This window comes from Rhipicephalus microplus, chromosome 7 (assembly GCF_043290135.1).
Source record: "Rhipicephalus microplus isolate Deutch F79 chromosome 7, USDA_Rmic, whole genome shotgun sequence".
In the NCBI taxonomy this organism is placed as follows: domain Eukaryota; kingdom Metazoa; phylum Arthropoda; class Arachnida; order Ixodida; family Ixodidae; genus Rhipicephalus; species Rhipicephalus microplus.
In genome coordinates, this window is record NC_134706.1 from 135,131,277 (window position 1) to 135,419,634 (window position 288,358).

Here is a 288,358-nt window from a genome sequence, read left to right on the forward strand (position 1 = left end):
ACTTCTCGGAGGCAGTTGAGTTTTCCGGGGTCCTCGTTGATGCCGGCTACTAATGTACGAAATTTGAAAATAAAATATGCCTCACGCTGTTCGCGCTCGCGTCTGTTTGAGAAACCGGACTGCAAAAGAGTTACGCTGATATTTTCAAAACTGTGGTTTGGCAGGCGCAGATGTCTAGATAAAGGTAGCTTCGGCAGTGAAGTGGCGTAGTACCGGTGATTATTGAACCGCAGCCGAAATAGCGTGTCTGTTTGGCCGATATATTCTTGTCCGCAGATGTTGCAATGTAGCATGTATATTACGTTACTAAAGTCACAATTAAGGCTTTCAGTTATGCAGAATTTGAAATCCGAGAAGTTCGCTTTGGATTCACGTGTTGTGACCATCTGTGGGCATACCTTGCATCGAGCTTTTCCGCAGGGATGGCACCCTGATTGAATTTTGGGGGTGTTTGTTTTGGCTCTGACAAGAATGTCTTTCAGATTTTTATCCCGGCGGTACACCACGTGAGGTGGCTTCGCGAAAATAGAAGTTAGTCGTTTGCTTTGCCTGATTATGTTGAAATGGCGGGAAAGTATGTTGTTGATTCGTGGCGCTGATGAGGAGTAAGTTAGTACAAGGTTCGTTTGGGAAGTCGTTTTAGGTACTCTGTTTGGTCCCTTGATTATATCATTTCTGTTCACGTTGCGAGCACGCAGTATGGCATCGTTAATAATGTCTTCCGGATAATTTTGTTTCAATAAGGAATGCTTTAGGTGTTCCGCGTGTCTGTCAAGTTCCCGCATATCGGTGCATATTCTTCGGTACCGGTAGGCCTGAGAATATGGAATACCCGTTTTGCAATGCTTTGGGTGGCTGCTGTTGAAATCTAGGTACATTTGACGGTCTGTAGGCTTTTTGTAAAGGTTTGTTGAAAAGCGGTCATTTTCGACCGTGACAGTGACGTCCAAAAAGTTAATGCTAGTTTTGGAAATTTTGTGCGTGAATTTTATTGACGGGTGGCATTTGTTAAAATCCTCTATGAAGCGGAAAAGACTTCCCTCATCATGGTTCCATATCATAAAATTATTGTCTAAGTATTTTCTGTCGTAGAAAGGTTTCAAGGTGCGTCCCTCAATAAATGGGATTTCAAGTGAAGCCATAAAGGTGCTCGCGAAGTTTGGGGCCATTTTCGTGCCCATTGCAGTGCCACTGACCTGAAGGAAATGCTTGCCGTTGAACTCAAAATGGTTTTAATTTAGTACAAGTTCAAGAAGTTTAAACAGTACCTCGCCACTTACACTAGTTGATTAGTCAGATATTACATATTGAGAAACCTTAGCCGCTATTTCGTCATGGTGGGGTATGTTGGTGTACAGTGAGCAGACGTCCATGTTCACCAGAAAACTGCCACCTGGGATGTCGAGACTTGAAGTTTCGCAGATGAAGTGGTTTGTGTCCTTTAGGTAATAGGGAAAATTTGGGCGGATGTTTTTTATTAAAGAATTGATGAATTCTGATATATTTTCCGTTTATGTGCTGTTACTGGATACTATCGGACGTCCCGGATTACCTGCCGTGTGTATTTTGGGGAGTAAATTTAATCGACCGGGAACAGAATGGGCCGGTAACATTGCTTTTAACATTTTGCCAGTAATTTTCTCGTCCCGGCGGAGATTGTTTAGGGTTAGTTTTATCTCCCTTTCAAATTCGGGAGTCGGGTCCGTTGGAAGTTCTTTGTAGAATTTTGTGTCTGATAGCTGTCGTTCCCCTTCCTTTAAGTAGTCCGACGTGTTTAGAATTACTATGCAGCCCCCTTTATCAGCTGGTTTGATAGTAATTCCTGTGTTTTTTCGTGGTTCATCGAGTGCCCTTCATTCTGACTTTGATATGTTGTTTCGAAATGGCCGATTTTTTTCATACGCTCTGATGATATCTTTTTGAACTGCTGATATATACATATCGAGGTGTTTGTCCCTCTGCTCACCCGGACACCATGATTTGTCACCACCAATCACTCTATTCTCGTGCGTACAGTCCTTGCGATCATGAAAGTATTCATGGAGGTGGAGATTACGCGCAAAGTTATCGAGGTCTTCGTACAGTTCAAATTCATTGAATCTACCGGATGATGGACAAAAGGTCAAGCCTCTCGACAAAAGTTGAAGCTGAGCGGGTGTGAGTGTTATGTTTGACAGATTGAATACATTTTCCTCATAAGTTTTCGGCTGCTCTTGGCTATCACGTGGCAAGGGAGTGTCAGCGTCATATTCGAGATTAAGGATGTTTTGATTAGAATTGCACTGTAGTTCTGAGTTCCCATTTTTCTTCTCAAAGTTAGGTTGTGGTACGGGTGGTCCCTGGCGTCCTTGTACGGCCTCATTCCTATTTTCCTGTTGCAGAGCAGTGGAGCTACTGCAGTCGCGCTTGAATTTTCTATCTTTTACTACTGAAATTTCGCCTCTCTTCTTTAGTTTATATCTTTCCAGTTCTCTTGCCTCATGCTCTCCGAGATTAGATACCAATTTCTGCGTGGCCTCCATGACACTGTATTCCGCGGCCTTACGCTCACTAGGGTCCGCAATGACCCGAGTCAGTTGCAAGGACGCTTCTAGTAATATTTTTTCCCACTTCCCCCTTTCTGCTTCATTTAGTGTAGACAATGAGGGGTTGCAGGCTAGGCGGAGGCCCTTAGGTGCAATTTCGTGAGATAGATATTTGGTTAGTTGTTCCGCGTGTTTTTAGTATTGCACCCGCTTTTCAATGATTTTCCTAATTGATAGAAATGAGTGGTACCATGCGTGTTTAAGACTGCCCGTACCTTTTGTTTCCCCGTGTCATCTGGAAGCCGCCGCCTTGGTCTTCGCCGCATTCGTCCGCCTGGTGTTGTAAGGCCTCGCTGGTGGGAGTGGCGACGTCGTCACTGCTGGGACCCTGGATGGCTCTTTGTGTCCCTCGGCTCCCTGTTGTTAAGTGGGTTTGGCACTGGAGTTTGTCGTGCAAGCCGTTGCCGCCGATCTCTGACTCACTGGTGGGACTCGCTGGCTCGCTGGCCTCGCTGGTGGTAGTGGCGACATCGTCACTGCTGGTGCCCTGGATGGCTCTGTGTGTCGCTCGGCTCCTTGTGGTTGAGGGGGCTTGGCACTGGAGTTGTCCGTGCAAGCGATTGCCGCCGATCTCCATGCCGCCGACGTCCATCGCAGCTGCACCCTCGTGTGCTGTGCCAGCAGCGCGACTCCCTCGAAGCTTGCATGTAAGCCGTCAGAAGCCAGAAATTGGCGCAGCGGAAGTGTTGAGAAACCATGTTCGACGTAATAGACGCCTGCTCCCAACAACCCGTAGTGGCAGAGACGGCGGGCCTCTCTGCTGAGTCGATATACCTCCATATTAAACCAATTCATTGATCGCCAGTTCGAGTCCCGCCGTCGGCGATTGGGTGCGCGAGGTAGTGGCAGACTAAGATGCAGTGTCTTGATGTTCGGGCGCATCTGCCTCATTCGCTTCAATGCCTCCCTCAACGAATCCAGTGATCTTGAAGAGCTCGTCTTCAGGATGTCCGTGGTGCCCACATGCAGAAACAACGTGTCCACCCGGTAAGGTGGGTGGACACGGTGGGTGGACACAGGTACTCAAGTGGCGCCGGAATGTCCGAAAACATAGCACCACCATAGGAGATGAAGCACGGCGTCGATGAGTCGTTCGGGCTGAAGTGCGTGTGGACGTACCGCATGATTGAGTCCCCGATGACGGCACACTTCGTAGGGTAATTTGGATATCTCCGCGACAAACGCTCCATTTATGATGTACTGGCAGCCATGGTTCAAGTCAGTGGGAGTAATAATTCAATGGGCCAGTTAGTCTTCGTGAAGGTATGGGATATGGCACAACGGGAGCGTTGTCAACAAGGATAGAGAGAGAGAGGAAACTTTATTAGAACTTGGCCGGCAGCTTGGTCTTGGTGGCCTCAGATGGCGGCGCTGAGTCCCTGAACTCGGGCGGCATCTTCGGCCTGCCGGACAGCCCAGAGCTGGTCGTTGAGCTCCGAGCTTCTGAGCGCCGCCTCCCAGCGGCGGCGTCGCCGACGGAGAAGGTCCCCCGCGGCACCCGCAGACGGGACGGCGGCGGGAACGAGTGAGCTCGAGGCTTCCTGTTGCCTGGTATTGGCAGCCGCCATAGGCGCATCGCGAACGGCGGCCGTTTCTCGACCATTGTTATCGGCGCATTCCCAGAGCATGTGGCGCAGCGTTGCTCTGTGCCCGCATGCTTTACATAGATCGGTAATGTGTAAGTGCGGGTAGCAGTGGCGTAAGACGACCGGGCTGGGGTAAGAGTGGGTTTGTAGTAAGCGATAGCTTACGGCATCGTGTCTGTTTAATTTGTCATGCGGTGGCGGGAACTTTCGCCTTTCCAGTCTGTAGTGTTGCGTAATATCTCGGAACGTGATGAGACGATCACCCCACGACCATTGTGGTCTGTGTTGTCGCTGCGTGTCTGTCAAGGTGTCTCGATCCGGCAGATCAGAAGCCCCGTTCTCGGGAGCGGAGGCGGCGGCCACGGAATGTGCCGCGGCTCGGCGAGTGAGACCTCGAGCCGCGGCGTGGGCCGCTTCGTTGCCCGGAAGCGGGACATCGGTGTGTGCCGGGGTCCAAAGGAGGAAGACTGTTAAATTTTGTTGTGGCGATCGTGACGCTGAGTCACCATCACCGCACCTCTTAAGGATGCGGGCCGCTTCCCGCGAGATGCGGCCGCGCGCGAAGCCGCGGATTGCTGCCTGCGAGTCGCTGATTACGATCGTAGCGTTCGGCACCGTGGCGATTGCTAGGGCTATCGCGGCTTCTTCGGCCGCCTCCGTATGTCCCGTGGTCACCGTGGCGCTCGCGAGGCATTTGCCCGCACGGTCAACGACCGCAGCGGCGTGTGCGTGTCTCCCGTCACCATATCTCGCGGCATCTACGTACACAACTTCGTCGCTAGTGCCGTACTTCTTTTGAAGGTCACTAGCTCGCTGGTTACGGCGCCCTACGTGGTGCGTCGGGTGCATATTCTTAGGAAGCGGCGGAACAATTAGGCGGTCGCGAACCGAGGCAGGAACATCCGCTTTTTCTCCCTGCTGAGTGTGGTACCGGATGCCAAGTGACTCGAGGATGTGTCGACCCGTCTTAGACCCCGACAAGCGTTCGTTTTGCGAAACGACATGGGCCTCAATTAACTCGTCGAGTGAGTTGTGCAGTCCAAGTTCTAGTAACTTTTCAGTGCTCGCATTCAGTGGAACTCCAATTGCTCTCTTGAAAGCCTTTCGTATTATACATTCGATCTTGTTTTTGTCTGAGCCGAGCAATTTGAGGTAGGGGGCAACGTATGTTATACGGCTTATTGCGTACGCCTGCACTAGACGGATCGCGCAGTGTTCGCGCATACCAGTACGTCTGTTCGTGATATGACGTAGGAGTCGGATCGTGTCGTCTACCGAACGACGTAGTCTTCGCACCGTCTCACCATTATGGCCGTTTGCCTGCAGGTGTAACCCCAGAATTCTAATTTTGTCTACGTGTGGAATGGGAGTGCCATCTGCCAATAGAACGCTTATTTTGTAGCACTCCCTTTCCTCGTCGCGCGGGGTTTTGCGACCTCTACTTGTAGGTTTGTAGATTAGAAGTTCCGACTTGGTTGCCGAGCATTCGAGGCCCGTTCCTCGCAAGTACTCCTGAACTTCGTCTACACCTGCCTGGAGCGTACGCTCGATGTGACCATCACAACCTCCGCCGGGTACCCAGAGGGTGATGACATCCGCGTAGATACTGTGATACAATCCTTGTATGCCTAATAATTTCTCGGGTAGCCCCAATAGAACTAAATTAAAGAGTAATGGCGAAATTACGGAGCCTTGTGGCGTGCTCCTCGAGCCCATCTCAAATTCTTGCAGTTCCACATCTCCAACGACGACGCGTACGCGTCTGCCGGCAAGGAAGTCACGTATGTAATTATATGTTTTTTGCCCTAGTCCTAATGTTTGAACTCTGTTTAAAATTGCTTCGTGTTTAACGCTGTCGAAGGCCTTTTTAATATCTAGGCCAAGGATCGCCTTCGTTGAGCTGGTAATGTCATCAACAATGTGGTGCTTCAGCTGAAGCAACGCGTCTTGTGCGGAGAGATTGCGGCGGAATCCTAGCATGGTGTGCGGAAATACATCGCGGACTTCGAGAAAGTCAGTCACGCGTTTGAGGACTGCGTGCTCCAGAACTTTTCCTACACAAGACGTGAGCGAAATTGGCCTTAGATTATCAAGCGCAACCTGCTTGCCCAGTTTAGGAATCATGATAACTCGAGCTCTTTTCCACGCTTCAGGAAGGTAACCGCGTTGCCAGCACTCGTTGATATAAGTCACAAATCGGGAGATTGACTCGTCATCTAAGTTGCGGAGAGCCTTGTTCGAAACCCGGTCCAGGCCGGGCGCCGATTGGGTGTTTAGTGCAAAAAGGACTGCCCGAATTTCCGCTTCGCTAAATTCGGCGTCTAGTTGCTCATTAGCAACGCCGTCATAATCTGGGTGTTGGACGCTCTCTGCCGACTTAAAGTAACGGTCACGTATTGCACCGAGCAGGTCATCGCCTTTATGATCGTTCACAAGTCTCCGAGTTTTATGGCCTTGAGCGGCATGAGTATCTTCGGGATCCAATAGGTGCCGGAAAAGGCGCCAAGCACTCGCCCCGCGCATCTGTCGCTCGAGGCCGTTGCACAGGTCTTCCCATTGTGACCTACAGACTTGGAACGCATGTTCCTCAATTTCTCTGTCTAACCGTGCTATGCGTTTCCTCAACGCCCGGTTATGTCTTTGGCGTTTCCACCTCTTGAGTAGGGCGTGCTTTGCTTCCCACATGTGTAGGAGCCTGCTGTCGATTACTTCGAGCTTCGCTTCGGGCGGGATGTGGCACGTTACCGCGTCTACGTCCCGATTGAGCGTCTCGGTCCACTCGTCTATATCCGTGATCGGCTCGTCGCCCCGCCCGCCTTCTGCTCTCTTTTTGCGGAACGCGTCCCACTGCACTGATTTGAGTTTACGGCCTGTGCTTTCAGAGTATGTTCTACGAACGCTCGGGCCCGTGTCTACCGTAATCTCTATCAGAGAGTGGTCACTCCCTAAGTCCTCCTGTGTGTTTTGCCAAGACGCCGCTGTGACATTCGACACGAACGCGAGGTCCGGTAGCGTGTCTGCGCTCACGCTGTTATCCCGGCGCGTCGGATCGGCGGGGTTCGCGATCAGTTCAAGCCGTTGGTCTTGCGAGTCTTCCCAAAGGTGTTTGCCCTTGAGCGTTTCACGCGTGTATCCCCAGGCCCCATGGGGCGCATTAAAATCACCCGCAACTAGCAGAGGTGCGCCGTTGGCGGCCGTGCTTGCTCTCCGGAGCATCTCCCCAAATCGGTGCCGTAGCGTGGGTTTACTGTAGACGTTAAGTACAAACAGGCCTCGGCCGCGCTTAGGAATTAATTCTACAAAAACATGCGGTATCCTTACGCACTCAAGTTCGCGCTGCGCCACCGTGATGTTACGTCTAACTAGCACGGCGGTGACCGGCGCCGGACGCGGCGGGGGCGACGGCAGCGACCGCGGTCGCGCCGACGACGAGAGCGGATCGCCCCGCCCTCGGCGACCCGCGGCCGCCCCCGGCGCCCCACCACGCGCCGAGCGCCGTGTAGCACGTTTTTCTTTCCGCCTGTTTTCCGCCGCGGCCGCATTTATGGCTTTGTAACCAGCTAGTTTTGCCGGATAATTTGTTTCCTGCAAAAGGATAATGTCCGGTTTCGTCTCACGGCTTCGAATAAGTTGCTCGAGATTTACCCGCTTCCTCCTATATCCCCGGCAGTTCCACTGCCAGATCGTGTACTGTTGTTTGTGAGTGTTAATGTGAGTGTGCGCGTGTCTAGCCATGGTGATGCTTGTGTTTAATTTAGCCCATCGCCGTCGAGGCGACTGGGGTGCGGCTGAATCTGCGGCTCTGCGTCTGGCAGCGCGTTCTGCTGCTGCTGACTCTGTTGCTGTCTAGCGTAGGGCTTACTCACCGTTCTAATCGGTCTGCCCGCAGATGTCGGGAGTCGCGCTTCAATGTTTTCTATGCGCGCCGTGTGCGCGGTGAGCATTTGTGTCATTTGTTCAGAGAGCTTAGCTATCGCACTATTGAACATGTCATTCATCTGTGCCACCTGTTTAGCAAAACGTTCATCGAGGCTGGTCTCGATAGTATCGATTTGTTTCTGTAGCTTATCATAACGGCTAAATCGCTGTGTGGATTCCTGCCTGGCAGGATCTAGTGCTATCCTTTTCGCGATACACGGCCGGTCTTCGCGTCCGCCTGCCCCTTCTCCCGAACTGCTCTCGTCATCCGTGTCCATCCTTGCCGCCTCGGGTCTCGACGGAGTCGAAGACCGAGGCGTCGGTGGTGGCGGCGCCGTCGACTGTTGCTGCGGTTGTTGCATTCGTGGAGCCTCTCCTTTCAATTTGGAATTTTCCGCTCTAAGGGCGGCGTTCTCGCGTTTCAGCTCTGAAATTATCGATTGTAATGGTCCTAGGCGTTGTTCTAGCGCTCGCTCTACCGCTAGCTTAAGCTCGCTCCCACCGCCGCCACCGACGGCGGGACCACCAGGACGTCCCGCCGAAACAACGCCGCCGGCGCGAAAGGCGGCTACATCCGTCCATCTCACCTGCTGCCATGTGCCCATGGGTCCTTGTTGTTGCGGCTGCCGCCACGTCTGATGCTGCTGACTTTGTTGGGTGCCTTGGTTGATAGCTGCGGCGCCCGGAACGGCGCCACCGCGCGTCTTCGACATGCTTCTCGGCCTTGGTGTCCGGCTGCGAGAGCGGGACCGGGATTTACCGCCGCCGCCTCTCGCGTCTCGGCTTGTCGAGCGTCCTCTTCGGGTGGCGTTGGATGAATGACTGTCAAACGCCGGATAATGATTGTAGTAACCTCCGTTGCCTTCGGTGCTAATGCCGCTGTTGTAGATACTGTCGGACGCTGCGGCCACTTGCTCTTCTTCACGCCGCTTTCGCTCTAGGCGGCGACGCTTGACTATGTAAGGAGTCTTGTATCTCGCCTTGCAGACGCGGTCACCCGTGAGATGATCCTTGCCACACAGTTGACACCGCGGCTCGCAGCGATGGTCAGACGGTGGGTTACTGCTTCCGCAGCCACGGCAAATCTTGTCGGCAGGGTTGGGACACACGTCGGAGCGATGGCCCAGCCTCCCGCACGCGTAGCACACGTCGATGTGCTTTCTGTAGAGGGAGCATCTCACAAGCATAGGTCCATAGTATACGTGTCTGGGAACATGGAAACCGTCGAACAATACGATGATGTTGTCCGTGGTGCCCATTCGCTTGGCATGCAGCACGCCGGGGTTGCGCTGCGTCACTAGGTTGTTAACGATGTCCTCCGGGCTCTCGTCTTTGGAAATGTTCCTAATCAGGCCCTTGGAAGTGTTCTCCGGGGCGGCCTGATAGGCGTTCACCTCGAACTCTCGGTTCCTGATGCAAAGCTTGCTGATGGCTCCGTATCGTTTGGCTCTGTCCGCGGACGGAGTGCTGAGCACCACGACGTTCTGTTTAACGTTGAGGCAGATGCTGTCCTCTCTAGCCACTTCTCTACCGATACCTGCCGCGTTACGAAAGCAGCAGTAAATGCGATCTATCTTGTATTCAGCCCCGTTGAATCCGCCGCGGGGGCGCACAATGATCCTGTAGTCATCGGGCGGTAGCTCTGGCATTCGGCTCGCCTTAGCGAGGTGCTGCAAGTAACGAGCACACTTCTTTTTATTCTGCGCCGCTGTGGCAGTATCCGGGGCAATCCCTGTAGTCTCCGCGGCAGCCGCCTGTTGCTGCGTCTCCGTCTTCTGGTCTTGCGCTGACTCGGACGCGCCGTCGGCCTGTTTCGTTCTTTTTACGCTGCACCATCCTGCTCCCTCGCCGAAATCTTCCGGCCGAATGTCCTCTCCTTCTACCTCTACGACATCCATTTAGCCCTGGCAAAGGCCTTGTACGCTGCCGTCGGGGATCGGGAGCTCCGAGGAGGTCCGGCGACACGTTAGGCTTGCAGGCCCCACCGCCGCAGCGGCCGGCCTATGGCGTCGTGCGCAGAGACGCTGGACTTGGCGTTCTTGCTTTCGTGGTGGAATAAAAGGCGCCAATAAGTGGCTAAAAAGTGGTCCCACCTGGCAAAACTTGGTGTCAGGGAAGTCCTTGAAACTGCCGCCGATCGATGGTGAGAAGCGTTTTGCACGATAAATTCGACAATCCACCAGAAACATAGGAAAGTTGCGGAGCCGACGCGCAACACGTCCGCACTACGTGGCCCCCTAGCGGTGTCCCCTCAACAAGGATAAATATATTTATTTCCCAACAGTTTCGGGAGGGGTCCTCCCTTCATCAGGGGATGAGTTATACTGACATGAGCTTCCAAACTTCGTTGCTGCCGCGTCTCTCTCGCCTTGACAGACGTTTGCAAGAGTGAGAGGGAACTAGAAAAAAAAGGAGAAAAAAGACGAAAAAAAGAAAGAAAGTAAAGAAGAGGAAGAACCACTGTCAACACTGAGAACGAAGCCGACTGTCCGTCTACATCCACATACTGTTCATATCACGTGCTGTTCAGTTCTTGACGTGTGTCGGGCCACCCAAAATTGTCGCCGCGGTGCTGGGAGGGTCCGTGACGGCGCGCGTAAAGAAAGGGGTTTCCCCATAATGGGTCGTTCGGCGGGCGGCGGGCAGCGTGCGTAAAGGAAAGGTTTCTCGTTAATGGGTTGGTCGGCTATTTACCTTCAATCTTCGTCCGTTTCCCTTCAATGGTCATGAAGTGGTAGGCGAACGTAAACACTTTGTATGTGCATGTGAGAAAAAAAAAACAAGAAAGGAGAGTGTACACGTACGAGTCAGTCAGAAAAAAGCATGGTCTCCAGCTATCAATCTTTGTCACCAATTTTCTCCTGGCATACTTCTCGGAGGCAGTTGAGTTTTCCGGGGTCCTCGTTGATGCCGGCTACTAATGTACGAAGTTTGAAACTAAAATATGCCTCACGCTGTTCGCGCTCGCGTCTGTTTGAGAAACCGGACTGCAAAAGAGTTACGCTGATATTTTCAAAACTGTGGTTTGGCAGGCGCAGATGTGTAGATAAAAGTAGCTTCGGCAGTGAAGTGGCGTGGTACCGGTGATTATTGAACCGCAGCCGAAATAGCGTGCCTGTTTGGCCGATATATTCTTGTACGCAGATGTTGCAATGTAGCATGTATATTACGTTACTGGAGTCACAATTAAGGCTTTCAGTTATGCAGAATTTGAAATCCAAGAAGTTCGCTTTGGATTCACGTGTTGTGACCATCTGTGGGCATACCTTGCATCGAGCTTTTCCGCAGGGATGGCACCCTGATTGCGCAATTATTGCTTTTCAATTGACAATTGCACAAGTATGAACGCTAAAGCTTGAGCAACATTGGTGGGCGCTGCGGATGGGGTCGGCCGTTTAGGGTATCTGGTGGCGTTAATTAGAGTACTCTGAATCGTTAAGGGTGGATATACAGACAAATGTACAGGCAGACAGACAGACCAAAATTTTTGCGTTGAACGTCCTCAGAAAGACTATCATCTATAAAAAAAAATAGCCATTGCTGCTACGGAACTCTTAGGTGTCGTCACCACCGGGGCTATTAATACGCACGTGTGTGTAGTCGACACAACCTGCAACGCCAGGGAACTCAGCCACTTCATAAATGTCCTTCCGTTATTTTAATAAAGCCAACCTTGAAGCTATTGAGGATGAGCTGTCTAGCTTCGCGGAAGTTTTCTTGGAAGGTTTTTGTTTAAAATTTTTGGAAAATGTTTTCTGACCCCTTTAAATGACGCGCCGAGAGAATACGTCAGCGGCGGCGACGCGCCGACTAGTACGTGTCGGCGGTGTGGCAAAAAATTGCTGGCGGTGGCGCGCCGACTCCTCGGCGCACATCTCTAAACGTTTAACTGTGTATTATCTGTATTAAAATAATTGGAATAAATTATAGGTTTCACAAAAGTTTGGGAGAAACTCTAAAAAAATTGACAAGTGGCGTCATCTCCAGGAAAACCGGTAAAGGATGCATTAGCGCATGGTATTGTTTATGAGAATTCATGGCGGGCCCAGGTCACGACCTCCTCTATAAACTTTTATAGAGGAGGTTTATAGAGGAGGTCGTGGCCCAGGTGTTATGTGGCGGGCCCAAGCGAAAAACGGCCGAAAGGGGCATCTTCTGTGTATTGTGCGGGAGGATGCCATGAGAGTAGTTACAGAAACACCGCAGGAAAGCTGCCGAAGGTGGAATTCTGCCGATTCCCTTGGAGAAAGTACGATGACAACCGGAAAGCACGTGGATCAGGGCTGTGCAACGATTAAGGTAATAACAGACCGCTGTTTTTGTTCAGGTGTGGTACAGCCTATTTCATGTTTAACCTGAAAGCACGAATGTCGACCGGCTAGTCGATAAGCGCCGTACACTATAGCTTAACTAATATAACGAAGGGTGGTGGCGAAACAAACGAGAATACGCGCATGAACAGTCCAGTGCAGCTATCTGCCAAGCTGTTCCGGACTACAGGACGCCGCCAATCGGCGCATGTGCATGATCAATTTCGTAACGTGTTAAACGTAATTTTCTTTCCTTCAGGTCAGAGAGGCATCTGTGGCAGCCCGTGTGGGGCGATATTCGGATATGCAGCGCGCACTTCGGGGGGAACAAAAGGAGCCCCCATGCAACGAACCCGGCCTATCTGCCAACGATATTTCCGTCGAGTGGCATACAACAGGCAAGTATCGCTGGGACAGGTCGTGTGTTGCGTTGCGTTGTGTGTGGCACTGTTTCGCACACTGCTGTTGGCTAGATACATAAAAAGGAGATTGAACAAAATAATTCGCACCTCTTTACGGCCTTATGGTATATGGAGGGCTGAAAATCAGGGGAGCTGGCGCTCCAACCCCCCGTATTCTTTGAGGCCTCCCACATCGGCAGGTCAGCTGTAGCGCGGCGTCAATTCGAACTGTTGCGGCAGTCCTACAGCTAACCTGCCAAGGGGGATCGTCAAGGTATAGAGGGGGGGGGGGAAGCGCCTCTCCCCGTTTTAAAGCACTCGATATACCAATTAGTAAGCCTCAAGAGGCGCTAGTTATTTTTGCTTAGTCTCCTTTTTATGTGCGAAACAGTGTCATACATGCCGCAAAACAACACATGTTCGACAAGCGGTAGAATTGAATTTTCTGGCAGTACTGTCTTGTGCGGGGGCAATTCTAGTTGTGTAATTTGTTGCATAATAATTTAATATGGTTCGTGAGGTTGATGTGGGAAAAAAAAAAACGGGTATCATCGTACTGCTGCAAAAGTTTTCTCGGTACACTGTGCACAACAGGTTGCCACTGTGTGTGACTAAGCTTCTAGCGCAGCATGGGCAGAGGTAAAATACGTGCTGACGGAAGCTAGCTCGAGTTTACCGGCCACATTCGGTGCCTGCAGCGGAAGCACTTCACGGTGTCCATGTCGAGTTTTAACTTTATTTATTTATTCACTTATTTCATAATACCATTTGGCCGAAAGGCATTATTGGGGAGAGGGGAGAAACATGTCGTACAATGTTAGTGAAAGTTCAGAGGTTATGTAGGAAAAAACATGTAAGTTTGTTGGCTTCGCTATAGAATACTACATGGTGCAGAATGGAAGAAGTGATGATTGGGGATGGTGGCTACAGGTCCGGGAACGTGGTTCCAGTCTTACAGACGTTGTAGGGTTAAACAGATCACTGCATGTTTTGGTTGTACATTACATTACACCAACTTTATTTGAATGATCGATTCTAGTCCATATGTAAGAAGGGGGGGGGGGGGGAATGAGTGTGGTACAAATAGCTAGAATAAAGAAATATAATTAGGGAAATAAGACACTGGCGGAAAAGCATATGACGAGAAGCAAGAGACGGCAGTTCAAGTGAGTTCTTCATGGCAAAAATGCTAGCTTAATGGATGTGGTTGTAAATAGTGAAACTAAGCAGAGTTATTTTGTATCAATTGGAGAGTAGTTATTAGATTAGCTTAACTCGGATCCCTCAACTCTGATCAGCCTAACTCGGAGTGGCATATTCTAGCTCGCTGCAACTTAGTAATGTGCACTTTAGTCGTTGAAGTGAGACAAACACAGAGAAGTTTTGGCGAATATACCCAAGCATGCAATTTGCATTAGTGGTAATGTAGTGAACATGCAGAGACCAGCTTAAACAAGATGTAATGTGTATGCCTAGATGATGGTATGTGGTAACTTGTTAGAGTAGAATGTTAAGTAAGTAGTTAGCAGAAGAGGATGACATTCGGTACATATGCAAAACCTTACATTCAGTAGCATTCAATTTCGTTTGTCAAGTCATGCATGCGTCAAACATTGAGTCAGTGCAGGGTAGTGAAAGTGGTGACATCGTTTCGGCTATTAATTTTGTGGAAAATAAGTCATCTAGAAACAGATTTATGTTAGACGAAACACAAATAACTAAATCATTAACATAAATTAGGAACAAAAGTGGGCTTAGATGACACACTGAGTGAGCATTACGAGATGAACTATTCCCACCGCGAATTGGTAACTGCATGTGCTCAACTAGGAAGAGTTTTATCCATCTAGTGATCTTGCAATCAAAGTTTGGTTGTCGGAGCTCTATAAGTAATGATTTATGACTTGATTTATCAAAAGCCTTCGAAAAGTCAAGTACTGCATTCCCTCGTTGGTGCTGTTAGAAACTCCTCAATTGAACATATTGAATACACTTGAAGTTGTATATTCATTTTTATAACCTTCACAAGTATTTGTTAAATTGCAGATGTGGCATCACTACATCGATATTGCCTCAAACTTTTGTGGCTTGTGAAAGTTTTGACGACACTAACTTTTACTCAGAATAACACTTTATCTGTTGGGTATTTTTCTGTTTCAGTTTGCGTATTTTTAAATATGTGTAATCGCCGCCTTGTCATGCTACCCTCTCTTGTATAATGGGAGGCCTTGATCCCCTTATAAATTGGTTGTTTGCTGGTGTAAAATCGTGGCGCATGATGTAAAAATGTGTTGCAGAGCTCTACGACGAGTCTCGGCAGGCATGGCGACAGCAGAACAGGCCCAGTCACGGCGATTTAAATCTATGGTCAGTGTTTTTATTTTTTTTCTTCTTCAGTGTCGTGCAGTTACAAGTTGAGTAACTGCACAGTTGCATATAAGTTCGTGTATATTCTGGTTCTACAAAAGGACGTGTCATGTTAAAAAAATATATTGCATTTTATTTATAATGAAAATTGACTGTGATTAACGGTTAAGATAATGCAAATTACTTATCCAAGTTCAGTGCGGCTTTGAGCTGTTTGAAAACGCTTTGCGAATTAACTGAGGGTTGTTGTTGAAGGTACAGATAGCTGATTGATCTCGACTCATTTTTTTTTTTTTCGGCATGACACAAAGCTCACCCTTCCTATGCTAGTTCTTGCAATTCTTGGAAGCTGTTTTCATTCTGCTTTTGTAGAAGTTCCAGCCACCTCTATTTTGAGCTTTTCAAGGGCTAGTAAACAGGCTCCAATGGAGGGAGAGACGGACGGACGGGCAGACGGACAGATAGGTAGAGGGATAGATGTTGAAAGTGCCTGCAGTTCGCAAAGAAATGCTTCACATTTAAAATACTATAAATCCCCTCTCTTGAAAAAAGTAGGGTAGGTTCGAGTCATCGGGAAGGACTATCTTTCAATCAGTAGAGTCATCTCATTTCATGCTCTGGGCAGTTGTCGGTCTCTTTATTGAGTTATCAAAGGCAGGCCACGTTTAATTGAAAACATACCTCCTGTGGCTGTCTTTCCAGGCGACTCAGACGGACGACACCGCCCAGTGCTACACAGACGGCTCTGCACGAGGCTGCACTTTTCCTGTCAGTGACATCCGGTGGCTTGGCATCGACCCAGGTACAGTGTTGCTGAAACTGTACCATTTTGCTACAATCAGCATCTAGCTGGGTCAAGCGTCATAAAGGTAGCGTTGAGCCAAAGTTTATTGTTCTGTTCCTATACACATCGAGAAAGTTGTTTACCCGATAGTCTTGTAAACTTTTCGAAATTGCTGCAGATCAGCTTGCCTCTACTTTTTTGTGCCAGTGCAGTGCATGTGGTAAACAGGGTCCTCACACTAGTCATTTTTGTATCTGTGGCAGTTTCTCGGCCACAGAAAGTCCAACTCGACGCTACGACTTGGGAGATGTCCGAGAGTAGAACTGATTCTGACTGTGTTGGAAAACTTGTGATCTTTTTATTTTCAGTCAATTCTCAGTCAATACTAGCACCTTATCGAAAGCTCGGGGTGGCACTTGTTTTACCATGGGCACACTTTTCGTTATTTGGTAGTGTCGTGTGACGATGTCACCACGTGATGGCATCTTATGTGATGTCAAAATAACAGTACATTTTGTTTATCTGTGACAATATGAAGCCGGAATGTCTCTTCGCAGGACTTTTTGCATTGTTAATGTTAACCCCAAATGCTAATTCTCGCTTCTCTTAATTGTTGACGCACTTATGAATCGGTAACTCCTAACTTGACCAAAACTGTCAATTTTCTACCAGTTTGTTCAAGTGTGTCTCGCACGCCACCTTGAAAGTAGCTCGTGGTTGAGATCTGCTGCACGAGGTTCTACAATGCTGCACGCAATCTTTGAGGGAATATATTCGTTTTTACTTCTTGTCCTGACAAAATATAGGCACCTGATTGATGTAATTCTACGATATGATATTTGTATAACGATTTCTAACTTAAGTCACAAGCATGGATTTTTACTTTTAGGAGGATTCTTACGAGTATTAGAAAAGGTGAAAGTGCTCGACCGAATATGCTTGAAAAAGAAAACAGGAGTTTCACTTGGTAATCATGCTGCTGACATGTGAGCATTACATGTACATTGTGTTGGGGAGGCTGTTGCATTTAGTTATTGTACTTGTATGCCTAAGCGCAAGTGTTTCGCACAGGTGGTGCAGCGTGGTGGCACTCACGTGCGTCGTTACGGCTTTTGATCACGATACCGATTTCGTGCTGCTGCCAACGAGCATAGATAGAGTACGAGTCGTGCTGCTACCACAGGCTGGACAAACTTGTCAATGTGCTCAAATGACAATGTAAAAGTTGCCTTAGAAAACCAGTGTCGGGATCACTCAGGAACAGTCTACTGATGCAGTTTTGAACACTTCTCGTTTTGCTCCACATGTACAACAAAATTTAATGGTGCTAGGCGAGGCCACGTTGTCTCTGCAAATAACAAAAAAAAATGCTGTAATGAGTACTGATCGTCAATGCCGCGAGTCTTGCTACTCAGTGATCACCATAGTGCCGATGTAGCATGTGATAGACATTATGCAATCAAATATGCATGTCTATGTCACTACATTGTTTCATACCTCCATATTGCGTGAATTATGAAAAAGTCATTTCAAAAGTTATTCTTTCAGCTTTTAATAATAATTCAATGAATCTAAACGTGTACTAAAGGTTTCATATTTATAATGGCTGTAGTAATAAAAATACAGCTTTGTGCCAAATATGACTCACCATGAAGATGGTGGAGCAGTCTTGCTGCCTAGGGCAAATAACATAGAACTGTTGAAGGTGGTATTTGTAGCCCAATGTGTGAAATGAAATGAAACAGTTGTTTGTTACGTTCAGGCACAGGTAATTGTTGCGCTTCCTGCTTCTTACCAACGACTTTTTTCTGCAAGATGGCCGCTTATGTCTTTGTCTCTTTTCATCAAATTCTTGCCAGTGACTGGTTTGGTCAGATTGGACGTCATTGGAGGGCATTAGTGCAGCCGGTCCCTGTAGTTTTTTTACTTGAACCTGAAATTCGATGCCTTCTCTAGAAGGCCTTCCTGGTCGCTTTTTGGGTAGGCACTTGTTGTGAGAGATAAGTCATTCTGCAACTTCTGTTTCATTTGAGCCAGCGGTAGTACTTTTGTCTTCCGAATCTGCTCTTTCACCCTCCTGTACAGTAGCCATGCTGCTACTACCGATAAGTTCAGCATATGCCTGAACACTCCTAAAGGCCACTTCTTGGACCTGATATGCATGGGTTAAAGTCCAAGCAGTGAGTCCATCAGGTCGACTCTGCCCATGTGTGGGTTGTGAACGTTTAAACGTTTAATGCCCCTGACACACGGGCACCCCGAAGTCCTTTGGACAAGTGGACATCTTTCGGAAAGGCGTTCGGCCGCAGTGACACACGACAAAGGAGTAACTCCTTAACGGCAAAGACCCTTTCGCAAAAGCAGATCCCACATCTACTTTTCTGGCAGGAAGGGAGTACTCTCGCATACAGTGTGCATAATTTATCAATAGAAGAAAACGTGTCGCAACACTGCGGTGCCCTGTCAGTATTTTTTGCGCTGAGAAAATGTGTTCATTTTCAGCAGCAGTGCGATTTGTGGAAAAGTGAAGGCCTATAGTCTGTCCATACTCTCAAACGCCTGAATTACGTCACTAGCGCGATCACGTTAGGGTTGGCAGCGGCAGTTGCTGTGTCGGCGACATTTTCAACCGCAATGCACTCGTGCTTATATAATAGTTGAGACCCTCTCTAGCGAAGGGCGTAGGCTGTTCGCAATGAAACGGAAGGTGGCTGGGTTCACTCGAAAACACTGCTTAAAGTGGCCGTCGCCTAATAACGGCAATGTGTCTTCGAACCAGCGTTCATTGCGCACATAGGCCCACCTTTCGCGGTTGATGGCTCGGGGGGACAGTGCGGAAGCAGTCAAAATGAAGCTGTTCATGACGAGTCTTTGTTTGAGGCTCATCACTCTTGCCTTCGCAGCGTTAAGCTCATCTTCGATGGAGCCGAGGGCGACAAGAGTCAGGCCCACCTCAACTGTCGCTTTATCTCTGTCTCTGCCCTGAGACATCGCAGGACCACGATGAAACGCGGCATGCCGTCACTGACCCAGCTGGACGCAGCCATGTAAAAAGCACGACAAAAAACAAAAACAGCAAAACACCGACTGTTCATAGTTGCCCGACGAACTTAAGTTGCTGCTAAAAACGCAAAAAAGCAAAAGAAAATTACAGGTATGCGCCAAGGAGGAAATAAAAACCTGCTGGAGTGGAAGCCGCCTATGCTTACCCATGGGAGCGGGTGAAGCCGCGCCGAGCCGCCGGCGGCCATCTTGGCAGAGGCAAGAAACAGCCGAGTACAGCTGCGCTCGCGCTTATCTAAGCAGCAGGTGCAGTTTCTCGAGTCTTCAAAGCAATAAAAACAGTTGTGTCAGGTTGTAAGCATTTATTCTTTGCTTTTTGGTGGCGAAATGGCCTACGAAAACGCTTTGAGAAACTCGAAAATGGAAGAACACAATCACACAAACATTAAAAATATATGCGAACAGTATAGCTGAAACGAGCAGTGCGGGGAGACTTGTACCAGCCCCTTAGTGTTCGCTGGGATGGGAGGGCTTCGTTGAACTTGGATCGTACATACTCGTACGCGGCTGGACTAAAAATGCAAAGTCAGTGCAAACGCTCGCAGCTCAGGTGGGTACTTGCCCTTCTGCTCATTGCCCACCCTGCACAGTAGTTGCTGAATGTCATCCGAGAAAACAGATGAAAACACATGCGAGCCTTCTTCTGACAAGAGTTTTCGCTCTCTGATTTCTTTGATGATTTCTTGGGCGGTTTCATTTCTCTTGACCAGCCTTCGTTTAGTTTGCTGCAGTGTTTTGACCTTCTTCTTCAACTGGGTTATCTCTTCTTGTGAGGAAAGGACCTTGTCTTTGTAGAACTGTTTGGTTGGCGAGTCTTCAGGAAAATATTCAGCTCCAGGCAGGTCGCACAACCCAGAACACTCAGGACCAAGCGGGGCCGGGAAATCTCGAGACTTGGGGTCGGGACGCTTCTGTTTGACCTGGGTTTGAAAGCATACGTTTTCTCAGACGAGCTAAAAAGGCAGCAAGCGCAAAAACTAAATGAAACCTCACACGTATAATGCGGGTACGATTAAGCTACACATTTTCTTTGAAGAAATAATAAATGTATTAAGTAACAAGCTTTTTCATAGTCGTGCACGAGACATTGTATGCCAGCAAAAAGGACATGCACCCGCTCTGGTATAACTTTCCATTCGCCGGATGTGCCTTTAAGTATTGAATTGTAACCACTGCCAGTATGCTGTAGATGTCAATAATGTTTCTGTAGCAAACATTTCTGTATGCCAATTCCTGCTTAAGACCTGGTAAACAGGTCAGTAGTAATAAATAAATAAATAAGTATCTTGATCACCAGTTAAGCCGAAGGTGAAGCAGTTACCATTACCGGTAACTTCACCTTCGCCGGTGGTGTCCGGTAACGCGGTAAACGGTAACGCAAACACGGTAACGATATGCTAAATCTACAGCTACTCCTCCACAGTACCGCCAATTCTCGGCACGCAAAAAATGCCACGTATACCCGCAACAACATTTCGTGGAACAAGTATTATGTAGCGGCCGTAACGCCACAAGCGTTATGCACGCTAAACATTACGCTTCTCGTCCAACGATGTCAGTAATACTCACAGGTTTCTGCAGATGAGGCGGAAAAGCTGGAAACGACGTGGGCACACTTCCCACCCGCAGTCGCGTCGTTTGCCCAGTGTGGTCAAAGCACTCAGGAGTGAAATGTACAGAGCACAGGTGGTTTCCATCCTTAGCGCGCCACCCTTCACGGCGAACTGCCCGCTCCCAAAGACTCCGAACTTCTGCATTCTTTGGAAACCTGTCAAGAAATATACGACAATCAACTGCGGCACACGTACACACAATGCCATTTTGCTGCTCTTTCATGCGCGGGCCTGCAAGCAACTACGATGCCGCGAGTAGAACCGCGAGAAATGACCGCGAGTAGAACACGCTAAATTTCATGTACTTACAGGTGAAATGTGAGGCCAGAACCTTTCTTCAGCCTGTTTGTGCATCCGTAGGCAACGCAGGAGGTAACCATTATCCAAGGGCAAGACTTGCGCTCATTGAAAACTTTGAAGAGAACAGTGTGCACCAGCAACGAAGCCTGGAGGCGACACACCGGCAGCGCGCTTTCTGCCTCCGGCAAGATGGCTGCCGCTGGCGTCACCTGACGGGCGTCGCTTCCACTCCAGCAAGTTTTTATATCCTCCTTGGTATGCGCATTATAAGCCACCAGACAATAAAAAAAACGGTTTTGTGCTCCGGCGTCGCTGAATGTGATGTACATGTGCAGATTCTTTTTAATATTTCCAATCTTGCTGCTTCCACAAACAGCACCATTTTTTCTGCAGCGTTCTTCTGAGGCACCGCCTAAAGCAGTAGTCCGGTGCCGTGTGTCATCAGCGCCACTCCTTTCTGCAAACGGTCCCCCTAGGCGACAAAAGGGGTTTACTTCAAAGTACTTTACTTTTGCCCGTGTGTCACGGGTATAATACGCTAGGGCAATGATCCTAATCAAACTCCTTGGCTAAGGTAAACCAGCGCTTAGCCTTTTGGACTGGAGCCCTCCCAACAAAGCTCGACAAAAATGTCACGGCGCGGTTATTGCACCAACGCACACACAATAATTCTATATCATTTATCACGGTTGTGAATTCCTCTGAAGCACCACGCCCTTTACATTTCAGTTTCTTTTTGCTTTTCAGGTTGCAGTTTGGTAGACGATTCCCCCTCACCATTTTGAGCGACAAAATTCCATCTTGCGATAGTGACCTGCGATAAAGTGGATGCATTCATTGCACTGCTGTGTTACACCTTCACCACATAACACCTATATCCCCTCCCGTGCAATTTCCTACTATATGGAACATGGTAAATGCTAGTTTGTAGTGCTGAGCTCCAGTCATGGAGGAAATTAAATTACCGAAGGCCGAAGGCATCGCATTACATGTATTTGTATTGCGTTTTACTGGACAGATGGCACCACGATACCAATTTTGTCTTTCGAGTTCATACTGTGCCAAAAAAAACATTAAAAAAATACTTGCACTAAAAGAGAATAAATAAAAAAAAAGTTTATAGTAGGGTTTGTACCAATGACCTTACCGTCCTACACGTGCTGTGTTAGCTCGCTACGCCACTGCTGCTGCTTTGTTTGGTGAATTTAACAAGCCAATTTCGTATTGTTGTCACGCCGGACGTAACTCTAACATGTCTTATTTTTTCGTCTGGACGTAACTACAATGGCTTCTATCGTTACGTCTAGACGTAACTTTTGCGAAAGGTGAAAGCTACGTCCAGCCGTAACGATGATTAGCTGCTAAGGTTACGTCCGTCGTGTGGCTCACAATATGCCCTTGAGTTTGATAATCACTTGACAGTCTTGGAGGTTTGCTCATGGCACACATTAATTTTAGGTTTTTCGGTGTACTTGCAATGGAACTGCTGAGAACTAATATAGGCTTGAATTTCTGAGATCATAAAATATGCCAAAATATATTTTCTATGCTTGTGAGGGAAAAGGTTCATAGAAAAAAATGTCGATTTCTCGTGTTTGCCCCTTCAGAGTTGCACGGTAAATCCCAAAATGCTCTCGCCTATGTTTTGCTTATCGTTCAAGAGATATGGAATCACTTGCCCATCTTAAATGCCCTAAACTATGAGAATTACTCCGACAGTATCATATTCTCAAGTGGGCTGCCCACACCCACAAAAAAAGGTAAATGGTATGTGCCAAATATGGGACGACATGCAATAGAGGGTTAACGACAACTAACAAAGACGTTGTGTTCTCATTATTATTGTGTCTAAGAAAAAAATGAGCCTTTCAATTTGCACTTCTATCCTAAGTTGTTTATTCTTGTAATATTGGGTAAATGTTTTAGGTTGTGTAACAAGCATTGAAAGCTCAGCAAGTTTGTATAGGTTCGTCTTCAGGCATATAGGTTCTCAAACTGGATTCCACGAAACCCAGGGATTCTGTCAAGGATATCTTAGGGGCCCATGAGCAGACAAAATGAGTCTAAACGGCTCCTGTATTAGCCTTATAGCAATTTAGCTCCACTAGCAACTTATAAGTTATCTTGGACAAGAAACTTTACATTTTACTGAACACCGGAGCATCGCATGCTGCTTCTGCATATCGGGTGGCTGCGGGTAGTGAACGACCCGCATGGTAGCAGCACTAGAGGGTCGTTTACTTAGTGTTCCATAAAATTTTCATAATTGGGGAACCAGTAGTAACAGAACGCTCAGTGTCCTGATTGTTGTGGCAGAAAAGCAGGGAGGCAACACCTTTTTTTAATGAGACTACGACAGAGAGTCAACAGGTCTTTTCAGTTTGAATGCATCACAAAGACTGGTTTGTCTCTACACTATGTGCAGCACCATCATAGAGAGGGAAGGGAAAAGAAAATAAAAAACAGAGAAGCACTACTACATTCAAAAGAACACGTGCAAACCTTTGACAAACAGAGGGAGAAAACGCTGTGCCTGTGTTGGCTGTCAGCCCCTGCAGCTTTCAGTTTGCTTCAATTGGTCCTGTAGTTCATAAAAGTGACGGCGTCAAGGACACTCTCCACTCTTCCCGTATGGTCCGCCACGTGGACCACTCGTTGCCTTTGAATAGCGAGCCATTGTGGTTGCACCCCGTAAACGCGTCCTCCCCAAGTTGCCCCTTTTCGGCCTTTTCGCCGCGGGTATTTTATGCAACGTTTCTTCTTAGTGGTATTTGCTTCCCATTTCGTGATACATACAACCTCTCTCTGTGAGAGAACTCTCTAGCTCATTGTTCGTTGGCTTCTAGGGGATAAAGCAGCTGTATTGGTAATTTCAATTCGTTCTGTTGGTTTCAATCTACACACCCACACTCTTTTGTCTCGGTCCTTGGAAGTTTCTTTGAAGTTTCTTTTAGGGGATCTTCCACATGCGTCATTTCACATTATCTTCTTTTAAAAGCACCAAATTGTCTATTTTTATTTTGCTCAATGTCGTTGAGCGAACATGTGTGCCGATCTAAGCTCCAATAAGTACCGTTAAACCGGGCTATAGGTCGAGTGGGAATATAGGTCGACCCCCCAAGTTCAGGTTGCCGGAAGAGAAAAAAGGAAAACAACCCAAAATTGCCGAACGACATTTATTTGCGAATTGGGCGCACCGTACCACAATTGTCAGAGCTCCCCTCAACCACCATCGCAAGTGTTCCTATTCATCAGACGAAGCACCACTGTCTTCTGAAGACGAGAGTTTGTCACTGGCCGCCTCCCACAGTGCATTGGCTTCAGTGCCATGCAGTGAGTTGCTGGTGGAACATTTCTTAAAAGCATTTTCCACCACAGATCTAGCAAAGAACGCCAGGCGGAAAGCACCCAGCCACAAACAGTCGCAAGCGGAGGCCTCTGTAGGCGGCTCGTCGGTGTCTTTGGGTTGTCGCTGGACATCCACTTTTGGTACTCTAGCTGCACTCCGTCCTTGAACGGCTTGTTTAGCACGTCTTCAGTTGGAGGGTGGACATCTTACCACATGGTGTCACGGCGAGGTCAGTTTTTCCATCGCCCAGTGCGTGCTTCACAGCGTCGGTCTAGTGACCACAAAACGCATCTAACACCAGCATGCTGGAAAGACGCAGCAGTGCACCTGGCGGACGGTCCCGGACTACTCATATCCATTCGAGTATCATGGCCTCGTCCATGTATTCCTTTTTGTTGATGCGAACGACAACACCGGGCGAGAACACTTCCTTCGGCATACGTTTGAAAATGATAAAGGGCCAAAGCTTTCTACCATCTGCCATGCATGCCAGCATGGCGGTGAAGCATGAGTGCTCGTTGCCAGTGGACAACGGCTTCATATTCTTGGCGTCACGCTACTTGATCATGGTCGATGAAGGCATGTCAAACCACACAGAGGTCTCATCAGCATTGTCAATCTGCCCCATCATGTAGTTCTGCTTCCGAAGCCGGTTCCTGAAGCCCTCAAAGTTTGTAAGCTTGTCCTCGAATTCGTCTGGCAACTTCTGACATATGGATGTGTGCCACCAGAAAGAAAATCCTTTGCGTCTCATGAATCATTGTTCCTAAGAGTTTGGTGCACGAAACTCTTCTCTCTTGAGCCCAGCTTCTCGAGCGAGTTCCACAGCCATTCTTGTGAATGGTATCCATGGTCACTGGCAGCGAGCATGCATGAACTTCCCACACAAAGTTCTCTAGCGTATCCTCTAGCTGCAGATGAACCGCACTTCACCCACGAAATGACATTTTTCGAGGATTGCACATCTGCAGCTTCTCTTTCTGCATCCTCCAATAGCGCACGCTTTTTGCTGATACACCAAAGCGGGGCTGAGCAGCCATATTCCCATTCGCTTCTGCGAACTCAACAACCTCTAGTTTAAATGCAGCTGAGTACTGCGTTCTCGTACCGCTACTCATATTAAGTGAACAAATAAAAGACCACTAAAAATGAAACACAGTGTCAAGTGGAGCGAGAACTTAGAACAGATCGGAGGCAAATCACGAACACAAAAAAACAGATGAGAGAGAAAAAAAACAACTTGCTATTGGATTTAAAATGCGAATATGGCCGTGTCCAGCTTCTCATGCACATGCAAACCACATGTTGCCAGACAGCAGTGCACTGTCGGCTAGACACCACTATATAAGACGAGGGGCGACTTTAGCTCGTTGTTTTATTGAAAATATCTCGACTTACATTTCGATTTATACGGTACTCTTTTCACCACAGTCTCCAGAATCCGTCTATCATGGCCGACCGGTATCTCCAGCGTCATGAGAGATGCACGTCACCACCCCCAATTTCGGCTGGCAGGCGTCCTACCAGCAAAATTTCCTTGGACCAAGCATAGCAAATCATACCGTAATTACTCGAATCTAACACGCACCTTTTTTCCGGTTGAGCGAGTTCATAAATCGCATGCGCGTTAGAATCGAGTACGAAAAAAAATGAATACCGTAATTACTCGAATCTAATGCACACCTTTTTTCCGAAACGGACGGAAATTGGGCCGCATCGTGGTCGTTCGGAGTTCCCGAAATGTGCGTGCGGGACTGGCGGAAACAAAAGCAGAAGATTGTCGACGGCAAAGCTTCACGCAAAGGCTTCAGTGAACCACAGCAGGGTCGGTTTCCGCAAATTGAAGAGCTGCTCGGCGAGTATGTGCTTGAGCAGCAAGCGGCACAGCGGCCTGTGACGACAGAGCTGCTGCAAGTGCGGGCTATGCAGTTAGCCTTAGAAAAAGGGCTAATGCGGAGCCAGTTTAAAGCGAGCAGGTGCTGGCTAACTATCTTTATGAATAGGAAAGGCTTTTCCCTCGGAAGGCGAACGGGCATATGCGAAAAGTTTCCGGAGGCGTACGATGAAAAGCCTCACAGTTTTCAGAGGTTCGTTCTAAGCTTGCGGCATAACAGCAGCTACCTGCTTGGGCAAATCGGGAATGCCGATCAGACGCCTCTACTTCGACATGCCTGGCACCACAACCGTCGATAACAAGGGGGCGAAGCAAGTTCGCGTGCTGACATCGGTTCACAGTAAAACTACAGTGAAGGCAATGCTCTGTTACACCTCAGATGGGCACAAGGTTTCCCCGTACCTCATATTTAAATGGAAGACGCTCCCAAAAGGAGTCGTTTTTCCGAGTGGTGTGATCGTGCGGGCCAATGAGAAAAATGGGTGCACGTTGCAATCGATGTCTTATTTTTTTTTTTCGTCATGGAAACCGAGTGCGCGTTAGAATCGAGGGCGCGGTAGAATCGAGTAAATACGGTACGGTCATTCTATTGCCATCGGCATTTCCAAAATGGCCGCCCCCTACGTGTGTCGGCATGGCCATGACCTTCTCTATAGATTGGCGACCTGCTCATACCCGTTCTCTCTACGGCTGCGCTTGACTACAACGTTAGAGGGTCACGTGTTTGTCTAGTTACAAAAGTGTCACGAGAGGCCGCCTCAACTTAACCCCATAGCAGCCGACGCGACAACTTGAAAAGTGCGTAGCTCCGTCGAAACGGTTCCCGCGTTTCGAGTGTTCCGCGGCAGGTATTTTTTTTCTTTTATCATCGGAACGGTTTCTAACGTGCCGCGGCAGATATATTTTTTTCTTCCTTTAGTAACTTGTGTGATGATCTTAGAATTTTCTGTTTGACTAGTGCGCAGAGATGAGGCCGAGAACGAAAAGTAAGCGCTTTGACGACATGCCTCGGCTCAGTGCAGGGGTCCCAACAATTACTCAATGCGGCTGCTGTGTGTGTGCCAGTCGACAATGTGATGGGAATGTCAATGGGAGTCCTGCCGTGTGCAACTAGCGGTTCTCACAAGGTGCCGCCATTTAAATAAAAACATTGATGGCACTTGGTTCTTCAGACATGACATTTCAACGTCTTCATTGTCAAGGAGTCTGTCATTCTTCACTGAAGTAGAAACCTCTAAGGACTATTGTAGCCGTGCAATTTATTCCGCCCATTTGAACGAAGAGAAGTGCCGAAACTGCAATGCTCGCATTTTCGTTTCTTATAGCACATTGAATCATCCGAGCCTCAGTTTCAGAGTTGGAAGCTTTTTAGCGCACGTATTACTACGAGATCACGAATTACATGGAGTACGATTAGCTCCAGGCTTTTTATAAAGCAGCGTAAGCTACGTATAACCACGACCATACTTAACACACCACGTGGACCAAGTTGCTGAACTTACCATACATTTAGCCTGCTACAAGCAGCGGCACTTAATCATTTGTCCCATTGAAACCAGCACACTTATGTCACTTACAAAGGCAAAATTCAAATGCATTCTCTGTAACTGCAAATGACCCGAATCTTTCTGAAAATATATTTTGCTGCACTTCCCTTAGTAGAGCCGCTTAACTGCTGTGCCCCTGATTAACCCACTAATTAAATGCTTAAGCCCATTATTCCAGAAACTCGTCTATGTTATACTAAAGAAAATTCTCATGCAGAAGGAATACACTTCATGCATTGTGAAATTCCAGTACATTTTATTTGTTTGCCAAGCTCAAACCTTGAGCACCTTTCGTGACTGTGGCTTGGTGTGCAGTAACTTCCTTTTCGCATGAGTCTCGGTTACGTTGCTGGAAAAATTTGCCAGAAAGGGTCGCAGAAACTTCACGAGAATGAGCTTAACGAGTGCAGTTGTATGGGATACACTGTCATTCCTTTCACATTTGAACAGGGGGTTCTTAATGACAGATGGAAGCACGGCACACGTGAACTTCTGCAGTGGCTGTGGTCATTTAATCAGCAAAGGTGCCGCTCGTGAGGCAGCATATTCAAGCATGCTGACAAATTCAACAAATGCTATGCTGGGGTACGACAGTCCACCCCTATCAATGCATGCTTGCAATTATGGCAGTTGTCGTCGAGTGCGACTTCGGCGATTTAAGCTTTATGATACATTCTTCACACATTATGTTGTCTTGAACTGCTCGAACTAGAAAACCAGCGATCAAAGCAAGTGTGCTCGACTGGAGGCTTTGTTGTGGAGGATCTGGAAAAAAGTTTATGTAAACATAAAATAACAGCACGTTCGCAACGGCACATTGATTCAAAATTTCGAAGCAATCTGACATCGGTTAATGAAGGATCAGTTATTACACACACGCCCTTATATAATTTTTAGTAACAGGTGCTTGCTGGAAACTGAAATCTATCATTGTGGTGTCTCAATAGCACTGTCGTGTGCCACTAGCAAGCCGTGAAAAGTGGAGTTTAATCCTGTAGCCTCAAAAAGATTTTTTGACGCTACTACAATAGCGATGATTTGTGCAGCTGAAAGTATTAAAAAAGTTTTTTAGAATGCCTATATTTTAGTGGTCAATCAATGTGTATCATAAAGTACCGAAATGTAGCATACGTGGGTAGCGTTCCAAGAACGTCAGGTGCGGACGCAAGAGCTTTTTGAAGTCAGTATCGGAAGTGGCCTTTGTAGGAGCAAGAGGAGGCACTGTAGCCTCGCCCAATTGTCCCACAACACTCTCATCATTGCTGGATGGAGAGGAGTGAATGATTCCAGTGACTAGCACTTTCTGGAGCGTTGAGAGGGCAGAATATGCATCAGTTTGATCATTTGAGCCATTCAGCTGTCTTATGGATGAGAATAGTGACTCAACATCATCACTTGGAAATCTTGCAGTGAGCGCAAGCTTACTTGTGCTGAGGAGGTGCCTGGTGCAAAGGATTGTTGACATTGTCGTCGCAGCGCTTCATACGTCTCATTCGAAAGAAATTTCAACTTGTAGCTCGAGCTTTCTTTCCATGATTCGAAGTAACTGAGGCATTCTTTCTCGAGCCAGACAAGTCTGAAAAACGATATAAAGTTTACAACACAATGAAAGAAAATTGTCCCTTTGAAATCATTTTCTTGGCTTTACTAAAGGTTTTTATGGTCTCCTATGACTTGTTTAATTACTACTCCTATGTTTTAACAGTGTAACTTGTCAAACTGACATGTCAAGACAACAAGTAAACTTTAGTGCATTGCTTTTACAAGCATTTTCTTAATTTTATTTTAGTGTTAAATAATAATTACTGCTACTATAATATGCATTATTCACCGCTCATCGTCCTCGCCATAGAAAGGCATCCTCATGGCATCTCTGCTGGTCCAGTGCAACGTCGTGCTTTGGATGTTATGCAACGCAAACCACTTGTACACCATTTCCATGAATTCTAGTGCGCAAACAGTCTTCAAAGTCATGAGTGCCTAAACGGTCTCCGTGCTGCTGGAGGATTCTCAAGACTGATGTCACCTAGAAAGGAACAGTGAAATAAAAAGGGTATTACAGACATTTGCTGAATGCAGTTTTAGAGTACATAACAAGTAGATGCCGTAAATGGTGTACAGACAGGCAAATATAACATTTCAGTTCAGTTCAGAAACATAGTGGCACTGATCAGCTCTGTGCCATCAGTTTGACAGCAAGAGCAATTCAGGTGCACTTCTGCGCGGACACAACTTGGTACAAGTACACTGGCTGCATTGAACATTGCTTTACCTGCGGGGAAAAGATGGCAGCTGCTCTGCCAACACCCATTTTTTCAAAATTGCTTGGCCAGAGGTGCTTCCTTGTCAGGCACCTCACCAGCTTGAAGGCACCTTGTTTTTCTTGCAGGTCATACAGGATCCTGTCAGAGAACACCATATTAGTAAATGAAACCCATTGGCAAGACATTTTGCTTACCTGAGGTAGTCAGGAAGAAGGAGAATGCCACTCTTCCTGATAATTCTATTAAGATATAAAAATTGATTTCCGATGTTTTTCAGGATATGGCAGTAATCAAATGAAATGAATAGGCTGCGGCTGGAATCAAGAGGGTGCCTGGAACAAGTTTTGAGATTCTTATGGTTAACTGGAGATACACATCATCTTAAAGCCCAGCTTAACGGGCATGTCATGCGCTTCTTGACACGCCAAGGTGCACTTACGTGATAACACATTTGATGCTGCCTCCAGACAACATTTAAAAAAACTTGCAATTGGCACTGTGGCTATCACCAAGAAGTCGCGTCACTTTAAACCCGGCATCTTCTACACATTCCATAACCTTCAAGGCTAGCAGACAAAGCTGTTCACCATTCAAAGCTTTAGTAAAATAGTATCCCACAGGACGCCTGTAAAAAAGATCACGGTCTTATAAGAAATACAGGCTTTCAGACTTGTACTGTTCACACAGCTGTGTACTGTTCACACAGCTGTGTACATACCTATGATGGGTGACAAGCCCACAAAGACAAAGCACAGAAGATGTGTTGCCAGCTATTTCTCCAGGCCATAGTCTTCTGCACACCCAAGGTTTGCCAAACCATGAACAGTGTCAGAGTGCTTTTGATATGTCATTGCTTCCTTTATGGACATCTCGTCCACGACAAGAGATTCGCAGGATGCCTGAAAGAATGAGCAAAAACATGGTATGCTCGTTCGAGCAAAGCTCATGTTTTACCTGTTCATTGTGAAGTTTAGCTTCAACATGGAGCCGCTTTTTGATGAGGGAGGGCACCCCTTGTCCTGTGCAAGCTCCAATATACCGCTTCAGTGTGGAACGGCTCGGCAGCACAAGTACCCCGCTCTCCCGAATCAAACGGTACCCAGATGGTGATTTGCCGTGACAAACCACACCGTACCTTATTGTTTCTTCGTGCCAATCCTTCTTTTTGGCACTCAGTAAAACAAGCTGTTCTTGATAAAAATAAAGCCTTCGGGTTATTGTTGTCTATCTTCTCCTGTAGGGATTTCGAAATTCAGAAATAAAAAAAAGGCAGATAATTAGGCCGGTTGGTACGTAGCTGCCATGAAGAACACAGGGCTCTAACAGAGCACAGAAACTATACGATCACTGTGGCACCCTGCTTCCTCTCAAACTTTTTTTTACCTATTCAAACATTCAATTGCATACACGTAAATGCAGCTCATTTTCAATGATCGCTTAAGAAGTTATGCAGTTAATCTGAGTGACTGACACTTTACATACCTGGAGAATGGTTAAATTTGATTTCTTCATGCAGGCTTCCATTCTTTTCATCTGCTTTCTCAATGCAGAAGCTTCTTCCTTCAGACTCTCATTCTTCTTAACCAGTCTCTGGCACTTCCTTGTCAATGTCTTCAGCTTCTTCTTGAGCTTCACTATTTTTGTGGAGTGAAGTCTTGTTTGCATCCCTCATGTCCTGGTAGGCTTCTTCAGAATTAAGGAAGCCTTGCATGATGTTGCAGGTGCAAGAAGCAATATTGGTGGCATTTCCTGCAATGCACACTCTGTCAGTGTATCACTTATTGAGTGCGCTAGTCGTAATCCTGTAGAACAAGCCTGTGCACTTTCGGGACCATGCTGTACTTGACTAGGCACAATGTTAGGATCAATGGACTCTTCCATTGACATGGAATCCGGGTTGCCTTATTCCTGCGCAGATGCCACAATGTTAAGATCGCTGGACTCTTCCATTGACATAGATTCCGGGTTGCCTTGTTCCTGCGCAGATGAAGGTTCAAACAAGCCACAACCTGTATTGTGCTCACATTCGACTTGTCTGCTTTGGTCTTCATACTGAAAGTTGGAAGTTTCCAACCTGGAATGCAGACAATTTGTAATGCCCATATGAGATATAAGAAAGAAATGTGAGAATTAATTGCCGCATTTGAAATGTAACTATGTAGGTCAGTGATATCACAACAATACGTTACATTTAGGCTGATTTTTGTCTTACATTTTTCTTTTGGCATTCACATCAAGTCCACCCGCAGGTGCCGAAAGTGGTGGGCGCTTCAAGTGTATTCGCTCTTTCTTGGGCTGCTGCTTCAGATACGCTGCATAGCTGGGAAATATTGTTGGAATGGCATCTGGCTTCAGTCTTTTGGACTTCAAGCCCTGCTTATAATCCTCGGGCTTAAAATGAAGGCTGCATACTTTGCTTCTGTCACTTGAAACCCATGGCTGTTTTCCCGGTCCTGCATGTAATTTGTGCAAATAAGCCACCTAGTAGTTAAATTGGAAGATGTGAAAAGTGTCACGAAATGTCCCCTGCATGTTATTAAAACTCCACGCAAATTTAGGAACAGTATCAGCCGGCTGTTATGAAAATGATGGTCAGCGAACAAACTAACTAAAGTGCGCTCATTCACATCAGAAACAGCTTTATAGGCATTGTGACCGTACAAATAAAGCTAAATTTGATTTCCTGAAGTGACCAGGAGAACTGCTGTTATAGTTCGCAGCGTTGATATTCGTGAATCGAAGCACTCCAAATGGATAACCTCAGCCACATAGTCTTTCATGCGGATTTCTCAGAAGTAGAGCTTATCTGTAAGCAGCATTAACGCAACTTTCGTAGCGTTCGCGAGCAGTCTGTCTTGAGTTCAGCAGCTACAGAATTCCCATTGGTGTTTTTAGGTTGAGGGTATTTGATGTTCCTCAAAATTTACGTAGTTACGAGCAAGCATGTTTGTGGCATGTTCACATCGCAGTACTGTGAGGAACGCATCCTTTTCAGCAAACTAGCCACTCCGACATTTACATCAACGTCATACAAACTATAATTGCTATAGCTAGTGCGTATTTTACCTTCCCTCAACTGTACTCGGAGGCATGACGATAGTTAGAGCGCGAGAACAGAACGATGACAAAGAAACAAGAAGGAGACAAGACCTCTTTGTCGTTCTGTCGTCGTTCTGTTCTCATGCTATAACTATCGTCATGTCATACGAACTAGCCCAAACTGCCACACTTCTAATGTACTCGGAGCTTATTTTACTACGGCTTACCTTGACTTTGACGAGAGATCTTCTTTAGCCAAAGTAGGCGCACGTCAGTGACGGGAAACTCATGAAATGAGATGCCAGCTTATCTTCGTCCGCTCGATTTACAGAACGGAATGCAACAGTAAACCATAGCTAAATAGTTTACTGCTGCGACCAGTGCTGTCACATTTCAGGCAATGGTAAGCAAAACAAAAGTCAAAGAACGCCAGTTACGACACACCACGACCACAAAGAAAACAACACGTGCGATGCCTACGCAGCCTTCGCCCGTCTGCGAGAGATGGGGGTAAGTTGTAGCGCAACGCTTTGCCGTGGCAGGTCGGAGAACTAAAAAATAATAAACAAGCAAAAACAAACTTGGTGCGCAGGAGCGCCGCAGCACGGGCAGGTCGCTAATCTATAGAGGAGGTCGTGGGCATGGCACGTCGGCCATTTCTGCCTATGTGTTTCCCATGTGCGGCACTTTGTACATGTGCTGAGCAGTTTGTCATCTGGTAGTGCATTAGCATCGAGGGCATGGAAGAGCCGACTCCAAAAACTCGACGAGTGCACCACGATGCCGCTTTTAAAAGCAAAGTCATCGCGTGTGCCGAAACGGACGGCAATCCGGCCGCATCGCTGTCGTTCGGAGTTCCCGAAATGTGCGTGCGGGACTGGCGGAAACAAAAGCACAATATTGTCGACAGCAAAGATTCACGTAAAGGCTTCAGTGGACCACAGCAAGGTCGGTTTCCGCAAATCGAAGAGCTGCTCGGCGAGTATAAGATTGAGCAGTGAGCAGCACAGCGGTCCGGGACGACAGAACTGCTCCAAGTGCAGGCTATGCAGTTAGCCTTAGAAAAAGGGCTAATGTGGAGCCAGTTTAAAGCGAGCAGGTGCTGGCTAACTAACTTTATGAAAAGGAAAGGCTTTTCCCTCGGAAGGCGAACGGGCATATGCCAAAAGTTGCCGGAGGAGTATGAAGAAAAGCTTCACGGTTTTCAGAGGTTTGTCCTAAACTTGCGGCACAACAACGGCTACCTGCTTGGGCAAATCGGGAATGCCGATCAAACGCCTCTTTGCTTCGACATGCCTGGCACCACAAATGGCAAGAAGAAGGGTGCGAAGCAAGTTCGCGTGCTGACATTGGGCCACGGTAAAACTAAAGTGAAGGCAATGCTCCGTTGCACGTCAGACAGGGACAAGCTTCTCCCGTACTTCATATTTAAACGGAAGACGCTCCCGAAAGGAGTCGTTTTCCCGAGTAGTGTGAGCGTGCGGGCCAATGAGAAAAAATGTGTGCGCGTTGCAATCGATGTCTTACTTTTTTTTTTTTTCGTAGTGGAAACCGGGTGCGCGTTACAATCGAGGGCGCGGTAGAATCGAGTAAGTACGGTAAGTGGCAGAGCTGTTCGGGCTTGGAAAGTTATTCGAGCCAAGAAACGTACAGTCGAATCCCCCGTCAACGAAATTGAAGGGGCGGGCGAAACAATTAGTTTTCGTGGCAATTAGTTCTAGGGATTTAAGAGGGGAAAAGACAACACATGCGAGTCATGCGACTTCACTGATGCAAAGAAACAAGATTCAATGCCAAAAATCAATCAGTTTCGGCTGTTTTTGTTTCTCAAAAAGCGATTGTACAGCACGACATTGACATGCCGCCAACAGAGCCATCGCTTCGACGTCATCTTGTGCCCCGATGCAACGTCGGATGACTTCAATTACGTCCAGAATTTCTGAAGTTGGAGGCAGCGTGGAATTATGTTGCACGGATGCATCATCTTCGTCCGATAAAACACCATCTTTTTGTACGCTCTCTATGATTTCTTCGTTTTTCAATTCCTCTCGCACCGCCAAGCAGTAGTCTGCTTGCATGAACTTGCTGATATGGACGTTGGCCGGCACATCACTTTCCTGCAGGTCTGCCCATGCGAGTGCGACTTCTTCGTCCATCAATTCATTCTCATTGTGATGTGCGTCGTCATCACGATTGCCTATCGCAGAATCTGAAGCCTCTGCATACTCCAAATCAAATCCAGCATGGCGAAAGCAGTTCGCGACAGCGGCACTTCCTGTCGCGCTTTACGAAGCAGCAATCATTTAGTGCCCCATAAACATGTACGATTCTTGTTTTGCGACCCAACCGGGTGTTTAAAAGCACCCTTTAAATAAGGCGCTTAGATACACATACTTCATGCCTTGGATGACCCCTTGGTTGAACGGTTTAGTAATTGAAGTGCAATTCGTTGGCATAAACTTGAGCTCTACGTTCTTGAGCTCCGCATTCTCAACGATGTGCGCGGAAGCATTGTCCAAAAGCTGACAAACCTTTCGTGCTTGCTTGCCTATATTCCAGTCAAATTCCTGGACTTCGAAATTCGCACGTGTCTTCCACGCGAGGCTGTTTGCCACATACCTCACTAGAAGGCGGCGGTTTTCCTTGAAGCAGCGTGGTTTTGCACTTTTGCTGATAACCAACAGCAGTCGTTTATAAGAGTGTTTTATCTTGTAAACAAACCAGTCTCATCAGCATTGTAGATATCCGATGGTGCATAGTCCTTCAGGAGGATTCGTAGACTGGCCGACATCCACTTGGTGGCGCCGTCTTTATCCGGCGAAGCAGCTTCACCACACAACACTGTGCCAATGATACTGTGGCGGGACTTGAATCGGTTGAGCCAGCCCATGCTGGCTTAAAATTGCCTATGCCGAGCACAGAAGCGAAACCACCGCTTTGTCCCACACAGTATAACTGCTAAGGGCTATTTTCTTGGCCCTTGTCTCCACGAACCAGGTGTAGACTGCCTTGTCCAATGCTTCTGGCACTGACTGGGTCAAGTTCTTATGCTTTGCCAACATCCCTGCAGCTAAAACTTTGTTTATAGCGTCCTTGCTCTTGAATATAGTTAACAGAGAGCTCGCCGCAATCCCAAACTCTTCAGCGATAAGCGCCTTCTTCTTGCTGGCTTCGGCACCTGCAATAATGTAAGCCTTGTCTTCAAACACGACATGAGTGTTCGCGTTACCGCAGCTTCAGGAAACAATGCGTTGTAAACATGCGACTCTAGCCCTAGTCGAGCAGCAAACCGCCGCCCCAAACGCCTCGCCACACCCTGCTGAGATTTGCCTCGCAATTCTAATTTGGTATGTACATTAAGCAGTAATTCTTGGCAATAAAAACATTCTCATAAGTTTCGTAAAAAACAATCTGAAATACTATAAAAATTACTAGGAGCTTAAAGCTTCTAATCGCATGAGACATCGACGGGGAATGAAAAAGGAGGAAATTTCGTTTAAGTGGACTTCGTTGTGCCAGGAGTCGACTATATATGCTTGGTGAGTGTGACAAGACTGCCATTGGCGAAGCAAAGGAAGGCCATGCTTGGCCAATCATTGGAAACATCCCTTGTCATGGTTGGCTCTGTATTAAAACGCCACACAGTAGCAAAACATGTTCTTGGCATAGGAGGCAAGCATTTGGCCAATACGATTTCTGGCACATTTATTTTAATTCTTTGTCTTGCAAGAAACAACAAATAAAAAGCTAACTATGGAATGTGCCTTAAGGTAAGCCTTGTATTTAAATTTCCACTACCTGTAGCAGAAATGTGATCAAGAAAGTAATGATGAGCACCACATTTTATCAGTAACCATATTGCCCAGTAGCCAAAGTTATTCAAGTTGGAGGTAAAGCACCAAGACAAGAGCTATGAAAGCCTTCCCTATCTATGCAAGCTTTTTCTAAAGAAATGGCAACACATGAGGGAGATTTAACACAATCTTCAAATTTGAATATAGAATATTCAAATTGAGCTGACAAATTTTAGCACGATGAAAGTCCATGACATGAGAAGCTTCAAGGTCAAAGTGATAAAAACAGCAATAAAAAAGGACACCAGCACCAAAACTGCTATAAAAGACTGCATGAAGAGGGGTTTTATGCTGAAAAAATGAGTCAGAATAAGTCTAACTTCTTGTAGAAGTACCGAGGAGAAAAATACAAAAGTTTCATATGCAGCTACAGATGAGAATAGAAATGCCATACGGGTTACGAGATGGAAAAAAACAGCTGGCGACGGTAAGCATTGAGCTTGGTGCCTCAAGGCCGACTGTTGCAGTGAGCTCAAAAAGTGCCAACATTATACTGAAAAAAGTATTTATGAAAGTAATCTCCAACAAGAAAAGAGAAACTTTTGATTACAACCAACCCAAAGAACAAGCTAGGTTTACACATTGGTGTGGCAAATTAGTTAATGAACAAAACTATTAGAGCAAAAGCTAAGGATTATGCTACATGCAATGGAATATGGAATGATAGAAATAACACAGATTGAAGGACTGCAGCATGAGTTAAGAGAACAAACAGGAGTTGGAGATACCCTAGCTGACATCAAAAGAAAAAAATGAACCTGGGCTGGCCACAGTGCATAGAACTACAGTGTCTACAAATTTACTGCCTAGTGTGCTGAGCGCGGGCTAGGGAATGGTTCCACAGCTGATGACTGCCGGTGGCGTCCGCATGGTGCGCTGCTGTGCGAGTGGGTGCATTTGCGTTCAATCCTTGCACTCCGCACGTGCTGCGAAGCTTTCAGGAGGCCGAGCCGGGTGAGGCCAACTATTATTTTCCTGCATTTTCGGAGTGTTATTCACATAATGCTTTATAAGAGCTACTCGATTGCTTTCACAGTACTGGCGCTTTGCAATATCAAATGAGGATTATTTCATGACATACATATCGACATCCGCTACTGCCAGCAAAAAAAACAAAAACAAAAAAACAGGCAGATCCCACGTAACTTGGGAATCAATGCTATACAAGGTGACTCTGTTGTAATTTTTTATTAAGTGAAACATTATGAAGTGGCGCTAAATATATGAGAGAAATTGGATAGTCAACACTGGAACCAGCATTGGTGTTTCACAAACGTTTGGGTTTGGCTCTTTTTGCAAATTATTTCGAAGACCTGGCATGGCTCTGTAGTAGAATACTTGGTTTCCACGCAGATTGCTTGGCTTCGATTTCTCTGCTAGGACACAAACGTTTATTTTTTTCATTCGTAGGGTCAACGTTGCCAATGCCGGCTTAATGCTCACGCGTTAAAAAAAAGATGTGGCGAGAAGGGTTTCATGGCGCACGTGACGGGATTGTGAAATTATTCATGTCAGGACCAGCGAGTCATATTTATAAAAGGGTCTTAGCCGCCCACACTAATTTTGGATTTCCTTAAATCAAGGAGTCAAGGGGGTGATCGTGAGGGCACCCAGACGTAGGCGATTTGATAGATAAATAGACAGATGGACGAACGGACGGACAGAAGGATGGACAGATAGCCAGACGGAGGGATAGACAGACAGACGGACGAACGAACGAACGAACGAACGAACGGACAGACGGACGGACGGACGAATGGACGGACGGACAGATAGATAGATCGACAGGCGGATAGATCGACAGAGGGATAGATAGACAGACGGACGGACGGAGAGACTGAGAGACAGACAGACGGAGAGACAGACAGACAGACAGACAGACGCACAGACAGATAGATAGGTGCTCAAAGTGATCGCAGTACGCAAAGAAATTTTAAAAACGATTGACAGTATAATCACCAGAGTTATTTTTTAAAGCGTGCTTTGTTCTTGAGAGCAAGAATTATTACAGAAGACCCAAAAACCTTTACCTCTTAGCCTGCATTCCATTAGGATTCGAGTGAAAACAAAGAATGATAACATGCCAATGAATGAATGAATGAACAACTTTATTTATCCCTTGTTAAAGGGAAGGGGGCAACAGGAAAGGGTGTGGTGGGGATGAACTACTTGAAGTAGTCCTCCTCTACCCTCTCAGCCCACTCCAGGATGGCCTCCTGGATAGCGGGCCTCGAGCTGCGCAAGGCAGCCTCCCACTGCTCCTCACTAGAAATTAGGCGTTTCAGGAATGGGGGAAGAGGGTGCTTAGGGCAGCGCCACATGATGTGGTTCAAGTCTGCTGTGGAGGAGGCACAAAATTTACATGAGGGGGAAGGATAACAGGATGGATGAATGCGGTGTAGGAGGTAAGGCGAAAGAAAGGTGCGAGTCTGCAGCTGTCGCCACAGAATTTCGCACCTGCGTGAAGATTTGCGCGTGAGTGGCGGGAAGGTTAATCGCTCTAAACGGTAGTGTGTGCAAATATCGTGGAATGAAATAAGGCGATCCCGCGCTGTAAATGGCGCCTCATTCGTAGCGAATTGCGACACATCGGATGCGTGTGCCCGGACTGTGAATCCTCGGGCACTCGCATGAGCCGCCTCGTTTCCGGCAAGGCCCGCATGCGCGGGAGTCCAGATTAGTGCTACAAGTCGATCAAGGGGATGATGCAAAAGTAGGGAAAGGGCTGGCTTAGAAACCCTGCCCGCTCCGAAATTATATATAGCTGTTTTGGAGTCACTGATTATAACGGATGAACTAGGTATTGTCAGGGCCAGGGCTATGGCCGCCTCTTCCGCTTCCTCCGAAGAAGAAGCAAGAACGGAGGCGGCCGCAGCGACCTGGCCGTGAGAGTTGATTACCGATATTGCATAATGATGCCTGTTTCCGTAATCGGCGGCGTCAACATAGAGCACATCATTGGAGGAGGAGAATTGTTTTTTGAGGGCCCTCGCGCGCTGCATCCTGCGCTGTTTCTGGTGCTCAGGGTGCATGTTTTTTGGAAGTGGTGGAATGTATAGGTTCTCGTGTATGTGGTGTGGAATGGTGTACTTGACCTTAGTGATGGATGCCGGAGTGACAGAAAGGGTTTGTAGAATGTGTCGGCCTGTCACGGTGTTAGAAAGTCTGTTATACTGAGATGCAATATGGGCTTCTCCTAGTTCAGCAAGGGTGTTGAAGGTGCCAGTACGCATAAGCCTTTCAGTGGAGGTCCGTATAGGCACCCCTAAAGCGAACTTATACGCTTTGCGTAAAAGGATGTCTATCTGGTCGGATTCTGATTTAAGAAAGTGTAGGTAAGGCGTTGTAAAAGTTATTTTACTGATAACGAAGGCTTGGACCAAGCGGAGGAGTTCGGCCTCCTTTAGTCCGCCATGTTTATTACTGACCCGACCCAAAAGTCGCAAGGTATGATCAACGGTGGTGTGAAGTGTCTTTAGTGTGTATGTGTTGAGCCGATTGCTTTGAATGTGTAAACCGAGCACGCGGATCCTATCCACTCGAGTAACTGGTACGTCATCTAGAATTACCTGTATATTGGATATGTGTTTTTCGCCCCCTCTGTGAGATGGTAGGAGAAGTAGCTGAGATTTCTGTGGGGAACATGAAAGATTCATAGACCCTGTAAGTGCCACAACCGTATTTGCCGCAGCTTGCAGGGTGTCTTGAATCTCTCCATCGGAGCCGCCAGTCATCCAAAGAGTGATGTCGTCGGCGTAGAGTGAAAACTTGAGGTCAGGGATAGATCTCAATGCTTGCGCCAACGGCATCATAGAGACATTAAAAAGAAACGGTGACAGCACAGACCCTTGGGGCGTGCCGTAACTTCCCAAAGCGTAAGACTGAGATTGATCTGCGCCTATGTGTATGGTTGCGGTACGGTTGGCTAAAAAAGTAGCTATATAGTTATATGTCTTTGCGCCAACCCCTATGAGATTAAGCTCGCGGAGGATGGCGGAATGAGCAACGTTGTTGAAAGCTCCATGGATGTCCAGACTCAAGATTGCTTGCGTATCTAGGCTGCTGTTGGGTGTAATGATATCATGCTTCAGTCGAAGCATGACATCTTGACATGACAGAGATTTTCGAAAACCCACCATTTCTGGTGGATAAACATTGTTGTCTTCCATGTATTTATTCAGACGGTTGAGTATAACGTGTTCAAGCGTTTTACCAAGACAAGAAGTTAGTGAAATAGGCCTGAGATTGGAAGTGTTCACTGGTTTGTTTTGCTTTGGAATGAAAATTACCCTGGCATCCTTCCAGGAACTTGGAAGGGTGCCAGTGTCAAAGCAGTGATTGAAATAATCTGTGATTGCCGTGACGGAGTTGTCGTCCAGATTGCGAAGTACTTTGTTGTTAATGTGGTCTGGGCCTGGTGCTGACGTTGTGCGCAGAGTGGCCATAGCATGCCGAACCTCTGCTTCCGTGATAGCGGCGCTCAATAACTCGTTGGGCTTTCCAGTGTACTTTGGTGTGTTATACTTCTGAGCAGGAGGCAGATGTTTATCGCGGAGGTCGTCGAAGAGTCCGTTTAGATCGTTTTTGTGAGCATATACAAGTTTCTTTATGCTCTGGTTTTGATGTGTGCGTGATGTGGTAGGGTCTAAGAGGTGGCGCAGTAGTTGCCATGTGCGTTTGCTGTCAAGGTTTCCTTGCATGCTGTCACACACCTGGCCCCATTGCTGGCAGGCCAGTTGTGTGGCGTACTCCTGGATCTGCAGGTCAAGCTTGGCTATTCGGAGTTTTAGCTTTCGGTTGTGCCGTCCTTTTTTCCATCTCTTCAAGAGAGACTGTTTGGCTTCCCACATATGTAAAAGCTTGGCATCAACCGTGGTGAGGGGGGTTTCGGGGGGCAAAGTTGTAGTATGCACCCCAGCATCTGAGTGAAGTTGCTTCACCCATTCTGAGATGTCTTGGATGTTTCTGGGAGCTGATATCTGGCGGGCCTCTCGAAATTTGTCCCAATTGGTGTGACTGATTGGCTTAGGTGCGAAGGGTTTGTGCTTGAAATGTACTGTAGTAGTAATGATGTAGTGATCACTACCGAGATTAACTTGCAAGTTGCTCCATGTAACGTGCTGAATTCTGCGTGTAAGGGTAAGATCGGGAGAGGTATCTCTCGATACGCTGTTTCCTAGCCTGGTTGGTGCATCGACGTCATTATGTAGCGTGAGTCTGTGGTCTTGTATGTGTATCCACAGGGCTCTGCCCTTAGGAGTAGAAACAGTGTGACCCCACAACGGGTTGGGTGCATTGAAATCACCAAGAATTAAAAGGGGATGGTCTTTGGCAGCGGAAATGGCTTGAGTAAAAAGGGAGTCAAAGCGGTGATGTTTGTCTCGAGGGCGGCTGTAGACATTCAGAAGGTAAAGAGCAGATGTGTTATTCTTATGAGGAATAATCTCCAAAAAATCATGCTCTATATCGACGCCGTCGAAGTGGGAGTGATTTGCAGTGAGGTGTTTTTGAGTAAGAATTGCCGTATCAGGCCGGGACAGCTTTTTAGTTTGGTGGACATTATAACCTGGGAAGCTGACTGGCCCGTGAGTTTCTTGGAGGGCAATGACTTCGGGTAGATTAGAACGGGAGGCAAGGAACTGTTGCAGATGTGCTTTCTTTTTTCGGAACCCCCTACAGTTCCATTGCCAAACCTGAAGCTCGGAGCGAGTCGGGTTATTGGCCATTGTTAAGCGAAGCTGGTGCTGAGGTGGAAAGTGGTGCTATGCTAGGATTATTGGCACTAACTTCAGCTATCCAACTTGTAGTTTGTTGGATATGAGCTTGCACAAGGTCCATAAATTTGGCGAGTGCTTCATGTTTGGCTGCGTAATCTGCACTGAGTTTTTCAACTGCGGTGAGTATATTATGAAATTTAGTTTCTAATGCGGTTATTCTGTCATTATAATTTAAAACTGTCTCCTCCAGGGATTCTTCTGATCGTGGAGTGCTCGGAGTTTTACGTTTGCTGGGGGGAGGGAGAAGTGGTTCGCGTTGAGCACAGGGGCTAGTGTCCATGGGCAAATGTGCAGAGGGTTCAGGTGGGGCTGATGAATGGCACATGGAAGAGGCGGAATGAGAGGGAGGGGCTTGGGTGGTTGATGCGGAAGGAGGACGAGAATCAATTTGAGTGGTAGTAGCGGATAAGTGAAAAGACTCGAGTTGTAATTTAAGCCTCTGAATTTCAGCTTTTAGGGTTGCATTTTCTTTAAAGAGGGTGGAGTCGTTGTTACTGGTGTGATTTGAGGAGCAGCTAGAAGAGGCTGACTTAGCCCAGCCTACCTGGTGTGAGTTGACCGAAGAGTTGTTGAGAGCAGGGCTTGGTGATAGGCCTGGCCAGGCGTCGTCTTGCGTCGTTGAATCGGAGCGACGACCGCGATCTTTACTTTTGCTGGCACTGGAGCGTCGCCCGCGTTCCTTGCTTTTGCTTCGACTTTTCCGCCCGCGTTCCTTGCTTTTGCTTCGACTTTTCCGCTGGCTTGAACCGTGAGTTTGTTCGCGACTAGGAGATCGGTGGATGGGTGGGTCTTGCTTTTCCATGGACCGTGTAGGGCGCGGCTTAAATCGTTGTCTACACAGCGATGAACCTGTTTCATGGTTTCCATTGCACACAACACAAACATGGTCACACTCGTGGTCCATAGGTGCATCTTTTAGTCCACATTTGGGACAAAGTGTGTCACTGGTGTTGGTGCAGACGTCTTGGCGATGACCAATCTGACGGCACCGTGTGCAGGCTTCAACCTTTTGCCTGAAGGGACGACATCGAAGTGCACAGCCGTCGTAGTGGACGTAGTAAGGAACGATTTTGCCTTGGAATATGATTAGAATGGTTTCAGTGCTGCCCAGGCGTCGTGCACCTCCGATAGTCAGCTTTGGGTTGCATCGGCGGAGGGTCGAGATGATTTCGTCTTCCGAGTAATCGGAAGGCAGGAGAACGGTTCCTCTGCAGGTATCGACGGGATCAGCGACATGGGTGGCGACTTCATGAGGGGTGCCGTTGAAGTTCAAGAGCCGTATGCCATGGTAGAGGTCGGCACGATCCAGGTCTGGTGTGCTAATCAGAACGGTATGGTTGATGGAGTTGACGCGTATTTGGTCAGAACTGGTGCGGTCAGAGATTGGGAGACCCGCCGCCTTGAGGATTATTTGTCTGAGGACGCATGGATGTATCACAGCACAGTTTAAACCTCCACGGACTCTTAATATGATTTTGTAATCACTGCGCGGCAGTGGTGGGGGCTTCGGTGCTGCTCTTGATTGGCGCTCCTGAGCCACTGCATGGCTTGGTGGTGACGAAGGATGCTGGCGTTGTCTTGAGAGGCTCTCGTGGATCGCGCGCCAGGAACGCGCACCATCGACGCCGGCTGCGTCGCGCCCTGTTCCAGCGCTCATGCTAGGGAGAGGTAGGCCTAGCAGCGATACTGCTAGCCGACAGCCCTAAAAGGGCTGCGGCTTGCGTAAAAAACGTCTTAGTATTGAAAAAGTATCACAGGAAGCGTCGGTAACACTCACATATAGGTCCAGTCAAGTATTCGGGGCGTTTGGAGTGATCAGTTAGCCACAAGAGGAAAATTTGCAGGAGCCAAAGTCACATGCGACCGCTCACCTCCGCGCGCGTCCCTGCCCACCCATGCCAATGAACAATCTGACACTCGCCGCATAATACCCAAAATGTTGTTGGAAAGGGAGTCCAACATTGAAATGGGAGAAAAACTGTGTGTATGAAGTTTGAAAGAATATTTTCAATTTTTCCTGATAAAATTTGATATTTGAAATTATGCCTGAACGGAGATTTTGTTTCTGACACCGTTCACTCTAACTTGAAAAGATAGTTCGATGATGTCACTCTCAGAATGCTTTTCTCACACGACAGCCTTCGGATTCAGCCTTCTGTCTGCCCTCTTGATCTTACTTTTTCATTCAGGAAACCACGCTGCATCCGTTAGTGCGGAGAACAAGACACCTTTTCCTTGTTTGACCGATAACTTCTTTGACACAGCGGCATAATACACGTCCTTTCTTTGCATTGTCGCATAGCTTTTAACATCTCAGGGTCTTGCAGTGTACATATGACGGCGTTGAACTTCACAGGAAATCAGATGTAGCTGTAACACACTGATTTTAAACACGGCGAGGCACCGGCAGCAACAGGACGAGATGAATTTTGCGCGTTCCTGCACCCTCTCAACACGCAGCGCCGCTTGTGGCATGTGAGTGCAGTCATCACATGCGTGGTTGCCCTCTCTTGTACGGAATGCACGCGCTCAGCTCACTGGGCAGTATATTTCTAGACACTGTAATAGAACAGACAAACAGTGGGCAGCAAGAGTTGCAGAGTGGTTACATAAGCGATAGACAATGCAGTTTGGGAAAGCAGGGTGAAATCGAGTGACAAAAGTGTTGCAAGAATAAAATGGAATCCGCTCACTTAGGACAGGGTAGGGTAAACTGGAGAGTATTGGGAGCCTTTCTTTCTGCAGTGAACTAACACAGGCTGAGAGGGATAATAAATGATTGCATTCGGAGTGATTGGAGCAGAGCTTTCATTGCTGCCTATTTGCATTTCTTGCAGAACCAAGCTCTGCTGCTCTCTTTGCTTGCCTAAAATTTCTGGCAGCACTGGTGACACCAGCAGACATGCATCGCAAATTACTGATGGTATGTCGCTGAGCAGGTCCTTGCATTCACTTCACTTCCATATTATGGTTTTCTTTTTCTGTTGAATGACGTGGCACACAGACTACCATTCATCCCAGCTGAAGAATTGTTCCACGGAATGATGATCAACTTGATTATCTAGAATGGGCTGCGGTCAGGAAAAAAAAAAAAAAAGAAACTTGTTGAGGGACTTGTGCACAGCAACTGCATAATCATTTAGTTGATGCAACATGTCAAGAGAGCATTAGTCTCAATAGTGAGGCTACAAACATCAGTAATGGAAAAATAAGAGCATTTAAGAAAACAGACAGAAGCGAAAAAATTGACAGGTAGCAATGATGGGAGCTGTATCACAATATAAATATTTAAAAAATTGCATGATCGTGATGCCACTTGCTCTTTCAAAATTCTTCAGGGGGTCTCTTTGTGGGAAGACTATGTAACTCTGAAAGAAAAAAGGCTAGCTAATGTGTTATTGAGAAAAACGTACTTTTGCTTTCAGTTCACTCAGAGTTCAATGTTACTTTTCAATGTTTAAGCAACAGTATAAAAACAGCACTAAACAGGTAAAACATAACAGAAAAAGAAATAATCAAATGTATGAGGACACCGAATTTAGCCAAGGAAATGGGGAGACTGCTTGTAAATATGAAACTGTGAAACTTGTTCTGCTTACCCTACCGAATTCCTTTGTCGATGGCACGCTTTGCCTTCGCCTCCACCACTAGCCACACAAGAATCCTTTTTTGTTTTTCTGTGGGAGCAAGGTTTGCAAATACTGTTATGATCTTCCTTTTTCGCAGCCCAATGACTAAGGTTGGGTCCTGGTGGACGATCACGAAGCTTGATTTTTTTGTGTCATTTTGATGTGTTGTAACTATGACTGACCTGTGGATGAGGGGCCATCACATTTGTGGTCTAATTGAATAGATTCTCCAGTTTCTCGGAGAGGGCCATCAAAGGACTCGAGCTCTTTATCTGCGCCCTTTTCAGTGTGTTCTGCACAGGCCATTGTGGCAGGGCCCTGTACTATCTGCAGCGACAGCTCGCATGTGCTCTTAGGTGATGGTGACAATGGAGGCTGTGGCGTGTCATTATGGAGCACCATTTCATTGATGTCAATTTGACTAATAAAGTCCTCAACAGATGGATCCCCAGGGAAGTCTGTCTTGGCTTCCGGCTCACCAGGGGAGTCTGTTTCTGCTTCCAGCTCACCAGGAAAGTGTGTCTCGGCTTCCGGCTCATCATGAAGGCTTGCGCCATTATCTTCGCTAATAAGACGAATGCAGTACCCACCTTCACACTGCTTTGCTATTTGTTTGAAAAAGTCTACGCGATGGTCATATTTCTCTCCGGTTTCCTCTGATTCCAGTTCACCAAGGTATTCGCAGAGGAGGAATACAGCTTTATATTTCTGCTGCTGCGTCTGCGGTTTTTTTTACTGAGAATGCGTCGCAGACATCTCTTTAGTGTTCATGTTTGTTTCGTCTCCACAAAAGAGACGCTGATTAGAATGAGAATATTTGCGATTCCACCTCTAATCGTACAGCTCTTCGTACAATGGAAGGCCTTCACACTTCCGCACTGCAAGTATGTGCTTACACGGCAACATCATTGAGAGCCTAAATAGGTAGGTGCAGTTGTTCCCTGTGGTTAGTCTCTCCACAGTGGGACTGGCATTGCCAGTGCCCTTGGGTGTTCTTTTTCATTGAGACATACTCCGACAGCTCCTCTTGTTTCTTTGCAAATGGGTATGCATAGGATATCAGGCTCCGCTGGTACTGCTGAAGGTCACTATTCGTTTCGATGTTGGCGGGACGTTTGTACACAGAGTCAGCAGCCAGGCGGTCTCTTTCTTGTTGCAGAGCGTTTAAAATAGAGAACAAAGCTGACACAAATTGCTCCAGGGAACAATAAAGGGGTATAACTCCTGAGTTTCGCATTTATGCTTTCGAGGTGGTTGTTGGTGTTGTTTTTAAAACTGTTGACTAAGAATGCTGGCCCTTTGTACCATTCGTTTCTCAAGCTTTGCTAGTTTTTGCTGTAATAGGCAAGGACAGGTGATGAGGCTGTTTTAAACAGTCCTTCACTATCAGAAAACTCTTCATTGGAGGCGGAATACACCATTTTTTGGTGAATCTGCAAGAGAAGCTTCTGTCATTCCTAACTTTGCACATGTGATTTCCCTGCGGAAAGTCTTCAGTGTGGAAAACTCAAATTAACGCATTGGCATCGGGAAATTTCTCTTTCAAGATGTTCCTTTTTAACAAGTCTTTGTCGGCTATGATGCGCCTAGTTCGTGTTCAAGAAGGATTGATTTCTTTAAATTTCTGTACGAGCCATCGTACACTGCTTTCGTCTTCTCGCACCAAAATTCCGACGCACACAACTTCGCTTGAGCTATTAGAATCTTTGGTGTGTATCAGATACACCGGTGTTCTGAGTTCTAGTAACTTGTAAGTAGCATCAATACCCAAAAAACTCTGGGTATGCTGCCATCAATCTTCTCATTGCAGAAGTTGATATCACAAGGCTTTCAAAGTTGTTCTGATCTACAAGAACATGGCAGTTTGATCCTGCACAGATAAAAGCATTAGGTAGGCTTTTTAGTTGCTGTTATTTGCTAAGGCACGACAATCATACCTTACACATGACAAAGCAATGAAGTGAGTAAAATATCACAATAGGCCCCTAAATGTATCAACGGATAAGCACAGTGTAAAGTGAGCTGGCGGTGATTATGTAAACTAAATATGACGTGCCTCCTGCATGACAAAAAAGTCACATTAAACAGTGAGGCTGGTGTGCCCGCTTTTCTGACAGATATTTTTGGGTGGGAGAGGTCTCTAACGAAACAATCATCATTTTGAAACGTCACTGACCACACCCTGTGAGCCCTTTTCGTCAGCTATTGCACAATGCAATTTCTGCAAATTAAAGTGAGGCAAAGAAAGAAAAGCAGTTCAGCTTGTATTATGATATTGATGTCTCTTGACGGTTGGAATTACATGCACAAACTAGGCAAGGTTAAGGGTAAAGTGGCAATAAAGCGTGCCTCTTGGAAACATGATAAAAATGTACTAAATTTCTTCTGACTTGTCCGATTAGTGAAATACTTCTCAGATGGTGCTTTTTTACTTTTAGTGTGCAACTAAAATTTTCAGTATGTTTTGGTGAGGTTCTCTCTAATCACGGCTGTCAGTTAGCTTCTATACTTTAGTAAATGTATGTTGGCCATGTTCCGACAATGACTATTGAATACCCGTAGGGGACTGATGAAAGCAGCCGGAGCACTGATTCAAGGGGATGAGGAGGCACCTATGTAACAACCTTTTCTGACGAGGCCTGTACATTTGTGCACACGACTTTTGTCATATCTGTGCACTAGTTGCTACAAAAATAAACACAATCGATACTGAGCTAATCTTTAATTAAATTATCTTACCTATAGTGCATATATATTAAGTGGGGAGTTGGGGGAGTTTTAAAAGGAATTTAGAAATTGAAATTTCTTTTAAATAATGTTGGCAAAACTCTTCACCAGAAAACAATTGGATGTCCTTTGAGTGGGTATATAAATTTGTTTTATGAAGAGAAATGTCATGACTGACTGAGAGGTGAATTAATTGTTATGAAAAAATCGTAACTTATTCAAACAATTTCGCTTTAACTAAATTCTGCTTCCGGAGCATCTACTTGTGCAAATTTCACGCATCTATTGGTCACGGTCAATCACCCTGCTTGTTTGTAAAGAAATAGAACACTGATATCAAGCGTGTGCCTTGACGACTTAGGTACACAGCGGTGCTCTGATACAGGGCCCCTAAACCACCAAGAGGTCAAAAAATTGTTTTGGGGAAATAGTGCACCAGTGTATGACGAACACGGAGCCGTGAGAATTTTTCGAAACGGCACACTAAGAGTGGAGTTAGACGCGTTTGATTATCGAAACTGCCACGATCCCTCCCTTCGCTCTCCTGCGCTTCCTTCTAAGGTATCCTCTCCCAAAGCCGCTTTGCGGTCTCTCTGAGCGCCCCTCCCAATCTCGCATGGCATACGTCATCGTTGACGTGTTGCTTGAAACACCATTTACTGCCGGTTGACGCGATTATGTCAACTGTGTGTTTGTTGGCGAACCACGGCTGCCGTGTCGGCTAGCGTGGATGTTTGAATGGCTCGGCTCGTCAACGATATTCATATGGTGCGTTAAGCGGAGGCTTGAAAGGCCCAGAAAGAAGGCGAGATTGTTTCTTGGAATTTGTAGCTCGCTCACCAACGCCTCGTGGCGCTGCCAAATGTAGAATTGGTGATCACGACGCATTCTGCACACGATGCCCCTGTTTACTTGAAATTTGAAAAAAATTATTGAGGTGGTTTAGGGGACATTCAATAAGAACAATTAGAGTGCTTGGTGCGCGCCAGAAGCAGCGCATGAGTTGCTGTTTTCCATTTAGGTGATAGAGGACAGCCACATGCGTGATGCACAGACAGGCCAGCCCGCTCTCTAATGTTCCGTTTAAAAAATATTCTGCGCATGATTCGAACCAGTTTTATCCTAGCAATTAAATAAGGTCGAAACGAGTTGGTTGTTCACGGCAAGTGTGCTTTTGATTTATAATAATAAAGTCGTTCGCACTCCACTAAGCATTCTGGCATAAGCAAACCTCGTTAGAGTGAAGTCGATAAATAGATAACTTACTTTCTTAAATCGAAATTCTACATTTCGCAAGTATAGTCGGGGTGAAAAGAAGCCGTGATCCGGTGTGCGTGCGCCCCTCGACATGGTCACTTGTCAATGTAGGCCAAAGCACTGCGATAGTGTGAAATCGGCTACGCTATCGAGCCTGTACTGCTACCGCGGCTGGTAATAAAACCTTCTGCTGTTGCATGAGGTAGTGTGACGCCGATGCTATGCCTGTTCACATATTCAAACCACTTGCTTTAATGAACCTTCAGCTGTCGCACGCCAGAAAACGGAAGGAGCTGAAGCTTAAAACCGCATAAAAGGAAAGCGACAACCTGAATGAATTATATTTCCTCTGGACCCAAAAGAGGTTTCAATCAATCGCCATGGTCATCCTGTGTAGTACCACCAAAGCTCTGTTGCATTGAAGTTAGGGATAAAAAGTAAATGCTTCGTTATAACTTGGTTAAGATACATGTGGTCAATGTACGTGGGAGATTTGCATTCCTTGTATAGAGAATTTCGTTATGTGGAAGTTCATTATGTCTAGGTTTACCGATGGTAACAGCTCGCAATAAGGGCATGACATGCACTGTAATCAGATCATATCAATCTTGCCTGCTGTTTGCAAAATCTTGCCCTGTGCCTTAGGACGTGTGACAATACCAAATTATTAGAGCGTGCATTGATACATACCGTATTCTTTTTAAAGCATGTCTACAGTTCGCTGGAGGTCATTCGTGGTTTCTGGCTTAAAAGAGCTTGCAAGATTGCTCAAGTCCTTTAGCAAGACAGCCTTGCCCGTCTTCTCTTGAACCTTTTGTTTCACAAGCTTCTTGTTTGCCTAAGTTTCAAAAGCTCCCGGACCTCGTCTTCCACTTCTTCAGTCATTGCCCTTTGCCTTGGAAGGTGCTCATAGACGGCCTGAAAACATCGCACCGTTTCAGTATAAGTCCTATAAACATACTGCACCAAGCTGTAGTAAATGTGGATTCATGCTGATTGGGAATACGCTTTGCTAAAGCACAGCAAAAGAGCAAGACAAGACTGCAGAACATTAATAAGAATTCGTTATGTGTTTTTTTTTTCGGCACAAAGACAGGTTGCATATGGCCGTTCAAAGCTATAACTGCATGACATCAGGGACACGTAACGAAAGTTCCGACATAATTCTCTAGCGTCGGAAGTTCTTGTTTTCTGTGGCCTTCACCTGATAAAGGCTAGACTTAGGCCATAACTCAGTGAAGTAGATGCACGCACGAAGTAATTTAATTGAGAATTCGGCCGCAGGTCCGGCCTTCCTTCTGATGAAGGCCGGACCCGCGGATAATTTCACCGATATATATATATTTTTTATTTATTTATTTAGAATACCCCTAAGGGCCCTCTCACAGGAGGGTATTACATAGGGGGGGGCTATAATACATACAGGTACATGAAATGATTAATAGAACCAGAAAACACGCAAACTAAACACCATACAGCTACTAAATACATTAGAATAAATATAAGGTCAATATTCTTACTGCATAATCTTAAATAATCAGAAGAAATAATATGAGTCAAACAATAATAAAACTAAAAAAATATTTTAAAATTGAACTACACAAAGAAGGAAATAGAGTCACAAGAGTACAATAAAACGCAATCTAGCTTACTACAAACACACGCGCCATTAAGCATAAAGGAATGACAACATCACCAAAAACACGTGTGAATAACTGAATTAGGCAAACACAGCAATAAATAACACGAACCATGAACATACGCAGTTTCTACAAAAAACACGGTTTGCAGAAAAAAGAAAAAAGAGGGGGGAAATGCCGCAAAAGGTTCACACGCTTGCACTCATGTTTAGTAGGTTGTGAAATTCAGTGATATCAGTGACGGTTGCAATGTTTGAAGGTAAGTCATTCCACTCGGTTATTGTGCGCGGTATGAAGGATCTAGCATAATGAAAAGTGCGACAAGGGAAGCGTTCAATTTTAAAGGGATGATCGCGGCGCGGAAAGATGGCAGGGGGTGGCCTAAAGAAGTCCTCGTGAAGTGATGTGTGTTGGTAGAGCTTATGAAGTAGTGATAAGCGAGCAATTTTACAGCGACGTGATAAGAGTTCCAGTTCGGCACGAGGTTTCAATGAAGTGACGCTGGTGTGACGTGAATAATCAGAAAAAATAAAACGTACAGCACGGTTCTACAGGGCTTCGATGTTTTCAATAATGTAGTCTTGATCGGGATCCCAAATGGCTGAGGCATATTCTATTTTAGGACGGATTAGGGTGATATAAGCCAGTTTACGCAAGTGCGAGGGGGTGTGTTTCAAATTACGTTTAAGGAACCCGAGTGAGCGATTTGCTGAAGCAAGGGTGACGTTAATGTGGTGATGCCATGACAGGTCAAACTGAATGTTAACCCCAAGGTATTTATAAGAAGTCGTAAGCTCCACTGAAGTATTATTTAGTAAGTAAGACGTTGGAATACGGGACGCTTTTTTAGTAAAACACATTAGCTTAGTCTTTGAAGGATTTAGTGTCATTTGCCATGCTGTGCACCACGAAGTTAAAGAGACAAGATCAGATTGTAGAGATTGTCGATCAGTTTCAGATGAAATGGTACGGTAAATGACACAATCGTCAGCGAAAAGCCTAACTTTAGAATGACTGAGGAGGGTAAGTCGTTAATATAAATAAGGAAAAGCAAGGGACCAATCACACTTCCTTGGGGAACTCCAGATGAGACTTCAACAAAAGGAGAGTTAAAGTTATTGACAGATGTGAATTGTTTTCTACTGGAAAGAAAGGCTTGTAGCCAGGCGAGAACAAGTGGGTGAATATTAAGCTGCCCAAGTTTTAGTAAGAGCCGATGGTGAGGGACACGATCAAATGCTTTTGAAAAATCAAGGAATATAGCGTCAGTTTGAATGCCGGCGTCCAATGATGAGTGCAAGTCATGGGTAAATCCCGCGAGTTGAGTTTCGCATGAATAGCCCTTGCGAAAATCATGCTGGTATTTAAAGATGATATTGTGTTCCTCTAAATAGGAGATTACCTGGGAGTGTATAATGTGTTCCAAAAGTTTATATATGGTACTAGTTAAAGATATGGGTCTGTAATTAAGCGGGTATGAGCGATCACCATATTTAAATAGCGGCACTACTTTTGCTATTCGCCAGTCGTGAGGAATGGTGCCTGATGATAACGATAGAGAAAAGATTGCTGCCAAAAAGCGATAGATACCTGAGGAAATATTTTTCAGTATTTTGTTATTGAAGCCATTATGATTGGATGCAGACGAAGTTTTCAACTTTTCGAGTAAAGATATGATACCAGCTTCGTCAATTATTATTTCAGACATATTAATACCGGCAACTACATCTATGTTAGGGCATGAAGTAGTATCCTCAAGAGTAAAGACTGATAAGAATGTATCATTTAATAACTGAGCGCATTCGGATTCCGGAACAGGGCTTCCATCAGTATTAACGAGATTTACATCAGGTTGGTTACTAGGATTTATCGTGCGCCAAAAGCGCCTAGAGTTATTTTTTAGCATTGATGACAAATCATGGCTGAAGAAACGACGACGAGTAGTTTTTAAAAGGCGTTGGTATAACTTGTCACATGTTTTATAACGACACCATGAATCTGATAATCTGTTTTTGTCTGCTACTCTGAACAGTCGCTTTTTTTTATTATTAAGTCGACGCAGTTGATTATTGAACCACGTAGCGACGTTGCTTGTTTTTATGGTAATGACTGGTATATATTGATCAATTAAGTTTGAAAGAGCATTTTTAAAAAGGTTCCAGTTATCTTCCATTGAACGCGACAAATGGGTATCTAAAAACTCTCCAGTGAAACTGGACAATTTGTCACTAATTTCATCAAAGTTGGCACGTTGCACGGTTGTAACACCTTATATGCTTGTTGGTAACTCTTCTTTCGTTGAGTGAACATATTAAGTTTCTCGTGATTATGTCATGATCAGAAAGACCATCAAGATGGCCTATATCAGTGAAAAGATCGGAATGAGAAGTTAAGAGTAAATCAAGAATGTTTGCGCATGTGGTCGAGCAACGTGTCTGTTTTTCGATAAGCTGGCACAACGAAAAGTCGAGACAAGAATTTAGAAATTCCTGTGTCTGGGTGTCGGTGGATGAAACAGATAGCGTAGACCATTGAATATTTGGATAGTTGAAGTCACCGAAAAAGACAAGAACCGCATTGGGAAACCGCGTGCATACTTCAACAACAACCCGATTAAATTCACTTTCGAACGTTGAATTCATGTCAGGAGGGCGATAAAAAACGCCAATAATTAAATCGGTAGAAACAAGCCTCAAAGAAACAAAAGCGCATTCAAGAAATGAATTAATAATAATGAGTAGAGCAATGAATTTTTTACAAATTGCAATGAGCACACCACCGCCTCTTCGATCTTTTCTATCACAGCGAAAAAAATTAAATTCTGCTTGACTGACAAGAATATTACTATCAGAAACAGTATCGTTGAGCCATGTTTCTGTTAGTGCGAAGATAGATGGCGAGCATGAGTCGATTAGCGAAGATAGCTCAACACGTTTAGAAAGAACACTTCTGATATTAGTGTATAAAAAAGCGACCTTTCCATCTGGACGAGATGGTGCGGCTGCCTGTACTTTTGAAGGGGCACGTCATGTCGATGTGTCCTTTGCAGCGCGAGCGTCGACATGCACTGCGCAATTAGCATTTGTGTCCCAAATGTAAGTATCTTTATTTAGGCACAGTTTGTCGAAAACAAGACGCACACGATCTCCTTCTTTCTTTACTGTTTTTGAAAATTGCAGCAACTTTCTGCGCTTGTCCCGCACAGCCTCAGAGTAGTCACGTGCAACACTGAGGGGCGTATTTTTGAGTTTGAAGCCTTTGCTCAGGATTGTTTCCACTTCTTTTTCATTGAACAGTTTAGCGATGATAGGGCGCTTTTTCCCTGTGGAGAAGCGACCTATTCGGTGAGCTCTAGCTAGCGAGGAGATTGAAAAGTCAAGACGGTTCGTGCGAAAATCACGCACAAGGCGTTCAGACGTTTTCCACGTTTCAAACCGTTCCCCGTCCTCAATTCCATAGAATATTACGTTTGACCTACGGGAACGATTCTCCGGGTCATCAATCTTGGCTTGAAGGTTTGAGATACCCTGGTTGTTTCCGCAGGCTCCCGTTGGCGTAACCGACTCCATTTTACTTATACTTTATATTTATATTATATTTTACTTATATATATATATATATATATATATATATATATATATATATATATATAAGGTGTTTTTAAATCTTGTATCGTCGTTTTCCTACGTGGCGGAAATATTTTGCCGCACTTTGCATGACACTGTGGCGACTAATTCCAAAATTTCGCTAATGAATTTTTAAATTGCTGACTTGAGGAGAAGTGTTTATATTACAAAATTGTCATCACTGTCACCCTGACTACGGTCACTGCAGGGCAAATGTCTTTTTCATCTTTCATCAATCAACACGATCCTGTGCTATCTGCTGCCACGTTATACCTGCAAACTTCTTAATCTCATCTGCCCACTTAATTCACTGTCTCTCACTCTCACATGTTTGCTTAATTGTCCCGCGGTTATCGTGCCTTAAGGACCCGCGGTTATCTCGCCTACGTGCTATGTGCCCGGCCTATTTCTATTTCTTTTCAATTTCAACTATGTAATATCCTTAACCCCCATTCGTTACCTGACCCACTCGGCTCTAGACCCATGATATTCATTTCCATCGCTCGCTGCGTCGTCCTTAATCTAAGTTGAACTCTCTTTGTAAGCCTTCAGGCTTATGGCTCGTAGGTAAGTACCAGTAAGATGCAACGCACTATAACTACAATGTTGGACAACTTGCGGGGCGCAAAATCGTTGCGGAAGAGCCTCAAACCTTTCACGTTTTCTGCTTTATTCACTAAGTTCATTATTATAACTTTAAATTTTTATGAGGTCATTTTTAAGAGCTTTAATCGCAGCATGAGCTAGATATTTTGCTGAAGGAAAAAAAAAAGATACTTTCACGGATCCATACCTGTCACCACGCGTCGTATCTGGTGAAAAATTGTACCGTGTGCCTCCTGCTTCATTAGGTCTTAGCATATTGCAGAAATACGGTACGCAAATACGCTGCGGTATTACCACACGGGTCCTCCTTTTCCAGTCGTTGACCTATTATGAGTGAAGGCACCCCAATACAAAAGCTCTTTCAAAATTACTCTGGCGTTAACACACTTCGTTCACTTCGTTGAGGCCTGTCAGCATGCGCATTGTTAACGAAGGACCTGTCGTCCGAGGGACGCACTGTCACTGAAAGGAGGAGTGCTACCGTACTGCCTTACTGTATTTGCGTAACTTGCTAAAAGACGTTTCTTATTTTGGTCGTGACAGTTTTAATCTGGCTGGTATATGCAACTACCAACCTCCTACGTTTAAAAGGAATTATGATACCTTCGATATAGGGTGTTCCGTGTGGCTCGACGTAAGCTCCAGAGTTTCTCCATCTGCGGAATCCGCCTCCAAGAATGCACAAGAATGTCCACGCTTCGAGTAGGACATTCGCAAAATGATCCCGATGACATGAGAGATACCGCCTACAATTAATCACCAGTGATTGAGCTAGCCGCTCTAAATAAATCAAGAGACGTAATAAAATGCTACTTGGTCGTTTCTGACTCATGAAAAAAAAAAGTGTGCCGGTCATTACCATGGAGAATGGCGCGAGTGGTTCAGAAGTTCAATTTTGGCCTGGTTAAATTTAGAGTTACTGTATATTCTACCTTTAGGTAGCATATACAGTAACTCTAGTTAAATTGGACAGGTCGTGCCATCTAGCGGGGCCTAGTTGAAGCAAGCATGTCTGCCGTCTCAGGGGCCATGGTAGGAAATTGTTCAATGGCGATTGTTGCTGCTGTAGCTCCTGCTATTTTCGTTTTGCTGTTACTAGTGTCGGCGGCTGCGGAGTAAAGCCGGACAACGCTCTGCACGGCAACAGTGACTTGAGACATTTTGTATGAGGCGGGTAACCTGATGCGGACCACTAAAACATAATTTTATTTGAAAATAAGTACCTCTTTGGCGCAAAAGTAACACTACGAGGTTTCTGGACAGCTATTTTAACAATAAACTTAGCGTTTAGTGTCTCTTTATGTTGAAGACGATTGGAAAGGAAAATGGAAAAGAAAATGATAGGCATGACCGTAAGGAAGAAGAATAGAGCAGAGTATATCAAGGAATAAGCGGGTGTCAAGGTATCAGAGTTAAAATCAAGAAGGGCATGTAGTGCCAAGGCCAGATAACCACTGGTAATTAAGAATCATAGACTGCATTCCAAGAGAAGGCATGCGGGTGAGACAGAAAGTTAGATGGGCAGATGAGATTAGGAAGTTTGCAGGTATAAAGTGGCAGCAGAAAGCACAGGACCGAGTTGACGGGGAGAGGACTTTGTCTTGCAGTGGGTGATTTGTTATTGGGTCCAGCAGAGCACCCAAGTTCATTTATGTCGAACACAGCATAAATATTGATCATTAATTTATTGAACAAGCATGATTACAGTGACGACAGTCATTAGGCTTCATAATATCACATTTCCTGAGCCTTACGAAAATCTCAAGATTCACCGAAAACATTCCTGCCTAAGACCATGACAGTACACACACAACCACACACTGCTATGTGTGGTTGTGCTATGTGTGGGTGTGTGTGCCTTTATTGCCGTGGTCTTTAGTGCTGTTTCCCTATTGTTTGCTCAACCAACTAGCCGACAAGTTTACCCTCTGAATGTCTGAAGATGGAAAAAAAAAAACTGGGGTATATCCATAAAGCAGATGCTGCTGCCATGAAACTGGCCTTACAGTGCACACCCCTGGCTCCGCACACCAAGAACTGCTTTGCCGTTCACTTGCAACATATGGCATCATTACACATTGTATGTATGGCGCCATTACTGAGTGGCTCTGATGATTGTGGTCTTGGTGATCTTGAGCTTGTCAACAATGTTACAATGCCATTATGAATTCCAGCAGTGATATTTTCATTGTCAGGAGCATCGTATACTGCATAATGGGCACCAACCAACAGTGTCGCTTTCAAAATGTGTTCCCTCATGCTGATTGAATGAGCACTGCTTTTCTTTTCTGAATTTTTTTTGCAGCGTACATTTGAAAAACCGGAGCTTATCTCGTAAGCCGCAAACCACCCAAAAAGTTTTGTGCCCCGCAGGGGCGCCTGCGCAAGTAGGCGTTTGGTGTGTAGCGACACCACGGACCCGAGCTAACGGGGGAGTTTCGGCTCCCTCCCACGCCTAGCCGTGCGTGGCTTTGCCGTGTCCGGGGAAAAGGGGATCCTGGGGGTTGAGCTGACGCTGGGTGATTGGACCTTTAAGGCCCCCCGGCAGAGGCAACACACCCCTTTGGCCCCGGCTTCACGTAGACGGCACCCCTGGGCTGACCCACCCAGGGGAAATCGGCAGTCGCCTTTTCCTATCTCTCTCTTCCTACATCTTAGTCTTTTCTCATCTTTAAATCGGTCCTGTCTTCTTCTCTCTTCCATTTACTTCCGATTTTTCCTGGCGGCAAGGGTTAACCTTGTGTAATTACTCAACCTTGAGTAGTTATATTTGGTTATAGTGGCAATGTACGGCTGGCGTCTGCAGCCTTATGCTATTAAGTGCTTCAGCGTCCCCTGGTTGGACTCCATGGTGGGTGGTCGCCATTGCTGCCGAAAAAAAGTACACTACTATGGGAACACCTGCATTTCCCCATCTCCTAGATCGTCTTCCGCTTAAGAGGGGACGCACCGATGAAATAATAATTTTCAATCAACCCAGACAATGTTTTCCGAAATTTCATGTAGTGCACAGCGAAAAGCCAACAAAACAAGCCAGAGCCATATCTCCATTTCTCGTTGCTAAATCTCTGACTGAGCTCTTTGGCCCAGGATACAAGGTTACAAAGATGGCTAGCGGAGACCTTCTCCTTGAGCTGCCAGAAAAACACCACTATGAAAAACTTGGCAGTCTCAAAGCATTTGGTAATATCCCAGTATCTGTTTCACCTCATAGATCAATGAACACCTCACGCGGAGTTGTTTCAGAAGCAGACCTTCTTGAAATGTCTGAACAGGAACTGCTTGAAGGGTGGAAAGAGCAAAATGCCACGGATGTGAAACGAATCGTCATCAGACGAGACAACAAAGAAATACCTACCAAACATTTAATACTCACCTTCGCATCTAGCACACTGCCTTCATCTATAGACACAGGATACATCAAACTCTCTGTCCGTCCCTACATTCCCAATCCAAGACGGTGTTATAAATGTCAACGATTTGGTCATGGCTCGCAGAACTGCCGGGGTCAGGAAACTTGTGCAAGATGTGGTAGCCACGGCCACCCATCTGATAACTGTGTTACTACGCCTCACTGCGTGAATTGTGACGGGGAACACGCCGCGTATTCGCGTTCGTGTCCTAACTGGAAGAAAGAAAAAGAAATAATCACTCTTAAAGTCAAAGAAAACATCACATTTAAAGAAGCAAGACGAAGAGTGTCGCCTTTTTACGGCGCAACATATGCTGATGCGGCGCGTCAGGGGGCAACGCCGCACCAGCCCTCGCCACCCCTTCGGCCTGCGCAGAGCGAGCCGTCGGCTGTGGCACCTGCCCCCAAGGCGGCTCTAGCCCAGGCTACACCGCCTACTCCCAAACAGAGACCGGAGACTCCAGAGTCTTCGGGTCTCAAGGCCTCCCCTCACCAGGCGAGGCCCAAAATCCAAACTAACAGCCCGCACGTGCGGGCATCCAGTGCCTCCGAGGAGGCAATGGATACGTCGGCACCCTTGGTGCCGAAAGAGCGGCGTGGCTCTTTGGAGCGCGCCAAGAAAACAAAAAAGCAAATAACAGGGCCTGGTGACGGCCCTGTTAAGTGAACTGAAACTCCACGTCTAAACAGCCACTCGCTTTTCGTACACACAGCATTATTTTACATTCACCATGAACACTCAAATTATACAATGGAACGTCAGGGGCCTTCTCAGAAACCTTGACGACATCCAAGAACTCCTACACGAACACTCACCAAAAGTGCTGTGTGTACAAGAAACACACCTTAATTCAAAACACACAAATTTTCTTCGCGAATACGTTATTTTTCGAAAGGACCGTGATGATGCCATGACATCATCCGGAGGTGTTGCCATCATAGCGAATCAAGGAATTGCATGCACACACTTACAACTCCAAACATCCTTTGAGGCAGTGGCTGTTCGAGCGGTTCTTTTTGATAAACTAATCACAATCTGCAGTATTTACATTCCTCCTAGCTATCAGCTCCAAAAACGCGATTTACACTCTCTAATTGATGAACTTCCGGAGCCTTATGTTCTCCTTGGAGACCTTAATGCGCATAGTAGGTTATGGGGTGACTCTCGGTATGACGCGCGAGGTCGACTGATCGAACAGTTCCTTATCTCGTCGAGCGCGTGTCTCCTAAATCGAAAAGAACCAACCTATTATAACCTCGCTAATAACACCTACTCCTCCATAGACCTGAGCATAGTATCTCCATCTCTTGTGCCTCTACTCCAGTGGAAAGTCGTCAGTAATCTGTACGGAAGTGACCACTTCCCCGTAGTTTTGAGCACAGCGACAGTAACTGAGTGTCCACCACGTGTTCCCAAGTGGCTCATAAACAGAGCCGACTGGGAACAGTTTCATACTATCGCTTGTCTAGGTTGGAATGACATCTGTACTTTGAACATTGATGTTGCTGTGAACTACTTCACAACGTTTTTGATTGATGCTGCAACAAAATGCATCCCACAAACAAATGGATACCCTGGAAAACGATGTGTGCCATGGTGGAATTCCGAATGCCGAAACGCGCGCAAACAGCAAAACAGAGCTTGGAGGCTGCTTCGGAACTCACCGACAGCCGAAAATCTTGAAACTTTCAAGAAAATAAAGTCTCAAGGCAGGAGAACGCGTCGGCAGGCCAGAAGAGAAAGCTGGCAGAAGTTTTTATCAGGGGTTATTTCATACACACAGGAGGCTAAAGTCTGGAGCATGGTCGGTAGAATAGCAGGGAAACAAGTACACACACTTCCACTCGTAAACACTCAGGGTGATACCTTGGAAGATCAGGCAAACTTCCTCGGTGCACACTTCGAACAGGTATCCAGCTCATGCCACTATACTGACACCTTCCAAAAATACAGAACAAGAATCGAAAAGCAAAAACTCGAACACAAATCCACCAGATACGAGGCATATAACCAAGCTTTCAGTCTAGCTGAGCTCCGAACATCTCTAAACTCCTGCAGTACTTCTGCCCCAGGTTCTGACCGTGTGATGTATGAAATGTTAAAAAACCTACCAAACGAAACCCGAAAAACCTTACTTTGTTTGTACAATGCTATTTGGTCTTCTGGCACTATTCCTACCTCCTGGAAAGAGGCTATTGTTATTCCCATTTTGAAAGAGGGCAAGGACCCTTCTTTACCCTCGAGTTATAGGCCTATAGCACTTACCAGCTGCTTGTGCAAAGTCTTCGAAAAAATGATAAACTGCCGACTTGTACATTTTCTTGAAACAAATAATTTGCTCGACCCATTTCAGTCCGGGTTTCGAGAAAGTAGATCCACCACAGACCACCTTGTTCGTATTGAGGCACAGATCAGAGACGCCTTCGTCCATAAACAATATTTTCTCTCTGTGTTCCTCGATATCGAAAAGGCTTATGATACAACATGGCGTTTCGGAATTCTAAGAGACCTGTCCCACCTTGGTGTGCGCGGAAGAATGTTTCATATAATCGAAAGTTACCTGTCAAACCGGACATTCCGTGTCCGTCTGGGCAGTGTGCTCTCCCAAACATTTGTCCAGGAAACAGGCGTGCCACAAGGTGGTGTGCTTAGTTGCACACTTTTTATTATTAAAATGAATTCTGTGCACTTGTCCATTCCCTGCAATATGTTCTATTGTACATATGTCGACGACGTCCAGCTTGGCTTCAAGTCATGCAACTTGGCCATGTGTGAGCGGCAGGTGCAGCTGGGTTTAAATAAGGTCTCCAAATGGGCAGATGAAAACGGATTTCGACTTAACCCACAAAAAAGCACGTGTGTCTTGTTCTCTCGAAAGAGAGGCATGCACTCGGAGCCCGACATTCAACTGAACGGGCAACAACTGTCCGTCAAAGCTGAGCATAAATTCTTAGGCTTAATCTTGGACAACAAGTTGTCCTTCGTACCCCACATAAAGTATTTAAAAACAAAATGTTTAAAAGCCATGAATGTTATAAAAGTGTTGTCACGTACTACGTGGGGTAGTGACAGGAAATGCCTCATGAACCTGTATAGAAGCCTTATTCGCACCCGCTTAGATTATGGGGCCATTATTTATCAGTCAGCGACTCAAAGTGCTTTGAAGATGCTGGATCCCGTGCACCATTCGGGCATCCGCCTTTCTACGGGTGCTTTTCGCACCAGCCCCGTAGAAAGCCTTTACGTTGAATCAAATGAGTGGTCGCTTCATCTGCAAAGAACCTTCATGTCCTTTGTATATTTCCTTAAGGTGAAAGCAGACAAGAGGCACCCCTCATACTCTACTATTAATGACTTGTCGAGCTCCATTCTTTTTCAAAACAGGCCTTCAATGAGGCAGCCCTTCTCAGTTCGCCTGAAGGGTCTAGCTGAGGACACTGGAGTGTCACTCGAACACAGTTTAATGGCTCCTGTAGCATACCCGCCACCGTGGCAGTGGCAGACTATAGATTGCGATGTGTCTTTTTTAGAAGTTACTAAACATGCGCCTATTGCCCATATTCGAACATACTTCTTGGAACTTCAACACAAATACAAACGTCCTGAGTTTTTTACAGATGCCTCTAAGTCTAACTCCTCTGTGTCCTACGCTGCTGTTGGCCCTTCCTTTTCGGATGCTGGCCCTCTACATCCAGGCACAAGTATCTTCACAGCGGAAGCTTACGCGATACTTGTGGCAGCTAAACACATCAAACAATCACAAATACAAAAAGCAGTAATTTATACAGACTCCCTCAGTGTGGTAACGGCTCTGCACAGTCTTAAAAAACAAAAAAACCCTGTCCTAGTTTCACTTTACTCCATTTTATGCACCCTCCACACACTCAACAGACATGTTGTTGTGTGCTGGGTGCCAGGGCACCGTGAGATTCAAGGCAACGTGATGGCGGATCAGCTTGCTGCATCCGCCCACGAAAGCACCGCCATTACACCGACATCAATCCCGGCCCTTGATCTTAAGCCGTCTCTCAAACGAAAACTCAGGGACTACTGGCAGAGCAAGTGGGATACACACACACAAAACAAACTACACGTTATCAAGCCACACCTTGGCCATTGGCCACCAGTATCAAAATCACGTCTAACAGAGGTAACACTAACAAGACTCAGGATAGGACACATATACACGACACACACGCATCTTTTGTCCGGTGGTGATCCACCATTGTGTGACAGATGTGGAGAGGCATTGACAGTCCTTCACATATTAATCCAGTGTAAACACTTAGAAACTCTAAGAAAACGACATTTTCCATTACCCTACCGACAGCATATACCTTTACACCCTGCAATGTTCGTCGGTAGGGAACCGCTTTTTAGTCATAAATCATTGTTAGCGTTTTTAAAAGAAATTAATAATTTTCATATCATTCACCCAGGCATTCCGTAGCACGACCTCTCTAGAGAGGTTTTCGCTGCGGCGGTTACACAAGAAAGCACTTGCCTCACGGCCCTTGGACGCAAGGGTATGAACGAGTGAGGCAATTGTGCTGATGCCATTCATATCCACCATCGTTTTTTATAATCACCAACTCTTGTCATCTATCCTCACCACACACACCTTTCACGGCATGGTCATGATTTTATTACTTCTATGTTTTTACCCGCCTTACCGCGAGGAATTTTATGGCCTTTATACAGCCGCTTATCACAATCACTGTCCATATTCTTAGTAACATGAACTGGCGCTCTTTGGCCGTGAAACGGCCCTTGCGCCACAAAACTTCAAACATCATCAAAAGTTTTGTGTGTGGCGCCGTGGGTCATCAACGATACTTCTGTCTCCGAAGCGTTTCTGGAAGATGGCAGCATGGCCACAGGACGAATGGAAAGAGGTCTTTTTGCGTTTCCTTTTGCATTACTTGTTTTGTTTGTTCTTTCTTCAGCTTTTTCTATGTTTGTAAGAAACACTAAAGCTTGAGATAGAAGGAAGCGCTCGTCCTCAGTGTTTATGTGTTCCCCTCTTGCTTTGCGCTAGGTCACCTTAGCAAAACTGGAAACGAACTACCATAATACAAAAAGAGCATGATGCCAGTGCGTTTTTTGGCACTGGCACACGCTGGAGACACTGGTGCACGCTTGTAATCACTAGCACTTCGCTGGGTGCACTGGGAAAAAGCTGTGTCGCACTGGTAGGGGCGCTGGTTCAACCGCTGTGATGCTGGTGCACACTGAGAATCGCTGGAAGTGCTGGAATTTTTACTGGCAAGCGCTGGTGAGTACTGGAGCATTCACTGTTTCTACCAGCGTAGCGGCAGCCTGCTTGTTATTGTAGCGTGTGCCGTGGTTTGTTTCGGTGTCGAATATAAAACGATTGATTCGATGGCAGGGAGAGATGCTACCCTCACAGATACCGAGCATACGTAATTTTTGCAGCGCACGTACGTATCGCAACAACTATAATGCACCTTTTTCACATATGCCCCCGCGTAAACCGGCCATATTCGCAGCATCCGTGTATTGCTGTAATGATTCTAAGTTGCAGTGTTCGTAAGCCTAGAGCTGCACGCCACTCCTAAGCGAGAGTGCCGTGCAGATAGAGGCTCTTATATACCTAATAGATAGAGACTCTACCTTATAGGTAAGAGGCCAAGCCTTAATTTCCGATGTCCTTATTATTCCCGCGAAGGTTACTATCACCGATTCGATAGGTGATTTTTTTCTTGTCAACCAGACGTGTGCACCTGTATACTGACACTGCACCTGCTACCAAAAATAATTCCAGAATTTCCGCAGAGGTCAGGCTCGTATTTACACCGCGGACTATGCCTTTCGAACATGCAAGATGCGCTGGAATAAACGGGCTCACCGGCTGCGCTGCTAATTCGAAACAATTGAGAAGCTCTCGAACGCACTCCTGATCGGCAGAGCAGCACAAAATACCACCACGACCGAAATGCCGAACGCGCGGTGATCTTTGGAAAGTGTGATGTGGCTTTCCGAAGCTCCATTTGAATCACTTTCGGATTCTTCATGGATATCGTACCTCCATTGGTCGGTACCAGAGCCACGGGCACGTTGATAACCCCACTGCAAAGAAAAGAATCAATCGGCCGATCCTTGGCCGGTATAGAATCTAGCCAAGGGGAAGGCCCTTAGTCAGGTGAAGAAACCAACATCGAGATAGCCTGAGTCGCTTGAAATCAGAAAATCAAATGGCACAAACCACAAACAACTGCCAAAATAGCACTAAAACCACAAAGAAGCAAACGTTAAACCCAAGTGCAATCCTTCCGCCCGTCGTTCCAGCTGTTCCAACCTGTGAGAAGCAGCGCAGAACGGGATCAGTGGAACAGGACCAGTGCCAGGCTCGCGAGACTCTGTTAAGGAAACTGAGGTGATGATGATGGTGATGATTCCGCAGCCATGGCTCGTACCCGCTCAAGGGGATCGGCCAAGAATCGATCACTTAATTCAGTAAGATTTTTTTAAATTCAATACCGAAACCATCCACTTGAGAAAAAAAAAAAGAAAGAAAAAAGAAAATACACCCTAGGCAGAATGAAAGGAGTGTAATAGTTGTTTGTCACTCGTTCAGATCAGACAACCATTCATTACCTTGAATAGGAATCAGCGTGGTTAAGCAAAGCTCCTTTGTATGTTGGAATATTTTTGCAGGAATAATAATCACGCAGTTAAAAGCTTGATTGTTTTACTTTCAATAAGGTATTTGCAAACTGCATAGAAAACATTCTCGTGGCTGAAGTTCAGATCGGAAGCACCGAAGAAAAGTATATATTCTATTTTGAAGTTTAGCACCAAGCTTGCAAAGGGAGGACTAAGAGTGTTTTCCTGAGCAATTTGTGTCGGCGACTAGATAAAAAATAGTGCTCTATTGTTTCTGAGAAACTTTCTTCTTCTCCTCATCTCATATGGCTCTTACCCAATGCAGGGGATTGGCCGAGTGTTTGGTGAATTTGTTCTTTTTTTCTTCGCAATACTACTCGTATATGCTAGCGATAGGTTTCACAACAAATAATTACCGATTAAAAATATTTAAAAGTTCAAAAGAATGAAGAATATAGCTCTATAATATTTTAGTCTGACTGATAAATTCCTCTATTGTGTAGTAAGCATCCGTGTGACTGTAGCCCAGAGTAGAGACGCCGAATGATAGAACAACTGATTCGGATATTTCAAGACCCAAGTTTCGAAGAGATGGTGCTATGAATTTTCTTCTCAATTACGTATAGCGGCGACAAAATAGAAAGTAATGACTCATTGTTTCCTCCTCCTTACAGAAGATACACAGAGGAGACAACGCTTGACATGCTCTATGCAGGTAAAAGTTGAGAAAGGTAATCCGGCAGCGAAGTTTGGTTGTGGCCACTTCGGTTATTTTCTACTGCGATAACTCACTTTTGCAGGGAAATAATTAGTGCTTATATTCTGGAGAAACTGTCAAGACGGGGTCTGATAAGCATTTTTTAAAAGTTAAGGTGCGGAATCGTGCGATTGTAATGTAGGTTGTGTGTGGGAAAACAAGGATGATAGGCATCAAAAGCGCCACCTTTACTAAAGAATTGGCATTTTCGTTAAATATAAATCCTTGTGTCCTTGTACCCAAAATAAGTGGAGACAGTGTAGGTGCGTGGGAACTAGTATTCTGAAAAGCTTTAGAATAGGCATTTCACCAGATGCAGAGAGAGAAGAACACACAAGTAATGAGTCAGTGATAATTGTAACTACTTTGTTTAAACTGGGTAACTTTTGGAGAGCTAATAATGTGGCCATAAATTCAGCTATAGAAACTGGGATAAAATCTGGCAGTTATAACAAAAAAGACCAATCAAGTTGAGGGCAGAATATTCCTATGCCAGATTATTCCTCAGTTTGCGATGCATCCGTTGCAATAACCACATTCGTCGGCAGATTATTTAGATGCTCTTGTAATAGTCCATTTAAAATTCCCTTAGGTAATAATTTCGCGTGGTACGGAAAAATATTGTGCTAGACAAGTGAGTGAGTGAGTATGAACTTTATTAAGGTCCTGAGAGGAAAGAAAGCGGTGCCGAAAGCCCCGCCATCAATCCGGCGGCTCCACCCAGGTCGGGACCGGTAGACAGAGTCTCTCGGCGACGGCCCGGGCCCTCTGGACAGCCTTGAGCTGGGCGATGAGCTCTGTGCTTCGAAGGGCGGAGTCCCAGGAGGACTGGTCAGAAAATTCTGTACCCACGTTGGCAGGGCACAACCAGAGCATGTGGTCGAAATTGTTATACTCGTTTCCACAGTGTGGACATGCAGTGGAAAAGTCCGGATTAATCCTGCTTAGTGTCGTTGGTGTGATGTATGTACGTGTCTGCAATTGTCTGTAAGTGATTGCTTGTGCTCTGTTCAGATCTCTGTGAGGAGGAGGAAAAGTTCGACGTTCTAATCTATGATGTGAGGTGAGTTCGTGATATGATACAAGTGGGTCTTTGTAATCGAGGTTCCTGCAGGCTGCATTTAAGCGAGGGGGCGAACCACTGACGCGGAAAGTGAGCTCTCGCGCCAGTGTGTGTGCCCGCTCGTTTGGGTTGCCAGCAAAGCCGGAAATGTTTCCCATGTGGGCTGGGAACCATGCGATGTGTGTAGACCGAAAGTTTTCCTCCTTCGTCTCGTGGTTGAAAAGCCTGTTAACGACCGCAGCTGCCTTCGAAGAGACTAGGGCCGCCGAAAAAGTTTTTATAGCTGTTCTAGAGTCCGAGTAAATGACAGAGGCTTCAGTGCAGCTTCGAAGGGCTAGCGCAATGGCCATTTCCTCTGCTTCGTGGGTGAAGTTGGTAACTACCGTGGCTGCGTTGACGAGCGAGCCGTGGGCGTCCACCACAGAGACTGCATAGGCACCTCGATTCCAATATTTTGCGGCATCAACGAAGAGGACCTGCGTATCGTTGCACATGATCTTGGCGAGTATTGCCTTGGCTCTCGCTTTTCTTCGTCCTTCATTGTGGGTTGGGTGTATGTTTCTGGGAATCGGGTCAACTGTTATCGCTTTCATGGCTTGTGTGCAAAGTTGGGACTTTTCTGGCGGCATGAAGAAAGGCTGAAGACCGGCTTCAAACAATATCTCGTTGCCCGCCTTTGAGAGTGAGAGCCGACTAATCTGTGCATGCCGCTGTGCCTCAAAGAGTTCGGTAGCTGTATTATGCAGGCCCAATTGTAAGAGTCGTTCCGTACTAGTGTTGCGAGGGAGGCTCAGGACCCTTTTCAATCCTGTTCGAATTAATGTATCAATTTTGTTGAGCTCTGTCTTCTTCCAGTTGAGGAAGGGGGCGGCGTAAGTCACGTGGCTGATGAGAAAGGCGTGAAATGCTTTCATGAGGTTGTCCTCTTTCAGACCAGCCCTTCTACTGTTGACCCTTGATAATACCCTGGTGAAGTTGAAGACACTTTTCTCTATACGTTTGAGGGCCTCCGCGTTGTCACCGCTGTAAGCACCAACTACCATGCCCAGGACCTTGATTGTGTTACATATTGGGATACTACCTCCGTCCTTGGTGTGTAGGTGAACGGGGAGGGAGCTAAGGAGCTGTCCCTTTCTGGGGCCGTGTTTACACAGAAGGAGCTCTGATTTGCTCGTAGATAGCTTCAGCCCCGTATTTTGTAGGAAAGCTTGTGTGGTGTCTAGGGCATGTTGTAGGTTCTGCTCCAGGGAGCCTAGTGGGCCACTTGTGGACCAGATGGTAATGTCATCTGCGTAAATCACGTGTCCTACCCCATGAACTTTCGAGAGTCGGTTCGCCAGATCGTGCATTGCGATGTTGAAAAGAAGTGGCGAAAGCACTGACCCTTGGGGGGTGCCGACGTTTCCCAGCTTGTGCTTACGGCTTCTGATTTGTCCGATGTTTATGGTAGCCGTACGGTCCGCCAAAAACGATCTGACATAGTTGTGAAATTTTTCTCCGAGATGTAAACTGGAGATTTCGTTGAGGATATGTTCGTGCCTGACCGTATCGAAGGCCTTCGTTATGTCGAGCGCCAGGATGCCCTTTACGTCCCGTGATTTATTGTCTATCACAGCACTCCTGATAAGGAGCATGGCATCTTGTGTTGATAGTGATTTTCGGAATCCTATGAGATTGTGGCGAAAAAGGCTGTTTGCTTCGATGTGCTCTGCAATTCTATTGTGAATGACATGTTCGGCGACCTTTCCGAGGCACGAAGTAAGGGATATTGGTCTCAAGTTCTCGGCATGGAGCGGTTTTCCGGGTTTGGGGATGAGAATTATATTGGCAGTTCGCCATTCATCCGGTACGCGGCCCGCCGTCCATACCTCGTTTATTTTCTTTGTAATGATTTGTATGGCTTGGTTATCTAAGTTTCTGAGAAGTTTGTTAGTTAATCCGTCTGGACCAGGGGCCGAGCGGCCGTTAAGGCCATGAAGGGCGTGCACAATCTCTGAGTCCTCGAATGGACGATCCAGTGAGCGTTGAGGTGTCCCCTTGTACTCGCATGCCGGGTCGTCCCAGGGGACTGATTTGCTTTCTGTCGGCAGGTATATGTCTGCCAGGGTGTTAGCAAAGTCCTGAGGACTAGTGCCTTCAATCGTGTGCAGGTGGACGAGTCTGTCGAGCATTATTCGAGCATTGCTCTTGGTCGGTTTGTTGCTGTCGGCGAATAGGTTTTTGAGGAGGCTCCACTTGCTTCCCCGTCTCATTTTACCATCCGCCTCATTACAAACCTCATCCCATTGTTGCGCACTCAGCTCTCTGGAATGTTCTTCGATTTTTTTGTTTATTTCCCTTAGTTTAGATCGCAGCCTCCTGTTTAGCTTCTGCTTTTCCCATCGTCGTCTTAGCGCATTCTTCGCCTCCAGGAGGTGTGCGAGTCTGGAGTCCATGACTGGAACCTCCAGGTCCAAGGTTATTTCTTTAGTGGCTTTTGCCACCGTACTTTTCAGATTTTCCAGAAGCTCTTCAAAGGTTTCCCCTTGGCTGTCCTCGCTACCCCTTATTCTTCGGAAAAGGTCCCAGTCGACGTATCTGTACGTCTTAGGTGGAGCGGGTGTGATACGGACGTTGATTTCTAAGATGAAATGGTCGCTGCCAAGGTCCTCTTGCAGATTGTCCCATGACCCTTCCGCGTTTCCGAGGAACGTCAGGTCGGGGGTGGTGTCTCGCTGAACAGAATTGCCTCTGCGTGTCGGAAACCTTGAGTCCGTGATTAACTTCAAGTTGAGGTTGTTTGCACACTCCGCAAGGTTAAGACCTTTCCTGTCATTGGTACTGTAGCCCCAAACGTTGTTGTGCGCATTGAAGTCGCCGGCAACGATCAACGGCCGGTCCTTGGCTTGCGACACCGCCGATGACAGGAGTTTGGTAAAGTTCCTGAGTCGGTCGGTCGGAGAACTGTATACGTTCAGTATGTAAAGGTGAGCTTTAAGAGTTCGACTCGGAATGATTTCTGTTATCATGGATTCCAGGCCTTTCTTGTATGTCGGGGTGTCCCTTTCCATAAAGCTGATGTCCTTACGGATGAGGGTGGCAATGCCCCTGGCTTGTTTGAAGTCGGGGTCCAGGGTTGGCCTGGAAACCCTGTACCCCGAAAAGGACATGTTTTGAATGTACTTTTCCGCCCCGCACTCCTGTAAAATGATGACATGTGGTTTTTCTTTACATGATCGTACTAATTGCGTTAGGTTAGCTTTCTTTTTGTTGAATGAATTACAGTTCCATTGCCAGATCTTGAAAAATTGTGGTGTGCTATCCATGGTGCTGACTTGGCATGACCCCCTGTGTGTTCGCTTCACCTATTGGACCTGGTGGCTGAGGGGATGTCGGCAGCGCAGGTTGGGGTCCCTGGGAAGACATGGACCCCGGGTCCGGCGTGGGAATTCTTCTCGTGGCTCTGGGTTGAGCAATTGGTCTTTCCAGACGATCGAGTCTACCGCAAATTTGTATGAGTGCCTCTTTAATGTCGGCAATTGCTGATTGGAATTTACTGAACTTACTCTTCGTCTTGCGGTGCTTTTTGGCTTTGTTGTCACTAGCTAAGGCGTTAGAAGGAGCTTCGCTGACGTCGGACATAAAGTCGTCTACGTCTGATGTGTCGTCATCTGTCTCGGTGTTTACGGCTCTGCGTTTATTTGGGCTACATGATGCGACCACAGATCCTGATGATTGAGGGATGGGTGGCGGTGTGTCTTTTAGGATACGTCCTTCTAGCCTGGCGAGAGTTGCCTTCAGTTCAGCTAGTTCCTGTTTGAGTGCTTTGTTTTCCCGTTCTAATGTGTGTATTCGTGGATCTGCCACATGCTCTGGCTGTACCTTACCTTGCTTTGAAGTTGTCGGTGTTGTCGGTGCAGAGCCGCTGTCGCGAACCATGTCGGCCCAGGTCATTTTCTTGCCAGGACATCTCGACCAGGATCGGCCCCTGGAGCAAGAGCGCTCGCTGGATTGAGAGTGCGCTGTGGAACGGGAGCGCCGTCTGGAACGGGTGCGCCGTCTGGAACGGGAGCGTCCTCTGGAACGGGAGCGTCCTCTGGAACGGGAACGCCCTCTGGAGCTGGAGCGCCGCTTGGGAGTGGAACCATCTGCCATCTCCGGTTGCATGTCCGCGAGGTCGTTAACCTCGTCAGCGTTGGCTTCTTTCTCGGAGCGGTGGCGTCTTTGTCTTCGGCGTCGTCGCACGACATATGGGATGTGGTATCTTTTGCTGCAGCAACGGTCACCTGTTGGGTGATCACCTTCACAGAGCTTGCATTTCGGAGTGCAACGGTGGGCTTCTGCAGCATCGTTTGAGAGTGCGTCTCCGCAGTTGTGGCATTTACTTTTCTCTGCCTTGCTCTGGTGACATACGTCGGCCCGGTGCCCGACTCGGCCGCAGGCGTGACAAACATCGACTTGGCGTTTGTAAAGGGAACACGGCACTAAGGCCGTTCCGCACATGACGTTTTTGGGAACTCGAAGCCCATCAAAGAGTATCACAACAACGTGCGTGTTTTTGATTCTCTTGACTTCAATGGCGGTCGGGTTTCGTTGGTTGACAATCATGCCTCTGAGGGTGTGCTCTTCTATCGAGGGGTCAACATTCCTGATGACGCCTTTACAAGTGTTTTCCGGGGCGGCTAAGTAGGCAGAAACATCAAATGCGCCGACTTTCGTGTGAAGTTTCTGAATTCCAGCGTATGCGACTGCGTTGGATCTGACCGGAGTCGAAATAACAAGAATATTCTGTACCTTGTTGGGGCAGACTGTATCTTCCGATGCTTCTTGGTCAGTGAGCCCAGCTGCCATAGTCAGAGCTCTCGACAGCAGTACCATGTCCGTCTTCGAAACGTCAAGCCCTCCGCGGGGCCGTACAATGACCTTTATCTGGTCTCTCGGCAGCAGAGGGAGTCGCGAAGCGGCTACAACCTTCTGCACTGTTGAGAGGGAGCGAGCGTTGAAACCATGCTTCTTTGCTGTGTTTGCCGTAGACTTTGCAGCGGTAGCAGACGCTGCGTTCCTTGCCGGATCTCGTTTCCGCCGGGCGCCAAGGGCGGTGGTCCACCCCGCTCCGTCGAAATCTTCCGGAGTGATATCCATGCCTTCAACTGTCACCATCTCGGGCATCCTCGCTGCCTAGTCAGGTGCGGCAGGGGCCTGACGAGGCCCGGCGCTGCCTCGAAGTGAACCCTAGCTCCGTGCTCGTAGCCGAGTGGTTAGTCCTAGAGACGCGTCCCTCGCTTCGCACACTTGAAGTTCAAAAACTCGCCGAAAAGTTCACTCACCCCAACGAGAACGATGTCGTGAGATAGCTTGCACAAAACTGGTTTAGGAAAGTCCAATGGATCGGTGGAGAACACAAGAAAGATGTCCGAAAACATTTAAAGAAGCGGGAGCAGACGCGGCCACGTCTGCACTCCCGGACGCCACCTAACGGACCATCTTGTGCTAGACAATGTCTGTGAATTTAGGTTTCATTGTAAAAGGACGCACATCACAAATTTGTACATTCAAGGAATCAAGTAATGTTTGTTCAAATATTATTTGTGGCTTGCGGAATCTAGGCCAGTGCTCAGAGAAAAATATATTGGGATTGGAGATAAAAATTATTTGAGTATGGTTAGACAGTCTTTCGTACAACCGTAAGAAAGTCTGCACCGTAAGTAGGCTAAATCAGTTTAACAGGGGAGGTGTTCTCGCTTTCAGGTATAATACTGTATTTGCCACATACTTTAGAAGGCCTAAGCACAGCCATAAAGCCTTTCGCCCTAATAGGACTAGTGGCTAAAGCTGGTATGCTGGCGCACCGGAAAAAAGAACACAGCCAAATTCCTATACCGGTCGTACGCACATTCTGTAGACCATCAAAAGTGCTTTCCTTCTCATACCTGATCTGCGGCTGCTCAGCCTGCGCATCACCCATTGCCCATGCTCCTTTTGTTGTGATATATTTAATATGGTTATATATTTTTAATGTATTTAACAGGTACTCGGCTCTTAGTGAGGAAACCAACCTTAGCGTAGATAGAATGAATGACAATCTGACGAGTATCAATACGGAGTGTGCAGTGGAAGTTAAAGGCAGGGTAGTTAGACAGGACACTGGCAAGCTTTCCCAGGAAACGAAGAATCTCATTAAGAAGCGTTAAATCATGAAAGTCTCAAGTACAACAGACAAAATAGAACTGGCAGAGCTTTCGAAGTTGATCAATAGGCGTAAGGTATGTGACGTAAGAAGGTATAACATGGAGAGAATTCAACACGCTCTGAAAAACGGAGGAAGCGTCAAAGCAGTGAAGAGAAAACTTGGGATAGACGAAAATCGGATGTATTGACTAAGGCAGAAAGAAGGCAAAATAACTACCAATATGGATAGGATAGTTAAAATAGCAGAGGAGTTCTAGAGAGACCTGTACAGTAGCCGGGACGACGACGACCTTAACACTATAAGAACTAGCATTAACCCAGATGACACCCCACCAGTAATGATAAAAAAAAATCAGAAAAGCTTTGGAGAGCATGCAAAGAGGCAAAGCTGCTGGTGAGGATCAGGTAACATCAGATCTGCTGAAAGATGGAGGACAGATTGTGTTAGAAAAACTAGCCACCCTGTTTACGAGGTGTCTCCTGATGGGAAAAGTACCAGAGTCTTGGAAGAACGCTAACATCATCTTAATACATAAGAAAGGAGATAACAAGGACTTCGAAGAATTACAGGCCCATCAGCTTGCTCTTTGTAGTATACAAGCTATTTGCAAAGGTAATGGCTAACAGAGTAAAAAAAACAAACAAACATTAAAATTCAATCAACCAAAGGAACAAGCAGGATTTCGAACAGGCTACTCAACAATCGACCACATTCATACTATCAATCAGGTAATAGAGAAATGCTCAGAATATAACCAACCACTATACATAGCCTTCATAGATTACGAGAAGGCGTTTGATTCAGTAGAAATATCAGCTGTTATGCAGACACTGCGGAATCAGGGCGTCCATGAAGTATATATTAACATCCTGGAAGAAATCTACAGGGAATCAACTGTTATTATAGTGCTTCATAAAGAAAGCAACAGAATACCAATCAAGAAGGGTGTAATGCAGGGGGACGCAATCTCCCCAATGCTATTTACCGCGTGCTTACAGGAGGTTTTCAGAAGTCTAGAATGGGAACAGTTAGGGATAAGAGTTAATGGAGAGTACCTTAGTAACCTGCGCTTCACCGATGACATTGCATTGCTGAGTAACTCAGGCGAGGAATTGCAACTCATGTTTACGGAGTTAGGCAAGGAAAGCAGAAAGGTGGGTATTAAAAATTAATCTGCAGAAAACGAAAGTAATGTACAACAACCTCGGAAAAGAGCAGCGCTTCGAGATAGGTAATAGTGCACTTCAAGTTGTAAAAAACTGTCTACTTATGGCAGGTAATAACCGCGGTGCCGAACCACGAGATTGAAGTAACTAGAAGAATAAGAATGGGGTGGAGCACATTTGGCCAGCCCTCTCAAGTTATGACAGGTAGATTACCACTATCCCTCAAGAGGAAGGTATATAACAGCTGTATCTTGCCGGTACTTAGCTACGGAGCAGGAGCCTGGAGACTTACAAAGAGGGTTCAGCTTAAATTGAGGACGACCCATCGAGCAATGGAAAGAAAAATGGTAGGTGTAACCTTAAGAGACAAGAAGAGAGCAGAGTGGATTTGCGAACAAACGGGGGTTAAGGATATCATAGTTGAAATCAAGAAGAGAAAATGGACATGGGCGGGAGTGTAGCGCGTAGACAGGATAACCGCTGGTCATTAAGTGTAGCTAACTGGATTCCCAGAGAAGGCAAGCGAGTTAGGGGGAGAGGAGGAGGAGGAAGAAACTTTATTCAGAGAAAAAAAAAAAATTGAAATGCAGGCAGTTTGGTCGGGCCCTCAGTCCAGGGCTCCGCTGGCACGAGCGGCTCGCTGGACCTGGTCAAGCAAAGCTATTTGGCTCTGCTTGTCCTCGTCTGCAAGCCATGCCTCCCACTGCCTGTGAAACATGTGTGGTTGCTTCGTGATGTGTGGGCTGTCGATGTGTGTGGGCCTCTGGGTGCACTCCCATGTTATGTGGCTGAGTGTTGGTACTTGTGAACACCACGGACAGGTGTCTTTATATCTTGCGGGATATATTCTACTTAGATGGTACAAATTGGAAAAGCTATTGGTTTGTATGCGTCTCCAATCCCTGCTTTGCTGGCTATCCAAGTCCTTATGTGGAAGCCCATATTCCTTTCGTTGCTTCCTTTGTTGGAGGAGGATGTCACGCGAATTGGAAAGAGGTTCAACGTTGTGGCCTGCCGTCGCTCGGTTGGTGATGCCTCGAGCTATACGGTCTGCCACGACGTTCCCCTCCAAACCTTCGTGAGCAGAACAACATACAATGTGATGGTCTCCTGTTATGGGTTTATTTAAAAATTTATACGCTATTTTAGGTAGCGTTCCTCTGAGAAACATTCGGCATGCCGCCTGTGAATCGGAGAGCACAACCACTGATTCTCCCCTGATTTCTGCGTTGGATATGGCTATGGCTATTGCTGCCGCCTCTGCCACTCGTGTGAAACAAGTTTTAACCGAGGCTATTGTGGTGTGATTTTGTGCTACAATTGCCACTACATGTGACCCTCTGCTCGCTTTACTTACGTTTGTAAAGACGGCTTCTGAGCTATTCTGAAATGCTTTGCGTAAGGAGTCTGCTCTCGCTTTCCTCCTTCCTGCGTGATACGTCGGATGCATATTTCTGGGAATAGGCGCCACAGTTAAATGTGTGCCTTTTTCCGCATTTATTAGCACCGTTTCCTCGTCACAATATAACGGTCGCAATGTATATCCCATCTTTTCCAGAATTCTTCTCCCATGATAGCTTGAATTGAGCCTTTCCTTTTGAGATAAAAGCACCGCATTCGCATACTCCTCAAAGGTATTGTATATGCCCAATTTCTCTACCCTCTCGGTTTTGGCATTTTCCGGAATCCCCAATGCTGCTTTGAATGCTTTTCTTATTATTGTGTTTATTTGCTTTGTCTCCTGGTTTGTCATTGTCTGGTATGGTAGCGCGTACGTAACTCGGCTGATCACAAATGCATGAACGAGTGCAATGGCTTCTTTCTCCTCTAGTCCCATTTCGCTATTTGCTATCCGCCTGATCATCCGGGCCACATTCGCCGTGGTTCCCCGTAGCCTTTGTAGTGTGTGTGACGTTCCCGAATTTCCTTGTATCCACATGCCAAGCACGCGTATTACATCTGCCTCCCTGATTTGTCTCCCATCCAGCAGTACTGCTACCGGTATTAAGTCCTTTTTCTTTGCGTATCTTGCCCTAATTCTAATCATTTCAGTTTTTTCCGGCGAGCATTGCATTCCTGCAGCTGTCACGAAAGCTTGTATTTTATCTACTGCCTCCTGGAGGGCGTTTTCTTTGTCCGCATAAGAGCCACCTTTTGTCCATAAGGTGACATCGTCTGCGTAGAGAGCTGCTCCTAGACCTTTTATATTTTCCAGCTCACATGCGAGCTTTCTCAGGCCGATATTAAATAGTATCGGGGATAGCATGGCTCCCTGGGGGGTGCCTCTATTTGGGTAGTCGAAGGTTTCAGATGTAACCGAGCCTAAAGAAATGGTAGCTTTCTGGCTTGTCAGAAATGACCGGACATACTCATACATTCGTTGGCCGCAGTTAATCGATTCGAGGCCTTCCATTATCACCTTGTGGGATATTGTATCGAATGCTTTCTTGATATCTAGTGCTAGTACGAATTCGTCGCTTGAACCTCTGTTTGGGTTCATGACGTCGTTTTGCAACAGCAGGAAAACATCCTGGGCCGATACATGTGGTCGGAAACCGAACATATTCACCGGTAGCAGACCCTCTCTCTCTACATAGTCTGTCAATCTAGTCAATATTGTTTTTTCAAAAAGCTTACCCAAACATGAGGTAAGGGAGATTGGTCGGAGGTTCTTAATATCTCTTGGTTTCTCTGGTTTTGGTATTAACATGATGTTTGAGTCCTTCCATTCTACTGGAAGGTTTCCTCCATCTACCCATACCTTTTCATTAAAGAAATCCGTGATTCGTCGAAGGGCCGCATCACTCAAATTTCTAAGCATAGAGTTTGTTATTTTGTCTCGTCCTGGGGCGGTATTCTTTTTGAAAGACTGGGCCGTCGCATAAACCTCTTCAAATGTTATGGGAGCGTCTAACTCTGGTTGTTCTTTTCCTGCATATTTGCCATGTACCACTTCACATGCGTCTTGTTTGACATATAATTTCTTGACTTCGTAGATAAGTGCGTCATCGTTACCTTTAAATTCATTCTCCAGAATTCTTAAAGCTCTGTTCGTCATTGTTTTTGTTGCCCCTGGATCGATCATACTCCTCAGGATGTGCCAGGTCTTTTTGGTTCCTAACGTCCCTCTAAGTGAGTTACTAAATTGCCTCCAGTTACTGTTATTTAGTTGACGTGCGTAGTCATTGGCTTCCTGTGACAACTGAGCTATCCTTATCTTCAATTTGCGATTAAGCTTTTGCTTCCGCCATCGCTTTGTGAGGCTTCTCCGCCCGTCCCACAAATGTAGCAGGTGCTTGTCGACTGCTGGGATTTCCACGCTTGTTTCTATTTCCTTTGTCACTTTCCTGTGTGCCTCCTTTATTTGTGTCACCCAGTTACCTAGATCTATTATTTCCCCTTGGTCTCCTACGTTCTCCCTAAATTTGTTCCAATCAGATATTGTCGCTTTCCCCATTCTTCTTGTCGTGGCGGCATTAATAGTTATTCCGAGAATGTAGTGGTCGCTTCCCAAGTTTTCTCCGAGGTGCGCCCATGAAACGTTTCCTTCAGAATTTGTAAACGTTAAGTCCGGTGACGTGTCTTTTGTTAAGCTATTCCCGACCCGTGTCGGTAGGTCTGGTTGTGTAAGTTGGCAGAGATCATACCGTTCAACAAGGTCTACAAGGAGTTTGCCCTTAGGGCTGTCCTGCTTATATCCCCAATTTCTGTGTGGCGCATTAAAATCCCCCATGATAACTAACCTGTCTTTCTCTTTCAATAAACCCATCGCATGTGCTATAATGTTCTCAAAGTCGGCTCGTCTCTCCTTAGGTGGGCTATATATATTGACCCCCACTGTTTTTGGTCCTCCACGTTTTTTGGGCCACACTGTTATTATCTGGTGTTGCACTGCCTCATTGCTCACGTAGCTGACACTCAATGCTATATCTTTTTTGGTAAATGTCGCCACTTGTGGGTACTTTGGGTTAACATGTCTTATGTACCCTCTCAGATTTATCTGAAATTTGCCTACTTCCTGAAGGCAGATTATATCAGGAGGGATTGGAGATGCTCCAATAAATTGTTTGAAATTTTCAAGTTTTGTTCTCAATGAGCAGCAGTTCCACTGCCATATTTCCGTTTGCTTGGTCTTTTTATTGTTACGGTGTCTAGCCATGATTGGTATTCTCGGAATCTGTTATTCCACTTTCTTTAGGTTGTCTGGTGGGGGCACCCGGGCTCTGACAAGATCTCTTGCGAGGATTCTGCGCCTGACTCAAGTCGCTTATGGTGCGTTCCATCTGGCCTAGTTTGGCAAAAACAAGTTGAATTTGTTGAACTAGGAACGCTATCGGCGGTGTTTGTGGTGGTTGCGTTTCCACGGGCTGCGCAACGGGCTGCGAGACAACAGGTGTGCTCGCCGGGCTTTGTGTGTTGCTCGACTGGTTTAGTAGTGACTCCAGGCGCGCCATTCGAGACTTAACCTCCTGTAGTTCTGTTCTAAGTTGTCTGTTTTCAGCTACTACCCGCTTGTATTCTGGGTGTTCTGTGATCGTTGGTGTAACGGGTTTATGTTTGGTAGTGGGAGATACGGCTTGCGCATAGCTTACCGCGTCCGCCTGTGGGTTGCTATGTGCAGGACACGCCCCCGGTGGCTTGCTTCTCGGAAGGGCTTGCGCATTCGGATTGTCCTGGGAGATTGCTCTCGGCGTCGAAGTCGACTTTGGATGCCGCTGTCCTGGTTGTCCTGTCTCCACGGCACGGTTTTTTGACGGCGTGCGGGTTCTGGAACGGCTCTGTCGGGTCCCGCCTCGTCCGTACTCCCATTCTGATTCCTCTTCCTCCGACTGAAACCAGCGAGGGGCTGGCTTGTGTGGTTTTTTGGGTGGTTTCGCTGCTTGCTTGCGAATAGGCTTGAGGCGTTTCAGACAACTGCGGTCTCCAGTGATATGGTTTCCCGTGCAAATTGCGCATGTCGGAGTGCAATTATGGTTTACTTCGGGGTTGCGCATTCCACAGGTATGGCACACGGGTGAGTCTGGCTGCGGACACACGTCGGTGCGGTGGCCAACCTCCCCACACGCTCGGCAGAATTGGACGGTGTTACGAAAAGGAATACACTCCTTCTCACTTCCTCTGTAGTAAACATATCTTGGTAGAATGTCCCCGAAGAAAGTCAAGACGGCACTCTGAGAGTCTCCCAACATCCGAGCGTCGACCAGCGTCACGCTCTGGGTGCGAAAACGGATGCTCGCTTTGATGGTCTCAGACGGGGTGTGCGGCTCTATACCGTGAATAACACCTTTTTTGGTTCCTTCACCTGCCGTAACGTAGACGTTGACCGGGTGTGGTCTTCCGTTGATATTCAAAGACGTGACGCCTCTCATCGCCATCGCGACGGTCGTGTCTGGAGTCGACGCTAGCGCAATGTTGGACCCCGGTCGGATCCGGAGAATAAACTGATCCCACCTGACTTTTCCTTGGCAAGCCTCCACTATAGCGTCGGAGATCGCTTGGGTGGTCACATTCTTCAGAGGCAGTCCCTGGTGAGGTCGGAAGACTACTTTCAGATCGTCCTTGGGTAGTGCTGGGGGCCTCCGTCTTGTAGGTCGACCCCGGCGCTTTGGCTGGTTGTCCGTCGTAGGTCTGCTGCCTGCGGAGAAGTCCCCTCCTTGTTGAAATTTCCGCTCCTTCGCCTGTTTCTTCTTCGCTCTGAGCGATTGGGATATTTGCCATCCCTCCTCTGTGCGGTCGGTCTCCGTTGGGGCGGAAAAATCTGCGTCTGCGTGCGTGGACGCCGCGTTGCAGTTCCCAGGCAGTGCTGCTTCGTCCCGGTTTTGCGCGGCAAAGTCCATGACTTCTTCACCCAAACCTGGTTCGGATTGTCGTACGGACGCTGTTTGCGACTCCCCAGTCGAGTCCATAGCCGTCAGCAACCGCGGCAACGCCGTGGTTGTCGTCTTCGGGCGAGCGTCTCCCGGCGTCGTCGCCGCCGCTCCTCTACTGGACGCTAGAGGTAGCGAAGGCTCCACATGGGCGAACGAAGAAGTGGCCGTAAAAACAAGAAAAATGGTCCGATTTCAGTGAAACTGGAGTCCACCGATACCGGAGCATCTCCCCTACACGCCTGTGGAAATTTCTGGACGATTCAAGGGTTGAACCATACAGAAAAGCCAAGAACATACGGAGCTCGATGTGCACGCGTCTGCACTCATCGGCATCCCAGCAGCGTCCTCTTAGGGGGAGACGGTTAGGTGGGTAGATGAGATTAAGAAGTTTGCGGGTATAAATTGGCAGCAGCAAGCACAGGACTGGGTTAACTGGCGGAACATGGGAGAGGCCTTCATCCTGCAATGGATGTAGTCAGGCTGATGATGATGATGATTTAATATGAGCTTGCAAGTTTAGTTGTTCGTTATATATTACTCCGAGGTATTTTAATGATTCCAATTGTGGGATATCCTGCAGCTCTTAAGTCAGAGATATTCTCACCGGATCTTTAAACGGAAAAAGCAGAATAGCACACTTATCGGTATTAGGACTTAACTGCAGTCCATCTAGCCACTTCTCGAGTTCACTGAAGTACGACTGTAAATGTCGATAGTTATAGCGCGAGAACAAAACGACGACACAGAGACAAGAAGGACACGAAAGACACGAGCGCTAACTTCCAACTGAGTTTATTGCGCAGAGCACGAAAATATATAGAGAAGACAGTGACCATGTGATAAAAACCGTATGGCACAAGAGCAGAACATGAGTAAGAAAAACAAAAACAAACAACACAAAAACAAAGGCACTGAAAAACAGCAAAGAAAAAACCTAGAAGAAAACGAAACAGGAAAGTAAAGATAAAATAACTACCTGCCCGCACCGAAACCTTCGAGGAACCTGCGTTTCTTCTCGGACAAAGCCACGGAGGGCTTGCTAATACAAGGCACCTGTTCGCGTGCCATCTGCGCGGCCTCGACAATGACCCGGGTGCTTTCATCTCTGTGTTTGTACAGCATCGCTGTGTCCTTGAAGAGGGGAATACAATTGCACTCAGTGCAGTGCTGGGAAGAAAACCATCTTTCCCGTTTCTAACATTGTTCGCGTGCTCTCTCAGCCGATCGTTCAGACACCTTCCGGTCGTTCCGACATAACAAGCACCACATGAAAGGGGGGTCCTATAGACGACTTCCCAGGAGCAGGCCGCATACCTGTTTCGATGTTGAACTCTGCATTCTGTTGATGATTTCGTTTTCAGGGGGTTGGTAGATTTGGTGAGGCTGATTAATTTGAACGGTGCTGAGAACAGGACACGAACTCCAACACGTTTTCCGATTTTTTTGAGCCTGTGTGATATCTGGTGTATGTATGGAATCACGGCTATTCTTTCACGTTCTGTATCCTTGTTGCTCAGATTCTGTCGCTTCCTCTGCTCTGCCTTATTAGTCCGCAGGATCGTCTCAGAAACAGACGCGATAAACAACTCGGGGAAACCTGAAGCCTTAAGGCGGAAAACTTGAGCTTTGAAGCTCGCAGAGATATTGTGGGCGCACGATCTATTTAAAGCATTCTCAAGGCAGGTTCGTGCTATGCCTCGCTTAACTATCTTACTGTGAGCAGAAGAAAAGGGAAGTAGAGGTTTCTGCGCACGTGGTTCATAACACCAAAAGATGTGCTGTGAGCTAAAAACCAGATTTAAATCCAAAAAGCGTAATTTGTCATTATCGGGCATTTCATATGTCAACACAAGAGGCTTCAAACAATTTTCGAACACACCTATAGTTTGAGTGGCAAACGACTGAAACATAGGAGAAAACAGTTTAGAAGAACCAAGAAATCATTCATGTATCTGAATATTTTGACGACATGCGAGCCTTCAAACTTTTCTTGCAGTTTTTTGCCCATTTTTTCCAATAGAAGATCACTGAGTAGAGGTGCTATGCATGAACCAATTGAAACACCCTTTTTCTGCAAATAAATGCAATCATTCCATTGAACGAAAGTGGACGTAAGATACAGCAAAACCAGGTCAAGAAAATCTCGCAAACTAATGCTAGTTTTTAATTGGAAGTTCAATTCCCCGAAAATTTCTATGTTATCCCTTATACATTCTAGTACCTCATCGTGAGGCAGAGAGTAGTATAGGTCCTTTATGTCAATTGAAAAACCGAAAAGATTAGATTGATTCGACTGTTTGAAAAAATCTATCGGAGCCTGCGAGTTTTTCATCACAAATGGGTCGTCAATCTTTAGACACTTTAGATGGGTCTGAATAAACAAGTCGAGTTGCTTTTGCCACGTACCACTTTCTCTCACAATGACACGGAAGGGCATGTCAACCTTATGTGTTTTGGCAGAAAAAAACATGCTGAGCCCATTTTTGTCACTTTTGCTAATGTGCTGCGCTAACTGTTTTAACTCTAGTTTACGACACATTTCCCTGGCCTGCGTTTTTACTCTATCTAGACGAATGTCGGTACAACGTTTGAAAACAGATTCGATAGCTGCGACCGCCTTTTCCAGGTACAAGCAATTAGGAAGAACGGCGAAACCACCCTCCTTATCTGACGGCACGACACAAAGTTCATTGTCTCTAAGAAACTTGGTCGTCTTCCGCACCTTTCGGTGCGGAAGATCGTCATGCGGAAGTATCGCCATGCCATACCAACTAGCCCAAGCTGCCACACTTCTAAACGACTGTAAAGTTTCGTAAAGGGGATGTATGTCAGCAGCCATACCGAAAAAAGAAATGTCATCCGCATAAACATAAGTCTGCACCCCTGATCGAATAGGAATAGTAGACATCAAGATGTTGAATAATGCTGGTGAAAGTACTGATCCCTGTGGCACGCCTAAGGTCTGCTTGTGCTTGCAGGAACAAAAACCATCTTTGACGCAGTAAAACTACCTTTCCTTTAAAAATTCTGTCGCCCATGCTATAATTTAAGGAGGAAGTCCATGGAACCGTAAATAATTTATGAACACAAAATGCTCAACATTATCGTATGCTTGACTGATGTCTAAGGTAACTAACGCAGTGCACTGTTTTTTATGCCAGGCAGTGTGAACCTGACTTTCGAAGTCTACGTGCGCATTCCAGATTGAATGTCCAGATCTAAAGCCAATTAGGCTGGGGCTCAACAGCTGTTGGTCATTTACGAATCTTATTACACGATCATGAAGGACTCTTTCAATAAGTTTCACTTCATTTTATGTTAATGTTATTGGTCTTGTATTGTCGATATTAAACCCAGCCCCTTTATTTTTAAGCAGTGGTATGAATTTAGCAATCTTCCACTCATCAGTTAACCATGCCGTCTTAAGGGAGTAGTTTATTAAGCTAAACAGATCCTTGGGGAATTCATGATATACTATTTTTAGCATTGAGTTTGTAATTCTATCAGTCTCTGGTGCTGAGCTTGGCAACCTTAACATAGGCTAATACGGAAATCGATTCTGCTGTGTACTCAAAAATGGCTGGCCTATAAACCGATAATGGAAGGCGCGTTGTGAATCTATTTTTTAACCCTTGAGCTAATTGAAGTGCTTCCTGTAATTCTTGCAAAGTGTAAACCACTGAGTCCACATTTCCTGGCATTAAAATTTTCTTTGTACATTATAGGAAATTGAACAGTGCTCGATTATTTTTGACTTAGATAGGTAGTTAAATTAATTCTTATCATATTCCTCTTTCGCGCGTGATACTCTACGTTTAAGTGTTGCCGCAATGAGTTGATAATCTTTCCAATTTTGTGAGCTCTGGTTTCATATAAGACCTTTTCAAGCCGCTTTTCTCCTTCTGTAGTCCCGTGTACATTGAGTGTTCCACCATCGACTGGGTGGAGCACTCTTGGTTTTCGCCGACGTAATCACAAATTCCGAAGTGTTTTTTGATAATTCGAAAATAGAAAAAATGCTCTTACCGAGGTCTACATTTCTATCACCGGATGCTACCTTAATGTTAGCGCAGAAACAGTGTCTAAACTTTTTTTAATTCACCAGAGTTTTAGATTTTCTTTCAAATGATTTAATAGGAAACCCTATTTCAAAGTATACCGGAAGGTGATCACTCTTTGAAGCAAAATCAACTGTTCTCTAGGACTTGAGCGGATCACATTTGCTATAGAATGTCAGATCTAATACTGATTGTGCTTGACCACGAACAAACGTAGGCTGCTTCATGTTTAGGCAGGTAAAATTTTTATGCGTAATTCAGTCCCACAGAAGAGTACTAACAGAGTCTACATAAACCCCACAACACGTGATGGGAGTTGAAATCACCAGTGAGAATTATTTCATTCTTGCAGCTACCTAAGACACAGTCCAATTGTTGAGTATTGTGTACGCCTGAGGGAAAATATGCATTTATAATGGAGAAAGGGCGACATCCTGGTATGTTGATGTCAATTGTCAGAATTTCACAGTCAAAGGACATAAACAGAAAAGCCAGACTCGCTGTGTGGCAAAATTTGTTTGACATTAGTATGATCACATCACCCCCTACCGAAGGGCAATCTAACCGAAATGTTCGAAAATTTTTAAAATGAGAATTTTCATTAGGCATAAGCCAGGTTTCTTGCAATGTTATTATGTCGGCATTTAGCTGATTAACTAAGCAAAATAAATCTGTTGAAGCTGAAAACAAAGAATGACAGTTCCACTTCAGAACTTTTAAAGTGTCTATGGTGATGCGTGAAAGACTTCTGCAACGACCGTTTCCAAAATACTTTCTTTAAGAATGCGAGTGGGATTCGAATCACCTTTTTTGGTTGTTGAATTGGGGCACGTAAATTTTACTGGAGACCCAGTTCGCTTCTGGCGCCTGCCATCACAGCTGATTTCCATCTCATCATGAAATTCTACTTTATTCGAGGTGGAAGGTTCCGGTGCAGTAGGCTTTGGATTTGCCTGACGTTCCTGCTGCGGTGCTGAATTAGACACCTCTGCAGCGGCTGCTGTTGTTACGCAAGACGTCAGACTGGTCATCGGTCCTACAGCTTTAGAAAGTAGTTGAGTCATCTGTGAGCAAAACACTTGCGAGACGCACTCAGTTACAATAGTTATTATCTGATCTAATGCCTTCGACATTGCTTTTTCAACTGCTGACTCAACAAGCTGCAGAAGTTTGACCTCATTTATTGACTCTTGCCGCACAGCAACACCAGCGTATCCAAAGGTTCGATCTTTGACAACAGCAATGGCTTCTCGTTGTGAACATTTTCGCCTATCCATTATTTCTAGCATCTGGGTTTCGTTTGACCTTGCCTGGAAATTTATATAATCAGCTGTATGGTCTCCTTCACATAGACAGCACTTTTCTATCTCAGAAGTGCATTTATTTGAGGGATGGTTAGCGCCACAGGCTCGGCATTGGGAACCTGATTTGCAACCCCCTAGGCTGTGGCCAGAACGCCAGCAGTTCTGGCACTGAAAACGACGAGAACCTGGGCGTTCTACACGAAAGATGAGTGGCCATATTTTCAATTCAGATGGGCAAGGAGTGCCGGCAAAAGTTGCAATAACCGATTCCATGGGAACTTTCTCATCATTCACTACGCGGTTACACCGGTATACGGCTATGACGCCCGCATCCGTCAGCTTCTCCAGAGTCTCGGTTGGTGACAATCGAGAGTCAACTCCTCGAACGATTCCCTTCGTACATGCCAAATGAGGCGGAATGAACGCACTCACCGGAACTGACGCAAATGCCTTGCACTTTAGGAGGTCCGCAACACATGATGGATCTGACGATCTACATACCACACCACCTCTTCCAGACTCTCGAACATCGCTTATCAATTGGAAGTGCGATGTCATGGCCTGGAGCTCCACTTGGACAGCTTTTGGGTTGTTCAGCCTGAAAAATTCTCCACTCGAAGAAGGCACCAGCGCAACAGGGATGCTGTTAACACCACTGCGAAAAAAGTATTTCAATGGCAGTTCATCGTCAGACAAAGAGGCGGACGAAGGGCTGCGCCCTTGGCCAGGAGACGAGTTAGTCATTGGCACGGTTGCAGTCGTCTAGACGATAGTAATCGATACTGCTAAAAAATTAACGCCGGTCAAATTCACGCAAGACTCGGACAAACCACCAGTCAAAGTTACAGCTCAGCAGCCGCGTTCTTCCTCCGCGTTAACAGCACATACATCACAGCACACACATCACGGCACACACACACTTTCTCTGACCCACACATATTCACGCCTCTTCGTCTTTTTGCTCAGACTCTAGGGGAGAGGGGGCGGCGAATGTAGTGGATCATAAGAACAGGGTGACCGTTGGTGAGAGCGTAAGGGGTTGACTGGAAAAGAGAACGACGAAGACGGTGTTGTGTTGAATTGTTTTAGAGTGAGTGGCTCTTGTATGTTACAATATATATATATATATATATATATATAAGTAGTTTTGAAGGTGTTCCGTCGACACTGAGTAACCCTTCTAAAAAAAGAATGAAGCAAAATCTGTCCTGACACTGGCAAAAAGAAGCACTTTTCATCAGTAACCCCCTTTTCTTTTGCTCTGACAATCCTTTCTAGAACAAAGAAGGCGTGCCGATGACAGATGGTTCGTGGCCTCGGGGATCAGTTCCGCTTTTGCATGTGCCAAACTGCCAAAATAAGAAAGATAGAGAAGAGAGAGAGGGGGAAGCGCTGCTCGTTAAATCAAAATGGATGACGTTTGCGCATATTGGTGGTTCATCTTACATTAGAAACCATAGTGCGAAAAAAAAAAAAAAGAAAACACGGGACAAGAAGCTCAAGGACATGCACTCACTTTGAAGTGAGGTTTTATTGGATTTATTGAGCATGAATATGTGCACTCATCAGCTAGTGTCGTGAAAGCGCGCTTTCTCCAACGGCAGCGGAGAAACCGGATATTATGCACCACGTGGCGGCGCGGTAAGTACTTAGAATACTTAGAAAAGAGCAGAATACTTAGAATAGAGGAGGGGGCCAAACCAAAAAGAACTATCGGTTAAAAAGAAGGTGAAGGAAATGGAGACCGACATGCGGAGAATCAGCATGAATAAGAAGTCCGCACTAGAGATCTATTGAACTTTTAAGCAAGGAATTGCCAAGGAAAAGATCTATAGTACTCGGGGTAGTTCTTTACTGTTTGAAGCCAGGACAGCAGTATTGCGAACCAAGATTTATCGGGCCAAATACGAAGGGGCAGACACGGTATGCAGTGCGTGCAGAAAAGAGGAGAAAACTGCCGAACACCTCATAATGTTCTGTAAAGGGCTTCGCCTTATAGTTCAGGATGATGGCACAGAGTTTTTCAAAGCACTGGTGTTTAGGGACAGGAGGGCAATATAGACTTTGAGCGCTTAGAAATAACCAGAAGAAGGTTATCTGATTGGTGGCTAAAATCAAGGCACGAGTGAAAATAAATCCTTCCCTGCAAAATACCAGTCCTCAACGTCACTATTTAAAGGGGGAAAAAATAGATCTAGTTTGTGGTTCGCTACGTATTACGACTAGGTGGCGTTAGCCGTCACCCGATCTAGAGGGTACAGCCATATCAATCCATCCATTCATCCAGCGTAGAGTGCCTCTATGCTCACGCGCATCGAGGCACCCTACTGGTGCGTTAGCGAGCGTAGGCTGACGGCGAGGCCCAGCTGGCGTAGCAGCACAACGCGTCATTGTCTCAGGAATGATACCCAATACATTTAATTAAGCACAAGATTGGAATGCTGAGTGTTATTTTCCAGACCGCGAGACAGTGAAAATTATATTTTTGCAGACCATAGGAAAAGTCTTCTACAGATTCGCATACGCAGGCCCTAGCAGACTGATGTATTTTTCGCTGTGCACGTAGTTTTAGCTGCCTTGACATGGCATTTTTCTCACAATGCAGTTTGAGTTCACATTTCTTTGAATCACTCAAATCGCGAGCAAACGCACTTTGAGTGTTTCTGCCCATTATTTCGTCACCTGCATACCTCTGAGTGCTGTAGTTGTCTTCTCCTTAACCTGGTGTAATTGAAAACTACTAAATAAGTAGGTGAGTGTATGACGAACTCACGAGCTCAAGTGGCAGGCCATGAAATGTATAACACGATATTTTTGTCTCGTACGTCCTGAAATCCTTTCCCTCAATCATGTGTGGCACATACCACCTTACCCTATCGGGCCATAGAATGCTGAGTATGTGCGCCACACGCACATTCAAAGAATGACAACAGATGCTTGTTTCTCAGCTAATTTCAATAGATGCAAAGAATGGAAATTGCACAAATATACATTCAGAGTGACCTATCACAAAGCCCCGTCATTGGTAGAAGATTCTGCGGAAAGGATTTTAGTGGTGATGTCAGCGCAATATGCTATGTCTGCTTTGATAACAATTGCTTATAGTATTACACATACACTTCTATGACTATACCCTTCAGCGTTGCAAGTACCGTATGCAGTTCATTCAATGAAACTTGCGTATGTGGTTCGGCGTGTGTAGCAGTTATGAGATAAGATGGTGCGCTAGCCTTTAGATAACAGTGAATGCCACGTCCTTGTGGGCCCTCAAAGTGATAAACTATTCAATTAACTCAAAAGCATATATATACATTTCGTAACGCTCCACTCGAAGCGAAAATTCTAGCGTCACATGAACTCTATTTCCGCGCTATGTGCGATATCCACCATAATTTTTTTCCGCCGTTTTTCTTTGTCGCCTACCGTAAAAACTCACCCCCAATTCCTGCACACACGCACTTGTATGAAAGCGGAAGTTTCATTCCATAATTGAAGGCTGAAATGCTCGATTGGTTAGTACCAGAGGGATTCAGTCTCACCGAATGTGAGACTGAACCAAAGCCTTGCGCAAGTCAAGACTCACACAGAACAATGGTTTATGCTTAAGTTTCATGGTGCGCATGATAGCCTGAACAATAAGAAGGTCAGAGGACGTGCTACGATCATCGGCGCGCAACCAGACTGAAATTTGTGAAAGTGATTCGGGGCACTAAGTCTACATAAAAAAAGCTTCGTAAACAGACGGGACAAAACAGAAGAGACTGAAATCATGTTGGACGAAATCGGGCGTCGGAGATCGCTGATCGAATCGAATTATATGCTCTCTAATCTTTTTTTTTTCCTTTTTAACCCCTTCAATTATATGACCTATGTGCACATAAATTACAATAGGTAAATTTTTGTAGTATAAAACGTGTTACATTTTTCTCCCCTCTTTTTACACCATCCTGTAAGCGTTGGTAATTATTCACACAGTTAGAGAAGATGTAAACCCTTGGTCCGCGTGTGAGAGAGGTCGTTGTTAGACTATGGATAATAAACGTTGGACTTTCATCCATTTAATTTAGGCTCTTCTCTATAATTGTATCGTAATAACTTCAAAGGTTCAACTTGTCTCCTTTTTTGTTGTCGAAAAGTGCAAAAAACCTGCTCCTGTGAAAACGGCTGGCTGGATCCGCTCGGGCCCCCTGGTGGGACAAGTAGCAAAAAAATCTATTGCCGCTGTGGTGGCCTTACCATGATGACAGCATCTTCGAAGTCAATAAGGCTGCGAGCCAGCCGATCTATTAGCCAAGCTTGTTGGCGAAGGCTCGCATCACAGTTACAGCACGCGCAGCTTTGGATAAAGAGGGGCCGTCGTCCATTTCGACATCGCTCTCCTCCTCACTTTCTCTTAAATCAGGACTAAGTGCGGCGGGGGCAACAATGTCGCAGTCCATAGATTTAACAACGTCTACATCTCGGAAAGTGCCAAAGTTCAACTTTTCAACTCCCTCTCCTTGCCGCTCGAGCACCTCAACAAGGAGGCCCTCGCAGTCTCCGGTGTCCTCATCATCTTTGTCGTCGTCTTTGCTTCTTCTGGCATCTTGAATTGTGCTTGCGCGAAGCAGTTTCATATCGTTGCAGGCTGTACTTGCGTCCATGAGTGCGCAAGGAGGTGTACAGTGCCCAGGAGGTCTGTAGAGTAAGTTCTGTCGCTCTCCATGGCGAGCAACATTCTCTGCAACACATTTTTGCCGTAAGCCTGCTTGACAGAGCGACTGATGCCCTGACCGAAGGGCCGGGCGAGTGCTGTTGTGTTCGGCGGCAGAAACAACAGCTTAATAGCCGACAGGGTACCCACATTGACATGTGCCGACGCATTGTCCAGTACTAACAGTATGCTCCTTTTCTTGGCAGCAAAACGGAGGTCCAGCTGGCGCACGTACTCGTCAAACAGATGGGCTGTCATCCAGGCTTTTTTGTTGTACTTGTAAACAATGCCGGATGGCAGCGGAGCACCTTCGAAGCACCGCGGGTTTCTTTATTTGCCAATGACCATCAGTGGTTGCTTCTCACTACCGGTCATATTTATGCCAAAAGTGACCATATGCGACTTTTGGCATGTTTCCCGCTGGTGCACTTCTCATTCTTTAATGACAATGTCCTGTTTGGAAGCAGGCAATAGAAAAGTGCCGACTCATCAGTATTAAAAATGTCCGCTGCATCATAGGCTGTCAAGGCTTCCTGCAAAATGGTGTCCTGCCATTCAACAGTGTTTTTTTTGTCTGCTGCAGCAGCCTCATCACAAACAGCCTTCCCCACGATGTCGTAGCGGGCTTTAAACGGTGACAACCAGCCGTTGCTGCAGGTAAAATCGGGGCAGTTCAGTTGATCTGCAAAATTTTGAGCTTTTTCGGTTAAGAGGGGTCTGCTAACCGCAGGTTCATGCTCCACGTCTTTTTCAGCCAATGAAGTAGGACCTTTTCCATTTCAGGATAAGCAGTCTCTCTGATGCGGCATCTCTTCAAATTGCTGCTTATGCTGCTTGTCAACTTTTCGCGAGCGTTCCGAATTACGCACTCAGTCGTCAGCGGCAAGTTCTTTTTGTGGGCTACCGCAGATTTCTTGGTCCATTTTCAATGGTGCGAATTATCTGAAGTTTTTCTTTTGCACTCAAGACGTGGTACTTCGGCGTAATAAGAAATATTAGTGTGCTAATTCAATCGCTCCCCTCGCGCACATCACAGGAATAATAAAAAAAAAAACGCGACACGTCGCACAGGAAGAACGTAGGTAACGCAACATTACCACACCGCCGCCACCATCAACACTGCGGAAAAGCGAGGACCTAAGGCCGAATAAAGAAATTGTTCATCCTGGCTCAGCGCTGTTAAGCCGCTTAGAATGCGTACTTGGCTTGGATTGGAAAGCGACAGCGAATTTGCATTCCCTTGCCGGGATCAGTGACCGAGAGTTCTTGGGTTATCAAAATCCGATCTCAAAGGCAGTATGCGATCGGCAACAGCCGTACCTGCAGAAAATATGTCAACGTGGCCATGTTTTGACGTCCTTATCGCTGGCTGTTATAGTCCGATTGTCACAGCCAGTGTATCGAATGTTCGTGCGCACGAAATTTTCCCGGTTTTCGGCTTGTGCGTGGATAATGAAAATAGTACGTACTAACCGTATATAACACAACAAGTGGCTATGGCTTAAGCGGTCAGCCAATACATGAAGTTCAATGAAGATTGGGCAGGATTCCTCGTGACTACGTATGAACCGCAGTTACCAATCAAGTGGTTACGTATAAAAGAAGCCCAAATATCCACTGGGCCAGCCAGAGGGCCGGCCCAGTCTGTACATGTGAGCCATAATGACTGTGCCGGCCAGAGGGCCTGCCCAGTGTGACGTTTCTGCAGCCAGAGCTTTGTTTATGGCAACCTTGCTCTTCAATATGCTGTGTAGACCGCTAATAACTTAGTCACTGGATTTTTAAAAATCCACGCTATAAGCGGTACCGTGTTATAACCAAAAACCCGCTTTTTTCGGCTTTTGCCGATGCCAAGACGTCCACCCAGATTTCACAAGCAATTCATTATACTTCTCACTCACAGACACATTTAATAAAATTATAACACAGCAACAAGTTCCCAAAGTCTGGCGTCAACGGAAGAATGCCGTTATTTTTGTCTGGCGACGCTTGAGAACAGCGCTTCGCACAATTAAGTCCTCGACAAAGCTCAAGCACTAAAGCGATTTCTCGCTCAAAGGGTTCTTCGCACGGTATCCTTCCACTTTTGTGAGGTATTCCAAGCTGTCTTTGCATGGGAAATCCGGTCCTGGCGTTAGGTCATCATCGTTCTCAGCGTCTGACTTGTCATCGGTTGCAACTTCCGCACTACCGCTGTGTCGATCACGTCATCTGAGCTCACTTCCTCGCAGACAGGTAGATCCGACTCCCCGGCATTAACAAATTCTTAAAAAGTGTCAGTGGTGGTTAAGAACGTGCTGTCAACAAAGCCAGACCACACATTGTCTTGTTGACAGTCACACGGACGACATTGTTGCTTTGCTCATCATCTTCCAGGGCCTCTTCGTTGCACATGAAACCTACATTCTTGACACTTGCTTATTGCTACATACCTTTCCTCAAGTTTTGTTATCGCCCCGTTACACTACGTTTAGCGTAAACCACGCCTACGATGTTTGAGAAGCTTCAAGGCTGTAGTAGATTGTTTTTTTTAAGATTACACTCGCTACGTGAACAGTACAGATTATTCTGGAATCTACGTCACGGCTAGCAATAACCCTGGAATATCCGATGGCAAGGGTTTAAATGCCGACACGCTTCGTCGCTTGTGAGTTGATCAACGGCCGAGGCTGAAATTTCGCTCTCGTGTTGGCAGGTAAAAGTTTTAGTTTGACAGCAGTGAACTTCGGCTGGACGTTATAGGCTGTGGGGCTGTGTAGTTGTTAGGGATAGGCACGACCTGTTGCTTTTCTGCTACCATATTTTCATTGAACTTGCAGAGCCAGCTGCGGCATCCACGCCTTCTCATTGGCTTTGTAAGTTACTGGCGGGCACTCTCACTTTTTCAAGCAACGTGCCCTTGCCGATTTGCCGATGATAAACAGGCGGCGCTTGTCGCTTCCATCCCAATTCGCACAAAACAATACAGTGATGCGCTCCTTTGAGGTCTTGTAGCCAGAGCAGGCTTCGCCTTTCAGTGCAAGTGTGCGGTTGGGCTATAAAATAAACCAGCTTCATCGAATTGTATATGTCCCTGTCTGCGTAGGTAGACAGCGTATTCCTTAAGTTTAAGGGAAGCCAGGCTTCGATATACTCCTCCTCAACATCGCCACTTTCTCCGCACACTACATTGCAGCTGATGCCATGGCAATCCTTGAAATGCTAAATCCACCCGTTAACTTGGCTGAAGTAGTCGGGGCCTAAAAGAGCTTTGAGATACTTGGCCTTTTGTTAGAGCATGGGGCCATTTATTAAGATGCTCCTAGCCCTTACTTCCCGGAACCATCTGAATAGTGCTGCATCCATGTCTTCGTGAGGAGGGGGTGCCAACGCATGCAGACTGGGCCACATCTGGCTCTACTTATTCGTCCTTAATAGCCAGGATTTTATGGCCACTGGCACAAAATCTCGAATTGCAACGGGCAAGTCACCATCTTTCATCTGGCACGAATATTTTTGCGCTGGACTCCTTCTTCAACGAGAAACGAATGTTTGAAAACCGTAAGCGGGGGTCACAACATTACGCCTAGACGTGCCCCCGCTGCAGCGGCTCGGCAGCCGCGCCAGCCGCGTTGGTGCCCAGTGCGCTCTGCGACGCACCCTGCAACGCGCTTCGCAACGCAGCGAACTGGGCAAAGGCCCGATTCGCGGAGACGACCACCATCAATTCTGACTCACCAGACCAACTGGACTGCATGGATGCTGACGACTTCGAACCCACGGACAGTGTCGGGCCCAGCGACTCTACCCCCGGTCTGAGCGGCGTTGCCGAAGTGTCCAACAATACATACCTGCGGCCAACCGTGCCTCACACTCCATGGTTTCGGGTGATCGACGCTCGCCGAAAGAAGGTTGTTGCCGAAGAGGCCTCCGCGACGCCACCAGCCGCATTCCACTAACGCGAGCACCGACATCGAACCGGCCGGCCCTGCCTGCCACGCCTTCCCGTAGAGGACCACAAGGTGATATTTCTTATAGGAGGAGGCATATCTCTACAACAAGAAGCAGTTTTACCCTTGCGCGCTGCTATACAAACCGCACTCCGAGCCCCCTTGCCCATGAATGCGCGGATACGAGTACGCAAGGAGCAGAACATCGCCCTAGTCAGCACCTCAGACTCAGACCTCGCGGTACAGCTGTGCCATGTGCAGACGCTCAAGCTCGGCAGCAGATAGTATGAAGTCTCCGCTTACGTGGCTTCCCCAGATAATTCCTGCAAGGGAGTAATCACAGGAGCCCTCCCTATACCCACAGAGGACGCCCCCATGAACGACACCGCCACTTATCCCCAAAGTATCAATATTATCCAAGCGCGACCATTCGGGACGCGCTTGCCTCTACACCTTCGAGGCATGGAGCATGCCTCTACACCTTCGAGGGAAAGCGTATTCCCCGATACATTTACTTCCAAGGTGTGGAATTTTGATGCAGACCTTTCCGACCAGTCACCCAAGTGTGCCACTGCCACCTCAGAACTGGCCACCGACACGACATCTGCCCATATCTACAGGAACGCCGGTCTGGAAATTGTGGCATTCTCAACCCAAGTGAACACCACGATGGTTGCGTCCCGCGGTGTTTAACCTGTGGCTCCAACGAACACTCCACCATCGACCTGGGTTGCCCAGCCCGACAAAGGAGAACTGGTTGCCGTGTTCTTAGAGATGAACGCCAGCTCCTAGAAAAGCCCAATGATCCTCCACTGAAACAACTTTCTGAACAGTTGCCACCAAACAATCAACCTCGCAGCCGTCCTCAGCACGCCAGCAGCGAAGGCCACGGTAGGAGCGCTCGATCAAAGTGCTCAAAAACCCCAAAGCATGGAAAGCAGACCTCGCGACCTATTCAACCCGGAGCACCTCCACCTGTCCAGGCATCTGCGCATTCATCCAGGAACTACTCATCGCCTTCTTCTCAGTGCAGTGCGAAAAGCTACAATACGTGGCCAGCACTCCCGTAACGAGAAGCCCACCTATGCACCTGGCTTGGAGGCCAGGGCAGCGGCCTCGAATTCATCTGGCTTGGCTGCAGGAGGTCGCCTAGATCAAGCCCCACAGTCGCAGCTACAGCGACGGCAGGACCCCATGGCCGTCCCTGGTAAGTCGCTCGTTGAGCAGGCCTCCTAAAATCCTTCGCGATCAACACCACCCCATTCACCAGCCCTCGTTCAACAGATGTGTGCCCAGTATTTCCAAACCCCAGAATTCACTCAAGCCCTCACACAACTAGTTCTAAAGTTTGTAAGTGATAGCCTCGAGGCTGTTAAAACACAACTGATTAACGAACAAGAACAGGCCCTCCAGAGAATGGAGACTACGTTTAGTCACCGCATGGAAAAAGTTGAGGCTGCAAATAATCACCTGTATGATATGGAAGCTCAATCATCACTAACCCGTAAGCATAAACAAGGCAAATCTGCCGCCGCTTCCTCTCGGCACACGGCACAGGCGAACAGCCCACAATCGGGAGTTTCCACTCTCACAACGACCGCAACATGGCGAATTCTAGTAATCGACAAAATCCCGAAAGAGCAGGCTTGCCTTCTCCATCCGGAAATCAAAATTCATCTGATATCAACATATGGCAGTGGAACTGTAGAAGCATCAGAAGAAAACACTCTCAATTGGCCGCCTACATTCAACACTCCGCTGAACCACCTCATATAGTGGCTCGGCAGGAGATGGGGTCTGTCCCTTTCTCTCTGCAAGGATATCAGGTGGCATCGGTAACATCACGCACCGCTATTCTTATTCATAAAACCCTTCCATTCATAGATCGGACTCCTACGAGAAGCTCATCAGAGAATGAAACCGAGTACACTGCTCTTGAGATAATCTTGTCGAATCACACATCGGGTAAAGGACTCTTGGTAATCAACATATACAGCACCCCTAAAGATAAGGGCACTGGCATACCCGAAATTCTTGCTCAAAGGCGGTCCACACATTGCATTATAGTAGGTGACTTTAATGCTCGCCATACTACATGGGGTTACTTAAGTAACTCACCGAAAGGTAACCTTGTACATAGCACCATGATGCACCACGCACTTACCATAATTACTGATCCTACTGTGCCAACGCGAGTAGGCACTAGCACCGCCAGGGATACCACGCCTGACCTCACGATGGTTAGTGCACATGTAATAGTAAAAACACATGAGGTTCTGCCGGATACATTAGGTAGCAACCATCATGTGATTCGAACTGTCATAACGCAAAATTCTAAAATTTTCCGACCTAAAATGCAGACCCTCGTTGACTGGGATAAACTTCGCACATATATCGCCGCGGAGGATACCACTCTGCAATCTATAGAGTCCTGGACTCAAAGGATACAAGATGCTGTTGTTAGGTCTGGTAAAAAGATTAAGAACACGCCAAATGCACCTCAAGTTGACCCCCACCTCCTCCATCTGTGGGAGGCCCGACGAAGCCTTTGTAAACGATGGAAGCGTCAGAGGCTAAACCGCAAACTTCGCCTACGTATCGCTGCAGTCACAGTGGAAGCTGCACAATATGCCACCCAGTTAGCGAAAGCCAATTGGGAAAACTTTTGTGGGACACTGAAAGGAACACTTGGCACAAAACGTACATGGAACATCCTAAGGGCCCTTCTAGATCCCACGTCGACCAAAAACCACATTCACACCGCTACCCAATGGCTCATTTACCTAGAAGAGCAAAAAGGCACAGACATTATGACGCATATAAGAAACCTTTACTAACTCAGCCCCTACCGGCGGATCTGAACGCACTCCCTTTAACACCCCCTGATCCGGACGAAAACTTGCATGCAGATATCACGCTTGCAGAGGTAAAACAGGCCCTTGCTTGTATTACCCGGGACACTGCACCAGGGCCGGATCGTATAATAGATAAGATCCTCCGAAACTTAGATGACGTGTCTCTACAGGAGCTCACGGATCTTTTTAACGAACATTGGAGCAAGGGCACACTGCCCTGTGTTTCGAAACATGCACAGATTAATCTGATTCCGAAATCAGGCAAATCACTACTTGAAAATTTACGACCCATCTCGCTCACGAGCTGTGTAGGTAAACTTTTTGAGCATGTTGTTCTCCGTCGACTACAGCCACATTTAGAAGCTAGCAATTTCTTTCCCAACACCCAGTTTGGCTTTCACCCTAATCTATCGGCGCAGGATGTCCTCCTGCAGGTTAAAGAGACTATTTCATCCCAAACGGCAGACAGCCCAAATCAGAGCCATTCTCGCATTAGACATACAAAAGGCTTTCGACAATGTAGGTCACAAACACATTCTCAGGACATTGGCCACAACTGGCTGTGGTCGTAGGATCTGGCATTATGTCAAAGCTTTCTTGGAAAACCGCACCGCTGAGGTTAGATTAGGTACACTTACATCCGCCATTTTTTCTCTCCCAAACAGGGGCACACCCCAGGGAGCTGTCCTATCGCCACTCTTATTCAATGTAGCCTTGGCCCCATTGGCCAAAGAGCTTGCTGATATTCCTAAATTACAGCATGCATTTTACGCCGATGATATGACTCTGTGGGTGTACCATGGCTCTATTGGGGAGGCACAAGACGTTCTACAAACTGCCATCAACGTCATCGAGCGGTATATTAGTAGAATGGGCCTCCACTGTTCGCCAGAAAAGTCGGAGTTACTTACAATTAAACCCCGCATGCACGACCCAAGCATTTACCTGCACGTGCATGGTCAACCTGTGCCAAGAGTACATAAAATCAGGGTATTGGGTCTACACATACTATCAAACTTAGACGCAAACTACACCTTGAACATTCTTGATAAGCAGATAAAGCAAATTTCAGCACTGATCCACCGGATTGCGTCGCGCAATCCTGGTTTATCTGAAAAAGACACCATGCAAATTGTTGAGGCTTTGGTGGTTAGTCGCCTCGCTTATCATCTTCCATATCACCATCTCACTCAAAAGCAAATGGAACGGGCTAACAGTCTAATCAGGTGGGCGGTTAAAACCGCATTGAGGTTGCCGATGTGCACCAAAACTACTCTCCTAGAGACAGGTCTGCATAATACAGTGCAAGAAATAATAGAAGCACAGAGAAGCCATCAGCTCCTGCGCCTTTCTCGGACACCTACAGGGCGGAACCTGCTCCGAACCCTGGGGCTTGAATCAAGTGACACGATGCGATACGAAGAAGCATGTTCGCCTATTCCAATAAGGGTCGCGGCACACATGAAACTCGAACCATTGCCGCGCAACATGAATCCACAACGTCATCCAGGCCGACGCAAGGCATGTGCTGATTATTACATACGAAGGTACAAAAATCGTGAAGACATCCTCTATGTCGACGCTGCGGTAGGCCCACTTGAAGGAACGGTCATGGCTGCTGCCATGACAAAAGACGGGCGCATTAGCATTTTCGCGTCCGTTAAAACGGCACGCCCCGACGTGGCTGAGAGGGTTGCACTAGCCCTAGCAGTGGTGCATGCGGCCGCAGATTCTACCATTACAGGAATTTGCACTGATTCCCAGAGCGCTTATCGATACTTCCGTCAAGGCATAGCACCAAAGACAGTCTCACGCATACTGAACAACATTCCTTCACTTCTCCATCCGGTGACTATCACGTGGGTGCCTGGCCATGAGTGTATCCCCGGGAATGAGCGCGTTCATGCGCCTGTCCGAGGTCTTTCCATCCGGACCCTGGGGGATCGCTCACCCAAACCCGTGAGAAAACCACAAGAGGGAATCTGCACCTACCATGAGATTACGAGGTATTACCGGAACGGCAGACGAGATTTCCCTGCCCCGCACTTCTCCCTCACCCCTAATCAGAGTTCAGTTTGGCACCAGCTACAGACAAAATCATTGATTTCTCTCTATTTGACACACCTATTTTACCCCACTCTTCACCAACCACATTGCACCACCTGCGGGGCACCCCGGGCTGATCTTTTCCATTGCTTGTGGAACTGCCCCAAGCCCATGGCGGTAGACCCTAACCCTTCCCTTTCCTCGTGGGAGGCCGCTCTTCGGGTCACTGGTTCGGACGACTAGTTGTGGCTGGTGCACCGGGCCTGCCTAGAGATGTCGGCCAGGGGACTCCCGGACGTCTAGGGGCTCAATCACATATACTTTGATTTTTTTTTTCAAATAAAGTTGTATCCTCCTCCTCCTCCATGTCTTCGTACTTCGACGTACGTATTCGCTTCCGTGAAAGGGGAGACGATTCTTGCTGCAGTTGCGGCGTAGTTTGTCCTTGTTCTTGTACATGGTCAACACTGTCGTGTCGGAAACACCATATTTTGCCACCAGTGCAGCTTTCTTCAGCCCACTCTTGATGTCGTTTAAAACTCATTCTCTGGTCTCCAGCAATAAGGCACGGAATTTTTTCACTCCACTTGATGACGCTTCCAATGCCATGGCGACAGGAGCTCAGCAACCCACATGCTTAAGGCTGTCACGTGGCCACTATGACCCGGGGAACAGAAAAGCGCGGAGGACAAATGCAACAAGGCAAAAGACCGAGACTGAAAAAAAAAAATTTGGCTGGCGCCACTGCCGCTTATGTTTTGCACTCCAAATACAGGCTCCCTCCTTGTTTCAAGGTCTCGCTCCCTCCCTACTGTACCTACTGTACACTCTATTCTTCTCCGCTATGTTTGCCGTTTAGCGCATGGCCTCCACGCGTACATTCCCATCTGCTCCCACTCTGAATGTGCCAGCGCAGCAGGAAAGTGTGCTCCGTTTGCCGGTTTTATGGTCGTGCATGACATGTCTGCATTATAAGTGGATTTCTCCTCCGCGTGCCTACACAATAACCTGTCCGCCTATACATTGAGTTCTATGGGTGACATATCGGCAATCAGAAAAACCCACGTAATGACTGGTCTCCTGCTAAAAGTGGTTACAATACAAGTGGTCTGCTTTAGTTCAGAGAGAACTCGCCGGAATTCCAAACTCTTCAGAAATGAATGCCTTCTTCTTGCTGGCTTCAACGTCTGCGATAATGTGAGCTTGTCTTCAAGCGACAAACGATTGCACTTTTTTGCCTGCTGCGACATGACTGTTCATGTTCTGCAGCTTCGGGAAATAATGCATGCAAGTTGTGAACATGTGACCCCCGAACGCTTTGCCACACCTTGCTGGGATTTGCCTCGCAATTCCAATTTTGTGCGTGCATTATTAGGTAATTTTTGGCACTACAAACATTCCCATAAGCTTAGGAAAAACAATTAGAAATACTATAAAAATCAAATTATGTGTGTTGCTTGTACACAGACAAGATTCAAAACGTTTTCTCTGAGCCTACATGAATGTGACAGCGTGTTGCATCGCCATCAGTATCGCAGCATGGCGGATTTATTTTGTTTACGTTGCGTGACAAAGCTCCGTCGCCCCTGGTATGCTTGCTCCGAGCATCTTCTCATTTGCTTTGTTTTTATAATATTAATGTCGATAGCATGAGAAGGCACTAGAACCCTTTTTCAAAATTTTAGAGAGCTGTAACTTGAATTGCTTTTGCTCGTGGTTGTTCTGGAAAAAACTTTGTTTATGTGGAAAGGCAGCTTTAACTTAAATATTTGCTCGAGGTTGTTCTAGAAAAAACTTTTCTTTACGGGGAAATCAAGCTGTGAAGTCGTTTGTATTGAAGGGGATTCGACGAGAATGAAAAAATTTCGTTGTGGCGGAAATTTCGTTAAAGCGAGCGGACAGTGTTGGGGTGCCACGATTCGACTGTATATGCTTCGGTGTGACAAGACTACCATTGGAGAGGCAAAGGAAGGCCGTGCTTGGCAAATCATTGAAAACAACACCCCTTGTCGTGATTGGCTCTGTATTGGAACGCCAGGCAATAGCAAAGCATGTTCTTGGCATGGGACACAGGAATTTCACCATAGCAATTCCTGGCACATTTATTTTTAGTTTTTTGAATTGGCTACAGTTTGTTGCCGGCTACTCCTACATTTTCTAAATTTTTGCATGCCGACCCTCTTCTCCTTTCCCCCTCCCCAGATGTTTAAATGCAATATTTCTGTTGCTTCAGGTTGATGCAACACTCAATGTATATACGCCAATATGTCTTTTTCCATTCTTTCCTGAACTCTTGCGATTATGAAGTATTCCTTGGGCTTCTGTTGTCTTCTATTGTAGTGGGATGCCTTCTTTCCCCGCAGAGGCGCCTGCACAAGTAGGCGTTTGGTGTGTAGCGACACCACAGACCCAAGCTAACGGGGGAGTTCCGGCTCCTTCCCACGCCTAGCCGTGCGTGGCTTTGCCGTGTCCGGGGAAAAGGGGATCCTGGGTGTTGAGCTGGCGCCGGCTGATTGGATCTTCAAGGCTCCCCGACAGAGGCAACACAACCCTTTGGCCCCGGCTTCACGTAGACGGCACCCCTGGGCTGACCCACCCAGGGGAAATCGGCAGTCGCCTTTTCCTATCTCTCTCCCCTACAACTTCGTCTTTATCTCTCACTTTTAGCCTGTCCTGTCTACTTCTCTCATCTGTTTACTTCCTATTTTCCTGGTGGCAAAGGTTAATCTTGAGTAGTTATATTTGGTTATAGTGGCAATGTACGGCTGGCGTCTGCAGCCTTATGCTATTAAGTGCTTTAGCGTCCCCTGGTTGGACTCCATGGTGGGTGGTCGCCATTGCTGCCGAAAAAAAGTACACTACTATGGGAACACCTGCATTTCCCCGTCTCCTAGATCGTCTTCTGCTTAAGAGGGGACGCACCGATGAAATACCAGTTTTCAGCCAACCCAGACAATGCTTTCCAAAATTCCATGTTGTGCAGAGCGAAAATCCAACAAAACAGGCCAGAGCCATATCTCCATTTCTTGTTGCCAAATCTCTGACTGAGGTCTTTGGCCCAGGATACAAGGTTACAAAGATGGATAGCCGAGACCTTCTCCTTGAGCTGCCTGAAAAACATCACTATAAAAAACTTGGCAGTTTCGTAGCATTTGGTAATATCCCAGTATCTGTTTCACCTCATAGATCAATGAACACCTCATGCGGAGTTGTTTCAGAAGCAGACCTGTTTGAAATGTCTGAACAGGAACTGCTTCAAGGGTGGAAAGAGCAAAATGTCACGGATGTGAAACGAATCGTCATCAGACGCGACAACAAAGAAATACCTACCAAACATTTATTACTCACTTTCACATGTAGCACATTGCCTTTATCTATAGACACAGGCTACATCAAACTCTTTGTCCGTCCCTACATTCCCAATCCAAGACGGTGTTATAAATGTCAACGATTTGGTCATGGCTCGCAGAACTGCCGGGGTCAGGAAACTTGTGCAAGATGTGGTAGCTACGGCCACCCATCTGATAACTCTGTTACTATGCCTCACTGCGTGAATTGTGATGGGGAACACGCCGCATATTCACGTTCGTGTCCTAACTGGAAGAAAGAAAAAGAAATAATCACTCTTAAAGTCAAAGAAAATATCACTTTCAAAAAAAGCAAGATGAAGAGTGTCGCCATTTTACGGCGCAATATATGCCGATGCGGCGCGTCAGGGGGCGACGCCGCACCAGCCCTCGCCACCCCTTCGGCCAGCGCAGAGCGAGCCATCGGCTGTGGCGCCTGCCCCCAAGGCAGCAGTAGTTCAGTCTACTCCGGCTCCAAGCTAATTGAGGTCGGAGATTCCAGGGTCCTCTGGTCTCAAGGCCTCCCCTCACCAGGCGAGACCTAAATTCTGAACCACCAGCTCGCATCTGCGGGCATCCTGTGCCTTTGAGGAGGCAATGGATACAACGGTACCCTTGGTACCGAAAGAGCGGCGCAGCTCCTTAGAGTGCCAAGAAAAATAAAAAAAAACCAATAACGGGGCCGGACGACCGTCCTGCCACCTGAACTAACAAGCTCACTCAAACACAGGATACTCTCCGTACACACAGCAGCATCTCTTCTTTTAATATGCAGATAGAAATATTACAGTGGAACATTCGAGGCCTTTTTCAAAACCTCGATGACTTACAAGAACTCCTCCATGAATACAATCCTAGAGTGCTGTGTGTACAAGAGACACACTTAACACGAACAAACACAAACTTTTTATGTAACTACGTAATCTTCCGAAAGGATGGAGATGATGCCATGCCACCATCCGGTGGTGTAGCGGTTATAGTTAGTCAAGGTATAGCATGTACACAATTACCCCTTCAAACTTCCCTCGAGGCGGTGGCTGTCCGAGCAGTTATTCTAAACAAACTTGTCACTGTCTGCTCTTTGTACATACCTCCGCACCACAGTCTCTGAAAACTTCAATTTCAGTCTTCAATAGACGAACTACCTGAACCTTATCTGGTCCTTGGTGACCTAAATGCTCATAGCAGTCTATGGGGTGATTCTCGCTGCGACGCACGAGGTCGTCTCATTGAACAGTTCCTTTTTCCTCCGGTGCCTGTCTGTTGAATAGGAAAGAGGCAACATACTATAACCTTGCCAACAAAACTTACTCTTCCATAGACCTCAGTATCGCATCTCCTTCACTTGTACCATTACTTCAGTGGAAAGTCATAAATAATCCATACGGAAGTGATCATTTTCCTTTAGTTTTGAGTGCACCAATAATATATGAATGTGGTCCACGTGTTCCCAAATGGCTGGTAAACAAAGCCGACTGGGAACAATTTCAAAAGATTACTCACTTAAGTTGGACTGACATATGCGGATTAGGCATAGATGAAGCTGTGCAGTACTTCACGGCTTTTGTTACTGACGCAGCAGCTAAGTGCATTCCACAAACATCTGGACTGCCCGGCAAACGACACGTCCCGTGGTGGAACACTGAGTGTAAGAATGTGCGAAAAAAACAGAACAGGGCATGGAGGTTGCTGTGGAACTCGCCGACAGCGGAAAACCTTGAGAGCTTTAAGAAAATGAAATCTCAAGGCAGGAGAACGCGTCGGCAGGCCAGGAGAGAAAGCTGGCACAAGTTTTTATCAGGGATCAATTCATACACACAGGAGGCTAAAGTCTGGAACATGGTCGGTAGGATAGCAGGAAAACAAGTACACACACTTCTACTCGTAAACACTCAGGGTGATACCTTGCAAGATCAGGTAATATTCCTCGGTGCACACTTCAAACAGGTGTTCACCTCGTCTCACTATACTGACACTTTCCAAAAATACAGAACAAGAATAGAAAAGCAGAAACTCGAACACAAATGCACTAGATACGAGGCATATAACCAAGCTTTCAGTCTAGCTGAGCTCCGAACATCTCTAAACTCCTGCGGTACTTCTGTCTCAGGTTCTGACTGTGTGGTGTATGAAATGTTAAAAAACCTACCAATCGAAACACGAAAAACCTTACTTTGTTTGTACAATGCTATCTGGTTTTCTGGCACTATCCCTACCTCCTGGAAAGAGGCTGTTATTATTCCCATTTTGAAAGAGGGCAAGGACCCTTTTTTAGCTTCAGGTTATAGGGCTATTGCACTTACAAGCTGCTTGTGCAAAGCCTTCGAAAAAGTGATAAACTGCCGACTTGTAGATTTCCTTGAAACAAACAATTTGCTCGACCGATTTCAGTGCGGGTTTCGAGAGAGTAGATCCACCACAGACCACCTTGTTCGTATCGAGGCACAGATCAGAGACGCCTTCGTTCATGAACAATATTGTCTCTTTGTATTCCTCGATATCGAAAAGGCTTATGATACAACATGACGTTTTGGAATTCTAAGAGACCTGTTCCACCTTGGCGTGCGCGGAAGAATGTTTCACATAATCGAAAGTTACCTGTCAAACCGGACATTCCATGTCCGAGTGGGCACGGTTCTTTCCCAAACATTTGTCCAGGAAACAGGCGTGCCACAAGGTGGTGTACTTAGCTGCACGCTTTTCTCATCAAAATGACTTCCTTGCACTTGTCCATCCCTCGCAATATGTTTTATTGTACATATGTCGATGACGTCCAGCTTGGCTTGAGATCTTGCAATCTGGCAATGTGTGAGCGGCAGGTTTAGTTTGGTTTAAACAAGGTTTCCAAATGGGCAGAGGAAAACGGATTCCGACTGAACCCACAAAAGAGCACGTGTGTCTTGTTCTCCCGAGAGAGAGGCAAGCACTCAGAACCCAACATTGAACTGAACGGTCGTCTGCCTGTTAATGCGGAGCATAAATTCTTAGGCTTAATCTTGGACAACAAGTTGACCTTCGTACCGCACATCAAGTATTTAAAAACAAAATGTTTAAAAGCCATGAATGTTTTAAAAGTGTTGTCACGTACTACGTGGGGTAGTGACAGACAACGTCTCATGAATCTGTATAGAAGCCTCATTCGCACCCGCTTAGATTGTGGGGCCATCGCTTATCAGTCTGCGACTCAAAGTGCTTTGAAGATGCCAGACCCCGTGCACCCTTTGGGCATCCGCCTTTCCACGGGTGCTTTTCGCACCAGCCCCGTAGAAAGCCTTTACGTTGAGTCAAATGAGTGGTCTCTTCACCTGCAGAGAACTTGCATGTCCTTTGTATATTTTCTTAAGGTGAAAGCAGACAAGAAGCACCCCTCATACTCTACTATTAATGATTTGTCGAGTTCCATTCTGTTTCAAAACAAACCCTCGATGAGGCAGCCCTTTTCAGTTTGCCTGAAGGGTCTAGCCGAGGAAACTGGAGTATCACTTGAACACAGTTTGATGGCTCCTGTAGCATACCCGCCACCTTGGCAGTGGCAGACTATAGACTGCGATGTGTCTTTTCTAGAAGTTACAAAACATGCGCCTATTTCCCATATCTGAACATACTTCCTGGAGCTTCAACACAAATACACACGTCCTGAGTTCTTTACAGATGCCTCCAAGTCTAACTCCTCTGTGTCCTACGCTGCTGTCGGCCCATCCTTTTCGGATGCTGGCCCTCTACATCCAGGCACAAGTATCTTCACAGCGGAAGCTTATGCGATACTTGTGGCGGCTAAACACATCAAGCAATTACAAATACAAAAAGCAGTGATTTATACGGACACCTTCAGTGTGGTAACAGCTCTGCATACTCTTAAAAAACAAAAAAAAAAACCCAGTCCTTGTCTTACTTTACTGCATTTTGTGCACACTTTACACACACAAAAAACATGTGTGCTGGGTGCCAGGGCACCGTGAGATCCAAGGCAACGTGATGGCTGATCAGCTTGCTGCATTCGTCCACGAAAGCACTGCCACTACACCCATATCTATACCGGCCCTTGATCTTAAGTCGTCTCTCAAACGAAACCTCAGGGACTACTGGCAGAGCAAGTGGGATAGACACACACACAAAGCAAACGACACATTATTAAGCCACAGCTTGGTCATTGGCTGCCAGTATCAATATCATGTCATATAGAGGTAATACTAACGAGGCTCAGGATAGGACACACATACACGAGACATGCATATCTTTTGTCCGGTGGCGATCCATCATTGTGTGACAGATGTGGTGAAGCATTAACAGTACTTCACATGTTAATCTAGTGCAAACTCTTGAAAACTATAAGAAAACAACATTTTCTATTACCCTGCCGACAACATATGCCTTTACACCCTGCAATGTTCGTCGGTAGGGAACCGCTTTTTAGTCATAAATCATTGTTAGCGTTTTTAAAAGAAATTCGTAGTTTTCATATCATATACCCGGGCATTCCGTAGCACGACCTCTGCAGAGAGGTTTTCGCTGCGGTGGCTACACAACAAAGCACTTGCCTCACTGTCCGTGGACGCAAGGGTATGAACGAGTGAGGCACTTGTGCTAATGCCATACATGTCCACCATTGTTTTTATTATCACCAACTTTTGTCATCTATTCGCACCACACACACCTTTCACGGCATGGTCGTCATTTTATTACTTGTATGTTCTTACCCGCCTTACGGCGAGGAATTTTATGGCCCTTATACAGCCGCTTATCACAATCATTGTCCATATTTTTAGTAAGATGAACTGGCGCTCTTTGGCCGTGAAATGGCCCTTGCGCCACAAAACATCAAACATCATCATGGAATGCCTTCTTTGCATAGGTGTAAAGAATGGCTCATGTCAAGGAAGCGTTTATTCGTCTATGCCAAATAAAAAAAAATTGTTTCAGTAGTCCAAGTTTTAAAACAAACTTGAGTGATGCAGTGTGTGCAGTAATATGGTTATAGTGAAAACATTTCTCAAGAACTGAAACAAAAAATATGACAACATGGAGAAGGCTACATAACAATAAACCTGAAGATTATGGATGCTGGCAATGAAAGCCAGAAGAAGAGGCACTACTGTGTTCTATTGATGCTAACTGAGCAAAAACAGCAGTACATTTTCCAGGCTTCTTAATGCATAATTGTTCTCAATGGCCCGGGAGTGCTCTTTTGGGACCATCTTAGATACAATGTGCTGTAGCTTCCTGTGTATGGCATATTCAACACTGCTGGCATCTTCTACGAACGAATAGCTGATATGCAACAACAAAAGCTATACATAAATTATGATTAAGAAATGTTACACGTGTTCAAAGCCTTAAGAAAAGTTGGTACTATATGCAGTGATTGTTGTGACAACAGAAAGATAATCTTGCCATAATAAAACAGCATCACTTCATCAAAAGATTAATTTAGATTTTACGCAGTACTTCGATGGGCTAACAAAAGGTAAGTCAATTTCAGGAAAGATCGAAAAGTATGGCATTCTTGATGTCTCTGCTTGTTCGGATAATTTTGCGTGTTGTGCCCACGAGGCTGAATAGCAGGAAATCGCAATTCGTATGTGAATAAAAAATTTCTTCAATGCTGGAAAATTGGACTAGCATTGCCAGTTGGCAACTACCATTTTACCAAGGGTGCATTTTCTGAAGTTCGTGACCATGCCTACAGCCACTGATTCTATATACTACAAATATTTGCCACAAATAGAAGTAAAGAAGAAGTACTTCTCTTCGATTTATCCTCCTGAGACCCAGCGTGAGTTAAGGATAATGATTTTTGGTGAAACTCCCAAAAATGACTTTTCTTGGTACGATGGTAAAAAGTGTCATCCAGTTTTCTGGCATCGTACATTGCTTGGGCGTGGCCAATTGTCCAATGTATTGGACATCGGGTCTGAAGGTGTCTGTTGTCGGTTGATGATATTGGAGCAAGCATGAAAAAGAAATTGTTTCATTTGGTATAAAAGAATGCACACAAATTAAAAACTTTATAAAATATTCATGGACAACATCATACAAACGACGCACAAGAATGGAGCTTGATTCCAAAACAACTTGTGATTCCAAAAGAACTTGTGGAAGAAACACTTTTTGCATGACTTTCATAATCGCAACAATTCCACGTACATTGCACCCCGAAAAATATTCATGTGAACGGTCGTACTCTTCATACAATCCCAACATCATTTCGAGTGTGCTTTTTCAAAGCAGTGCCTTTGTTTCGTGATTCAAAAAAAAAAGTTTCCATTTGGTACAAAAAAATTTAGTTTTCATTGAGCAGCCCTCCCATCTACAACGAGCAGCATTGGGGATGTCGGCAAGCCTTGGCATGTGGCCCACGGTTTTTGTTCTCACCTCACTTGGAGGCAGGGGAGCTCGTTTTTCTGGAGGAGACCAGAGTGCGTCGTCATCGTCACTGCTCAACTGGCTCATTCGGGCCACAAGCACGTCAGCGACTGACATCCGAAAGTCAAGGAACTTTAAAATATCTTTTTTCTGTTTGCGCAAGCTGGACATGTCTTGCATGTACAAGATCCAAGCGTTGCAGAGTGCGATGTCAAACAGGTGAAAAATACAGCGTATTGTCCACTTCTTTACACGGGCTTTCATACGGTAGAAGCTTAACATGCGGTCGGCCATATCGACTCCTCCCATGTTAGCATTGTATGCCTGGACAATGTGGGGCCTCGGGACATCTATGTGCCTTTTTTCTTTGGCACACCAGCGTCTGCAAGTGTCTTGTGGTTCTTTTCCATGCAACGATGACATCAGTGTCACCGGCTTGTTGTCATACCATCTGACAATAACCTGTTTATCGTCGTTTCGGACCCACATCTCTGATGCGCCACGACCCCTCTGTTTAAGCTGCGATTCCGCCGAAAGCTTTACAATCTTTGGCACACGATTGTTCAGAACTGTGCCGGTTGCTGCTATCTCTTTTTCGGCCAGCTTGTCGAGTAGCCCTGAAGAAGGGAAATACCTGTCAAAAAAAAGCTTCGTTCCTTTGGTTAGACTCTGTGTCAGCCTCAGTACCGCGGATTCACCAATGCCTGAGCTCCCAGGGTGAAGAAGCGACTTTTTTCCCTGATAGATTTCAAAGTCAAGGATAAAGCCAGAGGGACTAGCCAACACAAAGTTTTTTAACCCTTCTGGGTTTGGTTTCCTTGGAACAAACTGCTTCAGGTGGGTACGCCCAGTGAAAGGTATCATTTGCTCGTCAATACTCAAAAGTTCTTCGGGAGGAAGACGCAGACACCCATTTTGTACCTCAACAACAAGCGGCCGTATCCTCCACAACCTGTCCTGTGCTTTCGTGGCATCATCTACGTCAAGGGCATTCACAACTTTGAGTCGCGACCTCAGTGTGAAAAAACGCTCTCTTGTCATGTGGTTTGCAACTAAAGGCACCTTCGTTCGTTTTGCCCAGTACATACGAATTTGAGGGTACACAAGACACGACATTGTGATCGAAAGAGCAAAAAATACTTTCAGCTCTTCAGGAGTCGTGCAAAGGCTCTTCCCGGTCTCGACCACATGTGCAGTGTTCATAGCGGTAGACATCGTCTCCCACATTTCATCCGAAATGTATTCTTGAAAGTACTCGAACGGTCGCCACAGGGCTCGCACTTCACCGCTGTCTGAGGTGACGTTGAAGTCCGGCAGCCATGCCTGGGGAGAACTGCAAGTAAAGGGCGTTTTTTTGTTTATTTGTTTTTTTATTTATTTATTCACTCATTGATTCATTTATTTATTTATTTATTTATTTGCTTCTTACAAGAAGCATTACAAGAAGCTGGTACTGTGCTAGAAAAGACGTTTCTCAAACGACGAGGGCGAAATATTTGTTTTGAAATTAAGGTAAGCTTGCGTCTTCGTCACCAGAAATAGTAAGTCATACCTGTCGGTGGTTTTCCAAAGCGCGGCCCTTTTTGGAGCAGCAGGTGCAGTGTGTACGGGTTCCTCGTCACTGCTGTCAACATCCGGTTCTAAATGTTTCTCCAGGTCATCCAAAACGGCAACGTCCTCAGGCGCTTCTTCATCGCTGTCAGGCAGGTCCAAGTCGGATGATTCCCTGGCTGCAATTCTTTCGAGTATTCGCTCGGCCGTTTCGTCACAAACGCGTGGTCGGTTTCCTGTAAAAAATTAGTAGTAACACTTTTACCAAAAAAAAAAAAACGAGACAGCGAAATACAGGCAGACCATTAAGCAAATAAAAACATATTGAAAGAAACGAACGGGCAAAAAAATGTGGGTTCGATCCCGTTGTCCAATAAATTCTACATCACTATCCCATGGAGATGTAGAAACTACGGATGCAATTCTGTACCCGCCTCGCAAATTAACGCGTTCTGGGTACGTTATACTTTCTTTCTGGTCGTAAAAATCATGGCAAAAGACTCGAAAAGTAGAAAAATCTCACTTACTTTCACGCACGCTGCCGTAAAACGCAGCTAGAGTGCCTAGAATATTCTCCTAGTGTCATGAACAGGCGCCTTCCCCATCGGCGGCTGGGAAATTGATTTGGATTCGGCGTTAGGGGGCGCTACTTGCAACTGGCGCGTCAGTTTGCGTGCCGGCCAGGCCTTTAAACGTTGTGTCGGGTGGCGACTTGTCTGTGTGGTGAAGCGTGTTCTCGCTACGTTTCGAATATGTGCCGTGAATTCTCGTGCAGCGATTGTGTGTGACTATGCCTGAAAAAAAAAAAAGGAAGAACGTGCATTGTGCAAAGACGGGTACAAGTCTTTCAAAGAGAAGGTGTCTCTGTTCAGGGCTCCGGCAGACCCTGTTCGTCTTCAAGAATGGGCGCGAAACATCAAAAGAGGTGACAAAGTTCTAGACGAAACTTGTGTAGTGTGTTCTCGTCATTTTGATGATCGCTACATCCAAAGAACTTTCAAGCATGTCATCAACGGTGAGGACATCGAATTCGACCGTGAACGACCATCGCTAACGCCGGACGCCGTTCCTACCATTTTCCCGGATGGCCCCGCTTACCTGATTAAACCAGTGCCTCGAAAAAGAAAAGAGAGGAATATTGCTGACTGCACAGCTCCGCCTGCTAAGCGTAAAGCGCCGAATGAACCCACGACTTCCCAGGCCTGTGACGATGCTGCCACTGGCGAGGAAACAGCACAGGCGCCGCACCCGTTTCACAGCATAACGCCGCCGTCGGCATTTTGCAGCAAAATTTGCTTGCCCAGTAACCCAGAAGCATTGTGCTTCGCATGGCACTACAATACAGTGCCGGGTGACGTGTGCGTGTTGAAACACGTAGTGTTTTCGTCAAGCAAGGAAGTAGGTGCCGCAGATGGGTACCTTTGCAGTACTTACTGCCGCGGCATAAATGTGGAAGAGCACTATGTCAGCACCGAAACTGACGCACTCGCTTCGCTGAAAAGGGCCGACGGTCTGCTTCTTTGTTGCGGCTGCGAAATTGAGCCTGCCGCTGGCACTAAGTGCGCCTACGGGAGGGAATGGTGGTCGCGGATGAGGAGAGAAATATGTGATTTTTTGTGTTGAACAGTCGTACCGCTGGGAGCCCCCGGTTGGCCACCCCTTAATTACCCCAATTTAAAAAGTAGCATTGGTAACGCGCGAGCGACCAATCTATGAAGAGGCGGCACGTCAGGAGGACACAAAATCTCAACAAGGCAGAGAGCTCGCATACATTTCGTTCAAATTCACACGCTTTATTTACAGTCTGCATGGAAAACACAGGATAACAAGGCAATCACGTGCTAAGCCATGAAACCACCACTGCAATTTCAACGCAAAGCGTCTGCTCCGGCTTGCTGCCTTCCCAGCTTGCCGAAAAAGCAGCGCGCCAGAGAGCGGTACTGCCACCTGGCGGCTGTATCGCATACCATTTCCCCTCGGCCGGCCCGTTCACGACACTAGGAGAAATATTCTAGGCACTCTAACGCAGCGTCGCTGAAGGCTGCCATCTTGACTGCATCCCACCAGGCTTGCTCTCGACCAATTTTTGTCCCACGCCGCTGGTGGCGCTAGTAGTTGTCCTATTTGTTGGACAGCCGGTTTCAGGGGCGTCAGAACAGCCATTATTTCTGTACTTTCCCAGAACCGTTGTCCAATAAATTGGACAAAATCTCCATAGCGGGGTCTCAGGAGGTTATGAAATTTGGACGAAATTATATATTTAAAAGAATGCCCCCAAAACGCCACATTGTTATAGTTGAGTCAATTTTGGGACACTGCGGCTTACTCTGTGAACACATCAGGGCTTTCATATTTGCACTATAAATAGATCTTCATTGGAACAAACGTGTGCATTTGTATTTATGTGTTAGTTTTTAAAGTAATAAATTTTTATGCTCTAGTCATTCAAAAGATCAAAGTGTTCCTCAATTCAAAATGCAAAAAAAAAAGCAGCTATCAGTTTGTAAAAAATTTCACAAAATGTCCTCATAGAAATGCAAAATGGTAATATGAAAAAACATGTTGCATCGTTTTTGTTGGAACAACAAATAAAGAATGTCAAACATCGTGTTTTCAGAGTTTTATTGCCAGTGCTTATAAGACATCTATAGCGACAAGATAACAACATAAAATGTATTTTTTTCCTTCTAAGTTTGCCTAGATGGCACTAATGATGTCTTTTCAGTGAGTGGAAACTGTTTTGTCAAGAAAACGATCGTTTCAAGTAAATATATTTGCATAGTTTATGCTTCCACTACAATGTTTGACATCTCTGAGTAAACAGGCTGCTGATCCATTTGTACCCTCCTTTTATTTACCTACTTCGGTTAAACGGAATTCATATTTTCGATGAAAAGTGGCCGCCAAAAGGTTTGGTTTTTGTTAGCCCAAATGCGCTCATTGTCAAATTGGAGGTGATTATGGCAGAGTTTAAAGAAGGTTGATTACATGAACATTTGTGGCAGGTGTTCTGGCCATGGATAAAACACGTTTGCCTTGTGTTGCATAAGGCTTGTTTTGCCAAACATGCATGCCGTGTCTTCCACCCAGGGGATGAGCTCCCATTCTTTCTTTTTTTCATTCTGGAAGTACTCGGTCTCTCAGGCAAGTGCATGGATCAGCTCAATGTTTTTCAACTTATCTTGTATGGTGTGACCAGTTCGAGTGCCGTCCGTATTACACTGCCGCTTTCTGCTCATAGGTTGTGAAAGAATGCCTCATGCATCACGACTCCACTGATTTCATCACACGAGTTTTATCCCTGTCCTGTGGCAAAGAAGAGCCAGTTTGTCTTTTTAGCCCTCATGTGACAGCTCGTAAAACTTTCATTGGCCTTATCTACACCAGCCTGTCTGGCCAACGGTGGTGCAGTTGCCACTCCAATCAACTTGGTTGCTCGACCTTTTTCTTTAGCTTGCTCAGACGTCTCGAGCACTTTTGCAATATCTGCAGGACTGAACCACTGCTTACCCTTCTGCAGTAGAACATAACCTAGACCTTCAGGGCTCAAACTCGTCCTCATCCGGTCAGCAACCATCGACTCGGCAACTTCTTCCATCATATTCGCACTACGAAACTGCATGTAATATGTAAAATACGTTCTTGCCCGAGAAGCAAACTGGGCCCATGTTTTATCCTTTCTTTTTGTCACCTTTCGAAACCTGTACTCAGCTGGAATGAGTTTAAGCTCATTTAATATGGCAAGTTTCACAATCTCGTGATCAGTCATTCCACATCGCTCAAACTAGACAGCAGATATCGAACCCACTTAGGCAGTACCGGCAGTATCAAGTGCCCTCTGCTTTCTTCCGGCACTTGGAAGGACGAAAACAATTTTTCTACCTCATTTAACCACATCGGAATATACGCATCGCACAGCAGTCAGTATATCTTTAACATTTTAGCACATTGTGCAATTCTGTCAATGCCAACATGGCGGCGGTCTTCTCTTCCCGACATCAAAGGCGGCCTAATCTATTGCTCAATCTCTGCTCTGCGTGAATTGTCACGTTCACACTCGAGCTGTAGGCGTACTCTTTCAAGATCCAACTCCAGGCATCATACTGACATTTCGCGGGAACAGGCCTACCTGTATCCTGTGGAGCTCCAAGTGGAGCGCTAGCGCCTCCTGTGATCGTCTCCAACTCGGTCTCTCTGCAGCTCTGCAGTTCGTGCTGTCTCTGATCCTCCCGTAGCCCAGATGCACTATCCTCGCCGAGACTAGACCTCATGGTGTTTGCCATTTTGTGCGTGATCATATCTAACCTCACAGGGCAAGCCATACCAACTTAGACAAAGCGTAAGTAATCCTGCTCAGTTATTTCTGCTGGGGCTCTCCTGTTGTCCAGCTCCCGACGATTTTTTATGGCGGTGGGACTCGCTGGACACTCATCCAGGCCTGTGTCTCTCCGGCTCGATAAACACCGTGCTGTTGCTCGTCATGTGGCGTGTCGATCCTGTTGGCTGCGTCAGTAAAGTTCATGATGGTTCTTCGTCAATCACATAGATTTCGGACAGTGATCGACAGCGATGATGAACTCAAATGAACTCAAATGGAGGTAGTAGGGGTGGTTCAGTGGACGAATTCTTTGATAAGAATGATAAATACTGTATGAACTGAGCTTAAGAGATACAAAGATAAACATAAGAAAAACATAGTTTCACTCTTCTACTTATAAAAAAGTTAAAGCCCAGATAGTTCTCAATCTTATTTGTCTCTAGCCTCACTTGTCTACCAGCATCCTGATTGCAGCCCAAGCTAGATCTACGTAATGGTACAGAGCCTCGCCGGTCTATCAGCAACGCTGATTATAGCCAGGAATGCCCAGTCACTATTGTGCCCGTCAATATCTAGTGCCAGTGGCCATAGTCTAGTGCCAGTGGCCACAGTGGCCATAGTGAGCAGTGGCCATAGTTTAGTCTTTCCGTAACCGCGGTGGCCAATCAGTACCAAAATATTCATAGGCAACAGCCCACGGGGCAGGGTCAGAACAGAAAGCCAAACTACAAAAAAAAAAAAACAACGGCTTTCCTCCTTACCCATTCACAAGTGGTCGGAAACAGTGCCAGTAGCGGATGTCACCCATTAGTGATGTATTGCGCACATCTTCCACTTTTCAATGGCATCGATAGACTGCAAGAGGGCCGAGACAACGCGAAATGGGGGGCCTGCCTCCGCACCATGCACCGTCGCTGGCAGATGCCTTTCAACAGTTCCGCTAGCACTTTGGAACCACCCCAGGGTAGTCTTTCACTTGACCGAATGCGTTGTCGTCCCGGAGCTTGAAAACTAGACTGCCGCGGCCATGGCCCACACTTCATGCAAGAGGGGGGTTGGCACGCGACTGACTGCCTGTGTGGTGGCATCGCATGCAGCCGATAAAACGGCCCCCATTGCACACAAACGCATTGGGAGGTGTACGACACTGGCCTCAGCTCCAAAATCGGAAACCTGTTGGCATTCCATGACCTCGCGGTTCTTCCTTTGGCACTAAACCACTTTCGCCTTGAGCGTGCAATGCAGAAGAGCAAAGCGGCCACCGTCTGCGAGCAAAATGACACTGTTCTTTTTCCCGGAAAAGGAAACACTCCGATGTCCTTAGAGTGCAAAACCATATGCGGCCTTACAGCACTCAACCAACCAGTTCTCGTTGTATGACATGTCTTTCACAGGTTGTCGTATTTTTTTACCCTTTTTTTTTCTTCTTTTGTTTATATTCATATTAAATTTCAATAGTAGGTACATAAATTTTATACACATCTTGAATTGGGATCTTGACTAGCAAGTCTTTCTTCTTTTTTGATTTCGATGCTTTTGTTGAACTTAATCTTCTTTCACCCACCTTGCGTGTCCTTGTTTGCTGCTTGATCCTGGATAGCTCTGCTGGCCTGGACTCCTCATTTTCTTGGTGCTGCTCAATTTTGTTCCTTGTCTTCGAATTAGGCCTTTTATTCTACTAATGGCATATTTATTTTTTCTTTTCTCATTTTATGTGTATTATGTCCCCTCTCCATCTATTTTTTTTCTTTTCCCTGTGTCTGATCTCTCACGTCCTCTCCCACACCGAATCACAACATCTATTGATTGTTTCTCGTGCTGACACTTGTTTCAATATACATATACACATGCACACACGTATTTCAATATACATGTACATTTGTACATCTATTTCTACACTATACAGACTGCAATATACATGTACATTTGTACATTCATTTCTACTCTATACAGACTACCGAAGACATGCAATTTTTTTTGGCGGCTAAGCTATCTATTATAAAATCTTTCTTTTGTCGTTTTTTCTTTTTATTTTGTGTTTTTGTCTTTTTTTGTCTCTGTTCTTTTTTTTTTCTTTCCTCTTTTCACTTTTTTTTTCTTTGTCTCTTTTTTTATTTTGTTTCCTTTTTTGTTCTCTTGTAGATTTTGGTTTTGCTTGTTTTTTTTACCTTTTTTTTTGATATTTGCAATTTTGCTGTCAGCTGCAGCCAATTTTTTTCGATATTTCCACTTTTACTTTCAACTGCAGTCGTTTTTTTTCTTGATTGTTTTTTTTTCTTCCTATCTTCCCCTTTTCCTCTTTTTTTTTGGCATCCTTTTAAAAATTTTGGAACACTCTGATCAAATCTTTGTAGTGCTCAGGTCATTGAATAAATTTGAGCAAATCAATTCAATTGTGTTTTTGTATTTAAATGAGTATTTCTATTTCTATCATTTTTCGTTTTCCCCAAGTCATCTCCGAAGACTAACAAATCCATTGGAGGTTATGTGATTCTGTGCCCCGGGAGAGATGTATAGGTCTGAACCCGAATTCGTTGCCGAGAAACACACGTGATGCTACATGTTTTCAAACGGGACAGGCATTGTTAACCAGCTCTTGTGTGTTTGTATCTGTTCGAGGATTTCCAAGAAATGGGAGTTGGCATTTAGACTCCTTTTCTCTCCAAGAGAGGAGATTCATATCCGTCTGGTCTTCCCAGATACTCTTGTTTTCGAAATGCTTTTGAACTAGAAAGGACGTCGGGTTTATAGAAAGGCTGTCTATTCAATGACAGTCTAACTAAGGTACTCTGGGTATAGTCCAGTTTTCATTTTTTTCGTCCTTAGTTCTTCAGCTAAAAACATACATTTCCACAACCTTGTGTGGTGCAAGGTGGCCAACTTGCAAGGTGGCCAACTTAGTGTGAGGATGTTTGGCAAAGACCAGAAGGGAATGGGATTACTCCAAGCCAACGTTAGCCCTTGGGGTCCCCATTGGCCTTTCCAAGGACGTAATGTAAATGAGCTATCTGTGGAAGCTATTGTGTAATTGTATTGGAATACTTGTCTTTATTGCCGTGGCCACCGTAAACAAAAAAGAACAACACGATGGACGCAAGAAAATAACAGAAAAAAACACAATTAGGAAAAAAGTTCAATTATTGAACTCAACAATCAACGCAAGAACATCATAATGGAACGTGAAAAGAAAAAGAAACTAAAATGAGCTCAAGGCTTCTACTCGGTTATGAAACCTATTGAGACAAATTAAATTCCCACTTGAGACAGATGCACTGAAATATGCCAAATCGTGCCGGCTAAACACAAGGGCTAACGATAGCTCTACTGAACGAACGCTGCATAGTAGGGCCATTTCTCACACATTATTAGTAATACTAATGCTACATGTCCATAAATAACAAATGTGTTTGCATTAGATTCTGCTTGAGGCATACGTAGTAAGTAGATTTATCTTCTGCAAGTACAAGGTCATTCGAAATTTCCCAGGCCACTATTCCAACTAATCCTGTAGCAGCGTGACCTGGGAACTTTAGACTGCACATGCTAAAAAAAAATTTACGAAGCGAATTCAAATGTTTAAAAACCAACAAGGACAAGTTTCCTCTTCACTGAAATAGAATTTTGTTTTCCTATCATCATAAAACAAAATACAGTGCAGATGTTCTACAAATTGTGTAAACAAAAATTGTCAAAAAATTTATTTTATTTTGGCAGCTTTGTATCTGGAATTCAAAATGAGAAATTTCATAACTTCCAGATACCCAAAGCACGTGTGTTGTTTTCGCATTGTAACAGTATTTTGCAGACTTCTTTTCTGAAAAAGAGGAAAAACGTTTTGTAAGCACTACCACGACCGGTGAGTAGAGAGCAAAAAATTGTGCGAGCACTAATAAATAATTCATTTATTTCAATACTCCTAACAAGCCTTGTTAGAGGCTCTGGGTTGCAGCACAAAAAGAAATGATTGCACATAATAAATAATAATACATATCATACAGAATGAAAGAGCTGAAAGTATACACAGCTTCATAAACACACCAAAATGTTGGCTCGCTGTATTAGTAGAGGCAAAAAAAGCAAAGGAGTAATTCAACATATTACACAATACACCGATTAGGGTCATGCCATGCCAAATCACCCAGTATTCTTTAAACCATCTCGGATATGGCGGGAAAAAATTTCACATGTTTATCGAAGTGCGAAACTCATCCTGGTCATTTAAACATGTTGCCAAAAGATTTCCTCCCTATTTATGAGAGTCTGCAGTATGGCACCAAGTGATGTAAAAGTCGTCAAACAACAACTTCTTCAAAAGACCTTTGGGAATGCACTCAATAAATGGCATTTTTGGCAGGGTAATGAAGTGATCTTACTAAAGATAATGACTTACTTATGCATATAAATTCTTCGAGAGCTTTTCCCAGGAGCAATATTGAATAATGTTGCCATATTTGGTTTTTTTTTCTGGGAACATGGCAAATTCAAAGGACACAAATAAATATGTACTGGTCACCAGTTTGACATGCTACAAATTAAAAAAATTATGCACTAAAGTTTAGCAGATAGTCTGCAAAAATTTTGAATATCTGTTTTTTGGAGAAAAGCTCTGTATTCAGCATCGAAAAGCTTGCCTTGGTGGTCGGACAAAAAGTATGCACATTTCATTTTAAAGCTCTCTAAAGTTACTAAAGAGTATTATTTTTAACCATGAGAAATATTTTTTTAAATTGCATATCTCCACCAGCTTTACGCCTAATTCACTCAAGCGGCATGAAGCACTCGCAAGGGCAATTTTCAGCAGAATTCTACAGACCTGAGGTACAGACAGCAAGCTTGATACGGAGCAATTGAAATTGGAATGAGGCAATCATCAGCATTCGATTGCCAACAGAGGTGCGCTATAATGAATGTGGCCAGAGTGTGGAGACCAATAGCGTAGCATATATATATATATGTATATATATATATATATATATATATATATATATATATATATATATATATATATATATATATATATATATATGAGATATAACAGACAGTAATGCCAAGGAATGTACAGGGGAAGTTATTATAACCAATGGAATGTAAATAAGAAGAAAGAAAAGTGGATGAAAAAATTACCAACTGTGAGCAGGAATCGAACCTACGACCTTCGAATTACGCGTTCGATGCTCTATCCACTGAGCTATCACAGTGGCCCTCCCTCCATCCACTTTTTTGGGTTTATCTGTGAAGAATTTAGAAGTAGGAGCGACAGTCAGCGCCATCTATAAGCCAAACAACGAGTGTGAAAACACTCTTATGCGCATGTTTGGCGTCACGTAGCACGTGAACTTATTATGAGCGGGCAGCTGATTAATTGTCCCTCTTATACAACCTAAACACACCAAGTCTGCCAGTACGAGACCCTCGTTCAATGAAATAAGGGAAAGAAGTGTATACCTAAGGGCTCGTTTTTCCGTGTCTTAACACAATATTAATGAGATATAACAGACAGTAATGCCAAGGAATGTACAGGGGAAGTTATTATAACCAATGGAATGTAAATAAGAAGAAAGAAAAGTGGATGAAAAAATTACCAACTGTGAGCAGGAATCGAACCTACGACCTTCGAATTACGCGTTCGATGCTCTATCCACTGAGCTATCACAGCGGCCCTCCCTCCATCCACTTTTTTGGGTTTATCTGTGAATTTAGAAGTAGGAGCGACATTCCATTGGTTATAATAACTTCCCCTGTACATTCCTTGGCATTACTGTCTGTTATATCTCATTAATATTGTGTTAAGACACGGAAAAACGAGCCCTTAGGTATACACTTCTTTCCCTTATTTCATTGAACGAGGGTCTCGTACTGGCAGACTTGGTGTGTTTAGGTTGTATAAGAGGGACAATTAATCAGCTGCCCGCTCATAATAAGTTCACGTGCTACGTGACGCCAAACATGCGCATAAGAGTGTTTTCACACTCGTTGTTTGGCTTATAGATGGCGCTGACTGTCGCTCCTACTTCTAAATTCACAGATAAACCCAAAAAAGTAGATGGAGGGAGGGCCGCTGTGATAGCTCAGTGGATAGAGCATCGAACGCGTAATTCGAAGGTCGTAGGTTCGATTCCTGCTCACAGTTGGTAATTTTTTCATCCACTTTTCTTTCTTCTTATTTACATTCCATTGGTTATAATAACTTCCCCTGTACATTCCTTGGCATTACTGTCTGTTATATCTCATTAATATTGTGTTGAGACACGGAAAAACGAGCCCTTAGGTATACACTTCTTTCCCTTATATATATATATATATATATATATATATATATATATATATATATATATATATATATATATATATATATATATATATATATATTGCGTGGGGGTGGTGCGTGAGGGGAAGGCAACTTCGGTCATACTTTATGTACATTCGTGGTTGTTTGTATGTGTGCACGTAGGTATGCACATGCAAAACTAAGAAAATCGCTACATACCCACGAAGTGAATGATGATGCGTAGGGCGAAGCTCGAGAGAGTTTTACCGGTAATCCGTGAATCCGTCTGTCTGTCAGTCACACTAGTGCCTTCTGCTGAGTCATCCATAAACTAGGCAGTCACGAACCGGTCACAGCGGAAGGACATAGGCATGGCTTCAAGACAAAAAACACATGGACTGTGCTAGGGGGGGGGGGGGGGGAAGAAGAGAGTTAAGCAGCTCCTCCTGCCTTCCTGGCTAAGCCACTGGTGATGACTGCCACAAGAGCCAACAAGCCATTAAAAAGTATACAGTACACAATAATCCCTTACGCACAACATAAACGAGGCTATCGGTTTGGCTTTTTTTTTATCTCTGCAACGAGGGTTCTCTGGCTGCAGTGCGTACAAGGGCGTGCTCCCTATTCGGAAGCGTCCTCTACTCGGGAGTGCAGAAAACAGCCCCTGTGCGGAGAGCTTACTACTGAGATGGCAGTAGGATCATGTCAGTCGCCTGTGTGGTGTGTTGGTGCTCTCACCCTTCTTCGCCCGCTTAAAGCGGTGGTCATACGCTGGTGTACGGCGAAGCAATGCCAGCCTCCCTGGAGACAACGGATTGGTAGTAGTTTAAAATCGTTGGCTGAAAAGCCAAGATCTCTTAGAGTGTTAACACTCTCCTTGGCCCCAACCCCCTTATACGATAATGTTATCGTTGAAACAATTGGAGGTACATCTCTTAAGACGAGAGCGCACAACTCATGGTGCATGTACTTGCTGGATTTGACGGCATGGACATCTGACAGCTTAATCCTTACTCCAACCACCTGAGCGTCTAAGATGAAAGCTTGGTCTTCTCTCTTCAACACGAAGTCGGGGATTTTAAACCCCGAGCCCTTCTTGTAGTGGGGTTCTTCTAAGACAGAAAAGCTCAATTCTCTGCATTGTTTGGCAATGTATTTCACCAGCGCATCATGACGTTGGATTCTCGTATGATGCGTGCGATGGCATTTCTGCAATATGTGCCCAAGATTCTCTTCTTAGGCACACCCCCCTCTGCATAACTTTGTTACGCCGTGGCCTCGTTTCAGCCTCATTAAAGTTGGCATGGTGTTGAAGCGAACTCTAACCATACTAAGAAATTCTCTACCAAAAAGGAACCTAGTTCCTTCAGCCACCCACTCCGATGGCCCAGGAGCATTCGCCACTTCTTTTAGAGCTGCGCCATCTGTGCTGCTAAGGAAGTATGTAGTCCAAAATTTTTGATTGGCTTTCTTGGAATCCATTACACTCCCTTTGTATTGCAGCATCGCCTCTGACTGCCACACAAGATCTTGGACTTGCGTCATCTCGTGGGCCTTTTTGCAAGCTCTATACTCAAACTGCTAGGGCATTTAGTCGACGTAAGCGTAGGTATGGAATGGCGGTCCGTAAACATGGAATACCCAGTCCGCCCTGTGGAACTCTCGCATGAAAACCTCCAAGAGGAATGTCATGCCGAAGCTTTAACCAGTGTCTGATCGATGACCGGATCGTCTTGTCCTACCTCATCAGGTGTTTGCGCAACACTGGACCCAGATTGAGACGATGATGTAATCGCAGGAGGAGGTAAAAGCGGAGGACAACTAGGCGTTGCTGCGGTGGGACCCCCACTCTGTCCCCTCGCAGTCGCAGGTATGGCCTCATTATTCACGTAGAACTTCAGAGTTGGGTCAATCTTCAGCAGCTTCTCCTTCCCCTCCGGGATCATCGCCAATGATAAGCACTTAGAAGGGTTTAGTGCCAATCCTCGCTTTCTAAGAAAAACTTGAAGACTGAGTAACTTGTCCTGCGGTCCCGCCAGTGTCGATGCAAGTATGATAAGGTCGTCTGCAAACGCCATGCCCGACACAATCAAATCACCCGAGTCGGTTGCAGACACAAAAGCAATCTGTTCTTTGCAGTGCTTTGCCAGGAACTCGTTAACCACTAGGTTGAAGAGTATGGGCAACATAGGGTAATCCTGCCTCACTCCCCTAGAAGGCCGAACCAACAAGGATTTGTCCTGAAAACTGAGGACAGTCGTCGCCAAATCATAGAATTGGCGGACTTATTCGACAAACTCCTCTGCAATTTCCTTCCTTTGTAGAGCCACTACCAAGGCATCGAGTGTAACGCTGTGAAACCCCTTCGCTATGTCCACGGTGGCCATAAGCAAACCCTTCTTTTCCTCCTTGCTTGGTGTAGAACCGTGCCGAGCAGGTGAACATTCTCACCACAGCCATCCACCGCAATAAATGCACGAAGACGGTTCGCCAAAATCTTATGGAAGAGGCGAAGAAAAACTGGGGCCACCGTAATGGGACGAAATTGAGAAAAGGAGGTTGCCCTGTTGACTTTAGGTATGAAAACGACCCGGGCGTAGCGTAAAGTAACATGCAGATTTTGAACGAGAAGAATATTCAGGAGTAGTTGCAGGATCACAACAGGCACACATCTCAATTCCTTATCCGTGAAGCCATCCGGACCAGGAGAAGAGCTGGCTGCCGGAAATGCATATTTAATGTCCTGGGCTTTAATCTGCCTCATGGGATTCCTATCCCCGTGTATTTCAGTGTTTGGACGAGGGAGCCGAGGCTCATCACAACAGTTTTCCATTACCCCCTTTTCACTCGTTCAAGAAAGATTCAGGATCATCAACCTGACAGGACATTTGGCCATCAAGTACCTGCCTGGCGGCTCTAGCTTGGTCCCTCTTGAACATTTGTATCAGCTGTGCATACTCCTGATTCCGCCTCTTCCTATTGCTTGAAGCAACAGCTGCAGAGGAAGCGTGTTTAGGGGGCTTCGTTTTTCTCTAAGGAAGTTCTGCCTGATGTAATTATTCTGATCCATCCCGATATTCCTCCCGTCAAGCAGTTGTTTCCCGATCTCTGAAAGCCTTGGGGCCGAGAAGCTGCGAGCACATGCCATGCTAACAAGTCTACTGATCTCCTCTAAACACGCCCAACGCGAGTCCACATGTTCCTCAACATCGTCTCCGCCAGGAAGTGGGGTATGTGTGTGTGTAGTTTCGAACGTCGGAACTGCTGAAGCGCCAAGAAGTTCGCGGACCAAATTCAGCGTTGAGTAAGCGTTGAGGAGACAGTACAACAGACCATCTGTTAGCAACAGCAGTAGCTTCACAACGAGGGAAAAATTTCAATGAAAAAATACAGTAGATGTCATAGTTGTGGCTGCATTTGAACCTTGGAATGCGAGGTGGTGTACATAGCCACACTGGTGGTTGTAAATGCTCTACAAAAGACCAATAAGGCTTTGTATAGTGCTTGTAATGTTGGCTATCCTCGTTTTAAACAATGTAATAATCAATAAATATGTACTTAGATATGACTCAACAAGCTGCAATGAAGCGTTGTTTTACCTGGCGGAAATTACGATATGCACATCATCGCACGGTGGCATGCACTTGATTTTCATAAACGTGAAATCTGTGCTCTTAAATGCACAAATGTGAGTGCAGGCATAATATTGCATCATCAGCTACTCCTTAGGCATCAGTGTGATCGACATGCCTGGTGAGCCCTTGATATGCTGACAGCTACAAAGATTACACGAATATATCTATCAACTTAGTAACAATTGACTGAAGGAGTAAAAAAAAAAAAAGCAGCCTAGAGAGCTTGTCATTGACTCTTTCTCTTGAAATCGATCTCCACAAATCCTGGAATTCACTGTATTGTATTCGGATTTAGTTCATGAGAATGTATAAGAACCACGCTTTTTAAGGTTATTTTCGTGCCTTCTGCTGCACTGCAAACGATAATTATATCCCAGGTATAACACTAGCAGAACTTAAATAAAAACAGTATGCTTAGAATAAGTGTGTTAAATCAAATATATGCAACAATTATGAAAGTAAGCATATACGGGCTTTAAAACATCTCGACACTAATCAACATGAGGCAATTACTTGCCCTGTAATATTTGAGTTATCTCTGAGAAGAATAAGAGCATGTCAATTTAGTATACAAAAGTTGGTGCTATTGCAACCCATCATGTAAACCATTTTAAATTTAGAAGCTAGTGATGACCAAAGCACATAGACTTGTTAGTGTGCAAAAAAGGCAGCCCTTTGGTGAACGTAAAAGCTTCTGCTGAAATGAATTTTGACATTTGTTTCCAATTGAAAAAAAAAAGATTTCATTCTATTTTATTCACAACATCAAGGTATCAACTTGGTTTCCAAGTAAAAAAATAAATTGATTCTATTTTCTTAACTAAAATAAGTATCGGCTCTGTCCCTTTTAAGGTGAAAGTGACATCAAAGATAGTAAGTAGCTCTCACCCTGCTAAGTTCAAACTCAACTGAAAAAAAAGAACACAGCTTCTCAATGAAGCTTCACCTTAAAAGAATCAACTACTTTCATGATAAGTGCTCCACTATGGTTTAAATATTTTTTAACTTTTCCAATCTTAGACAAGCAGTTTTTAGCTGCAGATAACAGCAGCCATATAATCTACAGAGGCTTTGCAAGTCGCTAGCAGTGCGAGTAGCTAGCAGTGTCTTCGTATTCCTTTTATTTTCATCTGTGCATCTAAACTCTGCTGCAACTACTTGACATGCATTGCCACTTCAATACAGCTATGTTGGTTCAGGGTTAGACATATCTTTTTTTTTTATTTCAATTGATCGTTTTCTGAATCGCGGTGTTCTTGCCACTTCCAAATGTTATCGCTTCACTGCACTAAAGAGTAGCACCTTTTATTGCCACCTTGACTTCACTGCAAGCTCACGTCATTGCAACCGACTGGAAGAAGATCACGCGTGCCCAAACATTTCTCACAGCTAGAGTGGCCACATGTCCCTGAAAGTGTGGATCTATTGAAGGCCACAACAGCAGCCAGACGATGTCACACCTAAGCACATGCCACGTCATCAATGAGCCTAACATAGAATGACACACAAGACACCAGTTTGCCCATGTCTCCTTTCCTGGCCGAGACCAAAGGTGCGACAAAGTCATATACTTGGAGATTTCGGGGTTCAGAGAAATAAGCTCTATCAAAGAAAGATTTACTAAACAATTAAAGTGTTTGTTTACTCCTGTCTTCAATAGCAAGCACCTTCATTTACAATCGTGTACCTGCATTTTGAATAATACTCTTGTTTTCAACTAGGCGAAGTACAAGATAGACTGATATGACCAAGCTTTCTTTTTTTTGTTATAAACCTTGCAGAGGCACACGAGTGTTGGCCACCCGTCTTGTCCCACCAGTGTGGGCATCAGGGGGGCTTCCACGCACAGGTGCATTGCCTAATAGTCCAAGAGATCAGAAGTAAACAAGTTCAAAAGGAGGCTGCTACTTGAGTTCTAATGCATATAAAGCAGACTTATTCTCAGGGAGATAAAGAAACGATAGAAAGGCAGCAACGGCAACTAAAACAAGTGAATCCATGATGAAACTATGCAACTAGTTCTTGAATATACTGAAACTACTTACACTTATTAGGTACTTATTGTCTTATCAATTTATTATTGCATAGGACCGAAATAATGTACTGAAAAACAAAATGTTCTTTGCTGAGCTCATGTTAATTTAAATGAGGACATGGGGCAAATGTTAGCAACAGTTGAAATCTGACCCTGTATTTCTTTCATGGCACAAAATGGAATTTTTCAGGCCATCTTGAATGATTTCCTACACTCAATAGCTGTGTCTAAAGCCACTTTTTTCAATGTTGGAAGCACTGATGACGATAATAATTTGAATCTGTAGGCACGCAGCAACAAAACTAGGGATTACAAACCTGCAGCAGCAACTTTTGAAGGACTTGATGTTGGGGTCTGAGCACGGCTTGGTGCAGCAGTTGCAATGAGGTCAGGTGGAGGGCATGAGGCCGTCGGGTTCTCTTCAAGTTCTTTACATCACAAGTGAACCAACGTAAGAGCTGTGCTGTGTGCTTTGAGCTTGAACCTAGCTTTTCTTTCCAATACACATCAGCAATAACTGCTTTCAAGCAGCAGCTCTTTTGATGAGGAATACAGGCTCTTTCCGGTGCCTTATTTACATGCTGGAGGCTAGGGCTCAATAGTGCTGGTGGAATTACATTAAAAACCTTGTTTTTGATGATCTCCCAGGTATAATATGGACCAAAAAAAAACTGAGGAACAATGCAGGATAGTGCACAAACTATCAACTAGCCCCTATTGCAGCCTTAGTAGCTTCAAGAACCCACTGCAAGGCTAAAAATGACAAGTAGGAGAAAAGAGAAAAATAATGGAAAGTAATTTCAGTCCAATCTGAGAGGCCCACTTGACTGGAAATGAGTATTTAGGACTATTTTATGGAGCCCATGGTGTTACCATTTCTTCCTCGTGTTTGTGTTTGTGTATGGGCATTTTCCAGTCTTAAAATGATTTAATACAATCAAGCCCAATTATGCGTGCTATAGCATCCACTAGTTTATGTAACAGTGTATTCAGCACATGTGTTATGGAAACTTTTCAGTGTCACGCTGTATTTTCCTTCACCATAGTCAGGCAGATCCATTTAAAACTCTAGGTTGTCAAGCTCATACATTGAGTTTAGCAGTGTTTGAGCCTGTGACCTGCTAGCACCATCAGCTGGTCAAAAAGAAAACATTTTTTATTGAACTCTATTTAAAGTAGCCAGAAGAAGTTTGATTTGTTATAACATGATGGCTCCAAACCAACGAACAAGAAACAAAAAAGAGTGAATACAAGTACTTACAAATAATTAGTAGGTTACACATGAATAACAATAATTATATAAAAAATGGGGAACCACATGTTGAAAAAAAATCTAAAAACTCCAGCTAGACAATATTTTCAGGTATAGTTATAAATAGTCTATTTCAGCCTTGTGCAAAGCTGTTGAAGGTAAAAGTGTCACCCAAATTCTTGAAAAAAAAAAAAAGCTTTATCAAGTTTATACATGTTGTTTTGCCTGATCCTTAAATCCAGCCAGCACCTAAGCTCGACAATCTGTCTGACATTGATTCCCGCCATTTGGTTCAGAAGAGTAAAGTTGTTCTAATCTTTGCTGGACACTGAATGGCATATCAGAGCCTTCTTTGGTAAGACAGCTATTCCTCAACTTTTCGCAGAATAGTTCAAGCTCTGGCATAGTAAAATGTTATGTAACTGGTGAAATGATTATGTGACATTGAAAACAATGGCATATTCATAAGGATTTCATGTCTACTGCAGGATGAAGGCTTGCATGAAGATATTCCAATTTGCCCATTTCAACAAGCAGACTGCATGTCATGTCTGCAGCATTATCGACTTTGTCACTTGATATAACTCATGCTCAATGTTCTCTGCGGGACTCTTCTCTGAAAATGTGTGTTTGTGTGTAGACATATCTTTTTGTACATGTCATCATATTATACATCATGGTAATCACCTGACACCTCAAGTAGCAAGCTAGGCAACCAAGCAAACATTTCCAGGAATCTTATTAAACATCGCTATATCTCTGTCTCTATCTATCTGGTAAATATACCACAGTGACACACACGTAGCACCTAACTAAATCATACAACAGGTCGCAAAGTGTGCTGCTAAGCATGGCTGCTGCCTTCAGATTTCACACAGAAAACTTTCAGAGATTATGCTTGCTATGATTTTGCAGAAAGCAAACGTTTACAGATATTTGTCCAGTTTGTTATACTCTCTTCTTGACTTACTCAACCGGTGAAGCACTGTTGTATCATGCAATTGGTCAAATGACACCACCTATAAATGCAAAGCAGGCCAAGTGTATGGCTCACTATCAGTTAAGAACGAGTAAGAATTGCAAAATAAGCACATTGCTTACCAGGCTCAACACCGTCCCCCACTGTGAACTCCACGTTGGCTGCCAGGGCTGCTTCTTCTCTATTATCTAAGTGACGTTTTGCTGGCGGGTGGGCGACCAAGTTTCGTGTGGGTCTTTTGATGCCGTCGCGTTTAATGAGCAGTCGTACGGTTGACGGCGGTGGTGTGTAGCCGCATTTGCGTGTTAAGTCAGCCGCTTACTGCAGGAGGCTCTCCAGGTCGGACTGCTCCTCTTCTGTACCGGAACTATTGCGGAGCCAGTAATCGCAATTTTTGTGAATGGGAAAGAGCAGTACATTACAAAGTCCAAAACGAGACGCACTTATCTCTTAATTTTCTTCTTCTGATCACGCAAAAAATGCAGGAAGATTAAATTAAGCCTTTCGCTTACACTGCGAATACTAAAGCATCTGCCGAGCAGCTCTGAGAGCCGATCAGCTATCTTCAGCCACCTCGCAGGGTAAAGAAAAGGATTCACATATAATACCTTTTTTACGAGAGCGATGTCGTCGCTGAGTGTTAATCGCTTGCGCCCATCGATGCCGTTGATGACAGAGTGAATACCTAGTCAAACAATGTGTTAGTTTTTAGCGCTTCTGCTTCGGCTTGTCTTGACTCGGCGGCTTGCTCCAGGCCGTGAACGTAAAGTCTACCGAGCAAGTAGTTTACGTTACAAAAAGATTTGCAAAGGTAAGGAAGTATAATGTAATGAAAAATTATTCTTTATCAGTGCCAACGTTCATCAACGCTAGTTTTGCGTGGCGTGCAAGGAGAATTGAACTTTGAGACGACGCGGTAACAACACACACGACCTTTATGACAGAACATGGAAACTATACTTAGAAAACACTGAGGCAGAAAAAATACATGTAATGGGACAGAGAGAACTAAGCTTGAATAACTAATGACCAATTAGAGTTCAAGTAAAAGCGTTCTAAAACCTGAGGGCCAGATCGGCGGTACGACCGACGCCGATGAGGTGCAGAGCAAAGGTGGAAAGACGCTATAGAATGCGCTCACTTGCCGATGTGCGGCGCCCTGGTGACGCCGCCGCTTGATGGCATGGGTGCGACTACGGAGCAGTCAACCCGCATCGGAGACGCGATGCTCCATGCGTGTAATGGCCAGCCCGTCCAGCGAACAGCTTGCGTCGAGACGCGATGCTCGGCGCAACGGTAATCATTAGCCAGGCCACGTTCATCGCTGTGCCGAACGGCTGACCGTGGAGACGCCTCGCCGAGATTTGCGATGCCCTCGGCAAGAAAAGGAACAGCAGGCCAGGCCGCGCCCCAAAATACAGTACTCGTGCCGGCAACGCCATCCCAGTTGGTAGTTAGACGGCAGTAGCGGGGACAGCCACGTTCTCGGCCGGAACTTGGATCGCTTGCGTCCGATGCTTCGGCCCGCTGTCTTTCGTCTGACGCTGCTTCGGCTCCTCCCCAGCCACAAAGCTTACCGCCACGTAATGGTCACACGTGGCCCAATCGTGGTACGCCCCCTCCATGGGCCACCACAGGTGACCAGCTGATTGGCTGACCTCACGCTCACAGTTGGCTCGAAATCACACGCGCCTTGCCCCGCACTTTCGTCGTTGTCGTCGTCTTCTTCACTCATCACAATAACCCCCCACACAAGAAAGTTGTTTCAGTCAAACAACTTTTCTCACAATACACAGTGATGAGGAATGAAAACAGGTGTCAATTGAGCCTTGGTCCATTCAGAAATGTCTCCATATGACAATCTGACCCGATTTCACAATGACACAGTCCAGAAGAATGCAAACATTTTAAATTAAACATGCATATAAGCAACAAAAACCAATCACTGCACAAGATTTCATTTAGCCTGATACTTGTTTTAGTATTGCCTTACTCATACACCCAATGAAAATATTTCTGACTTACTTAAGCAGTATTCAAGTTAACTTGTAAAGTAGCCTTGTGGGTAGAAATCAATTTTTAACTCTTCTGTACAGGCTACAATACTCTACTCAAGAAATATACGAGAAAAATCTCCTGCAGTCTTCTGAATAAAGACACAACAAACTTTCTTTGCTGAAGCAGGAACAATAATTCCTGTGATGAATGTGTGCGTCTAGCTACGTCACTTTGCACACAAGCCTCTACACTTCACCCAAACCATTCCACTCTGGAGCACCCCTTCTTGCCATAAGATTCACTTTCCAGACACTACATGCTTTCCTAAACAGCATTTTGTTCTAGCTGGTCTTTTGGCCAAGCGAACTAGAACAACTGAAGGAGGTGCTATCGGCACAGCATGTTCTATGCTTACATAGGTCATAAGATTTCTATCATTCCACTCAAACAGCAACAACTCATCCAGAGTTCTGGTATCAGCTGCCTTCCCAAAGTCATCACGAAGACTAAGTTTCTCAAGTTCAGTTGACTTGATCACCTTTCCCTGGAAGCGTCGCGTGAAACTGAAACTTAGCTCTCATGTCTCACGTCCTCCAAACTGCAAGGCGCATACACTGAACGCGTACAGAAATTGCCAAGCCCTGCTTGACTTACAATGTTCTTGCGACTGCTGTAGCCGTCACCCGTCAAGCCCCTTTCGCTCCCAAGCTTAACGTTATCGTTCGCACGACCAACGGCTCCTGTATCATCAAGTTTGGTGAAGCCAGGGGGCACGATTGTTTCGAGTTAGTCCAAAACGGCCTCTACCATCGTGCCCATTCCGCTATTACATCAGTGCGTGAAGGCCTCCCGCACAACAACCTCGCTGCCCTCACGATCACACAAGAGCCTCAATGCTCCTGGCCCTTGCGTTAGCTTGCACTTAACTGCTTTACAACCAACTGTTTTTTCTTCCGCCAAATTCCTACTATGTTCTACAGTGAATATTGCAACCTTTTCCGGGTCCGTATCTCAGCCACGGCACACAAACAAGGTGAGGCTCCTAAAGATATTTAAAACAAGAGCTTAATCCTGGCAGGCTCGCCATTTATTGTGTAGCGAAGCCTCCGAACTATGAAATGGGTCGAACTCTTGCGTACCTTCTAGTGGGGCCACCCAACAAGGACGCCGCTCGCGCTGAGAGCCCGTGCTTTGCTGTGACTGTCGCCATTGCATATTCTCGCTCGTTGCCGGCTAATAAACGCCTTAACAATTGTAACGAAAATATTTTTTTTATCGGTCCCAAGGTTCGTCAACGCTTGTTTTGCATGTCGTGCGAGGAGAAATGGACTTTGAGACGACGCGGTCACAACACACACGACGTTTGGGACAGAACACAGAAACTAAACATAGAAAACACTGATGCAGACAAAATACATACAATGGGACAGAGAGAACTAAGCTTGATTAACAAATGACCAAATAGAATTCAAATAAAAGCGTTCTAAAACCTGAGAGCCAGATCGGCGGTACGACCGACGCCGATGAGGTGCAGGGCAGGAAGCGGTGGAAAGACGCTATGGAATGCGCTCACTTGCCGATGTGTGACGCCCTGGTGATGCCGGCGCTTGATGGCATGGGTGCGACTACGGAGCAGTCAACCCGCATCGGAGACGCGATGCTCCATGCGTGTAATGGCCAGCCCGTCCAGTGAACAGCTTGCGTCGAGACGCGATGCTCGGCGCAACGGTGACCATTAGCCAGGCCACGTTCATCGCTGTGCCGAACGGCTGACCGTGGAGACGCCTCGCCAAGATCCGCGATGCCCTCGGCAAGAAAAAGAACAGCAGGCCAGGCCGCGCCCCAAGGTGCAGTACTCGTGCCGGCATCGCCATCCCAGTTGGTAGTTAGACGACAGTAGCGGGGACAGCCGCGTTCCCCGGCCGGAACTTGGATCGCCTGCAATCGGCACGCTGTCTTCTGTCTGCCGCTGCTTCGGCTCGTCCCCAGCCACAAAGCTTACCGCCACGTAATGGTCACACGTGGCCCAATCGCGGTGCGCCACCTCCATGGGCCACCACAGGTCATCAGCTGATTGGCTGACCTCACGCTCACAGTTGGCTCGAAATCACACGCGCCTTGCCCTGCACTTCCGTCGTTGTCGTCGTCTTCTTCACTCATCACATATACGTACAAGCTAAAGCTCCCTGATATCTGCCTACCGCTCCAATGCGTTCTTGCTGTTCTAATACAAAAAAATGCCGCTCCTGCCAGCCAATCCGTATAAGAACCATTCGTGTAAACGTGTGTTCCCGGCAAGCGGGCCATTTGCCGTGCCTCGTCCCGCGTGAGTCCAAGGAAGTGGAAGCCGCATTGGGCCGCGGGGTGTTCCTGCCAGACGTCTAGCGTGCTCAGGACGCGATTTGGACTCATGGACTGTTGTTGGTTACGAATTGGCTTGCGTGTGATTAGTAACTCAAATTCTGCGCTGGCCCTTTGCAGCTCAAGAGTGATCAGCGATGCTATCATGAGCACTTAAGTGCCGTCTTTCGTGTCGTCTTGAACGCCCCCAACAAGTGGAGAACCGCGCGCTGCAAGGAGACAAGGTGGGATTTGAGATGGCACTAGAGGCATATTGCTTTCACCAAACTGGCGAACCGTACGTGTTTGCGGGCATGATGACATTTCTATACGTCACCTCCTGTTTGGGGCGCACGAGTCCACCCTGCATTCGAGCAAGTATCCCGATCTTTGCCACCAACAGTTCAGTTTTTTTTTTTTAAGGAATTCAGCATGCTTAAAGACGAAGACGAGAGTGCTAGACGACTCCCAGTATCCACGAGAAGTCTTTTACGTGAGTTTGTTTTCTTCTGGGTTCAAACATATGGACAGGCGCCACTTTTCCGTACGGCGGTGTCCGTTTGTTTTATCCGTGCTAAGGGTGACCCTTGCCTCACTGGTTCACCTCACTATGTTCTTCAACACTGGACCCAACCTCTCCCTAGCGCTCTCCTGATTCTACCGGGATGACAATGATGGTGTCGTTGGCATTCGCTTGCATTGTGACGCCCATAGGAAGTGGGAGGCATAAAAGATCTTGGATCACAACGTTTCATAGCATGGCTGATATTGGGGAGCCCTGCAGACTCCCCAGCAAGGGTTATGCCACCAGCTCGGCGGCGTTTGATGAAAAAACCACCGACCACTGCTGTAAGAACGGCCTCAGCAGGTGGTATAGATTAACTGGCAAGCGGCACTCCCGGAAAAACCAGAGCACTCAAGGGTGCCATACACTTTCAAAAGTGCCCTAAAAGTGCAATCACATCGAAACCGTGGACCTCCTTGAAACTTTCAGCTGCAAGAAAGTCTCTTTTAGATGGATCAAGGCCATCACCACACTTCTACCGTGCGTGAATCCAAACTGACGGTCGTGAACATGCCCGTGCTTCCATAATAAAGAGTAGAGGCGGCCGTTCAAGAGTCGTTTCAGGGTCTTGACGAGAACCGAATTCACCTATATGGGCCTGTATGACTTGAGCTCGGGGGGCCGGCCGGGTTTCGGGATGAAGATTATCCTGCCGCGGCACCAATAACGAGGGAAACATCCGAGCGCGAGCATCTCGTTGAATACAAACATCATGAATCTCACGTGTTTTAAACAGGCCCTTCACAAGAAGCGGCATGATTGCGTCCGGCGCTGACGAGGAATGCGGCGGCATCCCCCCAATCACCTCATGTACCTCCTCCTCGGTAAATTGAATACCCACGTCGGCAAAACTGCATGGCCATGCGGCCATTTCCCTGGCCTCGGCGTGCTTGGGCAAGTCGGTGCACTGGTTGTCTACTGTGATCTGCGTTTCTTGTAGAAGGGCCACGGACTATAGATGTGTCGCAGTCATCGAGCCGTCAGCTCATTTCAGCAGGGGTAGGCCAGGCGGCATTACCCCCGCCATAATAAAAGGCCTCTTTGCCGTTAGGCTGGACTTCGTAATGTTCATTTTGAACACAGCGCTAAGACTCGGTCATTTCTCCAGGTGGTGGAGACGCGGTTGAGTTGTGTTCATTCAAAAACCAAATAGACCTCCGCAATACACGACCTTGTACAGACCGATCTGTGTGAACTCGGTCTTCGGAAAGGTCCTAGAATGATTGCTAAATAGCCGTCTCTACAGCTTTCTACAGCGGAACGGTCACTTACATACCCGCCAGTATGGGTTCACGCACGCAAGAAGTGTGGTATTGGCCCTACACAATCTTAAAACCAGGCTCGTGCAGATGCGGGCATCGAAGACCCCCAACATACCCATGTGCCTAGACTTCGAAGCAGCTTTTGAGAGCGTCTGGCACCCGCAGGTTCTACACTTCTTCCGGGGACGCAGGGTTCCGTCTAATATCTATTACTTATTAAGAACTTTCCTGACTGATAGATCCATGTTGTTCCTAGTGCAGGCTGGGGAGGTGAAAGCGCGACCCACAGTGAGTAGTCTACAGGGATCGCCATCGTCACCACTTCCGTGGAATATGATAGTTCACGAATTACTTTGCTTGCGATGCCGACAGGTGTCGCCACGCAAGTGTACGCGTACAACATGTCAATAATTGTTCCCGGCGACTCAAAGAAAAGGCTCGAAGAGCTTGGATTCGAAGTACTCAGGAGAGTACTGGAGTGGGCGCGGGTCGCCAAAGTTCAAGCTAATAAAGAGAAAATATTTTGTGTACTCTTCCTGCATGGACAAGGCAGTCTAGGCATGAAGAGTCGCCTAACAGTTAGGGCTGAAAAAACGGATAAAGCCATTGCTTTCAAGGATTTCAAGGATCTGTCACTTTTGACAGATGTTTATCATTCTTCTTCCACGCCGATGCCCTCAAGGCAAGGGTGGAGACACTACTGACGTGTGTCAACTCCCTTGCTCGTTTACAGGGTGGTCGCCTGCGCTCGGACCAAAGGACCGCGTTATATAGAAATGTCATACTCCCGGCCTTAGCACACGCGTCACCAATATGGTGGGACGAATTGTGCTCAGATTCCAGGCTAAAGTCACGAATCGTCTCAATTCAAAGATCAGTATTGCTTCACATGTGTGAGGCTTTCCACACGATGAGGACGGCCGTGCTACAGGTAATCTTGCGCGCCCCGCCAAGCGTGCTGGATCTGGAGCGGTTAAACGCTGAGTTCCGCCTGTTCGCCATCCGAAAAATGACACGATACGGGGGACCTGATAGTACGCCCGGATGAGATAACGTATCCGGTAGACCGACTCGCAATATATCCATCCGAGCGGGCCTCGTTCCCTCACCATCGAATAACGGCTCGAGAGGCAACTTGGATTGCCGGGCGTCCAGGGCTACACGTGTACACGGACGGTTTTTATGCAGAGGGACTGGCAGGGGCGGCATACATTGTTTTCGGCCGGGAAAATCGTGTAGAGGCCATCGGAAGGTTTTCAGTATCAAGAGACAAGAGTGCATTTTGTGCAGAGGCCGTGGCTCTGGCAGAGGCCCTGACATGGCTGAAAGCCCACCCCCGTCCCAGGACATGTTCGTGTACACGGATTGCCTGTCAGTTCTCCAGGCCAATTTATCCCGTACGAATACCGATCCCCGTATAGTGAAAATGCAGCACACGATTGTAAATATCGCAGTGAAAGCAATTGTCCGTGTTTATTATGTCCTGGGACACCGTGCCGTGTTCGGTCACGAGGTAGCCGATTTTATTGCCTCTCGCGCAGCACGACGCGGTCTATCGAGGACAAACAAGTGGTCGCGGCGTAACGTGCGGCCGATGTTCCGGGTGGAGATGAACAAACGCTGGGCCTTTCAATGGTCTCTTGAGAACAGCGATACAGAACTACACAAGTGGGTGCCGGACCTGCGGCAACTACTGTTGCCCCCCCCCCCCCCCCCAACAAAGCACTCGTAATGCTGCTTACCGGTGTTTTCACCGGTACTTTCACAGATAACGGGATGAGAGAACCAGGTGGTTTTGTGGAAAGTTGTGTGAGTACATCAAACATTACTTGACGGAATGCCGGGAAACAGGCCACATTGTTACACAGCGGAGTCCTCAAGTGATGGCAGACGACTCGAATCTACCACACATTCTTGAACAAGCATGCAATCGAGCGCTGTTAATAAGCTTAGTGAGACAAATAAGCGAAAAGATCTCCGAACTGTCGCGGTGACGATCGATCAGGGCTCTGGTCTTGTTTTGGTGGACACAGAAAACTGTGCTACATTGCATACACAAACAGGCTAATACGTAACAACAAACGTTAGGTGGTGCGCGCCTTGGGATGCACAAGCCGCGTCCCCCCTGTCGACCCTATACGGGAGAGGTCTTGAACCTCGGGGGCGTGGGCGCTGTATCCATGCCGGTGCGTGCTTGATATACTAGGACAACAAACATACAACAACAAGACGGTGGTGCACGAGGACTAAAACAGCTGGTCAACCGGAGGAAAGATCTAAGAAAGCTCGACAAAGTCACGAAAGGTCTACCCTGTTGTGAACACCCACGCGTGGTCTGGCTGACCACTACTTCCCAGAGGAAAGATACGGACATTGCAGACTGCAGATTATGTACACGATTGTTTTTTCTTTTTTTGTTTTTTCTTTCTTTTTCTTTCTTCTTTGCTTCATTTTTTCTTTTACTTTCCTTTTTTCCTTTCTTTTGTTTTGTACTGTTGTTATTTATTATTATTATTTTTCCTATTTAAATAATCTTAATTTTAATAATTTTATATTTATTTTATTTAATTGTTTATTTTTATCTTCTTATAAGTAATTTTATTTTTTTGAACCATTGCTTTTTTATTTGATTTTTATTTTTTCCCTTCCTTTTTAATCTTGGGCACGGCCCAGACATCTCTGGCCCATTAATATTGAATTAAAGAAATAGCAAGTTTTCCGTGCTCGATGAGCTCTTGGGACACAAAATGCATTACCGTCTGCCCTCAATTTTATATTACCAATTGGCTTTTTCTAGAAAATTTTTCTGTTGGGTAATAATTGAAAACCCCTTTTCATTTATTTTAAATTGGCCTTAAACCTGCTATGCTTTTGCAGGGACAGGTCTGTCCCACACCTTTAATTTTGGCTTTCTTTTCTTGAGCTCGGAATGAAGTTTGGATTGGGGTAGGAACCTTGCTGGGCAGTTTCCGCCGAATGGTTCTCTATGGGCGACCAGCGCTGGGTAGGTAGCAAGCCGAAAGAGAGCACCTGGCAATGAGCCGCGACACAACTCAGCTGCTCGCACCCACACGACCGGCCACTCTCAGAGTACGTGCGTGCGCCTCTGTGGTGCTTCATTTTGGATTGAACAGCTTGAAAATTCATTGCGCCAGTAATATTGCAGTGTGGTTTAGAAAAATAACTCTGTCCGAAGGCTACTCTCACATGAAAAGCACTTAAGAACAGACAGAAGCTCTTCAAAGCCGACTGACTGCATCTATGCATATAGTACCGAAGGGACAGAAATTATGTTGAGGCTTCAAGAAAAACATAAATTGAATGTCTCAGCCTGCACCACCGAAGTATGACAGGCCTAATTCAATCAAACAATTAAAATAAAATGAATAGGGCTTTCGCCAAAAGGTTGGTTTGAAGAATAAAGGATTAAAAGGGGGAAAGGAAAAAGGAAGGTAGGAAGGAAAGAAGTGAAATACCACCAGCGCCCCTCAGCCACGGGAACCAGCCGAGCAGATTCTAAACTTGTTGGAGCAGGAAAAAAGTTCACACTCTGGAGCATCAGAGAACTGAGTGTTTTGTTTAGACAGACCCACCCCAGTTCCCGAGGTGGGCGGCACCACTAAACATCTGACTGAATGCAGGTCATACAACACCTGTTTTCCTCATGAACAAGTTCATGAAGACAGTCATACAGGCTAGGGGAATTAAATGGCGGCCACTACACATTCTCCTAAGACCATTGTCTCGGGGGAATAACTTCTGATATGTCCTCTGTCGAATTCTCAGAGAAAGCATCTTGCGTTGTGCCTGTAGGAGTTTCAGAATTCATTTGTTTCTGCTGTGATAACCCTGACAGGGGTTATGCTGCAGGACTGCACCTTGGTCAGTCTCTACAACGTAACAGCGAAGGCATGAGCCTTCACTTAATACTATAGCCGTTATTCCTTCAGGTTGTACCCAAACTCGTTTTCTCGACTCCAGTAGAGGCAGTGGCCTTGCCAGATGATGATGATTGAAGTTGCGATAGGACGCATCACTAGCGGCCACTGTGTCTCTAGCAGGCCAAGATTGTTGCAGAAATTGTTTCGTGTTTGGTAAGCGAGTCTTGAGTTGCATTAGAAGCTGAGCTGGGCTGAAGCCATTCACGCCTGAGGTATTCCTGTAACTGAGTAAGGCTGGATGTGGGTCGTTCTATTCACCAAGAAGTTCCTTGACTGTGTGGACCATTCATTCAACCTCTCCGTTAGATTGAGGAAAATGTGGGCTGCTGGTCACGAGGGTGAAACGACAGAATTTGGAAAACCTCTTGAGCTCTTGAGAGGGTGGCTTGTTATCAGATCTCACAACTTCTGGGATACCATTACGAACAAATATGCTCTTGAGCGTCTCGACTGCAGCAGAAGTTCTAGATGGTGGAAGGGTAATAACCTCAGGAAAGTGGGAGTAATAACCCACGACAAGCATTAGTTTCTTGCTGTGAAAGCGATTCATACCCAGAACATCCCATCGGTGACCCAGCAATGGTGTGGGAATGAGCAACTCTGCTGGATTCATCCGAGTGCTTGCACACTGCTTGCATTGGGCTACCATGGACTCGGTGGCTTCTGCAATCCCCAGCCACCAAACCGAATTTCGGTATTTTGCTTTGTGCTTCTTTACACCTTGATGACTGCCGTGCAACAGGTTCAGGACTGCTGGTCTCGAGGAAGTAGGAACCATGATGCAGGGATGTAAGCATAAAACTGCCACAGACTGATCTGATTAGTTATTGCAGTATACTTCATCAAATGTTAGGGCAGCTTCTCCTTGTGAGGCCAATCTCGTTGGGCTAGATCAATAAGGGATGTGCATTCACAATTCCGTGCTTTGCGTACTCTTGATGTCATTCGGATTTAATAGCAAAGTTGAGATTGCTTTGTTAACAGCTTCTGTTGTAAACAATGCCACCGTGTCGATTAGAGGAGAAACCTTCGCTAGCCTTGAAGAGCATCGGCTGTTGCTGGTAGATTTACCGAGACGTACTGCATGGTGAACTTGTAGTGCATCAGCTCTTTGGACAGGAGGAGGGAGCACGTCCAGTGTGATTTTGCTGAACACAGTGACTAGTGGTCGACGACCCGTTTTCACAGTAAAATGCGTGCCACGTACGAACTCATTAAAACTACGCATCACCTATGTAGCGGCCAGAGCTTCTTTTGCTGTCTTATTGTACGTCTGTTTTGTGGTTGTCATGGAGCGAGAAGCAAATGCCACTGGTCGATGTTATCTGGAAGGCTGCATTAAGACAGCCTAATTAAACAGCATTACGACAGTAAGACAGCTCCTAGTTTGAAAGAACTGGCATCTGCCTAAATCATAGTTGCATAGAGAGGGTAATATTTAGTTATGCACCTATCTAAAAAAATTCAATTTTTTTCTTTTTGGGGAGGTGTGTGGGGTGTGCACAGCTTCAGTCATGATTCACTGAACTGTTCGCTCGCTTACCCCGGTGAGTTCGGCTATAGTCTGGCACATTGAATTTGTAGACAAGTCAGGCTGACGACGCCAAACTCCAGCGTACGCATTGCAGATAACCTGCTCGGTCTGTTTTCATAGCCACTTTCTGGCACATTTATAGTTCAGCTTCTTCGGAGAACAAGATGGCAAGCTTGCGGCAACACGTTCTGGCGGCATAGCGGATGCCATGTTTATTGAGAGAGCAGGCGTGAGGAAGAAGTGGTGCTGCCCATCAAATAAAAAAAAGGGAAAAAGCTATGAAGCATACACCATCTTTTTTGCCACGAACGGCTTGCAGTTCATGTTTTATTTTTATAATGAAGAAACCTCTATTTATTCGGGCCAGGTGAATCTTGGAATCGCTCAATAAAGTAGGCGATGTTTCTTGGTGATACAGCGTGCAGCCGATTCGCTTCTGTAGCTTCCAAAGTGGTGCCAAGAATAGTTGTCTCTGAGTATAGCGTTAGTGAGTTGTAGTCCTTTAGTGATGCCATGCTTGCCACACTCATACCAAGTTGCTGCCCTTCACAGCCGGCGAGAAATCCGTACTTTGTGCATTGCACAGAATCAGCGGAAATCACATGTCTGAGCAAAAATCACGAGCACTGTACAAAGCAAACAAAACAAACTGTGCCAAGCATGGGCAGAGGGTCTACTCTGCGCATGTGCTGCAGGTGACAATGTTCATTACCACATGACGGGTTACACGGTTGCTTGACCAAGTTGCTCAGTTCTAACATCACGTTCGAGCACAGCGTCAACATAACGGCAAGCGCGGCTAAACAAAAAAAAAAATAGCGTACTTCAGACGCGACAGCATTGCATGTATCTTGTGAAATTACATTCCACTCTGAGTCAATATTTCTAGACATCCGAAATCTGACTGCTTCGAGATAAAGTGCAACAAATACTTAAGATGTATAGAAGAAAGCTCAGTGCCACGAAAAATTTTAATTTAGCCGATTTTTTATGTATGCAAGTTCAAAATAATAAGGTATTGCTTTACATATCCACTCGAGTTGCACACAATTGCGTGTTCCACTTCTCTCCTGAAGTAAGAGTGATGTTCGTCCTGCTGTCCAGGCTCTCTGGATGTTTCACATGCAATCCTTAGCAGCCTTTTTTTTTTTAACTCGAGTTCATTCAAGGAAGCACGTTTGGTGCGCTGACCTTCTCTTGTCGTCTGCTGTGTGTCCTGTACTCTGGCAAGCACATTCACTGGTGACACCCTGCACACTACCACACAATGCAGTCTTTAGAGGTGTGTACAGACTGAGAGGAGGAAGATCTGAGTAAAGTTGACCACCGTGTAGCGAAAGTTCTCCCCTCTGGTTGTCTAAACAAGCCTCAAGTGGCACTGTGAAAGAGGAAGTTTATTAAGGACTAAGTTCAATAAGGACATAGACCTGGGGTCTTCTTGCGGATTTTCTGAAGAAGAAACTTCTACCTCGATGGGGAGCTGTTTGTCTTCTGGCCCTGATGCTGCAACGTCTGGGTCCGGAGTCTTTTTGGTGTTTGTGTGCAATTCCGTCGAGTTAGCACTCGTGCACAGCTGGCGCTGCACTGGCAACGCATCACATTCAGGCTTCCTCTTTCGAGATGGCCTTTCTTTCACTGCTGTTTTGGTGAGATACGATGGCAGGTTTGGCAAAATAGTGCCAATAGTGTCACTGCTTTACATAGGCCTTCGCCTGAGATACCCACTTCTTTGTCGCCGATGTTGTGCGCATATTCGCGAATTACGTACTGAGGCTTGATGAAGTTCACTACCCGGCCATGTGTCTTCAAGTGGCTTATGTGGTCGGTGTAAATTATTCTCTCACACTCTTCCGAGTCTCTCATCCTTGGGCACGACGAACAGTGACATTTTTGGAGCCCTTTTCACTGAATATAGTCGGTCTGGTATTCAAGCGCATAACAGTGGTTCTGGGAACGTGGTGTCATTCCTTTAGAAGAGTCGATGACCGTGAGGTGTTTAATATCATTGGCGAAACTTATGAGCGAAGCAATGCTCGGTCGAAAATCTGCAGTAACGTCGAAACACAGCACAATAACTAAGCAGCGAGGCAAAGCAAGGACGAAGGCTCCAGTACCTAGCAATAGTAGCTCTGCCACGCGGGCACTGAGAAGAACGAAAACTTGTTTACATTTTCGCACTGCGTCAACGTATTCCCTCCAGGCCAGTGAGCTCCCTACCCCTTTCTAGAACACTTTACCCAAGCTCACTGAAGCACTGTGCGTTGCAGCTCCCATAGACATTAGGGCCGAAGTTCTCTATAGTGCATATTTAGGAAACTGCTCTAAACCCTGTTGTCATCGCAATAATTACACTGAACATATTCACATTGGGAACTACAAACGATATTGTTGCACACGACGTGTCACAAACGAGTTCAAGAAAGCTTCGGTGATCCTCAAACTATGAATAAACATGTGTACTCACATACACATCATGCCACACAACACAACACAGCCTGCCACATCATGCCTCACCACCTCACCTGACATCATGGTCGTGGGGTGAGGAGACGAGATGAGGCTGGAGCAGGACCTGCGGCCCTTGCTGCGGGCGCTTCCTCTGTCTCGCTCCTGGAATGCGAGAGGGAGGATGGAGGGACGATGAGAGTCGAGAGGTCCCAAGGGGGCTTCTGTTTGCTCTGGAGAGGCTGAGTTTGCAGAAAGTTGCTGGGGCTTTCGTCCCTTCCTGAGTGAGTCGAAGTACGCAGTGTCTATATCGGGGCCACTGGTTATGTCATCAATGTCGACTTTTGGCCAGAACGAGGCGCCAGATGGGGAGAGAAGGAGGGTGGGTTTTCTTGGTATAGAGAGAGCACGCTGCAGCAGGCTGCTGCTGCTGACGGCTTTTTTTGGATGGCAATTTCCTGGTTTTCGCTGGTGTTAGGGGAGGAGGGAGGCATCTCGGGCTCCCATGAAGACATCGCGGGGGTGGGGGAGGGAGACGAGATAGTGCTGCCCATAGGGAACCAACAATCATCGGGCGACGCCACCGTTGCGTTAACCTCAGCGTCACTAACGGAGATGTTGCCAATCACTCAGGCGCTCTACCGCGCATCGGCGTCCGAGTCTTTCTTTCCACTGATGCTTGCGATCGTTACCGACGTCTCGTCTTCTCGAAAAGTGAGAACTCCCACCAAGTTGCAGCGCGCAATGGCACCATCTGTGTTTGCTCAGCAACTTCTTCAGTCAGCAGCACCTGCACACAGTGCGTAAGCTACGCATGATGCCACGTGTTCTGTCTTGCAGTTTCAAGCCTGTCGAAGGCCTCGACTATTTTCAGCCGTCCCTACTGCGGAAAGGACGGTGCTTGCTGGACAATAACCACGTGTTCGGCGTCCGAGAGGTTGACGAGACTGCCAGTTTGAGAAGTCCCCGAAACTGAAATGAATAAAGCAGGAGTAAGTCCCATCAACCAGCTGCAGCTGGCGCGGCAGTGTCAATCAATGAAAGGGTCATGATTGAAACAATAAATAAACACAATGCACAATAAAATTATCTTCTGGGTTATTTTACGTTCACACATTTCTTAAGTTTTTGCACCACTCCTGCATGAGTGGTGCAAAATTTTCTCAAATTTTTAATATACAGGATTGCACTAATACAACAGTCGGGGATAAATAGCATTATTGAATAGCGCAAAAGTATCAGCGGACAAGAAACACACATGACAGCGCAGGTCTGTTGCCGTTTCTTGTCCGCCACCGTCAACCACGTCAACGGCGTGTAAATTATGCGGTGTTGAAACAAAATTAACCACAAACAAAACACAGAACGTCTTCCAGTGAACGTGAAATTTTTCATTTGCCTGCGACGAACCACACAATAATCCACTTTTGCCTAAGTGTAGTGCCTTCTTCATTAACAAAAAACAGATTGTGTAAGGCGGCAACTCGGTGCGTCGCAACTTAGCCCAGAAATTGTGTCGCATGTCCTTCATTTCATCAGGATGATATCCGCAATTTTAGGTAAAAAGGCTGAGCCTTCAGAACATGAGACATTTACAATACAATGGGCTCACATTAAGCACCCCCACCCCTCCTTCCTCCTCAAACTCTCCGTCACCCAGGCGGGAAAATAACGTAAAATAAAAGTGGTAACTAGCCTGCTCCTACGTGCAGCAATAGCAGGCTTAATACCAATTAAAGATAAATGAAAAGGGGTATAAAGCCACCCAAAGCACAAAATTTTCTTTGAAAAACACCAATTAGAAAAATAATGATTGGGCACGGTAAACGGTAAAGTGTATATATCCCAAGGTGTTGGCTCAGAGAGTGCTCTCGCGTAGGCCATTTATTGAAAGAAAGCAGAAGTGAAAAAGAAACTTGTGATGAGGCTGTACAAGAGCACCCGGGAGAGATGTGCCTTGACATTTGAAGCTTGATGAGGTTTGCTTTGATCTTGATAGTTAGAGCACACCAGTATCTCTAAAACTGATGAGGCTATATTTTATTTTAAATGATGAGGCCAATCTGATGAGGCCATATTTTGAGGCTGAGGTTGTGTCTGCGTCTGCATAGTCGCGTTGCTGTGTCCTCGTTACACGTTGCTGTGTCTGCGTACATGGTACACGCATCTTAAGAGACATGAAGTCTTTAATAAGTTGTGAGATGCCCACATAGATTGACTTTGTACTTGCTAACGCTGTTAGTAGAGACAAGCTATCAGTATATATGTTAACAGGTAATTTGGTTCTAAGTAGTAATAGCTGATTTACTGCCTCCTGAATTGCTGATACTTCTGTGCAGTAGGCACTGCTTGCATTGAGTACTTTAAATTGGGCTACTTTGAGAATTTTTCATCTGTAATTTGAGATTATATATGCTGCTCCTGCCGCACGAGATGAGTAAGAGTCATTCGTATAAACATGCAATAAACGTGACCTTGTCACAATCTTGACTTCATGACATGTTAGTCTGTTATACGAATGGGAGCATGCCCAATCTGCAGGATGATCTTGCCACAGATCTCTTGCATACTGAACAGTAGTTGGTATATAATAACTGGGGCCGTAGCAAGTGGGCTTTGAATAAAGAGAGAAAACTCAGCGCAAAGGGGCCCGAGCTTAAATTCAGTAGGAGATGCTCTTGCCAGGACCCGGAGAGCTGCAGTTCTAGTTGTACGATAAGCCCCCGTCAATGCAACTAATGGCAAGCGGTGTGCAGAAATAATCTTCTCCTTAAGAATAGTATCGGGAGTACCTGTCCACCACACCAAAGCCGCATAAGTAATGGACGGTAAGACGACTTGCTTATATAAAATTTTTACCGGTTTGGCTGATCCTGCGTATCGAATATGAAAAAAAGGTCAACATTTTTGGAAGCAAGTTTTTTAATTTTAGGCAGATGTAATCTACGTGTTCTTTAAAGCCTAATCTTGAATCGAATGCTACTCCTAATGTACGAAGTGATTTCTTGGGTTGTATCCGTTCATTACCCATGATTACGTTAAATGTTACAGTTAGCATTGAAGGTTAGCGCATCATGCCGCTGGATTCTAGTATGATGCGTGCGATGGCATTTCTGCAATAAGTGCCGAAGAGTTTCTTCTTGGGTGCACCCCGCTCTGCATAGCTTAGTTACGCCCTGGTCTCGCTTTAGCCTCACCAAAGTAGGCACTGTGTTGAATCGGACTCTAACCGCATTAATAAAATCCCTACCAGATAGGAACCTGGTTCCTTCAGCCACCCACGCCAATGCTCCAGGAGCATTTGCCACTTCTTTTAGAGCTGCGCCATCTGTGCTGCTGGGGAAGTATGTAGTCCAAAATTTTTGATTTGCTTTCTTGGGGTCTATTACACTTCCTTTGTATTGCAGCATGGCCTCTGACTGCCGCACAAGATGTTGGACATAAGTCATCTTGTGGGCCTTTTTGCAAGCTCCATACTGAGAAACTGGTAGGGCATTTAATCGGCGTAAGTGTAGGTATGGAATGGCAGTCCGTAAGCATGAAATACCCTGTCTGCCATTTGGCACCCTCAAATAAAAAGCTCCAAGTGGAACCTTATGCAGAAGCTTCAACCAATCCCTGACTGATGACCGGATCGTTTTGTCCAACCTTATTAAGCGTTTGCGCGGCACCGGACCCAGAATTAGGTGATGATATAATCGCGGGAGGGGGTAAAAGCGGAGGACAACAAGGCGTTGCTGTGGTTTCAAAGCCGCCTTCCTTATGTTCTCCAGGTACGCCTGGAGTTCACTGTGTACCAGCCTTTGACGTGTACCACAGGCACTAAAATAAAGGCCCAAGTACAGCCAATCAGTCTCACCTGCAGCCGCAGGGATAGCCTCATTGTTCACGTAGAACTTCATAGTTGGATCAATCTTCACCAGCTTTTCCTTCCCCGCCGGGATCATTGCCAAAGATTACCACTTAGAGGGGTTTAGGGGCAACCCTCGCTTCCGAAGAAAAACTTGAAGACTGAGTAACTTGTACTGCAGTCCCGCCAGTGTCGACGCAAACAAGACAAGGTCGTCTGCAAACGCCGTACCCGACACATTCAGACTGCAAACGCCATACCTGACACATTCGCATCATCCGAGTCGTTCGCAGACACAAAAGCGATCCGTTCCTTGCAGTGCTTCGCCAGGAACTCGTTAATCACCAAGTTGAAGATTAGGGTGACAAAGGGTCACCCTGCCTCACTCTCCTGGAAGGCCGAACCAACAAGGCTTTTTCCTGAAAACTGAGGAGAGCCATTGCCAAATCATAGAATTAGCGGATATATTCGACAAACTCATCTTCAATTCCCTTCTTTTGTAAAGCCGCAGCCAAGGCATCGAGTGTGACGCAGTCAAACTCCTTCGCTATGTCCACGGTTGCTATAAATAACGCCCTTCTCTTGTGCCTTGCTTGCTGTAGAACTGTGCCGAGCAGGTGAACATTCTCTCCACAGCCATCCACAGGAATGAATACACGTTGGCGACAGTCCAGAAGAGCCATCGCCTGAAGACAGTTTGCCAAAATCTTGTGGAAGAGGTGAAGGAGAAACGGAGCTACCGTAATGGGACGGAATTGGGAAAAGGAGTTTGCCCCATCCACTTTAGGTATGAAGACTGTCCTGGCGGAGCATAAGGAAACCGGCAGACGCTTCTGAACGAGAATATTCAGCAGTAACTGCAGGATAACAACAGCCACATATTTCAATTCTTTAGCCGTGAAGCCATTCGGGCCAGGAGAGGATCTGGCTTCCGGAAATGCACATTTAATATCCTGAGCTTTAATCGGTCTCATGGGATACCTATCCCCATTTATTTCGGCGTTTGAACGAGGGAGCTGAGGCTCATCTTAGCGTGTTTTTCATTACCCCTTTCCACTCGTTCAAGAAAGATTCAGGATCATCGACCTGACAGGACATTCGGCCATCAAGTACCTGCCTGGTGGCTCAAGCTTGTTCCTTCCTGAACATTTGTTGCAGCTGTGCATACTCCTGTTTTCTCCTTTTCCTATTGTTGGAAGGAACAGCTGCAGACGAAGTATGCTTGGGGGGTTCCGTATCTCTGAAAAAGTTCCACCTGATGTAATTGTTCAGATCCATCCCATTATTTCTGCCATCAAGCAGTTGTTTTCTAATATCCCAGAGCCTTGGGGTCGAAAAGCTTTGGAAAATCATGTATTCCGACTTAGAGAGATTGACGGTCACTTTATTCATATACGCCCAAGAATGCACTTTTTGTAGTACGTCGCTGCCGTGTTTTTAATGCGGAATTTGTGGGACATGATATTGTAATTGCTGTGTCATCTGCATACGCTTGGATGTTGACGTTAGGTGGCATTGGTATTTTCAATAGTCCACTGATGACCACATTCCACAATAGTGGACTTATAGGAGATCCCTGTGGGCTACCTAAAGTTGGTGTGTCATATACATACGATACTTTGGTTCTATAGGCAATTTTTCTATTACTGAGGAATGATGTGAGATGATGGTATAGGTTTTTCAGACATCCGTGTCGTTGAAAAAATGTTAGCGCCAGTGGGTGCCACACCGAATCAAAGGCCCCTTTAAAATCTAAAAATATTAGCATCACTGGTGTCTTTGGTTGCTTGTGTGGTTGCAACCGTTGTTTTGAATCGTGAAGGGCCATGATCGCACTCGTACCAATTGTGAAGTTTGGTTATTTTGGATTAGGTTATTTGAATGTAAGAAATAATAAAAACGGGAGGTGAGAAGACGTTCAAAAATTTTGCCAAATAGTGAATTCACAACTAATGGATAATAAGATACGTCTTCTGGATTTCTACCGGGTTTCGGAATGAAAATGATTTTTACAGATTTTCAAATAGTCGGAAAATGACCTAATCGTAATGCCGAATTAAAAATGAATAAAAAGAAATTGGGGTGATGTTCAAAAAGATGTTTAATTGTGGTAAGAGTGAGACCATCTATGCCGGGAGACGAATTCGTTTTACACATTGCTATGGCGGACCTTATTTCCAAATGTGTGAATGAATGATCGTCCCACTTAGAAATTGCGTTAACGGACGCTATTCTTCTCATTTGCCGGTGGATATCCTCATTTGTTTCGTCGGTGTCTTTGGGTACCTGGGCACAAAACAGAAGCGTTGCCGATTCTAGTGCGCTACCGGTGAGTGTACCATCTGGACTGCTAATGGGGGTAATTGAACCGGTGATTTGAGTTTATTAAAAGCGATTCGGTGCTGTGCTCTAAACGTGGATTGTATGGAGCAATCTGTACAAAAACGCTTTAGTATGGCTTCTTGCGCTCTTCTGATGTTATTTCTATACATGGTGTGCGCCGCCGAATATGGAGAACGAAGTTGTTCCTTCATATCCGGATCACGCGCCCGCTGGAAAGCCCCACATAAACTTCTTACATTTGTTCACTCGACCTCCAGATCTTTGTTCCACCAGCCCTACTGAAATGTTCCGTATATACGGATCTGTACTTACGTAATTATTGGACTATAAAAAAGCCGTATGATGCGGAGTATCATGTGGAAAGACGCGGACATCCCAAAGGACTTATTTTTGGTCTAGTTGGTGCATACTTGGTGCAGAAGGCTGAGGCGCTAAAAACATATCGTGAAGCAGAAAGAGCAGGAGAGAAGACAGAACAGCGCCAACTACCAACTGTTTATTAACCGCCTAGGAAACGCTCAGGAAAGGAGACAAAACCGCGCATGCCTGCACAGCCAACAAACATCGCACAGCGTCATGATCAAAGCACTAAGTTATCCGAAAAATGCATTTCTGTTGCGTACAACACAATAGATGTATCACTGATACAATCGGGCCCTTTCTTTTTGATAAAATAGTCTTTTAAGAGCTCTCTAGCTGTTTGTTTTTTGCTCCTACCAAGAATCACCGTTCTTTCAAACGATGGCACACATCTTCAGGCTTTACAGTGCGCTTGAAGATGCGCATGATCACTTTTGCCTAAACCATTGGCATGCTCCCTGAGTCTGTCTATAATGCAACGCCCCGTTTGACCAATATAGAACTTGCCACAGCCTAGAGGAGTCCCATGTACCACGCCTTGTGCGCAGCGCCTAAAAGTCTTGTGTGCTGCTTCTGGCAGCCCCTTTGCTCATCGCATGTGATACGCGGGCACAATTGAGCAAGTTTGTTGGGAGCTGAAAAAACGACCGGAACACCGTAACGAGAAGCCACCCCTACTGAAAATTTCCGTATGTGCGGCTCTGCACATACGCCATTATAGAACTACGGAAAGCCGCATGATACCGAATGTTCCGCAGATAAGGAAAGCCCAGGATGCAGAAAGGTCCCCACATAAGGAAAGCTGCATGATGCGGAATGGTCCACAGATAAGGAAAGCCGCCTGATTCGGAAAGCTCTGTAGATAAAAAAAGCTGTAATAATTATGCGGAAATGAAATGACCGTCCAAATCTAGTGCAAAGCAATATAATGTGTAAATTGAATAGCCGTCCACATCTTGAGGACATGAAATACTGTGTACAAATCACAATATTTCTTAACTGTTTCCTTACCGTAAAAAACTGACCTTTTCAATGTGTGTCTACATGATATTTTTTTTATCAGAAACTGTCGTGCGTACAATGGGTTATACTATATGAAAATGTAGCCCATTCATGTGTTTTTATAATGCAATAAAATTCAAAGTAAACAACCTCATATTGTTTCATAATTTATTTCTGAAATTTGAGGAAAACTGAAGAAAGTATACAAGAGAAGGTATAAAATGGCTGTTATACATTACAGCAATCAGATTAAAACAAAACTGAAATATACAAATTGTAGCTTGTAATATCAGGAGTAATATTTCCAAATTTGAACATTCTCCGATCAAAAGTATATTTTTAGCGGGCTCTCATCTTAGCGCCCATGACGCATGTGCCACTTGAAGAAGCAGTTGCGGGTGGTGGTAAAGCAGAGATGTGCTTCACAGGTGCTGCAAAAAACATTTGTTTTGACTTCCTTTTTAGTGTTCTCGTAGCACAACTTGCAGTTTCTTCGGCTGTCAACCTTTTCAAGCTTGTGCCGAATCCAGTCGGGTGGCAGATAAGAAACTCTCACAGGTTGATCATTTAGGTTCAAAATTTCCTGGATGAGCATCTCTCGGAAAGAAAGCTGATCAAATCGGGAACTCAAATTTAGCTCAGGAATGTCGGGATGCTGTTTGCGATGCTCTTGAAAAAAAATGAAGGTATTTACGCAGGCTATGTCGATACAATGGAAGAACAGTGTTTTCCACCATCGTACGCATTTCCGAAGGACATTGTATGTTCCAATTATCTGGTCAGATTTGTCTACCCCCAACATGCCTGCATTGTAGTCATGTACTAACAAGGGCTTTCTTATTGTTCTCTCAGTCCATCGGTTCCCCACTTTTTGACGTCTTTTTGCCGATACGTGTTCATTCGCTGTGTGAATTGTACTCATTAGATTTACTGCCTTGCGGTCTTTCCACTGGAGAAACAAGATGTTTCCATCCCTGACCCACCGAATGTCCCCCCGCTCAGCCTTCCTTTCCCATTTTGTTTCTTTCAGATCGCCCAGGAAGCCTCGGCGATCTTTTCTTGTCGTTCCACATGCCAGCGTTTTGCATTGCAGGAGATGTTCAAATAGGTGCTTTGAGGTATAAAAATTGTCCATGTAAATTTGGTACCCTTGTTCCAAGTATTTTTCACAAAATTTACTGACAACATCAAAAGCCAACCCATGTGGTCCTGGTGTCTCCCTCTTTCCTGTGTAGACAAAGAACCGTAAAAAGTACCCTGTTTCAGATTCAGCTAAAACCCACAATTTGTAACCCCACTTTGTCATCTTATCACGAATATATTGCCTAATTCCCGATCTTGCTTTCGATTTCACCATCTTTTCATCTACTGCAATGGCTCCCCGTGGCTGGTAAAATCGTGCTGACACCTCATTGATATGTTGAAGCAGTGGCCACACCTTCCGCAGTTTTCCGGCTGATGCAGTACTCTGATCCTCCGGATCAGAGACATGCAAGAAAGCGAGGAGAGAAAAGAAACGCTTCCTACTCATGATTTGCGCTGGAAGGAGACCACCGTATATTGACCCAGTGTTCCAGTACATATGAAGGCGTGGCACTTGCACGATACCCATGTAAATGAGGAGTGCAATGAACCGCAACATTTCCGGCGGCGTGACCTCAAGCCAAGAGCCGTCTGCTTCTGAGTAGCTGGGTTTTTCGAAAATTTTCATCCAAGCGTACTTGTTGGTGTACTGACAGATAGTTGAGACCAATTCAGCAGTGAAAAACATCATAAACATGTCCAGTGCGCGGATAAAACTTCGAGTCTCGCTCCGGCGCGTCACATCTAGATGTACGTCAGGTGTTCGTTTGGGTAAGAACTTGACTCTGCATGCTGCATTCGGCAGAATATCGCCTCCATAGGTAGTTGACACCCTAGTAAGAAAACGTAAACAAGTGTCGTCACTTACAAAACACGCTCACGTTATAAAAACAACATCGACATCTGAACCTACGCTTACTTTGACACACGGGTGGAAGGTCCGGGCTGTGGAGATGAATCATCGCTGTCAGAGTCGAAATCTGATGATCCAACTTCTTCTTCAGAGTCCTCGCTACAGCTCAAATCAAGATCATGAGCAGTAGAGGCAGCGGAATCAAGTTTCCGAAGTTTCTTCTTCAGCGGCGGGCGATGCACTTTCGGAGCCATGTTGCGAAACACGACGCTACCTCCTCCGTTGTCTGTTTTTTTTTTTTTTTTTGCGCGGGAGCTCCCGCCGATAGAGCGAAACAAAAAAGTAGTGTAGAGTAGTTCTTATATTTCCGGCCAGATGGCGCTAAATGTCCGCGAGCGCGCATTTTTGTTTTTGGCGGGGCTTTTAAAACCATTGATCCATAGTGATCGATGCTCTATGGGACGGTAAGGAAAGAGTTAAAGATGCATGATGAGGGATTGAATCATCGGCATCTTTCCGAATGTCGTGATGCGGAAGCAAAATTAGCTTTTAAATAAAATACGTTACAAAGCTACTAAATTAACATGCTAGTGATATTAAATGGTGGTTACATTGCAACACATTAATGCAGAGTTCTGTGCAAGACTTAAAAAAACTTATAAAGTTATTATTTGCAATAGAGAAGCATTATTACACTCTTCAGCTCTGCTACAATCAATACATTTTTTTTATTTGTCTGTATGCTCCAGCTGTGAATAGCGACATTGCAGGGTTGATGGTACGCAAATGAGGTGACTGCACTGTAATTTTACGAGCTCCACTTAAGCCACACGGTGGTGGCACAAAACACAATAACAGCAATTTCGGAACGAAATCTGTAAACATAAATAATAATCGTAGCACTGTGAAAGTGTGGCACTTTATCTCATGAACGCCTTGTGGAGATCAGCGAAATGTTGCTTGACGCTCCGGCACCACTGTAGATTTGAGAGGTCACCGCCATAGAACTTATGTGTCCTTCATAGGCACCTGAAAATGTAAATAATTGGCACAAATATTGTCAGACACAAGTTAGCACCTTAGTTCACATGCACAAGAAATATAACACAGAATTAAACTGAAAATGTAAGGCAGACAATCGTTCATGTTATGCATATGTGGATAATTGAAGAAAGAAATGTATAAATTAATTCTGCCACATGAAAGAAAACAGCATGCTTATCACAGTGAAAATAACTAGGTTGTTGCCACGATTTTCAATGGTAGAGATATTCTATCGATATGTCCTTATAAAATTATGATTTAAATGCTTTCTGCACACTAAAACTTTAAAAACTGCCAGTGAAAGCTCTCAATGTACATTTAGTAGTGCATACATGTACATTTGCTGCCTTTAAACTATACAGTTTGTGCACTGAATTGGCATCTTGAACAATTTTTAGACGTAAAACTATGCAACTCATGAAGGTTAAAATCACCATGAAAGCAAGCAGGATCAGGCAGGTGCCGTTAAAAATCTGTGCAAGCCAGACTACGATAACTGAACTGCACAGAAATAGGGGAGTAAGAGTAACGAAAATTCGGCTGCTGACTCGCAGGTCACGGTATGAAATCCCGGCTGCAGCTGCTGCATTTCCGATGGAGGCAGAAATGCTGTAAGCACGGGTGCTCAGATTTGGGTGCACGTTAAAGAACCCCAAGTGGTCAAAATTTTCAGAGCCCTTCACTACGGGGTCTCTCATAATTATATAGTGGGTTTGGGACGTGAAACCCCACATATCAATCTAGAATAACAGAAATAAACTGCCAACAGAAAAGTTGGGTGCACATGCTATCTGTAAGTGCTTACACTTTACTACGTAGAGCATGCTCATTCCATTTAAAATACCGATATTGAAAATAACTGCTCTATTAGGATTGTAAAAGGTGAGGTAGAACTGAACGACTCTATAAAAAGTGACCCTATTGTGACATCACGTTTTCTTATCACAAAATTGACTAAGACTCTGAAATATTATTATGCAAGAAAAAATCTTTAAAAGAACAATCAAGTTTGAAGTCATAATTTTTAATATGGCTACTATGACTATAACCAAAAAATCGAACTCAACAAGGCTGATGTTAGTTTTTAAGGCCTATGTTCACTAGATAATGAACTGTACCACAAAAGCACAGCGTTCAGGCAAAGCACCACACAAAAAAAGAAAGCAGACCTTTTTGTTGTTAGTCACAATGCCTGTAAGATGGTATTTTTACCTCTACTTGCCGCTTTTTATCCAAGTAACCGGTGTGAAACAATTCAGCTGAAAACACACTGTGCCTCCAAAACCTGTTGGCTGAAAATGAATATTTAAAAATGGTGAAGCTTGCACTAAATGAGGCTCCACAAGCCTTGGAACAGCGAGACTGCATGACTCTTAGGACTACTTTGGTTTCTAGTGTTTTGTTTCTGGGCCTAAGCATGAAGACAAGGGCTCAATGGAATTGCTGCTAACAAAAAAATGCTTTCGAAATTGCCCGAGCGTCAAAGGATGCTCAGACATTTGTTGTTTTTCCCACTGGGCCATTCTACACCAAACATCTATACCATACTGCCTTGCAAACATGACAGATATATAGTTTAAAAAATGGTGGTAATTTACTCTTTTGAAAACAGTTATTTGCTGCAATATTTTGAAGAGAAAAAAGTAGCGGCCGCCTGGGTACCTTCAGAATTTCGCAGAATGTCATGGGGGTGTTGTTTGTGAGAAAAGTTTTAAAGTACCGCTTTTTCTTGCCATAGCGAATTTGATCTACATATTAAGTAAAGGTGCTTCTTTAAAGTATTTGAAGCCGAGTAACTAATGTGCAATTTTTCCGCTACATAGGCTTTGAAGAACTCAGCCAAGCTGTTTATCGTTTGCATTTCTTCTATGGCAATACTGCACTTTGTATGAATATTGGAGCCATAAATACTCACTCCACAGAAGGTATATTTCACGAAAAAAAATAGTGTTAGGTCCAGATTACAAATATCACTATATAATCGTTTTTTCCACATTGAGATGCAGTTTGCACTAAGTGCCAATTGAAAACTACTTTTATGTGTAGGTTGAAAGCAAATAAACAGTTCTTGTTATATGGCAAAAGTTAACATTATAATTTTTGTTTCAATGAAGAAAATGATTTTCGAAGTCTCCTATTGAGGGCCATGGAGAACTTTGGAACGGCAGCTGTCGTATATCAAATGCGAAAACAGCCATCATTAGGAAACTTCAAAAATTATTTTCTTCTTTTAAACAAAAAGTGTAATCACATAACTTGCCATATCAAGAGAACTGCTTTCTTGCTTCTGATGTGGCAAAAAAAAAATTACACTAATGTTACTGAGTTTTATGCACTACACACGATCACCTTTACTTAATACCTAGACCAAATTTGGTGTAGAAGAAGCAGTATTTTTGAAATACTTTTTTTTAAAACAACACCAGGACAACATACTGGGAAGTCTAGAAGGCACCAAGGTGGGCTAATATTTTGTTCTCTGCAATATATTTTAGCCTTTTGCTGTTTTCAATACAGTAAACGAGCACAATAATTTTTTTTAAACACATTTAGGATGGTTGGGAAAATGGCTGGGATGTTTGATGTGGAATTGCCTCACTGCCAGTATTTATATTCAAAAGCTTAAGCTATCACCTCTCTGTTACTGTTTTACATACAACGCCTGCATAAGAAAGAAAAAAAAAGGCAGGTCTGACAAAGTTCACAAGGCAAGATATTTTCATGTTGGATAAATTCATTACCATAAACAGCAGCAAATAACAATCATTTTGAGTAGTCCAACACACAAGCTATATACCAGTATACTAAGAGCGAAGTGCGAACTTTTCATTTGACCATGTGTGGTGATAGAGGGAAAGCGCTTATTACAAGACTGATCAGCCTGTAATTGATCTGAATGAAATACAATGCACTGTTCAATCCAACACCACACAGGCATGTTTGCTATAGCAAAGCCACGTGTCATTGATTCATGCACTAGATGGGACAATGCAAATGTAAAAAAAGTGGAAAACAGAAAAGAAGTAAAAAGAAGAAGAAAAGGGGGATGCAAAGTAGGAGCAGTATAGCACACTACTTTTGCTTTGCATCCCCCTTTTTTTCTTCTTTTCTCTTTTCTTTCTTTTACCTTTTTCTTGCTTCCCTTACTCCCAACCTTCGACAGGAAAACACTTTGTATCATTGCAATATAACTTGAAAGGAAGTGAGGGCTGCACTCTTCTGTGTTATAGGTTTTTTTTTTTCAGACAAACATTTCCAACAAGCACACACACCTACACCAAAAGACGATGTCATTACTAACCCCATTTAAACTAACACGCCAAGGATGTCAAAGTGATTTCTAAAAAATAGGTCCTCCTATCGCAACATCGGCCAGCCTGTCTGAGGCACTTCCACGGTTCACACTGATTACCCCACTAGATGCTTCCGTCTTCATTTTGGATAACACTAAGACGAGCTTACATTGATGAATACGCACGAAAGTTTAGTGATGTATCATGCATCAGATTAAGCAACAGTGTTAAAAAAATTATTGATAGGTTGCTTCCAGGCTTTTTATACTACAATACGGTGCTTGAAGTAGCCTGAAACTGCATAACATCTTCTATGCACATGAATCGGATTGACAACGTAATGCACAACATGCTTAAGAATATTGGGAGAAGCATGATAACGACAAAATGACTAGCCACCCAAATTTTTTGCTGTACATGGTTAAAATGTTCATGTTCACCCAAACGAGGTGCTTATGATTACAAGCCAAAAAAAACTACAAGTGAGGCCTTGGGGCCTTCTGTAAGTAGACGTGTAGCATTTTTTCTGTGGAGGGCTTTACACCCATAAAGGAGGAACAAAACTCCTGTACAATGAAGAATGTTGGCAGCTATCAGTTATAGAAAAAACTAATGCAGCTAATCTTCCCTGACACATCTGTACATTTACAGAGGTGACGAAGCTTCTGCCATTTGTGGCAGTACCTCCAACAGGACCAGTGCGAAAATTGGCACTGTTTCGCTAGACAAATGTCCAAACATGCCTGCCCGACTCCCTCTAGCCATCCCGACTGAATCTGACATGATTTCTTGACTGCTGGCTGGACAAAACCAAACCACTGAAGCACTCACAATACACAGCTTGATGTTCCTCTGGAGTGGTCAACTTCGTCTTCCGCGATGAAAGAGCAGCACAGTGTACTGATAAGGCACTCCTTTCAATGGTTTTCAAAGCCACACAGTGACTTTGCTATTCCTGTCGAAGAGAGCTTGGGGAGCTTAAAGGGTGCTTACTCTTTTCTGGGGGCTGCGGCAGCTCCTCGTTTTCTGCTCAAGGTCAACCTGCACTAAGTTGTAGACGAGGCTTTAGGAAATGTATATAATGATATACAAATTTTTGCAGAACACACATTTCCTCGTGGCATACTGAGGAATTTCTTATAAAACTTAAGGCCTCCCTTATGGGCACATTTGCAATCGATCTGAAAATGCACTTGACACAGTCGCTCGATCCGGTTGACTTTCATATGGGGAATTGCAGTTCTGAGGCACATTATTCCTAAGCCACCCACCGGAATGGGTGCATAGAGAAACCCAACCTGTACATCATGAGGCAGTGACAGCCAGGTCCTGACCGAAGCTCTAACCATCTTGTCCAGTGCCTTTAGCAATTTGGCAGAGATCGGTCCCAAGACAAGCCTATGGATCAGGCGGGGAAGCAAATAACTCCGTAAGGCTACCAGTCTTTGTTGCGGCTTTAAGGGTGCTCTTGCCAGGCGGGCTAGCAGTACGCGGTGGTCGTTCCTCACTGTGTTATTATTGGCCAATGTTCCATCGAACCGAATCCCGAGATATTTCCATACTGTTGTATGGGATATACTCTTGATGGGTTGGCCCGCAATCTTGTATACCCATTCAGTATCGACCTTTGCCTTCTTGTCTCGCCCGCTGGCATGATCGTTAGGGTCGCCGACTTACTTGCATTCGCCTCGAGACCACATCTTTGGAGATGCTCTTCCAGTCTGTGTAACTGGGACTGCAACCCGTTCCTTGTGCTCGCCATCAGAATAATGTCGTCAGCGAAAGCCATTGCTGACATCACGAAGCCCTCACTCTCAAAAGAAATCTCACTTGGGAGCTGTTGGAAAAATTCGTCCAGTGTCAAGTTGAAGAGCAGGGGTGATAATGGATCACCCTGCCTTACCCCTCTCGTAGGGTGGACCACCTTAGAATGGTTGCCACATGTGAGTACCGTGGTGGCTCTTTCATAAAAATCTGAGACATATGCGCAGAAACCCTCCGCAACTCCCTTTCGTCTCAAGCCTTGTAAAATAGCTGGGTGAGCGACTCGGTCAAATGCTTTTGCAACATCGACGGAGGCCAAGGCCAAAGGCCTAAGCTTACGCCTCGCCTCATCAATAACTGTTTGTAGTAAAAGAAGGTTCTCTGCACAACCGTCAGCGGGAAGGAAGGCTTTCTGACGGTAGTCAAGTTTAATCGTTGACGTTAGACGACGCATAAATATCCTGTGCAACAGCCTTGTAGAACACGTGAGAATCTGATGGGGCGATGTAATGCAGCTGAAGACGCTTCAGGCACCTTGGGAATAAAAACGGTCCGAGCGTTACACAGAAAAAGAAGCAGTCTTTTCTGAAGGATCAAAAGGTTCAAAAGAACTCCAAGAACGAGCATAGGGCAGGTGTGCAGACTTCTGGAGGAAAACTCATCCGGTCCCGCCGCTGAGTTCTTCAGTGGCATTGCAGACTTAATCTCTTGTGCAGTGATTAGGAACCTAGGGTCTATCAACCCAGCTGTTGCACTGTTGCTTAAAGAGTGAGTGGAGGTTGGGGGTGCTTCAAGAATTTCCTGCCATTCTTCTAGGAAAGCATTGGGATTCTCTATCGTGGATGACCCAGCTTCGTCCAGGATGTTCCGTATGCAAAACGAGCGATTCTTCTTATAAAGATTCTGGCATTGTGCGTATTCTCTCTTCTTTCTTTTCCGACGGCTTTCTTCAGTCACGGCCGGCGTGCATCTTCTCTGTACCCTCCTATCTGTGGTGAAGACGTCAAGTAGGTAAGTTTCAAGGGCAGTTGCGACATTCTGTCCATCCAGGAATCTTTTTGTCAATTCCCACAGTCTGAAACCTTGGAAGGAACAAGGTGGCTGTTCCCCATCAGTGTTTGCAGGTCCTCCACAATGGCAGCTCGATGGTCTACCTGTGAAGATGTAATGTCGCACGGTGCCCCTCTGTCTTCCTGAGCCTGTATAGACATTGACGAAGAACCAGAAACAGCTTGGCTTTGATCGTCACCATCTCTCCTACTTTGCAAGTCTTTCACAAGTTTCCGGTAGTGCACTTGCCGCCTATGGGACTTAATGCCGTCGAAAGTTCTTGTTGGAAATCTCCTCGCCAATCGCTGGTTGATATTCTGAACACCCTCTTTAAGGAGGTGGACTTCATGGGCAGCCAGAAGGTATTCTTCCTCCCTTGTCCATCTTGGTCTAGTTCGTTCAATACCGATGTCGGCATTATAAGCCTCGCTATGAGCATGACGTCTATGTTGGCTTAAGCCAATCTTAGACATGAAAGATCTTCCACATTCAAGGCAGGCGTAGTGGTCCCTCTCCCTGTGCAGGACTGTATTTGATTCCACCATCATAATATCATCACTACTGTGAATGAGGGGAGGAGTCCCAGAAGAAGCTCCCTCGCAGAACGCGGGTTCCTCATTTCCATTGTCAGATTCGGAGTCCGAAAATAGGTCAGGCGGTAAAATGCGCCTACCTCTTGGCCTTGCGCCCGTGCTCTGCCAGTCTGACCCTTTGTTGCCACCAGCAGGTCCATGCGCAACCGCAAACTGAGGAGACTCAAGCCTCCCCTCAATTCTTTCTGGTGGCATATCAGTACACTCTGCCCAAGACTCTGCTCCACAAACAGCTTCTGCTGATCTCTCGTCAGGACCTTCGGGAGATTCCAGTACCCGTGAATTTGCTCTCCTGTCACCTCACACGTCACTGCAACCTCAGGAACATTTCCTGCCACTTTATTCCTAGCGTAAACTTGTTCGCCTTCAGTCTGGATCTCTGCACAACCAGTCCCAACTCTAGATCCTTCATTGTACCCTCCATCAGGGATATCAAGTGCTTGAGCATCATCTCCTCCATCAGTCTCTGGCGATAACTTTCTTCCTGTCTCAGCAGCCTTCCCGGTGTCGCCACCACTGTCGCCCGGAACGCTAGGCTTTTCCTTAGCCTTGTGACCGGATCACGTACGATGCACACCCAGCCCTCTCTGGGTTCCAAAAGACCGTTTGCAGATGTCACATGTGAACAGGCTCCTTTCAACTGGGGTCACTGCTGGCACCCTTCGCGAACAACTCGCACGAGTGTTGGGATACATACCCCAAGCTTGGTGCGGCTTCCTGTGGGCAGTTGCTTTCTTGAAAATATTCTTTTCAGCTAACAAGCCAAGCAAAAGAGGCCTTAAGAATTTCTCCCTAATGACCGAGGTGCCTTCACTGTTGCACCGGCCGTCAATGGATCACTCAAAGGTAGTTCTTCAAAGAAAGCACAGTGGCAGGGGGAACCACGAGCAGGTAGTGATAGGTCTCCTCCCACATGCTGACAACTGTGTCGTTGCACAAATTGGGCAAAAAAGCAACACAGAAAGGCTGTCACAATACACCAACATGGGTGTTCTCCTGCAAACAAAAGTCGGCACTGGTCCTGTCATTACCCGCCTTGTTTCTCTCTTTGCCTTGTTTGGGTTGAAACAGCCAAACACCTGATGAGTTAGATGAGAAATATTATTGCATCAAAACTATAATTGCTCGCATCAGCAACTACACAACAGCGTGATAACTGCACCCCTGCCACACAGCAACGAAGCATATTTTTAACATGCTGGCAGTGTATTATTTTATAAAAAGCAACTCTGGCAGATTACGAAATCTCACATTGTGCATGCAAGTTTTCTTCAAAGTCAGGCTTACAATGTAGGTGCTGGCTGGTACATTATTAGTTACAAGCAAAGGTGTCTTGCAGGTACACATACAGATTGCACGAACACCTCTCTCTCTCTACACTAGGCACACACATTAATCTTTTAACAAGCATACCAACTGTTTAGGGGCATGATAACGCTCTAGTGTGAACGTAGGCTTATCAACCCACTTAGGCGGTTGGCTAGGTGAATCGAGCCAACTTACGAATTGTATCGCCCGCGAATGTGAAGAAAATGCTGCTCTGCATCAAATGGCATTGCAGGCTTCGTTTAATCAACAACGTAGCAAGCGCCGTGTGCGCCCTCCTCACTACAATGCACATATGAAAAAATCGATCACCATACACATGCATGTTACCGCAGTTTTCGCGAATTAGCTCCAGTAAGTCCGCGCCGATGCGCCATGGCTCTGCTGGCGTTAGCGTTGTCAAAGCGAATCGATAACCGCACTCGCAAAGGCGCGAAAGGCTGCCGTTTCACGACGCCTCGTTCGAGTGCGGCAACACACACTTGCACTGAGTTCACACTGTCCTGAGGGAAGCGACCGCAGGCGTCAGTCGTCACCTCGGAGTCTTTCGAGTGCCCGCACAACCCGCCGATTCCTTGGACGACTCGCACTTGATCCGCACTCGAAAAACCGCGGCAATAGCGTGCAATCTTTGCACATCGCACGAATGAAGAACGGCGCTTCCTTGCGTAAATTTAACATTTTGTACTCTCGTGTGTAGCAGCGCGAACACATGAGAGATGCACCGAAACGGCATGCTCACGGAAACAAAGAAGACAAGCAACATGTGGCTTTAGCTGTGGATGGATTTGACTTGAATATCTATGTGACGAGAATAAAAAAAACATCTGTCGCTAGAAAAAAGCCGCCAGGGGGCTGAGGTGTGTAGTCGCACCTCAGATGGGCTCCTGCTCTCATTGCTATTTTCTGTGCAACCTTGCCTGGACACTGCTCGCGTTGGGTGACCTCGGATTCCTCACGTTGCAGGGCATCGTTTGACACCAGACTCATCGCAGTGAGTGTACTTTTTTACTAGATATTGAACTCTAAAATTATTGTGCCTGTTCGCTGGGACGTAACATCGCCAAGAAATTCAGAGGATGCGCTGCACGCGAACGCCGCTGTGGCACGAGGATGGGCCTGCGAAATGAGCTGGCCGCCAGCGTCTCGTAGCTGCACGAGCACGCTGCTCGCGCAACACAGAGACGCAGCATCTGAGGTAAAGAGCTAACGCTCTTATGGAAACGCAGTTGCTTAACCACGTCAAGAAAACCCGAGTACGATGCAAGTGGACAACACGAAAGGTAACTCAAGAACAGCATCACAATGGACGTTTGAGGAAAATAGTGGCAAAACGACAGGCAAAGCCCACATTGAGTGGCTTCAAGCTGGCCGTAAAGGCAGGTCAGCCAAAGAAGAAAAGTCAGCCGAAGAACGAGCTAAGCAACCTGTGAAGCCAGACGCCGAATCTCAACCGCAACGTCAACGCAGCACTAGGATGCGGCCATTCCCTACTGATGACTTCAAAATTGTATTCCGCCCGCAATCAGGACTAGATCTTTCAAAACGAACACTCATCGAGGTTACACATGCCATCGGAAAATCCAGTGGCTTGGCCCAGCAGGACGTCTATGACCATGTGCGAGTGGAGGTGCAGAAAGTAGAGAATGTGATCATCGCAAGCACAGCAAGTACTGAACGAGCTTCCAAACTGCAAAGTATAAATGCTATACAGCTCGGTGGAGTAATATATCAAGTGAATCCGCACATTCGACACCCCGATGATGTGTGGTGACCTACTGCCTCGAACCAGGAACAAGCCGCACAGAAGCCCCACTTCCTGGAACTTCAACACAAATACACACGTCCTGAGTTCTTTACAGATGCCTCCAAGTCGAACTCCTCTGTGTCCTACGCTGTTGTCGGCCCATCCTTCTCGGATGCTGGCCCTCCACATCCAGGCACAAGTATCTTCACAGCGGAAGCTTACGCGATACTTGTGGCAGCTAAACACATCAAACAATTACACATACAAAAAGCAGTAATTTATACAGACTCCCTCAGTGTGGTAACGGCTCTGCACACTCTTAAAAAACACAAAAACCCAGTCCTTGTCTCACTCTACTCCATTTTATGCACACTCTACACGCTCAAACAACATGTTGTAGTGTGCTGGGTGCCAGGGCACCGTGACATGCAAGGCAACGTGAGGGCGGATCAGCTCGCTGCATCCGCCCACAAAAGCACTGCCCCTACACCCATATCAATCCCGGCCCTCGATCTTAAGCCGTCTCTCAAACGAATGGAATACACACACACAAAACAAACTACACATTATTAAGCCACACCTTGGTCATTGGCTGCCCGTATCGAAATCGCGTCACACAGAGGTAACACTAACGAGACTCAGGATAGGACACACATACACGACACACACATATCTGTTGTCTGGTGGCAATCCACCATTATGTGACAGATGTGGTGAACCCTTAACCGTCCTTCACATGTTAATTCAGTGTAAACACTTAGAAACTCTAAGAAAACAACATTTTCCATTACTCTACTGACAACATATACCTTTACACCCTGCAATGTTTGTCGGTAGGGAACCGCTTTTTAGTCATAAATGATTGTTAGCGTTTTTAAAAGAAATTCATAGCTTTCATGTCATATACCTGGGCATACCGTAGCATGACCTCTCCAGAGAGGTTTTTGCTGCGGTGGCTACACAAGAAAGCACATGCCTCACGGCCCTTGGACGCAAGGGTATGAACGAGTGAGGCACTTGTGCTAATTCCATATATATCCACCATCGTCTTTTATTATCACCAACATTTGTCATCTATTCACACCACACACACCTTTCATGGCATGGTCATGATTTTATTACTTGTATGTTTTTACCCGCCTTACAGCGAGGAATTTTATGGCCCTTATACAGCCGCTTATCACAATCATTGTCCATATTTTTAGTAAGATGAACTGGCGCTCTTTGGCCGTGAAATGGCCCTTGCGCCATAAAACATCAAACATCATCATCATCATCATATTGTTGCAGGACTTCGCGTAGACCCAAGATACCACGTCCTTGGCACACGCATGCTGGGATCTTCCACAGCTGCAGTTATTACTTTCGACGGGCAGCACGTTCTTCTTTACGTAACGTACCTCAGTAAAGACTACCGATGCAAGCCATACCGGAAGTCCACCCAATATTGCCGAACCTGTGGCGCCCTAGGTTACCGACAAGACATCTGCCCTCAGCCGAAAGCGAACTTCTGCTACAAATGCGGCCACGACAAGGACACAGAACCACATGACTACCATCCGATGTGCAAGATCTGCGAAGAAGACCATGAGACTGCTGGAAAGGAATGCAGGAAAAAACTCCGCAGCAACCCCCTTCCTTATCAAGTAGACGCCAGCAGCTCGATAATGCCCGCGCCCGTGAGAATTACTGGAGTGCTTGCACCAATGATTTTCCCGGGTCAGTAATCACACCAGAAATTTCACGGGTCCCCTCTTTTTCCCGAAAATTTGACCGAAGTTGCTCTCGCTTTAAGAAAAAAGGCCCCGCAGGGGCGCCTGCGCAAGTAGGCGTTTGGTGTGTAGCGACACCACGGACCCGAGCTAACGGGGGAGTTTCTACTCCCTCCCACGCCTAGCCGTGCGTGGCTTTGCCGTGTCCGGGGAAAAGGGGATCCTGGGGGTTGAGCCAACGCTGGGTGATTGGACCTTTAAGGCTCCCCGGCAGAGGCAACACACCCCTTTGGCCCCGGCTTCACGTAGACGGCACCGCTGGGCTGACCCACCCAGGGGAAATCGGCAGTCGCCTTTTCCTATCTCTCTCTCCCTACATCTTCGTCTTTATCTCTCATTTTTTATCTATCCTGTCTTCTAGTCTCTTCCGTTTACTTCCAAACTTCCTGGCGGCTAGGGTTAACCTTGTGTAGTTACCCAACCTTGGGTAGTTATATCTGGTTATAGCGGCGATGTATGACTGGCGCCTTCAAGTGTTGTACCTTGTAGCGTCCCCTTGTTGGGCTTGGTGATGGGTGGTCACCATCGCCGCCGAACATGAAATGCACCACATGGCAAAATCTTTCCCCCCTCTCAATGATCGGTCCCTGAAAAGGAACCGCACCGATGAAATCTCCAAACGAACCGGAAGTGATTGTGACCACTTCCCACGATTTCTAGTCATACACTCTCTGGCAGATAACGTCTCTGTTGCAAGACTGTCGGTTTTCCTGATAGCTAAAACCCTTGCTAACCTAATAGGCAAAAAGTATGACGCAAAGAAACTGTCATCTGGTGATGTCTTGTTGAAGTAAGCCAGAAACAGCATGCAAACACTCTCCTTAAACAGAAGCAGTTCGCCCACCTGGACGTGTCTATCACCCCCCACCACAGTCTTAACACTGTTCAAGGCGTCATTTCACAACGTGATCTGATGCTAGAAACTGAAGCTGACCTCCTTGAAGGCTTTCGAGAGCAAGGCGTAGTCGCCATTCGGCGGATAACCTTCAGGCGAAACAATGAAGAAGTGGTGACGCCCCATATAGTAATAACATTTAACCGCTTCGTCCTGCCAGAATCCGTGAAAGCTGCATTCCTTCACTGCAAAGTCCGCCCCTACATACCCAATCCTAGAAGGTGCTACAAATGCCAGAAATATGGACATGGGTCGAACACCTGTCGCGGAAAACAAACATGTGCAAAATGTGGTGATCATGAGCACCCTACCGAGAGCTGTACTTTCACGCAAACAGAGTGCCCTAACTGTCACGGGCCGCACGCAGCATACTCGCGGACATGTGAAATTTTCAAGAAGGAAAAGGAAATCATCCAGATAAAAGTAACGGAAAACATATCATTCTCTGAAGCCCGAAAGAAGGTGTCGCTCTTCTCTCGAAGAACGTACGCTGACGCAACGCGCCGGGGGCCGGGCGGCGTCTAGTAACCGTGGGCACGCAGTACAGCTTTGCTGATGCGTGCACATCCCGGCCGCAGGCTGCACCAACGTTCGAAGTCTCGCAGGTCCACCTCCATCAGACCTCGGAGACAAAAGAGACAATCCAAACCCCGCAGGTCAACCTCCGTGAGACCTCGGGGACGACGCAGACAACTGAAAGGGCACCTGTCCCTCTTGAGAAACCTCCGTCAGCCTCCGAGTGTTCACAGGGGGCAATGGATGTGACACCGGCGTCGTCAGCGTCTCCGATGCTCACGGAATCCACCCTATTGAAGCAGAGCCCAACAGAACGCCTCAGAAGGAAGAAACACCCCCCAGTCCAGGCGCCTGACAAACACGGCAAAGGCTGAATAACCCTCCTACCTTTCTTCTTTCTCAAAAATGGCTGCTGAGAGTATCATCTACTGGAACTGCCGAGGTCTACTGAAGAACCTGGATGACATTTATGAAATACTTGCGCAACACCAACCTAACATACTTTGCCTGCAGGAGACACACTTAAACTCAACACACACTAACTTTCTAAGAAGATATGCGGTATACCGAAAGGACAGGCATGGCACTGCCCATTCATCCGGCGGTGTCGCTATCGTGGTGCAGAAAGCACTACCGTCCCAAAACCTCACTCTGGTCACTGACTTAGAGGCAGTGGCAATACGAACCCTTAACTTTGGACGAATGACAACTGTGTTCTCATTATATATCCCTCCAGATTACCGCCTGTCTACTAAAGAGTTTGAAACTCTAGTCGACCAGCTCTCGCATCCATTCCTCTTGGTTGGAGATTTTAATGCGCACAACCCCCTATGGGGATGCAGAAGAACAGATTCTCGAGGCTCCTTAATCGAAAACTTCCTCTTGTACTTCGGCTCCTGTATATTTAACAAAAAAGAACCAACGTAATTTAACGCAGCGTGCAAGTCATACACAGCCATAGATCTTGCTATCGGCTCTCCTTCACTCATGGCAACCATAGATTGGTCTGTTATTCATAACCTCTATGGAAGTGATCATTTTCCTGTCTGCCTAAAACACACAGGAAGTACAAGTAAGACGACTACAAATGTATTCAGGTTTAGAGAACAGGATGCTGACTGGACGAAATTCCGAGAACTTACAGAACTGTCGCGTTCTTCTATTGAAAACCTAGACATTGATGACTGTGAAGCATTCGTCGTACTTCATATCATACAGGCCGCAGAGCGATCGATCCCACAGACATCTGACAAGACGCGAAACAAACGACTGCCCTGGTGGAATGCGGAGTGCAAAAAAGCTCGCGAGAACCAAAACAAAGCTTGGTCGAAATTTCGCAGGTACCCGACAGCTGATAACCTGATGAACTTCAAGCGTGCAAAAGCAAATGGAAGGCGTATCCGACGATAATCAAAGAGGCAGAGCTGGCAGTCCTTCCTCTCGTCAGTTAACTCCTATACTTATACGCATAGGGTGTACAACAGAGTAAGAGCACTTCAAGGGCACAACACTCATCCGGTCCCTCTCGTCAGTACTGCTGGTGATACGCTGGAACACCAGGCAGATGCCATAGGCCAACACTTTGAGTATATCTTCAGCTCAGCACATTATACAGAGTCCTTTAAACGACACAAGCTTGCTGAGGAACGTAAGCCCATCCGTGATAGAAGGCCATCTGCTGGAGGCTACAATACTCTGTTTACCATCGACGAATTGAAGGCAGTGCTGGCAACATGTGGCAACTCAGCTGCAGGCCAAGACAAGATTACATATGGCATGCTGAAACACTTACACGAACACACGCTTGATGTCATTTTCTTACTGTTCAACAGTGTATGGTCCTCCGGGCGTCTACCCAAGGCCTGGAAAGAGGCAGTTATAATACCCATCCTCAAACAAGGAAAGGAAGCCACACTTGTTGCTAGTTATAGGCCTATCGCCCTGACTAGCTGCTTGTGCAAGGTTTTTGAAAAAATGGTAAACCGCCGCCTCATGTATTATCTTGAATACAATGGCCTCCTTGACTGCCGTCAAGCTGGATTCAGATCAGGCCGGTCGACAGCTGACCAACTCATAGCATTCGAATCCTACGTCAGGGATGCCTTCATTCACAAACAACACTGCCTTTCTGTATTTTTTGACTTGGAGAAGGCTTATGACACAACATGGCGTTATGGCATTCTCCGTGACTTCCAATTCCTTGGAGTGTCAGGGAACATGCTGAATACAATTCAAAGCTACCTCTCTGAACGTACGTTCGTGGTTCGTGTTGGAAATGTTCTTTCAAGGCGGTTTACTCAAGAAAATGGTGTTCCCCAAGGTGGCGTACTTAGTTGCACACTATTCATCGTACGTAAAAATGAACTCCATAAACACTATACTGCCTAAAACAATTTCCTACTCTGTATATGTTGATGACATTCAGATCAGCTTCAAATCATGCAACCTAGCCATCTGCGAACGTCAGATTCAGTTGGCAGTAAATAAGCTCTCAAGCTGGGCAGATAAAAATGGTTTTAAGTTTAACTGTGACAAGACTGTCTGCCTACTCTTTTCAAAACTACGTGGTATAAGGCCGCCCCCCAACATTTCAATGAATGGACACACCATCGCTACTAAGAAGGATCATAAATTTTTAGGTGTTGTGATGGATGAAAAGCTCAGCTTTGTCCCACACATCAAGCAGCTGCGACTGAAATGCTTGAAAGCCTTGAACTTGCTCAAGATTCTCTCGCATCAGTCATGGGGTACAGATCGGGACTGTCTATTAAACCTTCTCAGTAGTGTAGTGCTCTCACGTATTGATTATGGCTCGGTTGTGTACGAATCAGCATCGAGATCCACACTTAAGATGCTCGACCCAGTGCATCACCATGGGCTTCGTCTGGCTAGTGGCGCCTTCCGAACCAGCCCAATAGCCAGCCTGTATGTTGAGACAGATCGGTGGTCATTAGAACGACGACGGCAGTTCACAAGCATCAAGTATGCAACCAATGTGCTCTCTCATGTCGACCATCCATCTCGCGAGCTATTGCAGGATCCATCAAACACCCACCTGTTCTTGAGGCGACCATCAGCCACGCCAACGTATCCCATTAGAGTGGCCTCACACTTTGAAAATCTTAATTTACCTGTCTCCAATCTTCAACTAAGTTCCCACAAGGACACTGTGGCACCATGGGAAATGCGAGCTATCAATTGCGACTTGTCATTTCTAGAAGTAGGAAAGCATGGCCTCCCAATCGCAATCGATCAGCATTTCATGTACTTGCAGGCAAAATACAGGTGTGCTGAGTACTACACTGATGCTTCCAAGTCCTCGGCCGTCGCATGTGCTGCGTACGGCCCAGCGTACTCTGAATCTGCAACAATGAATGAACATACCAGCATATTTACTGCTAGTGCTATGGCATACTGCTAGCTGTAAGGCACATCTTAAAGAAGAAAGAACCAGCCTCCATCATATACACAGATTCCCTCAGTGCAGTGACTGCGTTGTCTTCCGCAAAGACACATAAAAATCCAGTGACTAATACCCTTCTAAACTGCCTCATGTTAGCCTACAGATCCAACCTGAAAATCACGCTATGCTGGATTCCGGGACACTGCAACATAGCTGGCAATGAGGCAGCGGACCAACTTGCGAAGTCCGCTGCACTCCGCCCAACAGTAAACGTAGCCGTCATCCCATATGAGGACTTGAGGCCGCTAATCAGAAACCGAATGCGTAAGCAATGGCAAGATGAATGGAACGCAGCAAACGCAAACAAACTGCACTTAGTAAAGCCAAGAATAGGAAGATATGTGACTGAAAAACGTAACAGGCACCAAGAGGTTGCACTGTGCAGACTCAGGATCGGTCATACACATGCAACACACTCGCACCTTTTAAAGAACTCTCCAGCACCACATTGTGCAAAATGTGGTGATGAGCTGTCTGTCGTTCACGTTCTAATCACCTGTCCATACCTCGAACCAGAAAGACTGTGTCACTTTCCAAAGCTGTACAAATGTCACATTCCGCCTCATCCACAATTTTTTCTTGGAGACGATCCCTTGTTTCCCCCAAAAGTAGTCTTAAAGTTTTTAGCTAGTGTAGGCTTCCTACATTCCATAACATATTCTCACTAATCTCAGCCTCCTCTCAATCCTGAGGGAACCGCTGAGACTTTTTTATCAAATGTCATGCAGCACGCACTCCTTGTCTTGACAAGGACTGTTGACGACACGGCATGACTTTGTAAAACCCATAAGCGTAGCCCGTTTTAAACCCATCACACATAGTCACTACACCTAAGGTTAAGTTCTATACACTACACTTTTACTCTTGCCACCTTGAGTAGACTTTTTATAATCAAATCGTCCAAAAACCGTGTGTTTGGCGCTCTTTGGCCTGAGTTGCCCTTGCGCCACTAAAATCTACCATCATCATCATCTAAGAAAAAAGGTCGCTCTGAATCCCGCACGCTATCACGGTCTTGCTCCGTTAGGGAAATCAGTTATGCCGCCGCGGTGACTGGCAGTGACGGGCCCAGTTCTCTAAACACTACAAGTGCCTTGACCATCTCGCCTGCTCAGACAGCGACCATCCGGGCTCTAGAAAATAAAGTCCAAGATCTACAATGGAGGATACAACAATGCCCACCAGCCGAGTGTAGCACACTAGAACTTGACGACAGCATACTAAAACAGACGGAAGCCAGAATAATGAAGCGGGTAGAAGAAAGGCTGCAAGCACATGAAGCGAAGATGCTCGACCTTGTCAAATGATGCCTTGAAGCTTTCGCGAAAGCCCTCACTGCGAAACTCCTCGCATCCATAGACATAACCATAGAGAAAGTGGTTACTAAAATTATGGAAAAGGTGTACCCACTGACCCGTGCTGTAAGCACGCTCGACACCAAGCTTGATGGCTTCATGGCACAACAGCATAACTTCATAACATATGCATACAAAAATTTTGTTACCCATGAGCAGCTGGTGGAGCAATCGGGGACCAAGCGGAAAGAGCGAAAGACTTTAGGGGATGAAATTGCAGCGGAAGTTCGATTGACAGCACAAAACGACCGGCACCAGGCAGGAATCAACTGCCAGAATGGCAGCTCCCACACATAGGCGGTCTGAGCCACTCCCCACTCTTCGAATTTGGCAATGGAATTACAGATCCTACAGACCTCGTTCTGCAAACTTGCAAGAATATGTTAAAACAAATAATCCAGATATGATTGCGTTGCAGGAAACTCACACAGAAAAAATCAAGCTCCCTGGCTACAGTACTCTCACATGCTCACCCCGCACCGCACAGGCTCATGAAATTGAAGACATTGGCATCGAACACACCATTGTGGAGATAGTCCCCACTCGGAAGACTCAACAAAGCTTATAATACCTGGTCGAACTTTACAGCCCTCTGCGGGAGCAATTACACCAATACGACCACTTCGTCCACGAGCTTCGTCAAATGGTTAACGGCAACCGACTCGTCGTAGTTGGGGACTTCAATGCTCCACACGTGGCCTGGGACTATCCCAGCACCACCAAGAAGGGAGCGCGTGTTCACGACGCTGCACAGCAACACGGTTCGACGCTGTGGAATGACTTGCTCCATCCAACCCGAATGGGCAACAGCGTGTCGAGGGATACTAATCCTGATCTCACGTTTACTAGAGACGTGCACAATGCAACGTGCAGAAGGCTACCAGACACTCTAGGGAGTGACCATCACATAATTCAAATAGAGGTCGAACAGGCTCACCGCTCGCTCAAGACAGGAAAAGCTCGGCTCACGGACTGGACTGCCTACAGGAATGACCTTGATGATGATTCGACTATCGAAGACATTGAAGCCTGGTTAAACAGTATTGTAAGTGTTGCTGACGGACATACCAAAATGATACACTTGAACGAGGACAATGCCGCAGTCAATATTCATCTCCTTCACCTATGAGAAGCTCGAAGATCGCGTATTAAACGATGGAAACGGCAAAAGCTCAACCGCAAGCTGAAGCGCCGCAATGCCGTACTCACTAGACAGGCACAGGAGTACGCCGAAAACCTTGCAAGCCAGAACTTACGGTCCTTCTGTGACAAACTTCAAGGGACATTGAGCACAAAGAAGACTTGGCACGTTCTTCGAGCCCTGATCGACGACACCCACACCAAAACTAATCAAAGAAACACAATTCAGCGGCTCATACACAACTATGAGGTCACAGAGCACCAGTCACTCCAAGAACTTCAATCAAAACTGCTCGGTTAACCAGCAAGCTACCTCCATCAAGAATTCGACACCCAGGGAGTACCGAGTAGCACCGAACGGAGCACTAGACCAGCCTTTCACGCTGGCAGAGCTACACGTGGCCCTCACTAAGCTTACGCGCAACACGAGCCCAGGAAAAGACAGAGTGACCAATAAGCACCTATGACAGCTACCGCCCCGGGCGTTGACGGCGCTCCTTCGGCACTATAACGACTGCTGGAGGAAGGGCGAGCTACCACAAGCATAGAAGCACTCAGAGGTGACCATGGTACCCAAGCCGAACAAGCCAATCTCGATTGCGAATCTTCGTCCCATTTCCCTTACATCTTGCGCTGGGAAACTCTTTGAGTACATGGTAAATGAGCGGCTCACCACACATCTCGAAGACAATGGTCACTACCCGAACACCATGTTCGGCTTCCGCCAAATGCTCAGCACACAAGACGTCCTCTTGCAGATAAAGGAAGATATTCTTCTCTGCTTGAGCAAGCACATTAAGTCATCTTTCTAGCTTTGGACGTAAAGGGCGCATTTGACAATGTGAGCCACGAAGCCATTCGTCGTAGCCTGGATGATGTCGGCTGTGGTGCCAAGACATACGCCTATATGCTGGCTTTCCTCACCAACCGCACTGCCACTGTAGAGATTGCCAATATCAGGAGCGAGCTTTTTCAACTCCCTAACAAAGGCACGCCGCAGGGCTCAGTGATATCACCAGTGCTTTTCCACTTGGCCCTTCTTAAGCTCCCATGTCTCTTGGACGCTCTCCCTGGGATACATCACGCGTTAGTCGCCGATGATATCACTATGTGGACAAGAGGTTCAAGCACGGGTGAACAGGAGGACGGACTTCAAGAGGCGGTTAACATCACTCAATTAAGGATATCTCAAGACCTGCGGCCTCCAATGTGCTCCGGAAAAGTCGGAACTGTTAGTACTTGCGGCACGCACCCGGGGTAGACCACCGAGCTACGACACTCCTGATCTACAAGTCCAGGGAGTCCAAATACTACAGACTGTCCAAATACCACAAGTTGACTCGCTTCGAGTCCTTGGATTACACATACATAAAGATGGTTCTGGCTCCGCACCCCGACTACAGAACACTGTGACACAGCTCACCCATCTAATCCGAAGGGTGGCTAATCGCCGCAGTGGCTTCAAAGAGCATGACACCCTAAAAATGGTACAAGCTCTCCTTTACAGCCGCATAACGTACGGAACTCCCTATCTCAACCTGAAGACAGCAGAGAAACAAAAACTTAATCTGCCGATACGAAAGGCTACAAAGCTTGCCCTAGGACTGCCACCAGCCGCCTCTACTGACCGACTGCTTCGCATGGGAGTTCATAATACATGGGAAGAACTCATCGAAGCACACCTCATAAACCAGGTCGAGAGACTCAAGCTGTCACTCACAGGGCAAGCCGTCCTTCGGTGCACAGGATACCAGACCACCCTAGAACCCAACGAAGAACGCAAGGGCAAAATACCGTCACAGCTGCAAGAAAGCCTTGAAATTCAGCAAATCCCTCGGAACATGCATCCTCAACATCACCGAGAAAGGCGGCTCACCAGGGTTAACATGATTCGGAAAAAGCATGGCGATAACCCGCAGGCGCGATACGTGGACGCAGCCAAATATCCGGGACGGAATGCTTTCGCGATCACCGTCGCAGATTACAAGGGCGCGGTACTGGCATCGGCGACTATCCTCGCCAAACGTGCGGGAACAGCTGAAGAGGCTGCTATAGCGCTCGCCACCCAGACGAGTGAGGATCCCATCGTGGTCTTTACCGATTCACAAACAGCTGCCCGGAACTACCTGAAAGGCAGGGTGTCCACGGTGGCGATTAGACTACTAAAGCGCATGGACAATCAATCCTCCTCCCTACACATGCATCCTGTGGATTCCGGGTCATGAAGGTCTCGAGGGAAATGAAGCGGCACACACCGCAGCCCGCGAATGCGTCAACCGGGCATTCCCATACAAGATCCGAGGCACCTCCCACTCAACAACAGAATCGGAGGCAAGAGAAACCATACCACTAACGTACAATGCATTACTGCAATATTATCCGCTCGAACGCAGGTTATACCCTCCGCCATATCCGAAACTCACAAGAGACAAAGGGACTGACTATAGGCGTCTTCAACCCCGCAGGGGCGCCTGCGCAAGTAGGCGTTTGGTGTGTAGCGACACCACGGACCCGAGCTAACGGGGGAGTTTCTACTCCCTCCCACGCCTAGCCGTGCGTGGCTTTGCCGTGTCCGGGGAAAAGGGGATCCTGGGGGTTGAGCCGACGCTGGGTGATTGGACCTTTAAGGCCCCCCGGCAGAGGCAACACACCCCTTTGGCCCCGGCTTCACGTAGACGGCACCCCTGGGCTGACCCACCCAGGGGAAATCGGCAGTCGCCTTTTCCTATCTCTCTCTCCCTACATCTTCGTCTTTATCTCTTACTGTTTATCTGTCCTGTCTTCTACTCTCTTCTGTTTACTTCCAAACTTCCTGGCGGCTAGGGTTAACCCTGTGCAAATAGCCTACCTTGGTCTAGGCGCATTGGGTTATAGTTGCGTTGTACGGCTGGCGTCTGCAGGTTTTAGCATCCACAAACTTGTAGCGTCCCCTTGTTGGGCTCCGTGGTGGGTGGCCGCCAACGCTTCTGAAGAAAATTAAACTGGCATGCATAAAGCATTTCCCCTATTAAGTGATCGTACCGCCTTAAAGCGTGTACGCACCGAAGACTTAGGCTTTTTCAACCGATCAAGTGAAAACTTCCCCCATTTTCATGTTATACATAGTGAAATAAGCAGCAAGCAAGCCAGAACCGTATCACCCTTTGTAGTAGCCAGATGTCTCACAGAAACTCTTGGAGCCGGGTACAAAGTTACCAAAATGGCCAGCGGAGACTTCCTCCTTGAAGTCCGAGGAAAAGAACAGTTCGAAAAGCTACAGAATCTTTCAACTTTTGGTGACACTCCCATCACTGTAACGCCACACAGATCCATGAACACAACCCGTGGAGTAGTATCTGATGCTGATTTGCTCAGCTTGACTGAAGAGGAACTTCTGGAGGGGTGGAAGAGTCAGAATGTGACCAATGTACAAAGGATCACCATTAGAAGAGACAACAAGACAACACCAACAAAACACCTGATACTCACGTTCGCTTCCAGTAATCTCCCAGAAAGTATTCAAACAGGCTACACAAAGACGTCGATCAGACCATACATACCCAACCCACGTCGTTGTTTTAAATGCCAGAAGTATGGCCATGGCTCACAAAGCTGTCGTGGTCACCAAACTTGTGCACAATGTGGAGTGTCAGGCCACAATTCTGACAATTGCGAAGAACCATCACACTGTGTGAACTGTGGTGGAGATCATGCCGCATACTCACGGTCTTGCTCATTTTGGAAAAAAGAAAAGGAAATCATCACATTGAAAATTAAAGAAAATATCACATTCAAGGAAGCAAGACGAAGAGTGTCGCCATTTTATGGCGCTACATATGCTGATGCGGCGCGTCAGGGGGCAACGCCGCACCAGCCCTCGCCACTCCTTCGGCCACCGCAGAGCGAGCCGACGGCTGTGGCACCTGCCCCCAAGGCGGCAGTAGTTCAGGCTACTCCGCCTCCTAACGAATTGAGGCCGGAGACTCCAGGGTCCTCTGGTCTCAAGGCCTCCCCTCACCAGGCGAGGCCCCCCGCAGGGGCGCCTGCGCAAGTAGGCGTTTGGTGTGTAGCGACACCACGGACCCGAGCTAACGGGGGAGTTTCGGCTCCCTCCCACGCCTAGCCGTGCGTGGCTTTGCCGTGTCCGGGGAAAAGGGGATCCTGGGGGTTGAGCTGACGCTGGGTGATTGGACCTTTAAGGCCCCCCGGCAGAAGCAACACACCCCTTTGGCCCCGGCTTCACGTAGACGGCACCTCTGGGCTGACCCACCCAGGGGAAATCGGCAGTCGCCTTTTCCTATCTCTCTCTCCCTACATCTTCGTCTTTATCTCTTACTGTTTATCTGTCCTGTCTTCTACTCTCTTCTGTTTACTTCCATATTTCCTGGCGGCGAGGGTTAACCCTGTGCAAATAGCCTACCTTGGTCTAGGCGCATTGGGTTATAGTTGCGTTGTACGGCTGGCGTCTCCAGGTTTTAGCATCCACAAACTTGTAGCGTCCCCTTGTTGGGCTCCGAGGTGGGTGGCCGCCAACGCTTCTGAAAAAAAATTAAACTGGCATGCATAAAGCATTTCCCCTATTAAGTGATCGTACCGCCTTAAAGCGTGTACGCACCGAAGACTTAGGCTTTTTCAACCAATCAAGTGATAACTTCCCCCATTTTCATGTTATACATAGTGAAATAAGCAGCAAGCAAGCCAGAACCGTATCACCCTTTGTAGTAGCCAGATGTCTCACAGAAACTCTTGGAGCCGGGTACAAAGTTACCAAAATGGCCAGCGGAGACCTTCTCCTTGAAGTCCGAGGAAAAGAACAGTTTGAAAAGCTACAGAATCTTTCAACTTTTGGTGACACTCCCATCACTGTAACGCCACACAGATCCATGAACACAACCCGTGGAGTAGTATCTGATGCTGATTTGCTCAGCTTGACTGAAGAGGAACTTCTGGAGGGGTGGAAGAGTCAGAATGTGACCAATGTACAAAGGATCACCATTAGAAGAGACAACAAGGCAACACCAACAAAACACCTAATACTCACGTTCGCTTCCAGTCATCTCCCAGAAAGTATTCAAACAGGCTACACTAAGACGTCGATCAGACCATACATACCTAACCCACGTCGTTGTTTCAAATGCCAGAAGTATGGCCACGGCTCACAAAGCTGTCGTGGTCACCAAACTTGTGCACAATGTGGAGTGTCAGGCCACAACTCTGACAATTGCGAAGAACCATCACACTGTGTGAACTGTGGCGGAAATCATGCAGCATACTCACGGTCTTGCTCATTTTGGAAAAAAGAAAAAGAAATTATCACATTGAAAATTAAAGAAAATATTACATTTAAGGAAGCAAGACGAAGAGTGTCGCCATTTTATGGCGCTACATATGCTGATGCGGCGCGTCAGGGGGCAACGCCGCAGCAGCCCTCGTCACTCCTTCGGCCAGCGCAGAGCGAGCCGACGGCTGTGGCACCTGCCCCCAAGGCGGCAGTAGTTCAGTCTACTCCGCCGCCTAGCGAATTGAGGCCGGAGACTCCAGGGTCCTCTGGTCTCAAGGCCTCCCCACACCAGGCGAGGCCTAAAATCCGAACCACCAGCTCGCATGTGCGGGCAACCAGTGCCTCTGCGAAGGCAATGGATACAACGGTACCCTTGGTACCAAAAGAGCGGCGCGCCTCCTTGGAGCGCGTTAAGAAAAATAAAAAACCAATAACGGGGCCGGACGACCGTCCTGCCACCTGAATTATTGACCTCACTCCAACACAGGATACTCTTTGTACACACAGCAGCCTCTCTCTTGTTTAAATATGCAGACAGAAATATTACAGTGGAACATCCGAGGCCTTCTTCGAAACCTCGATGACTTACAAGAACTCCTCCATGAACACAATCCAAGAGTGCTGTGTGTACAGGAGACACACTTAAAACGAACTAACACAAACTTTTTACGTAACTATATAATCTTCCGAAAGGATAGAGATGATGCCATGCTACCATCCGGTGGTGTAGCGGTTATAGTAGGTCAAGGTATAGCATGCACACAATTACCCCTTCAAACTTCCCTCGAGGCGGTGGCTGTCCGAGCAGTTATTCTAAACAAACTTGTCACTGTTTGCTCTTTGTACATACCTCCGCACCACCGTCTCGAAAAACTTCAATTCCAGTCTTTAATCGACGAACTACCTGAACCTTATCTGGTCCTTGGGGACCTGAACGCACATAATGGTCTGTGGGGTGACTCTCGCTGTGATGCCCGAGGTCGTCTCATTGAAAAATTCCTCCTTTCATCGGGTGCTTGTCTGTTGAATAGGAAAGAGGCAACATACTATAACCTTGCCAACAAAACTTACTCTTCCATAGACCTCAGTATCGCATCTCCTTCACTTGTACCATTACTTCAGTGGAAAGTCATAAATAATCCATACGGAAGTGACCATTTCCCTTTAGTTTTGAGTACACCAATAACAAATGAATGTCCTCCACATGTTCCCAAATGGCTGGTAAACAAAGCCAACTGGGAACGATTTCAAAAGCTTACTCACCTAAATTGGACTGACATATGCGGGTTAGGCATAGATGAAGCTGTGCAGTACTTCACGGCTTTTCTTACTGACGCAGCAACTAAGTGCATTCCACAAACATCTGGACTGCCCGGCAAACGACACGTTCCGTGGTGGAACACTGAGTGCCAGAATGCGCGAAAGGAACAGAACAGGGCATGGAGGTTGCTGCGGAACTCGCCGACAGCGGAAAACCTTGAGAGCTTTAGAAAAATAAAATCTCGAGGCAGGAGAACGCGTCGGCAGGCCAGAAAAGAAAGCTGGCACAAGTTTTTATCAGGGATAAATTCATATACACAAGAGGCTAAAGTCTGGAACATGGTTCGTAGGGTAGCAGGAAGACAAGTACACTCAGTCCCACTCGTAAACACACAAGGTGATAGCCTGGAAGATCAAGCGAACTTCCTCGGTGCACACTACGAGCAGGTGTCTAGCTCGTCACACTACACTGAAGCTTTCCAAAGACACAAAGCAAAGATAGAAAAGCAGAAACTAGAATCCAAGTGCACAAATTACGAGGAATACAACCAACCTTTCAACTTAGCTGAGCTACAAACATCACTAAACTCTTGCAATAATTCCGCTCCAGGCTACGACCGTGTCACATATGAAATGTTGAAAAACTTGCCGCTCGAAACGCGAAAAACTTTACTCTCTCTATACAATGCTATCTGGCTTTCAGGTACCATCCCTGCTTCTTGGAAAGAGGCTATTGTTATCCCTATTTTGAAACAGGGCAAGGACCCTTCCTCAGTTTCAAGTTACAGGCCCATTGCACTAACCAGCTGCGTTTGTAAACTTTTTGAAAAAATGATAAACCGCCGACTTTTACATTTCCTTGAAACACACCATCTGCTCGACCAATTTCAGTGTGGGTTTCGGGAGGGTAGATCCACCACCGACCATCTGGTGCGTATCGAGGCACAGATCCGAGACGCTTTTGTCCACAAACAATACTTCCTCTCAGTGTTTCTCGATATCGAGAAGGCTTACGACACAACATGGCGTTTTGGGATATTAAGAGACTTGTCTCACCTGGGTGTGCGCGGCAGAATGCTTTCCATAATCGAGAGTTACTTGTCCAATCGGAAATTCCGCGTCCGTGTGGGCAGTATTCTCTCCCAAATATTTGTGCAAGAAACGGGAGTACCGCAAGGTGGTGTACTTAGTTGTACACTTTTTATTATAAAAATGAATTCCTTGCACCTGTCCATTCCCCGCAACATGTTCTATTCCACATATGTCGATGACGTCCAGCTTGGCTTTAAGTCATGCAACCTAGCAATGTGTGAGCGACAGGTTCAGTTAGGTTTAAACAAGGTCTCCAAATGGGCAGAGGAAAACGGATTCCGGCTGAACCCAGGAAAAAGCACGTGTGTCTTGTTCTCTCGAAAGAGAGGCATGCACTCAGAACCCGACATTGAACTGAACGGCCAACGTCTGTCTGTGAATGCGGAGCATAAATTCCTAGGCTTAATCTTGGACAACAAGTTGACCTTCGTACCACACATAAAGTATTTAAAAACAAAATGTTTAAAAGCCATGAATGTTATAAAAGTGTTGTCACGTACTACGTGGGGTAGTGATAGGCAATGCCTCATGAACCTCTATAGAAGCCTTATTCGTACCCGCTTAGATTATGGGGCCGTTGTCTATCAGTCTGCCACTCAAAGTGCCTTGAAAATGCTGGACCCCGTGCACCATCTGGGCATCCGCCTTTCTACGGGTGCTTTTCGCACCAGCCCCGTAGAAAGCCTTTACGTTGAGTCAAATGAGTGGTCTCTTCACCTGCAGAGAACTTGCATGTGCTTTGTATATTTTCTTAAGGTGAAAGCAGACAAGAAGCACCCCTCATACTCTACAATTAATGATTTGTCAAGCTCAACTCTGTTTCAAAACAGGCCTTCGATGAGGCAGCCCTTCTCAGTTCGCCTGAAGAGTCTAGCTGAGGAAACTGGAGTCTCACTTGAACACAGTTTAATGGCTCCTGTAGCATACCCGCCACCGTGGCAATGGCAGACTATAGACTGCGATGTGTCTATAGACTGCGATCTGTAACTGGGAATCTAACTGGTTTCAACTGGTCCCAGTTGAACTGGTTTAAGGAACACTTTTCCAGTTGGGAATTTTTCCCAGTTGGGAATCTATTCCCAGTTGGGAATCTATTCCCAGTTGGCAACTGGGACCAGTTGGGAACCTATTCCCAGTTGGCAACTGGGACCAGTTGAGAATGCATTCCCAGTTGACAACTGGGACCAGTTAGAACGCATTCCCAGTTGAGATGTTCTTAACTTTGAACGTGCAAATGAGCATTCTAAGCACATGAAAGACTCCAAAGGACTTATGTTGAGTGTATATGAGACGATTCTATTTATTAATGCAGAAAAAACATTGCACAGCCCTAGTCTTTGGTCTTCGTTGGGTTATCTATGGATTGAATGCATTTCGCAGTACATTTACTGTGGAGGTTTTCGTCGCTCTGCCTTGATGCAATCCTGAATTTTTTCAGTTAGTATGCTGGTCAAGTTTCGGGCTGCAATGGACGAGTCGGCGCCTGTCACATGCGACCAATGGTTGAGTGTTTCTGTAAAAGAACAGGTGACATGTTACGTGCACTTCTCAGGATAGATTTAGCACATATACACAGCAGACCAACCTTCCAGAACCGCGACCTTTTCAGGTGTCAGCGCAGGCTTTGCAACCTCGCCGAGGTTCCTTCTTCCTGGAGCTACGCCACCTTTAACACTGCGTGACGCTAGCCCTTTCTGGGACCATATGGCTTGTGCCGTTTCCTTCACCACCAGCCTTGCCTTCTTGTGAGACAGAATTCTTTTTGCCTGAATAGGCGTCAGGCAGATGCCCTTTTGAAGATGAAACTGTAAATATCAAGGAAGAGAGCGATGCAACATCTTGTTCCTGTAATTATTATTGGCTGACAAAGAAGTTCAACTTAGCAGGCGTACAAATATTGAATAGCAAAAATTTTATTATTACAAGTTTTTGTGCAATATAATTTTTTTCTGAATGTGGTAATGAGCATGGTTTCTTTTTTTGTTTACTTGACTTGTGAAACAGGTTGTGTGGGGAAGGGGGGGGGGCAGCCTTGCATCACTGCAGTTTATTGTATGCTTACCAGCTGGTGAGCACCGGACTATGTAAGAGATTTGAAATGCTCCTTGGCTTTGCCACCGCACGCTATCGGATATTCACGTGAGAGAGGAGGCATTTTCGCGCCACTTTGGCAAAAAGACAGCAGCGGTCTAGATACAGGTACTTTAAACAATATTTTTGGTAGCCCTGTATTTAATTTTTTGTTAGCAGACATACACACCAGATGTCAACCTATATATGATGATTAATGCATACTACAATTTAGGGCATATGTAATTATTACATGTTCCATAATGTAGGTGTTGCCGACTTTCAGTATTTGAGAATTTGAAGAGCACATATTCAATTCACGAATTAAAATATTCGCAGGGCCACTATTCGATTTGTATTCGGATATGCACATGCTTTTGCCACCTCATATAGTGTTTCTAAATGTCCAAATTATCTGTGGTATTGGTAATATATCTAGCTACCGAAATTGACAAGGGCAAGTATACAAGCCACCTGTACTTTCTAGAAGCTAAAATGTAACATGTACTGCAGAAGATTTCACAAACTTACCAACAACTGCTGCTGTTTTGCACCACTGTCATTGGCAACATGCCAAGTAGCTGCACATCGTTATTGTGGAGGCACCTCTGAGCTGTTCGGCAGGCAGTTTGTTTCACACGGCTTATAATAATATCATGGGTTTCATGTCCCAAAATCACATGATTATACGGGATGTCAATGTGAAGGGATCTGCAAATTTTGAATATAGTGTGTTCTGTCCTCAATAGGAGTATTATATTAGAAAAGAGGCTGTGTGCACAAAGATAATAGTAAATCATGGTCACTAAGATTACAAATGAGTGCTGTAACTAAATCAGTGCTGTGAAGCTAGATGTAAGTATAATGTAATGAAGTGACAATTAGTTGGGATGCAATCACTCAATTTACTGAATGTAAACACATTTAATTCAAGCTACCATAGTTGCTGGTGTGAACATATAACATGCTACAATTTATGTTGGCATCTACAGTATAGATTTGAAATTATTTACTTTTTGACCATTTGCATCAATCATGTTCAAAGAATGCAACATTATGCTAATTTCATTGTGTGCTTGAACTTCACAGGTAAAGTGCAAAATATATACTCACAGAGCCATCTTCTAAATATGAAAAACATTTCCCTGAAAAAAGATGTTGCAAATTTGTGAAACATGGAAATTCAGTAGTTTCCTACAATAGAAGCACACAAGTAAAAAAGCCTACTTGGACTAGGCAGGTCATCAGATTCTTTTGCTGCACATGCTGGAAACACAAGGAGCAAAGCTAAATGTTTACACAAATACTACACATAAGCCTGTAACTCACCAGTCATCGAAGTGGGAGGTTCCTCTATGAAGTCTGCATAAATATTTTGCATTGTTATAATTACACGTAAGCAATACAATAGAAATAAACCTAAAGCCTTACCATCAATGGCACTTCGTGAGTGTAGACTGCCAGCATCTGGTGTGAAAAAGCCAAAATTTAGATCTCACAGGAATAGACAAACATCCTCCAACTTACTCGGTGACCCAGGCACAGTCTCTTGAATGGACTTTACTGCATTTTTTTGCAATTTTAAAATCAGTTACAAAGGCTGTATTGAGAAAATAATCTAGCCTCTTGCAATTTTTGGCATGCATCATTTTACTTCATTTATGCATGCAAAAAAATCAGATCTGTGTGCATAGTACACCAATTTACAAAACTTGCTAATTTTATATTTAATACTATTGCACATACAATTCATGCAGTGATGGAAGCAATACATGAACATCCTGGTTACTTGTGTGTTTCATTGTGTCAAATGTCATTTGCTAAGGAAGTGCAACATTGCATTTCCTAGCAAGTCTCAAGGCAAAAGTCATCAAACATGCATGATCCTTTGAATTCTTTCCCAGCAGGAACAAGCTTTGTTGACTCACTGGACTGCAAATAGTATACTGCAAAGTGCTTTAAGTAAATCTGAAAAATAATTAGTGATTATGAAGTAACCGATTATGCATCTTGATCCATTACATGAGAAGGGAATACTGCTTTAAGTACTCTAGCTCAAGAAGTGCTCTTATGCTATATGCTACAGATGATTGTCAATTCTATGTAGTATGAAACTAATAACACTAAATTTAATAACAAAAATGAATATGCACCTAGGTTGCTTGTGGCCTTTGCTGTCTCCTTTCTAGCTTGTACAGTGCAGCTCTCAACGTCAGCCTCTTTGCTGTGCTGCAGGTCTTCAACTGTCAAAATATTCAAGAAATGCTCACTAGCTATGAAATTAACAGGTTGTCATCAACATATAAAAAAACTTTCTCATTTTAAGAACTAAAATCAATATATAATTATTGTACTTACACCTCAGAAATTTTGAGTTTAACAGCACCTGCTGTGAGCTAACTTGTTCTTGCAAGAAGATGTTGTCTTGCCGCAGCTCCTTGCATCTCTTTTTCCAAAATTTGGTTTTTTTCTTCTCTTCTGTTACTTCTGAGCTGGACACGAGAGAGTCATCCGAGCTTGATGATGAACTCAGTCGCGTTTTTCGCTGCGTAAACATTTTTTTTTTTTTTGCTTCACTGAAGCTTATTCACAGTGAAAAGAAGAAAAGAAGTTTAAGGAAATCGGGTATTATATAGTTAATACACGCTCACAGTTTGTTCCGAGTTCTGTCGGAGAGCGTGGCTCATCTGCTTTTTCAAGATCTGCTCGTACCGGTCTTTTTTTGCTGCAGTTCGGTTGACAGCTGTTTTTTTCATTCTTGCAGCCTGCAAATTTTGGATTAGACATACTCCCAATATCTTAAAATAATTCGCACTTCCTTAATAGATTCGAAAAAAAAGAGAAACACCTAAAAAAAAAAAGATTTGCGAATGAACAAGTGCGCACTTACAGTGGCCTTCTTGGTCACAGCTCCTTCAACGTCCGAGCCTTCCTCAACTGCAATTTTAGGGATCGGAATTCTTTTTGGCGATTCCCGAGCTTCTTTCTCTGTGGCTGAAAGTGCAAGTGTGGATATTAGACTAACGCGTAGATCAGGGTAGATGGATGCACTTACCGCCAAGTCGAAGTATCTGGGCTTTATATTCACCCGTGTCGTCACCGTTTGCTTCATCCTCCCAGTGAACGACATACACTGCCTTGCCATCGAAATCCGTCTCGTGCTTCGGATGAAAATCATGGATATCCTCCACTCGCACAACATATCTACGAGTGTCATGTGCATGGTCACTATCTAGAAAGCGAACTAGCGCGAACATTATATCGAACCAAATATGACAGTCAACGGGCTCAGCGCGCACGTGGGTAACGCGGGCCTGACACAAAGTGGATTGTACTCAGCTTGGCCCGGCTTCGCTCAGCTCAACCAACCAAGCCAAAACTGCTTGGCCTGGCCTGAATTTAAACGCGTACAAATTCATAAATAACGTTGTTAAAGAAACGGCCTATATATAAATAAAAAACCTGTAACGTTCGGTGCTAGAAATGCAAATAAAAATATATTACCTATTATTCACTTCATTGCTAAGCCGTTACAAAGCCGACTGAATCCAGATCTCAAGTCGTTTGCATGGCGTTTGCGCTTTCGTGGATCGAAAGATTTCCACTCAAGCGCACGCTAATACATATCGATTTGTATTTTTTTTATTAGACTGAAGGCATTTTACCACAGTTCGAAGTGTACATTCTGTACCGCTAACATGTCCCGGACGCCTAAACGACGGAAGTTATATCTAGAGCCATCCTTCGATGGGAAAGAGCTGCCCAGATCAACGCGGTACAGGGCGTCTCGCCTCGCGACTGACACTAGCCAAGTGGAAAACGTGATGTCTGATGGTAATGCTGCTGCAGATGAACCTGCTGATAATTCGCCAGTTCGCGTCTGGGCAAACGATGAAGTCGACGAGTGCGAAGAGTCGGGACCGAGCGACGATGAGGAAGCCCTGGCAGAGAACGCAAAGGAGGATGATCGTGAAACTGATGGCTCCTTTGACTCCGATTTATCTGCTGAAGACATCGTGACCCTAGTCATGGACTTTGCTGTTAACTTTGGCCTGGCGTGGACACAGGTAGAACACCTGATGAAACTAGTCAGTTTTTTAATGAAAAGAAAGGATCTCCCTGACACGAAGTTTCTGTTTAAGAAATTTGCGGGAGTCTCCACTGATAGCATGGGCTTTCATTTCTATTGTCCCAACTGCATTTGCCTTCTCGGCGAATGTGACGGGGACCTTAAGAAAAGAAAAGAATTCAATGCAACATGTACACAATGCCAACAGTTGTACAGTGGAGATACCCTTACTGCGCAAGGAAGTTTTTTTGTGACCCTTCCCATGGGGCAACAGATTTCTTCAATTCTTTCGTCTCAAGATACTTCCAGGTCACTTAAAAACTCTTTAAATGCACTTGCACATCGTTCACACGCCGCCTCTATGACAGACTTTACAGACGGAAGTTTGTATCTGCACCAAAGAAAAGAACTGGGTCTTGGCGCTATGGACATCACATTGACCATAAACTCGGATGGTAGTCCTGTGTTCAACTCATCCAAGTTTTCGATATGGCCCGTGCAGACGACAATTAATGAGTTGCCGCCCGGATTGCGTTTGAAAAATGTTACTGTTGCTACACTGTGGTATGGACAGTGCCACCCAGACATGACATTGGTGTTGGAGGCATTCACGAAGCAAATGGACTCGCTTACCAGGAGTGGTATCGAGTGGACATGTGATGGAGAGACCTTTCAATCAAAAGTGAGCCACTTCTATTTCATTGCGTAGTCTCCTCCTAGCAAACTTAGTTGCATATTGTGTCCTTCCGCAATATTCCTTAACCAAAAACTAAAAAAAGAAACAGCAAAAGAGAAGGCAAATGAAAACTTACTACTGTAGTGATACTAGTTTTTTTTGGCTTCATGAAAAAGCTTTCATTTTAGTCTAATTTAACTGCTATATAACGCTTTAAAAACTGAGCAATGCACGAAATATTCTTGACTTTTGGTGAAGTGCCTGATTTAACTATAATTCTTTTAAAATTATGTTACAACAAATAATGGTACTGCTTTAAAAATACATATTGTCAACACACAAGCATTTGAGCCAAGTTTAATACCACTGTCGCACAGCCACTTGAACTCACAATTGTGCCAGATTCAGATTGACATTCTACACCACGATTAGCCTCATTCTACTGCTTGCACAAAGTAGGCAATCGGGACCGAGAAATCTTATCCCGACCAGACTTGAGTATGATTGAATTTGAAAACCAATATAGCACTGTCCCATTTCTTCATTAAAACTATATTCTTTTTGTTACATTACAGGTCTATTGTTTCGCTGCTGTAGCCGATGCTCCAGCCAGGGCTCTGATGCAGAACACAGTCCAGTATAATGGATACTTTGGGTGTGGCTGGTGTTTGCACCCTGGCAAATGCATTGAAGGTAAGCAAACTGACTTGTGTACAAAAATATCTGACAGACTACATCCTGGATATCAGCTTCACAATCACTATTTTGTTACTGAAATTTGGTTTGTGCATTATTATTACATCCTACTTAATTTTATTTTCACGCATTCTTTTCTTAAAGTATTTTTGTCACACTAAAAGTTAACGTGCATTCAAGACATGCTAGCCTTCTTCTTTACTTTACAAACTTCTAGAAAGCTTCATGTGGCCTTCACATCTGTATGCATTATTACAGCAGTTAGGAGTACCTGACATTTGCAGGAATATTATTACCAGTTAGAAAAATCTAGTATTCATTGCTGCAAAGGTTTTTTTGCCCACCCTCCCGAGTTTTGTATTTAATTTGTTTCTATCATTTTTATTTTGCAGGAACAGTCAAGTACCCTATAAGCGCTGAAGCTCCACCCGACAGGACTAAAGAAGGGATGATGCAAGACATGGCTGAAGTGCACAGGACTGGTGTTAATGTGCGAGGAGTTAAAGGGCCTTCCCCATTAATTAATTTGGTGGGGTTTGACATTGTGTGGGGCTTCACGCCTGATTATATGCATGGGGTTTTACTTGGTGTCACACGCCAGTTTATGGAGCTGTGGATGTCTGGTGTAGGCGCTCCATATTATATAGGGTCGCCACAGTTGATTAGGATGGTTGACGAAAGGCTTTGTGCCATTAAGCCTCCTCAATGCATCACGCGCCTGCCAAGATCTGTTGAACTGAGAAAGTTTTGGAAGGCAAGCGAGTGGCAACAGTGGCTGTTGTATTACAGCCTTGTTTGTGTTCACAGAATCTTGCCTGGCAAGTACCACAAACACTTTAGCTTGCTGGTGAAAGCTGTATACCTCCTACTTGGAGATACTGTCTCAGCCAAAGACATCAGGGATAGTACTGAGTGTCTTGTGCAATTTGTTATTCAAGTCCAAGTTCTCTACTCTAAGAAGGAAATGACTTCGAATGTACACTTGTTGTTGCACCTTGCAAAAAGTGTTACAATGCAAGGGCCACTCTGGGCACACTCTTGCTTTGTCTTTGAGGCGGGCTTAGGAAAGATTAAAAAGCTCGTCACTTCCGCTAAAGGAGTGCCTCACCAAGTGATGAGCAGAGTGCTTATGGCCAGCAAAGTTGGCGCACACAATGCAGCCGCTAGTGAGCAAGTTAAGAATTTCTTGTGCTCTGATTTGTGCAACAAAGAAGAGTCGCTGGCCCTTTTGGGAAAACCAAGAGCTGTCAGTGAGTCCATTCATAGAATTATTGAAGCGCAAGTCCCACACCAAATCACAGGGCCTGTTGAGGAATATGATAGAGTTCGCATCTCTGGACGCATGTTCCACAGCGAACAATATCAAAGGCCTCAAAAAACTAACTGCACAGCTGTACGACTGCGAGACAATATGCATGCTAAGATCCAGCATATTGTGTCAGTTAGCTGCAGTGACAGAAAAAGGATTTATTTTGTGTCTAACAGCTATGTTAGTTCTCTGTGTTTCGGCACAACACACATTTCATGTGTTCAGAAGTGGGTGGCACAGAATGTCGTCGAAGTGGACAGGCAGGCAGCTCCATGCCTGTGGATTGACTGGAACGAAAGGCAATTTTTTTGTAATCTTGCCAATCGTTTCCCATAAAAAGATTACCTGATTTTTGTTTGCATTTAGCTTTTTGGAAAATTTTAAAGGTGTCATGTTATACTTTTTATGATAAGTGTGAACGCACTTGGAGTTGCATGTAACTGACATGCTACACATTTAACTACTGCCTTGCTCATGCCATGCCAGCATGTCCAACATTCCCTATTATTTTAGGTTGTTCTTATAAGAATGTGGGCTCAACTCGGTTCTTATGGGGACCATTTCAAAGGCACTTGCACATTTTCCAGGCGAACCCAATGATTAAATTCACTACTACTGTTCTCAAAATAGTACTCAAGCAATCCCTTTTGCTTGTATTATTATATGGGTTTAATCGTGTAACCTTTGGTTATGTTCCTTTGGATGAATGTACTTGTATGAATAAACCTTTCGTGCTGTTTAGCCACATGGAATAAGTCACAAGCCATTTGCTTCTAATATAGTTGTGTCTGCAGCATGTCGGCAGTAGTCTCAGTTGGGATAACTGTCGGCACTACCCCACATTTAGTTGTTGCACGGAAGTAACCGCTGTACTGCACACAAGACTATTATGCTCCAACAAGATGATAATATTAATACTCGGGCGTCAATCAGGCCGTGATGGATGTAAAAAGATTGACAACAGCTGTTTGATATTAGTTCAATGTAATTATGCTAAAGCGTACGACTGAGTGCACTGTGTTGCTCAATTTCGATATGAAATATTTCACAATAATAGGATTTTCAAAAATACGAGATTAAGTAAAACTGTTCAGATTATTCTAATATCGAGGTAAACAATGTAAAGAGGCTGACATCTAAAGAAGAAAAAATAATTCATTTATAAACCACAACTCACCATTTGCAAGATGACAGTTACTCATTGTAATCTATTCTAATACTGGTCCTTTAAAGTACTACTAGGCTGGTAATACAGTACCCTACAATGAGTAGGACAAAAAACCTATGGATAAAACCAATTCCTTCAAGTGCAGCAGTGTGTCACATACATCTAGTTCAATTTTTTTCTGTTCTTTCACTGTAACGATTCATAAAACCAAAAAAAACTGGCAGCATTTCTATTTAGGGCACAACTTGGACCATTTTCTTCCAATTGAATTGCTTATGGTTTTCAGCTGGGCACTGCTTCCAGTTCAAGGGCATGCTCATGAAATTCCTGTGGTCCCTGTGGGTGGCCAGTTGAGTTGGGACATGTTGGTAACTGGAATCAACTGGGACCAGTTGCTAACTGGAACCAGTTTCAACTGGGACCAATTAGTTCCCAACTGGGACCAGTTGCTAACTGGGACCACTTGCAACTGGAATCAACTGGTACCAGTTAGTTCCCAACTGGGACCAGTTGCTAACTGGAACCAGTTGCAACTGGCATCAACTGGGACCAGTTAGTTCCCAACTGGGACCAGTTGCTAACTGGAACCAGTTGCAACTGGCATCAACTGGGACCAGTTAGTTCCCAACTGGGACCAGTTGATACCAGTTAATACCAGTTGAAACCAGTTAGATTCCCAGTTACAGATTTTCACTAGGGGTTTAATGGCTCCTGTAGCATACCCGCCACCGTGGCAGTGGCAGACTATAGACTGCGATGTGTCTTTCCTAGAGGTTACAAAACATGCACCTATTGCCCATATCCGAACACACTTTCTGGAACTTCAACACAAATACACACGTCCTGAGTTCTTCACAGATGCCTCCAAGACTAACTCCTCTGTGTCCTACGCTGCTGTCGGCCCATCCTTTTCGAATGCTGGCCCTCTACATCCATGCACAAGTATCTTCACAGCGGAAGCTTACGCGATACTGGTGGCAGCTAAACACATCAAACAATTACAAATACAAAAAGCAGTAATTTATACAGACTCCCTCAGTGTGGTAACGGCTCTGCACAGTCTTAAAAAACAAAAAAACCCAGTCCTTGTCTCACTTTACTCCATTTTGTGCACACTCTACACACACAAACAACATGTTGTAGTGTGCTGGGTGCCAGGGCACCGTGAGATCCAAGGCAACGTGAGGGCGGATCAGCTCGCTGCATCCGTCCATGAGAGCACCGCCATTACATCCATATCAATCCCGGCCCTTGATCTTAAGCCGTCTCTCAAACTAAACCTCAGGAACTACTGGCAGAGCAAGTGGGATACACACACAGAAAACAAACTACACGTTATCAAGCCACACCTTGGCCATTGGCCACCAGTATCAAAATCACGTCTAACAGAGGTAACACTAACAAGACTCAGGATAGGGCACACATACACGACACACACACATCTTTTATCCGGTGGGGACCCACCATTGTGTGATAAATGTGGTGAGGCTTTAACAGTTCTTCACATTTTAATTGAATGTAAACATTTAGACAGTCTAAGAAGACACCACTTCCCACTATCCTACCGACAACATATACCTTTACACCCTGCAATGTTCGTCGGTAGGGAACCGCTTTTTAGTCACAAATCACTATTAGCGTTTTTAAAGGAAATTCATAATTTCCATATCATATACCCGGGCATACCGTAGCACGACCTCTCTTGAGAGGTTTTTGCTGCGGTGGCTACACAGGAAAGCACATGCCTCACGGCCCTTGGACGCAAGGGTATGAACGAGTGAGGCACTTGTGCTAATGCCATACATATCCACCATCGTCTTATTATCATCAACTTTTGTCATCATTCACACCACACACATCTTTCACGGCATGGTCATCATTTTATTACTTGTATGTTCTTACCCGCCTTATCGCGAGGAATTTTATGGCCCTTATACAGCCGCTTATCACAATCATTGTCCATATTTTTAGTAAGATGAAATGGCGCTCTTTGGCCAACAAATGGCCCTTGCGCCAAAAAACACCATATATCATCATCACCAGGCGAGGCCTAAAATCCGAACCACGAGCTCGCATGTGCGGGCACCCAGTGCCTCTGAGGAGGCAATGGATACAACGGTACCCTTGGTACCAAAAGAGGGGGGCGCCTCCTTGGAGCGCGCCAAGAAAAATAAAAAACCAATAACGGGGCCGGACAACCGTCCTGCCACCTGAATTAATTAGCTCACTCCAACACAGGATACTCTTTGTACACACAGCAGCATCTCTCTTGTTTAAATATGCAGACAGAAATATTACAGTGGAACATCCGAGGCCTTCTTCGAAACCTCGATGACTTACAAGAACTCCTCCATGAACACAATCCAAGAGTGCTGTGTGTACAAGAGACACACTTAAAACGAACTAACACAAACTTTTTACGTAACTACATCATCTTCCGAAAGGATAGAGATGATGCCATGCTACCATCCGGTGGTGTAGCGGTTATAGTAAGTCAAGGTATAGCATGCACACAATTACCCCTTCAAACTTCCCTTGAGGCGGTGGCTGTCCGAGCAGTTATTCTAAACAAACTTGTCACTGTCTGCTCTTTGTACATACCTCCGCACCACCGTCTCGAAAAACTTCAATTCCAGTCTTTAATAGACGAACTACCTGAACCTTATCTGGTCCTTGGGGACCTGAACGCACATAATGGTCTGTGGGGTGACTCTCGCTGTGATGCACGAGGTCGTCTCATTGAACAATTCCTCATTTCATCGGGTGCGTGTCTGTTGAATAGGAAAGAAGCAACATACTATAACCTTGCCAACAAAACTTACTCTTCCATAGACCTCAGTATCGCATCTCCTTCACTTGTACCATTACTTCATTGGAAAGTCATAAATAATCCATACGGAAGTGACCATTTCCCTTTAGTTTTGAGTACACCAATAATAAATGAATGTCCTCCACATGTTCCCAAATGGCTGGTAAACAAAGCCAACTGGGAACAATTTCAAAAGCTTACTCACCTGAATTGGACTGACATATGCGGGTTAGGCATAGATGAAGCTGTGCAGTACTTCACGGCTTTTCTTACTGACGCAGCAACCAAGTGCATTCCACAAACATCTGGACTGCCCGGCAAACGACACGTTCCGTGGTGGAACACTGAGTGTCAGAATGCACGAAAGGAACAGAACAGGGCATGGAGGTTGCTGCGGAACTCGCCGACGGCGGAAAACCTTGAGAGCTTTAGGAAAATAAAATCTCGAGGCAGGAGAACGCGTCGGCAGGCCAGAAAAGAAAGCTGGCACAAGTTTTTATCAGGGATAAATTCATATACACAAGAGGCTAAAGTCTGGAATATGGTTCGTAGGGTAGCAGGAAGACAAGTACACTCACTCCCACTCGTAAACACACAGGGTGATAGCCTGGAAGATCAAGCGAACTTCCTCGGTGCACACTACGAGCAGGTGTCTAGCTCGTCACACTACACTGAAACTTTCCAAAGACACAAAGCAAAGATGGAAAAGCGGAAACTAGAATCCAAGTGCACAAATTACGAGGAATACAACCAACCTTTCAACTTAGCTGAGCTACAAACATCTCTAAACTCTTGCAATAATTCCGCCCCAGGCTACGACCGTGTCACATATGAAATGTTGAAAAACCTGCCGCTCAAAACGCGAAAAACTTTACTCTCTCTATACAATGCTATCTGGCTTTCAGGCACCATCCCTGCTTCCTGGAAAGAGGCCATTGTTATCCCTATTTTGAAACAGGGCAAGGACCCTTCCTCAGTTTCAAGTTATAGACCCATTGCACTAACCAGCTGCCTTTGTAAACTTTTTGAAAAAATGATAAACCGCCGACTTTTACATTTCCTTGAAACACACAATCTGCTCGACCAATTTCAGTGTGGGTTTAGGGAGGGTAGATCCACCACCGACCATCTGGTGCGTATCGAGGCACAGATCCGAGAAGCTTTCGTCCACAAACAATACTTCCTCTCAGTGTTTCTCGATATCGAGAAGGCCTACGACACAACATGGCGTTTTGGGATATTAAGAGACTTGTCTCACCTGGGTGTGCGCGGTAGAATGCTTTCCATAATCGAGAGTTACTTGTCCAATCGGAAATTCCGCGTCCGTGTGGGCAGTATTCTCTCGCAAACATTTGTGCAAGAAACGGGAGTACCGCAAGGTGGTGTACTTAGTTGTACACTTTTTATTATTAAAATGAATTCCTTGCACCTGTCCATCCCCCGCAACATGTTCTATTGTACATATGTCGATGACCTCCAGCTTGGCTTTAAGTCATGCAACCTAGCAATGTGTGAACGGCAGGTTCAGTTAGGTTTAAACAAGGTCTCCAAATGGGCAGAGGAAAACGGATTCCGGCTGAATCCAGGAAAAAGCACGTGTGTCCTGTTCTCCCGAAAGAGAGGCATGCACTCAGAACCCGACATTGAACTGAACGGCGAACGTCTGTCTGTGAATGCGGAGCATGAATTCCTAGGCTTAATCTTGGATAACAAGTTGACCTTCGTACCACACATAAAGTATTTAAAAACAAAATGTTTAAAAGCCATGAATGTTATAAAAGTGTTGTCACGTACTACGTGGGGTAGTGATAGGCAATGCCTCATGAACCTCTATAGAAGCCTTATTCGTACCCGCTTAGATTATGGGGCCGTTGTCTATCAGTCTGCCACTCAAAGTGCCTTGAAAATGCTGGACCCCGTGCACCATTTGGGCATCCGCCTTTCTACGGGTGCTTTTCGCACCAGCCCCGTAGAAAGCCTTTACGTTGAGTCAAATGAGTGGTCGCTTCATCTGCAAAGAACCTACATGTCCTTTGTATATTTCCTTAAGGTGAAAGCAGACAAGAGGCACCCCTCATACTCTACTATTAATGACTTGGCGAGCTCCATTCTTTTTCAAAATAGGCCTTCAATGAGGCAGCCCTTCTCAGTTCGCCTGAAGGGTCTAGCTGAGGTCACTGGAGTGTCACTCGAATACAGTTTAATGGCTCCTGTAGCATACCCGCCACCGTGGCAGTGGCAGACTATAGACTGCGATGTGTCTTTCCTAGAGGTTACAAAACATGCACCTATTGCCCATATTCGAACACACTTTCTGGAACTTCAACACAAATACACACGTCCTGAGTTCTTCACAGATGCCTCCAAGACTAACTCCTCTGTGTCCTACGCTGCTTTCGGCCCATCCTTTTCGGATGCTGGCCCTCTACATCCACGCACAAGTATCTTCACAGCGGAAGCTTACGCGATACTGGTGGCAGCTAAACACATCAAACAATTACAAATACAAAAAGCAGTAATTTATACAGACTCCCTCAGTGTGGTAACGGCTCTGCGCAGTCTTAAAAAACAAAAAAACCCAGTCCTTGTCTCACTTTACTCCATTTTGTGCACACTCTACACACACAAACAACATGTTGTAGTGTGCTGGGTGCCAGGGCACCGTGAGATCCAAGGCAACGTGAGGGCGGATCAGCTCGCTGCATCCGTCCATGAGAGCACCGCCATTACATCTATATCAATCCCGGCCCTTGATCTTAAGCCGTCGCTCAAACGAAACCTCAGGGACTACTGGCAGAGCAAGTGGGATACACACACACAAAACAAACTACACGTTATCAAGCCACACCTTGGCCATTGGCTACCAGTATCAAAATCACGTCTAACAGAGGTAACACTAACAAGACTCAGGATAGGACACACATACACGACACACACACATCTTTTATCCGGTGATGATCCACCATTGTGTGATAAATGTGGTGAGACATTAACAGTCCTTCACGTTTTAATTCAATGTAAACATTTAGACAGTCTAAGAAGACACCACTTCCCACTATCCTACCGACAACATATACCTTTACACCCTGCAATGTTCGTCGGTAGGGAACCGCTTTTTAGTCACAAATCACTATTAGCGTTTTTAAAGGAAATTCATAATTTTCATATCATATACCCGGGCATACCATAGCACGACCTCTCTTGAGAGGTTTTTGCTGCGGTGGCTACACAGGAAAGCACATGCCTCACGGCCCTTGGACGCAAGGGTGTGAACGAGTGAGGCACTTGTGCTAATGCCATACATATCCACCATCGTCTTATTATCACCAACTTTTGTCATCATTCACACCACACACATCTTTCACGGCATGGTCATCATTTTATTACTTGTATGTTCTTACCCGCCTTATTGCGAGGAATTTTATGGCCCTTATACAGCCGCTTATCACAATCATTGTCCATATTTTTAGTAAGATGAAATGGCGCTCTTTGGCCAACAAATGGCCCTTGCGCCAAAAAACACCATATATCATCATCATTATAGGCGTCTTCAAAGCAACACGTTCACCCACGGCGTACTATTGCACCATATGAGGCCAACGTTGCACAGCTACATCTGCCCTCACTGCAATGGGGCAGACACTCTGGCACACCTCCTACTGCAGTGCAAAGTAAGCGTCCCAAGACTATGAGCAGCAGCACCAGATGTGGACCAAGACCTCCTAAGTGAAGCGTGGGAGGCTGCGATCTCCCAGCCGGACCTGGTCGAGCAACGTCAACTCATCGCTCGAGCTCGGCGGACTGTCCAAGCCAGAGGGTTCCTGTAATAAGGGACCTTCCCACCTTCACTCACAAGCTTCCTTCAATTAATGTTTTCTCTCTCTCTGTCGCTACAATAAACTAAAAAAAATGTATGTTATCTGGCAAAATAACTTTAAAAGTGATAAACGGTTATTCAAGAAACAAGTTACAAATTATGAATATTTTTGCAGGTCTTTCTTCTGTTTAGTTTTTTGTTCTAGCAGACAACAGCGACCTACTGCTTCTATGACAGACGTAGTGCGGTTTTACCTTCGGTGCGTGTCGCCGACGCAAAGCTCTCTAGTAGTCGTATCAGAGTTATCAATTCTCAATGAATCATAGGATGACTACAAAGCGGTAACATTTTGACATAGTGCAGTACGCGATCTTTCAAGGCATGACATTTCTTTGCTCTGAAGCAAATCGAAGCAAGCCGGCCGGCGAAATCAGCTGATGTCGCCACTACGCGAGGCATGGTTATGCGCATTAGCGTCGCGCCCCGCGCTCAATTTGTCATTGAACGATAAAGCTACTAAGTGCGATACAGCTAGATGCAGGGATTATTGGCCTATCACTCTCATTTCCTGTGGTGGCCTACTCACTCGCAAGAAAGCCCCGGGAAACAACCTTCAACTGCTCAAGCTTGTGTGTGGGCGTAAAAACACTTGTTTTCATCCGCGATGTGGTGGCAATCTATAGTTGAAAGACATGCGAAAAGCATGTGCCGTATATACAATCACAAAACATATGCACACAGCAATAGATACGATTGCATATCGTACATAAATATGCAAACACATAGCGTGTAAACAGCAAATTTGTATATATATCTTAAACAACCCCGCACTCTTCGGCGCGCATGGCTTAGCAAGCTAATGCACTAAGTTCACGTACGCGAGCACGCCTCAGTGGCGCAGGTTCGAATTCCACTGTCTCAATTTTTTTGAGCTTTTTTGCAATGTTTATGTACTGCTTTCTTTTCTAATGCGTTAGGTACTAAAACAAAATAAAAGAAATATTGCATTCAAGTACCTATGTGGGACTGTGTTTTTGCACAGCAGTTATTAGTATTTTATTTTTATTATGACATTTTTTAATTTGTTTTATAATATAACAAAATTATGGACTAAGGGGAAAATTGGGTCTGCTTGATTGTGAAGGGACTCGAGACGTGAGAAAACTCAAACCGAAAATTTATTTGGGAAAAAACTGAGCATTTCACAGCCGGACCAGCTTCGTCTTCAAGGGTAGGCCCTAGGTATGCGTGAGACTTACTATGACTCAACGCAATTTGTGGCAGTTGAGGGACGGCAATATTAACCGAGAAGCAGTTCTAAAATATATTTTGGTTAACGTTTTTTGATTCCTCCAAAATAAGGGCTGCACAATTGTGATCGAGCCAAACCAAGAACTGCGGGCCCGAAGTCAAGAGACAGAAAATGAATAATGTTCATTGTTTGAAAAATTGCCCTAATAAAAGGAAGAGTTATGGAGCGCTACATAGCTTTACTTACAGTAGGAATTCTAGGTATATATATAGATAGTTCAAAATGGACAATGTTGCACACACAGACATCAATTAAATTTCTGTGCAGCTCAGTTGAAGTATCCATGTAGAACTGAAGCGTCAAGAAAAGCTCATGCGTCCTCACTTTATTGCGCTTTACATTGCTTGTATGCGTCCATGCAGCCACGATATATTTTAAAGCAATTGCTTCATCTATAATCTTCTTGTTCATTAAAGCTGGCCCATAAGTTGTGTGTTATATAACACTACAATAGAAGTGTAATCTGCATGGTAGAAAGAAGACAAAACCGCATGGGCGGTTGTGTCTTCTTTCCTGTGTTTTTTCTGGACGGTCATTAAACAGTCGGTAGTTGGCGCTGTTCTGTCTTCTCTCCTGCTCTTCCTGCTTCACGATATGTTTTTAGCGCCTCAGTCTTCTGCACCAAGTATGCGGACATCCGCAGCTTACGGAAAACGCCATATCGTGCGGAAAGATGCGGACATCTCTAGCTTACGGAAAGTGCCATATCATGCTAAAATATCCGATAAGCAGCTTACGAAAATCAGCATAATGCAGAAACCGTGCAGCTATTTGCTGCATTATGCAAAGATCAAATGGACATCCTAGATCTCGAGTGAAAGCAATTGGCCATTCACGTTGTTGGCAAAGCTGTACTGTGTATAAATATGCATGAATATTTAATTTGTAATATGTTGTATGAAGTTGAAATATGTTTGCTATGTGAAACAGCCTTGATGAGGAAACAAAGGCTTGGAAGAAATAAATGTGTTAAGAAGCTACCTAAATAATGTGCTGGACATCATAAGCTGCCTTCATACTCCAACAAAATAATGCAGGGTTTTATGTAATAGAAAAAATGCCAGCTAAATCTTCCTATAGCTGGACGGCATAATAAATGTAGCTTCTGTTAGAAATAAATAAAATTAGTCCTTGCACAAGAAAAGCGTTTACATGCACTTCACTAGCAGCCTTGCTGCAAGGACTAAATCTTTTTTATTTTCTGTGTGTTCTAGCTGTGATATCAATTAACGTGAAATAACGTGACCTTGCACCACCACTTCATGAGTGATAGCTCACCCACAAAAAGATGGTGCAAAATAATGTGCAACAATTTAAAAATGAACAATGTATATAAAAAACAATTTTCTTGCTGGTACGGTTGCTGCTTCGATGTCACCTGTAGCGTCAGGCGGCGACCGCTCCGACTGGTTTGCCGGGAAAAGCAGAGGGTACCCTCCCCCTCCGCATGCTTCTTCTAGCTCACTTCTTCAAAACTTTCAACAAATCTGCCAGATCCCGGTTCATGTTCCGGTGACGCTGAGCGTCTGTTAGCTTGCTTTCATGCCCCTTGAGGTGTTCCTCGTATGCATCTGAGTACATAAATCATAAACACATATGATGTCAAAAGCACATTTAGGCAGCTTAATAGCGCAAAAAAATAAAACATACAGAATGACACTGAAAAAGGAATGCCCATATTATTTCTTTGTATATACGTCAATAACAATGGAAAGTGCATGAATGAGCTCCATTTCAAGCAAGAACATGTGAATGAAGTGCTTATCTCATGGAAAATAACTAAGTACGTCTTTCTCACTAAATTGAACGGGATGATAAATCTGTAGTGAAATAAAGTTATGTAAAATCTTGAAATAAATATTTCTGAAATACTAACTTAAATAAAGTATTGCCATTAAAAGCCCGCACTCAGGATGTTACACATTTACTTCCCTTAAACTTTGGTTTGTCTGAAATATTACTGCTTGAACAGCTTTTCAGCACAAAACACTGCAAGTTATGAAGCTGACAGATATGCACACACGTAGACGTGATCGTGCATTTGCCATTGAAATTACGTCCGACCCAGACCGCAACAACCCACCAAGTAGAATACGCATCAGCAATTAAACAGCAAGTTTTAAACCTAATAAAATCATGTTATAAAAATTGAATAACACTTTGCATTGTGCAGCATTCTTCGCAAAAGCATGACACTAGTATTCATTGGCATATTGAAGACATAATGAAAAGTAAATTGCAATTCAGCTAGATGAGTATGGTAACCTATGTGATTTCCCCTACACAAAATTAAATTTTACTATGGAACTCTGGCAAAAGAAAATCGAAATCATCGCACTGTTTGAGACTTGAAAAACCAAAAAGTACTTGCACTCATCAACGTTGATAATGTATATTTATTAAAGAAACAGACTAAAGAAATATGCAGTCACATATCCACTAACTCCAAACACTCTTCGAAAGGGAAATTGCTTGAGCATGTTGGTTGTTCATCATTCTTCGCAAAACAGAGTGCAAGTAAGAACACAGGAAAAGAGACCAGGGTGAGCGTTCGTATTTGTCTCTTCTTTGTCCCCTGTTCTTATTTGTGCTGTTTTATGGAGGGCGTAACACACTCTAGAAACTATCTAATTGAGGCTGATATGACACCGTAGGGACTACCTTGATGAACTTTAAGCAAGGAAAGGTTATGAGAGGCACAGACCACCTTGTTCGTATCGAGGCACAGATCAGAGACGCCTTCGTCCATAAACAATATTTTCTCTTCTCTATGTGTTCCTCGATATCGAAAAGGCTTATGATACAACATCGCGTTTTGGAATTCTAAGAGACCTGTCCCACCTTGGCGTGCGCGGAAGAATGTTTCAAATAATTGAAAGTTACCTGTTAAACCGGATATTCCGTGTCCGAGTGGGCACAGTTCTTTCCCAAATATTTGTCCAGGAAACAGGCGTGCCACAAGGTGGTGTACTTAGCTGCACACTTCTTCTCATCAAAAGAATTCCTTGCACTTGTCCATCCCCCGCAATATGTTCTATTGTATATATGTCGACGACGTCCAGCTTGGCTTCAAGTCATGCATCTTGGCAATGTGTGAGCGGCAGGTTCAGCTGGGTTTAAACAAGGTCTCCAAATGGGCAGAGGAAAACGGATTCCGGCTGAACCCAGGAAAAAGCACGTGTGTCTTGTTCTCCCGAAAGAGAGGCATGCACTCGGAACCTGACATTTGACTGAACGGGCAACATCTGTCCGTCAAAGCCGAGAATAAATTCTTAGGCTTAATCTTGGACAACAAGGTGACCTTCGTACCACACATAAAGTATTTAAAAACAAAATGTTTAAAAGCCATGAATGTTGTAAAAGTCTTGTCACGTACTACTTGGGGTATTGACAGGCAATGCCTCATGAATCTGTATCGAAGCCTCGTTCGCACCCGCTTAGATTATGGGGCCTTTGTTTATCAGTCTGCAGCTCAAAGTGCTTTGAAGATGCTGAACCCTGTGCACCATTTGGGCATCCGCCTTTCTACGGGTGCTTTTCGCACCAGCCCCGTAGAAAGCCTTTATGTTGAGTCAAATGAGTGGTCGCTTCATCTGCAGAGAACTTACATGTCGTTTGTTTGTTTCCTTAAAGTGAAAGCGGATAAGAAGCACCCCTCATACTCTACTCTTAATGATTTGTCGAGCTCAATTCTGTTTCAAAACAGGCCTTCGATGAGGCAGTCCTTCTCAGTTCGCCTGAAAAGTCTAGCTGAGGAAACTGAAATCTCACTCGAACACAGCTTAATGGCTCCTGTAGCATATCCGCCACCGTGGCAATGGCAGACTATAGATTGTGATGTGTCCTTTCTAGATGATACAAAACATGCGCCTATTGCTCATATCCGAACATACTTTCTGGAACTTCAATACAAATACACACGTCCTGAGTTCTTTACAGATGCCTCCAAATCCGACTCCTTTGTGTCCTACGCTGCTGTCGGCCCATCCTTTTCGGATGCTGGCCCTCTACATCCAGGCACAAGTATCTTCACAGCAGAAGCTTACGCGATACTTGTGGCAGCTAAACACATAAAACAATTACAAATACAAAAAGCAGTAATTTACACAGACTCCCTCAGTGTGGTAACGGCTCTGCACAGTCTTCAAAAACAAAAAAACCCGGTCCTTGTCTCACTTTACTCCACTTTGTGCACGCTCTACACACTCAAACAACATGTTGTAGTGTGCTGGGTGCCAGGGCACCGTGAGATCGAAGGCAACGTGAGGGCGAATCAGCTCGCTGCATCCGTCCACAAGTGCACTGCCCCTACACCCATATTGATCCCGACCCTTGATCTTAAACCCTCTCTCAAACGAAATCTCAGGGACTACTGGCAGAGCAAGTGGGATACACACACACAAAACAAACTACACATTATTAAGCCACACCTTGGTCATTGGCTGCCAGTATCAAAATCACGTCTAACAGAGGTAACAATAACAAGACTCAGGATAGGACACACATACACGACACACACACATCTTTTGTCCGGTGGTGATCCACCATTGTGTGATAAATGTGGTGAGGCATTAACAGTTCTTCATGTTTTAATTCCCCCGCAGGGGCGCCTGCACAAGTAGGCGTTTGGTGTGTAGCGACACCACGGACCCGAGCTAACGGGGGAGTTTCTACTCCCTCCCACGCCTAGCCGTGCGTGGCTTTGCCGTGTCCGGGGAAAAGGGGATCCTGGTGGTTGAGCCGACGCTAGGTGATTGGACCTTTAAGGCCCCCCGGCAGAGGCAACACACCCCTTTGGCCCCGGCTTCACGTAGACGGCACCCCTGGGCTGACCCACCCAGGGGAAATCGGCAGTCGCCTTTTTTTATCTCTCTCTTCCTACATCTTAGTCTTTTCTCTTCTTTAAATCTGTCCTGTCTTCTTTTCTCTTCCATTTACTTCCGATTTTTCATGGCGGCAAGGGTTAACCTTGTGTAAGTACTCAACCTTGAGTAGTTATATTTGGTTATAGTGGCAATGTACGGCTGGCGTCCGCAGCCTTATGCTATTAAGTGCTTCAGCGTCCCCTGGTTGGACTCCATGGTGGGTGGTCGCCATTGCTGCCGAACAAAAAGTACACTACTATGGGAACACCTGCATTTCCCCGTCTCCTAGATCGTCTCCCGCCTAAGAGGGGACGCACCGATGACACATCAATTTTCAGCCAACCCATACAATGCTTTCCCAAATTCCATGTTGTGCACAGCGAAAACCCAACAAGACAAGGCAGAGCAATATCTCCATTTCTTGTTGCTAAATCCCTGACAGAGGTCTTTGGCCCAGGATACAAGGTTACAAAGATGGCTAGCGGAGACCTTCTCCTTGAGCTGCCTGAAAAACACCACTATGAAAAACTTGGCAGTCTCGTAGCATTTGGTAAAATTCCAGTATCTATTTCACCTCATAGATCAATGAACACCTCACGCGGAGCTGTTTCAGAAGCAGACCTTCTTGAAATGTCTGAACAGGAACTGCTTGAAGGGTGGAAAGAGCAAAATGTCACAGATGTGAAACGAATCGTCATCAGACGAGACAACAAAGAAATACCTACCAAACAATTAATACTCACCTTCGCATCTAGCACACTGCCTTCATCTATAGACACAGGATACACCAAACTCTCTGTCCGTCCCTACATTCCCAATCCAAGACGGTGTTATAAATGTGTATGATTTGGTCATGGCTCGCAGAACTGCCGGGGTCAGGAAACTTGTGCAAGATGTGGTAGCCACGGCCACCCATCTGATAACTGTGTTACTACGCCTCACTGCGTGAACTGTGATGGGGAACACGCCGCGTATTCGCGTTCATGTCCTAACTGGAGAAAGAAAAAAGAAATAATCACTCTTAAAGTCAAAGAAAACATCACATTCAAAGAAGCAAGACGAAGAGTGTCGCCATTTTACGGCGCAACATATGCTGATGCGGCGCGTCAGGGGGCAACGCCGCACCAGCCCTTGCCACCCCGTCGGCCTGCGCAGAGCGAGCCGTCGGCTGTGGCACCTGCCCCCAAGGCGACTGTAGTCCAGGCTACACCGCCTACTCCCAAGCAGAGACCGGAGACTCCAGAGTCTCCGGGTCTCAAGGCCTCCCCTCACCAGGCGAGGCCCAAAATCCAAACTAACAGCCCGCACGTGCGGGCATCCAGTGCCTCCGAGGAGGCAATGGATACGTCGGCACCCTTGGTGCCGAAAGAGCGGCGTGGCCCCTTGGAGCGCGCCAAGAAAACAAAAAAGCAAATAACAGGGCCTGGTGATGGCCCTGTTAAGTGAACTCAAACTCCCCGTCTAAACAGCCACTCGCTTTTCGTACACATAGCATTATTTTACATTCACCATGAACACTCAAATTATACAATGGAACGTCAGGGGCCTTCTCAGAAACCTTGACAACATCCAAGAACTCCTACACGAACACTCACCAAAAGTGCTGTGTGTACAAGAAACACACCTTAATTCAAAACACACAAATTTTCCTCGCAAATGCGTTATTTTTCGAAAGGACCGTGATGATGCCATGACATCATCCGGAGGTGTTAAACATCCCTTGAGGCAGTGGCTGTTCGAGCGGTTCTTTTTGATAAACTAATCACAATCTGCACTATTTACATCCCTCCTAGCTATAAGCTGCAAAAACGTGATTTACACTCTTGAATTGATGAACTTCCGGAACCTTATGTTCTCCTTGGAGACTTCAATGCGCATAGCAGGCTATGGGGAGACTCGGTATGACGCGCGAGGTCGACTGATCGAACAGTTCCTTCTCTCGTCGAGCGCGTGTCTCCTAAACCGAAAAGAACCAACCTATTATAATATCGCACATAACACCTACTCCTCTATAGACCTAAGCATAGTATCTCCATCTCTTGTGCCTCTACTTCAGTGGAAAGTCGTCAGTAATCTGTACGGAAGCGACCACTTTCCCGTAGTTTTGAGCACAACTACAGCAACTGAATGTACACCCCGTGTTCCCAAATGGCTCATAAACAGAGCCGACTGGGAACGGTTTCATACCATCGCTCGTATAGATTGGAGTGACATATGTACTTTAAGCATTGATGTTGCTGTCGACTACTTCACAGCTTTTTTGATTGATGCTGCAACAAAATGCATCCCACAAACAAATGGACACCCAGGAAAACGGCGTGTGCCATGGTGGAACTCTGAATGCCAAAACGCGCGCAAACAGCAAAACAGAGCTTGGAGGCTGCTTCGGAACTCACCGACAGCCGAAGATCTTGACACCTTCAAGAAAATAAAGTCTCAAGGCAGGAGAACGCGCCGGCAGGCCAGAAGAGAAAGCTGGCAGAAGTTTTTGTCAGGGATCAATTCATACACACAAGAGGCCAAAGTCTGGAACATGGTTGGTAGGATAGCAGGAAAACAAGTACACACACTTCCACTCGTGGACACTCGGGGTGATACCTTGGAAGATCAGGCAAACTTCCTCGGTGCACACTTCGAACAGGTGTCCAGCTCATCCCACTATACTGACACTTTCCAAAAATATAGAACAAGAATAGAAAAGCAGAAACTAGAACATAAATCCACTAGATCCGAGCCATATAACCAAGCTTTCAGTCTAGCTGAGCTGCAAATGTCTCTAAACTCCTACAGTACTTCTGCCCCGGGTTCTGACCGTGTGGTGTATGAAATGTTAAAAAAACCTACCAATCGAAACACGAAAAACCTTTCTTTGTTTGTACAATGCTATCTGGTTTTCTGGCGCTATCCCTACCTCCTGGAAAGAGGCTATTATTATTCCCATTTTGAAAGAGGGCAAAGACCCTTCTTTATCCTCGAGTTATAGGCCTATAGCACTTACAAGATGCTTGTGCAAAGTCTTCGAAAAATGATAAACTGCCGACTTGTACATTCCCTTGAAACAAATAATTTGCTCGACCAATTTCAGTGCGGGTTTCGAGAAGGTAGATCCACCATAGACCACCTTGTTCGTATCGAGGCACAGATCAGAGACGCCTTCGTCCATAAACAATATTTTCTCTCTGTGTTCCTCGATATCGAAAAGGCTTATGATACAACATGGCGTTTCGGAATTCTAAGAGACCTTTCCCACCTTGGCGTGCGCGGAAGAATGTTTCACATAATCAAAAGTTACCTGTCAAACCGGACATTCCGTGTCCGAGTGGGCACGGTTCTTTCCCAAACATTTGTTCAGGAAACAGGCGTGCCACAAGGTGGTGTACTTAGCTGCACAATTTTTCTCATAAAAATGAATTCCTTGCGCTTGACCATCCCTCGCAATATGTTTTATTGCACATATGTCGATGACGTCCAGCTTGGCTTCAAGTCATGCAACTTGGCAATGTGTGAGCGGCAGGTTTAGCTGGGTTTAAACAAGGTCTCCAAATGGGCAGATGAAAAGAGATTTCGACTTAACCCACAAAAAAGCACGTGTGTCTTGTTCTCTCGAAAGAGAGGCATGCACTCGGAACCTGACATTCGGCTGAACGGGCAACGTCTGTCCGTCAAAGCCGAGCATAAATTCTTAGGCCTAATCTTGGACAACAAGTTGTCCTTCGTGCCGTACATCAAGTATCTAAAAACAAAATGTTTAAAAGCCATGAATGTTTTAAAAGTGTTGTCACGTACTACTTGGGGTAGTGATAGGCAATGCCCCATGAACATCTATAGAAGCCTCATTCGCACCCGCTTAGATTATGGGGCCGTTGTCTATCAGTCTGCTACTCAAAGTGCCTTGAAGATGCTGGACCCCGTGCACCATTTTGCATCCGCCTTTCTACGGGTGCTTTTCGCACCAGCCCCGTAGAAAGCCTTTACGTTCAGTCAAATGAGTGGTCGCTTCATCTGCAAAGAACCTACATGTCCTTTGTTTACTTCCTTAAGGTGAAGGCAGACAAGGAGCACCCTTCATACTCTACAATTAATGATTTGTCGAGCTCAACTCTGTTTCAAAACAGGCCTTCGATGAGGCAGCCCTTCTCAGTTCGCCTGAAGTGTCTAGCTCAAGAAACTGCAGTGTCACTTGAACACAGTTTAATGGCTCCTGTAGCATACCCGCCACTGTGGCAGTGGCAGACTATAGACTGCGGTGTGTCTTTCCTAGAAGTTACAAAACATGCACCTATTGCCCATACCCGAACATACTTTTTGGAACTTCAACACAAATACACACGTCCTGAGTTCTTCACAGATGCCTCCAAGACTAACTCCTCTGTGTCCTACGCTGCTGTCGGCCCATCCTTTTCGGATGCTGGCCCTCTACATCCACGCACAAGTATCATCTTCACAGCGGAAGCTTACGCGATACTTGTGGCAGCTAAACACATAAAACAATAACAAATACAAAAAGCAGTAATTTATACAGACTCCCTCAGTATAGTAACGGCTCTGCACACTCATAAAAAACACAAAAACCCAGTCCTTGTCTCACTTTACTCCATTTTATGCACACTCTACGCACTCAAACAACATGTTGTAGTGTGCTGGGTGCCAGGGCACCGTGAGATTCAAGGCAACGTGAGGGCGGATCAGCTCGCTGCATCCGTCCATGACCCCGCAGGGGCGCCTGCGCAAGTAGGCGTTTGGTGTGTAGCGACACCACGGACCCGAGCTAACGGGGGAGTTTCGGCTCCCTCCCACGCCTAGCCGTGCGTGGCTTTGCCGTGTCCGGGGAAAAGGGGATCCTGGGGGTTGAGCTGACGCTGGGTGATTGGACCTTTAAGGCCCCCCGGCAGAGGCAACACACCCTTTTGGCCCCGGCTTCACGTAGACGGCACCCCTGGGCTGACCCACCCAGGGGAAATCGGCAGTCGCCTTTTCCTATCTCTCTCTTCCTACATCTTCGTCTTTATCTCTCACTTTTTATCTGTCCTGTCAACTTCTCTTTTCCGTTTACTTCCGAATTTCCTGGCGGCGAGGGTTAACCCTGTGTAGTTACCCAACCTTGGGTAGTTAGTTATATTCGGTTATAGCGGCGATGCATGGCTGGCGTCTCCAAGTGTTCACTAGTCAACCTTGTAGCGTCCCCTTGTTGGGCTCGGTGGTGGGTGGCCACCATCGCCGCCGAACTTTATTGTATTTTATGGCAAAATCTTTTCCCCCCCTTCCTGATCGCTCCCTAAAAAGGTGGCGCACCGAAGATACTTTCTTGCCTAACACACCAAAGCCCACATTCCCAAAGTACCATGTAATTCACAGTCAAAACGAAAAGAAGACAGTCCGAGCTATTTCACCTTTTCTCGTCTCCAAAACTCTCACAGAAGCAATAGGCCCAGGTTACAAAGTAACAAAGATGGGAAGTGGCGATCTTCTTCTGGAGGTTCGTGACAAAGCTCAGTATGAAAAGCTGTCTAAGCTTGTGGCCTTTGGGGAAACCCCTGTTTCGGTGGGCCCACACAGGTCCATGAACACTGTCCGTGGCGTAATTTCTGATGATGATCTTACTGAGCTTTCTGAAAGTGAGCTGCTTGAAGGTTGGCAGGACCAGAACGTGGTCAAAGTCCAACGAATAACAAACAATAAGACGCAACAACAAACTGACCCCTACAAAACACGTAATAATTACGTTTGGAACAAGTGACCTACCAGAATCAATCCAAACCGGCTATTGTAAGCTTCGTGTAAGACCATACATTCCCAACCCTCGTCGATGTTTCAAGTGCCAACGTTTCGGTCATGGATCGCAGAGTTGCAGAGGGCGTGCCACTTGCGCGAAGTGCGCATCCATTCAACACATATCAGACAACTGCACCTCAGAAACAACTCGTTGTTCGAACTGTGAAGGAGATCACGCTGCCTACTCACGATCATGCCCCGCATGGAAAAAAGAGAAACAAATAGTAGAACTTAAAGTTAAATTTAATCTCACATTCCAAGAAGCGCGCCAACGCTTCGCAATACACAACCCATTTTATCCCTCCTTTGCAGATGTGACGCGCCGGGGCGCCGCGCCACATGCCTCGGCACCCGCGAATGCCACACAGTGTGTGGCCGCGGTCGTGCCACCAGCGCCCCCGGCTGGAGCAGCCTGTACTGCTCCGCCCCCTGACAAACAGGGCCGGCAGACCCTAGTGTCTGCTGAACCTCGGACCACTGCAGGCGCAGTCAGGTCCGAAAGTTCAGTGAATGTGCCTGCCCAGCAGGCAACATCCACCACCTCACACGAGGTGATGGATACAAGTCCCACTCCTTCGGCGCCTCAGACGCCGAAGGATAGGCGCAACTCCTTGGAGTGCGCCAAAAAAGAAAAACCTCGAATCACAGGGCCCTCAGAAGGCCCTGTAAACTAACGCAACACCTCTGTATGCACAGCACCACACTAAATTAAAATGACACAAATACTACAGTGGAACGTCAGAGGACTGTTGAGAAACCTCGACGATATCCAGGAACTTTTACACAAACATACACCTAAAGTGCTGTGCGTACAAGAGACATACCTGAAACCGAAACACACCAACTTTTTACGTCACTACATTATCTTTCGGAAAGACCGGAATGATGCCATTGTGCCATCCGGTGGTGTTGCCATTATAGTCAATCAAGGAATTGCATGCACACACCTAACATTACAAACATCCCTTGAGGCGGTGGCTGTTCGAGCAGTTCTATTGAATAAGCTCGTCACCATCTGCTCTCTATACATACCTCCACAACACCGTCTCGAAGAGCATGAATTCGAGTCCCTCATAGACGAACTTCCAGAACCTTATATTCTTCTGGGAGATTTCAATGCACATAGCAATCTGTGGGGTGACTCTCGCTGCGATGCTCGAGGTTGCCTGATTGAACAGCTTCTTTTTTCTTGCGGTGCATGCCTTCTGAATCGGAAAGCGCCAACATACTACAACATTGCTAACAATACGTACTCAGCAATAGACCTCAGCGTAATATTCCCATCACTCCTGCCTCTACTTAAATGGGAAGTTATTAATGATCCATATGGTAGTGACCATTTTCCTATCGTTATCAGCTCATCAATAACAAATACATGTCCTGTACAAGTTCCAAAATGGCTCACCGACAAAGCTGATTGGGGAAAGTTTCAAAAAATGACTTTATTATCTTGGACTGACATGGCGGAATTGAGCATAGAGGATGCTGTATGCTACTTTACAGCTTTCTTGGTTGATGCAGCAGCAAAATGTATTCCCCAAACATGTGGACCGTCAAGCAAACGACGAGTCCCATGGTGGAATAATGAGTGCCGTGATGCTCGAAAAAAACAAAATAAGGCATGGAGGCTGCTTAGAGACTCGCCCACAGCCGAGAATCTTGTAAACTTTAAGAACGTCAAGTCGCAAGCAAGGAGGACGCGCCGACAGGCGAGAAGAGAAAGTTGGCACAAATTCGTATCGGGCATTAACTCATACACAGATGAGTCGAGAGTCTGGAGCATGGTTGGCAAGGTGGCAGGACGAGAAGCACATTCGCTTCCTCTAGTGAACACAAAAGGGGAGAGTTTGGAAGACCAGGCAAACACTCTCGGAGCGCACTTTGAACAGGTCTCCAGCTCAACACACTATAGTGAAGCGTTCCGACGATACAAAACCGCAATAGAAAAACAGAGATTAGAGCGCAAGCCCAGAACACATGAGGCATACAACGAACCTTTCTGTTTTGCTGAACTGCAGGCCTCACTTGCCTACTGCAATAAATCTGCCCCAGGCCCGGACCGTGTGGCATATGAAATGTTGAAACACCTGCCCACTGAAACCCAGAAAGCTCTCCTCTCTCTCTATAATGCGATATGGTCTTCTGGCGAGCTACCCTCAGCCTGGAAGGAAGCTATCATTATCCCAATTTTAAAACAAGGCAAGGACCCGGCCTCAGTTTCCAGCTACAGGCCAATAGCATTAACCAGCTGTATTTGCAAAGTCTTTGAAAAAATGATTAACAGGCGCCTGATGCACTTCCTTGAAATTAGTGGCCTACTTGACCCATACCAGTGTGGGTTTCGAGAGGCTCGGTCCACCACTGACCACCTTGTCCGTATCCAGGCACAAATTCGCGACGCTTTTGTTCATAAGCAATTTTTTCTTTCTGTGTTTCTCGATATGGAAAAGGCATATGACACTGCATGGCGCTTCGGCATATTGCGAGACCTGTCACATTTAGGTGTGCGGGGTAGAATGCTGACAGTTATCGAAAGCTACCTGTCCAACCGTACATTCCGTGTCCAAGTTGGCACTGTCTTATCTCGAGTATTTGTCCAAGAAACAGGAGTGCCACAAGGAGGTGTATTGAGCTGTACACTTTTCATAGTTAAAATGAATTCCTTGCACCTGTCTCTCGCACGAAATATTTTTTACTGCATATATGTCGATGATGTGCAGATTGGTTACAAATCTTGCAACATCTCAATGTGCCAACGTCAAGTTCAACTAGGGTTGAATAACGTATCTCAATGGGCAAACGAGAATGGTTTTATACTCAACGCGCAAAGGAGCACTTGTGTCTTGTTCAGCCGAAAGAGGGGCCTCCATCCTGACCCCGACATTGACCTGCATGGTCAACCTCTGTCAGTGAAGACCGAGCACAAGTTTCTCGGTCTCATATTAGACACTAAGCTAACTTTCATCCCACACATCAAGTATTTAAGGGACAGGTGCTTAAAAACAATGAACATTTTGAAAGTGTTGTCACACACTACATGGGGAAGTGACAGGAAATGTTTAATTAACTTATATAAAAGCCTCGTACGCACACGCCTAGATTACGGTGCTATAGTCTACCAGTCGGCAACACCATCAGCCTTGAAAATTCTCGACCCTGTCCACCATCTAGGCATTCGCCTCTCTACGGGTGCTTTCCGCACCAGCCCTGTGGAGAGCCTGTACGTGGATTCGAATGAATGGTCGCTCCACCTACAAAGATGTTCCCTGTCCTTTTTGTACTTTTTGAAGGTGAAGGCAGGCAAGAAACATCCTTCCCATTTCACAATTAATGATTTGTCTTGTTCTGGCTTGTTCGAGAACCGACCTTCGTTTAGGCAGCCCTACGCGCTGCGTGTAAGGAGCTTGGCCGAAGGAACAGGTGTGCCTCTTCTTGAACCCAGTTTGATGGATCCTGCAACATATCTGCCACCGTGGCAGTGGCAGCTTATAGAATGTGATGTTTCTTTTGTTGATGTCACAAAGCACGCACCACTTGCACACATACATACATACTTTTTAGAACTACAACATAAATACACATGCCCTGAGTTCTTTACTGATGCGTCAAAGTCAAACACTTCTGTGTCATATGCAGCAATAGGCCAATCCTTTTCTGAGGCCGGCGTTCTTCATCCTAATGCAAGCATTTTCACAGGAGAAGCTTACGCAATACTGGCGGTCGTAAAACACATTAAACAGATAAAATTACAAAAGGCAGTAATATACACAGATTCCCTAAGTGTGGTCAAAGCCCTGAAAACTCCTAAAAAACACAAGAGCCCCGTGCTGGTGTCACTCTACTCACTTCTGTGCACACTCTACGCATCAAAACAGCATGTCGTTGTCTGCTGGGTTCCAGGGCACCGTGAAATACAAGGGAACGTTTTGGCCGACAATCTGGCTGCTTGCGCCAATGTCACTACTGCCAATGCACCAACACCAGTCCCTGCACTTCACTTAAAACCTTTTATAAAACGAAAGCTCAGGGAGTATTGGCAGAGCATGTGGGATAAACAAACAGATAATAAACTCCATGCTATTAAGCCGCAACTAGGTTATTGGCCGCCACTATCAAAATCACGACACACGGAAGTAATACTAACAAGGCTTAGGACTGGACACACACATTCTACACATTCATTTCTTCTGTCTACCGGTGATCCACCATATTGTGAGAGATGTGGAGAGCCCCTTACGGTTCTCCACATTCTCGTCCAGTGCAATGAGCTAGATGCTGTAAGAAAAAAAGCACTTTTTACTGCCCTACCGACAGCAGCTCCCTCTACACCCTGGGATGCTCATCGGTAGGGATCCGCTTTTTAAACTACAAACACTTTTTACATTTTTAAAAGAAGTGCAAAGCTTTCACCCGATATTTCGAGGTCATCCGTAGCCTGACCTCCATGGAGTGGTCGTGGCTGCGGTGACTATATCTTCATCATGGTTTTATTATCATGACATTTTGCCATCAGCTATCACCACACATATGTCACGCCACTGTCATGATTTTATTACTTTCATGTTTTAGCCCGCGTTAGAGCGAGGAATTTTAAGGCCCCTTTACAGCCGCGCACCATATCATTGTTCATATCTGTAGTCAATTGAAATGGTGCTCTTTGGCCATCAATTGGCCCTTGCGCCACTAAAAACTACTCATCATCATCATCCGTCCATGAGAGCACCGCCATTATATCCATATCAATCCCGGCCTTTGATCTTAAGCCGTCTCTCAAACGAAACCTTCGGGACTACTGGCAGAGCAAGTGGGATACACACACACAAAACAAACTACACGTTATTAAGCCACACCTTGGTCATTGGCTGCCCGTATCGAAATCGCGTCATACAGAGGTAATACTAACGAGACTCAGGATAGGACACACATACACGACACACACATATCTTTTGTCTGGTGGCGATCCACCATTGTGTGACAGATGTGGTGAACCATTAACCGTCCTTCACTTGTTAATCCAGTGTAAACACTTAAAAACTATAAGAAAACAACATTTTACATTACCCTACTGACAACATATACCTTTACACCCTGCAATGTTCTTTGGTAGGGAAGCGCTTTTTAGTCATAAATCATTGCTAGCGTTTTTAAAAGAAATTCATAGTTTTCATATCATATACGCGGGCATTCCGTAGCACGACCTCTCTTGAGAGGTTTTCGCTGCGGTGGCTACACAAGAAAGCACTTGCCTCACGGCCCTTGGACGCAAGGGTATGAACGAGTGAGGCACTTGTGCTAATGCCATACATATCCACCATCGTCTTTTATTATCACCAACTTTGTTCATCTATTCGCACCACACACACCTTTCACGGCATGGTCATGATTTTATTACCTGTATGTTTTTACCCGCCTTACCGCGAGGAATTTCATGGCCCTTATACAGCCGCTAATCACAATCATTGTCCACATCTCTTGTCCCATGAACTGGCGCTCTTTGGCCATCAAATGGTCCTTGCGCCAAAAAACACCATATCATCATCATCATCATCATCGTGAAAACCGAGGAGAACGCCACGTTGAGTACTGTGGCTGTCTCACTATCGCTAAGTTCTACGTTTTGATCGTTATACAATCTTATTGGGGTGGCAGGAGATGGGTTTATAGCTTTCCAAAATTGTTTTGGATTAGTTTGTAGCATATTAGGCAATGTTGTCTCAAAAAAATTTCGCTTGGCAATACGAATTGTTTTCGTTAGCTTCTTTACTGAGCCTTGATACGCCTGCCATGCGGACGGACTATTTCTGGCTTTGGCTTTTCTAAACAGTCGCTTCTTTCTGCGTATTTGTTTGCTAATTGAGCCAGAAAACCACGGTGCCGATCGTTTGCTTTTAATTTTTACCGTTGGAACATATTTATCAGTTAATTCTTGAATTTTCTCCGAAAGCAAGTTCCAGTTGTGATCTACAGAGCGGTCATGGAAACCTTCTTCAAAAGAAAAGATGAAGCTTCGTTGCTCAGCTTGCATGTACGGAGCAACTTCCGCGTCAGAAAGATGCGATGAAAGCCATGTTTCGCTAAGAACGACAATATCACAATCACATGGTTGAATGACGGCGGATACTTCTTCACGCTTTGGAATTATACTGCGAATGTTAATGCAAAGAATCGAGTATGTGACGTCGTTAGGACGTAGCGACGCACGTTTCGGTGTGTTGCAGGGGTGTGATTTGGAAAGACAAGGCTCCGTTATATTATTTTCTTGCTAGCTCGCCCGTGCTGTTCTTTCTTTAACCGCCTTATCAGCGGTGTCATAGTAGTAAGTTTTCTTGTCGATTATTAATTTTTTGTAGCGTAGCTTGAAAGGAACCTTCTGTTCTCGGGCGAATTGAACGAGCTCGCGATGTATTGAACGAGTGGCAGCACAGAAATCCTCAGAGATACTGACTGTTGTGCCCTTGAGCTTGAAGGCCTTAGATAAACTATCATCTTTAGTCTTAAAAGAAGAGAAATGAACAATAATGGGGCGTTTTTTGTCACGAGCAATTTTGCCGATACGATGTGCTCTGTGAATATCTTTAGGTTCGAGTGCTACCTTCAAATTTTTATTGCAAATATCTGTGACCAGTTTTTCGCTATCGTTCCAGGATTCAGACTCGCCTTCACTGATGCCATAGAAGACAAGGTTGCAGCGACGCAACCTATCCTCTGGGTCATTCAACCTTTCCTCAATGCCGGCGATGCTATCTGATGTCTGGGCGGATGAGCGGAGTAGAACGTCTACATCAGACCGCATATCGGGTAGCAATTTGCACTGGTCTTCCGTCTGCGCAATCCGCACAACCAAATCGGCAAGGGTTTGTTCCGTGCTAGTCAGGCGAGTATTGATAGCCTTCAGTTCGGCCAGGATGGTGGCCTGGCTGGCTTCTAAGGTTGTTAGCAAAGCATACATCGTCTGGTCACTCTAGGTAGTAGAGCTACGTGTGGTTGGACCTGGGTTTTCCTCTATGTCGCCTGACAGCAACAACAGCTCATGCACAATGTTCACACAATCACACAATAACAACGCAAGGCAGTGGGGGCTCGGCAGCTGCACCAGGTAACGATTGCTAGTCTTCTTAGCAAAAAGAGAATCGTAATGGCGTACCGGCGCGATAAACGCAAGCGGTGTTACCCGCTGGACCAAGGCGCAGCTGACGAGCCCACAAAGTGCCGCTTGCAGGGTGTGGTCCTTTATAGGCGATGGAAAGGCTGATGTTGATGATCCCGGAGATGCCGTAGGTTCCAAGAGTCCCTCGGTAGAAATGATGAAGGCGCCATCTTTCGGTCCAGCTGTTCGGTCTGGTGCTCCCAGATACAGTGAGCATCCGGCAGACGGCGTATGCGCACTGGCTCCTGGATTTCCGGGGCTTCCAGTGTGCAAAGCGCATGTCGCATTGCCGCAGGCGTCGACGAGGCTGATTGCCGCAAAGACCTGCCCGATAAACGCAAACGGTGTTACCCGTTGGACCATGGCGCAGCTGACGCGCCCACCCATTTATTTTTATTATATAATTTTCAATAAAATAATACGCTAAAGTCGCCCCTCGTCTTATATAGCGGTGTCTAGCCGAAAGTGCGATGCTGTCTGGCAACATGTGGCTTGCATGTGCTTGAGAAGCCGGACGCGGCTAAAGTGTTCTAGAAAGGGGTAGTGGGCTGACTGGAGGCCGTGCACTGACGCACTTTGTCTTACCTGGTAGATGCCGCCACCACCACCTGCAATGGAAGCGACGCGTTACTGCTCTCAGCCAACGCAGCGCGAAGGTTAGTTTGCCAGCGCTTCAAGCACAAACTACTCTTGTGCAACCCCTAGTCATAGCCATTTTCGTTGCTTTTCTTCTTTTGCCTGAGCATATTCTTGCTTTGGCCGTCGTCCTGGTGCATGAAGTACTGCTAAACATGAGCGCGTCATCAGCGGGATGCAATATACGCTGTAAACAGCCAGTTTTGTATTGCGCTCTCGCAGTTTTATTGCCTTTAGATAATTGATTTATGAAACCACTTTCTGCTTATGAAGCACGGCGTAGTGGAGGACTCCGGAAATTTTAACGTGCACTGACATCGATTGCCTTTAGATAAAAGAGACTAATGTTTTCATGATCACTAATTTAATAAGTCGCAGAGTGGCATATAAGCGGCTCACATTTCTCCACCAATATGCTAGCGTTTGTAATCAATAGTAACTTTAGTGAAGTCGTACTCTCACTAAATAAAACAATATTACTACAAACTTAAGCGCCTTACGCGCTCTCAGCTGATATATTCTCCTGAAAAGTGCAAGGAAATGTGTGGTAGTGCACAGAAGGAAAGACCTATCCTTAATCATGCCCAATAAATAAAAGTGAACTTGTAATGAAGGTGTGGAAAAAAATATAGACAACAATCGTTCACGGGAATAAGTTAAAAGTTTAGTTGGTGGGGCAGCAGAATGACCGTACTCCACAAAAGCCATGCATATCAATCACTTTCATTTTTTTTTTCTCAAAGTGAAAGCAGATGGAAAACGCTGAAATAGCTTGAAGAGGGCCTTGCCCCATTGTGTACTTATCAGCGTGTGCGACAAAGAGCATGTCTCCTAAAACAGCCCAATAGATGCTAGAAAAATATTCACAACTACAAATAATCACAAAGAGATGCTAAATATTTTCAATAGCACACTTGGCATAAAAAAGTTCACAACAACACATGAACACTCAACACATATTGTTCACACAATAAGTAAAGACACTGAATCAGAAGAAATACTGAAAATGACAAATAATAGACACATTTCCATTCAAATAACGTGCATTTTTATAGAGATCTACAGATGTTCTCGTAGATCATATTAATCGCACTGTTGATGGTACGCCAAGGACCAAAGTCACCATTCACAATTGAATTAAGCAGAGTTGCCACTTAGTCAAGGGTTTATTGCTATAGTATGCATGGCGAGTGGCAACATACTATTTTGCTTGTTTTTCAAATCTGGCATTCTCTTGTATTTGGGTCAGTGACACAGAAAAAGAATATTCAGAAAGGACTCATACATCAATTTCAACCTACACTTGTAAAATCCACACAGGAACAATATTAAATTTTTAAAAATCTTCTAAAGCAAGGAAAAAATATGTAACAGCAGGGGCTTATCTTTAAGTGCTTTGCTTTCTGGCGTTTGCCTGCTCTGTCTGTATTTAGCCCTTTAATGTAAAAATGAAGTCGTGTAACAACATAGAATTGTATTTTTTTTTGAGAGAGCATTAAGAAATGGCTTGGGCACCCAACCTCTTGCCAAAGCCTTGCTTCAACAATGGTCAGCACATCTAAAATGCTGTCTCCATTGAGTTGTTCACGGGCTGCTTTTCTTGTGAACAACTCTTCAAGCTTCTTTATGAACCGAAATAGGCAAGCACTTGGGTAGAGGAGTCTTGGGTAGAGTAAGTCTAACTCCTCTGTGTCCTACGCTGCTGTTGGCCCTTCCTTTTCGGATGCTGGCCCTCTACATCCAGGCACAAGTATCTTCACAGCGGAAGCTTAGGCGATACTTGTGGCAGGTAAACACATCAAACAATTACAAATACCAAAAGCAGTAATTTACACAGACTCCCTCAGTGTGGTAACGGCTCTGCACAGTCTTAAAAAACAAAAAAAAACCCTGTCCTCGTTTCACTTTACTCCATTTTATGCACACTCTACACACTCAACCGACATGTTGTTGTGTGCTGGGTGCCAGGGCACCGTGAGATTCAAGGCAACATGATGGCGGATCAGCTTGCTGCATCCGCCCACGAAAGCACCGCCATTACACCCACATCAATCCCGGCCCTTGATCTTAAGCCGTCTCTCAAACGAAAACTCAGGGACTACTGGCAGAGCAAGTGGGATACACACACACAAAACAAACTACACGTTATCAAGCCACACCTTGGCCATTGGCCACCAGTATCAAAATCACGTCTAACAGAGGTAACACTAACAAGAATCAGGATAGGACACATATACACGACACACACACATCTTTTGTCCGGTGGTGATCCACCATTGTGTGATAAATGTGGTGAGGCATTAACAGTTCTTCACGTTTTAATTCAATGTAAACCTTTAGACACTCTAAGAAGACAACACTTCCCACTATCCTACCGACAACATATACCTTTACACCCTGCAATGTTCGTCGGTAGGGAACCGCTTTTTAGTCACAAATCATTATTAGCGTTTTTAAAGGAAATTTATAATTTTCATATCATATACCCAGGCATACCGTAGCACGACCTCTCTAGAGAGGTTTTTGCTGTGGTGGCTACACAGGAAAGCACTTGCCTCACGGCCCTTGCACGCAAGGGTACTAACGTGTGAGGTACTTGTGCTAATGCCATACATGTCCACCATCGTTTTTCATTATCACCAACTTTTGTCACCTATTCACACCACACACACCTTTCACGGAATGGTCATGATTTTATTACTTGTATGTTTTTACCCGCCTTATTGCGAGGAATTTTATGGCCCTTATACAGCCGCTAATCACAATCATTGTCCACTTTCTTTGTCCCATGAATTGGTGCTCTTTGGCCATTAAATTGCCCTTGCGCCAAAAACACCATATATCATCATCATCATCATATTCATATTATGTTTTTGGCATGTAAAACCCCCGATAATATTACTATTAAAACTAAACAAATCCAAACATAATGAAATGACAGGGAAAGCAGTCTGGCTGTTCAAATTTTAGTGCATAAAGGAAAACAGGACAGTGAGAACATTCAACATCAGCAGTCATGTTGTGCGTTCTCTGTGGTAGTCTCCTCTTGTGTAACAATATTTCAACTACAGCCAATGCTAGATTTCACGCCGTTTCTGTCATGTGCACCTTGAAATTGTGTTCAATTATTGGAGATATAGCAACTCGGTCAGGATTGTAGGCACTGCGTTAATAGGATGAGGTTAGTTTCTACATCTTCTTCTGGAGTACAGCCCGAATAAAATGCCGCCATTGGCCGAAAATGAGACGTACTATAAAAAGCATTAAGCTAACATAACTCCTTAGCCACAACAGCAACAGGGAAGCTACATATATGAGACGTAACGGAAGTGTACGAGTAAAACGTCTCGTAGGTTGTACAACTGCATGCAGTCGGCCACTTGGTCAAAATAGCTGAACACTAGTCAGGAAATGTCCTGCTGAAAGTCAATCCGTGCACAGACATGACATCGCAACCAACAAAATATGGTCAACGGGCACATTCTCGTATTCGCCGCTTCGGTGAATCATGAATGTAAGGCGTGAAGACAGCGCGCAAAGGCAGTGTGCAGCTGGGCTAGCTACCCTTGCTGGGCCGCATCACGTACTGAACTTAATTGTGACACCCTGAAAACAGCTAGCACATTCCAGGAAACATGCCGTGAGGTAGGACAGGTCGGCGTGGATCAACGCACCAACCACCTTCTGCAATCAAACCAAAAGAACAGTAGGCAAGCGCTGAGAGTCTCAAAAGATATGTGAAGGCCAAAGTGTGCGACAGTCGAATGTCAGCGTCCCCTACAGCTTTGCAGATGATGCACACAAACTCCAAAAGTTGCGAGACGATGACTCACATCAAAACTTGTTACCATTACGATCTTTTACGACGCTAATTTCGCCAACAGCTCTAGTGCAGCTTGCTTTATGGCTTTATCTAAGTTTTTACTATTGCAGCCATATAGCCACTTCACGGGCACAGCCCCGTTTCAACCCTTGTTTTCGCACAACTGTGTAGGTGACGCTAGTGAATATTTACGAATGTTAAAAAAAATAAACGTAACTTAATTAGATTACAAAAAATTGCTATAATGGACAACAATCTGTTGTGTTTTGCAAATGTTTTTTGTTACAGCACTAGCAATCATAATCAAATGCAGCATTTATTCTTCTCTGTTTTGGCTCGTCAGCAACCATGGAAGCGTCTTTGTTTTTGGCTCACGGAGGAAGGAAAGGTGTTTCGTTTCCCCGTGTTTTGGCTTGTGTTACCTCCCATTTCCTTGACGAGCGCAGACGATCGTGACGACGAGACCGGCGCGCTTTTTTGTTTACGCTTGTGAAGATAGTATATAAAGGTAAGCATGAATGAGTTCATTGCCTTTTAAAGCTGCTAGTCTCGATAAAGTGAAACTACTGCATGCATGTAATACCAATGTCACGCGGTACCGCGCCGTGGCTGACACAAAAGTACTGGAGGGGTCAACAGTTCCCAGGCCACGCTGTCACAGAAATACATGGGATGGTAGCCTAAGAACTTTTGACCATCAATGTAAGTCGAAAACACGGTGATATAAAAAGCAATCCGCGGATGGAGTTTGGCACAGCGCAGTCTGAAAGTCGGATCGCGTTGCGATTGGGGCTGATCGCAATTGGATGTGTCAGCACCTGATTGGGCTTAATACCCGTGCCACACGGGCAGAAAAAATTGCATATACCCCCGAATGCCTTCAAATTTACTGCCATTCGCGTGGTGCCACACGGACGAACTAAATGGCATTCATCCGAATGCCATTCGCCACGAAATGCCTTCGCCAGAACTAAGTTGACTGAGCAATGCTTACTCTCGACGACACAGCTCGCGAAGTGCGATGTACCTGAAAGTATATAAAACAAATCATATTGAGCTAAAAATAAATTTTCCTGTATTTTATTTGCACTAAAGTCTTGAAAACGTGCTTTGAACGTTATACGATGAAAATAAAGTATTAATAATGAAACGCTTGTAACTTTTAGCGAAACTTTGGCAAACAAGCATGCAACACTGGTATTTTCATCGCCATCACTATTGAGTTCACTTTGTTGCTTGCTTGTTTGTTCCTTTTTTTTGTGGCTCTCACCTACTAAGGCGGATTGGCCAAGATGCCGGTGGTTAATGCAAGTCAATACCTTTAGATTTTCTAGACTAGGGGAATATGATTACTGCGTTTTGACTGTGAAATAATTTGGCGCAATGTAGAAAAAAGAAAAAAGGGGGGGGGAGAAAGAATAGAATTCGTTGAATATCTGAGGTGGAATCGTTATATGAAATTCTCCTGAAAGTTGACTCATTGCAGTGTATCAGCTAAATAATAAGTGGTAGTGCGGCTAGTGAAATTCGAGAGCTGATCGCTGACTCAGCAAGGTAATCTTTTTGTGTTATATATGAATTCGCAGAGAGCCCCGCAGATGTTCCTGTCGCTGTGTCCCAATGAAGTGGTTCAAAAGGCAAAATATCGGGAGTATTAGGTGATATTCCTAGTTTTCTGAATAAAATTTCGAAGCAGTTTTTTCTTTGATTTTTGAAATGGTGACATGTAATAAGAAAATGGTCGCTATGTTCAGGTTCATTACAGCTTGAGCACAGAGGGGAGGGCACCAGACCAGACCTGTTTAAGTAGAAATTAAGAGGTGGTACACGGCAACGTAATTTTGTTATCAGACTTCCAGTTTACGCGTGGGACACCATTTATTATTCCATGTGAAGTGCAGTTGCGAGAACGAGAAATCTGGATTCGGTATTATGATTTTTGATGAGTCTTCAAGTAGGGAAAGTTTTCTAAACCTCGCTGCTGTTACATAAGGTGTAGGAGGCATGATTGGCACAATCGGAAGATCAAGAGATGTTCGCGCAAGTGTGTCAGCCATCTCGTTTATAAATATACTACGATGGCCTGGCACCCATATCATTTGCAATAGACGAATGTTTGCTGGGATTAATGATTTAAAAATTTCTAGTACTGCTGATGTCGACGACGATGATAAAAATGAACACACGGAATAAGAGTCTGGCACTATCACAGCTGTCGGATGAGTCGCAGGAAGTTTACAAATAACTAGTATAACGGCCATTAATTCTGCTTCAAATATTGGTGTATAATCTGGAAGGCGTAATGAAAATTACCAGAATAATGAGAGAGAAAAAATACCTACACTTGCCTTCTCGCCACTCATAGTTGCATTCGTTGCAATTAGTATATTAGTACCTAATTGAGACAGGTGTTGTTCTAATAAACCAATCAAATATTTAGAGGGCAAGTGTTTAGCGTTCATGGGGAAGATATTGTCAAATTTTATTTGCACTTGGCCGATTGGTTTGACAGATGGTGTGATCTCGAATATATTAACATTTAAAGCATCTAGAAGTGTTTGAACAAATAGCACTTGGGGTTTATATACACGGGACCAATGCTAATTGATAAAGACACCAGGCTCGGCAAAGAATACAAACTGTTGCCTTCCTAAAGTGGATTCAGAAAATTTTAAATAGGTTTTTACTGTTAAGATACAAAATCTGCAAGCAAGGATGGGTATCTGAGCTTCTTGATACAAAACATTGTTTGCTGTGAATTTTGACACACCTAAACAACTACGTAGAGCTTCCTGCTCTAAGAGAATCAGGGGGTTTATTTTGTATGCTGGTCCACCAGAGAATAGTACACATCCTAATTCAAAATCGGACGAACGTACATGCAATAAATCATGATCAGCGTATCTCTGCGAAGACCGGAACAGAGGCGGCCAAGCCTACCTATCATTCCAACAGTGCGTGTAGCCTTAATTTTAATATATTCAATGTTGTCACGCCAGCTCAGTTTTCGAGCGTATAGTACACCCAGATATTTAATACAGTTAACCTGGGGAATTGTTTTTTGATGGTACTGAAGAGAAATGGTAACTGTTGCGTCCAATGGAAAAACTATTATAGCACTTTTACTTACGTTCAGGTTCATATGAATTTTCTGAAACCAGGTTTCCAATGTTGCCAAATAACACTGTAAAGCCGAATGTAGTAAATAAATATCGCTGTCAGATGCGAAGAACGCGATATCATCAGCATATACATATACTTGTACCTTATCACTCAGTTGTATTGAACTTTACAAAATGTTAAATAGCACAGGCGATAGAACAGAGCCTTGAGGAACACCTCTCGTTTGGCTGTACTTCGGCGTGAAAACACTTCGTTGGAAGCAATAAAAATTTCTGTTTTTTTAAAAATTCGTATATCCAATTTGTTATGTACTGCGGGAACGTAGGCTATTTTAGGACATTGATAAGAATAGGATGTTCAACACTGTCATATGCCTTGGCTAAATCAAGGGTTACTAGGGCCGCATATTGTCGTCTGTGCCGAGAAAGCTTTATACGAGCCTCTAAATCGACATGCGCCAACCATATAGAGTAACCTGGTCTAAATCCAATCTGGCACGCACTGAGTATCGCATTATCTGTTATGAACTTCATAACTCTAATGTAGAGTATTCTTTCTATTAACTTAACTACGTGTGATGTTAAAGCGATTGGCCTAATGTTATCTATCTGCATTCCTAGTCCCTGTTTTTTTTAAGAAGCAGTGTTATTTTTGCAAGTCTCCAGTCAGGAGGTATCCAACTATTTTCAAGTGAATAGTTGACAACGTTAAGGAGGTCTTCAGGAGAGATGTCGAATAATATTTTTAACATTCTTGAAGTGACGCCATCTGGCCCAGGACCTGTGTTTGGCGGAGTACGAACGACGTGCGCAAGTTCATCCCTACTTACTTCAATAAAATCATTTCCGAATGACGGTTTTGCACTTTTTATTTTGATTTGTGATGTAAATCTCTTCTCCAATCCTAATGCGATTTCAGTTAATGTATCTTCCAACTCAGTTGGAGAAAAAATAACTGAGTCAATATTTACGTGTGCTGTAATAGTTTTACGATTACGGAAAAATCTGAATAGAGCTTTCTTGTTCCCGCTCTTGGATAGATAGCTGTACTGTTTTTCTTCATAATCGTCTTTCGCTAATGAAACTGTTCTCTTAAAGGTAGCTTTAGCAAATAAATAATTTCTCCAATTAGTCAGACATTGGTTAGTAAGGAGTTTTTTCTATGCAGCGTTGCGGCGTCTAAAATTTCTGGCGCAATCCACATTCCACCAGGCAGATATGAATTTTCCCTTTGTTGAAGATATAGTGAACTGTTATTTTTAATTGTACGCTTTAGGGTGGAACAAAGGCTCATAGCTTTCATATTTGCTTCCATATTGGGCAAGGAAGACAGCGTTGACTGTAAGTTCTTTTTAAATTTAGAGTAGTTTACAAAACTTCGCACCTGGCGATCTACCGTCACTAAAGGAATGCTGACTTCAAATACCAGGGGGCAGTGATCACTACATGTAGCGGTATCAAGAACAGTCCAAGACGATATTATCACACTTGAGCTAGCAAATGTCAAATCTAAGACGGACCTCGAACTACATCGAACGAATGTCGGAACTCTGGAGTTCCAACAAATAAGGTTATTCCGATTAGTCCAGTCCCACAACCGTTTTCCTGATGAATCAGTGTGGAATCCTCATGAAACGTGATGGGAATTGAAGTCTCCCGCAAATAGTATACTGTTTCTGCAAAAACTCACAGTCACGTCAAGGGCTCTTTCATCTTGTATTCCAGCGGGAAAGTAGTTGTTGACTATAGATAGTGGCGCGCATCCGGGAAAGGGAATTTCCAGAACCAATACTTCATAATCGTGTGATATTTGTTGGTAAACTAAGTGTGCTTTATGACAAATTTTGGATTAAATGAAAAACATTAATGCTCCACCACGTGAGTTTTGGTCCAGTCAAAAGCATTGATAGTTTTTTAGATAGAAGTTTTGATCATCAGACAGCCAAGTTTCTTGTAAAGTTATGACGTCTGGAGATTGTTGAGAAATTAGGTATAATAAGTCTGTAGTTGCAGAGGGAATTGAACGGCAGTTCCACTGAAGTACTCTAAGGCACCCTATGATGATAAGCAAGCAGTAGCAACTGCTTCATCTAAGATACTAACTTTAAAGAAGTCCGCTTTAGTCCTAGGTTCCTTCACACTATTAAGTTTGCTAGTGGGTGATCTGGTGCGTTTCAAAAGGCCAGCATCCATATCTACATCCCTATTACTTATTGATTCTGAATCAGATATACCTTCCTGCTCAGTTGTGTTAGATCTGGAAGGCATTGCCTCATTATCGATAGAGACATCTGACCGATGTTCGGCAGGTTTATTAATTGAGGCACTAGGACGTTGGATATGCTTAGTTATTCAATCAGATGCACCCGACATCTGTGAATCCATAATATTATTAGTGAGTCGGACAGATTGAGTAAAAATTTTTCTAATACCTTTTTCTACGGCCTTTTTTACCATAGCAGAAATGGACTGAGAAAGTGATGCATCCATAGAAAGAGGCGGACGAGCTACTATGCCGGCATAGCCCTGATTCATGCTTTGAATTTCTGCAATGTCTTCTCTACGAGAGCATCGTCTCCTTTCAATGATTTCAATCACCTGAAGTTCCTTTGATCTTGCAGGGCAGTTAGGATCGTCTGCAGCGTGATTTGCCTTGCACAAACAGCATGTCTTGTTGTCTGACTGACACTCAGCAGTACTATGACCAGCCCCGTATATGGCCGCGCATATGCGGCATCGAGTCTCCGATCCACAACCTTTAGTACTGTGCCCAAAGCGCCAACATTTAGCACATTGCAGCGGACGGGGAGCCAAAGCTTCCACCTTATATGTAAGTGGCCATGCCTTGATCTCCGAAGGGCGATCTGTTCCAGGGAATGTGGCAATTACAGTTTCAGTGGAAACTTTCTGTTTCTTTTCCTGTTTGGTACAGCAGTAAACAGAAAGAACACCTGCTGGAGAAAAGATGTGCAAGACTTCTGCTGGGCTTAGACTTGCGTCTACCCCCCGAACCAATTCTTTGCAGCAAGCTAGATGAGGTGGGATAAAAGAGCTCACTGGATGTGATGCAAAAGTAGTGCACTTCAGAAGGTCGTGGATGCAAGCCTTGTCTGGTGAGCAGCATAGTATCCCCCGCGTCCAAACTGACGAACCTTTGTTATCAGTAGAGAGTGGGGAGTGATCGCACGAAGTTCCGTTTGGATTGTCTTGGGATTTTTCATGCGGGCGAACCCACCGGTGGTCGGCACCAAAGCGACAGGAACGCTACGGGTTCCATTGTGGAGAAACAACTCCAGGGAAAGATCTTGAGGGGGAACAGAGGCTGACCAGAGGGCAGGCCTCTGGTCCGGAGAAGAAACAGACATGAAATAAGAAGTTACACTTATCAATGCACTAAAACAGTTGTGGAACAAGAGGTAGATATAATAAATAAAAGTAACCGCCGGCTACTTGACCGCAACCCTGAGGATGGAACAAGGAGCGCAGGCGCAGGCACGAACGCAGTCTTTTTCCACGCTTGCGCTTGTTCTCTTCCCAAAAATTGCCCTATACAACGCTATTTGGGAATCCCCGGTGGTGGTAATGAAGCCTAAGAGCTACCTAGAAAAACCACTTTCTCCGTGACTTTCTCTGCTTTTTTCATCAGTTTTCATTCTTTGCTTTCCAATCTTCTGCCAACCCGCACGCGCCATTTCACTCTGCACAAACAAAGAAGAAATAAAACAAAAAATGACGTGTCCCAATAAGCGGCCGAGCTGGACCGAAGAGGAGACGATGACTTTGATTACGCTCTGGGAAGAACACCTCTCAGGCCTTCGTGGACAAAAGCGGAATGGCAAAATTTACTCTGCTTTGAGAGAAGGGCTGGCCAGGTACGGCATCGTGAGGATGCGAGCCCAAGTACATACTAAGATCGAAAATCTGCGAAGCAAGTACAGGTGAGCATTTTCACTTGAATATTGTGCCTGTGTTCAGCCGAGGAGCTTGCGCCGTGCATGTCAATGCTGCCACCTACCAAATGACAATAGTTATAGCGCGAGAACAAAACGACGACACAGAGACAAGAAGGACACTCCCTGTCTCTGTGTCGTCGTTTTGTTCTCGCGCTATGACTATCGTCATGCCATACCAACTAGCCTAAGCTGCCACACTTCTAACCAACCAAATGTTAGCGGAAAACGGCGCAAAAAAGCTGTGCCCCTTACGAGCATTTCGGTGTGATTTGGCTAGGTGTCCGCATAAAAACACTTGCTATGCCTATTTAGTGGTCAATTCAAACATCTTTGTACCCGCGTTGATTGTATTGCCTTTCCGGGGCTACAATATAAATGCTCGTCCTCATGGGCTCTCTCAGGTGCCTTTATTGGCAAGTTCAGTCGGAGATAAAATTTTGAAGCACTGAAAAAAAACCCTTGGAAGACAGGATGTTCCTGAAACCAACACTTTAACAAACGGACTTGTCCTCAGAAATTAAAATCCTACAGAAGACAGGTCCACTTGTGAAAACATTAACTCTAGACATACCTTGCGTACCTAGGACTTTTTATCTTTATAGTGCGACTATCAAGAATGGGCTCTGTGTAAGTTAGTGCAGTCGTCTTGCCATTGGATACTGTTATCAAATTGGATTATCACGCGCAGTATGCACAACAATTCAACCTATTCCACTGTTCAAAGCCTGGTGCCATAAGGTGGTGTCATACACAAGCCCAGAGTATCGTTTCGACTTGCTTCTGTCACTAATACTAAGCTTGCACTTTTGTTTATTACAGATTATTCTAAAAGAAGAACTACAGGTTCCGGTGCGGTCACGTGGCCATTTTATTGGTGAATACACTAGTTCCTTGGGAGTCTGCCGGTAAAGACGCCACACTTGCTGTTGGAAGCAACTGCGAAAGCCTCTCCGTTTCACAGGTTGGTATCTGCCTTATATGTGCCGGTGGGTTACTCAGTGAGCCATGATGATTTCAAAAAGCATTTCACAAACGGACACCATCACACACATAAAACTGCAGTGTTTGCATTGCTTTTTGTGCGTAAATGTGTATTTGTCTACTGCTTCGTCACATGTGCATTCCCCTGAGCACGAGTGCAAGTTGCAACGAATGGTGTCTCTAACATGTGTCCAGCCTTTGTGACACTACTGTTAATACTTATGCAACTTTTCGCAGATTTTACGCAGTATGGAAACGGGAGATGACTTGAGCGAGTTTCTTGGCAATGAGGCCGACATGCAGCTGGTGACAGAAGTTCCAGAATCTTCAAGTGCCACCGTTGCCTCAAGTACTGCTACTTTATATAAAACTGCAGCAACTGGACCGGCGGAGACAGCTGCACCTGCCGTGGAAAGCCTTCCGCAATGCAGTGAATCGTCACCAGCGGAAGCTGGAGCAACTGCGGCACAGCCAGCTGCATCAAAAAAATTACACGAGCTGGGCCCGCTTCTGCAATTATGGAAATGGCTAAAGAGCAAAAGATGTTTAGAGGAATGTGGCAAGAGTGCAAAGCACGAGAGCTCGAGCTACAGAATGAACAGTTGAAGCTTCAGAAGGAAACAGCTAAAAGAAAAGAAAAGCTGATTAATATTCTTCAGAAGTTCCTTGAATAATGGAGGCCTCAAAGAAAGATTTATTTATTCAATAAATACTAGTTTGCCTTTGTAATTGCGCATTTCTTAAGGGATACAGTACGAGTATTAGGCAGCATTGATTTCCGTGCAGCCTAATAAAAGAGCCCTGCTACTATGTTTTAATAGTCGCCAAACTTCTGAATCACAACATCACTAAGTGAATGCAAACGAGATCTATCGAGCTTAATAAATCAAAATAAAAGCCGGTGACATACCGATTCCTTGTATGTCGCAATAACCTAGAGTCCTCCTACCGTGATTTCAATGGTGCCCTCACACTTACACTAATGCTGTTACCCTGAAGTTGGATAGCAAATAATACCGCTTTGCTGTCTGCAGTTTAGTATGCACGTTTCTCACCGAGAAATTAAGATGTCTTGGTGCAGAAACCGAAGGCTTGGCATATTGAAACCAGTGCGCTTATGTATGTTTCTGGAGAGTTCTCACTGGGCAACACTAAATTGAAGTTGTAGTGCACAAATTTGTGCATATTTATTCCCCCAAACAGCATAGCATAAAACACGTTTAATAACTCTGAAAACATCACATGATTGTGCAACTCTTCATTAACTCAACTAATCAAACTTTCACTTCTTTATAAGAATTATGAGAATGACTAAAAAAACTACACAGTGCAGTTGAGAAACGTTTGGCAAGTGAGTCAAAAGAAACATACTAAATAATTATGTGTATAAATATGTGTGCAGCAAGCAACCGAACACTGAGGTCATGCACATGGACTAAATGTGCATCAAACGTGACTAAAAGACAGGAAACGGTTGTATAATAAATAAAAACAAAGGTTCGAGATAAAGCATTAAAATATATACAAGGATTTAAAAAATGCACACTTCACTATGATATATATTTACATTAGTTATTAAAATAGTACAATAAGAAATTATTGTAAAGATAATCGGTAAAGACTACAATATTACAGAGAAATGAAATGCAATGCACAATCAGTCACCGCCTGCCAAAATTTGCAGGTGATATAGGTGTCACTTTAAAAAAGCAATTTGAATGGTGAAAGCTTATAGAGTTTCCTGCGTTATTTGTTTCTTTTGAAGCACAATAATGATAAATGACCTTGCCTTATAAAATACAAAATTATGAGAAAAAGAATTATGCATGGTATACAAGTTCGTTGAACAGTATTCGGAGCAATTAAAAAAAACACCCTCTAACAAAGGCCTAATCTCACACTTTCAACGCTTTTGTGAAGTAAAAAACACGTGCCATAAATAGCAAACAATAAGAACATGGGGTGCTTGGTGATGCTGTGAAATCAGTGAAGCAAGTACAGGTGAGCAATGTGCTTGCCGTTATTAAAAAAACACTTCAACAGCTGACAAACAGACCAAGTGGTCTAAATTTCCGAAGCACTTCACTACGGCGTTCTTCACGATCATATCGTGGTTTAGGGGCATTAAACTCCAGTTATTATTTTGTACCAAACACAAACATACTACAGCTTTGTCGCAGTGCATGAAGGCCGTAAATGGTGCATATATTCTTCAAAAACAGTTTCACTGCTGCGGGCACAAGATTACCTCAGCTACCTGAGACTGTGACTGACTGCTGAGTTCTAGCAAAGAAGTATTTCGCTAACGCTTTCCTGACGTCTTCATCGTTTTTGCTAGACGCGTCGGATGTACAAGTTGGCTGCTCGTAAGCAGCATTCCACAATGCTACTTCTTGTTCCCATTGTAGTTCTACGTGTTCCTGAAAACCTTCACAGATGTTATGAAGAACACAACATGCCTTAATAACCAGGGTAGTGGTGGCGAGCTTGCACTCCATGCGTTTCATAATGAAATGAAACCTGGCTTTCAAACGGCCAAATGCATTTTCTACAATCCTTCTGTTCTTTGACAGATTAGAGTTGTACGCCCTTTCTTGCGTGTCAGGCTGTGCATTCGCATATTGTTTCTGCAGGTTTGGCGATAGAGCAAATGCCTGGTCACACAGCACTATTGGAAGCACACAAACACCTTCGATTATTGCTGTTGGGCATTTGAAAGACCCGCTTTCAATAGCTTTGCAGAGTACGGGTATTCCGTACACAAACGAGTCGTGGCACCGCCCTGGGAGCCGACGTTTGTGTACTTGAATCAGTACCGGTGGTCCACTAGAGCCAGGAAGATCAAGCTATACCTGCAAATATAACAGCAATATTGCAGTGAGTACTGCTAATTATCCAGAAAACTTTCTAGTCACAAGCCAACATATTTCATTTAAAACACGTAGCATCGACTGTTAATAAACGAATGCACTAAACGTTAAGATAATTTAATGAACGATGAACAGGCCTTTCCAACTTACCAGCTTTTGTAATTGTAGTAGTCCGAAGCATATTTCTTTGGTGGTGACACTGGAAAGTGGCAGCCGTAGAGTGCCTTAACACCTTGTAGGAATCCTGTGACCGCGAACAATTCCCTCATATGCTCCTCCGTGTCGGTTGGCGAAAGTATCTTCACCCAGTCGTCCTCCAGGTTTTTCAGTACGGCTGTACAGAACTCTTTGTAGAGCAAGTTCACAGTAGAGCGGCCAATCGCGAAAAATTCTGCAATAGTGTGGTCTTCGGCAGCAGAGCACAAGCGGTAGAGTGAGACGGCTATTCTTTTTTCTACTGATATTGCCTCTCTCATCGTTGTGTCCACCCGCTGCATGTCGGTACGACACGACTCCACAATGTAACAAAACGTGGCAGCCGAGACGTGAAAGCACCTTTTGAAGTATGCTTCCCCAAGATTAGGTAGCGTTTCTTCAAACCAGTGTTGCGTCTCTCATAATCATATGGTGGTTTTGGGACGTTAAACCCCACAAATCATCAATCAATCAAACCAGTGTTGGCTACGACGCAAACACCACCGAGATCGAGGCGTTGTGCTTAGCAAAGACGCTGCGGCGATCAGGTTGAAATGGTTTGATGTTAATTGAAATTCAATGTCCTGAAGCTGGCGCATAATAACTCGTCTCTGCTTCAAAGTTATTCGCTCTTGAGCACGATGCTTTGCACGGAAACACACAAGTGCTGCCGTGAAAAAACGAACTCTGCGAACATCTTCTTCTGAGAGATGCGACAGGTGCAATGCGACAGGCGCCATTTTCTATTTACGCTGTGGATCTGACTAGTGTTGGCTTAGGTTGCTACGGTCGGCTACAACGTTGTAAAAAAAAGCAACTAAAACTTAGGACAGCGTAATATGCTTATTTCTACATTTAATGTATATCTGATGTGTATGGAGCTTGTGAACGCTTGTTAATTTTTTTATTGCTATTCACTCAATGCTCACTTGCAAGGTGCTGCGATCGCCATCATCAAGTCAAATGTCATTCACTTTGGACGTGTAGCAGCACCGCCGAAAAAAATGTCATTCGGGAAGTGAATGCCTTCGCCACCGAATGTCATTTTCTGTGCCCGTGTGGCACGGGTATAAGCCTCATTCATATCGGTGCTCTTTGCGATTGTAACTGCTCGTACGGCACCGTACAGTCAATTTTATTCGCGATCAGGTGCTATCGCTATTTGTGCGATGCCTGCATTGTTCGTCTTGTTATTGGTAAGAGGGCGCAAATTTTAAATGTCCTGGTGTACTTATTATACTGTTTGTGAAAAAGAAATGATCCTGGTTGATATGCATATTTCCAGCACGTACAACACGCAAAGCAGCAGATGGTGAGGTCGGCCACGTGATTGGCGATTGGTTACGCTTTGCCAATGCAAGGCTTACTGTGTCCAAGGCAAGCAAAAACCTGACATTTATTATTTTGCATCATACAGCCGAGCTATCACTCATTTTGTCCTCGCCACCTATAGGTTTGTGGCAGAACTTTTTCACAAGCCTTTCTGTGTTCTTTTGTGTAAAAAAGAAGGTGGTAATTTTTTTACTTACACTTTTTTCATAATTATTCTTACTTAGAATGTTAACATATATATATATATATTGTAATGATGACAAAGCGGCGATCGTGCTCGGCGCATACCTGGGAGAGACGGAGGACGACGAAGAGGAAGCAGAAAAAGAACAGCCGGCCTGCAGCAAAGGCGTTGTCTCTTTGTCTTATTTCTCCGCGTTACAATGGCGCAGCCGACAGCGTACGACCCTTGCCTGAACGCATAGACGCCGTTGCCAAATACCCTGCACCAACATCTATAAAACAGCTCCAGGTATTCCTAGGAATGGCGTCATACTTGCGCAAGTTTGTACCGAGCTTTGCGTCAACTGCTGCTCCACTCACGGACTTACTGAAGAAAAACGCCCAATTTCAGTGGGGTCCTTTGCAGGATAACGCCTTCCAAACCCTCAAACACCAGCTTACACATAGCCCGGTGCTCTGCCACTTTAATGAAGATTGGATGACAGAAGTCCATACTGATGCGAGTCAGATTGGCCTGGGGGCGGTTTTACTTCAACGTGACTCGAGTGGGCGTGGGCACGTCATCTGCTACGCCAGTCGTAAACTATCGGACGCAGAACGGCATTATCATTCGAATGAACTGGAGTGTTTGGCTGTAGTATGGAGTGTGGATGAAAAGTTCCGCCACTACTTGTTTGGCCGACACTTCACGGTAGTAACAGACAACTCCGCGATTGCGTGGATGTTCCAGAAGCAGCACCTCAAGCACAAGTTTGCCCGATGGATTGTTCGGCTCCAAGACTATACGTACGACATCCGTCACCGTGCTGGAGCACAAAATCAGCTTGCGGACGCTTTATCGCGAAATCCGATCGAGGAGTTCTCCACACGAAATCGAGAAACCTGGATCCTGTTTTCTCAACAGGACGTGACCAAGGCTCAGCAAGCCGATGGAAGACTCGCATCCGTTATAGACTCCATTGGCGATGCGGGACGCAATGCCAAGTTTGTCTTACGTAATGGAACGCTGTATCGGCGTCACTGGGCCGATAAAAGCACCGAGTGTCATCTCCTGGTCATTCCTGACACCTTAAGATCGAGCGTACTACGCGCCATCCATGACACTCCCGAGGGAGGCCATGTTGGCTACAGAGCCACCTTACGCAAGGCACAAGAACGTTTTTGGTGGCCGAAAATGGATAAAAGCGTGCGTTCATACGTTGCCAGTTGCGAGATTTGTCAGCAACACAAACGACGTCCTGGAGCTCGACATGGACTTCTTACGCCGATCAAGCCTCCAGAGACAATTTTCCACACGTTGGGCATAGATCACATCGGGCCTCTTCCAATGACGACAGCGGGCAATCGTTACATTATACTCGCTGTGGACTACTTGTCCAAGTTCGTAGAGGTCGCGGCCGTGCCTTCGCTTGCTGCTAGCCATGTCATCCGATTCCTGAAAGATCGCTTCGAATGGCGACACGGTCTTCCTAACAAGTTGATCTCCGACCGGTCGACCACCTTTCGCAGTCGCGAGCTCCGCACTTACCTACAACAAGCTGGAGTGGACCATCACTTCGCGTCGGCATACCATCCGCAGGCGAACGGACTGACCGAAAGGTCGAACCAGACTATCCAGGCTAGACTCGCACCGTACTGTAAGAATCACAAACGAGGTGAGGCCGACTGGGATGATCATCTCCAAGCAGCTGCGTACGCAGTGAACACGGCGGCACACAGCTCCACAGGAATTTGCCCCTACGAGATTGTCTATGGTCAGCTCCCGCAACTGAATGCTACGTTCGGTTTGGACACTCCCGTTAAAGTAGGGCGTTCCGCTGCACGCCAGAGACTTTGTCGCGATATCCGTGTGGAGGCGCGTAGGAGGATTGTGCATGCTCAACAGGCACAAAAGCGATACTACGACCGACGCCACCGTCCCGCGCCGAAATACAGTGTAGGTGATGAGGTGTGGCTACAGCGAGGTGCGCCATCGTCTTCAAACAAACTGCACCCAAAGTACGACGGCCCTTACATTATTTCTGAGCGCTTGGGAGATAACACTTGGCGAGTACGATCCACAGCTTCTGATACGCGCAGAGACAAGAGAAAACGGAATAACTTTGCGGTGCATGTGTCGCGGATGAAGAACTGCATACGGCGGCAAATGTGACATTGGTTTGTGTTTTTCTTACAGGAGTAGACCAGCTGCAGCGTGGCCGAGTGTAATGATGACAAAGCGGCGATCGTGCTCGGCGCATACCTGGGAGAGACGGAGGACGACGAAGAGGAAGCAGAAAAAGAACAGCCGGCCTGCAGCAAAGGCGTTGTCTCTTTGTCTTATTTCTCCGCGTTACAATATATATATATATATATATATATATATATATATATATATATATATATATATATATATATATAGTGGTAGTATTAATTCAATGGGCCAGTTAGTCTTCTTGAAGGTATGGGATATGGCACAATGGGAGCGTTGTCAACAAGGATAAATATATTTAATTCCCAACAGTTTCGGGAGGCGTCCTCCCCTCATGGGAGGACGCCTCCCGAAACTGTTGAAACCTATATATATATATATATATATATATATATATATATATATATATATATATATATATATATATATATATTACGAGCTCATTTATGTTCTAGTTTTTAATCAAAAGAAGAAAACATGTAGCACATAACAACAGCTTGTGGTAATCAGTTTCACGTGAAGCAGTCTGCGAGTGGTTCTGCTGCATTTTTTGGCTTTGAATTAAACTTACGAGGTGGGTAGATGTGTTTTGGTCAGTGTAGTAGTTATGTGCACATAGTGGTCTTACTAGGCACATTGGCTACACCAGCTTTGTTTATTGCGTACAGCCGGATTTCTGGGTTGTTAGATGACAGTATTTTTCTCACGCCAAAGATACCTAGTGCCCTGACTTCAGGTTTACATGAGACTAAGTGATGACAGGTGATACAGCTTATTTCTTGCTGTGTGGGTATAACGCCAGTAAAAAGCATAAATTTGAATAAAAGCACATGGTCTGGGATGTATGGAGGCTGCCATGTTGCTGTATGTCATCTCGTTTGGACTATAGGGGGTATTCATTGACGCGCAGCGCGTGGTGCGTTATGGGAGAATACGCCATTTCGAAGTCCTCAGTCAGGCAGTGGAGCACGGAAAACACGTTGACGGGAGCGCTCAGCAAACTTATCGTGGTAGCGTATTCTAATACTACGTGCGACAATGGTTTACTTTGCGATAGTCGGTTGTTCCAGCCGTACGCAAAGAAAACAGATAGAAATTGAAAGCAGCAGCAAAGGTTCAGGCTTCTTCAAAGTCCCGAAAGTGCGCACAACGAAGTGCGAGAACACAAGGCTCCTGTCGGAAAAGCGTTGTCGCGAGTGGATCGCCCGGATCAATCGGCTGGTAACGACTGACCCCGACAAGTACCGAGTGTGTTCGATTTCGCGTACGTGCAGCGGAAGCCAGCTGTTGGCGACATATGTGCATGAGTCACTGTCTCGTGCGCGCACGCCGTACTCCAAGTAGAACAGCAGGGCCGCCACATGAGAACACGCCTCGCCGTTGCCGGCCATACATGAGCAATGGGCTGCGACTACTTCGCCATCGCTTTTGGACAAAATCCATGCCTTGACAGGAGGAGCTGACAGGCTCTGTGAGTGGTTTACCTGCGTACAAAATAAAATAGCGAGGAAATAAAATTAACGCCCTTCGCGACTGGCTGCATACAACACAGCGGTGAAAAAGTCAAAATTCAGCTACTCGTGGCCGCGTAGTAAAAAAAAATAGCAATTCAGCAAGTTGGTTACTTTAACAAGGAAGTAAAAATGCGACAAAATCTGGCAATTCGACAACGAGCGCTTACTTGAGTGATTTCGATGACGGTGTCCGCGTTGACATGTGTCAGCAGTAGCTCCTGCACCCAGCCGCTGGTCACGTAATTGTGGCCCTCCATAGATTTATACGCCTTCAGCTGCTTTCGAGTCGAAAAAATTGTCCTCAAAACAAGAAAATCCATGATGTCGCATTTGTCCACGCGTGGCCAACGGTATATAAGTTTGCAACATATTGCACGCCGGGAGAAAAGGGGTCCACGCCACACAGTTCAATTTTTTCTTCATAGCGCTGCCTGTCAGAGCCGCACAAGGTACTCATATACAAAGCGTCGCATCGTGTCGCTATTCCACTCACTTCGCCTGCGTACTGGCAGCGTCTGGCCTGCGGCACGCATGTATTCCGCGGGTCGCTCTTCATCGCCAGCGTGCCGAAGGTGCGGTGATGACGAAACGCTGCAGCATATTGTTTGCTCCTGCCCTGACCTGGCCACTGAGCGTTGCGCACTGGTAAGCCGCTATCGTCTGCTTGGACTACCTGCCGAAACAATGGAAGACATACTTTTTCCCGCGCGCTCGAAGACGAAAGCCCTTCGAGCCTTCCTCGAGTTCTGTGCTTGCGCGGACCTCGCCGCCTTATAGACGGACTCTTTTCACTCGCACTACTGACTGTACTGACAAGACGTTCTCTTGCCATGACATTCACTTTTTCTTTCCTTCCTCTCTTCTTCCTATCATCTTTACTTCCCCTTCCCCGATCCCTAAAGGCGCTGAGCCGTGCCCCCGCGACGGGAGGCAGAAAATAGCGTCCTTTTTGTCTCTTCCTCTTTCATTAATCTCTCTCTCTCTCTCTCACGTAATTGACGCAAAAAGAGCCGAAAACACAAAAGAATCAGCCACAATGTTAACACGGTGTTGATGACTGAACCACTGTCGCCGCCATAGTCGCCGCCAGAGCCAACGATCCAAGGACACCAAAATGATGGAGAGCAGTATGTGACGTCCGTGGTGACGTCACATGAATACCCCCTATTGCGATTGCCAGCTGGTAATGGCTACAGTAATTCAGAGTTTGCGAAGTACATGCCAAGAGTACTTCTTATAGCTGTAGCGTGTCATGCAAGAAGAACAGCTAAAACCCTTGTATATAATTAATAACAAAACAGTTATGTCCGGAACTATTTACATATGCTGCACAAGGCTACTGCAAGTGTACTCCACGTAGCTCCAGTAGCGCTGTAAGGTATCTGCTTCCATTCAGTGATATAGGGGTCAAAAGCTTTAAATTTTGAAGTGCGGTCATGTGCAAGCAGCTAGCAAGTGGCAGCATGTATCATTGAGGGACTACAATGGCACTATCGAATGTGATGTGGACCAGAAAGGTAGCACTATGGCAAGGCAGTGCAGACTGGAACAAACGTTACAGTTGGTTTGCAATAAACTTTGGTTGTCAGTTCAGCGCTCTGTTCTTGTCTCTTCCATCCCCTCCAGTCGGTTCGCGCTGTTAAGCACTTTCTTCGTCTATTCGGCAGAGCTCAAGCTTGTAATACTTTCCTAGCAACAAAACTTTGCTGTGTGTTGCAACCCATTCATTGCGCAAGATTTTATATACAACGTTTTCATCGGATTTTCACTATTCTTATATGGTCTACGACTTTTGAGCCTATGCGTCGTGACAACTTGTTCAAGCCATTTAGTGAGGGTGGGTTAGGATTATTATGCGTCTATCTATGGCAAATAGTGTCCAAATGTTCCTTTTTTGATACGATTCCCATCCTGTAATCTATTTGTTGTTATTTATTCATTTTGATATTAATTTATTTATTTATTTTCACCAAAACAGATACAATGACGAAAAATGGGGAGACGGCAAAAAAGCTGCAGTTATTGCAGCTTGACTAAGGACCGTCCACCCTACGTCAGCAATGACAGGGTGAAAACGAAATACAATAAAATGAAAAAAGAACAAATATTATAAACAGGAAACAATGCAAGCAGAAAACAAAGTAAATGACAAACCAAGGTATACAAACAAAAAGGAATATTTCATAAACACAGGAGCACAGTAATTCGCAGAGTATGTAAAATCGCTTTGGTACATAAGAAAGGTACACAATGAGGTTACACAAAAGAAATATTAAGGAAAAAATATATATATAAATATACACAATATATGATGGAAAGCAATACAGAGTGACCTATGTAAACAATACAAATATACAAGAATGGTGTTTGCACATCGATATTGTTTAATGTGTCAATTTTTATGTCTTGCTGCTCGTATGAGTTCAATATAGTAGGTAGCAGGTGGCTGAGTCTTTGGGTGCCGTAATTGGTGCGAGATAACGGAATTTTCCACGGGGGTTTATATCGATGGAAGTAAATGGTTTGTGTGTGTTCAAGATTTGCAAGTGTCAGGAATGCGTCGAGTTTACCTCTGATTGTGCTAATATAGTATTGTAACAACCTGAATTTGTATATGTCATTTGCATTAACAATTTTCTGTTTAGCAAAGACTTGTCCTGCATGTTCAAGATATATGTTTTCCATTGCCCTGATCGCTCTTTTCTGAAGTATTTTTAGCCTATTTAAATTTGTTGACGTAGTGTTTGCCCATACTTAAGCGCAGTAGTTCAAGTGGCCATGGAAAAGAGCCTGATATAACAGCCGCTTTACAGTTACGAACAAAACACGTTGACAACGATTTAGAGTGTCAACCACGCGTCTCAACTTTAAGCTAATGTGGTCTGTATGCTCATTCCAGGACATATGTTCATTAAAAACTACTCCAAGCGTCTTAATAGATTTGGTCACTGCAATTTTGTAGGGTCCTTGGTTAACACAATTTGGCACATGCAGCGATATGCCGAGAGCTCGGAAAAGGACACATTTTGTTTTTGATTCATTTAACAAATAAATTGTTCTTGGTTGACCATTCATGAAGCTTATAACATGTATTGGCCGCTAAAGCCCCGAGAGTACTGAAATCTTTTCCAGTAAAAAATAATGTGCAGTCATCAGAATATATTATGAAGTTACAATTTTCACAAAGTCTGACTATATCATTTATGTAGTATAAAAACAATACAGGCCCCAGGATACTACCTTTTGGTACTCCGGTTTTAATTGGTTGTGTGCGCGATTTGAAGCCATTGATTTCAACATACTGAGACTGCGCACTCAGATATGACTGCATAAGCTTGAGTGGTATTCCCCTAAATCTATAGCATTCTATTTTACGTAGTAACAGTTCATGCGATACACGATCAAAGGCTTTACTAAAGTCCAAGTACAATGCAAGTGTCAGAAGTCTCTTTTCGATATTGCAAGGTATGATTTCTTTTTGTGCTAATAAGGCACTTTCTGTTGAAAGTTTCTCTCTGAAACCATATTGGCATTCGTTTATTAAATTGTGCTTCCTCGAGAAACTGTCAATTCTGTCATTTATTATTTTGTCAAGGCATTTCAAGAAAACTCGTAGCATAGATATTGGGCGATAATTGCTTGAGTTGTTTTTACCTCCGGACTTCAAATATTGCAGCAACTTTCGCTAGTTGCATGTTGGTTGGGAAAATACCTGTTGATAACACTAAGTTGTACATATGTGCTAGCACTTCCGCTATGAGGTCTAATACATACTTTACTGGTCGCATTTGTATGCCGTCAGGTTCACAGCTCCGACTATTTTTTTATTTTACCGAAAAGCGGAATCACTTCAGATGTGGAAGTCGGTTTAAGAAAAAGTGTGTTTGGTAAGTGACTAACGTCAGTTGTTTGCACGCTCTGGCTGGCATTTCCTATTTTCACAAAGAAGTCATTAAATGTTTCAGCAAGGTCGATGCCATTTAATATCCTTCCATCTATTTCAAGATTATCAATTTTTGTGGCAGGGGCTCCTCTGTTGAATGCTTCATTTAACTTTTTGCACATGGATTTACGTTGCTTTGGACGTTCCAGGTCAAAAATACTACTGTAGTAGTCTCTTTTCGCCTTTTTTTTTATTCAATCGATTTCTAAGAGCCTTGTATTCAACCCATAGGTGCGCATTACGTGTTTGGACGAACTGCTGGTAAAGTTTATTTTTATGGTTTATCTGACACTTAAGGTAGTTTGTTATCCAGGGCTTCCGCAATTTGCTCGACCTGTGATGTGCCTTGAGAGGAAATGATTCGAAGTAAAGTTCCTTGAATGTTGCAATAAAGTTTTTATATGCGTTGTTTGCATCTTCATCAGCCATTATATCATCCCAATGTGTCTGCATGATGCGGCACCTAAAGTGCTCCAATGTATTTGGTGTTATTGAACGGTACATGAATTTTTCCGGTTTTACATAAAACAAATTTGTATGCATTTTAGAGGAAATGAATATAGGCAAGTGATCACTTATGTCAGAACTGATCACCCCGGAATTTTTATTTTTATTTATTTATTTAATAATACTGTTACCCTCACTTGAGGGTCATTACAGGGAGGAATATAAACACAAAACAAAAACAATACACAATGACAAAACAGACATTACGTTTCATGTTGCCGGTAGTATAATTCTAGCGAACACTCAAACTCTTTGACATTTGCGCTAGTAACAGCGTACTGTGGAAGTCTATTCCACACTTCTATACTATACGGAAAAAAAGAATAAGGCCATCCAGACGCGTCCAAAAAGGCCTTATTGGGTGACTATGGTTCAACCGAGCTCCTCGTTTGGGTGCAGGTTGTATGTATGGGTCTTTATTTATTTTGATTTCGCTTCTTATAATTTGAAACAGGAGTTTTAACCTTTGCTTTTCGCGGCGCACTTGCAGGGCTTCTAGCGCACATGATTTTAACAAATTTGTGACGGATTCTGTCCTCCGGTACCGCGAGCAAATGAAGCGCACTGCTAGCCTTTGAATTTTTTCTATTTTATCTCTCAGTGACTGCTGATGAGGACTCCATACAGAAGAGGCATACTCCAAAATAGGGCGAACAAATGTCTTATATGAAAGTAATTTGACATCTCTAGGGGCATCTTCGAGTTTTTTCCTCAAGTAAAACAACTTCCTGTAGGCCTTTGAACACACCTCCTCAACATGAGTGTGCCACCCCAAATCGCTTCTGCGATTTAAATTGTTTCTTCTGCAGTAGAATTTGTAACAAAGATGTCTAGCAATGGCACTGTAGATTCAGTAATACGCGTAGGCATAGTAATGACATTTTTAAAAGAGTAGCACTCAAGCACGGATAAAAATTCAGTACTTGTGGCTGCATTCTTCGAGACATCTATGTTGAAATCGCCACCTACGGTAAGCATATAATTCATGACACTTGCATGTGACAAAAGACGATCAATAAATGTTAGGAAATCAGCCGTAGAACCACTAGGAGGATAATAGACAACAGCAAATATATTTGTGCCCTTCTTTCGACAAAGTGATTCGTAGTTTTTTTGTGATAAGACTACATTCTTCGATTACTTCACAAGACTCAAGTGTTCTTAGAATGGCAACGCCTCCCCCTCTACTCTCCATGCGATTTAAAAAGAGGTGATTGTACCCTGGTAGCATGAAATGTTCTGACTCATCAGTATACCATGTTTCTGTGAACATTGAAAGGTCAAAGTTTGTGCCACACGATTCCAACAGCGAAGTGATATCATCCTTTTTGGTTGCAGTGATCGGGCGTTCAAATGCATCACTTTGAACAGACTACGGGCGTTTCTTCTAGATTTCAAAATGCGCTGAATGTCCTCAGCGACAACATGGTAAAAAGATACATCAGCCAATACTTCAAAAGCTTCACTAATTAGGTGGCGCTAATTTTTTCAAGATCACTGTCTCGACAGATTGCCACTTTAGGTGACGTCTCCGTGCGACGGGCAAAAATGTTTCCGTTTCTTGTCCAAACAAACTTCCAACCATGTTCACGCCTTCGTGAAATCGCCATTCCCAGTAGTCTCTTTATTTCCGAACACAAGTGCTTATTGATATAGATAGGGGCGCCACATTGCAAGCCGATGGTAGCGTTCGTTATCTTCTTTTTTTGAGCGACATTGAGAACCCTGTCACGCTTTTCACGGCGTTGGAACTGAACAATGATGTTTGGTTTTTCTTTATCTTTACTCGGCACCCGGTGATACACATCAACGTCACAGGCTCATATGGGTTCTCCGATAGCCTGTACAACTTTTATCAAAAGGTGTGCAATGTTCTCATCGGCTTCCTTTACAATTCCCTTGATTTCAGTGTTTCGATTTCACGAGTATTGCTCCGATTTTAGCATGTTCGTTTCACAGGTTGCAAGACCCTTTTCTAGAGTGACGATTCTCAGTTTGAGAGCGTCATTTTCTTTCTTGATTTGTTTGTTCTCATTCAAAACAAAGCCAAGTCAGTGATTCACATTTTTGAGACTGTTGCTAAGATGACTTAAGCTGGATTTAATTTCCTCGAATTCCGCACGCATCTTGCGCTCGTCTGTGCGCATACCTCGTTCAAAAACCTCTTTCGTGCTTTTCCACTCGGTTCTCATTTCCTCTTTGAATTCTTGCAATAGTTTGGCAATTTCTTTTGACATGATAAGTACAGAGACTCACAGCAAACACAAAGAAAAATAAATCCCAGGGCAGCAGCGACAGCGGCTAGAAATAATGCACAAACCTATCATAGATCAATGCAAGAACCTGTGCACCAACCCGGAAAAAGCAGTAGATGCTTGTGAAAAGACGAGCGTACACCACTGTCACTGCTGCCGAAATACCGGTTCGGGTGGCGGTTCAAGATATATAAGGTGGCTGGTTGAAGCCTCGTACACCAGTCGTCGCTTGCAGTCAATCGTCGTGCTCGCTCGCAGGTGTCAATACGATGGTAGTTCCCGCACGCAGCCGTTTAGCAGTGTTCAGAAGTGCTCGATAACCAACGGAGTCAAGATCTGGAAAAAGCAGTAGATACTTGTAAAAAGACGAGCGTACACCACTGTCACTGCTGCCGAAAATTATTTTGTTCGTGCAGGTTACACTTGTGTTGGAAATACGCGTGACCTTCTGTGGACAGTGAAGAAAGACGATGACGTTTCATCGGCTCGTGCTCGTTTTGGGGCCAAAGTTTACGTGTTTGCAGCTCAATTTATTCCTGCACAGTGTTTTTGTAGCGCTATCGTCGATCAGTGAGTGCTTTTTGCGCTTGTAAGTCCAGGCATGCCGTTTTCCTCGCCTGGGCAGGGCGATTTCCCCTGGTCCGCTTCTCTTTCGCCGCCGGGGGCCCTCGTAGACCGGTTCTTGCGTAACGGTATCTCCCCAGTTCCTGTGGCCCAGGTCTCAACGAATGAGGGTGCCATACGGATGAAAAATCCGAAAGTAATTCAAGCTGAGCTGCGAGCAGCCCCAGCTCATTTCCAGGGTATCTCAGAGGTCCGACAGTTCGGCAAGGGTGGTATCCTCTGTTTTTCATCAGAGCAGCTTTCTGTTCAAGACTTCTTGATGTGTTCTATGTTTTCCTCCAACCCGATGAACACATTCATCTCATCACTTAGCATGCGTGAATTTGTTAGTGCGAAGCGTAGACAATAATTTGACTCCATCAGAGGTATTGGAGATGTTGGCAGCTCGTGGTGCAATCTCTGTCCATAGGTGTGGCCGTGCGATTGATGAGACCAAAGTTCCAACGGAGTCGGTGATTGCTACGTTGGTCGGATCGAGTCGACCAACGCAAATCAAGGCGTGGACTCTTATCTGTCGAATCGAACCACTCTCGCCTCGACCGCTGCAGTGCATAAAATGCTGGCGTTATGGCCACGCGGTGAAAAGCTGTAGGTCCGCTCTTATATGCCAGATGTGCGGGGAGCCTCACAACACAAATGAGTGTCAGGGCAAAAAAAAAAAGATGTCTATGCAATGAAGCACACAGTGGTGACAATTCAACTCCCTCTGCTAAGGTTCGAGAAATTGAAATTCTCGAAATCATAGATCGCAGACGCTGCTTTTGAAAAGAGGCCTTAGCAGAAATTCAGGCTTGAAGTCAGGGATACGCAGGGGTAGCAGCTCGTCATACCATGTCGGCGGAGTCATCTTTGTCTCAATCCATAGTGGAAGTGGTCAAAAGAACAATGGAGAAGGCTATGGAGTGCCTTGCTGCAAACGTTTGTGAGACTCTATCTCAAATTTTGGCAAACCAAATGGCTGATATATTAGGAACGCCGGTGAATAATATAATCGCACAGACTGTAGAACTTCCACGACCGATTAATGAAGTAGAAACTGCAAACACGCCGTCTGACTTCGCCCACACAGGACCATCTTTATACGACAACCAGAGCGAAAGGAATAATGTAAATGACGAAACTGAGCAGTATGATGACATGGATTTAGACCCTAGATCATTAAAACGCACTAGGTCCCCTCTATCGAAGTAAACGTCCCCAAGGCATGCAAAAAAACAAAAAGTACCTGAAGAACAAGGCAAGCCTCTCAAAGATAGATTTCTTAAAAGAAACCATTCGGGATAAGGCAGTCGTGGAGACAATTCCTTCGGGAAAATAGGGCAATTTATATTCTCCATTGGCATTGTAGATTGATTTACTCTTCAGTAACTGATTTAGTATATTTTCTTCAAAATTCACCCCAGATGTAATTGCACTGCATAAGACACGGCTCTCCGTGAGAGAACCGTTTCATTTAACCAGTTACCGTTCGTTTAGGCTAGACTGTACGTCCGGATGTGGAGGACTAGCATTTTTTTTCTCTAACAAAATCAGTTTAGAGGCGAAAATGTCGTACAAATATACGTCACCAGAATGTGAAATTTTTGCAATAGACGTCACATTATCCGGTTTCCGACCTTTCTCTGTAGTTAGTGTGTACTTTCAGGACGGTGGGCGAGACACTTGACGATTGGATATGGCAATCAGATCATGGTGTAAGGAGAAAATCGTAGTCGGCGATTTTAACACTCATATCACGAGTTGGTGTTTGGAAACAGATCAGTGTGGAAAACGTTTGTGGGAATGAATAACAGATAATAATCTATCGTGCTTAAACAACAGAACCCCCACATTTATTTTTAATCGATGCGGACCAGCCTTAGATTTCAGTTTCGTAAGTTAGAGTATTTCTTGTCAGTCAGTCAGTCAGTCAGTCAATAAATTTCATTTACAAATTGTCCTGAGGAGCCGATTCCCCTCAAGAGGGAGGGTCGGCTGCGGGCCGCACCCACGTGGGGACAGGAAGAGCGAGCCCCTCCGCCAAATTGCGGGCCCTCTGGACAGCCCGGATTTGGACCTCTCGGTCCGAGCTGGTAATTGCCGTCCTCCAGGCAGCTTCCGTGCTGAGAGGCTCGCCATCGCGCAGCGCCGCGCATTGCCAGAGCATGTGGGGTAACGTTCAACATCTCTCTTAGCAATGAGGGCATTGCGGCTTTATGCTGTCGATAAACTTGCTGTACACTAAAGGCGACGGGTAAGTACCCGTTTGCAGCATTCTTAAAGTGACTGACTGGGCCCTAGAGAGTTGCGGGTGCGGGAGCGGAAAGCTACGCCTGGCCAATTGATAATTTTTGCAAATTTCGTTAAAGGTGAGGAGCGAATCAAGCTGCCGGATGCCATCCCCAAAATTAGATGCCGATTGCCCGTCACGGTGGGACAGTTCGCGTGCTCGGGCATGGGCAAGCTCATTGGCATTGGGGATAACAGGGTGGACATCCTTGCCCATGTGGGCAGGAAACCAGGTGATGTGGCCGTCGATTTCCGTGCAATGTGGTCTTTTGGTAAGAAGATGGGCCGCCTGCTCACAGACTGACCCGGTCATGAACGCTCGTGCAGCAGCTCGAGAATCAGTGAAAATGCGCGTGCGCATGGGAATCGCCACGGCCATTGCTATAGCAGCCTGCTCTGCCCTAGCCGGCGTGGTATCTCGAAGAGATGCTGCTGTGAGGATTTTACCGTGAAGGTCAGTGACAACAGCCACGAAATTGGATGTGCCGGGATACTGTGCTGCGTCAACGAACGCCACAAGTTCAGGGGTGGCAGCGGCGGAACTGAGGAGCGACCTAGCCCTAGCGGCCCGGCGGCCGACATTGTAGAGAGGGTGAACATTTCTAGGAATTTGTGAGACCGTAATCTGCTCCCTCAATTTGGGTGGAAGCTGTATCTTTTTGTCTGCTACCATAGTTGGTTCGCAGCCCAGAAACTCCAGGATGCGTCTCCCAGCTTTGGAAGAGGACAGTCGTGCAGCTTGTGCTGTTTGTTGCGCTTCTGCAATCTCACTAAATGTATTATGCATACCAAGAGCCTTGAGCTTTTCCTCATTTGTGTTGTTTGGAAGGCCCAAGACCCTCTTAATGCACTTTCGAATAATCGCATCCAGTTTCCCTTGTTCTTTCCTTTCCCACCTATGCGCTGCGGCAATGTAATTAATGTGACTCATAAGAAAGGCATGGAAAAGCCTCATGAGGTTGGCCTCACAAAGCCCTCCACGCCTGTTAGACACCCGAAGTATAAGCTTGACCATGCTCTCCGCCTTTGCCGCAATACGAGTCAGAGTATGAGAGTTACTTCCGTGCTCCTCCAGGAACATGCCTAATATCCGAATGTTATCGACACGGGGGATGGCCTGCCCTGACCGTGTGTGAATTTTGATCCTGATCTCTTCCAGCGGAAATGGAATAGTGGTGAACTTGCGTTTCTCCGGCTGTGTGTACAGGAGGAGCTCCGACTTGGCAGTCGACAAGTGCAGCCCCGTGCTATCCAAAAACTCCTCCGTGCACCTGAGGGCCTGCTGGAGGGACTCCTCAACGTCTCCGTCCTTACCCCCAGTGCACCATATAGTAATATCGTCCGCATACAGCGCATGTCCGATGCGGTCGATACGAGAGAGTTCGAGCGAGAGTTTCCCCATCGCGATATTGAAAATTAGCGGCGAAATGACCGATCCTTGAGGGGTTCCCCTAGGTCCAAGGTGAAATTCCTTGGAGCAGAGGTCCCCGAGCCGAATGGTGGCAACGCGATCCCTGAGAAAACAGCGGACAAACCCGTAAAAGCGGGCCCCCAATCCCAACTCAGAGATCGAATCCAGTATGTGAGGATGTGAGATATTATCGAAAGCTTTCTCCAGATCGAGTGCAAGAATCCCTCGGACATCTCTGGTGTCTATGTCGAGAATTTGATGTTTAATCATTTTCATAACGTCCTGCGTAGAGAGCGCGGGACGAAAGCCAATGAGATTGAAAGGGAAAAGCTCGTTTTGTTCAATGTGATGGGAGATTCGGTTAAGAATTGCATGTTCCGCGACCTTACCCGCGCAAGACGTGAGCGAGATCGGTCGGAGCGTGCCGAGCCCGAGAGGTTTACCAGGCTTGGGAATGAGGACGACAGAGGCCGTTCGCCACTCCTTCGGCACCTGCCCCGACTCCCAAACCCGGTTGACCTCGTCAGTTAGTAGCTCAATGGATCTATCGTCCAGATTTTTTAAGTAGCCTGTTAGTGATACCATCCGGCCCGGGAGCTGATTTTCCATTGAGATCAAAAAGGACCGCCCTGATCTCTGCCGTGTTGAAGGGGGAGTCCAGCTCCGCATCCTCCAGACCAGAGAAATCCGGGTAGTCTGCATCCGTGGTAGCCCCCAGGGAGAGGTACCTATCCGCCAGCTGTTGTAAGATTTGATCATTGGAGAGCCCAGCAGACCTCTCCTTGTGAATGAGTTGATCAACAGTGTGTTTCTGATTAGCTTTAGTTTGCTTATCTCTCAGGAGGTGCTTGAGAATGTTCCATTTCGCCCCTGACCGCATCTGCCCATCGAAAGCGTTACAGACCTCATCCCATTGTTTTCTGGCCAGGGTTTGGCTGTACAATTCAATCTCCTGTTTGAGCAGAGCAATTTTCTTTCTGAGCCGCCTGTTGAGTCGCTGCGTACGCCATCTGTTAAGTAAGGAGTTTTTGGCTTCAAGGAGCCTCGCTAGGCGGCTGTCCATGCGTTCCGTTTTAAGATCCGTCTCCACCACCTTAGTGGCATCTTTAACATCTGCCTTAAGACGCTCAAGTAGCTGGCCAAGGTCATCGTACTCTTTTTCATCGCTTTGTCTGAGTTCCCGAAAGGCATCCCAATCAACAATTTTGAAAACCCGCGGCGGCGGTGCTTTAACATCGAGGGAGATAGACGCGATGAAATGGTCGCTCCCCAAGTTTTCATCCAAGTTCTGCCAGAAAGGGCACTCGACGTTCCTGACAAAAGCCAGGTCCGGCGTGGTGTCCCTTGCTACAGAATTGCCGAGACGTGTGGGAAAGTTGTGATCAGTAACTAGTAACATATTAAGATTGGTAGTATGCTGCAGAAGCGCCCGCCCCTTAGCCGTATTATTGATATAGCCCCATGTCTGATGTTGCGCATTGAAGTCACCAACAACTGTCAACGGAGCCGAGCCCGCGATTTTGGAGGCTTTGCAGAGAAGCGCATTAAAAGTCTCCCGAGTATCAGATGGTGAGCTATAAACGTTGAGAATGAATAGGTGCTCCTTAAGCCGAGAGTTTGGGATTAACTCAATGAGTATGTGTTCCACCTTTAGGTCTGGACGTACATCACGAACCTCAAAGGAGAACTCTTTGGATATGAGGGTGGCGACCCCGCGTTTTCCTTCCCCCCAGCAGGCCACGGAGCGATAACCCCGGAGGGCCACCTCTCCTTTAAGGGTCTCCTGGAGGAGTATTACGGCTGGCTTATTCTCCTGTGAGCTGACGAACTGCTGCAAGACTGCCTTCTTCCTGTGGAAGCTCGCGCAATTCCATTGCCAAATGACAAATGTTTTATTTAGCTCCGCCTTGATCGCTACTTAGGTTTTGCTCCACCACCACCACCCTTGCAGAAAGGGACTGGATGACAGAGCTCACACCAGCGATGGCCTCCTTAATTTCATGGACCACCCCCATAATTTCTTGTTTAGAGTCACTGAACTCCTTCTCGATATCTACCGGAGGGTCAGCGGCTTTTCGCTTACCGCCTCTAGGTTGTGCCTCGGCCTGCTGCACTTTCACCGCCCCTTCCGGCGTGCGTTCGCGCTGCCTAAGCTCCTCAACTAATGCTTTAATTTCCTGAAGCTCACTCCTCAGAGTTGCATTCTCACGCTCTAGCTGCTGTATTCTAGCCGTAGCTTGCTCTGGCAACTGGCGCTGCACGATAGTGCGAGATTCACGTTTTGGGCCCACTCGTTCAGCCAAGGTAGGTTCCTGCTGAATCCGGGCACAGGAGGCAGACCTATCCCTCGAGCGAGAGCGGTGACCGGCACCCCGCCCAGGGTTATCAAGGCCACCCCCCTGGTTGAACCCAAGCCCGGGAGCTTGCTGTGGCACGAACTCCGCGCGCTGCTTGTTTGCTTTTCTCCGTCGTCGCCTTCTACGCCGAACGATGTAGGGAACCTGGTACCTGCTTTGGCAGGTCCGATCCGCCGTCGGATGCGCTCCTCCACAGATGGAGCACTTCGGCTGGCACGTATGATTCTCAGGGGGCGATGAGACCCCACAGTCCGGGCAGGTGATGACTGTAGGAGTGGGACAAACGTCCGAGCGATGTCCCAGCTTTCCGCAGGTTCGACAGGCGTCGATTTGTCGTCGGTAGAGCGTGCACCGGATCAGGTTCGTCCCACACATGACGTAGTTTGGAACTTTCATACCGTCAAACAGGACGATCACCGTGGGCGTTTTCTTGATGCGCCGTACTCCAAGAACCTTCGGATTTCTTGCGTGCATGAAGTGCTCACAAAGCCGGTCATCAGAGAGCTCAGGGTCGATACCGCGAACAACTCCTCTGCACGTATCCCCGGGTGGCGTCACGTAAGTAGAGACTTCATGGAGCGTTTCTCCCACTCGAATTTGCTTCACTTTAGCGTAGGCTTCTGCGTTCCTAGCGTGTGGCGTGCTGATCACAAAAATGTTCTGCATTTCATTGGCACAAACAATATCTTCCTCAGCCTGCGGCGGGCCGAGACAAGCAGCCATCACCAAAGCTTGGGTAACCTTGATTCCACTGACCTTGCGCACATCCATGCCTCCCTTGGGACGTACGACAACCCGTTAGTGATCTTTAGGCAATCGCGGCAGGCGCGACGCGGCGATGAGCTTGTTTATCGGCCCCTTCGGGTGAGCTGGACGGGCGGCACGATGACCGGCACTGGGGCCAGGGCTGTCGCCGGCCGTAAAATCCTGACGCTGCTTCTTCCGAGAGTGGGCAACAATCCATCTCGAGGCTTCATCCTCCTGCCTGGAGATTTCTTCGCCGAAGACCATCTCCTCGAGCGGCATCCTCGAAGCGTCTCGCTCGGCAGGCCAGTATTTCTTGTTCGTCTTGGGCAGTGCTGGACTGTGCCACAGATAGAGATCATTTCGCTGTAAGTTCTGAAATTGTTTGCCCGAGAACGCCTCCTTGCTTCCAAGTCAGAGTCTTCGTGCATTACAAAAAATTTAGAGATAACTTAACATCAGCTTTATCGACTTCCTCAGACGAGAGTAACAATCGGAAAGTGATAAAGTTGAACACATTTATTAAAAGAGGCTATAAACAAGCTGAATTTACTGTTGAATTGGTCAAAAGGGTGCGCTCTAGTCCTTGGTGGAACGATAATTGCACACGAGATCACCGCCGTCGCCAAGTAGCTTGGAAGCAGCTCATTTAATTTTCTATTTTTCTATTTGTTTATTTATTTATTTCAGATACTCTCAGAGCCCGGGGACAATACTGAAAGGAGTGCCTATAATACATACAGAAATGGGCACTTATACAATTTAACAATAAAAATAACAAGAACATAAATTAACAAAATATCGCGTCATGAATGGCACTTTTTAAATAGGTGTCAGCTATTGCTGCGATGGATGCGGGAAGGTGGTTCTGTTCTCTGCTAGATTGAGGGATAAAAGAGTCAGTGTATAGTTTAACTAAGTAGAGGGGGACACCAACCTTGATGATGTTTGATGTTTTATGGCGCAAGGGCCATTTCACGGCCAAAGAGCGCCAGTTCATCTTACTAAAGATTTGAACACTGATTGTGATAAGCGGCTGTATAAGAACCATAAAATTCCTCGCAGTAAGGCGGGTAAAAAGATACAAGTAATAAAATCATGACCATGCCGTGAAAGGTGTGTGTGTGGTGTGAATAGATGACAAAAGTTGGTGATAATAAAAGACGATGGTGGATATGTATGGCATTAGCACAAGTGCCTCACTCGTTCATACTCTTGCGTTCAAGGGCAGTGAGGCATGTGCTTTCTTGTGTAGCCACCGCAGCAAAAACCTCTCTGGAGAGGTCATGCTACGGTATGCCCGGGTATATGACATAAGCTATGAATTTCTTTTAAAAACGCTAACAATGATTTATGACTAAAAAGCGGTTCCCTACCGACAAACATTGCAGGGTGTAAAGGTATATGTTGTCGGTAGAGTAATGGAAAATGTTGTTTTCTTAGAGTTTCTAAGTGTTTACACTGAATTAACATGTGAAGGACGGTTAAGGATTCACAACATCTGTCACATAATGGTGGATCGCCACCAGACAACAGATATGTGTGTGTCGTGTATGTGTGTCCTATCCTCAGTCTCGTTAGTGTTACCTCTGTATGACGCGATTTCGATACGGGCAGCCAATGATCAAGGTGTGGCTTAATGATGTGTAGTTTGCTTTGTGTGTGTGTATTCCCCTTGTTCTGCCAGTAGTCCCTGAGGTTTCGTTTGAGAGACGGCTTAAGATCGAGGGCCGGGATTGATATGGTTGCAAAAGGATCAAAATGTGGGCCAGTTGGGAATTCATTTTCTTCGTTCAGCGAACTGGGAGCGCAGAGAAAAACACAAAGGACGTCCTTTGTGTTTTTCTCTGCGCTCCCAGTTCGCTGAACGAAGAAAATTGATATGGTTGTAGGGGCAGTGCTTTTGTGGACGGATGCAGCGAGCTGATCCGCCCTCACGTTGCCTTGGATCTCACGGTGCCCTGGCACCCAGCACACTACAACATGTTGTTTGAGTGTGTAGAGTGTACACAAAATGGAGTAAAGTGAGACAAGGACTGGTTTTTTTGTTTTTTAAGACTGTGCAGAGCCGTTACCACGCTGAGGGAGTCTGTATAAATTACTGCTTTTTGTATTTGTAATGGTTTGGTGTGTTTAGCTGCCACAAGTATCGCGTAAGCTTCCGCTGTGAAGATACTTGTGCGTGGATGTAGAGGGCCAGCATCCGAAAAGGAAGGGCCAACAACAGCGTAGGACACAGAGGAGTTGGACTTAGAGGCATCTGTAAAGAACTCAGGACGTGTGTATTTGTGTTGAAGTTTGAGGAAGTATGTTCGAATATGGGCAATAGGCGCATGCTTTGTAACTTCTAGAAAAGACATATCGCAGTCTATAGTCTGCCACTGCCACGGTGGCGGGTATGCTACAGGAGCCATTAAACTGTGTTCAAGTGACACTGCAGTTTCTTCAGCTAGACACTTCAGGCGAACTGAGAAGGGCTGCCTCATCGAAGGCCTGTTTTGAAACAGAGTTGAGCTCGACAAATCATTAATTATAGAGTATGAGGGGTGCTCCTTGTCTGCTTTCACCTTAAGGAAATAAACAAAGGACATGTAAGTTCTCTGCAGATGAAGTGACCACTCATTTGACTCAACATAAAGGCTTTCTACGGGGCTGGTGCGAAAAGCACCCGTAGAAAGGCGGATACCCAAATGGTGCACGGGGTCCAGCATCTTCAAGGCACTTTGAGTAGCAGACTGATAGACAACGGCCCCATAATCTAAGCGGGTGTGAATGAGGCTTCTATAGAGGTTCATGAGGCATTGCCTATCACTACCCCACGTAGTACGTGACAACACGTTTATAACATTCATGGCTTTTAAACATTTTGTTTTTAAATACTTGATGTACGGTACGAAGGTCAACTTGTTGTCCAAGATTAAGCCTAAGAATTTATGCTCGGCTTTGACGGACAGATGTTGCCCGTTCAGTCAAATGTCAGGTTCCGAGTGCATGCCTCTCTTTCGGGAGAACAAGACACACGTGCTTTTTCCTGGGTTCAGCCGGAATCCGTTTTCCTCTGCCCATTTGGAGACCTTGTTTAAACCCAGCTGAACCTGCCGCTCACACATGGCCAAGTTGCATGACTTGAAGCCAAGCTGAACGTCGTCGACATATGTACAATAGAACATATTGCGGGGAATGGACAAGTGCAAAGAATTCATTTTGATAATAAAAAGTGTGCAGCTAAGCACGCCACCTTGTGGCACGCCTGTTTCCTGGACAAATGTTTGGGAGAGCACACTGCCCAGACGGACACGGAATGTCCGGTTTGACAGGTAACTTTCGATTATATGAAACATTCTTCCGCGCACACCAAGGTGGGACAGGTCTCTTAGAATTCCGAACCGCCATGTTGTATCATACGCCTTTTCGATATCGAGGAACACAGAGAGAAAATATTGCCTATGGACGAAGGCGCCTCTGATCTGTGCCTCGATACGAACAAGGTGGTCTGTGGTGGATCTACTTTCTCGAAACCCGCACTGAAATGGGTCGAGCAAATTGTTTGTTTCAAGGATATGTATAAGTCGGCAGTTTATCATTTTTTCGAATACTTTGCATAAGCAGCTTGTAAGTGCAATAGGCCTATAACTTGAAGCAAAAGAAGGGTCCTTGCCCTCTTTCAAAATGGGAATAATAATAGCCTTTTTCCAGGAGGTAGGGATAGTGCCAGAAAACCAGATAGCATTGTACAAACAAAGTAGGGTTTGTCTTGTTTCGGCTGGTAGGTTTTTTAACATTTCATACACCACACGGTCAGAGCCTGGGGCAGAAGTACTGCAGGAGTTTAGGGATGTTCGGAGCTCCGCTATACTGAAAGCTTGGTTGTATGCCTCGTAATTTGTGCATTTGTGTCCGAGTTTCTTCTTTTCTATTCTTGTTCTGTATTTTTCGGAATATGTCAGTATAGTGGGACGAGCTGGATACCTGTTCGAAGTGTGCACCGAGGAAGTTTGCCTGATCTTCCAAGGTATCCCCCTGAGTGTTTACGAGTGGAAGTGTGTGTACTTGTTTTCCTGCTATCCCACCAACCATGTTCCAGACTTTAGCCTCCTGTGTGTATGAATTGATCTCTGACAAAAACTTCTGCCAGCTTTCTCTTCTGGCCTGCCGACGCGTTCTCCTGCCTTGAGACTTTATTTTCTTGAAGGTTTGAAGATTTTCGGCTGTCGGTGAGTTCCGAAGCAGCCTCCAAGCTCTGTTTTGCTATGCATTTTGTTGCAGCATCAATCGAAAACGCTGTGAAGTAGTTCACAGCAACATTAATGTTCAAAGTAAAGATGTCATTCCAACCTAGACAAGCGATAGTAAGAAACTGTTCCTAGTCGGCTCTGTTTTTGAGCCACTTGGAAACACGTGGTGGACACTCAGTTACTGTCGTTGTGCTCAAAACTACGGGGAAGTGGTCACTTCCGTACAGATTACTGACGACTTTCCACTGGAGTAGAGGCACAAGAGATGGAGATACTATGCTCAGGTCTATGGAGGAGTAGGTGTTATTAGCGAGGTTATAATAGGTTGGTTCTTTTCGATTTAGGAGACACGCGCTCGACGAGATAAGGAACTCTTCGATCAGTCGACCTCGCGCGTCATACCCAGAGTCACCCCATAGCCTGCTATGCGCATTAAAGTCTCCAAGGAGAACATAAGGCTCCCGAAGTTCATCAATTAGAGAGTGTAAATCACATTTTTGCAGCTGATAGCTAAGAGGAATGTAAATAGTGCAGATTGTGATCAGTTTATCAAAAAGAACTGCTCGAACAGCCACCGCATCAAGGGATGTTTGGAGTTGTAAGTGTGTGCATGCAATTCCTTGATTCACTATGATGGCAACACCTCCGGATGATGTCATGGCATCAACACGGTCCTTTCAAAAAATAACGTATTTACGAAGAAAATTTGTGTGTTTTGGATTAAGGTGTGATTCTTGTACACACAGCACTTTTTGTGAGTGTTCGTGTAAGAGTTCTTGGATGTCGTCAAGGTTTCTGAGAAGTTTCCTGACGTTCCATTGTATAATTTGAGTGTTCATGGTGAATGTAAAATTGTGCTGTGTGTACGAAAAGCGAGTGGCTGTTTAGACGGGGAGTTTGAGTTCACGTAACAGGGCCGTCACCAGGCCCTGTTATCAGCTTTCTTGTTTCTTGGCGCGCTCCAAGGAGCCACGCCACTCTTTCGGCACCAAAGGTACCGACGTATCCATTGCCTCCTCGGAGGCACTGGATGCCCGCACGTACGGGCTGTTAGTTCGAATTTCGGGGCTCAGCTGGTGAGGTAAGGCCTAGTGACCGGAGGACTCTGGAGTCTCCGGTCTTTGTTTGGGAGTAGGTGGTGTAGCCTGGGCTACAGTCGCCTTGGGGGCAGGTGCCACAACCGCCGGCTCGGTATGCGCGGGCTGAAGCAGTGGCGAGGGCTGGTGTGGCGGTGCCCCCTGACGCGCCGCATCAGCGTATGTAGGTCCATAAAATGGTGTGACTCTTCGCCGTGCTTCCTTAAATGATACGTGCTCCTTCACCTTTGTTATATATTTTTTGTTTTTTTTCCAGTATGTGCAGGAGCGTGAATATGCGGCATGGTTTCCTTCACAATTTACACAGTGTGGCGGTTGTTTGCAGTTCTTAGACACGAGGGCTAGGACTCCACATTGTGCACAAGTCTGGCGACCACGACCGGTTTTAGAGCCATGGCCATACCTCTGGCATTGCAAACAACGACGAGGTTTTGGTATGTACGGCCTGATAGATGCCTTCATGTACCCTGTTTGAATTGATTCTGGTAGTTTACTGGATGCAAACGTGAGTATCAAGTGTTTCGTCGGTATTTCCCTATTATCTCTTCTGATGATAATTCTCTGTACATTATTGACATTTTGGCTCTTCGACTTCTCCAAAAGTTCAGTTTCGGTCAGGTCAAGTAAGTCTGCGTCAGATACCATTCCGCGAGTGATGTTCATAGATCTATGTGGAGTTACGGTGATCGGTACGTCACCAAACGTTGAGAGGCTGTCTAGCTTTACCAATTGTGCTTTGTCCCGAATTTCAAAGAGAAGGTCTCCGCTAGCCATTTTGGTTACTTTGTATCCAGCCCCGATAGTTTCAGTAAGACACCTGGCAACTACGAAAGGAGATACGGTCCTGGCTTGCTTTCCGGTTTTTTCACAGTGAATGACGTAGAAGTGGGGAAATGTTTTTATTGGCTGGTTGAAGAAATTTATGTCATCAGTGCGTACCCGCTTTAGGCCGGTGCGATCAGGCAGTAGGGGGAATGCTCCATGCATGCCGGTCTTATTTTTGTTCAGCAGCGTTGTCGGCCACCCGCCACGGAGCCCAGCAAGGAGACGCTGCAAGTTTGTAGGTGCTGAAAGCTTGCAGACGTCAGCCGTACAACACTGCCATAACCCAATGCGCCTAGACCAAAGTAGGCTATTAGCACAAGGTTAACCCTTTCCGCCAGGAAAATAGGAAGTAAACAGAAGAGATAAGTAAGCAGGACAGACTAAAAGTGAGAGATAAAGACGAAGTTGTAGGGGAGAGAGACAGGAAAAGGCCACTGCCGAGTTTCCCTGAGTGGGTCAATTCAGGGGTGCCGTTTACGTGAAGCCGGGGCCAAAGGAGTGTGTTGCCTCTGCAGGGGGGGGCCTTAAAGGTCCGATCACCCAGCGTCAGCTCAACCTCCAGGATCCCCCTTTCCCCGGACACGGCAAAGCCACGCACGGCTAGGCGTGGGAGAGCGCCAACCCCCCCCCCCCTTATCTCAGGTCCGTGGTGTCCCTGCACACCAAACGCCTGCTTTCAAAGGCGCCCCTGCGGGGGGGGGGGGGGGGACACCAACCTTAAAGCTGCTGTCCACGCGTGATAAAATGTATCCTGGTGCAAAAAAATATGGTTTTAGGCTGCTCATTCTGATGAAAAATTTTATGAAAAAACCAAAAATGGAGATATTTTCGACGTATGGACAGATCAGGCAGTTGTAGTGTGTTCTTCATTGCGGATACAGAAGCGTAGCGGGAATAATTTGACAAAATAAACCAGGTGGCACGATACTGAACAGATTCGAGTGTGTTGATTAGTACGGTATGACTGGGGTCCCAGGTGCTGCATGTGTATTCAAGTTTCGGACGTACCAAGGTCTTATTTAAGGAACTAAATTTAAAGAGGAGGGTGCTGTAGAAAAATTGTGGCGCAAGTAGCCAAGAGTACAGTTTGCATTACAGGCTACGTAGTCGATGTGCATGTTCCAGGGAAGGCCGTTAGTGATATAGATTCCTAGGTATTTTTGTAGGACTTAACGTATTTCAAAATGACTTCTTTAAGGTGGTATAGCTATACTGTGTGATGTGAAGGCGTAGGGATATTGTCATGACCTGACATTTAATAATGTTTAATTTCATAAGCCATTTTGTGCACCGTAGGGACAATTGATTCAGTTCAGTTTGGATGTTTAGTGAATCGGAGGAGCTCATACTTTTGTGATAAATGACACAATCATCTGCGAAAAATTTAGCTGATGAAAAACAATAGTGTCTGGGAGGTCACTGATGTAGACAAGAAAGAATAGTGGGCTCTGAACGGAACTTTGAGGTACACCGGACAGAAGAGAGTGCAGAGGAATAATCTATAGCAGTGACATATTTTGTTCGGTGGGAAATAAAGGCTTTAATCCAAATAGGTACCTTGCTGTCAAGTTTGAGTTTACTAAGTTTGAAAAGGAGCAATTTATGTGATACCGAATCAAATGCCTTTGCCAAATCGACGACAATATACTCTATATAGAAGCCAAGATCAGCAGCTCTGAACAAATCATTAGAAAATGTAATAGGGTCTCGCATGAAAATTTTTCTAAATTCACGCTGGCATTCTTTAAGGAAACAAATGTCCTCCAAAAAACCTACCAGGGGCAAATATATGATATGTGGGCAAATATATATATGATATGATATGGCAAATATATATGATATGATAGGGGCAAATATATATGATATGGGCAAATATATGAATTGGTCGATAATTACCAGCTGAATGGAGATTACCTGATTTTAAGATAGGAAGCACCTACCCCACTTTCCAGTCACTGGGTAATAATCAACAGTGTAAAGATTGATCAAAAAGTTTCGAAAGAATAATAGCTGAGTACATTCTGGTTAATTTTATTATCTTTGAGTTTATGAGGTCAACACCAGAGGAAGACGACATATTTAGGTGATCAATGAGCTTGGCAACCCCGACCCTATCTACAACAATGAGATCCATAGGCAAAATGTTTCGTTCAGGTAATCATGGCAATAATGCCGGTGTAGTTGCACCGAAGGAGGCAACAAATGCGTCGTTTAACACTGTATATGACTGGATCAGCGGAATCATAGTGTTATCGCTATGAGATAACTGTATGGATCGTGATGTTGAACTGCCTATAATGCTCGAAAATTTTCGCGGGTTAGTTTGAAGTACAGACGGCAAATCACCATCGAGAAACGACTCCTTGGCACACTGAATCGCACAGGTATACTCTTTGTGAACTTGCTGATATGCTACCCGGTGGTCAGCTTGCTAAGTTTTTTCCGAACGACGGAAGATTCCTTTTTTTATTTGACAGGTGCTCTAAGGAAGAGTTGAACCATGGTGACCGGCAATTAAAGATGATTTTCCTTCTAGGAATATATCGCTCGATCAGATATAAAGCTTCCTGTTTATACACGATCCATTTTTCCTCTACAAAGCGGGTATCAAAACTGCTTAAACAGTTTGGTGTAAATAACTCTTATACAGCTATCATTAAAATTTTATCAGCTCCATATTAGTCTCATATTCATTTATGTTTTTAGTTTGTTTTTTTGTGTTGCCTTTTTAAACTAAAGTGAATCAGTGAATGATCACTTAGTCCTGGAACGTATGTTAGCTCAGAAACTCACTCTAGAAATGTAGTGAATAATAAATCAAGAATACTCGAAGATGTAGCAGTTTTACGAGTCGATTTGTGTACGAGTTGAGTAAGAATAAAACCATCGCAAATACTAAGGAATTGCATGCATTTTGATGAAACGATTTTTTACGCTATTGGAATCTTAACCCTACAGTATTTCAGGAAAGTTGAAGTCGCCTAAAATAAATACAGGAGAACCGAGGAACCTCAATGCAAAACTATTAAGGACATCGTGAAAATCATTACAAAAGGAAGGTGAGAAACCTGTGGGACGGTACAAGGCACAGGATATAAATTCACGATTTGCAATAGATACGTTTACGCAAACCAGTTCCAACGGGGATACAATAGAAACAGTTGACTACGTGAGCATATAAGAAACAGCAATGAGTGCACCGCCCCGAAAACGGACATCATGGTCCCAGCGGTATATATTGTAATTGATTGATATGTGGGGTTTAACGTCCCAAAACCACTTCATGATTATGAGAGACGCCGTAGTGGAGGGCTCCGGAAATTTTGACCACCTGGGGTTCTTTAACGTGCACCCAAATCTGAGCACACGGGCCTACAACATTTCCGCCTCCATCGGAAATGCAGCCGCCGCAGCCGGGATTCGAACCCACGCCATGCGGGTCAGCAGCCGAGTACCTTAGCCACTAGACCACCGCGGCGGGGCGGCGGTATATATTGTAATTTTTTTTTTCACACTGAAATATTTCAGGGTCTTTTATGTTAGCAGAAAGCCAGTTCTCAGTTTTCACAGATATATCATCAGAGCGAAAATGGACGGCTGATGATAACACGACGCGTTTGTCAAGAACGCTTCGTGCATTTGTAAACAGCAGCGATAAATTGTTTCTGTGTCTCTTAGTGTTACTCAGCTAGGAAGAAGTTTAAGCTGCTCCGCAATTGCCCCGCGCGTGCGTCTTAACGGCTGGTTCTATTTCGTACACCGACTCGGTGACTGCGCAGTGTAGCATTTGTTATTCAAGAGAAGTTAATTATATCTCAGTGACCCTAACTGGCTTTTGGACTTACAAGAAACTTCAAGTAACTTCTTACGCGACTGACATGTCGATCTACAAAAGTCTTCCCTGACTGTTGTGCCAGAGGTTTTGATTTTAGTTATCTTGAAAAGTAGCTCTTCCTTCTGCTTTGTTGAAGAGAACTAAACAATAATAGGCTCGGTTTTTCTGGCATTACAAATGTCTAGTCTGTGTGCTCTAGAAGTAGCGTCATGAGATATTTGCAGGTTAAGCTGTTTTGTGAGCAATTCACGCACACAGCTTTCATACTGGGCCCACGTTTCAGCTGAGTTGTCAGGGATGCTATAAAACAAAAGATGATTATGCCTGGAACGACCTTCTATATCGTCCAGACGGGATCGTATGGATGCGTTTTGGCCTTAAACCCTTGTGACACCACGTTTGACATTGTCGTCTGAGATATGTTGCACTCAATATTCTAAACGATGGCTTCCAGAGCAGTCAGCCTATTAGTCACGTCGCTAACTTTGAGTGCCAGCGCTTCTTGATTATCTTTTAGTTCATTAAAAGCATCCATTAGCTCCACGAATCTTGTGTCAAGTTTTCAGAAAGGGCGGTAATGGCAGGTATCGCTATCGCGGGTACCAGGATTCATTTCAACGTCACTGCATACCAGAAGTTGCTGTGTAACAAGTACATTCAGATACTGTTAGGAATAACACACTTGAGCACGGGACGGGAGAAGTAGCAAGCAAGTATTACTCATACGCTTGGAAAAAAGCGTAGAGCTATTACTAACCTGCACATAGTAGAAAAACGGATTCATGAGCGACGACTGCATGGCTGCCGCTCTCCCATGTCAAAGAAAAGTGGCCAGTGAAGTGCGCTCCTTACACTGCCGCAGAACAGCGCTGTCGATGATGACGCCCTTTCGTGGCCAGCGGTAGAAAGCATAGTTCTGTGCATGCCCAGGTTGTGTAGATCACAGCAGTTGATCATCGGCTCCGACAGAAGTAGCTGAGACAGTGGTGAAGCCGATGTGTCCACTGATATCTTAGGAGACAGAGAAGGCCAGGGTACGAGTAGCATGAAAAGCTGCACATACAAGGAAAAAGAATTCATGAGCGACTACTGCATGGCTTCCACTCCCCACGCCCACTGAAGACTGGCCGGGGAAGTGCACTTTGTATACTGCCGCAGAACAGCGCTGTAGATGATGACGCCCTTTTGTGGCCAGCGGTACAAAGGATAGTTCTCTGCATGTCCAGATTGGGTAGGCCGCAGCAGTTGATCATCGGCTACGATAGAGGTAGCTGAGACAGTGTTGAAGCTGATGAGTCCGCTGATATCTCAGGAGACAGAGGAGGCTAGGGTATGAGTAGCATAAAAAGCTGGTCATAGTAGAAAAAGGAATTCATGAGCGACGACTGCATGGCTGTCACTCTCCAATGCCCACTGCAGACTGGCCGGGAAAGTGCGCTTTTTATACTGCCGCAGAACACCGCTGTAGATGATGACGCCCTTTCCTGGCCAGTGGTACAAAGGATAGTTCTGTGCATGTCCAGATTGGGTAGGCCGCAGCAGTTGATCATCGGCTCCGACAGAAGTAGCTAAGACAGTAGTGAAGACTATATGTCCGCTGATATCTAAGGACACACAGGAGGCCAGGGTACGAGTTGCATAAAAAGCTGCCCATAGTAGAAAAAGAGATTCATGAGTGACGACTGCATGGCTGCCACTCTCCCACGCCCACTGAAGACTGGCCGGGGAAGTGCACTTTGTATACTGCCGGAGAACAGCGCTGTAGAAGATGACGCTCTTTCGTGGCCAGCGGTACAAAGGATAGTTTTGTGCATGTCCAGATTGGGTAGGCGGCAGCAGTTGATCATCGGCTCCAATAGAAGTAGCTCAGACAGTGGTGAAGCTGATGTGTCCGCTCATATCTCAGGATACAGAGGAGGCTAGGGTACGAGTACCATGAAAAGCTGGTCTTAGTAGAAAAAGGGATTCATGAGTGACGACTGCATGGCTGCCGATTTCCCCTGCAGCAAATTTTAAATTTATAATAGCTAATTTTATATGCACAATCGCTAAAGCAAAAGAAGAATATGATTGCAGACATTACGACTTCCTCTCAAAATCAAAAAAACAAAAAATAAGCACGCACTGTTTCGATACATGACAAGATGGAATATCTTGCCATCACCAGCAAATACGTATTATAAATTTTTGACGTCAGCGCAAATGACTAAATCTCTAGATTTAACCGCTAAATCTTAGAGAGTAGATTTACATGAACTGTACCTATCAAGTGGCAGAGTCGTACAAACCAGGCAGATTTGTAGGAAATTACAATGTCGGAACTATTCTGTGCGATAAGGCAGTTGCGCCTTTCATCTTTGGGCCTGGATGGATTTACACTGCCTATCATCCAAATATTATTTAGGATATCTCTCTGGGAAATTGCTAATGTTGTAAATTATTCTCTAAAGCATGCATGAATTCCTTAGGATTGGAAAATAGCGAAGGTGATTTTAATAAATAAAAACAGGAACCTGGGTTCAAAATAGACATATATTCTTGACTTCTAACATGATCAATCTCATAAATAAGGTTCTGCACGGCACGATCACTTGTTGGATAAAAGGCAAGTCAATAGTAAAACTTCAACGAATTGGATTTAGATCAGATTGTTCAATCTGGTGTGCCCTTGCAGACATAGAAGCCGAATACAGCTTGCTAAAAAAGAAGACAATACGCGGCGTTAGTGACTCTTGACATTGCGATTGCCTGTGATAGCGTTGAACATTCGATTTCGCTTATAACTCTGATGACTTTACACTTACCACAATACATGAAGGCGTGGTTAGCAGAGATTTTAATCTCGCGGGAATTTCATTTTGTCAAGGATGGCTACTCGTCATCTATATACAAACAGAGTCGCAGTGTTTCCCAAGGAGCCGTCCCATCACCTCTTCGATTTTTATATTATTGAGTTCTATACCGACCTGTCAGGATATGTATGTCTATGTGTATGCTGATGATATAGCCTTCTTTATTGTTGACAATAACATTTATGCTCTACAGCAAATATTACAATTAAACTTGAACATGCTAGAAAGATGGCTGTAGTCAATTTCAATGGCTCTATATGTAAATGAGGGGACTCTCTTGGTGTTTCCTACAACCGGTCCCGTTTCAATTGCCATTGCATATAATCAGAAACCCATTCCGCAATTAGACTTCCTTAAAAACTTGGCTGTATTTTACAATGAAAAACCTAACCGGAGTCCACATGTATGATACATCGCGGCTAAGGCTCAACGGGCTTTAGGCTTACTGCGAAGAATGAGTAAGCGCATGTTTGGCGTACGAACAGACTCCATGTTATTGTTATACAAAATGTATATGCGCCCAAAATTAGAAGTTGGACGTGTCTTTTTTTTTCAGCAGAGCCTGCGTACAAATCAAAGCCTTTGGTTCTGTTGGAGCGGGAAGCTCTGCGCTTGTGTCTGGGGCTCCCTAGGTTTGCAGCAAATAAAGTTCTTTATCAAGAAGCGTGTCTGCCTACATTGTTCTGTCGATTCTTCTTGTTAACAGTACAGACATTTCTAAATTATACAGCTCACCTATGAGAAGAGCTGAATATGTTTTCATCAGAGATCCAGATTGGTTCTTTCTTGCTCATTGGCCTCGTTTTTATACACCGTAGATAATATATCTACAAAAGAAACAGGCAAGTATAAATGTCAACATTATTGAGGTAATTGCATCTGATAACTCAAGCCGGACTCTTAGTATAGATTATGATGAGATTTTTCCCTCACAATTTAAATATAAATCCCACACGCTCTTAAAAACGTGTTAGTAGATTTCTTGCAGCATACACAGACACGTAACATAGTTGCTACAGATGCTTCCGTCGATGAAGAAAGGCAGGCGTACGAATAGCCTCCCGATCACTTGGCTGGCCATTTGCCGTGAAGCTTCTCGATTTCACTCTGGTTTTTGAAGTGGAGCTCATGACAGTCATCATGGCACTGCGAAAACTTCCGATGAAAGAGAACAGCACAGTAATAATTACTGATTCGCTCGGGATATGCACAGCTGTTCAAACTTTTCGTACCTCTCACGCCATCTCGACGTTGCGATCTTTAGTCCCGTCTCAACTGAAGTATCCGAAATTGGTATGGGTCCCAGGTGACTGTGGGTTAACGTTAAATGAAATCGCCGACACTTCAGCCCGCTCATCGCTAGATCTCTCTATAGCTCAGGGTCTCCAGGTGGTAGAATACTCAACCGCAATCAGGTTTAGAACATTAGCTATTCACACAGATAGGATGAAATGAATAACCACGTGGAAGAAATATAATCACCTAAATATCCATGCAAATCGCAGTGGAGCTATTCTCGACAGTCAGAATGGACGATCACCAGATTTCGATGTCCTGTCCCCCCATTTAACCTTTACTGGTGCAGGGCTGGTCAGACCACATCATCACTCTGGCAGTTCAGTGGAGAGCTGGAAAAAATTGCTCGTTACTTTTTTTTCCTTTTTTAAGATACTCTCGTTTTAGAACTCGACTTCTAAATACTCCTTTTGCAAAAGTAGGCCTGACCTTATTGGAGGAAAATGTTTTAAACTTCGGTGCCTAAGGCTTGGGATACTGCCCCAAGAATGCCTTCGATGCCACGTGTCCTTTCATTAGAACTACTCAACAAGTACAATTTAGATGTGGTATTTCAAAATATTTGTTATTTTATTAAGTTAAAACCTAAGTTTCAAAATTTTTCCAATCAGGTTATTACGGCAGCCTGGAATACAAGCTCAAAAGCATATTACTTGTAGGTAAATCGAATATCTTACGTATTATTGCCATTGCTTTTCTTTAAACTTGATTTTTTTCATAGCTTACTAAAAATAACATTAAACAATCTCAACATTGCATTTTTGGCTGATCCTCCAAAGCTGATACGTACCATTTAAAAAGGGAGTTTGGCTTGTGTGGCGTTTTGTAAACTGTGTGGCGTTCAAGTATAGTCTATCTATCTATCTATCTATCTATCTATCTATCTATCTATCTATCTATCTATCTATCTATCTATCTATCTATCTATCTATCTATCTATCTATCTATCTATCTATCTATCTATCTATCTATCTATCTATCTATCTATCTATCTATCTATCTATCTATCTATCTATCTATCTATCTATCTATCTATCTATCTATCTATCTATCTATCTATCTATCTATCTATCTATCTATCTATCTATCTATCTATCTATCTATCTATCTATCTATCTATCTATCTATCTATGGATGACGAAGGTATGATACTAGCGCAAACATGATAAACATAAGAAGCCTGTCATGTAACAACATGACTGCATGCTGCGCTCATGATGCGCTCGCGACCTTTCGCTTGCTTCACATGTACCAAACTCGGTATTACGCGAAGCGAACGGACGACATATGTAAATGACACATGCGAACACAATAATTATGACATGCGTGTCCTGTAACAACATGACTACATGCCCCACTGATGATGCGCTCGTGGCCGTCTCGCTAGCTTCACATGTGCCAAATTTAGTAATTTGTGATGCCAATGGATGACGAAAATATGTGACTGCTGCAAACATGGTAATCATGAGATGCGTGTCATGTGAGAATTTGTCTACATTCCACAGGCAAGGTGCCAATGCATTTCGACGTGAAGCGGTGAGCGTGCTCACCGGCGTTCATTTCGTCGCGTCACGCCGGCGTTGCCACTCCTGGCACCGGTCCTGTCTTATTCTCGCAGGCGCGTGCCGCGCTGCGTTGCTTTGACGCATGGACGCTTCAGCACGTCCGGTGTCCCTCCGTCACAAGAAGAGGGACATGCAGTGTTGTCTGGGTAACTCATTGGCGCTAAATGCAGCATGTCGCATTGCTCACCGGTTGCTATCGGGCCGCGCCGACAGACGCTAGTAGTGCCGGTCGCGTCTAGCGTCAGACTATAAAGTGCTCGTGTTTTACTAACGTAGCGTTGCTGTGCTCTGTGTGCGCGCGTGTCAAAGCTACGATGCAGTATATTGGGCCCTTTATGATGCACTTGCAGCCGTTTTTCTTGCTGCACATATACCAACTTAGGTGTTACGTGACGTGAATAGATGCGAAATTATATGACTGGTCAAACATGATAATCCTGACACGCGTATCATGTAAGAACATGACAGCGTACCACGCTTATAGCGTCCTCGCAGCCGTTTCGCTAGCTTTGAGTATACTAAATTTGGTATCAATTGACGTGAATAGATGACGAAGGTAAACGACACATCCAAACAAGATAAGCATGAAACGGGAATCATGTACGGCATCATTTACCCCCCCCCCCCCCTCATAACGTTCTGCTGACTTCGAAGTGACATATAAACATTTCTCATTCGTGCTTCGCATATTATAGATTCCCACTGTACGTGGGATCTGCCCATTTTTTTTCTTTTCTGCGTTGTGAATACGGCGCTTCAGATTAAAAGGTGTAGGCAGCTGCCAGAATACAATCGTAGCAATGTATAAAAAAATAAACAAACGGTATAAACATAATTAGCAATTCTCACTTCGACTTTTCTGAAGCTTGGGTAGAGTGGGTTTTGCAAGATAACGTGCGCTTGTGGCCTTTATTGAAACTCCGTCTCGCTCTTGGCTTCATGGTGTTGTGCTCTTTTCGGCCCACGGGACGGCTTTGCGCTCTCCTCCCATAGTGGAGTACCTAGAACTTAAAATTTTTACCCACTTTTGCCTACGACACAATGGAATAATGATGTGTTCACAGTGCAGAGTTATTTTGCAGTGTAGTACTTCGTACTCTAAACATAGAGGAAGAAAAAAATGGCAGCATATCTACGGGGCGAATGATGGAGAGTATAGTGAAGCTGGTTCCGCATGCCACTGCCGCGCCGCTTCGGCCTCCCGTTGTCGTACTGCAGGGTCCTTGCGGCGCCACCTCGCAGTTTCACGGCACACTTTCGCAATTGGCGCCCGCGCGTCGGTGTCCCTTCTTCGAGTTCAGCAGCCTTGTTCATTCTCCATCACCGAGCCTCTAAATGGTGGTAGTGGTAGTGGTTAGGTTAAAAAGGAAAAAACAGACTTATTTTTGCAGCCCTTAAGGGAGCACGGCGCAGCGTCTTGTTGGGGGATAGGAGAAGTGGAATAAATAGTAAGAAAGTAGAAGGTAGAGATAGAAGCAGTCATAAGGTCACAACACAGGGGCGAAGGAGCCACTGCCACAGCAGCAGCAGCCACCAGTAGCGGACACGAGTTCTGTGGAGTGTTTCGGTGGAAGGAGCGCACTTCTGGCCCAGCAGCAGGGCACTTAGTTGAACTGGGTGGTTCCGGTTTGTCTGGGGAGCGCTGCCAGACACAGCGCGCATGTGTGTTCCGGGGAAAGTGGGTCTACAACCGCACGCATTGCAGTGAGCAGAGAGGTGATGAGGACATCCCGCGGGTCCTGTGTAGGCTTAGCGGGCAGGGTAGGGGATGGGTTCGTTGGAGATGGGCTCACCGGTGGCAGGTGGATCGGCGCAGTGCCGGAATGGGCCACTGCAGGTCTGGTTCCTTGGTGGGGCTCTCAGGAAGGTTGGCCCTAACCACAGCAGCATAGGAGCGAACCTCTCGGTGCTCCTCTTGTACTGCGGCCTTGACCGCCCGTCCCGAGAGGGGCATTGGTGCCGTGGCCAGCAGCATGGCCACTTTCCGCTCCTCCTGCCAGCGAGGGCAGGTGGGCGTGTCCGCAGAATGCCATTCTTTACAGTTGACTCAGTGGGGGCGTCAGGTAGTTGTGGTCGAATGTTCACAGGCGCATCTGATGCAGGCGCCGGCATGCGAGCAGACCATGCCTCGGAGACGTGCCCGAAGTGCCCGAATTGACGGCACTGTAGCGGACGCGGCCTGGCGTGCTGCGCCCGCAGCTCCAGGTCGCAGAGGGTGACCTGGTCCGTCGATTGGCTACTGACGAACCGCAACCGCACCATCTGCCCTTCCTTGTTTGCCGCCAGGACTGAAACTGTCGAAGCGAGTCCCGCGGTCAGTTCCAAATTGGTGAGGCCACCGTCCACGCCATGAAGAAAGCCGACTCTGCTGCGACGATCCGCAGGCTTCCTGGCAGTGACAGGAACGCTGCTAAGCTCCTTGATAATAAGGAGCTCGGACAGACACGCTGGCATTGCCGCGTCTGCAGCCACAATGTTTCGACGGTGGTTAACGTGCACCGCCATCAAACCGGGCTGCTTAGTGAGTGCCACCACGAGTGTCAATCGCGGCCATCCCACGAACGAGTGGCCAGGGGCGGAGGGACTGCATGCTGGCTGAGGCCTTCAGTTCCCTTGCTCACCACTGGGCTGCCTTCGAGACGACCGTCACGTAGTTGTCCTCGACAGGTGGAGGGCCCGGGAAAGGGCGTGGCACGACGACCGAGGTGTTGCATCACCGCTGTGCTGCAGGGGCCTCGGATTGGCTGAATGGTAAATCGTAGGACTGCCGCTGGCATTTCCTCTTCGGCTGGCGAGCTTGCCCGCTGGTCGACGTGCCAACGATGGCCTCTCTAATTGATTATGGTAAGAAAAAGAAGAGAAAAGTGCTGCCCGTACCTGTCTATCATTTAGATGACACCTCAACAGGTGGGTACAAGGGATCGGGTAGTGTGAGTAAATGTGGATAGGTAAGAAAAAAAGCAAAGAGGAAGGAAGAAAAAAAATAAATAAAGGTCACATTATATCTTACTCCCCATAACACATCCGAAAACTCAGAACACTTAATCATTCAGGGAAGCCGCTGAGAAGACTGGGAGAAGAAGATCCACCGAGTTGAGCCAACGAGAGAGAAGTTGTTATAAGAGGGAAAAGAAGAGAAAAGTGAGCCCTGTAACTGTCTGCATCAGGGTGCGACGCCTCAACAGTAGCTCAGAAGGGATGAGGTGAGGAGGGATGAAAAGGATAGGAATAACGGTAGAGAAAGAGAGAGAGAGAGAGAGATGCGCCGGGACAGCGACCGAGGGCATATGAGGGGATAGGAGACGTAGGAAAGATGGAAACACGGTCACAGGAGTCCAAAGGCGGGGCATCACTTGCGAGAGCTTTTGTCGGCGACAGAAGATGACGTAGGGCAAATCCAGTTCGTCAGAGCTACGTTGTCGTCGGAAATCGGCGTCAGTAGATGACGTTGGGCCAGCCCAGTCGGCCAGAGCTACGCTGACGTCGGAGATCGTGAGGGCACAACCGGTCGGCGCGGAATTCAGCGAGCAAGCCAACGATAGTTACGGGGGGCTACCGATATGATCTTCCAGCTGTCCTTGGTTGCTTCTGTCGTGATTGGTTGAGCGCTCGGGTCAACAGAAGGCTCCCATAAGGAGACGAGGGAGTTGCACAGGGAGAAGGATGCTACGCCGGTGAGCGCCTGCTTATGCTCTTCAGAGTACGTTTCCCTGTCCGACCAGTCAGACCACGCCCACTTCAGTGCAGGCAGTGTGGTTGGTACGGCCGCGTGAAGAAGACCGGCAGCAGGCCATACATCTGCATCTGTAGTGGCCGCTCTCATACAGGAGAGTCGGATAGCTGACGTCTACGTTGTGCTGTGGCACTCAACGTGCTGACACACCACATTGTCCTCGCTGGCCGAAGCAGAGACGAGTGCCTACCATCATGGCTTCTTCGACGACAGCCCTTTCCAGACAAGCGGTCGTGGTGGCTGTGAGGGAGGAGACGAGGGAAGTTCAGTCTTATGCAAGTGCAGCGAAGGGCCATACTGCACCCGCCAGACCAACTCCAGTACCACGCAACCTCTGTCGGCCACCCCCTTTAGCCACGACCAACAATCCAGCTGTGCCTGCAGCCCCGACTGCTCCTATTGTCCAGCCTGAACTGTACGTGTCTTAACGCCTGCTGCCACTTCCCTTAGGATTCAGCCTGCTGAAGCTCCGCCCCAACGCCTCTTGTGAAACAACTCCTAGGCCCTCTTCAGCTCTCCTTGCTGACAGTCGCTGTTTTGCTTCCACCAGAGCACCCACTTCGTGCCATATGCCTGCAGACAGAGGCTTGACAACAGAACAACAACCAGCATTGCTAGTCCTCCCATCAGGCCACGTCAGCCCCGACTAACTAATGGTGGCTTGCGCATAGTCGGACGCTGTCAGAAAATTGTTGCTGGGTGCTTTACTCAGCATTGATGTTGGAAGGCACCTTACTAGCAAAGCCCGTTGCTGGCGAAGAGACGTGTGCCGCTAGGCACTCCTGGGACACCCTGCCTACTCAGGCTCGTGTCCCATTGACGTAGCATGCAAGTGTCTGTGAGCCCGGGCTTGTTGAAGATTAGTGGCGTGATGCTGACCTGTCCCTGCCACGCGCTGCACCACCAGCCGGCTGGACGACCAGAGCACAAAGACGGTAGCTAGCCAAGGTGGATGTTCGGGCGATTCTCGACGCGTTGCAGTCCTGGGGCAGGACCCAGGCTGCTTCGATAGGCTGGACGACTGGAGCGCGAAGACGGTAGCTCACCAAGGTGGCAACTCGGGCGGCTCTTGACGCGTTGCAGTCCTGGGGCAGGACCCAGGCTGCTTCGATAGGCTGGACGACTAGAGCGCGAATACGGTAGCTCACCAAGGTGGCAACGCGGGTGGCTCTCGACACATTGTCAAAGATTTATGAACCATTGGGCTTTTTAGCACCGCACTAGCTCAGAGGGAAGTTGCTGTTTCAGCAGTTAGGGGTTGAAAAGGTCGACTGGAATGAGTATCTCCCTGGTCATCTTGGGATGAAATGACATGACTGGAGAAATTAGCTCATTCATTTGCCTAAAATCAACGTTCCCTGTCACGCCATGAGTGGACTTACAGCACCACGGAACACTCTATAAGTATTCATCGACGCACAGACGAAAGCTTAAGGAGCTTGTGCATATCTCCGTGAAAAAGATCTGAATAGAAACGTGACCAGCACTCTGATCTCAGCCCCGTCAAGCATTGCTCCACTGAAAGCTCTATTATTTCCACGACTAGAGCTAATGAGTGCTTCAACAGGAAGTAGGCCGTTAAAATATATACCAAAAGCGCAATGTTTTCTCCGGACTGATGCAACTATAGCTATGAGCTCATTACATCAACAGTCTTCGACTTCCGACAAATTCATAAGGAACCGAGTCACAGAAATTCCGGAGAAGACTTCGTAATGCACCTGGTACAATTTTCCCAGAGAGACAAATCCTGAGGATATAATAACCTGAGGTGTATCTTTAGACACTCTGGCTACCTAAGTAACCTGGTGGCGAGAACAAGCTTCCCTTGGTAGAGACTTCCAAAAATGGCCAGATATTAATTTATCACCGCCATACATGACCTACATCTTAGGAATAACAATGACAAAGACCACGACCCTTTTCTTTACAAGAAGCGCTGTGCAGTTGGCCCCCATACTGGATGCGACGAGGTTCAGCTCGTTGTGCGAACTGCTGTGTATTACTCAGTGGGTGCAGCGTTTCGTCTCTAACGTGATACTCAAGGTTAAAACGATAAAGCCATTTTAGCTTCAGAAATATTGGAAGCCGAGAGATACTGGATTCGGCAAGCGCAAACCGAATCGTTTCCTGATAAAAACAGTTGGCTGCTGAAACATCAGGATTCGCCCAGACACTCGTGGGTAGCACAGCTGCACCTATTTATTAAGGAGAACGAACTACCACGGGTCGTCGGAAGGCTGCAAAACTTCAACGACAGCCGAGAAGTGAAGCATTTATACCTACTTCCAAGCCGACGCCACTTTACAGAACAGGTAGTTTCCGATGCCCAAAAGCGAGTCATGCACGGAGGAGTAACGTCGCTTCGCTTGAAACCCATCGTGCCACCATACCCGCCTTTTCAAGCTTTCCCAGTAGAAAAGTATAGACGTTTCGACACAACACGGCTTGATTTGGCCGGACCGTTGTACGCGAAAACGTCCAAAAACTCGGATGGCAAAATGTTAATTGTACTTTTCATGTGTGCTGCAACAAGTGCATCGCACCTGGAGCTCGTTTCGAACATGTCTTCATTAGCCTTTTCTTCGCTTTCCGGCGCTTTGTTGCAAGAAAGGGACTACCAAGAACAATTTATTCTGACTATGCCCTTACCTTTAAGAGAACATCTCGGGAGATACAGAAATTATGGAAAAGTGCTTCGATGAGGTGATTTGCAGGATTACCTTGCTAAGCGAAGAATTCAGTGGAAGTTCATTGTTCAAGTGGCCCCATGTCAGGGAGGCTAGTGGGAGCGTTTAGTCGTAACCGTGGAAATGGCACTCCGAAAAGTTTTACGGCGAAGCTGTCTGTGCATTGAAGAACTTTCAACCATCTTGGCTGAAGTTGAAGCAGTGCTCAATTCTCGATCAGTAACGTGTTCACAATATAAGCCAAATGAGCTCTCAACCCTCACGCCAGCGCATTTCTTGGTTGACCAGCAACTCAATACGTTGCTAGAAAAATTGGGACCGTCAAAGCAAGTTACAAGCCACAGTGCAAGAGACTATCAGCGCCGTTTTCTGCATTGACAAAAATGATCAATGACTTTTGGAAGCGATGGAAACATGGATATTTGCTGCAATTATTAGCGACCCATCGCTCCCCCAGCATCAAAGAACTTAGTGGTCGGCGACATCGTTATTGTAGACTTCTAAAACGCTTACGTTATTATGGTCACTCACCCGGATTCAAGAGGTGTACCCAAGCTACGACGGAGTTGTACGCCTCTGCTCAGTTAGTTTGCAGAGAGGCAAGATCTTCAAGCAGCCCGTGCTGAAGCTACATCTTCTAAAGCTAGGTGTCACCACGTATGAGGACCTGGAGGATGTAGGAGATCAGCAGACAACGAATAAGTGATGGTGAGCTGCTGTCTCCGCAGCTAGCGCCAAGAAGTGAATGCTGAAACATCATCGTGAACATTTTAAGAATCCATTCTCACTATTAAAGGTGTTGGATGGGGGTTCCTCGCGGCTCAGTCTTTCTGGAGGCGCCATACTTATCAAAGACCGGTGTTCAGCGACAGACCCACTATTTGCCGCCAACGATCCTCCGCCCGCTATTACACCATGTTGCCAGACGACAGCGAGGCGCTGTCGCGCCGTTTTGTGGCCTGCAGTGCGCGTACGCCTGGCTTCATTTCAGCCTCAAGAATACGGTCGGGCGTCAGCGTCAACACTAAGCAGTGATAACTAAAGCAAGAAATGTGTTCATCGGCGGCGTCAGCGTCGATGTCAACACGAAACAGTAGATGCATCAACGAAACCTCTCTATCAAGCTTCATGCATAATATTTCAAATGTAACTTCGTATTTATCATTGTGACAGAAATATCGATTGTATGTTACCCACCCGTTTTGTATTACCCTCTCGGGGGTTTTTAAGGAAATAAAAATGAAATGAAATGAAATTAAAACGTGGCTACTATGATGATGATGACACGGGACATATGACCACCAGTGTAAAGAGCTTCGCCCCGAAAAAAGAAAACATTGTGCGATGATGTTTATTCAAACAGAGGAGTCGCAGCGAGGTCGCGACAGAAAATGGGCATACGGCAAGTCTCGCGAAGGCAGCACAGGTTCTCGCGCAATCAGAGCACGGGTTTTTTCGTTCTGCTTGGCAGGCGCTTACGCGTTAGTGCGTATGCTCCACTACAATACCCCCGGGGGGGGAGAGTAGCCATCCTGGCGACTCAGGGAGTAGGTAGAATGAGGGGGTCGAGGTAGGGCTTGAGACGGTCGACGTTCACGGTCTCGCGTCCTCGACGGCGCAAATCTGTCGATTGTGTTAGGGGCTCGATGATGCAATTCACAGGCGAGGTTGCGTCAACGACACGGTATTGACCATGGTACTGGGCCAGAAGCTTAGAAGAAGGGCCAGGAACGTGCGGGGGCACCCAAAGCCACACAAGTGAGCCAGTACGAGACGTAGGCGCTATGTGATGAACGTCGTCATGTCGGGGTTTTTGTAGACCTTGAGCTTAACTTGTCATATACCGAGCCAACTGACGGCAGTCTTCAGCGTATCTGGCGACTTCCGAAAGTGGGGAGCACTCCGATGCATCAGGGCGGTACGGGAGTAGTGTCAAGTGGTTGGGATGGTTCGCGGTCGTACAACAGAAAGAATGGGGAAAACCCGGTAGTCGCTTGCGTCACGGTGTTGTAAGCGAAGGTAACAAAAGGTAATACAGTGTCCCAGTTAGTGTGGTCGGAGGAGGTGTACAACCTGAGCATGTCGCCGAGTGTGCGGTTGAACCGCTCAGTGAGACTATTCGTCTGTGGATGGTATGCGGTAGATTTCCGGTGGATGATGTTGCATTCAGCGAGAATAGCTTGGATGACCTCCGACAGGAACACTCAGCCCCTATCACTGAGTAATTCCCGTGAAGTCCCATGGCGGAAAATGAAGGTGCGCAGAATGAAGAGTGCAACTTCGTGGGCGGTCGCTGCCGGTAGAGCTGCAGTTTCAGCGTAGCGTGTCAGATGATCGACGCCGACAATAATCCACTGGTTTCCAGAGCGTCTATATGGGAGGGGGCCTTAGAGGTTGATACCCACGCGGTCGAATGGGCGAGCCGGGCATGGGAGCGGCTGTAACATGCCAGTAAGGTGCCGCGGAGGTGTTTTGTTTTGTTGCCAAGTGGTGCAAGACTGAACGTATTTCTGCACAAAGCGATACATTCCTCGCCAATAATATCGTGGGTGCAGCGTTTCGTAGGTTTTCAGGACACCTGCGTGAGCACTTAGGGGATCTGCATGGAAATTCATGCAGATGTCAGAGCGCATATAAGTTGGGACAGCAAGGAGCCACTTCCGACCACCAGGCATATAGTTGTGGTGGTACCAAATATTGTTTCGCACGGAAAAGCGGGCTGCTTGTCGGCGTAGCGCTCTCGTGGAAGGGACAGAAGACGGATCGGTAAGGTAGTCGAGTAACAATGCACGGTATGGGTCTTTACGCTGCTCCGATAGCATGTCAGTGGTGTCGATTGGTGACAAGGTGGTAAAAAGGGGTGACAGAGAAGCCACATCTGGTGTTAATGGCGATCGCGAAAGTGCATCGGCATCCGCATGCTTGCGACCGGAACGATATACGACACGGATGTCGTATTCATGCAATCGAAATGCCCAACGGCTCAGGCACCCGAACGGGTCTTTTAAGGTGGACAGCCAACATAGAGCGTGGTGGTCTGGAACCACGTCGAGAGGATGGCCGTAACGATACGGGCGAAACTTCGTCAACGCCCAGAATATGGCCAAACACTCCTTCTCTGTCACGGAGTATTTCAATTCAGCCTTCTTGAGAGCGTGACTTGCATAGGCGACTACGTATTCGGCTTGGGTGCCTTTCCGTTGTGCCAAAACTGCACCAAGACTGATGCGACTTGCATCAGTGTGAATTTCTGTGGCAGCAGCGCGGTCGTAGTGACAAAGAATAGGTGGTGAGGTCAGCAGGTGGCGCAGCTGGTGAAATGCGTCGTCACATGCAGGTGACCATGCAGATACACCTTTGCTGTTGGAAAGCAGACTTCTGAGATGTGCGAAGATGGACGCAAAGTTGCGCATGAAGCGACGAAAGTGGGAGCAGAGACCGACGAAATTCTGAAGGGCTTTCAGTGATGTGGGCAACTTGAAGTCAGTGAGAGCTCGAAGCTTATCGGGATCCGGAAGAACACCGTCTCTTGTGATGACATGTCCAAAGGCGGTTAGTTTTCATGCTGCGAAGTGGCACTTCTCGGAGTTAAGTTGTAGGCCTGCAAAAGTTAGACACGTCAGAATCTCGTGGAGGCAAATAAGATGTGTTGGGAAATCAGATGAAAAAACTACGATGTCGTCCAGGTAACATAAGCAAGTTTTCTACTGATGGGCACGCAAGATGGTATCGATCATGCGCTCAATTGTGACAGGTGCGTTGCAGAGCCCAAATGGCATGACTTTGAACTCATATAGGCCATCCGGCGTTACAAAGGCTGTTTTAGGGCGATAAAATTCAGCCATTGGCAACTGTCAATAACCAGAACGCCGATCCAAGGGTGTAAAGTACTCGGCGCCTTGTAAACAGTAAAGAGTCTATTCATGGTAGCGGGTAGAGATCTTTCGTCGCAATCTTGTTTAAGCGGCGATAGTTCACGCAAAATCAAATGGTTCCATCTTTTTTCTTTATTAGAACCACAGGTGATGACCAAGCGCTTTGAGAAGGCTGTATGACTCCACGTTTAAGAAGGCATTGGAGGCTCACAATGGCGTGAGACACGGCTCCGCGTCGGCTCCGTGAAATGACCACTTTTTCAGGCGCAAAGGACAGCAGCCAGCTGATAAAGTGCTTTGTGTGGTTGCGGACGTGCTCAGGATCCTGTGGCTACCATTCTGAAAACTGCAAGTATATTTTAAAGGATTTTATTGCGCCTTCGGTGTTCGGCTACGTTGTGCGTCTCGCCAACTCCACCGTTAGGCCTAGCGCCGAGGCGGTTGGATCGGCGTTCGAGGCTCCAGGCGTCGGCTCGTAGAGCGTCCGCGGAGGCACTATGACGATGGAAGTGACTGTTAATGGTAGAGATGCCGATCAAGAAGAATTGGAAAGCTCAGACTAGGTGACGAAAGTGTCGAAACCTGTGGCGGAGCTCCAGGAGAGTCAACAACGGGAACGCGATGGTGCCACTAGGGCGGCGTCTACCAGCAGTGGATGCGGAAAAGAAGGCAGGACGATGCCGGCCGGCCAAAATGGCGACAAGCATGGTGTAAGCGGGAGACCCTCATATAAAGCGGCGGGAAAAAAGCTCGCGGAGCGGTCAGTAGCGTAACATCTACCACGTCTTCCGAACGCGCATCACAAGGTTATTATCAGGCCCAAAGAAGGACTGACGCTCACCAGACACTCGGCACCTGTGATTGGTGGAGCAGTAAGGATGGCAGCAGGAATTCCAAGGCAGAAAGGTCGGGAGGAGGACAGGATTGTTGTCAACGACAAGCAAGGAACATTGATATACAGCACGCCCCGGGAGGATGATGCCAAGAAATTGTTGGACCTCAAAGTCATAAAGCTCGACGGCAAGGAGTACGAGGTGAAGACATACATGGCTGCGCCTGAAAGCTGTGGCAAAGGAGTGGTACGTGGACTTGATATCAGACTCTCTGAGAGAGAATTGGAACTGGCTGTCTCACACAAAGACAATCGTCCTATTCTTGGTGTGCGAAGGATGGACAACTCCATTTCGGTAATCATCACCTTTGTTGACGACTATGTGCCGAGATGGATGATCTGCTTTGGGACGCCGATGAAATGTTTTCTCTACAAGAAGAGATATGAAGTGTGTTACAAGTGTGGTGAGCTGGGACATTGATCCGACGTATGTGACAGCCCGCACGAAAAATGCAGAGGTTGTGGGGTGGCCTCCCCACCCAAGGACCATGAATGTACGCCGAGGTGCCATCTGTGTGGCAAGGAGCACGTGACCGGAGACAAAAGGTGCAAAGAAATTTTTCGGACATCTTATATAGTAAAGAAGCGACAGTGGGAAATGAAGCTTGAAGAAGCGCTGGAGCAAGAAGAACGACGCAAGGCCAAAGAGGGCACACAGTGGCACAGCAGGACAGGCGGGGTTCAAGATCGTTCGAGGCGCAAATCCAAGCATCGAAGTAGATCGAGAGGGCGCTCGGAATCCTTCCCTCGATTGCGACCGCTGGAGAAGCCGGGAGTTTCTCACAGGGCATCCCAAGATGGTGGTGATTGTGCCCAGGAGAAGTCAAAATCCACAGGACCACAGGTGGGTTGGGTAACTAAGGTCTCCCAGGACGCTAATACAGAGATTATTAATGCTCTTAAAAAGCAAAGGAGGATATTACAGGAGCAAAATGCGGAATTACGCAAACAGCTTGATGAGATTAAGGCTCATCTAACCAGTAAACCAGGGAAGGCGCTGGAAACACCCCAGGTAGCAAACCAACCGCCTTTAAAGAAGAAGAGGGCTAAAGAAACCAAAATTGAAGAAAATCACGGAGCGAGAATTGAAGCGCTTCAGGTGGAAACAAAGTCATTACAAGGTATGCTCCAAGCTGTACTAGAACAGATGAAACAAGTAGGCAACGCTATTGAGCAAATAAGGCTGAATTCGCTAGCAGATACCGACAGATAGAATGGCTATGCCAAGCGCTCAAGCTAAACCAAGATGGCTCTGCACCCTTACAGTAATACGATTTGGCAGTGGAACTGTAGGGGTTTCTCGTGCAAACGTGCGGTTTTAAAATCTTTTCTTATCAACGCCGATCGACCAGAGGTTATTGCGATCCAGGAGTGTGGGAAAAATGCAAAATTAGCAGGTTACAAATCTTTTGCCGGGTCGGGTAATGATATCCAAGTTACGACCTTCGTAAAAAGAAACATTAGGACATTGCAGCACGAGACGGGGAACTCGCAGATCGATCATGTTTTAGTCGAACTCGTGCCTCGCAAGCGCAAAGACAAGAGTCTTTTTATCGTGAATGTGTATAGTTCCCCCAGGCAGCGCAAAATCAACTTTGGAGATCTTTTCACTAAAACAAAGGTTATTTCAGCAAACGGTCTACTATTGATTTTGGGAGACTTTAATGCGCATCATACGGCATGGGGTTAATAATTCACCCAGGTTAAGGGCAGAAATTTGTGGAACGAAATTCAACAACATGAGCTCATACTTATAACAGACCCAATGCATTCAACGAGGAAAGGAAATAGCGTATCTCAAGACACGATGCCAGATCTTACCCTGGTCAGCAGTGCCACCGCCGCCACGTGGTGCAATACCGGCGAAGACCTAGGTAGTGATCATAGAATTTTAGAGATTATCGTTGACAATGGCCCGCTGGTGATCAATAAGAGAAAAGTTAAAACTACAGATTGGGTGACCTTTAGAAATATCAGGTCGCAACAAGACCCCATAAATGATATTAACGATTGGACTAAAGGGGTGATCCAGTCGGTTCAGCACGCTACCGAAGAGATTGACGCTGGCGATGAGGAAGTTGTTGATAGACATCTTGTAAGCATGTGGAAGAAAAAGAAAAACCTAGAGCGATAATTCAGTCACAAAAGAGGAGACGGGAATCTCCGAAAGGAAGTTGCTGCACTGAATAGAGAGGTCGAAGATTATGCATTGGAACTTACCAAGCAAAAGTGGGGTAGTATCTGTGATCAGATGGATAGAGAGATTGGTAGTGCTAAAACATGGCAGCTACTACGGCATCTATTAGACCCAGAGAAAACCAAGTCGGAGGCCCGACAGCAACTTCAAAACCTTGTGTATAAATATGAAGGTCAGACGACGGAATTATTAACGGAGGTTAGGGATCGATACCTCTGCTGCGCAGAATCTCAAAAGCTCCCTCACTACGCTGGTTCAGAAAACCCGGACCTAGACAACCCCATCACGGTTGGAGAAGTCAGGGCTGAAATTAACCGACTTAAAACAAAAACGGCTGCCGGTCCGGACAAAATCAGCAACAGAATGCTCAGGAATCTTGACGATGGCTCCATTCGTCAACTTGCAGCTTATATGCAAGAATGCTGGGACAAGGAAGAAATACCGCAAGCTTGGAAAACGGCCAATGTAGTCTTCATTCCCAAGCCAGGGAAAAAGCTCAGTCTTGAACATCTCAGACCCTATTTCCATCACATCTTGCGTAGGAAAATTGATGGAGCACGTCATCCAAAGAAGACTGACTAGGTTCCTGGAAGATGAAAACCTGTACCCTGATACTATGATAGGCTTCAGATCCCACCTACCGACGTGCGATATTATGCTACAGCTAAAGGAGAAGATAATAGACAAAAAGACTGTTGACACCAAAGTAATTGTGGGTCTGGACGTCTCCAAGGCGTTTGACAATGTCAATCATGTAGCCTTACTTAAGAACCTTAGTGCGCTAAACGTAGGCGTCAAGACATACAACTACGTGAGGGGCTTTCTCTCAAATCGTACAGCCACTATCAGCATGGGAGGGCAGTCGCTCGAAAACATTAAATTGGGGAACAAAGGAACGCCACAAGGGTCTGTACTCTCTGCGATTCTCTTCCATATAGCGATGATTGGACTTCCTGAGAAGTTGGAAAGAATCGAAAATCTGCACCACACAATATACGCAGACGATGTGACGCTGTGGATAAACAGGGGTAGTGACGGACATATTGAAAGCGCACTTCAGGTGGCTATAGATACCATCGAACAATATCTCGAACCACTAGGGTTAAAATGCTCGGCAGAAAAATCAGGGGCTCTTTTTCTACCATCGCAAAAAAAGGAAAACAAACAATCCCCTTGGAAGGGGTCGTGACATCGCTTTGCGAGTGAATGGTAATGCTATTCCAACCGTAGACAGTATTAGAATTCTAGGGATGCGCATACAAGCAAATGGAAAAAACGCTGAAACTATCTGGGGACTCTAAGCTAGTGCGAACCAGACGTGCCGCCTGCTTAAGCGCATTTCTAACAAGAATGCGAGGATGAAAGAAGCCAATCCTTTAAGATTAGTTCAAGCTTTTGTGATAAGCCGTGTAGTATACGTTGCCCCTTATCTTAAATTAAGTAGTGCAGAAAAAGATAAAATTGAAGCCATTATAAGGAAAGGCATCAAGACTGCGCTAGGGCTTCCCCCGAACACCTCTACGGTTAAACTTATTGGGCTGGGTGTCTCCAACACTTTAGATGAACTAATAGAAGCCGCCATGATGTCACAGCACCAAAGACTTCTGAGTAGTAGAACCGGGAGGAAAATCATGGAGCGCTTGGGGTTCGAGCCCACGGAGTGTTCCAGGCAGACCGCTAGCATACCTAAATCGACTAGGGCAAGACTGAAAATTATACCGCTGCCGGAAAACATGCATCCGGCGTTTCATGAAGGCAGACGCAAAGCTAGGGCTGTAGCCCTGCAGGCGAAACTTGAAGGTCGATCTGGCGTGCTTTACACGGACGCTGCAGAATACGAAAGAAAGGGAGCACACACAGCGGTAGTGGTTCGCGAGAACGGTGACCTGGTCTCGTGTTGCACCTCTAAGAACACAACCACCACAGAGGCAGAAGAACTTGCGATTGCTTTGGATATAACTCAAAAAGGCACACGAGTGATTGTTAGGGACTCTAAGTCAGCCATTGAAAACTACAATAAGGGCAGGATCTCTGCTACAGCCGCCAAAATTCTAAGACAAGGACCAGTACCCGCAGAGCTAATCTCACTAGTATGGTCCCCGGCCCATCAGTCCGAAGGGGAATGAGAAGGCGCACGCGATCGCCCGAGGGCTCACTTTCCGTTCGATTGACGCTGACCCGCCGCCTTCGCGCGAGCAGCCCCTCTCCACAAGAGACGAACTACGAACGTTTCAGGAAATCACCGCACACTATAAACTCCACCGTAAGATTTATCCAGAGGCAGCTAAACAGCTGAGCAAAAAGGAGGAAATTCTGTGGCGAAAATTGCAAACTGGGGTGTTTCCAAACCCTCACCTGTACAGTAAATGGCACCCGGAAGTGTTCAGCTCCAGATGTGCGCACTGCAACAGCACTGCGGGTTTAGTGCACATGGTATGGACCTGCCCATCCTACAATAATCCAAGTGGAAACGTAGAATCCTGGGAGGCCTTATTACACAGCCGTGACGCCGAAGAACAGCGTCAAGTCATCGTTCTGGCCCTTACCGCCGCCGAGTCCCAAGGGATTCCGGCCGATGGCTAAGGGGGTGATTGAGGGCAAAGGCTGAAGCCTCCTCCCCCGTCATTCTAGACGGGTGCAATAAACGTTATTTCTCTCTCTCTCTCTCTCCACGTTTAAGCATGTCATTTACTTGCTGCGTAAAAACGTGGTGCTCTTCGGCGGAAACGCGGTAAGGACGCGGTCGCAGAGGCGAATGTGAGCCGGTGTCAATCGTATGAGTGATAGTCGTGGTGTAGCCCAAAGCAGGTTCTTGAAAGTCGAAAGAAGAGCGAAACTTGTTAAGGAGAGCAACAAGTTGGCGGTGATGCGAGAGGGGAAGGTCTGCGTCAATAGCATTGTCGAAGGCTGACGAACTTGATGGCTCAGACGCATGAGTGATTGCGGCAATGTGACATGGCGTTACGTCAGAAAGAATAATATCATCGATATGGTCGACAGGTTGCACATATCCTAACGTTTCACCACGAAGTAAGCCAATGGAGTAGTGGCAGTGGTTGGTAACCAGCATTACGGTTAAACCAGACAATTGTAAGAACGCCAAATAGAAGAACGATGCCCTTGCGTCCAGGAAAAACCGGAGATGGCGTAAACACCACCGTGGCGTCAGGTTGCGCCACACATGAAAGGCTTATAAGGACCGAAGCTTCCGGAGGCAAGGTGATGTCGTCGTCAGCGATGAGTTTGCAGAGCAGAGGAGAACAGTCGGGTGGCGGAAATTCACATGTTGGCATAAGGGACACGTCGGCACGGGAACAATCGATGATAGCTTCATGACGTGATAAGAAATTCCAACCGAGGATAAGGTCATGAGAGCAGGATGGTAGAACAAAAAACTGTACGACGTACAAAACGTCTTGGATGACGACGCGCGCCGTACACACAGCCGAGGGATGAATGCGTTGCGCGCTAGCCGTGGATAGCACCATGCCACAGAGAGATGTGGTCACTTTCTTCAGTTTCCAACAAAAGTTTGCGTTCATCACAGAAACGGCGGCTCCAGTATCAATTAACGCTAATGCGTGGCTCCCTCAACATCGACATCAACAACACTTTGCTGCGAAAACGGAGGCCTTGGGAATAGCGAACAAGTTGCAGTTCTTGCCTCAGGAACTGCACTGATTAGTTTCCCTCCTCAGGAGGTGGTCGACGACCCATAGGCCATGGCGATCGGCGACGAGGGTATGGGAAACGAGCAGTCGGCGGGCAGTGGTCCGAATCTGAGTGCCTCTGTTCATATGCAGACGTGGTGGCCTGCTGCGGCACGTAGGTAGAAGTTCCAAAGTATGCGTGCGCAGGTGTGGGACAGCGGTGGCAGAAGTGTGCAACGTGGCCAGTGATGCCTCACGCGAAGCAAATAGGACGATTGTCTTGGGTGCGCCACTCATTAGACGGACGGAAAAAGCGAGGTGGGGGCCTGTAAACGGGAGGCGAGGCCGGATGAGGTAGAGCCGATAAGGTGACTGGATGCGGTGGGGGCCGCGCGACCACAGCTGCGTAGCTGAGAGGTGAAGGTGACGCAGGTGGTGCGTAGCTGGCAGTTGATAGATCAGATGGTACCGAATTGCATGGGTAAGGGGCCGGAACTGTAGGGAGGGTATCGCAAATTATAGTGCGTATAGCCTGCTGCTGTGTCGAAGGGAGGCCTGCGGTGTGCGCGCCGCTATGCGGCAGCAGGGAGAGCTGTCGGGCGACTTCCTCCGTGATGAAGTGTTTAATCTGGTTCGACAGAGTTCCTTGGCGTACGTTACCGTTTGCGAGTGCGACGGCCGAGATTGAATCTAGTGATGGGACACTCTCTCGGGCGATGGAACGCTGACGACGCAATTCATCGAAGCTCTGGCACAGGCTTACGAGGACTGCCACCGTGGTCAGGCTTTTCGCAAGCAACATCTGGAATGCGCCATCCTCGATGCCTTTGAGAATCTGTCAAATTTTCTCTTCTTCAGGCATATATGAGTTAACTAGTAAAACTTTACTAGGATAAATAGGTTAACTAGGATAACTAGTAAAAGTCTCACCAAGCTGCTGGGCTCGGTGGCGTAGAAGCTGGTCAGCGCGGAGTTTGCAGACCTCTAGTCGGCCGAACGCTTCGGTAACGAGGGTCTTAAAGGTAGACCAGTTGGCAATGGCGGTTGCGCGGTTAGTAAACCATAGCTTAGCGACGTCAGCCAAGTAAAGGATAACATAGGCGAGCTTAGTGTCGTTGTCTCACTTGTTGGTTGCACTTACGTGTTCGTACAAAGAGAGCCAGTCTTGGACGTCTTGCTCACAAGTGCCGCTGAAGATTGGTGGGTCCCGCTGACGGGTAGCGCCGGGGCAAGTCGACGGGTGAGCCGATGGTGCTGGCTGTGCTGGGATGGACTGGTGTCACAAAACGAGCGCTCAAAAAGGGCGCGCCGCCAAATTCTCGCGACGAAACGCCGGAGTGACGCCGCGAGGTCAATGACAAAAAAAGAAAAGAAACATTCAAAGACTCCCCGGGTGCGCGACTCTCTCCCTCGGAAGCGTAGGTTCGCCGACGAATCCTTCTCGCGTCGGCGGCCGAGCAAGCCCTCGAATTTTCTCGATGGAAAGGGGCGTGGTGATGTCAGGTTGAGTCATCTGTCGCGGACGGCCCCCGTATTGTCTCACCCTTTCCCCCAGCCTTTGCTGCGCATCGCGCCGACGAAATGATAAGAACTTTCTGGAATCTCGCGCGAAAGGTATTTAATCGAGCAGCCGAGATGAGAGATCAGGAGAAGACGGAAGTTGGCGCCAGAGTGCGTAGGGATTCCGCCGTTTAGTCGGCGAAGGTTTTGTCCGTAGAGACAAAGCAGGAGAACAAGATGATTTCCACCTAAGGGGTGACGACTCGAGCTACAGGCACGAATGTGTGTTTACCGCTATCGAGTGAAGACGCGTGGCAACAGCTGCGTGTGTGAAGCCGACGTGTTTCCGGCGAAGAAGTTTGAAGCTTGGAGAGTGGCCAATTGAAGACGCGAGGTTTCCTGGAAGAGAAACTTGGCGAGGTTTCCTGGAAGAAAACTTCGGGGGCAGCGGAACGACAACAATGCTGGACTTTGAGTGAGTGATTCTCGGAAGAGTATCATCCAGACTTTTGTTTCAAGAACTTTGGACTGAATAGGTTTTCTATCTCTTTAGTCTTTAAGTGTCTTGGTTGTTCAATGCATGCGACTGCATTGTGGTGCGTATGGTTGTCTGTGTCCGTTGTTTCGAGATTGGCTGATTGTACTGTGTCGTACGTTGTTTGATTGGTGACATATTGTATTCAACTATTGTGGAGTGTGCATACTTGTGTTTTGGATTGATCTGCCATTATTGAGAATATAATTTTGTTTTGTTTATCAACTCTCGGCTCTGACTTGTTCTTTGGACAACAGCCGGCGTCCGCTGGCGCGCCAAAAAGGACCACTTCTAAATTGTCCACGCTTTCGTGGTGCGGTTCGGGGGGGCCAATACTTCGGCACTTGGAATTAGCGCGGCGATCGCCTCTCTAATTAACGGGACCTGTGACAGCTGGTTGGCGACTGCGTCAGTCATGTTGTACGGTGGTTTTTCAGCCAACTTGCGAGAGCGGAGCTTCAGGTCTGCTTAAGGATCTCAGCAGCCTTCACCAAATGCGATGATGTTTATTCAAACAGAGGAGTCGCAGCGAGGTCGCGACGGAAAATGGGCGTACGGCAAGTCTGGCGAAGGCGGCACAGTTTCTCGCGCAACCAGAGCACGGGGTTTGTCGTTCTGTTTGGAAGGCACATACGCGCTAGTGCGTATGCTCCACTACGATTGTTCTTCTAACGTTGGCTTCTCACGTGGGAAATTCCGTTATGCACACTGCCTAATGCATTCGCATTTTTTCAGGATTCTCTTCGGGGAGGTGGGCGCATTTTTTCCTTTCACGTTGTAGCGATGTTCCTACAAATGTTCATTTACGCGCTACCCACTTTGACCCACATAATTTTTGCCAGGCATGGCCCATCACCCGTTATTGTTGGCCGGAACCTCTTGAGACACTGCAGCAGCAAGGGCTTGACTGATTATGTCTTGCTGAACGTTGGGGTCTGGGCTTCGTAGCTGGGTTTTTCAGGATTCAAAAGTGTGCGAACCATCGTGCTTACACGGTCATGACCACTTCACGTGAATCGAATTTGCCACCTAATCACAAAATTTGCACTGGAACTGGAAAACTTCTGGGTGCCAGTTGCTGCTAAGTATGGGGTATGAAAAAAAAAACCTTGGTGTGTAGCTTTCGCCACATTACCTTGTATTTCTTACTGAGCGATCTATTCGCTCACGGGTATACTTGCCGATTGAGCCTGTAGTATATTACGATTTCATTATTTGTGCGCATATGCTCTCTGCTTTTTGTAAGTTTGGTTACTCGGGAAGTTCTAAGGGTGACCAAACTCGGGTGACCAAACGAGCCTCCCCGTTTCCTCTACTGCACTGGTGAGCTGAAGACCAGACGAGCAGAATCATCCCCCTCAGCCCTCCTATCATGTTTATAGCGACGATACAGTCGAATAAAAATTCACGTCAGAGTCTGAAAGCTCAATGTGTGACAACATCTAACACTAAAATATAATCAACCGATAATGTCAGATGAACCGCCTATTACTAATCACTAATAATTACTCTAGCTACGTTAAAGAACCTTCCGTGCATCAAGAGACGCAATGAAATGCTAGTTGTTCGTTTATGTTTGATTCATGCAAAAAAAAAGAAGATGCGGATGTTACTATGGACAGTGGCGCGAGTGGTTCAATTTTCGCGTTGTTGGATGGATGGATGGAATGATACGGCTGTACCCTTTAGATCGGGCGGTGGCTCACGGCACCAAGCCGTAATACGTAGTGAACCAAAAACTAGAATTATTTTTTTTCTTTAAATAGTGAGGTTGAGGACTCATACTTTGCATTGAAGGGTTGATTTTCACTCGCACCTTGACTTTAGCCAGCAATCAGATTACCTCCATCTAGTTAATTCTACCCGCTTAAAGTGTATTTTACCCTCCCTTTCTCTAAACCCCAGTGATTTGGAAAACTCTGCGCCATCTTCCTTAACTATGGCTTGAAGCCTTTTACAGAACATTATCAAGTGTTCGGCAG

At 45.9% G+C, this 288,358-nt stretch overlaps 4 protein-coding genes, 1 long non-coding RNA gene and 1 pseudogene across 18 annotated transcripts; 3 read left to right on the plus strand and 3 right to left on the minus strand.

Annotated features, from left to right (window-relative positions):
• Positions 1 to 11,928: 11,928 nt before the first annotated feature.
• Positions 11,929 to 236,100, plus strand: LOC119179667 (uncharacterized). Of its 7 annotated transcripts, XM_075869767.1 has the most exons (6): positions 11,929 to 12,138; positions 12,198 to 12,388; positions 12,659 to 12,797; positions 15,098 to 15,167; positions 15,870 to 15,969; positions 18,855 to 19,288. In XM_075869767.1, exons 1-6 carry the CDS (start codon positions 12,126 to 12,128, stop codon positions 18,858 to 18,860), a joined length of 519 nt encoding a protein of 172 aa, XP_075725882.1. In that variant the 5' UTR covers positions 11,929 to 12,125; the 3' UTR covers positions 18,861 to 19,288. The 7 variants fall into 7 exon arrangements, with proteins under 7 accessions (XP_075725882.1, XP_075725884.1, XP_075725883.1 ...); XM_075869769.1 differs by lacking the exons at positions 11,929 to 12,138; positions 18,855 to 19,288 and adding an exon at positions 216,188 to 217,118 and having other exon boundaries at positions 12,146 to 12,388; XM_075869771.1 differs by lacking the exons at positions 11,929 to 12,138; positions 12,198 to 12,388; positions 18,855 to 19,288 and adding exons at positions 58,442 to 58,489; positions 64,347 to 64,541 and having other exon boundaries at positions 12,684 to 12,797.
• On the minus strand, positions 19,512 to 21,009 carry LOC142767639 (THAP domain-containing protein 1-like). The gene is made up of 3 exons (XM_075869766.1): positions 20,937 to 21,009; positions 20,584 to 20,782; positions 19,512 to 19,934 (listed from the first exon to the last, which is right to left on the minus strand). Exons 1-3 carry the CDS (start codon positions 21,005 to 21,007, stop codon positions 19,527 to 19,529), a joined length of 678 nt encoding a protein of 225 aa, XP_075725881.1. The 5' UTR covers positions 21,008 to 21,009; the 3' UTR covers positions 19,512 to 19,526.
• LOC119187553 (uncharacterized) lies at positions 27,991 to 35,910 on the minus strand (annotated as a pseudogene).
• LOC142767638 (uncharacterized) lies at positions 182,251 to 186,442 on the minus strand. 8 transcript variants are annotated; one of them, XR_012885060.1, is made up of 13 exons: positions 186,106 to 186,442; positions 185,941 to 186,044; positions 185,702 to 185,815; positions 185,409 to 185,595; positions 185,204 to 185,293; positions 184,578 to 184,613; positions 184,482 to 184,517; positions 184,380 to 184,412; positions 184,278 to 184,316; positions 184,164 to 184,195; positions 183,582 to 183,761; positions 182,566 to 182,785; positions 182,379 to 182,493 (listed from the first exon to the last, which is right to left on the minus strand). XR_012885060.1 is itself a non-coding variant. In XM_075869762.1 (12 exons), the coding sequence occupies exons 1-12, from the start codon at positions 186,305 to 186,307 to the stop codon at positions 182,366 to 182,368; spliced, it is 1,221 nt and encodes a 406-aa protein (XP_075725877.1). In that variant the 5' UTR covers positions 186,308 to 186,434; the 3' UTR covers positions 182,251 to 182,365. The 8 variants fall into 8 exon arrangements, 7 of the variants coding, with proteins under 7 accessions (XP_075725877.1, XP_075725874.1, XP_075725879.1 ...); XM_075869762.1 differs by lacking the exon at positions 183,582 to 183,761 and having other exon boundaries at positions 182,251 to 182,493; positions 186,106 to 186,434; XM_075869759.1 differs by lacking the exon at positions 183,582 to 183,761 and having other exon boundaries at positions 182,251 to 182,493; positions 184,380 to 184,517; positions 186,106 to 186,435.
• LOC142767637 (uncharacterized) lies at positions 186,499 to 190,149 on the plus strand. Its single transcript, XM_075869758.1, has 3 exons — positions 186,499 to 187,801; positions 188,371 to 188,488; positions 188,884 to 190,149. The coding sequence occupies exons 1-3, from the start codon at positions 186,749 to 186,751 to the stop codon at positions 190,134 to 190,136; spliced, it is 2,424 nt and encodes an 807-aa protein (XP_075725873.1). The 5' UTR covers positions 186,499 to 186,748; the 3' UTR covers positions 190,137 to 190,149.
• Positions 229,053 to 229,934, plus strand: LOC142767083 (uncharacterized). Its single transcript, XR_012884745.1, has 2 exons — positions 229,053 to 229,185; positions 229,443 to 229,934. It is a non-coding gene; the product is annotated as an uncharacterized LOC142767083 (long non-coding RNA).
• Positions 236,101 to 288,358: the final 52,258 nt, after the last annotated feature.

Coding starts and splice junctions, on each gene's coding strand:
- LOC119179667 (XM_075869767.1), top strand. Junction 12,798..15,097: donor CGTCGAGTGGCATACAACAG/GCAAGTATCGCT, acceptor AATGTGTTGCAG/AGCTCTACGACGAGTCTCGG. Junction 15,168..15,869: donor CACGGCGATTTAAATCTATG/GTCAGTGTTTTT, acceptor CTGTCTTTCCAG/GCGACTCAGACGGACGACAC.
- LOC142767639 (XM_075869766.1), bottom strand. CDS start 21,007: ATGGTTACCTCCTGCGTTGCCTACGGATGCACAAACAGGCTGAAGAAA. Junction 20,783..20,936: donor TCTGGCCTCACATTTCACCT/GTAAGTACATGA, acceptor ATTTCTTGACAG/GTTTCCAAAGAATGCAGAAG. Junction 19,935..20,583: donor CGCCTCATCTGCAGAAACCT/GTGAGTATTACT, acceptor TTTCAAACCCAG/GTCAAACAGAAGCGTCCCGA.
- LOC142767638 (XM_075869759.1), bottom strand. CDS start 186,307: ATGTTCGCGCTAGTTCGCTTTCTAGATAGTGACCATGCACATGACACT. Junction 184,614..185,203: donor AAAGGCCACAAGCAACCTAG/GTGCATATTCAT, acceptor AAAAAAATGCAG/TAAAGTCCATTCAAGAGACT. Junction 184,317..184,379: donor ACCTCCCACTTCGATGACTG/GTGAGTTACAGG, acceptor TTGTGTTTCCAG/CATGTGCAGCAAAAGAATCT.
- LOC142767637 (XM_075869758.1), top strand. CDS start 186,749: ATGTCCCGGACGCCTAAACGACGGAAGTTATATCTAGAGCCATCCTTC. Junction 187,802..188,370: donor GAGAGACCTTTCAATCAAAA/GTGAGCCACTTC, acceptor GTTACATTACAG/GTCTATTGTTTCGCTGCTGT. Junction 188,489..188,883: donor CCCTGGCAAATGCATTGAAG/GTAAGCAAACTG, acceptor TTTATTTTGCAG/GAACAGTCAAGTACCCTATA.